General features: G+C 39.9%; 1 protein-coding gene and 1 non-coding gene across 2 annotated transcripts; both read left to right on the top strand.

Annotated features, from left to right (window-relative positions):
• Positions 1–9768: 9768 nt before the first annotated feature.
• On the top strand, positions 9769–9875 carry LOC123787339 (U6 spliceosomal RNA). The gene has a single exon (XR_006778149.1). It is a non-coding gene; the product is annotated as a U6 spliceosomal RNA (small nuclear RNA).
• A 150123-nt stretch (positions 9876–159998) lies between these two features.
• On the top strand, positions 159999–284763 carry LGR5 (leucine rich repeat containing G protein-coupled receptor 5). Its single transcript, XM_045789577.2, has 18 exons — positions 159999–160573; positions 214134–214205; positions 232225–232296; positions 240897–240968; positions 256044–256259; positions 258373–258444; positions 261258–261326; positions 262715–262786; positions 266534–266605; positions 266756–266824; positions 266966–267037; positions 270345–270410; positions 271343–271414; positions 275392–275463; positions 276306–276431; positions 277446–277591; positions 279148–279231; positions 280624–284763. Exons 1-18 carry the CDS (start codon positions 160362–160364, stop codon positions 281709–281711), a joined length of 2724 nt encoding a protein of 907 aa, XP_045645533.1. The 5' UTR covers positions 159999–160361; the 3' UTR covers positions 281712–284763.
• Positions 284764–288358: the final 3595 nt, after the last annotated feature.

Genomic DNA, 288358 nt, shown 5'->3' with positions numbered 1-288358 from the left:
TTAATAATGGCTAACATTAAGCTAAAAGGTCAACTGAACTCTAGTAAGAAAGCCAAGGTTTACTGATAATTTCAAATATATCCATTTTCATTCAGAATAAACCATAGTGAAATGTGCAGGATAATGATATATTGAGCTCACTGCCTAGCAGATTCTCTTGCTTATGTTTTTTTCCCCCACATTTGTAATCAGAATACATCGGTTATTCAACACAAATGTAATGGTTTTAATGGTTAATCAACTACGTGCAAGAAAAATACAGAAGAGGAATAATCCCAATTTGAGTTTGGCAAGAATTTCTACCATTTGCTTCACTAATATTTTGTGGTAAGAACAAAGCTCCAGAAATTCTCTGTGGAACATTCAGCTCATTAGAATACACATCCGTTACCATATTGCCCCTAACAGTGTTGGAAAGACAGATCAATTGGAAATGCCTGAAAAAATAAGGGCTAACACCTGGGGTAAAATAAACATTAGAGTCAGATGGGCCCAGGTTTGAGTTCCAGCTCAGCTGTCTAACAACAGGGTCACCTCAGGCAAGTGATGTCCACTTCCCAAGCCTCAGCGTCCTCACCTATAGAACATCGGTGGGAATTTCACCCGTAGATTTGTTGTGAGCATTCCAGACATGCTGTCTGTAAGAGGACGCAGGACAGCATCCCTCATGGAACAGGCTTCCAGTCACGGCAATCTCTCTAAGAGACAGATGATGCTGATCTCTACTTGAAAGCCTTGCAAAGTCAGAATCGAGCTCACCCTAATTGGCTTTCTGGTAAACGGAGGATCTACAACAATGCCCTTTCCTCAGTCACTGAGGGACGTGGACTCACTTTCCTGCTTCAGTAAGCACGCCTGGAGGAACATATTCAGGGATTCGTCTTGTTGACTGAGGACCCAGCAGTGATGATGTCTACGGTTGAACCCTGTCATCTACCAGCTATTTGACCTTGCAAGTTTTTTTTTTAATCCTTTCTATGCCTCATTCTATGTCTTTAAAATCAGAATAATAACAGTATCTAATTGTTCAGCTCTTAGGGTTATTGTATGGAAGTATATGTGTATAAACATACATACCCGTGTGTACACAGCTCAGTACCAGTACTAATCCTATGTGAGTTTACAAGTATTAGCCATTATGATTGACAATAAGATTCTGGACATTAGAAAAAATAGCGAAGCTTAAAGATTGAGAAGGTGTAGGGAAGGCAGCTAAATGGATAAAGAGAGCATAGAGATTTATTTACTTAAGAAATTATAACTGATTCCTATAGTGTTCCAGGCACCATTCTATTTGTGGTTACTTTCCTTCTGGGTGAGGGGAGACACATATAAGCTGTACTTTCAAAGTTATTTGCTTGTTTTTTAAAATTTAAATAAGTCTCTGTTGTAAAGTTATGCTGTGACCGTTTGCCTCTTTCTCCTAAAATCTAAAGGAAGAGAAAAACAATTTAGTCTGTTGGAATTTTTTTCTTTCTTTTTTTTTTTTTTATTTTTTCTTTTTTTAATGTACCTTTTTTTTTTAAGTTTTTAATCCCAGTTAGTTAACATACAGTGTTATATTAGTTTCAAGTGTACAATATGGGAATTTTTTTCTTAGTTGTGGTTTCATCATAGGAGTGTGCCTATGGTTAGTTCTGTAAGAGACCTCCCACCTCTCACTTCTCCCCTCAGATGCTGAGTGAAGCCGCACCATCCTTACTATGTCATATGCAATGAAGCCCAGTGACGGAATCCCTACACTTGGAAGCTGCACTCAGATGTCCTTTGCATGAAGGATCTGCTACCCTATTTAAGGCTAGGGGTAGCTATGTGCCAAGAAGAAACTTGGTTTTTAACCCAAAGCCTAACTTACTGTGACAGACTCACCATCCTGGGAGTCTAAACGCCAGCTTACACTAACAGCAGGAAAGTCTTTAAAAGAAGCTGTCACTTTGGTTATTGGTTTTGTTTGTTTGTTTGTTTAAGGATGGGGAGAGGTAGAGATGAAGGGACCTATTAATATGTTTAACTCAAATTAGTATTCAAGACTTAAAATACCTCTTTTTGGTAGAGATGATGAATAAAAAGTGAAATATGAAAATGAATGTTCAAGGGTCAAGATGGGTCCTGATTTCCTAATAATAGAACTCTCTGGACTTGGACTTCTTTAGGATGTAGGTTCTGGGGACTGTAGGAGGCACCCTCTAAGGTTCTGCTGAGAAAGGACCCCTTCGTCCTCATCTGTCCTGTGATAGCAGCCAGAGCACGGGTCCCACCCTCCTAGATGAGCTCCTGCTTGCTTTCTGGTGACCTGCGATGCCAGTAGCCAGAGCACTGCTCCTTGCTTTCCCACATAAAGCATCCAGGACCCTGCCCAACACCACGTTCTCCCCTAGGCTGGAGGAAGTTTCCAAGTCTGGGCTTAAACACATCAAGATATAAAAAAGCTCATTACACCCTTTCATCAGGAAACTGATTTTTAGTTTCTTACACTTACTTAAGGAGTTAAACCAATTAAATGTTTTCCACAGAATAAGGAAGATTTGCCTGATTTTCTTTCTGGCAAATAACAATGAAACTAGCTGAAAGGGGGAAAAATCATTTCTGGAGATCTCTGGTTAGGCATTTGCTCACAACAACTAAAAAGGGCCTCCAGGGGACCTGGAAGAATTCAATTTGGGTAAATTCTGACCACGTACCAGCTACCACGATCTCAGAATATATTTTAGCATACTTGATTTCAAAAACAGAAAAAGCCTGCTTTTTCCTTTATCATTTTTCCTTGAAAAGGTTGCATTTAATCAAAAGGGTACCTTAACACCCACGACATCCTCACATTGAAAAAATAGCTGTAGAATCTTCCTTAAAGTCCCCACAGAAACCGAATTGTGACTATCCATGTATGTGCAAGGGGCTCCACCCGGGAGGTAAGGGAGACTTAGTACAGGTATTTTAACAAGTGAGTAGATGGAGTTGGTTTTACTACAGTAACTAGTCAATCCCGGCAGAGGAAGGGCTGGAAAAACAATAGGAGGCAATAAGCGAGGTAAGCAAGTTAGAGGCTGTTTCTCTGGGACAGAAAAAATCAGAGCAAATCCAAGAAACGTTTCAGCAAAAAAACCCAATGCCATGCAGTTGTCCTTTTTTGTTTGTTTGTTTGTTTGTTTTACCATTTTATTTATTTGACAAAGAGAGAGAGCACAAGCGGGGGAGCGCAGGCAGAGGTGGAGGGAGCAGCAGGCTCTCCGCTGAGCAGGGAGCCCTACGGCATGGGCTCCATCCCACGACCCCAGGATCATGACCTGAGCTGAAGACACTTAACCACCTGAGCCACCCAGGCGCCCCTGTAGTCATCATTCTCATACAGGCCACGGTTGAGGGGAAAGGGCGGCAGGCAGAGAACATCGCATTGATCCTATGTTGTAGGGGAAGAAGGCCTTCCCCTTCTTCCCTTGGAGGCTCTTTGGCTGACCTAATCATTAAATTGACATAATACACATGAACAGGAGAAACATAAATTCAATAATGTATGCTCTGGTGACCCCAAGATAGGTGAGTCAAAAAAGCAGGTGGCCAGAGCAGGCAGCTTTTACGTCATTTAGACACAGAAACAATTATTCCTAAAGATTGGACAAAACAAAGGAGTTTAGGTGTGGGTAGCAAATTAATGAAGAAGGAACAAAGTTTGTTTATATTGCCTTCTTGGCCTTGAATTCCCTAGCTCTGGTGATAGGAAGCATACCTTCACAGGAGAGATTTATTTCCTACTCCCAGGGGGACAAAGGAGAGTCAGTGCCCTTCCTGCGCCGGCTGTTTCTTAAGTACCTTTAATTCAAAATAATCAATATACCAAAGTGGCATATTTCGAGGTGGCCTATTTTTGCTCCCCTCAATATTCTCTCCAAAATAAGACAAGAATAATAGTCGGCTCTTCACATTGCTATGTATATACAGGATGCAGTAGGGTCAGAGAGCGAAGAGCCTCTCACTTCATGGAGAGAGGCCAAGGAGGCCCTCACCAAAGGGGTGCCTACGCCCACCATCGAAGGAAGAGGAATTCATTAGGCAGGTGAGAAAGAAAGACATTTCTGACAGGAGGCCATGAGAAAGTATGTTCCATTTTCAGAACCTAAATCAGAAGATGGGATCTGGCAAACTAGACAGGCCAGAGCATAAAAGAATTTTGTGTTAGTTTTGTTTGGTTAGCAATTTTCTTCAATCAGGAGAAACAAAATTTTGCCAATTTATGCCAAATAGAACAGGGTAAAGGGGAAGACAATTAATTAAAAGAATGTGGATAACATACCGGAGCGAAGGACACACTGAATAAGCATGTCTTCGAAAGAATCCAGGAGAGCTGAAGGGATCCAGGTAAGCGTTGCAAAAGGACAATCTTCTCAGAGTGCCTTGATCTAGAATACCTGTCAGCAGCATCTTGAAACAAACCACTTCCAACTACTTTCAATCTTTCCTTTTCTTTATTGAAAATTTCCAGGAGAAAATTGGCTATCTTGGCCAGGAGAGCAGAGAGCTCCTTGAACTGCAGGCACTGAGATCTGATTAGATCCCCAAACTAATATCAATTGTATGGCGCCCAGGAGAACTGAGGGTAGATATTCCACAGGCAAAAAGAGACCCACGAGAGTCCTGCTCTGTCAAGGGGGTTGAACTTTATCCTATAGGCAGAGGGAAGCCAACGGGGGATGTAAGGATGGAGATGATCCATGCTCACGTTCTCTTTAGGAACACAAGATACTGTGGAACTGCAACAAATAAGACCATAAAATGAATGTCATATGGTTTTGTGTCTAGGTTACAAATGATATATCAAGTCCTCATGACACGTATTGGCAGACCGTATCACAGGATGGCAGAAAGAGGAGTAAATTTAGAAATCATTTAGTGAATCCAATTTCAGTTTACAGGTTCACTCTAAAAAGGCTCAGCATCTGTGTCTTTCCTTGGGTCACGAGTCTACTTATCAGCATTCAGGACTTGGGACTAATTTTCTTTAATCATCACCATCCTGTCAAGCTATAGTGAAAAAACGCTCATTTTAAAATATCTTCCTTCATGAAAGTATTGGGCTCTAACACGGATTTTGTGGTGCCTTTGATTATGTCTCTACTATATACATAATATAGGGCATTTTTCTCATCATTACTTAGAATGCTTAAGAAATAATGGTGTCTTCCACTATCTCCCATTGTTTCATTTATTCAGCAAGAAACTAGTAAGTATCAGGCACTGTACTGGCTGAGGGCACAGAGAAGCGAGACATATGAATAATAATATGAATATAATGGCCACCATTTACATAACACTTATTAGGTGCCAGATAATATTCTGAGTGCATTTCATATAATCATTCACTTAATCCTCATAAAAACTGGTAGGCTGGAATGGGGAGTGACTGTTCATGGATTCAGTGTTTCTTGCGGGGGCAAGAAAGATGTTCTAAAATTACACTGTGGGAATGGTTTCGCCAACTGTAAATATACCAGAAAACACTGACTTGTACACATTAAATAGGTGAATTTTATATGTGAATTATATTTTAATAAAGCTGTTTAAAAAAAAAAGAAGTAAAACCCAAGACAGATTATGCAGAGAAGCAATTTGAGGCACAGAGAGGTTACATCATGTGTCCAAGGTCACAAAGCTACGAAGTGACGGAGCTGGGATTCAAATAGAGGCAGCCAGATGCAGAGTCTCTATATTAAATAAGATACAGTCCCTGACCTGGAAGAACTCACGATCTGGAGCATATTTACAAACATGAGGCATAAACTTCTTGCCCTTGTATCTAAATTACTCAGCTCTATTAAACCCACACTCAGGGGGAAAAAGGGAGAAATATATAAAGGAAAGCCGATAGATGACAGAGTGCCAGATATCTGTGGATGTGTCATCATGTCTAAAGCCTGATTCTGCTCCTGATGACGTAATCAGGAAAAAGTATCCTAAAATAAGCTACATTAGAAAAGAAGTTGAAGAGGGAGGTGTCTCACTGTCCATTAACATGACAAGCTGAAGTTGCCTTGTGTGTGCGTGTGCCTGTGCATGTGTGAGCATGTGAGGATTTGGGTGTATGTGTGTCTGCTGGAAAATTCCCTTCCCAGAAGTCATGCCCGTTCTTCACTGTATGTCCAGAACCTGGAGGGGCACATGGGAGATAAATGGATGATGATGAATGAATGACTCTTAACTAGTCAAAGAATAGCTTAAGTTGATCTCCAACTTCCTGGACTTTAGAATGGCCCAAATCTAGACCATAAGGAAAAAGTACTGCTCATAACTGGAAGTATATGGGCAGTAAATGACAATTAGTCATTTGGGGAGTGCCTGGTGTTCATGAGATCACAACCCCAAGCCTGTATAGGTCTAGTTTTCACACAAAATCCTTTTCAACACCCAAACTCTAGCTGTCTTGAAAATGTATTTAACTGATTATGAAAAGGACTGGGTAAGAGAAAATGGGTGGCGGAGCTCAAAATCTGTTCCACTGTGGAACGCTCAGGTGGCTGAGTCGGATGGGCGTCTGCCTTCGGCTTGGGTCATGATCCCAGGGTCCTGGGATTGAGCCCCACATCAGGCTCCCCGCTTAGCGGGGAGCTTCCTTCTCTCTCTGTCTGCCACTCCCCCTGCTTGTGCTCGCTCTCTCACACACTCAGAAACAAATAAAATCTTTTTAAAAAAAATCTCTTCTACTGCAGAAAAAACTCACAGTACATTCCTAATGATGGTGAACTAAGGGCAACGCATTTCCTTAAACAGTATATATTCAACCTATTACTACAACCCAAATGCAGCAAGGGGAAGTAGAGGATGCCTAAACCAGAACACAGGGCCCACATTTCAGTTCCACCAGTTGGCAGAGGCTGCTCAAAAATCTTCTCAAGAGGGGCGCCTGGGTGGTGCAGTCGTTAAGCGTCTGCCTTCGGCTCAGGGTGTGATCCCGGCGTTATGGGATCGAGCCCCACATCAGGCTCCTCCGCTGGGAGTCTGCTTCTTCCTCTCCCACTCCCCCTGCTTGTGTTCCCTCTCTCACTGGCTGTCTCTATCTCTGTAGAATAAGTAAATAAAATCTTAAAAAAAAAAATCTTCTCAAGAGCATCAAGGCTCAAGCACTCTGCTAACTGCTGGATGACTAAGCTCCGTCCTCTTGTGCTGAAGGAGTTCACAGAATTGGCGCTTCTACCGCCTCAAAATGTTTAGAATTTCTGTATTGTTACTCAGCTGAATATTCTTCACATTGGGTAACAAACTATGAACGTGACATTCATCAGGCCCCAAATGGGACCACTCTCGAGAGTTTGTGGAAAACCAAAAGAGTCACACGAAAGCTACAAAGGTAGGTTTCCTTCCTTGAGTTCAAACAGAAAATTCTACTTGTCACTGAAATGACAAAGATAAATTTTAAATAAGGTAATAAGTATCAAATAATTTACATATAGCTTTTCAACATTTGAAAAAAAAAGATATACTCTCCACCCAGATCTACTTCCTCCATCTGCCACAAACTTTGGACATTCTTCTATTAGCCTACTTACGGTACGTATTACAGGCAGGAGAACCAAGTGGCTAAGAGCTAGGATGTCTATATAATGTGTTATCCAAACCAGAGCACTTCTGAGGGTGAATAAAGTCACAGTAATTACAGTGGGACAACAGAAGTAACCTGGGACCATCCCCGGCAAACTGAGACATCCTGTCACCCTACTAAAAGTTTGTGCTCTGGTGTCAGAATTTCATGGTGGGGAGGGAGAAACAATTAAAGGTTTAGAATAGTGTTGTTAAATGACCATAACTTCAGGAAGCTTAGTACAGAAGTGGGTTTTGGCCAGAATGGCCAGAAAGACATCAAGGGTAGGAAAGCCCAAGAAAACATTCTTATGGCACTAGGAAAGAAATCACAAGAGGCCAAGCTAGGATGATGGCAATAAAAAGAGAAAGCCTATGTAAGGAACCAGGCCATTAAACAAGTCAGATAGGTTGTAACAGTAGTCCAAGTAGTTAGAAAATATTAAACACATCTCAAGGGACTTGACAGGTCAATGTCAGGCATAGCAGAGCACCCGATAACAGGAAAAACAGAGGGAGCTCAGATTCTAGGGCAAAAGCCGTTTGCTCCGGATCTCTTCTCACACTTCCTGTTCCCATTGGTGCCAGGCTCACAGGGCTGTGCTTACTTCCAAGGGGAACTGGAGCCCTCCACAGACCGCTTGCTATGATGCAAGGCACAGGTAAGCCAAGAGTTTCCTTCCTCGGGAGGGTGATAAAATGCCACTACCAATTGCTCCAGACACCACTTGGTGGCACCAGTACCCTGAAATGATTGAAATGCAACCTGCTATTCTTGATCTTAAACTGAAAAGCATGGACGCATAAAAGGTCTAGCCAACCCTCAAGTTCAATTTCTTCCACGATTATCTGACTTCTTCAGAACTTTCACATCCTCCTTTATCTCAATCTATGGAAATCCTGAAAACTAGCAGATGAGAATGTTTTATTTTAATGATCTCTTGTTATTTCAGAAATTCATTTGTATGCATACACGCATATAATTGGCATAAATGTGACCCCCTCTTTCAACCACATTTTTCTTACGTTAGCCTTTTCCTTTTTTTGTGTCTTTTCCTCACCTACCACCACCACAACTCCTCCCACCCCTTCCAGACAATCCATCTTAATAACCTAGAGTGTATCCATCCTCGTTTGTTTTCATCACCATCTTACCTTATACAAATGTGTATAAGCAAAAGAAATAAAGAGAGAGATGAATGTATACCTATATAAGTTTTTTTGATCAATGATTTAGGAAATGGACTCATATAATATACTCTTCTACACATCTTGTTTTTCTCCCTCAACAGTATCTGGTGATATTCCTTCTAAGCAACTAGTGTTGCTCCAATTCACTTTCTGGGGACGTTGTTATGTAATATTCCATAGTGTAGACGTACATTAATGTATTCAACAGTCCCTTATTAAAGGGTATTCACTTGGTTTCAGGTTTTTGTTGTTGTTGCTTTGTTTTTGTCACAAGGATTGTTATTCTGCTGTAGAAATCCTGTGTTTATATCCTGTATGGTAGTGCTCTTGTTCCATGAGTTAAATTCCCAACAGGGACATGCTGGATTAAAGGGTAAGTATATAGTTTCGATTTTAAGAAATGTTGCTAGATTTATGTCCAAAAAAAGCTCTTTAAAATCCCCATTTCCACCAGCAAAATGAGAATGACAGTGCCTTTTTCCTCACATCTCCACTAGCAATGTGTATTGTTACTTTTTTCTTTTGCCAGACTGATGGATATAAAGTGACAACTTATCATTAATTAACTTTTTGTTTTCCCAATTGGCTGTGATTTTGAGCATCTTTCCAGGTTTTTTAGCCATTTTCATCTGGTTCTTCACAGCTTTTGCCCAAAGCAAGGATTTTTTTTTTAATTTCATTTATTTCTTTGAGAGAGAGAGAGTAAAAGCTGGAGAGAGGCAGAGGGAGAGGGAGAGGGAGAAGCAGACTCCCTGCTGAGCAGGGACCCCCCCCCCCCAATGTGGGCTTGATCCCAGGATGCCGGGATCATGACCTGAGCCAAAGGCAGACACTTAACCGACTGAGACACTTAAACGACTGAGCCTTGTTGGTGCCCCAACAAGGATATTTTAAAGGGATTTTCCCTTAGTAAAGAAGCTAGAAAAATATTGTTAAAATATTATAGAAAGTAGAAAAATAGGTTTTATCGTGGTCTATCTATATTTGATATCTAACACTAAAAGCACTTGGGCGCTCAATTCAGCAGCATATATACTAAAATTAGAACAATCCAGAGAAAATTAGCATGGCCTCTTCACAAGGACGACATGTAAATTTGTAAAGCGTTTCATATTTTAAAAATACACACAAACATACATGCGTGCATTCATACATACATGAAAGCACTGGAAAATGATTTTGTGAGTACTAGTCAATTCTGGAATGTCTACGCTAAGGGCAGAACATGATTATTTCTCTCTTCATAAGGAATTGTCTCACTGTTAGTGCTTTGTTTCTGACCGGACATTGTATTGGTTTATATGTTTAAGTAGGACTTGGAATTAAACAGAACCAGTCGCATTTATTTGAGTGTCATTCAAAATACTTACTGAAAAAAAAAAAAAGGACAAAAATCAGTAGGGAAAGAAATTGTATTTTTAAGCTTCTAAGAAGATTTTATAAACAATGGATCCCAGAGAACAAAAAAAGTCATAAAATGACTTGACAGTGTCCTTTTAAGTGAACATATGTGAGTTTATGCATCCATATGTGTTCACATGTGCCCTACATATGCACAGCCAGCTGCTAACCAACCAGATTGTTCAATGCGTATGTTTACTGTAAAACAAACCGAAAGTGTTTGCTCTCTTTGTTAGAGAAACAGCTCATAATTTCAAGTATACAAATGTCAGTTGTTTCTCATTTCTTTTTTTTTCCAAGCCAAATGAGCTGTTGATGCCCAATTTGGCAGGATCCTAACTGAGGCTGACTCTTGGCCAGCTGCAGAAACCCGGCCCTGAAAGTTCGGGAAAATTTTTACAAGAATAAGGAGCTTTTCCTAATGGCTCCCTAAACCAGAGGAAGGTTCCTTAGAGCCTCAGCCAGTTCTTTCCCACTCAATATCCCAAAGGATAATCACTAACATTGTTTGGATACTAATGGCTGGAGCGAAATGAGGGTCCTCCCCTACTTTGGTCAAATACTCTTCCAAAACCCACTATTAACAGAAAACATCCTGGGGAGGTAGAAATTATTTCTGTGATAACAAATTTATCTATGAGTCCTCAGTATCTCCTCTTTCATTTCAGCCTTTAGACAGAGCTCTGCAGCTTAAAACAGTGAATGAAGTTTGGACCAACTTCCAGTTGAAGATGGAGCCTTTGGACAGATTAGACCCCTACTTCTACAATCACAGCATTGAACCCAACTATCACTATCGGTATCCTCTACTACTCACATCAGTATTCTCCGGCTAGCAGGCTGTGGTGAAAAGAGCTCGTGCTCTGGAGTGGAAGAGTCTGTCCAGTGCTGGCCGTGTCGCTCCCTGGCTGTGTGGCCATGGTAGCTTCACGCTTCCAACTTCAGTTTCCTTATCAGCTATATGGAAATAATAATACGGATTTCCTAAGTTTCTGATGAAGATGAAAGGAGATAACCTATATAAAGGATGATGCACAGTACTGGGGACAAATTAAGTGCTTAATAAATGTGAATGCCCTTCCTCTCCATTTCTACTTTCCTTTCTCTAGTCCCTGCAAAGACAGAGACATGAAAAACCAGGAGTATTTCTTGGTCAAGGAGATAAGACCAAAATCCCCAGTACCAATGATGGGGGTGAGGGGTAGAGGGGAGGCTGAATTCAACAGAAAAAATCATTTAAAATGTTCTCTTTTGACAAAAAAATAAAAACAACAAAAATAAAATGTTCTCTTTCAAAATCATTGAGACTAGACTGATAAATATGAGTGTATTCATAAATGCATTTAAATAACACCAACTGTGTGCCTAGAATAGTGCTTGACAGAAGTGTCCATAAATACTTCTTAAATTAATGAATGAAGACCAAACCCTTAAAGCACCATCGTAATTCCTTCTCTGATGCTCATTTTCCTGGGATTTATTGATTAGCGATGATTCTCTGCTTTTCAAAGTGAATGTCATAGTAAGGAAGAAGTATGGGTATCTGTTGTCACTGTCTTACTCAGCCCCTGAAAAGCAACCAGAAGCATCCCATCCACCTTTCAGTCTGCCAACACAGGCTCTTCCTACATTGAACCACTTCTCATTCCTTCTTTCCCTCCCTCCATTCAACCTTCTGAAAGCTGTCCAGTATTTGGCCACAACTGAAAAATACAATTCCTCTTGCTGTAGGTGTCCATGTGTTTGGGGCAAAATGAGCCACTGTTGACAATTGTAAAGAAAGAGAGAACAGCTGTTTGCATCTGGATGTGGGGTAAGAAAGAGAGAACAGCTGGTGGCAGCTGTGGCAGACAAGAAAGTAAGCAAGTGAGCAGCTGCTGGTGATTCCGAATCTACTGGACTGCCCAGAATAATTGAAATCCAGAAGAAGTATGTGAGACTCGACTTAACTGCTTTACTGTATCCTGCTCTTCATTAGGTCCCACTTGTCCTTCATTAGAGACATTCCCATGATAGCAACATGAGGACTCCCAGTAGGAATATCAGTCCCTTCCTTCCCATCCATGACTCTTTGGAAAATCAAACCAAGAAAAGTAAAATGGCACAGACATTCCTTCCAGTAAGCCCATGCTTATTTTTACAAGAAGGAAGCAGTCTATGGTTGACAAGGGAAGGAATGTTACCAGTGATGGATCTATCATAAGAATGGGCAAAAATAATTCTTTCTATATTACAAGTGATTATGGTCATTTTGATGATGATCCCACACTTCAGAATTCAGTAGTCTAACATAAAAATGTGATAACTTAAGAGTAATCAAAGCCTAGAAAAACACATTTTAAAACCCTGTCATCCTGTGAATGTGTATACATGGAAATATTTCTCTCTATTTTCTTTTTTATTTTTAATAAAAAGAAGAGAAAGACGTCTTTATATCATGCATCTGGTGACAAAAAGTTGGGTTGGTTTTTGTGCTTCCCACTGGTTCTTCCAGTCATCTGGAATTCTCAGATAAACTGAGAGACCCAAAAGTATGCCATCTATTTCTCATCTTGTTCAACACAGAAGAAAAACATCTCCTCACTCCATTTTATAGAATTTCAGCTCTTTAGTTTCTAAGGTAAAGTTCAAGAGAAGAAAAAAAGAAGCTACCACAATGTTATATATTAACAAATTACATACAACCAAATGCCCCCAAATAAAAAAATGATTAAGCAAATTATACGGCACGCTATCTGTATTTACAGAAATGATAATTTTGTAGATAGTGATAGGGAAAATGCTTGCGATATAGCATTCATGGAGAAGTCTGCTAAGATCATTCATACATGAAAAGTTAATGCAAAATATACACCACGATTAAAACTAAGGTAAAAGGATAGGCATAGGACAACGATATAAAAGGAATTTGTTAAAATAGAAGAAGCCAAAAGAGGATAGCAGAGGAGGAATTTTAAATTTAATTTCTTTTATGCTTTCTTTTTGTTGATAAATTGTATTAATATAAAAGATCTAAATAATAATCAAACTATTATGAAAATTACTAATAAAATCACTAAACTATAAGTTCCATAAGGTTTTTGATCACCTTCTCTCCAATGCCTGTCACAGTGCCTACTTACCAATAAATATTTGTTGAATGAAGAAGTCAATGAAATGAGTGAAACATCTGCATTTTTAAATGACACTTGTAAAAGAAAGAATGAAATCACTTCCACCAATGGCACATGTGTGACTGAGAAAAGAAGGCTGGCTCTCCTCTGAAGATCAATTAGAAAGATCCCTGAAGATGTGTACTCACAGCATTTTGAAATCAGCTCTATCCAGCTCTATCCGGCCACAGTGAGATATGTGGCCCAGCCAGACCTAATGAGCCCCCACATTCTGAATTGGAAAGGAGAGAAACTAGCCAGTGCAAATATGCTTCCAACTCTAAGATATGATTCTGTGACTTGGATTAGGAGAAAAGGGAGAGGGAGTAGTTGCCAAAATACTGATGTCCCAAGCACCTGGCCCTTAATTTACGGACCAGAATGGCCCATGACAAAGTTCCCAGATGTTTTGTGCTCCAGGTGAGTAGCTTTCCTCAAAGCAAATTTGATTAATGTTTCTATCCACAGCTCCGCTCTCAAGTCCTGGCTTTGTTACCCGGTCTGGCATTGAAAGAAGTGCTTGAGTTCTAAATCAGGTAGTAGGAATGTAAGATGCCATTCACTCTTGATTTTACTGTCCCATTTTCCTGCAACAATAAGGATGACTAGTTGAAAGAATTTTCACTATGTCAAAGGCTGCCTTTGAATCAGCCTTGTTTAGTAAACTCTTCCCTGGGGAAATTGTGATATACTCATCATTCCAATATGAACATCTTTATACAAAGTCTGTTTTCCAGATATCTTGAACCTTCCCCAAGCCCTGCTTATATAAAGTGTGAATGTTCCATGTTAATGCAAAGTATTCCTACACTCTAAACATGGAGTAACTCAAGACCCTGACAAATTTGTATGTTATCCAAAATATGTTTGCAGATTTTTCCCTCTTGCCTATAAAATAGCATTAAAGGAAATGTCTCGCTCCATAAATATAACTGTCAAGTGTTTAAATGCCTTGCACTTCATCATCATCATCACCAAAATCATAAACTGCCTTTTTTTTTTTTTGTCCAGGGCTGGGATTGTAGTATACTCGGCATATTCAACAGATATTTGAATAACACACTGAGAAGATGCAGCTGCTACGTTTTTATCAACCTTCCCTAGAGGGACCATAACATCTAGTTATTTCCGGGTATAATTTCTGTATTAGAAGTGTGAAGGGTAATTTTATGTGTCAACTTGACTGGGCCATGAGATACCCAGATATTTGGTCAAATATTATTTGTTGTTTCTATGAGGGTGTTTTTGGATGAGATTAACATTTAAATTGGTAGATTGAGCAAAGCAGATTGCTCTCCATAATGAGTGGGCCTCATCCAATCAGTTGACGGTCTGAATAGAACAAAATATCTGACTCTCCACCAAGAAAGAAAGGATTCTTCCTACGTGAAGGCCTTCATACTGGTACCTTGGCTTTTTCTGGCCTTTGAACTTGAACTGAAACATTGGCTTTTCCTGAGTCTTGAGTCAACCAGCCTTCAGACTGGAACTAGACCATCCATTTGTTCTCTTGGTCTCTAGCTTCACTAGCTAACCCTACAGACCTTGAAACTTACCAGCATCCGTAATCACATGAGCTAATTCCTTATAATAAATCTCTTTATATACACATCCTACTGGTTCTACTTCTCTCAAGAACCCTGACTAAAAACATAAAAGATTAAACATACTATTCAACACAAAAGATTCTATTCACTAATAGAGGACTCTGGAAAGATGGCAGAGTAGAAAGCACAAGGGATTTTTCTCTCTACCCAGATAACAATTGCATTGGCAGAATCTCTCTGATGTAACTATTTTGGAACTCTAGAGTCTGTTGAGGGCTTGAAGTTTCTAAGGGAAGATTTGGATGGTAAATTGCGTTAGTTGTAGTCAATTTCAGTTCCTAGCAGAGTAGTAACTAACTCTCCTAGTTACTAGGGCAAGCAGCTCTGCCAGTGTTCCTGGATTCTGTCCTCTAAACATTGGAAATCTGTTCTCTGCTCATTAATTGTGGCTTCTGATCACAGAGGTACAGACAAAGAGGTGGGCAGCCATTGTTATTGCACCTCTCCCCCATTGTTGCAAGCCCCTCCCCTGCCAGCTGAAGTGAATTCTAGGGGATTTAAAGAACCAGGCCTTCAATTTTCATTTTTTCTCCTTTCAAAAGCCAGACACGAAAGACTAGGACATTCAGAAACAACTGCATATTTGGAGAAAACTAGAAAGTGACTGTGCATGCCCAGGAAAAAGCTCAGAAAAGACTTTAGAAGACCTGAGGTTTACACCTCAGGCTGATCCTCAGCATAGAAACAGCCTAAAACAATCAAAAACAAACAAAGAAAAAAACAATGACAATAATAAAAACCAGTAAACCCTGGGGAAGAGTGAGGATCTGATTTCCAGAATTACCCTGTTATGTCCAGTGTACAAAAAAAAAGCACAAAACATACAAAAAATAGGAAAGTGTGGCTCATTTAAAGGGAAAAAAATCAATTAAGCAACAGAAACTCTCCCTGGAGACTTAATAGCAGATCTCCTAGACAAAGACTTTAAAGCTCTTATCTTAAAAATGCTCAAAGAACTAAAACAAGATGTGGAGAAAGTCAAGAAAATGATATGTGAACAAAACAGAAATATCAATTGATGGAAAGTCTAAAAAGAAACAAAAAAAAAATCTAGAGCTGAAAAGTACAGTAACTAAAGTGGAAAAAAAAAAAGTCACTATAGGGACTCAAATTCAGATTTGAACAGGCAGAAGAAAGTATCAGTGAACCTGAAGATAGAACAATGGAAATTATCAAGTATGAGGAACAGAAAGAAAAAGATTGAAGGAAAGCAAACAGAGCTTAAAAGATCTGTGGAACACCATAAAACTAATCCAGTAGAACTAAGATGTGCAAAGAAAATGTAGCATCCTTATTTTCTTATCCTTATAAATTCAGTCTCTTCTAGATTGTGTCTGGTAAATGCTCAGTCTTTAAAGCTTTCTCCTTCTTTCTTGCTCCTACAGAATATGTCATCGTGGGGTACACAGGCACTGATGTGACTTCATGGCGGCAGCAGGTGGGGAATGGGGCATCTTGGATCCCATTTACCATCTGAGTTCTTCCTGGTTTCTCCTGTGAGATTGCTGTCTAGTTCCTGAACTGATATCTGCTAAGGTGAAACTGAACCTGTCTGTCTTTAGGGCATTGTACTGGCATTCACTACTGAAGTCAGTAACAGTAGCCAATTATCTCTGGTCTTGAACTCTTTCAGATCCCCCATTATGTTCTTTGTCCAATCCTCAGGCTTCCATACTATCTGGTCCCACCCCCTTATTTCTCTGACTTCTTTTCTGTCATTCTTCCCCTTGCCTACCCTTACCCAACCACACTGACCTTCTCTCTGTTCCTTGAACACACCTGGCGTGTTCCTATCTCAGGGTCTTTATACTGCTAGTCCCTCTGTCTGGGATCACGGTTTGTTCTTTCACTATATGTGAGACTTTGCTCTGATGTTACCTTCCATATAATAGATTCCTTGACCATCTTATTTAAAACTGAACACCCCTCCTGAACTCCCACACTCCCTTGTTTATTTATTTCCATGGCAATTATCATGATCCAATATATCATATGATTTACTTACTTTTGTTGTCTGTCTCCCTCCTTAAGAATATGGACTCGCTGTAGAAATTAGGGCTGGCAAATGGTGTAGAGAACTCAGAATTAATATAGTACTTGTTCCATGACCATGAGATTCAATGAAGTGCATCAATCCCTTAAGAAAAGTTGAGCAATGAATGGTGGAATAAACAATAAGATTTTGTGCAGGATTGAGTCAGTAACATGCTCTCCCATCCATTCCTGTCCTTCACTTTTCAGATTTCCATATTTTCCTCATCTCAGTCTCTACTGGCTTTCATTTTTAAACTCCAAAGGTACTAACAAACGACAAAAATGTCTTAATTTTTGCCAAAAGTTTATTGAGGGCCTACTTAAATCTTTGTATTAGCGAAGGTAAACACTGGCTACTGTAACTAAAACATTTTAACCAAATAGAACCTATTCTTCCCTGAGACTATCAATCAATGTGTTCTGTGCAGCTGGTAGGTGGTTTTTTCCCCACAGAGGAGTTTTTAAGGACCCAGGCACCTCCTAAGTTATGGCTCCACAAGCCCTATCAACTGCTTAGCAACCAGGCAGGAGAAGAAACAGGAGATGAAATAGATAACAGCTGTCTAATTACCTTGATCACACACATCACTTCTGCTCACATACCTTTGGTCAGAACTAGATCATTGTATAACCAGATGCAAGGAGCCATGGAAATTGTAGTCTCTGCTTGGGCAACTGTTTCCCTGTGGTGATTCTATGCCATGGAAGGAAAAGCACAGATCTTGTTGCCCATTTAGCTGTTTCTACCACGCATGTCATATGGTGTGTATGCATTCTCACATACATTACTTCATTAATTCTTTCAACACCTTTATCAGGTATTAATATCATTCCCATTACATAGAGGAGACACACCCAGAGAGAAGAATTGACATCCCAAGGCTTCAGGAGGTGACTTCATTCATGAAGATTTACATTTTTAATATAGGATTTCTTGAGATATAATTTACATACTACAACATTCACCAATTTAAAATATACACTTCAGTGGTTTTTAAGTACTTTCACAGTTGTGTAACCATCACCACGGTCAATTTTGGAACATTTTTATCACCCCCAAAAGAAACATGAGGAGCACCTGCGTAGAACAGTTGGTTAAGCACCCAACTCTTGGTTTTGGCTCAGGTCATGATCTTGGGGTCATGAGATCAAGCCCCAAATCAGGCTCTACGCTCAGTGCAGAGCCTGCTTAAGACTTTCTCTCCCTCTCCTTCTGCCCCTCCTTCTCTCTCTCTCTCAATAAACAAATAAATCTCGTTTTTTAAGTAAAAAATCAAAATAAATTAAAAAAGAAATGTGCGCTAATTAGTATTTCCTTCTCATTTCCTCTTCAACCCCTTTCAGCCCTAAGCAATCACTAACCTACTTCCTGTCTCTATGGATTTGCCTTTTCTGGACATGTACAATATGTTGGCTAATTGACTGGCTTCTTTCACTTAACATAATGTTTCCAACGTTCACCCATGTTGTAGCAGGCATCAGTATTTTATTTCTTTTTATTGCCGGACAATATTCCATTGTATGGATATACCACAAATGTGTTTATCCATTCATCAAGTGATAGACACTTGGACTGCTTCCATTTTTGCTTATTATGAATAATGCTGCTATAAACATTTGTGAACCAGCTTTTTTGTGAACACATGTTTTTATTTTTCTTGGGTATATACTTAGAAATGAAACTGCTGGGTCATAACCTGTGTGTTATCTTTTTTTGAAGAACTGCCAGGCTGTTTTCCAAAATGACTGTGCCATTTTACATTCTTCTTATCAGTGTAGAGTCAGTGTTCTAATTTCTCCACATCCTTCCCAACACTTATTTTTTTATCTTTTTTATTATAGTGGGGTTTGCATTTTGAAGGATGACTATTTCTGTCAACTTCAAGAATTATGAATTATGGCTCAATTCCTCCAGTAAGAGGCTAAGTAAGAATGAGAAGCATAAGATTATTTTTAAAGGATTTGTCTTCCATGCTTTTTCTCCCAGGTATATCTTGCCTTAATCTGCCATTTGGATGCCCAGAGCCCTGAACCTGTGCTGTGGGATTCCTAGAATGCTTGCCCTCCTTGAGTTTACCCCATGATTCAGACTTTTCCTGATCACTCCTTTCTTGACACTCACAATAAACAATTGGATGCAGGAAGTTTTGAGCCTTCTGTTTTAACCCATCTATTTAGACCCTGTTGACTTTCATATCTGAGAATCTTTTAACTCCTGTGTTTAGGAGTAGAAATCGTTACATCAACATTATGCTTACATGCATGAAGACTCCTTCATTAGGAAAGTATTTTTTACAGCTAATTTCTATTGAGCTACTTTAATTCCTTGATGAAATTTTTATTCCAAGGCATGAAGACATTTATAAATTTTTTCCCTTTTGATTTTTAATTTACTGAAATTCTTTTCATTGGAATCAGTTATTTTCCACATACGGTTTAAATGAAAATGTTATTCAATGTGTTTTTTTCCCCTTGCTGTTCATATCAAATTTTTCTTGATTATAGTTTCTGCAATTGCATGTGTTCTTTTATGGTCATTATTTGTACCAAGTCCAATTGTCTCAGGTCAAATTATTCACACCCAAACTTAGTAAAAAAATTGGATTCTTACATCAATTTTTAGGCAATAATAAGTTTCAACATGTGCCAATTTAGCTGTTGGCAGTTTTATTTAGTGTTGATTACTTTTGCCAAGTCTAATTTTCCCTGTTCAATATTTTCATGTTTCAATGTGAGCATCAAGACATCATTTGTCATCAGATTTTCATCTTGAACAAATTTTACCATGTGCAGTTTCAACTGTTGTCTTTTGTTTTGTGCTGATCATTCCTAACAGTAATATTTAGTATGAATAGGATAAAAGACTGATAGTTTGGATTTTTTTTTTTAGCTAATACATGAGAAAATTGTAAGAAAGTTCCCTCACCTATGTCAAAGTTATTCTGCTGTCTGGAGTTTCTCTGTATTATGACCTAATTCTTTAACGTATTTCCAATCGATTTGTGTATTCTGTACCAACCACCCATGCTGATGGCACAGCAACAGCAAATGATGGGATCAGAATATCCTTGGGGTTAAATGTTCCTGTGTCATGATATTCTAGGGGTTAAAATAATCCAGTGTCACAAAATTAATCTGTTCAATATGTTCTATATCTGATTCATCATTGGAATTGGCTGGGGAACTTCTTTACACATACAGATTCCTAACCTATCTCTTCCCATCCCTGTCTGTCCCTGAAGCAAATTATCACTTCACAGATCTGGGATAGGCTCCCAGCATCTGCAATTTTTTAAAAAGTTCCTTTCTGATTCTTATGTCTATCCACAAAGGTTTGGCTGTCTTCTGGGCTAAGCCATACCCAGAAAAGGGCTATCGATATGGGTCAAGCATATGTCACAATACTTCCATAACTTAAACCTAACCAAAAAAGAGAAATAGGACATTGGGAGGGGAAAGGAGACTGCTGGTGGCTAAAGAAGAATGGATGGGTGCACTACCCAGAAGGGCCTAGCAAAGATGTAAGAGGTGAGCAGATAGTGGTCATCAACTTGGAGGTCAAGAGAAGGAAGTGAAAACAAAGCAGCACAGTTCAGAATCTATGTGCTCAAACTGTAGGCACTATGGGGTCTTCCATTTTCACAGCCCTTGTTCTACTTCGACTGGTCGGGGGCAGACTTTGAAGGCTGGACAAGATGGTGCCTTGCTCAGTAACTAAATCAGCAGACAACCTGATACAGCAGATATAAATCTCAGTCAACAACTCAAAATTGGAAAAAAAATAGAAATTTATTTGCTGTGATTCAAGTTATTTTCTATTTTTGAGATGCCCATCCCCTATAGAAAGAAAAATAAGTTCAGTCAGTTTGAAGTTTGCCCTAAAGTGGGTCTGAAGTAGGATGGCCGGACAGTGGTTTTAGTGCCAACGTGTTTTGAAGGGAACCCCATTATGTCACCTGAAGAGGCAGATGGATCCCCCCCCCCAAAGTTTGGTTTGGATGTTGCTACTGATGCCATCACACATATATCAAACAGATAGGAAACGGCTTATTATTTACATAACTGAGATGTCTGAGAGGGAAGGGAAGGCCTCTCAAACAAGTCCGAAATGAAAAGGCAAGTAAAGGAGACTGGTGTAGGTTTGTAATTCTGTTGAGGGGTTGGGCTGAAGATGTGAGTCCCCATGTAGCAGGAGCTTGTGGTTTTGCTGTTGCCAAAATGGTGAGCACTCAGGCCTAGACAAGATCAGCTTGTCCAGATGTGGTACAGAAGGGGGAGAGAAAGAGGTGAATTTTAACAGCTGTCAGCAGTCAAATATCAGAGTCCAAGTCTTCATTACAAAGTCATTTGTCTTTGATTTCACTTGTCCACACAGAAAGCCTCTGAAGCAACCAGCATCTTGCCTGATACTTGGTCTTTAATAATAATTTATTACTATGGCTATTTTCGTTGATTAATTACCAAGTCCCAAGAACTGCCCTGTTCTACATGTATATTTCATTTAAGCCTGACTGCAGTCTTAGGACACAGGTAATATTATTATCCCACTTTACAGGTGAAGACAGTGAGGCACAGATTTAATGGCATCTGCCTCTCTCTGGAAAGAGGGAGAGTAAGGATTCCAACTCAGACTGGTTCTATACCTCTATTTCCTATCCTCCTGGTTCTTCTCATCCTACCACAGCATGATATAACCGGGCTGCTTTGGTGCATGGAAATTCTACAAGTCTGTCCCTACTTCTAGAGCTTGCTTCTTCCATGTGACTCTAATTCTGGAAGCAGGGCTCTGAGCCCCACTCTGCAGGAACAGACCAGCCAGGATCCTGGCAGAAATCAAATGTACTTCCTAAATAGGTAATTTAAGATTTCATAAAGGAACTGTTTACAAAAATGTGAGCAGAGGTTAGGAAAAGCAACAAAGGAGGGGACAGGGAGCCATCACCACCCTACACCCAGCCAGAATAAATGAGGGGAGGAAGTGGCTACAGTAATGAAAAAAGTGAGCAGTGTGGAGAGGGCCATCTGACAGAAGCTGTGGCCTTTAGTTAAAGAGCACAGCTGGGGAGGCAAAGGAGTAAATATCCTGTTCTTATTTGCCTCCTGTTCTCCAGATCTCTTGCCAATGTCTTCTACTGGCCAAACCCAATGGAAGAATGGAGGGCAAGGACATTGTCATATAGTCCATATGGATAGTCACCCAGGGCACCAGGTAGGATGAAGGGTGGGAAGAGGATCTGTGAGGTAAAGTAGCTAATGACCATCATAGGCCTTTATCATTGCTGTTATCACTCCTCCTTATTATACTTTCATCACTCCTCTTCCCTTCTCGTCTCTCCCCAGGCTAGGTAAATAACAAACAGACAAACATACATATATGTGTGTGTATATATATATATAGAGAGAGAGAAAGCTATCAGGGGCAGGAAAGAAGCACTCACTCTCTCTCTCTTCCCCCTCACTCTGCCTCCCCATTTCTTAGGAACCTAGTCAACTGCAAACACTACAGTGTCTGCCATATATGGTCTTAAATACACAAAGGTTTATTTGGCTCACATAACTAGTTTTATGACCCAGTGGGCCATCAAGAGCCCAGAGTCTATCCATCTTTCAGCACTACCATTCTTGACATTTTGGCTTTTATCCTCACTCTGGTTGTCTTATGGTTCTAAGATGGTTGCTCCTCCTCCAAGCATTACATCTATGCATCTGTGTAATAGGCAGAAAGAAGGATAAAGGAAAACACCCACAGAAATACATCCTTTACATCTCATTGGCAAGATTGTGTCACATGACCACCTTGGACTACAAGAGACTATGCCCAGCAAGTGGCGTTAGTTGAGAGAATTGGAGTACCCTGGAAAAGGGTGGAGGGGCAGCTTGGTGGGCCAGTTGGTGGAGTGTCTGACTCTTGGTTTTAGATCAGGTCATGATCTCAGGGTTGTGGGGATCAAGCTCCAAGTCAGGCTCTGTGCTCAGCTCAGAGACTGCTTGAGATTCTCTCCCTCTCCCTCTGCCCCTCCCCCCACTGTGCTCTCTCTTTCTCTCCCTCTTTCTCTCTCTCTCCCTTTCTCTTTCTCCTTCAAATAAGTAAATAAATCTTAACGAAAAGAAAAGAATGGAAAGGAAATAGACACTGTGTAGGCACATATCAGTGCCTGACATTTCATTTTTATCTATATCACAAATCAGCTCTGCTCTCATAACTCCTTAGGCCTTCAGAAATCAAATCCAGAAAGAGACTTACAGACTTAAAGAGAGAGAGAATATACAGTGAAGCACATGACTGCTCAGTTAGTACAGGTTTCTCAGACCTTCTTGCTGCAAGGCATGAACATGTAACCATCTTCTCAACAACTGAATGTGAGCAGAAGTGGTGTGTGCCCCTTGAAGTTAGGCCTTAAGACACAAGACTTTTGTTACTGTCCATCTTCTTCCCCTCTCTACATTCTAAAAGCTAGTGTCTGTGACCAGCTTCTGCTATGCTGTAAAGGATAACGGACCAACAAAATGTCATACCTCTAAATGTCCACATGGATCAGGAACATGTCCAAATCTGGACTGTTAAATCCAGCACTCTTATGGAAAGAGAAAAGAACTTTGTTCTATAAGCTACTGCCTTTTGGGGTCTCTATGTCACAGCTTCTATCCTACCTAATATAGTTTCTATCCCAAATCTGATTCTCCAGGATGGTTACAACCTCATGCAGAGCTGTGCCTGGGTTTATTTGTGATATTTTTCTAGGTTTCCCCAAATTAGTGGTTGAATTCTTGCCCTCCTCATTTGCTTGTCACTACTCATTTCCCCAGGACTCTTTCCCTTTTCCAAACACTATTCCATCCTTCTCACTTCCCCATAAGAGTTCAAATGAGAACAGAGGAAATTATTTTTGTGGATTAGCACCCATTGTTTGGGCAGTGTGGATTTTGTCAAGGATGAAGACAAACAGGAACTAAAGTCATGGGCAAGAGGGGTATGGAGCAACATTGAAGGACACAGGACATGAGAAGGCCACAATGGGAAATTCTCACAGTCCCTCTTCTAGGTCAATGGGCAGACTGAGTCTCACCATGTAACCTAGTCTAGGCTTGTTCAGTGCTCTATCAGTATCAGTGCTTGTATCAGTGCTCTATACCACTTGAGACAATTATAGTCTCAGAGTCTTTGGTATGACTGCCACCAGGGCTCTTCTTAAAATTATACCTCTTTTCTCTGTCCTCTTAGGGACTTCCGCCTTTGTAATTCAATTTAATCATTTATCAAGTGAGTGCCTGAGGCATTTAAAATTCTAAAGAGAATATAGCAAATGACTGTGGAGACAAGCATGGATGTAAGAATTATGAGAAGGCCTTGGACAATGCCTCTTAGCCAAGATCCTACCCATCTGGAATTATCCCAGAAAAAAATCCTATCTCTACCCTGAGTCAATAAAGAAGACTCCTATTGATGTCCTACTGACATCAACAGGATTGTGTAACACTTTTGATTCTCATTTACCCAGAAAAAAAAAATGATACTTCAATTTTTTAAAAAAGACTACAGAAAGAAACTTTAAGAATCTGAAGGACGGTTATGAAAAATAGGAGAAAGAGATGAAGAGATATATTGTCAATTACTCTTAGGGTGCAGGGGTCTTGAGCTGAAGATCTTGGATAGAAGAATCAATATCCAGCAGTCTGCTGTTTGGTCCAAATATCAGAAAAGCTATCACCTTTGTGATGTCACCCTCTGGAAGATTCCAAGGGATTCTCAGTTTTAGATCTCCTGTTGACACAGAAGTCCAAGAGGTAGATGTATAAACATTTTTTAACTGGGAGACAGGGATCCAAGGATTGATTCCCTGAATTTTTACTGCAGTGTATGTAGTTAACAACACTTTGTATGGTCCTTTCCAATGAAGTTTGAGAATAGTCTTATGTTCTTGTCATTTCCTTTAATCCAAGACCCAAGTCTGAAGGTCATGCAAGAGTTCCTGTGGATTATCATTCAGAAAAGCTGGCTGACCTTAATTATAAATTTGAGTATGCTGTGTTAATCCCCTACAGTATTTTGCCATGTTAGAGCATGAAAGAACAGTTAGCATAGGGGGTCAGATCTCTAGATGCACTGGGCATCCAGTGACCATTTCATATGGGGATTAGGGCCATGAGGATTAAGTATAAAGCCTTAGGCCTCAGCAAATAAAGTTCCTCAGATAGTTTTACAAGTCTCAGTTGGTACCTCTATCACCAAACAAATAGGTGGGTATTGCCAAGTGGAAAAAACAAAGTCTTGAAGTTTCTTTGCTATTATCAAAGCAGTTGCTTTACGGCAATGAAAGTCTTCTAGAAGACCAAGAAATAGAAACACAATTGTAAGTACATACTCATAACCAAATGAGGTGAGTTACTGAATGAAATTCCTCTGTAAACAGATGTTCAAAAGATCTGAAAGGTTTTGGGTTGTGTTTATGCCCCAGCTTTACAATTTTCTCAAGACAGTAGATTTGACAAATGGGAAATGCACCAGAGATATTCTCTAAAATCTTATTGCAGTGTCCCCAGCAATGCTTATTTATGATGGTTTTTGAAATTTCCTTTCCATAATGGGTCACAACATGTAACACTTTTTGAGAAAATCCATTTCAGTATCTTGGGGCAGACCAAGAGACTATCTTGGTGCCACCATAGCTGCCTGGGAGGAGAAAAAAATTTAATCTTTTCCAATACAGTTCTTCATAATCAAATGCTTGATACTAAAATTAACTCAAGACCTAATGCCAAAAGTTAGGAGTTAGTTTTGGCTTTGACTCTTAGACTCGTTGGAGAGCCTGAAGGTGTTAAAGCAACTCATTCAGTATAGTAATCTGCTAAAGCATTACCCTTTGCTTCTTGAGTCTGCTTTTTACTATGGGGCCCAACCTTAAAATAGCCAATTCCTTTCGAAAAACAAAGCATCTAATAGGAATTTTACGTGACTACCATGTTTAATTGAAATACCAGATGCAGTTAAGCCACATTGCTTCCTAAGCATACCAAAATCATGAACCAGCCCAAAAGCATATTTACTATCTGTACAGATATTTCCTCTCTTATCTCTACCTAATTGGCAGGCTGTAGTAAGTGCTACAATTTCAGCAACTTGTACAGATTTGGCCCCTGGGAAAGGATAATATTTGAGTGAGTTGCAATCACATACTAAGCTTGACAGCCTCCTTGTTCCGTTCCCTAATAGGCTCCATCCATAAGCATTTCTAAATCCAGGTTGTCAAAGAGTTTCAAAGAGATCAGAGTGAGGTAAGGAAAATTCCTGAATAAGTGCATGACTTTGTCATTAGGTTTCTTCCTCCCCTGGGAGAGAAAGAAAGCTGGGGGGAGGAGAATCTAGGGGCTACAGCAATGTATAGAAATATGTGTGAGTGAGAAGAGAAGGATTTCATAGAAGGTCAATCTAGAAGCAGAAAAGCATTGAGTGTTTTCAGTTAAGAGTAAGGTCTGAATGACATGAGGACATAATGTTAAGAGGAGATCCTAAAACTAAGTCAATAGAAGCCTCAATTAACTATGCAGCTGTTGCCACTGAAGACAAACAAAGAGTGTAGACTTTTATTATAGGATAAAGTGAGAGGCTATTATGAGTGGTGGGTGTCTGAAGCCCTTTGTGCTATTGAGTCAGAACCCTCAAAGCTTGTCTTTGGATGCTTCATATACAAATAGAAGGAAAGGTCTATGATAATTGAAAAGTACAAACATAGGAGCTTTTGAAGAAAACTTTTTAAGTTACAGAAGGCTCTAGGTAAGTCTGTCCCAGGCAAAGGCTCTGGTACTGGGAAGTTAATCTGTACCAAAATAAAAAAATCTTCTCTTCCATGGAGTTTCAGAAAGAGGTTGCCCAGCCCACATTTGAGTGGTACCCCATTTGCAAAGTAGATTTCAGTCCAACAGATCCACCAGAGTGGAATCATTGTGCAGAAAGCATATCGATTAGTGATAGGAATATCTGAGATTCCTACCACTGAAATGTTTTGGCTACTCCAAGGAAGGAGTGATGGAAAGGTAGGTTTATGGTAGAATGTATTAGGTCTTGTATAAACAAAAAAGGAACATCCTTGATTGTTTTTTGTTTTGCTTTGTTTTGTTTTGTTTACAATTGCATGCAAATCTCTTCCTTTTGTCTTAAGGGCAATTTTGGACAAACTGAAGGATCTACTTACTCAAAAGGAAGTCATTCTGTCCCAAAAAGCTGGTCCTTTATCATTTTAGATTCTGTCTTCTAATTTAAGGCAGAGCAAGCATTTTTCCAGTGTCCCTTTTCCTTATAATTTCCACACATATCTTTGTTTACACTGGCTACAGAGATGTTTTTGTTCCTGGGTTTATCTAATTGCTTCATTGTGAAGAGTTATTAATTTAATCTATAATTTTTTTCTGAGCCAAAGTATCTTCAAAGTGCTCATCAAGCTCTTGCAGTCCAGAGAGAAGGCCGTCTACCATTCGATTGTCTGTCTCTGTCACTTCAGTTTTAAGACGATCAACAAGGAGGAGGTTAGGGCAATTGTGATATCTTTGCTCCCACTGAGAACAGAGTGTTCTGGAAGGTAGTAGTTAAGCTGTCTCTGAAATTAGGGATGGATCTGAGTTTCCCCCTCCTTACATAACTGTATTTTTGACCAACTGATTTTGACAGGAAAGGCCTCAGGAATAGCAGCTAAGAGAGCTTGTCTGATCTGTATACTTTTTATACCTACCTGCAGTTAAATTTCATCCCACTTTTTTTCTGTCATTTTAGTAATCAATCCATCATGCTTTTCAAATCAAGTTCTAGCATCTCTGGTTAGCACAAAGAGATGAACTAATTGAAATAGATCAGGGACTCCCTGACTATAAAGTCCTAAGACAATGCTTAAATTCTTAAACTAACTTTTGTCTTTCCTAGAGGGAATTAGAAAGTTCTTAGCTACATTATGGAAATCTGATCTTGACCAAGGTTTAAAGCTGTGGGACCATTTGCATCTGCATTAAAAGATATCATGAAGGAATATTCTATAGTGAGAGGACTGTATTTAGGAAGGGACAGTGGAGAATAGGAAAGGGGGTGGAGAGAATGCGCAGGAGGATGAGGAGGAAGAAAACATGGGAAAGAGGAAGTTGAGAGACAGGGGGCCACGAGGAAAGTCAATCCAAAGATGGGGCAGAAGAGAAAAAAAGAGAATTTAAGTTGGGATTTTTATTTTTTTTAAACATTTTATTTATTTATTTGACACAGAGAGAGACAGCCAGCGAGAGAGGGAACACAAGCAGTGGGAGTGGGAGAGGAAGAAGCAGGCTCCAGCGGAGGAGCCTGATGTCGGGCTTGATCCCAGAACGCCGGGATCACACCCTGAGCCAGAGGCAGATGCCTAACGACTGAGCCACCCAGGCGCCCCTAAGTTTGGATTTTTAGATCATTCACATTTTTATTAGTTTTTCCTAAGGAGTCCTTAAGTAATTTTATAATTTTGCTGTCTTTTAGAGGATTTTTGTCTTTAAGAGGCCTCTTCATATCAGTTAAAACTCGTCGACCGTTAAATATTTGGAAACTTCGAACCCTTTGATGGTAAAGTGACATATGGATGGATTGTCTTAATCATATTCCAAGTTTCCCCGGGTGGCCACTAAAGTTCTAGAATACTCACAGAGCTTCCAAAGTTTAGTGCTATTGGCTCTATAATGTTAAACCTATATTCAAGTGGCCTGAACAAATTAACAAAATCTCCTTGGCATTATGGCCCCACCGTGACTATGAACACCTCTATTAGTAGAAAAAAATCAAACCAAGAGGTGTATACAAGATGTATATACGAAAATAAAGATGAAGAATAAAGGCTTAGACAGTGCCTCAAGACCAAGAGAGCCAGGCACTGGTCTAGTCCATAGAAGGAATTGGTCCTCTAACAAAGTGGCATGGGCTGAACAGCAAAGGGGCCAATCATGCCTGAATCTCAGCAGCAAAACTATGGAATAAAATCAACTGGACAGTCATTATCATAAGGCTCTGAAGGAAGGCTCCAAAGGAGCATTTTAACTTGGAGAAGGACAGCGGAAAATTTTGCATGGCTTTAGCAGGAGGGGGTTGGCCGAAACTCAGCTAGACTTTGCAGGACAGGGTTTGGCTGCAGTCCAGCTAGTTTCAGAAATGGGAATACAGGGATTGTTCTTGTGGAATAAGAGTCATTGTTTGGGCAGTCTGGATTTTATTGAGAGAGGTGAGGAGGAAGAATTAGGGGTTAAAGTCATATGCAAGAGGGGATGGGAAGGAAAAGCGATGGGGATTCAAGAGATTTGAGAGTTGGGGTACAAGGATTTGTGAAAGCCACAGTGGAAAATTCTCCAGTCTTAAGTCACTTGGGGTCTCTTACACACAAAAGCTATAAAACTTGTTTTCACAGGGGCCTTCAACGCCTTCATTCAAAGTGATTTCTAACAGTGACCATGTCAGTGGGAGCAATGTCTTATAGCAGAACTCCCTTAAGCCTCGTTAAACTGCTGGACTAGGCTGTGGATTGGGGGAATTCTGGGAGAAGAGGAGGAACTTTTCTCTTGATTGCCTCTTCTTTATACGGATGATAATTCAAATTTGTCAGGAAGCCTGCAGGGTAAGATTCAAATGGAAAAAGGTAAATCCAATGGATAAATTCCTCCATATTACTGCATATCCAGATAAATGTGAAAACCTTTTAGAATTCAGCAGTGGTCTTTTATTCTGTCAAGATCCCAGGATAATGAAGCATAATTTTGAGGAAGAGAATTCAAAGTACTTGGATGTTTGCTTATTTTGGTTCAGGGGAATGCTGGCACCCTTAGAAGACCAGCCCTTAAGTATGCGACATTGGAATGGAAGTCAAGTAGGAAAAAGCATTGGTTCTTCTTACATAAACTTCAGTTGAATATAACTTTCTCACGACATTTCAGCTCCCCCACCTCAATCTTGGATAGAAATAAATGAAAAGATAGGACTAAAAGAAGAGACAACGTTTAAAGATTTTCCAGATGCTTTAAAACCCTGGAAAGCATTCAGTTCTGGTTTGATCTGGGGTATAAGTTAGTCCACTCATTTTTTTTTCCTCTGGATCATACAGCTGGTTCCTGAACTGAATGTTCATCCGTGCCCTTGTGAACAAGTTCCACAGCAGTTAGAGGTGAAATTATTGGAGAGGCTTCCACAAATCTGAGTCACTGAAGGGAAATTGTGTTACTTTTGTCCTTTTCTCCTCTTTGTGATTAAAAAAAATTTAATAAAAGCATTGTTTTTGCCATAATTTCAAAGAAGGTCATAACATTTATGGATCTTGGCAAAAGCATCATTTAAGTAACAACTTATTTCAACTTTGAAACAAATGCAGGGTAACATGCTCTAGGTGTTACTTGTCTGTACTTAAGAGTCTCATGAAATACAAAACTCATTCATTATTAAATCTTCGTCTTGTTTGAGGTTTATTTGAACTTGTTTTTTCAATGTGCATGGAACGTATAAAAATTGGCTTTGTCCAGAACATTCATTTAATTGCTTTTGAATGCTTGGTGAGTGCACCATGTAGACCAGGCATGACAGTGTTTTGTGTTAAGAGAGTGTAGTTCTGAAATAGTAGGAAAACAGGGATAATATTGTTAGAGTTTAATACAAAACTCATTAGGTCTGGGATACTGATCTTCATTATTTCATTTGTGTATCTCTGAAAAGGCTTAATGATTAATTATGCACTTCTCTGCACCAGCTGATTCTTTCAGAATATATATTTCTTCTCTTCCATTTGCCATTCAGCTACCAGATCCCACCAAGCCAGTATTCAGAACATTTTTCAACTGTTTCAAGAACATAAACTGTGGAAGTTCTGTAATTTTTAGCACTGTGATCTAAAAATTGTGCAGAGACAGATACTTTTTTTCTGTATCTGAAAGGGTCGACTTAGAGAAACTCCATTCGTGAGCTTATATCAAGTTCAGTGACTAGCATTGTGATACGTACTATAGATATACTTTTTTTTTCAAAGATAAGATTAGCGTATTTACTTATACATACAGGGGTATTTAGGAGAAAGATATAAGACAGATTAGGAAACAAAATGAGACTTTACAAACGTGTCAAATTAGAGGTTCAGTTTGCCTTTAGTTCAGTAAACCTTCAGTTAAAATTGTTACCTAGGTAAGCAAAATAGATAAATTTTATCTTCCTTTGCTCTCTTCATCCTTCTTAATGACATTTTCTCTTAGCTGTAGACACGCTTATTCCATTAGTTGTATAAACTAATTCACACTAAGGTCTTCTTCATGGAAATCACTAAATATTTGTTGAACATCTCCCCAGGGACCAAACTTTGTATTTGGGACTATAAACTTTCTTTCTTTAACCTTCAAACCATCCCCCAAAGCCCTGGCATTAACTCCAAGCTTATTAAAAATGCAGTCTCTCAGACCAACTAAATTGGAATCTGCATTTTAACATAATCCTCAAATGATTCATAAACACATTAAAATTTGAGATACAATCATCTAGAGCAGTGGTTCAACTTAATCAGAATCTCTGAGGTAGTTTGTTCCCGGGTCTATGTTTGCGGAACCTCAAGTCCAGAGGATATAAAAGAAGCCAAGACTGACCTTTACCTTTAAGCGTTTTATAACATAGCTGGGGGTCAAATCGATCACACATTGAGTAGAGAACAGTTAAGTGTCAATCTGGGTGATTTTGACTTTAATGCAGTTGTTTTGAGAAGGGAAAGATTAGTGTGGAGTTGACCTGTCAGGAAAAGTTCTGTTGCCCGGGAAAATGGTAGTACCACTGATTAAATTAAGAAAGATGGAAAGTATGGCCAATTTGTAAGAAAAGATGATATGTTTCATCACAAATATATTGACTTAGAGAGGCTGATAGATCATCAAAGAAAGTTCATACCACTGACACTGGACATGCATGATGCTAGTGCAGCTAATGCAAAAAATTAAAAGACTATTTGCACCTTGAGGACAGGATCTCTACCTTCCTCACTCTTCTATCATCAGTGCTAGGGGTGTACCTGGTGCACAAGAGATGTTCCATAGATTTTTGCTGGCTTAATGAATAAATGAATGTAGATTTGCTCCTTAAAACCATGACCCTTTACCAATTTTCCCCCACTTAAATGCATTTAGTCTTTAAAGGAAAGAAGACAATAGGAATAACCAAAAAGCTCAACCCAAACTATGAATCTTCAATAGTGGATTTTCAGGGCCTGAGGAAACCAGAAGAAACATATTTTTGATAGGAAACATTTAATTTACTACATCATCTATGGATAAGTTTAGTATATAGGGAACTCTACACACATCCATTCTATTTTTTTAAATGTTTGTCATGTGTTTTGTTAGAAGAAAAGTTGTTAGCAATCTTAAACATTCCCAGAAAGCTTATAAAATGAAGTTGAAAGGAGCGCCTGGGTGGTGCAGTCAGTTAAGCATCTGACTTGATTTCCGCTCAGGTCACGATCTCAGGGTCCTGGGATCAAGCCCTGCAGTGGGCTCTGCGCTCAGTGTGGGGTCTCTCCCTCTGCTCTTCCCTCCTACGCGAGTTTTCTCTCTCTCTCTTTATAAAGAAATAAATCTTTTTAAAAAATGAAGTCTAAATTTATGATTTTCCCATTATCATTATTGAAAAGCACTGGGTGCTACTACATGCAAAGGCTCCTTCTCTAAGCCAAGAAAAACCTACAATATTGTGGGAAGAGAGAAACGTGGTTGCTAGCCAATTCTTCTACAACCATCCATCACATGTCTTGATTTCCAGTCTTTCTCCTTAGAGCCCAGTTTATCTACACAATGTTGAGTTTGCTTTACTGCTACCATGCACAAAGAAAATTCTTCCACAATAAACTAAAGTCAGTGTCAGGGTCTGTATATTCCATTGCTGAACTCATTCTTTGATCTTAAGGTAATATTTAGTGACTCGGGAGATCCCGTGATATGATGTGACATTACATCTGGGTCATTCAAAATAACTAAAAAATTATTAAATATATGATCCAGCTTTCAACAGAGTAGAAAGGGGGTAAAGAAAAGAAGGAATCATAGCTCCTTCTCTTCCCCACTGAAACAGGATGGATGAATCACACAGAATCACACAATTTCAAAGAGCCAGCTTTTATGTTTGAGCTCCAATCAAATGTATCATGCTTTGTTAATTTACAAGTAGCCTGTTGTATATAAACAATCTGTGTAAAAAATCAATTAAGCTTAAACCTCTTTGTAGAGGTCTCTAATTTGGTAAGTAGCTTTCTTCTTTACTCTGTTATAATCAGATAGTTTTCATACTTAAAAACATACCATATACTCTACCCATACATAGAAATGACTATCCCACTGAAATTCTACCTTCTGAACCAGAGTCACCCACTCCTATTGCTTTCAGAGCCGTTATAAGAGAAACACCTGTGGCTCTTGACTACCTTATAGGAACAAGGTGGAGAAAAAATACCTGGAAAATAAAACGAGTTTAGGGGAGCTGACCCTAACCTGTCTCCTCATTGGAATGACATTAATCCTAGATTCACTTAGGTTAGAAAAGCATGTTCTCTTGAAAGTGTAAATACCATTTTGTAAGTTATGTGACTATTTTCCAATTACAGTTTAGTCTGATTTGCTTGACCCCCATTTGCTTTCCTTGTCATGATGGGTTGAGGTGACTGGTTTGGGAGTTTTGACTGGATTACGGGAGGCAGGTAACCATGGCATATGGAGCCATGGGGGGGGGTGTCATATATTAAGAGCTTGCCATGGAGCTTAATGGAGTACAGAAGTTCTAAGAATTGAGGCTAAATGGCAGGAGAGAAGTATGGAAATTAAGGTGAAGCAATGCCAAAATTAAATTTCATGTGTTTCAAAATTTTGTTCTGCTAATCCAAAAATAGAAAAAGAAACTCTTTCTGTTCTTCTTCACACCCCTTCACATATTCTTTCTCTTGGATTCCAGAATTCTCATTAGTATTCACTTAAAGGAGAGAGAGAGAGAGAGATTTTGTTTTGTCTTGTCTTGATTCCGTTGGTAAGCTCTTAAGTGCACAATTTCTCAACAATATGCCCATTCCCTATCTAAACTACCTGACATGCGAAAAGCTCCTTTTCCACAGGATTTACAATTTACAGTATTATGAAATAATGTACATGGAGGCTGGGAAGATAATTGTTTGGATGCATATACTTAAATTTACAAATTTCAAAATATTAATGATACTATCAGGATTCCAGCTGCAAAGTTGGTGAGATTCACTTTTCAGAAGGTCACCGAAATAGTGTGCTTTTTCAGTTTAAGCCCTGAAGGAATATAAAGTTGCAAAATTCCAAAAAGATTAAAATCGGTTGCATTGCTAAATTGAAAACTAATTCAACAGGAGCCAATTGCACATGAGACAAAGTTCTTCCCCACCACACCCTAATTCGCTGAAACATATTGAACAAATCATTTGGCTAAAGAAGTGGGAATAATATTCACAATTACCTTATCATCAAGGAGCAACTAGGGACAAACTTTGTTCTGAAAATTGGAAACCAATTTTGAACCATGTTGGAAGATTTCACTATACCCTGCAGAATGTCTTGCCTATGGCTTATTGCCTATTGAATCGAGTGAAGTTGAAAAAAAAAAAAAGGGAAAATCCATTGTTGCTGTGTTTCAGCAGTAAAAAGAAAGCAAAGAAAAGCTTTAGTTCAAAGAGCCTTCATATGTATATTTCATTATTTCATATTTTTATATATACTTCATATGAAATCAGATTAATAAATACAACTTGAAATTCCCTATCTTAGAGACTTGATTGCTGGTTTGATTAAGTAGTCTTCAAACTGAATGTGCAAGTCACATAATTACTTTAGCCAGCCAGCCATTTGGGCTGTCCATGTGATGGAAAACAAATGTGTTGTATGTGAGTCTCCTCTAGTTTTGACAGCATAGACCAAAAAATATTTTTGAGAAATGTTTTACTGTGGGCTCTGGTTAGGTAATAAGGACCCTGCCATTCATCCACATTCACTGGCATGCTCTAAGTCTTTTTTGAAGCCATTTGTTTGCTTTTATGAAAGCACAGACTGAATATTAAATCCAAGTAATGTTAGGTTATTAATCGGTATGGAAGTTTGCAGGACACAAAATTAAACTGTAGCAGTATTCTTCAAGACTACATGATTACAGAGAGAGAAAAAGGAGTGTGTGCTCCTTTTTTACCACTGTTGGGATTTAAAGTTATCATAGCCAGTTTCAGAAGCATACATTATGCTCAAGAGTCTAGTATACCTGAGAACATGATACTCTCAATAGGAATTTATTTAGCTTCCAAATGATCCATTAAGAAAGTTATAAAGTACAAGAAATGTTCTTAACTACTGTTTAGCAAACAAATTTTTTAGTGCTTGTAGGTGAGCCCAAAAGCCACTAGTGTATGACTATCATAAAAGTTTTGTGTCCCAGGACCTTTTGCCAAGATCATTTGTATCTTATTTTGTTAGCCATACTTTTGAGGATTGCCCAAGCTCTTTGCTGTTTGCACTTACTTTCCCTCCTCCAGGAAATGGAGGAAAGCATCCCCTCTGGGAAAGAAGTTTTCTCCCCTCCGAGAAAGAAGCTAACATCTCCTACATTCATATATCCCATCTCACCTAATTCTAAAGATGTGTAAGAATAGGCCATAAATCCATTTACCTGCCAGGAGTCACTTTGTGTGAAAGAGAGTGAAGATGTTTCAAACTGGTGAAATTTTAAATTGTCTCCGGATCTTTATTTATGTGTAGTCTTTGGAGATAAAAAGTAATTGCTTGTTCCTTTAAAACATCTTTGTCTTACATTAATTCAAAAAGATATATGTACCCCATGTTTATTGCAGCATTACTTACAATAGTCAAATTATGGGAGCAGCCCAAGTGTCCACTGATAGATGAATACACACACACACACACAGACACACACACACACACGCACACACACAGAGGAATATTACTCAGCTGTAAAAAAAGAATGAAATCTTGCCATTTGCAACAACATGGATGGATCCAGACAGTATAATGCTAAGCGAAATAAGTCAGAGAAAGACAAATACTATATAATTTCACTCATATGTGGAATTTAAGAAACAAAACAAATGAACAAAGAAAAAAAGAAACAAGCCAAAACCAGCCTCTTAACTATAGAGAACAAACTGATGGTTACCAGAGGGGAGGTGGGTGGGTGGGGAATGGGTGAAATAGGTGAGGGGGATTTAAGAGTACGCATGATGAGCACTGAGTAATGTGTAGAACTGTTGAATCACCATACTGTACACCTGAAATAATATAACACTGTATGTTAACTACATTGGAATTAAATTTTTTTTAAATGGAAAAAAAAATCTTTGTGTTTATTATCAACTAAAACTTGAACCTCACTTCTGGGTCACTAGAATTGTGTAACTAGACCCAGTCGTTTCTCATCAGTCTGGGGAATCCCAATGAATAATGAGATTATTATTTATTACAATAATATCATTTAGATTGACTGGAAATTCTCTCCTAAAGCAAATTACAAATCTCTATTTAACTAAGGCCACAAGAAATTCAATGTCATTTACTTAAAATAAAATGACAAGGAATTAATTAATCTTTGTATAATAACAAATTGCCAAGAATGTTACACGCAACCATGGCTCTAAAAATCTATAGCTGACACCTTTCTGAACAACTAGTTCCTGCAGAAAATGACACCCCCACTCCAGTTACTCAAGTCTTCTAGAAACCTGCGAATTTGCCATCTCCCTTTGCTGCCTACATTCCATCCCCAGGTTGTTTGGACTTCATCCCGTAAATATTTCTGGAATGTATCCATAGACACAGTGCCCATCCAGGACATCATTGACTGGCACCTGGGTTACTCTGCCAGATCTGTCTCCAGGTTTGCTCTCCTTTTTGCTATTCTCCCAATAGCAGCCAAAATAATCTTTCTAAAATAAATATCATCATTTTTTTTCTCCTGCTAAACAACCATTAAATTACCTCCCTTAATCCTTATGATAAAAGCCAGACTCCTCGGGGTGCCTGGGTGGCTCGGTCGGTTAAGCGTCTGACTCTTGATTTTGGCTCGGGTCATCATCTCAGGATCATGAGATCGAGAATGGAAACCGCTTGAGATTTTCTCTCTGTTCCTCTTCCCCCCCCCCCCCCCGCCCAAAGCCAAACTCCTTAACGGGGCCTAAGTCCCTCCTACTTTGCCTCCTGTCCCCTCCAGTCTCATCTGCTGATCAGCACCTATTCTCATTCCTTCCCCCAACTGCATTTCCTTGGTCCCTCAAAACTGAGTTAGATGGCCTCACAAAGAACGCCAATAGCTTCCTATACCTAGTTCCCTAACCTAGCACATATCGTACGTTTTTGGTAAGTGCTTGTTTAATTTTATGTTTTTCCTAATATACTCTGGAGGCGATGAGAGAGTAGGGATTGGTCTATCTTTGTTCAAAACTGTATCCTCAACTCCCAGCACTGAGCCTGACAAAACTGAAATGCTCAACAGATGCTAGCTGAACAGATGGACAAGGCAAATCACAAAGAAATAAAAAGAAAGATACAGCCATTGGAGGGGAAATACTTGATGCCAATGCAATAGTAAGAGTAATTTCTTTTTTAGCTAATGACTGATACAAAAAAAGGAAAACAATATATAAATGTATATAGGACAAGAAAAAATAGTTCACAAAAGCATAAAAATAGGACTCTATAGTAAACATAAAGGCAAATTTAGACACACTTCAGCGAAATATCCTCTTTCCATGTAAAATGACTGGGAGATGTTGTTTTCTAATGGAAGGCAATGCTGGCAGTTTAACAAGGGTACGATGAAGGGAATAATGCCATATAATTTAAGTTTAAATTGGTCCACATCTTTTTCAAAGCAAGTAATGCATAATCTTAATGGGCATAACCTTTAGGAACTCATCCTATACAAGCAATTCTAAATGTGACAGTTTTATAAAACTACACAAAGCAGTCTTATTTTCAGCAGTACAAAATCAGAAACAACTTAAAAATTCAATAGAATAGACTATGTAAGACATGATGTATCCTCTTTTTGGATTATTATGTGATTTTTATGAGAATGATTAAGAACCAATAGAAAAATATGCTTACAATATACCTAAAAATAATATAAAATTTTAAGTACAGTATGATTAAGTATATTAAAAACCAGGAATTTAAAAAAGGGTGAAAGTAGTTTTGTTTAGCAGTCACAATTTTTCTGTTAATTCATTGAAAACAGAACTTGTCACTGAATTATTCTTAAATTTCCACTTTACTTTGTTCATGAGAGCTGGTCTAATAATTATATCTTTGTTATGAAGAAATAAAAATACTTTCCATTGGCTCTGATTCTGCTATTTTGATAGGTGTTTTGGGAAAAATGAGAGAAAGAATCACAATGACTCAAAACCATGTCATGTATGCATGTTTCCTCTGTTCGCATGTTACCATTATTCTTAAGAGGACAGTTACTCAAGTTCTTTTGAAATGTATCATAAAAAGCACCCAATGTGTTTCTTACAATCCATTCCTATATTCATAAAGAAAAAATTTAATGGTTGGAGATGTCTGTGTTGTAACATGGTATAAAATAGGTTATTGCTTATTCTCGTGTAAATGGATCCTACATATTGACGGGAAACTTAGCTACCAAATTACAAAATCACAGAAAAATGTCACCATTCAATCTCCAAGGGATCCTTCTTCAAACAGGGATTGTGTAAAATCAGACACCCAGATAGGATTAGCCATGAGAGATTTACTGGAGGAAAAACCTTTGAGGAAAGATAAGGAAAGGAGCCAGAGGAGGCTGATTGACCTGTCACACCATGATGCAAGTCTGACCACCATGAAGGGAAGAGGGAAGAATGGAAGATTGGATAGGAAGCATCTTAGACTGCAGTGCAATTCTAAGAAAGTGCAGTGAGGTTGCTGGGAAGTCCTTGAGAAAAGTCTCCCATCAGAGGAATCCTTTCTCTCCCAAGAATGGCCCTGCCTTAGTATTTCTACCATTGTTCAATCACAGACTTGAAGCAGCCCAAGGTAAGTATGGCTTCCATGTGAATGCAGTGGTGGATTTAGAGCACAGCAGCCGGGAACCATCAGTTAATTATGCCCTCTGCAACAGGAGCTCCGAGAGGCTCTTTCCCATGGCTGCCGCGGCATCGATATTTAATTACATTCAGAATGGAGCACCTTATTTTATAAAAGAGCATCTATTCCAATGTTTGCTCAAAGGAGTCACCCAGTTATTTGATGGCATTTTTTGGTGTAAGATGACCATGTGTTTCTCCTGACACAGCCCCAGGCAATAATTAGGAAAGCATATATCTCCATTGTTTGTGTGGGAAAACTGAGGTAGGGAGAAACTAAGGGACCTACCGAAGTTAAAAACAAGTACCAAACTAGACCCCAAATCACTGTTGTTTTCATGTAAGAAGCTTCCTTCCCTTTTACATTCATATATGTAGAAATATAATAGAAATTTCAGGATGATAGCACAGATAACATGTAAACATCCAAGGCCAAATGGCTCTTGAGATCACTGTTGCATATTATAAGAAAGGAGAATTCACCGTTGAATACATTTATTTCAGAATAAAACCATGGGATCCATCTATTTATTCATAAACTTTCCTGAAAGACATTGATTTTTCATCAATTTTTTCGTTTTCTGACTAAGGTTTTCTTCAACAAATTTTGCGAGTACACACTGAATTTTGGAGTACAACAACAACAAAAAAAGAATCTAATGTCTTTCTGGCCGCTGGGCACAAAGAAATTATATTTTTTTTGAAGATTTTAAAATGTTCTTTTTTTTTTAAGATTTTATTTATTTATTTGAGACAGAGGGGGAGAGCGAGCAAGCAAGAGAGTTCAAGCAGGGAGAGGGGCAAAGGGAGAAGGAGAGGCAGACTCCCGGCTGAGCAGGGAGCCTGCCATGGGACTCAATTCCAGGACCCTGGGATCATGACCTGAGTTGAAGGCAGACGCTTAACCAACTGAGCCACCCAGGCACTCCAAAGAAGTTACTTAATGCTTCTAAAAGAACTCTTAGTTCCAAATATTCTGATCTGATCCACATAGAAAATCTGTTCCTCCTTTAATTCTATACATGTAATGATGTGTTTTTAGATAATTCCCACCTTAAAAATGACTATGTTGCTCTGTCCAACTATTATGAAATTGATCTCCTCTACTTTAAGCCAGATTTTAAAGTGAGCAAATTAGGGACATTTGAAAGCTTAATTAAGCCCTTAAGGCAAAATAGCTATAACTTTCTTTATGATGACCTATTGGCCTAAAAAAAAATGTTTATACTCAGGGAGTAGTTTATTGTCGTGAGACACTAATATCACTTCAGTTCCTGTAAACATCATGAAGGATTTTATTTTCCAAAGATCAAGCACGTGTCTGTCCCAACAGCAAAACCACCTATAACCTTATCATCTCTATTGGGTGGGTGTTCTGAGCTCCAAATTTCAGGATTTAAAAATTTGCCAGGAACTTATGAATATTATATAACCGGTTTTTGGGCAGGGAGGGGGATGGATGCTAAACTTACTAAAAACATCATTTCCAAGGCACCCTTTGAATGACATCCAAGTTTGGTTTTTCTTGGATTTCGTTTCTGATCTTGAAAAAATGCGTGCATTTTCCTAGGCAGGACATGTATTCAAAATGATGAGCTACATTAGTCATCTCCATTAAGGTACATTATTCTTAAAACAAAATAAAATAAAAATCATTACCATAGAAAATTTGTTTCCTCAGACTTCAAAGAACGAAATTCTCTGTTTCTTTATAACAACAGTTCTAGCGGTACAAGTTTTAGGGACCATCATCGCCAGATTTTAAATTGAGCCTGAAACAGTTTACCTCAAAGACCTCTCTTGGGCAGTTTAGTAACTTTATCTTTTTCTACTCAAGTCATCTACATAGCTAAACAGAACAAACTCACATCATTTATTTTACACATTTGACTCCACTCCTTTGGGATAAAATCATTTTCTGGATGAAACGGAACTGCAAAGGGTGTCCATAACACTTGATCATTTAGAAGGAAATAGAACATACACTCCCTATTCAACATACATTAGGTCAGTGGCATTTTTGCATAATGATTTCACAAAAATAGAACCATGTGCATGACTGAAAATAAATTTATTTAAGTTCCACTCAGTTAAAAAAAAAAAAGCAGCTGAGGAAGTAATTCAAAAAGTTTAAAAACAACGATTTCTTTTTTCAGTTAAAATTACTCAAACATATTTAAATTCAAAATCCACCAGGGGCAAAACAATCAGAGAATCTTGGAGCTTGAAAGAATCTCAGAGGTTGTTTTAATTGAGATACAGTTTTAGAACTACATCGTAGAGACCCAAATTAACATTGGCTTACCCAAGATGAAAGTTAATTTTTCTCTCATGTAACACTGCAGACTTCAACAAGCATTACTAGTAGGATTGCTCTGGTCTATGAAGTCATCTAGGGACCCAAGATCTGTCTAGTATGTTGCCCTGCCATCACTAGTGTGATATTTTGTCCACGTGGTCAAGATCGATTATCACCAAATTCTTACTTCAAGTACAATCTGAATATTGCACACATAACTTCTGGTCCTGTACCACTGGCCAGAAGTCAGTCACATGGCCATACCCAGACACAAAGGAGGCTGGAAATCAGCCACACCTAAATGCAAAGGAGGCTGGGAGTAGAGTAGAGTAGAGTAAAGCTGTGGGCCCTACGTTACCAGACAGTCTACGTTCTTAAGAGAAGCCAGAAATCTATATTTTAATGAAATCTCCTGTTTTTTTATATTGGTTACTAGTTAACATATTTTACGATATTGTGAAGGCCAAAAACACATCTGCAAGCCAGATTTACTTAAGGGTCACTCAATACAATCTCTACTCATCTAGACCAATCATTTAATTTTCTAGACAAGGAAACAGAGCCTAGAGTGACTAAGTAATCAGCCTATGGTCACCCAGCTAGCCACACCCAGTTAGATTTTTTTTTTTTTTTTGTCTTTCAATTTAGTACTCCTTACTACACTATACCATCATAAAATGCCACTGTGAATGTCAGAATAAGCAAGGAAGAAAAACACGGAAAATAATTCCTTAAAAGTAATCTAATTCTATGCTACAATTTAGTGTTCAGCTTTGAAATGAAATATTTAATAGCAGATCAAGTATGTGTCCTATGCCCCATTCTCTCTGAACCCCATCATTGAAAGCAAGAGTGGTTCTGTTTTCTGCCTGCCTGGCCTGGGTTTGCCAGAGCCCTGGCTGCCTGATCAGGAACACATGAGGCCGGGAAGCGTCAAAGGATATCACTGGCACCCACCCAGTAGCCAATCTTGCCTCTCTCCAGCATGGCCCATTTAACTGCACACTCATATCATATCAGTGGCAGATTTATTGCAAAACACATTTTTCACTTTTATGTGTATTTTTTTCTGTGTGCTGTAAAGTTATATGGCTAAAATATTTTTGGCTGAAAATTTTAAATATATGGAAATGGATAACATTTATCTTCTAAATGCCTGAGTGGAACTAAATTGTTCATGGATTAGTTATATGGTACTTGCATAAGCTGCTTTATGAATATTTCTATTCTTTAGAAGCTCCTTGTAGGAGAATCTTGTACTAAAAGCGTGTGTCAAGAAAGTACCTCACACATTATTTCTACCTTATGATGGGGTATTTTCCATCCAAAACTCAGATGAAGGGATGTGCTTATTTTTTGCTTTTTACCCTAGAACTTTTGCTTTGATCAATCTTCCTAATACTTAAATTAAAAAAATTTTGGAGGGCGCCTGGGGGGCGCAGTCGTTAAGCGTCTGCCTTCGGCTCAAGGCATGATCCCAGCGTTCTGGGATCGAGCCCCACATCAGGCTCCTCTGCTGGGAGCCTGCTTCTTCCTCTCCCACTCCCCCTGCTTGTGTTCCCGCTCTCACTGGCTGTCTCTCTCTCTGTCAAATAAATAAATTAATTAAAAAAAAATTTTTTTTTGGTCCTGTGAATGTTATCCTAGATGTACAGAAAGAAAAAGCTGGAAATGTAAGTAGGCTATACCCACATAATAATTCAAAAAGATATTTAGTTTTCAAACTTGAATTTTTTTCTAATTTAAAATCATTAGAGCTCTTTTTTTTTTTTTTATCTGAGGTTTTGGTGGTTTCTGTGATACTAGCAGTTGGCAAAAGTAACGTCTATGGGGGGCCAACCTCAGAAAATAAGAGTCAAGGGGTGGATTTGGTTTGGCTGGGAAAATATAATATTTTTCCATTCCCTATTTCTTATGTCTTAAATCATCAGATTTTATTAATAGAATAAATTGAACCACATGGAACACTTCCAACATCACTGTTAGAAAAACACAGACACAAATGTACAAACAAAGCTGCTCTATTTCCTGGTCACCTTCTATAGTCTCACCTCTTTTTATCTTCTGTTTCTCTTTACTATTCATTCTTTTTCTCTCTCCTATTTATTTCCAACACAGTTCACTTGTTTCTTCTTTTAACTTTCCTCAACATTCTATCCAGTCCTGCTTCATTTTTTTACTGCATGTCTAAAAAGATGGGTGTAAATTATTTCTAAATCTTACTATCTATTACATATACTTCCTATCATCTTATAGATTTGCCTGATACTTTCAGAAATGTGTCCCCAGACCCCCCCCCCAAATGACATATGTATTCTTACGGGCTCAACTGGGTCCCCCCTCCACCACCACCACCAAATTAGTATGTAGAAGTCCTAACCCCCAGTACTCAGAGGTGACTATTTTGACATAAGGTCTTTAAAGAGGTAATCAAGGTTCAATGAGATCATTAGGGTGGATCCTAATCCAGTATGACCTATCTTTGAAAGAGGTGAGGAAACAGATACAGAAGGAAGACCACGTGAGGACATAGTAAGAAGACGGCCTTCTACAAGCCAAGGAGGGAGGCCTCAGAAGAAACCAACCCTGCCAGCACCTTCATCTTGGATTTCTAGCCTCCAGGACTTTGAGAAAATAAATTACTATAGTTTGAATCACCTAGTCTCTACTTTCTTATGACACCCCTAACAAATTCCAGTAACATTCAAAAATCTTGTTTAAGATCACAAACCTTTGCAAGTTACCTATTTTTAACTGAAAGTTACCTTTTAATACACCATTCATAATTCCACTATATGAAATGTAGTTTGATAATATAAAATTTCACACTTTCTAATACATCTGAAAGAGTAATTTTCTCAGATCCATAGTAATGCACCTATCTTTTCTTTCCTTCAGCAGTTTTTATCTATTGAGCAAAGAGATGGGAGTAACAAAATTTTGCTAAGTTTCTCTGGCTCTAAAAATCCGATTCTGTATGTTTGTCTCCCTGATCACAGCATTAAGCATTGTTTTTGAGTACCTACCCCACCACCATTCACACACAAAGATGCATTAAATATAGTGAATGTTTTCAATTGCTGATCTTTTTCCAGGCACCTTTTAACTTCAACCTACATTTTCACTACATCTATGGTAAACATCTGTTGTGTTAAAAGAAAAAAAATGGATTCTTTTCCTTCCTCTGCTAAAGAAAACAGCTTGGCTAGTATATCGGTGGCAGCTTTCATTACATTAAACAGAGAGCTAAGGTAAGAACATGATAGAAAGATAAAATCTTAAACAATGAGAGAGAAGAAAATTTAACCAGCAATGCTGAGAAGGCAAGAAGGAAGATTTTTCAAGAAGCACAGTGAAGAGCAAAAGTGGTTTCAGCCTGATTCAGTGTGAATTACTTCATATACAGGACATCAAATCAGTTATAAGTTAATGGGTTTAAATGAATAATTAGTGATTGTGCATTCACCAAATGAAATGCGTTTTTCCTTCCCCTTCCATCAATTTCACTTATCACCCTTCTCAAAGACAAGTAGGACTCTGAATCTCACGAGTAGAGGAGATAAAAAGAAGTTGTCAACAAGTCCACAACTCAGTGGAGACTTTACTCGTTTGATATTAACGACAGCACACTTCCCCTTTAAAGAGTACAGATAAATTGAGGTAATTGCATTTACCACGTGAAAGGACAGAAGGAAGCAAAGGGAAAAATATGGAGAATAGTTGCAGGGGCAGACAACTGGGCAAAGAAAACAAAAGATAGATCAAAGATGGGATCTCTCCCCCTCTTTCTCGTCCACCTTTCCACTCTTTTTCCCTATTTCTCTCCCTTCCTTTCTCTCATTTTCCAAATTCTTGATCTCCATGTCTCCTTTGAAACTTCCAAGCTGTGTCTCCCACCTAAAAGCCTAGCTCCTTAGGGTGCCATTCTTGTTCTTCTGTTCTTTTCACTCTTTACTTCTGACCCTTAGTGCTTTAAAGGGAAGGAAGGAAGGTGGTGGTGGGTCATTTTTCAAGAGAATATCTTCTCATCTAAATTCCCATTATTCCTAACCTAGTCATGCCCAGGTGTCACAGTTTTCGTTCAAAAGTGGAAAAATTCTCGCTATTGTCCTTCTTTATATTAGCAACCTCCACTGATTTGCAGATGATTTAGCAGAAATGCCTTCTACTTGACCAGCCATAGAGTTCCTTCAAAGATTACATTTCCTTGAAAGTCAGGCTAAGGAAATCAAGTTCTGTAGTTAAAAGGCATCATCTTTGGTGCGCCTGGGTGGCTCAGTGGGTTCATCAGGTCATGATCCCAGGGTCCCGGGATCGAGTTCCACATCAGGCTCCTTGCTCAGCGGGGAATCTGCTTCTCCCTCTCCCTCTGCCTCTCCCCACCTTTCGTGTGCTCTCTCTGCTCTCTCTTTCTCCCTCAAATAAATAAATAAAATCTTAAAAAAAAAAGCATTATCCTTGCCATATCTGTCAGGCTGTCCTCCTTAGACTACAAGGATACTGAGAATTGTACCCTTCAATCATTTGCAAGGAAGAAAGGTTTCTACCCCAGAATTTCTAATGGAATTAACGCCAACTGAATTTACATGATAATAAAAGCTGTGTACACAGTGAGCATGAAATGCTTCCCAAGGATAACATGATCTGGGAGTACAGCATTTTTTAACTTCACAAGGAAGTTTAGAGCTGTGGTATCTAGAGCGGTGAGCAGCCATTGGTTTTTATTCCACAGTTTCCTACAGATTAAGACAGAGCTGTAGCGGTCTACTTGGGGCTTAACTACAAAATTCTAGCATTAATAAAAACTGTCCTTGGGTTTGCTCATCTTTGCCTATTTATGGCTACCCATACAAAACATATTCTGAAAAACGCAGTGGGATCTAGGGTAGGGTGTGGGGGCAGTGAGGAAGTTGAATAATAATGAACAAGCCCAAGCACAACTAGCAATAATAGGTAGCACACATTTAGCACTTACTGCATGTATTGGTAAACCATTTAATCCCACCTCCACTCTGAAACCGAAGCAGAGTCTATGTAAAACGGTTGCTTTACGTAACAGCCAGGTTTGATAGACAAATGGCATACAAAGCAGCACATAATGAAAGGTTTTTATTCTGCTTTGAAGAAAACAACATGTCAGTCACTGCTGTGTGATTACAAAAGTCTGTGAAACCAAATCCTGTGTAATAATTTTTCGCTATCCTGAATGCAAGACCAGGGGAGTAAAGTAGTTAAGAGATGACTTAAAAGACTTAGCAGTAGCCCCAATCAATAATCACAGGGTTAAATTTTGAAACAGAACCAACAATTAAAGGAAGGAATTTGCGTTTATATCCCAGTGCATCTGTCTCTAAAGTACACTTTGGGGGATGTAAGTCTTCGATCGGTCCTACTTAAGGTGTCAGTGTCCAAACTACTCGTTACTGGTCCATTATGATCAATACCGGTCCTTTATGAGATAAAGAGGGGCACCTGGGTGGCTCAGTGGCTAAATGTCTGCCTTCAGCTCAGGTCATAATCCCAGGGTCCTGGGATCAAGTCCCTCGTGGGGCTCCCTGCTCAGCGGGGAGTCTGCTTGTCCCTCTCCCTCTCCCCAGCTCATGCTTTCTCTCACTCTCTCTCTCTCAAATAAATAAAATTAAAAAAAAAGAACTTTATGAGCTAAAGAACTTATACCACAATGTAATCAATATACTGCTCTCTTTGCTGAGAGCATCTCACAACCTTCCAAAAGGAAGAAAAGTGTCCAGTTGAATTAGAGTGTGCATGGTAAAGAAATCGGTCTAGATTCTGGTGCTAGCTTCTGATTTTATGGCAACTGATAGCAAAGTTCATGGACTGACAGTGGCTTACACAATACAGTTTGAATAGCAATGTTGTACAACATCCAGTCATTGTCAGCTAGAAATTATATTCAGCTGCTATTAGCAGAGACCCAACTACAAGTGAATTAGGGGATTCTTCTCTTGTGGAAAAGAAGTGAGAGAGTATATGGGACTTGTATGTTCATCGCAAGCTGAGTTCTATCAGATCCACCAAACCTTAAGGCTGGGTGGGCCCCCAGCACTCCACCAGATGGAAATGGTACATCTGGAATTAGCTGCTGGTGGGGCTGCAAGCAAGCTGCACAGCAGATGCCCTCGGGTTACCTGCCACTGTCCCACCAGCATGTACCCCCCAGCTACTGCCCATGGCTTCCTGGAAAGTCCATTATGATCAAATAGTGGAGGAGGAAAATGGCCAAGCTTGTTTCCACAAACTGATCAGTTCAATAAGTGAACGTAAGCCCAAAATGGGTGGTTGTCACTCCATAGCCCCACGCAGGGTGGCCCTGAATGTAAGCGGGGAAGAAAATCTTCCCAATAAATAGGGCTTCAGATTGTCCACCTGCTCAACCACTTTGTGTGGAAAGAGAAGACTTAAGGTAAGAATATGGCATAAAGAATAAATAATAAGATTAAAGACAAAGAGGTCTGGGAAGGGGAGTGGGGAAAGTACTGCATGTTATCCAACAGAGAGCTTCTACCACCGAGAAAATAATAAACAAAGAAGCAGACGATGAACGTCAGCAACCTGTATCCTGGACCACCCTATTCTTGGTACAGTGGGCCCATGAACAGGATAGTCATGGTGGCAGGATTGGAAGCATGAGCCTGACTGTATGGGTTCCCACTCACCAAATCTGATTAAATATTGCTTCTGCTGAAAGTCCAAACCTGCCAGCAATCAAGACCGAGGCTGAGCCCTGAGCATGGCACCAAATCTCCAGACCAACTTGGTGCCAAGTTGATTACATCAGACTCCTTTCATCCTGAAAAAATGCAGCCATTTATCTTGACTAAAATCAACACACATGCCCAATATGGGTTTGCCTTCTTTGCCTGCAGGACTTCAGCCAGCACCATTTTCCAAGTGCTTACAGAATGTGTGACCTACTGACTTGACGTCCCACATGACATTGCAGGGTACAAAAGGACCCACGTAAAAGCAAAGGAAGTTAGCTAACTGTGGGCACCTGATCATGGGATCTTCCGTCTAAATATAAAGATGCTTTAACTTTCTACTGCTCACTGGACTACAACACGTGGGGATATCATATAAGACTTGACCCGTCATTCTATCAGAATCCCCTACTTTTCTAAAACCTTTCTCTGACAACTTGGACCTCAGCCAGACTGCTTTCCCTAATGCTTCATTTTAACTTTTATTGTCCCCTTCAGAAGAGAGTTAAGGTGTCCATTATCACTATTTCTCTCTTCTTTTCATATGTCATCTTATTCTTATGGAGTCTTGCCCTTACTACATATAATACAGCTCTTGGAATCTATGTCCTGACATCATGTTGCCATCCAAACTGAGTTATAGCACTGTCCTTTTGGTTCTTGTAAAATAAAAAATAAAAACCGTATTAAAACAGATAGTACCTTCTAGCAGGCTAGTGGTTACAAAATAAGAATCAGGTTGCTGTATCAAACTGGGGAATTATGTCCTCTGATCCCTCTGAATAAGTGTTCTCTCTTTAAACTGGTAACAAAATGTTTTTATTTTTCCCTTTAAGAGACCCTTCATCGGCTTCTACAATATACAGGCAGGATCAAATTTTGTTACCTCTGATTTTTCCATTTTCTCTTTATCTTATGTTTTCTATTCAAATCCGTGAAAGGCCTATAGGATAAATATGTTCCTCCTCAAGATGAAGATTTTTAAGCCTGCATTAGATGCAATGTTCCCGACATGCCAACCGCGTGAGCACAAGCCGACCAATTCCTCAATATTCACGAAGTCGTTTATAAAGCAGGTTCACAGTAGTTTCCTTCATCAACATTAACTTCTATCTGCTCCCAGAAAAAAAAATTCTGCATCTGTTTTTTTCTAGTCCCCATTTCTGTGCCTTTTATTCATATTGCCATTGCCATGTTCTATTGTATTCAGCTAGCTTAAAATATCACAGTGCTTCTTTATCCACATAACATTGTCTTCTCATTTCCGTAATATGCACTTTCTTTTCTTGCAATAAAATCTTGGCCTGCTTAGCTGTATTCCTGGAACATCAAGCCAGAAGTTCTTATTTTTTTCCAGTTATTTCTTCCAAAATTTATCACACGTTACTTTACTCTTGAAGCTTACATCATCCTCTTTCATCCCTTGCAAGGAATGACTACAAATATGCCTCTTGGAGTAACTCTTAGTTATTTGATTGTCCAAACTCCCATAACATAATCCCCAGGCATCCCAGCCTGATTTATCTTTTGAATCCTTCTGACAATAAAATGTTACTGAAACAATTCTGTGATGTCTGTGTTTCATGGCTTTGAACAGATTTTCCCTCTCCCATTTTGGTCTTCCCTTTGTTTATTTAGATCTCGGGAAGAACAGGAGAGATCTGAAAGAAAATACACCCTCATGTCTCAATAACACATAAATAGTCCTCTTTGTACATCACTGAATTTACTCTTTCCTTTGTTCTCTTTTTTTTTCCAAGCATTAATTCCCCCTCTCCTGGATTGTTCCAGTGGATTCAAAACCCTTCCTGACTAATGGCACCGTGAGCCATCCCTCTGTTTTGAAGTCCCCTAGCATTTACATCGAAAGAATGGAATCAACCACTGTATATTCGTCATAAACATATTGCTAGATGTGTGTGTGCGCATGGGTGCAGATAATTGCCTTGATTCATCAAAGTTCTCTTTCTTCTTTCGCATCATGATTTCTGTCTATACAAGTGCTGGAAATGTAACTGTGAATAGATGCTTGAGGTACTGTATTAACTTGACCATTATTCCATTTACCCAGCAGCTATTGAGCAACTATTCAATGTCACTCACCATGCTAGCTGCTCAATCAAGTGGTCCCAGCTTCCAACAGCTCATAGTCTGGAGGAAGAAAGGAAAACAAGGAAATAGGCAGTTGCAACAGAGTGTAACATCTACAGAATATGAAATTCACAAAACCCCTAAATCAGTGTAAGAAGAGGCTGGAGGAAGGAGAGAGTGGAAAGAGGAAGACCAGTAGAAGTTCCCTGGGCAGAGGAAAAGGCAGGGCAGAGTGCCCCAGGCAGAAGGCCAAGCAGAGAAGAGCGGGGTACTGGGGTTTTTAGGGAACGGTTGGGGTGATGCCACACAGCTACAGAGGCAAGCTCGGGACGATGGTGGAAGATGAAGCTAACAAAGCAGTAAAAGCCAGTTTCAAAGGGACTTTGTAGGACATGTTGAAGAGTCTGCCCTTTGTCCCACCCCATTACTTATGTGTAGCTCTAGTCACCAGACGGCTGACCAGCGCCAGGAAAGAGGTTCCGGGTTCCATCTGCTGTCTGATTTCTGCTGCTCAGAACTTGAAACTCCTTTAATTCCAGGCTATACTCTCAATTTTCCCAAAATTATCCTCTCCAAATTATCCCAAATGCCTCTACCAGATTAACTGTATTGCTGTATTTTATCTCTTACATCTGAAAACCCTCAGTGTTTCATTGCATACCAAACGCAGCAGAAATCCCTGCATAGCATGACCCCCCCATGAGTCTCTACTACCATTTCCCATTTCCCCCGTAAACACACCTTTTACACGTGGGTGCTATGGTTTCCCAACTCTATGCCCTTCCTCGAAATGTTCTTTCTGGTTTTCATCTACTCAAGACCTTCCAGTCTTTCAGACACGTGTCTAGTGGAATGCGTCTCCTTGGAATCAACAATGAACTTCATTTCTATTATCTTTGAGCCCTTATTATACAGTGCCCTATAGGTTTACGTATTTATTTTATTCATCTGACTGAAACAATTGCTTCTTGATGGTCAGAACTGTGTCTTGGTCACCTTTTTTTAAATTTTTAATAGTACATAACACTATTTCTTGAGCAGAGATGCTAGGTAAGTACTAAATTGGAACATATTAAACTGATGACTATTAGTGAAGCTCAATCCATTGACTCTTCTCCTTCTCAACGATGACAGTAGTTACTTTATCACCTCAACTCCCTTTATTATGTTATTTACAAGGAAGGTAGAGGCTGATGTTTTATCTCTATTTTATAGAAAAAAAATATTTGGATGTTAAGGATTTAAGAAGTTTAAGTGTTTGGGGACTGGAATCTAAGCTCCTGATACCTACTCAGCGTTGTTTAGATTATGCTAGATACGGATTCTTTTCCAGGAAGGGATTAAAAGGGAAGCTTTAAAAAATATATTGAGGGTTATTTTTACTACTGTTTATCATCAGCGCTGGGAGAAAAACATTATGGGAAAGTTGTTAGATCACTAAAAAAAAAATAAGTTAGGGGCTTCTAATTTTATAATTTAGGGACATGAGGACTTCACTTACAGAGACAGAAAGTTAAGGGGTAGTTTGGAGTGCTCTGGATTCGTTTGAACTGTTTTGGGTTAATTCGTTGAAAGTCAGTTGATTCAAAGCCATTTCAGCACATGGCAAACCCACCAAAACACCATCTGGAGGAAACTGTCAGCTTCATATCCTGAGGTTTCAGGAAATTTGGTTGCAACCATTTGAGAGCAGTTTCAGGGGTGGGACGCCAGCCCACCAAAATAGAAAAGGCTATAAACTGGGTTTAAGAAAAAGACCGCCCATTCACAGATAAAGCATTAAGCACTGAGCAATAGCAGGCATCCGAATTATCAAATATGCTTGAAATCAGCGTCCAGCAAAGTTGAGCAGTTAAATCCTTACGAAAATAGCTGAGGTGTACAGGTTATGGCAAAACTAAAACTTCGAAAAAATCTTCCACAATTCATCAATGTCGACAAACCGACTTCTTGGAAATTGATTTTCAGTGAATTGTCCTGATTCTAGTTTGGATAAATATCTAGCCTCAATCGCTTACACATTCTTCTATCAAAGCTCCAGGTTTGTGTCCGGGCATGATAGCTGGTCTCTGATCCGAGACCTTCGCCTGTACCTTAACCCTATTCTACCTAGTATTGCTTTTCCTTAATGTCCTTCCTTCGAGATTTTAAGTTCTATGAAAGTTGGGACCAAACACCACAGCTTATGACTCTTCATGTTCCTAGTACCTTGCACACTTGTATTTGGTAGACAGCATGTTAGTCATCAGATGACAGAGCAGCCACCCGACTGCCTCACCTTTGAGGTGGTGCTTAGGGGAACCCTCAAAAGATGATTCCCTCCTTATTGTGGTTCAGTAGTTTCACCTTCAATATGAAAGACAGAGTTACTATTACAACTAAATCAAGAGTATTCTGGAGCTGCATGAAGTTTTCCTGCCCTACTCTGACCCCATCCAACTTGACCAAAGTCTTTTTCTTTTCTTAAGTGGAAACTGGAAAGGAATCATATTATCATCCCTCTAAATCCTACCAATTACTGAGTGATTTTCACATAATAAACTTTGAATTGCAAGAGGTTTCTGTTATTGATAATGCTTACTTTTACCAAGAATTTGAATTATTTTCACAACTTTTTCTTTCTGTTTTGCAATGACACAAAGCTTACCCAGAAAACAGAGCTTCTCAACCTACGAAACTGAGCTTCTGGCTATTTTTGTTACTTCAGATAAATAATAATGGCCATGATTTATGGCTCCACCCTCCCCCTTGATATTATGACCCTTGGATGACCCGTCTTTATCTCTGACCCTGAGGGAGGAAGGTCCTCCCATGTCTGGTGTCTGAGAATGTTCTCCTATGTTTCAAATGTCCTAAACTATCCTATAATTACCCCTGGATGTCTCTTTGCTTCCCAGCCCTGGAAGACTATAGTCTGGTCCAGTCTTGTGCTGTTTGAAACTCATTTATTAGCTTGTTATTAAAGCCCAAGTTTATCCTCTTGAGAAATCTGATTAATACCCACTGTTCTAAACTATACTTTGTTTATATGCTATCACAGCATTTGTCATATTATATTTTAGCTATATCCACATCTGACTTCCCCACTAGATTGTGAACATATTTTTGCTCTTTGTCCTCAATTGGACAGTTGTCTCTCATGGTATATGCTTTCACACTAGTGATATCCATCTTTTCTGGATGTGAAATGACTAGATTCCCAAATACTCCAGAGTGTAGTCTAATCAAATCCTAAAACTACTAGAACATGAGCTCCATGACACATCCCAGCTTATAGAACGGTGCCTGGCAAGAGTCAGTACTAGTCTCCATCATGTTTGTAATACAAAAGAATACTTTGTTAATATGCAACAATATGAAGGGAACAGTTTACATTAGTCTTTTTAGATATTTGTAAACTGTAAAGATTCAATATTTCTTTCATACCTTAGAGACAAAACACAGTCTGAGATTTTTGTATAACAGTGATTTCTAAATTTTTCATCACTGATATTTTTCATTCATGTGGTTTCACAAGAACATCCTTATTTGAATACTCAAATAATTGTCATTTTTAAGCTTTACAGGTTCTGGGCTTTTCTGCTTCCTAAGTGACTGCCATAGCCACGTGGGAACTCAAGGAACTGCAGTTAACTTAGGTAAAAAGAGTAGTCTATTGGGATAACTTGAAAAGTCAAGCCATCACACCCGAGGGATCTCCCATGCGCTCTGTGCAGTCTAGACTGTTTCCTCACATGGCTTGTCCAGGGGCCCTAACCCAGATAGGGTCCAGGAGCTCTGTAAGAAAGAACTTAAACCTGGCCAGCAACTGTGGCTAGGATATGCTCTCATTACATGGGACAGACGTTCCCTAAAACAGCTGACTGGAGGAAAGGAAGGTGGAGCATTGAAAGGAAAACTGCCCAAGTGGAGACAAAGCCTGGCCAAGTGGGCAGAGTGAGCTTCAAGAGAGCCAAGAATCCAGGAACTGGGTCCGATTGCTGGCTCTGTGCCTGGTGTGAGCACGGGTTGAGGGGAGCAGGGGACACGTGGGCCACCAGCAAATGGACAATAAAAGTGGCAACAGTGCTCACTGGAGCAAAGGGATTGCGGAAAGTAGATAGAAGAGCAGAAAGTGTCAGATGGAGCGGAAGCAGCTCGAATTATGTGTGAGACCTTCCTGGACTGGGTGAAAACTCAATGAGGTGAGAAGGGCTGGCTTTCCTACCAAACAATGCTCAGAACTTGGGTTCCCACCCACCACCTCCAGCTAGAGAAAATACAAGTTGCATCAGGGAGAAGCATTAAGCCGAAAGGAAAGAAACAAATCTTTAAAAATTCAAGTCATGTCACCAGTTCGGCTGCTAGCGACTTTTTCAACTAAAACGTATACTCCTGTCAAAAGAAAACAACATGTTGGAAAATCTCCGTGTCATGACATTAGGAGCGAAGAGGGAGGGATACAGATGGTCTCCGCTAGATGGGAAATAGATGTGCGGTGCCACTCGGGCTGTGCCAGGAAGGCACGCTCACCCTCAGGACATAATAGTTCAGGCTCATTCAGCAGGAACAGGTTAAGGGGAAGTATCATGGAAAGGAATGACTCATCAACTCATTAGTACCTTGGCAAGGGTTGGTACATCCAAGTTCCAAGACTGCAGAGAATGCAGGATCCAAAGAGCATGAGGCCTGGAGCAAGGGCCCAAGGAACCTGAAATAACACACACAGCAACTTACAACTGGCTGGGTAACAGGCGTTCCCTGCATATTTTCATTTACTCATTTAATCCTCAAAAAACAGCCTTATGAGGTAGGGACTGTTGTTATGCCCTCATTTTAGAGATGAGGGACCTGAGGCCCAGAAAGGGTGAGAAACTTGCCCAAAGTCACACAGGTACTAAGTAGCACAGCTGAGCTTCAAACCCAGACAGTCTGGCTCCTTACCCTAATGCACCCACGTCCTTCAGACGAAGCTTCTCTAGTACAACCCTGTGCCACATTCCCTTCCAAGTATTCTGCATAGGTTAGGACATTAAAGGTTGAAAAGTGCAGGTAGGGATAGAGGAAAATAAAATTTACTTAGAGCTTCCTCTGTCGTGGGGTAATTTTTTAAAAGAAGAAAATAATTAGGATTCATTAATCGCCACTACTGCAGCATGCAATCTGATCAGGACTAGTATGAAGAAAACCACAGCTACAGTGAAGATCCTGACTTTTAAAATCATAGGATTCTAATGAAAAAACAGTAAGTGGACTTGCATCACTAAGTCATAGAAGAGTATAGGACAATGAAAGTGAATCATAAAGAAATACTGTTAAATATACCAACCCGAGTAAATGTCCCAAGATAAAAATGTTGAGTGAAAAATATCAAGTTGCAGAATGATACATGAAGTGTGAAATCATTTATGCAAGCTTTTTTAACAGCTTTAATGAGGTAAAATTTAATGTATACATTTTAAAGAGTTTGGACATATATGCTTATACCTATGAAACCATCACCACAATCCAAAAGCTGGTGAGCTAAGTCTGTGTGCTTAATGATGTAGTTGACTTACTTTTTGATATAGGTGTCTTATCCTTTAGTAGACCTGTCACACTTTTTAGACCAGGAATGAACCATTTATTTCATAAAACACAACATAAATGAAAAATGTGGAACAAATGTCTGCCTTAGAAGTTCATCAATAACTTCCTAGGTACACACGGATTTTACAAAGTAGTTGATAATCCTTTTACACAATAATTTTGATGAGCTCCTGTAATAAGACAGGTGACCACAAAAGGTGGAAATCAGTATTGTTCTCCATGGTCTCTTTCTCCCTCAACTTTATTGGCCTTCAGGTAAGGAGAAAAAGAAGTCCATATTTGAGCAATATCAAAGATTTCACCAATTGCTGGAGGTTCAATCCAAGAACATGCTGAGAAAGTGGGACACTGGCATTCATACAGAGACAGCACAAGAAGACTGTAACTTTTTTTTAAAGATTTTATTTATTTATTTGAGAGAGAGAGAAAGAATGGGGGGGGGGCAGAGGGAGAAGCAGACTCCCTCCTGAGCAGGGAGCCCGACATGGGACTCGATCCTGGGACTCCAGGATCATGACCTGAGCCAAAGGCAGTTGTTTAACCAAAGGAGCCACGCAGGCGCCCTGAAGACTGTGATTCTTTTCACTTTAGGTTTATGGTCACTTGCTTTGGCTTGTCAGTTACACCATAAATATCGCCATCACCATAAACATGTGACACCATCCTGTCTGGATACCACCATCTTAAGATAATGAGCTCTAGTTTATGGACAAGAGAGAAATTTCCATAAACTACGTCAGTTGATGTCCAACCAGGATAACAGAAACCACTCTGGTCATATCAAACAGAGAGAACTTAATACAAGAAACTCATTACAAAGATATTGAAGAACTACATGAGCCAATGGAGATAAATTCACCCAAAGATCAGTAACTGCAGAGAATCACTATTGTGCTTAGAACCAGAGAAGTGAAAAGGGAAATGGTATTACCCAGAACCCAGCATGTGAGTGCCCGAGGCTGCTGAGAACTCCCTATTGCCACTGTGGCTGTTCGGGCCCCTGGCGCCAGTGCCTGCTCAAACACCCCCCCACCGCTGCCATTGGAGCCGCACCCAGTGAGAACCCAGAGCTCACACTGGCCAGTGTCCTCTACTACCAAAACTACCTGCCAGAAGCCAAGATGGAAAAAAAAAAAAAAATTTCTTCCCTCTTCCCAGTTCCCAATTACCTGCCAATGTCTCCCACTGATAGAACTTAGCAGGAAGGCAACTGGTCAGGGAACCTGGGGGAAATAGCTTGCAGGCTTTCAGCCCCAAATGTGGAGAGGAGTAGAGAGAAGAGGAGGGGTAGAACTGAGAGATCAGATACTCTCAGCAATTCACTAAAACGTCTTTTATACTTTCAAGAGGACTCCATTTGCCCTCTTAGAAACAAAGAAAAAGAACAATTACTTCAAAACTCTAGTCAATTTTTTAAGGCTTTTTCTCCTAGAAATATTTATATATCTATATTTCTATCTCTATATAGATATCTATACATCTATACAGAAATATATATCTATAGATAGATATTTATAGATATATAATTTCCACACAGAAATAGATATATATCTCTAGCTTTATAGGATATAATTAGTGCATAACATTATGTAAGTTTAAGGTGTACAATGTGTTGATTGGATACATTTATAAATTTCAACGGGATTAGCACCATAGTATTAGCTAGCACTTCCATCCTCTCACACAGTTACCATTTCGTGAGAACATTTAAGTATACAGTTTTATTAGCTCTAATCACCATGCTGTACATTAGATCCCCAAACTTGTTAATCTTATAGCTGGAAGTTTGTACCCTTTGACCAGTATCTCCCTATTTCTCCCACCCACAACCCCTTGTAATTACCACTCTTCTGTTTCTATGAGTTTGCTTTTTTTTTTTTTAGATTCCACCTATAACTGATATTATACAGCATCTGTCTTTCTCTGACTTACTTCACTTAGCGTAACAACCACAAAGTCCATTCATGTTGTTGCAAATGGCAAGATTTCCTTATTTCTCATGGCTGAATAGTATTCCATTGCTTATATATACCATACCTTCTTTATCCACTCATCTGTTGATGGACACTTAAGTTGTTTCTGTATGTTGGCTATTGTGAGAAATGCTGCAAGGAGCATGGGAGTGCGGATGTCTCCATGGGATCCTGATTTATATATATATCCCAAAAGTGGGATTGCTGGATCATACGGCAGTTCTATTTTTAATTTTTTGAGGAACCTCCATACTGTTTTCCAAGGTGGCTGCACCAATTTACATTCCCACCAAAAGTGTATGAAGGTTTCCTTTTCTCCACATCCTCACCAATACTTGTTATTGCTTTTGTCTTTTTGATGATAGCCCTTCTACCTGGTGTAAGATTATACCTCATTGTGGTTTTGATTTGCATTTCTGTGATGATTTGTGATGCTGAGCAATTTTTAATTACTAGTTAACATACGGTTCGTTGATACTATATTTTACACTTTTCTCTACCTTCCACTAATAATGGAAAATTTTAAAATATCAATATATGCTACATTTATTCATATAGTCTCCTTTATCTGTTCAAATTAAATCAGAGCCAGAAGTCGTGTAATTTATTTTCCTACTTATTACCTGAATTCTCAAGGCCAGGCAAAAAAGTTGATGTATATTGTCAAAAATTTTACTCTTACAAATAAATATTGCTTAAGTAATTGTATGAATAATAAAGTATAAATATTTAAGAATGCCATAAAAATTTCCTCCCGCTAAATAAATCTCAAAAGTAATATATTTCCAAATTTTAAAATCCTTAGCTTTAATAGCGACAATAGAGACTCTTTAAATTTTTAACATTATTATCAAAGGATAGAACATTTTCAAAAACTTTTGCTGACACTTTAATCTTCTATTCAAGGGCTTTTTTGTCAAGTCTGAACTGATGTATTACATACCATTTCTTTTCCTAAGTAATTTAGTAAATGACACATTTCCTTTTCTCTCTTCTGCTTTTATTTAAAAGTGTAAAATACACATAATGGGGGGTAATTTAGGTGTGGCTCTTCAAAGCTTGTAGTCCCTTGCATTGACTGCAGGAGGCATGAGGTTGCAAAAAAAAAAATGTGGATGAGGGCCGGGAATTGTTAGATTTGGAGACAAGAAGGCATTGGTGACCGTCCCAGTTTGGGTGGAACAGCTGGTTGACAGGAAGAAGGCAGGGTCTGAGGTCAGGCCAGCAAGATTTGAATCCTAGCTCTACTACTTACAATATCTTTGACACTAGGCAAGTGATTTATTTCTCTGAGTCTCATTTTCCTTAAGTGTACAATAGAGATAATTTTGCCTATCTCATACTGCAGAGTAAGTACAATTATGCCTTTAAAGCTCTTGGAATAATAAATGGCAAATAGTAAGCAATCATTAAATGTTTATTGTCATCAGTATTAATACAATGGATTAAAAAATAGTCACGCACTGCAATTGGAAGCCCCAAAACGGTAGCGCTCAGTGGAGTTCACCTTGGCATTCTCTTGTTAACTCAGTAATCCTGTGTTTGGGAATCTGTCCCACAGATAAACCTATGCATGCAAACATGGTGTGCTTAATATTGGTAATGGCAGAATTGTTTGAAATCTATAAAAAGTAGAAATAACAGGGGACCGATTACATACTCCAGTCTATATCACCAAAGGAATACTATGCCACTTATTAAAAAACTGAGGAGGGGGCGCCTGGGTGGCACAGTGGTTAAGCGTCTGTCTTCGGCTCAGGGCGTGATCCCGGAGTTCTGGGATCGAGCCCCACATCAGGCTCCTCCGCTATGAGCCTGCTTCTTCCTCTCCCACTCCCCCTGCTTGTGTTCCCTCTCTCACTGGCTGTCTCTATCTCTGTCAAATAAATAAATAAAATCTTAAAAAAAAAAAAACTGAGGAGGGCTTCAGTGTTCGCACATAGAAGACCTCCAAGACGTATCACGATGTGTAATAAGAAATGGGCAGATAACTGTATATTATGTGCTGCATTTTTGTTTAATGGAAGAGAAAGGAATTTTTAAAAAAGATTTTATTGATTTATTTGAGAGAGAAAGGGCGTGTGCGCACAAGCATGAGCGGGGGCAGGGAGGGGCAGAGGGAGAGGGAGAAGAAGACTCCCGACTGAGCAGGGAGCCCAACCCAGGGCTCAACCCCAGGACCCTGGGATCATGACCTGAGCCGAAGGTAGAATTTGACTGAGCCACCCACGCGCCCCGAGAAAGGAAATTTTTAAATGGTTTCTCAAATGGTTTGTTATCCCATCATGTCTACCGTTCAATGATCAAATAAATGCTACTACACCTGTACTTTGAAGAATTAAACTATGGCATTGGAATCTGCCTGAGACAATAGTTCGTTATTTCCACTAGGGAGACCGCTTTCTTCTATCGATCTCCTTTTATTCCAAATCTTACATCCTCCCTGGTCTGTCTTCCTCTTTCCATTCTCCCCTCTTCTGCTCTGTTCTCTCAATCCTTTTGCTACTCTCTTGCTTTTTCCTTTGTTCCCACTTGCTCCTTGGACCCACAAGCATTCCCAAGCCATGTCCTAGGTGGCACTGAGGACCGGATCACTGTACTAGAGCGTAGCATCCTTATAGGATGCTTATAGTATCACAACAACAACAATAAAACCCTGGTTTTAAGTTTCTACTTTATTACTTTCACATCAAGTCTCTAAACAACTATTCGGTCATGAAGCATTTTTATCTTAAAAGCCAAAACCTGGAGGATGTGTTGGCCAACAGTAAAACCATCTCATCTACCATCTGAAGTTCAATAATTGTGTTCTTATTCCAGCTTCATTACTTCTCACTTCTCATTAGCTGAAAACACACTCCCAAGACAAGGGGCCACAGGAAAGGGTCTTATCTGCATGTTACGCTCATTCTGAACAGAATTTTCTGTCTCTGAAGTTGGTAGAACAACTAGTTTGAAAGAGCAAGTTTTACAGATGAAATGGACCAGAAGTTAAAAGCCGTAACAGCCCTGCATTTGTTAAAACCTATTAGTACACCCACAGAGTAAAATGAGGCACAGAAAATACCAATACTCAGCCAGATTTTTCTTGACCCAGTGGACAGTTACCAGGAATAGGGTTTGCTCATCTTCATCCTATTCAATACAATTTTTCATACTCTCATTCTAGAGGATTATAAGAAGAGTTGTCTTCAAACAGTAGGAAACAAATATCAAATGTGGTGGCTGAAAATACAGGTTTTAGAATCAGACTTAGTAGCTGCAAGACTGTACAAAAGCTACTTAACTTCCTTGAGATTAAGTTCATCTTAAAATGGTGAGGAAAATGATTTATATCTCAGTAGTGTGCGAAGATTATATGAAGAAAAGGTCAAGTACTTGGCATAGAACCTAGCACACAGTAGACACTTAAAATGAGCTAGCATATAATCACTACCTTTTATAGCCCCAATTGATGATTATATTCTTATTTCTGGTGATCTGCAAAATCTAAACTACATGGTCCCACACATCTCATCTCTAGGGTAGAACTGGATGTCCCTGGCCACATGTAAATACCCATTTCACCACGGCTTCCGTCAAGTCTCGTGTCTTATTCTGTGCTCATTGATGGCAGGCTACCACTAGAGCCCTGTAAGAAACAAAGCAGCTCTCCTCTCAAAAGAAGTTAAAAAAAAATCAAATTGGTAATATACAATTCATTAAAAGAAATAACGATCATCTCTAATGTCATCATTAAATCTTGTTCCTTACTGTCCAGAGGCTGTCAGACTAGTTCTTTGGTAAATGTTTAAATGATAAAGTTGTAACAATCAAAAAAAAAGGGGGGGGAGGATGCAAAACAAAGTTTTAGGAGAGAAAGAAACAGAGAAACAGTGCCAGAGAGGAGTAAAAGCAGGAGAATGAGAGCACGAGAGTAAATCAATTCAAAATGTCAAAACCGGAAAATAAGAGGAAAAGCAGCTCTGCTGAATAGAATCCAGACCTATATGTGCGTTATAGGAAGGAGGAAAAGATAAACCCCTCAATCAAGCTCCAATCATGCTCTAGCCCTGGCCAGATCCTCTGGCCGGCTGATGTGTTTATAAGAAATGTACAAGTCTGCGTTAGTTCCTAATTAAGTTAGGATGGCTGCCAAAGAAAGTAGTAGTATTTTTAAATGAAAGGTTATGGTTACAAATGGATATCAAAAGCCTTGACACTTAAGTGGCCATGACAATAGCTGCCAAATGAAACTGCATAATTGGTCCCCCAAGGTTGAACCCGCAACTCATGTTTCATTCCCATGAGGGCTGTCCCTGAAAGAATCTAGGAAATCGTACGATGTCAACTCATTCAGTTCATTGACACTATTCACTTGGGTTGGGATGAAGGAAAAAAAAATTTGTTTTTAAATAATTGTGGATTTTATTATGCTGTTTTCCTCTAGCACTCACCTGGTAAGATGGTCCTTGGATACTAGTTTCTTTACAAATCCCTAAAGTGTATTCAGGAAGAAAAAAATTAACTGCCTTTATCCAAAATGTGGACAGCTCTTTTTTCCACACAAGCCATTCTAAGAAATAAAATAATTGAAGTCTCCTAATCAAATTGTCCTTTCAGTTTAATTTGCTAATATTAAGCAGGTAAATAAATAATAAGAACAGACCATTTGGAATCATCATCAGTGGCACGGTCTCCAGTGAATGGTGCAGATGGAATTCTTGCAGATCACAAATCTAAACGCAATATGTCTTATATTCCAACAAAATGTCATCAAGAGGCTCAAAGAATCCATTTCCATTTTTACACTGCACTGCCAAGGAGAGAGTAGGCAAAGCTCAAAGCGTCCGGAGAGCGAAGAAGTCCTTTTGAAACACTCTTGCCAATTAGCACATTTATTTTATATGAATAACATTTTTCTGCCATTTATTTTCCCCAGCTCAATTTTTTTGTCTTTAATGAGCCCTAAGAATATCTATTGAAAAAGGCATTTATTGTTAATGAGAATTCCTTCTTTGCTCCTTCAGAATTCAGTGCTGGATCGAAAGTAGCAAGTGAAATAGCTTGCAAATACAATGCACCATTATTCTCCACTCCAGAATTATACCAGAGAGCCCACTGGAATGTTGCACTGTCAGGAATAAGAAAGCATTCTTCTCATTTCTAAAGAACACACCTACTTGAATGTTATAGGGATCCACTCCATCAAAGCCAAGGGGATTCCTTTAAACTCAGTTTCATAGCTTTCAGGAAAGATAAGGGGAACTGAGTGACCCTAGGGCTGAAGAAAGTGACTTATGATTCTCCTTGGCCTACAAAGCGTGATTTGTCTCCCAGGGGACATTTGGCAATGTCTGAAACAGTGCTGGTTGTAACAACAGGAGGAGAGGGAATGCAATGGGCATCTAGTGAGTAGAGACCAGGAATGTTGCCAACCATTCTACAATGCACAGCATGGCACCACCGCACACCAAACAGGGAAAAACAAAGCAAAACGAAAATTACCTGGTCCAGTATATCCATAGTTCAGAGCACAACGTCCTTGAGACACTGTTAGAAATATTCTAGAGCTATTGTGCTGCAATTATGGGACTCCAGTGGTTTCACTTTGATTTTTGTCAGCTTCACCATCCAAATCCTCAAAGCATTATCTTAACATCAACAACAAAGTAGCTCACATTTATTGAGCATTTCCCCTCTACAGTGTGTTATCCTAAGCATTTTCATATACTGTTTAATCCTCCTAGCAGCCCAATGAGGAGTAAACTATTGATTGTCACCATTCTACAGTAAAGAAATTTGAGGCATAGGGAGGTCATGACCCACCCAGGTCACACAGCTACAGAGGAATGGGATACAAACCCAGGTTGCTTCTGACTCCGGAAGTAAACCCTTAACCCCTGGCGTCCTCCACAATACCAAGAAATTAGAAACCAGAGGAGAAAAGGTAAAGGCAATTCCCCAAAAAGGAAAGAATAAGATTTAATAAGTTGCTGTATGGCACTCAATTGTACTTAACCAGCTCTCATCCCCCAGTACCAATGCTCAATCCTGCGGAGCCCAGCCTCTTTTTTTAACACATGAGAATGACTAAAAATGGCCCAAGTTGTACATACGGAATTAGCCCAATTTTCATCTGGTGGCTCTCCAAATTTCCCTACCCTCATTTTATGGTTAAAAAAAAAAAGAAAAATTTGTTTCTAAACCAACTCAGAACTGACTTGTATATATAAAAATAACTAATATTTTCTGTGGAAACTTGAAGCCATGTTCTTGGCCTGAACGATGTTAAGTGGGTGAGGAGCAGCAGGCTAACTGTTCCTCCAACTATTTTGCCTTGTGTGGGAGACCTGATGAGAACTCCTCTAAACTCGCTTTGACATTGTACCCAACTTAAGCTAAACAAGACTGTTGGGTGGGACCCTGGAGCCACTTGCATTTAAAGAATACACATACAAACACACCGTAATTTGAAATGGAAACACAGCTAATTGTTGCCATCTGTGACTAAGTGAAGTCTTCTTAATCACTGGATATGGGGTAGAATTGGCGAGGTGAGGGGAGCATAGATAAGTTACATAAAGGGAAAAGGATTAAAAAAGTATTCTTTATAGGAAGGCAGTAAGTGGTTGTTCTCTTCTAGCCAGTAAGAGCATCCAGACAAGATAAAGAATACAGTAAGCCTTCGACTTAATGGTTAACAAAAACGCAGTGGTGGTAGCTTTTTTGTTTTTTAATTTGAGTATAGTCGACACACAATGTTACATTAGTTTCAGGTGTACAACATAGTGATTCAAGAACTCTATAGGTTATGCTACGATCATCACAAATGTTGCTACCATCTGTCACCGTACAACACTATTTTGATACCATTGACAATATTCTCTATGCTGTACCTCTTATTCCCATGACTTATTCATTCCCTAACTGAAAGCCTGTATCTCCCACTCCCCTGCACCCATTTTCCCCTCCCCTTCTCTACCCTCTCAACCATCCTCAGTTTGGTCTCTGTATTTATAAGTCTGATTCTGCTTTTTGTTTGTTTATTCATTTATTTTGCTTTTTAGATTCCACATATAAGTGAAATCATATGGTATTTGTCTTTCTCTGTCTGATTTATTTCACTTAGCATAATACCCTTTAGGTCCATCCATGTTGTTGCAAATGGCAAGATCACATCCTTTTCTATGGCTACATAATATTCCATTGTCTATATATACCACATCTTCTTCATCCATTCATTTATCAATGGACATTTGGGTTCCTTCCATATCTTGGCTATCGTAAATAACGCTGCAATAAACATAGAGGTGCATATATCTTTTCCAATTTAATGTTTTTGTATTCTTTGGGTAAATACCCAACAGTAGAACATACTGAATGAGAGAAGATACTTGTAAATGATGTATCCAATAAAGGGTTAATATTCAAAATATAGAAAGAACTTATACAACTCAACAACAACAAAAAATCCAAATAATCCAATTTAAAAAAGGCCAGAGGACCAAAATAGAGATTTTTCCAAAGAAAACATACAGATGACCAATAGACATATGAAAAGATGCTTTAATATCAACTCAGCATCAGGGAAAAGCAAATCAAAACCACGATGAGATATTACCTTACACCTGTCAGAATGGCTAGAATCAAAAAGACAATAAATAACAAGTGTTGGCAAAGATATGGAGAAAAAGGAATTCTCATGCACTGTTGGTGGGAATGCAAACTGCAGCCACTGTGGAAGACAGTATGGAGGTTTCTCAAAAAATTTAAAAAAAGAACTATACCATATGATCCAATAATTCTACTACTGGGTATTTACTTAAATAAAAAGTAGTGGTAATTTTTAAAGTGTTGCTTAAGAGTGATAGAAAGGGTTCATAAGATTGGAACTACACGAAAAAAGTGTTTCTAAATTATGGAGGTCTATTCTATCCCAAATGGATTTCCATCATTCTACGATTATCCTTCCAAAGTCCTGATTTTACCGTTATCTCTTATGTATCCCTCTGTTACATCCCTCATCACATAGCTTTGCATTTGCCTACTAACTTGTTAATCTTCTTCATTAGATTGTTAGAATCTCTCGAGACCAAGGTCTAGGCCATGTTCATATATTTATCCCCAGGTTATAACATGGCATTTGGTGTATAATAGGTGCCTAAGAGAATATTGACAAATGAAAAAATGTCATCCTGAATGGAGATCCTAGGAAAACACAACAAGGCTTTACTGTGAAATACTTTTTATTAGTGACTTAGATGAGGGTATAGAAGGCTTGGTAGTATTTTAAAGGGCACAAAATTGGAAGCGTTAACTAAATATATTGAATGGTAGAAACACAGTTTTAAAATATCTCCATGGGCATGACAATCAGGCCAAAACCAACAAGATGCAATTTAACAGAGATAGATGTAAAATCCTGAACTTAGGTTCAAACACTCCACTGCACAAACACAAACCAAATTTGTCTTAGTTTAGTAGTGTTTTATGTGACAAAGAACTTCAGGGATTTCACTGACAGAAGTTTTAATATGAGCCAAGTGCGTGATTTGGCTGCTAGAAAAGCTAGTGTGATCTTAGGCTGCCTTAGCAGAAGTGAGTTATTTATGATACACATATAGCCCATTTAATTAGGAAACAGTTTGGTGTGGCCATTAGTGGCGATAGAACACATTGATCAAGAGCGCTGGAGGACCTGCAGCACTCAGGACGGTCACGCCACATCAGAACCCTGCATTCCGTTTGAGTACCACATTTTAAGAGGGATATTGACAAACCCAAGTGTCTGAAGATGCCTGCCAATTGGAAAAAGCTCCAGAAACCAGATCCTATGCGCCTACGCTGGACAGCGGAAAAAAACTCAGAAACTTTTAAGCTGGAGAAGGAAAGGTTTTCCTTGAATATTTTTATGATTGAATGTGGAAAATGTGTTCTGATCCCTGCCTTGCAATCTCCATGACTAGGGCCACCTGGCCGCCATTTTTATTCAGTCAGTAAATATCTCTAATGTGCACAAGGTGGAAACATGAATCCTGTCCCTCCTAAGGGAAAACTTAAAGAACCCTGATTTAGTAATTCAGTTGTCTGTGTCAAGTGAAGTTGTTGGTGACCCTACGATAATCTTATGGACTCCTACTCCCTGTAGCCAAACTATAGCCCCATTCCCCACGTCAGCATTTGAGTCCTTGTTTGTTCTTCATGCTTTGATCATCTTCCTGATGATGTTATCACCTGTCTGCCTCCCTACCTGGATTTCTGTATTTGATCCATTCACAGGCTCCCTGTCACTGTACTGGGACAGTCATCACCTTGAGGATCTTAGGTAACTGTTGAAAACTGTTCCACCTGCTAGGCTCATTAACACATCTCCAGTCCCATACATTCCCACAATGGCTTTCCCGTTGCCTCCTTACAATGATAATCTGTGTGACTCAGAAGGCTGAACAAGTCAAGCGGGGAGAAAATAAGGTGGAGGCCATTTTTTTCATTCAAATACAAGGAAGAGGTTTCTAATAATACAAGTTTTAAAAAACAAAAATAAAAGAAAACAAGATGAGCTGCCTTGCAAGACAGCAAGCTCACCATCACCAGGAACTCCCAAGAAGCCTGGGAGTAATTGGAGCAATGCCAGGAAAGGATTTCTGCATTGTTAGTGAGCTGGGCTGGACTGATTCTAAGGTAGTCTCCCAAGCTTTGGTGCATCAAAAGTCAGCCAGGAAGTACGTTTTAAAAGTGTAGAATTCCCAGAATCCACTAGGTCCAGACTGGAGTCCAAGAACCAGCATTTCTGACAAATACCTCCCTCACAACACGTGATTCCAGTGCAAGTGAATGTGAGTCACACTTTTTAAAACATTCTTTGAAAGAAAGTAACCAATATTTACTGAAAATCCATCCTCCATTGAGGGCTTTATATATTTTTTCCCCATTTTTTTCTTAATTAAACCTCAACACAGTTCTGTGGGAGCTGTGACATAATCCTTAAGAACTTGGACTCAAAAATCAGGTTGCTAAGTTTCAAATCCTGGTTTCTTCACCTTCTTAGACTTTTCCATGTCTCAATTTCCTTTTCTGCAAAATAGGGTTCATATTAGCAACCTCACAGGGTTGTTATGAGGATTAAATCATTCAATTCATATAAAGTGGTTAGAACAGCGCCTACCACACAATAAGCATTCAAGATTATAATTAGTATGAGGCTGTACTATCATTCCCTCATTTCCACATAAGGAAATTGAGACTTAAGGAAAAGAAGTCAGTTTGCCTCAGATCCTTCAACTAGTAATAACTCCAGTCTATCTGTCATCAAAGATTATACATTGTAGGGGCACCTAGATGGCTCAGTCAGTTAAGGGTTCAACTCTTGATTTCAGCTCAGGTCATGATCTCAGGGTTGTGAAATCCAGCCCCACATCGGGCTCCATGCTCAGCACCAAGTCAGGTTGAGATTCTCCTTCTCCCTCTGTCCCTCCTCTCTCTCCCTTTCTTTCTCTTCCAAATAAATGAAGAAATCTTGAGAAAAAAAAAAAAGATTATACATTGTACTACTCCTCCCAACTCTTAAGATTCTATGATCCTGCCAGCCAGAGATTGCTATTGACAGGACTGAGTAGGAAACTAATTCTAAAGATGGTCATATGCATATAGGGAATAGACACCTATCTCCAATTCCACCACGAATAATTTCACAAAGGAAGAAACAGATTCAGAAAATGAAGTAATATTGACCAGGGTTCACATAAAGAAAATAGTATAAATTTGAACCCATGTTTCTTCTGCCACCTACCCTGTGGCTGTAACCTAGAGTGAATCACAACTGCCTGGAAAATTCTTCTCATTCAAGTAAACACAAATGTTTTAGAAACAAAGGCAGTAAACAAAAGTGGAATTCAGGGTGAACTCGTTCTTATATAAGGACACTGCCACCCACAAACATGGAAACAGCATATTTACTGAAAAATATTTATTTTCTATCACATAGCCACAGTCTGAAAGATTTAGCTAACAACTGACGTCTCAAGAGTAACCAAAAGACAACACAGCGTGGAGAGAATTTGAATCTTTTTTTTTTTAAGATTTTATTTATTTATTTGACAGAAAGAGAGAGCGTGCACGCAAGCAGGGGGAGCAGGAAAGGCAGAAACAGGCTCCCCTCCAAGCAGGACCCTGGGATCATGACCCAAGCCGAAGGCAGACACTTAACTGACTGAGCCACCTAGGCGCCCCGAGAATTCGTGTCTTAAGAACAGGCCAACTTAGTAAATTGTCATTAAAAGGATTAGCTTTGAAAACAAGCAACCTTATGTTTGAAGCATTGTCTCTGCCACTTACTTAACTCGACTTTTCTGAAATTCTGTTTTCTCCTTTACAAAAATGAGGATGATCGCGTCTACTTTGCAAAGTGTGAGGTTTTAGTGACATTATTTCAAGTCAGGCTCCTAGCACAACACTTGTCACATGGAAAATGTTCGATGATAGTGGCTGCTAATCTGGACCTCTAAAACTGTTCAGAGGTGCAGTGCTCATCTCCAGAGAGCAGGGAACTCATGGAACCCCGAGGTCAGGGAAAGGGAAGTTCAGAATGCTGGTGTAGAGCATACAAAGAAAAGTTCATAATCTGCATGTATTGCATCAAATCTTGGGATGGAGCTCTTCTTAGGAAAGAATTTGGAAGACCCAAAATTACTATGGTCCTCTGCCCAATAAGGTATTTATTTGCAGAAATTCTTAGTACAACTGTCTTATTAACATGCAATCGTTTCATACCATCTCCAGGACAAAGAGATTGTCCTACATTTCCCTCTACTCCTAATACTGGTTCAGTGTCAATACTCAAGAAAGCTTTTACTGAGTGAAAAAATAAAAGGTTGAATAAATTAATTCCTTAATATCATTCAGCCCACCACAAAAGAAACATTACATATAAACTCCTTACAGCAAATACACTCAGGGATTTTCTAATCTAAGGGTCAGCAAACTTTTTCTGTAAAGGGCCATACAGGAAATACTTTAAACTTGGAGGGACATATAGTCTCTATGATTATGCCCAGCTTTGCCATTACATGTAGCAAGAACATAGCCATAGACAATGCAAAAATGAATGAATGTCTGTATGATTAATGGACACTGAAATGTGAAATTCTTATCATTCTCATGTGTCATAAAATATTCTGTTTTTTTCAACCATTTAAAAATGTGAAGATTGCTCCTAGCTCATGGGCCATAGAAAAACAAGTGAGCTGTCCTAAACTCTAGACCAGGCAACAAGCATCTGTGAATGTTTCTGTGCAAAGCTGTTTCCAATTATTTCCAGTAGGAATGAACCTAAAGTGATTTCTTCAAAGCTCCTAAATATTTTTTTTTTACATAGGACCAAACTCAAAATACATACAAATGGTAAATTTATTCTAGTTTTCAACCTTCAGTGGAGGACCTAATACACCTCCATTATGACATAGACACAGGAGGGTCTTGACTGTGAACGTAAGTAGAAAAATATATTATGTTAAGAGATATATTCCCTCAGATTAGTGGAACAATCAATGGTTATTCTGTGAGTATAAGAGTAATCAGGTACCCGTCAGGATCTTCCTGAGGGAGCCCAAACTTCGCGATATATTTTTGTGTGTGTGCATTTTAAACTCAAGTACAGAATCTAAATGAATTAACTGTATATGTTTACAGAGTTCAGATAAGCATCCACACTGTTATTTATACTGCATTTCTGTTATCTCTGGGTCTGTCTCCTGTAAAATGTCAACGCAGGAAAAAACAGGAACAGGATATCTGTGAGATTTAAATCTCTGCTAATCTAGTCGGTTTATACATTGGCTTTAGAAAGCAAACTGAAAACCAAAACTATGAATAATGAGATAGTCTTTAGATATTTAAAAAATCAAACAAGTACAGTCTTATCACATGTGTTCATTTTTATTTTAAACAGCATTATTTGTGGTTTGCTGGGGGGAAAAGCTATTATCTTACAAGACCTAATCTTAGTGCCTAAAATTTAGGAGAGGGAGGATTCTATTTAAAATGATTGTCCAGGGCCCATCTCAACTTCACCACTGACTCACCTGAATTTTGGCAAGTCGAAACCCTCTGAGTCACAAATTTCCTACTGTTAACTTCTCGTAATAATTATTTTGGTCAAGTTCTGGTGATTCAGAGAATACTTTCATGCCACATCTGTATACAGACAGCAAAGCTGGATGACAACCAAGAGAACCAGAGGTTGTGTTTTTGACATAAGAGTCAGTGCTGATAATTCCAGATCCCCACCATTAGATAAATCTCAAAGAGTCAGTCTTCAAGGTTCTTGTTTGCCTGTTGCTTGCTTCTTTTTTTTTATATTAATTCAAGTTGGGCATGAATATATAGATGTAAGATATAATAACTAACATCTGATAGCACTAGTCACCGTGTTGCAATAATTTTATGGTTTACAGGAACTCCAAAAGTTCATAGGATTTTTATTATCTCTCTTTCTTCTCTTCGTTCCCTTGGTTTAGTGTCCCTGTTTGGTTCATAGCACTTATTCTCTTACCTAGACTTCCTAACTTTCTAAGAGGCCTAACATCTTAAAATGCTTTACATGATCTATTTGTCTATGAATAAATATCTATTTTGTTTTTTACTATCATAATTGTTTGAAGTAGTATGTGCTCATTGTAAAACCTAAACAACAGGTAGAAAAATAAAAGAATAATCTCCTCTAACCCCCAACCAATACCATCTCAAGAAATTACCAATGTAACCTGTGTGGTATCTAATCTCCCACACCTGTTTCTATACTCATCAAGGCACATACCAACATATATATCTATATATTGATTTTTGCTCACTTCATATTTTAAAAAATTCAGATTATTCATTGTACATTACTCACAACTTGTTTTATTTCACTTAAAAATGTATCTTGGAGAGGCGCCTGGGTGGCGCAGTCGTTAAGCGTCTGCCTTCGCCTCAGGGCGTGATCCCGGCCTTCTGGGATCGAGCCCCACATCAGGCTTCTGCGCTAGGAGTCTGCTTCTTCCTCTGCCACTCCCCCTGCTTGTGTTCCCTCTCTCACTGGCTGTCTCTGTCAAATAAATAAATTTTTTTAAAAATCTTGGAAATTTTGTAGGTGAATATATACATATATACATATATATGTATATGTATATATATGTTTTGATACCTGCATAATATTGCATAGGTTTATTAAGTAAATATTTTCAATACTTCTCTGAATTGATAAGCATTCAGATTTTTCTTCCAGCTGTTTCCACTACAACACCCATATACATATTTTCTTATGCACTTGTGCAAGTATTTTTCTAGGACATAGTTCCAAAAGAGGTATTGGCTGGCAAATAACGTTCCTGAAGAGTTAAATGAGCTCACTCAGGTGTCTGTGAGCGTTGATGTTGTGAAGCTCTTCAGTGTTTTCCAATACGATGGGTGAAAAATTTTATTCTATTAGTGCTTTATTACATATTTTCTTGAGTATAGTGAAGTTGATCATACTTTCAAATATTTATTGGACATTTAACTTTACTATTCTTTTTCTGTTAGGTTTTGTCTTGTTAATCACTGTCTAGCAATACTTTAAATGCTTGCAATAATAACGCTTTGTCATTAGCATTGAAAAAATTTTCTCTGAATTTGTCATTTGACTTTTTTGCAATACAGCTCAACACACAGAGAAATGTAATTGTTTCCTGTAATCATCCATCTATTTATTTCTTTAAGGTCTCTGGTGTTCCTCCCTTCTTAATTTTCCTTTTCCTTTTTTTTTTTCTTGGTTCACTTCTTTATAGCTTAAACCTTTAATATATGTAAAATGTTTTTGTATATGACATCACATAACAATCTAGGTTTCTGTTTCCCAACAAAATTTTTCAATTCTGCCAGCAGCATTTATTAAATACACCATGCCTTTCCCACTGAATTGAAATGTCATCTTTACGCTATGTTAGGCTCTATTATATACATGGACTGTCTATTTGGTTCTCTTCTCATCTATTTCTGTGCCAAACAGTATAGATTTGATTACAGCAACTTTATGATAAGCATTGATATCCAGTAATGCAAGAATCCCATCATTATCATTGTTCCTAGAATTATTGGTAATTCTACAACATATAGTCTTCCAGATAAGCTTCAAAACTGCTTTGTCTAATTTTAAAAAAACACATGTGGAAATTCTGATTGAATATATATAAATTGGTTTTATATATTCATTTTTGAATGACTGATTTTTTTCCATAACACTAAGTCTTTCAAATCAAGAACAGAGCATGTCTCTTCATTTTAGGAATGTCAATAACATTTTGTCCACACACAATCTGAAACTTTCTGTTAAATGCATCCCTTTCATTCTGATTGCTAATATAAAGAAGAGCAACTGATCTGTTTTTATGCTAATCTTATATCCAGCTACTCTACCAAATTCAAATATCTTTAGTAGAATTACTTGGATTACATGCAAATAAACATCTTTGCCTCTTTTTATATTTATGCCATTTTTTTTTTGTTGTTTTCTTGTCTCATGGCTTTATCTAGAACCTCCAAAATAGCATTTAATAAGGAAGAAAGCTGTGAGTATCCTAGTGTTAGTCTTACTTTTAATGGGAATAACTCTAATATTTTACTAAAGCATGCTATTGAATTTTTGATAAGGGGTCTTTATTGTGTTGTGATAGTTTTCTCTGTCACTATTTTTCTTAGCATTTTTATTAGGAATGGAGTTAATGTTAAGTTTGATTTAATTTTCTCTTTTTAGACAGAATTTATAGAATGATAATGCTTTTTTATTCTTTCATTTGATAATGAAATGAATTATGCTGCTGGCCTTTTTTAGTTGAGCTATCCTTGGAGCTATTCCTGGAACAAAACTTAGTTTCATATATTATTCTTTGAATACACTGATAAATTTGATTTGCTTGTATAGATCTAGGCCTATACTTTTTATACTTTCAGTATTGAGTTTTTCTATTCAGTTTATGTTAGCTTTGTAAATGGTGTGTGTAGTTTTCCCATAATCTTGAATCATTGTATTATGTGTGGATTACCTCTTTTTTTTTTTTTAAGATTTTATTTATTTATTTCACAGAGACAGCCAGCGAGAGAGGGAACACAAGCAGGGGAGTGGGAGAGGAAGAAGCAGGCTCATAGCGGAGGAGCCTGATGTGGGGCTCGATCCCATAACGCCAGGATCACGCCCTGAGCCGAAGGCAGACGCTTAACTGCTGTGCCACCCAGGCGCCCCGGATTACCTCTTTTTGAACATTACCGCAAAAGACCTTGAATGTTACCTAGAACACAGATGTAAAACCATCTGGGTCTCATGTGTTTTAAAATACTGAGTGTTCTGCAACAACCTTTTATAACAACATTTCTAATTTCTTCTATAGCAATTGGTCTTTTTAGGTTTTCTATCTTTTCTGGGGTAAAATCTGGTATTTATATTTTGCTTGATAAATTATCTAATAAATTATATAATAAAATGTCTAATTTAAGCATAACATAATGTCTAGAGTTGCTGAATCATTATGTTTTATACTTGAAACTAACGTAACATTGTGCATCAACTACTCAAATTTTAAAAATTCTAATTTATAACCAGCCTGTTGTACATAACATTCTTAAAATTTCATTAATCTCAATATCATCTATAGTTATTTTCTTTTAACATACCTAATATTATATAATTTTTGTTTTTGTTTTAAATCAGACTAGTATATCTATTTAGTCTCTATTGCATTTTTAATAAACATATAGCAAATAATAACAGAAAATAAATAATAACTCTCCTGATAATGACTCCATCAATAGCAATTAGGCAACTTGGTGTAGTCACCAAAAATATTTGCTTCCTCACTTCCATAGTAACAAATAAGCCCAGGCAAGGAGGGACAATAAACCGATGTGATTCCTAAACTCAATACAACAGCCCTGGGTTTTATTTATTAATGCTCAAGTGTGTGTTTAGTGATTTATTTACTTATTTATTTTGGTCAGCTGGGGGGATTTTACACCCTTGTTTCTACTTCCTATTATACCCGGATTAATGCTACAGATGAGATGCAACAAACTATATCTAAGCTAAAAGAAAAGCTAAAATCTGAAATCCTAATTTTCTAAATTAGACTCAGGAAGTTAGTCTTCCTGACCAGCTCAAAGAAATCTTATGTCCTGGTTCCATGGTGTCTTCTAGGCCTTTTTTATAACACTTCCAGTTATACTAGTTGGTGTCACAGTTATTCAATATTTGTTGTCCATTGTCTTGAATGATTCTGTACAGACACTATCCAAAGAGATGATTTAACAAATGATTCAAAAATGAAAACAGGATAAAAACATGCTGATCAAAGATGAAATCTCATCTTCACGAGAATAAACAACAGTAGTGAGTATCTTGGCAATCTTCCTGCAGCTTTATCGGGATAAGGACCAAAATGTGGGAGTGCAAATAAAAATGTTCACACGATCTTAAAGAAAAGAACGATTGCTTTTTAGCCATAGTAGCAAGTAGCCATCAGAACCACTTTTAAATCTACTCAATTGATCACTGACAATTTTGCCTCAATTAGCATGCTTTCACAAGCTAACCAATCAATAATGGTTCCTCACTTCTGAAAGTCAGCCAAGGAGAAACAGATTTGCTGCAAGAGACATGCCTCTGAATGCCACTCAATCAACCATCTCATCTGAATAATCATGCTAAAACAGATATGTCAACCCACTTATGCCTCTCAAAGTCTCAAAGTAATGCCAATCCCTGAACCCCACGGTGTTCAAAAACACCAAAAGATCAATAGTCTACTCTTTTCAGAGAGACTATGTGCAACTGGTATAGACCTCCCTTATTATAAGAAATAAATTCAGTATTATGTTTTTATTTCAGATATTAAGTAGTGATCTCATCACCCTTTGACATTCAATAAAGATTTATTTCATTTTAACTCTTGGTATTTTTTATTTTTATTTTTTTTAATAATATTTTTTTATTATATTATGTTAGTCACCATACAGTACATCCCTAGTTTTTGATGTAAAGTTCGATGATTCATTACTTGTGTATAAGACCCAGTGCACCATGCAATACGCGCCCTCCTTAATACCCATCACCAGCCTATCCCATTCCCCCACTCCCCTCCCCTCTGAAGCCCTCAGCTTGTTTCCCAGAGTCCATAGTCTCTCATGCTTTATTCCCCCTTCTGTTTACCACCCCCCTTTCTTCTTCCCTTTCTTCTCCTACCGATCTTCCTACTTCTTATGTTCCATAAATGAGTGAAACCATATGATAATTGTCTTTCTCTGCTTGACTTATTTCACTTAGCATTATCTCCTCCAGTGCCATCCATGTCGCAGCAAATGTTGAGAAATCGCTCTTTTTGATGGCCGAGTAATAGTCCATTGTATATATGGACCACATCTTCTTAATCCAGTCATCTGTTGAAGGGCATCGCAGCTCCTTCCACAATTTAGTTATTGTGGACAATGCTGCTATGAACATTGGGGTGCATATGGCCTTTCTCTTCACTATGTCTGTATCTTTGGGGTAAACACCCAGTAGTGCAATGGCTGGATCATAGGGTAGCTCAATTTTTAACTTTTTAAGGGACCTCCACACTGTTTTCCAGAGTGGCTGTACCAACTTGCATTCCCACCAACAGTGTAAGAGGAATCCCCTTTCCCCACATCCTCTCCAACATTTGTTGTTTCCTGCCTTGTTAATTTTTGCCATTCTAACTGGTGTAAGGTGGTATCTCAATGTGGTTTTGATTTGAATTTCCCTGATGGCTAATGATGTTGAACATTTTTCATGTGTCTGTTAGCCATTTATATGTCTTCATTGGAAAAGTGTCTGTTCATATCTTCTGCCCATTTTTTGATTTGTTTATTTGTTTCTTGTGTATTGAGTTTGAGAAGTTCTTTGTAGATCTTGGATACCGGTCTTTTATCTGTAGTGTCATTTGCAAATATCTTCTCCCATTCCGTGGGCTGCCTCTTAGTTTTTTTGACTGTTTCCTTGGCTGTGCAGAAGCTTTTTATCTTGATGAAGTCCCACAAGTTCATTTTTTCTTTTGTTTCTCTTGTCTTTGGAGATGTGTCATGAAAAACGTTGCTGTGGCCGATGTCAAAGAGGTTGCTGCCTATGTTTTCCTCTACGATTTTGATGGATTCCTGTATCATATTGAGGTCTTTCATCCATTTGGAGTTTATCTTTGTGTATGGTGTGAGAGAGTGGTCAAGTTTCATTCTTTTGCATGTAGCTGTCCAATTTTCCCAGCACCATTTATTGAAGAGACTGTCTTTTTTCCACCAGATGTATTTTCCTGCTTTGTAAAAGATTAGTTGCCCAAAGAGCCAAGGGTCCATTTCTGGGTTCTCTATTCTGTTCCATTGGTCTATGTGTCTGTTTTTGTGCCAGTACCATGCTGTCTTTGTGATCACAGCTTTGTAGTATAGCTTGAAATCTGGCAACGTGATGCCGCCAGCTTTGTTTTTCCTTTTCAACAATTCCTTGGCAATTCAGGGCCTTTTCTGGTTCCACACAAATTTAAGGGCTGTTTGTTCCAGTTCTTTGAAAAATGTCATTTGTATTTTGATCAGGATGGCACTGAAAGTGTAGATTGCTCTGGGTAGCAGAGACATTTTAACTATGTTAATTCTTCCAATCCATGAGCATGGAATATTTTTCCATCTTTTTGTGTCTTCTTCAATGTCTTTCAAGAGTTACAGTAAGGCAAGTTTGCTGCTCATTTGTGAATTCCACAGAGTAAAATGCACACTATTTTCAAATGTGTTTAATGTCCTTAAATATCCTGAAGAGCAGTGCAGATAAGCATAATAAAGATATAGAAATAAGTAGAAGAAAAATTTCTGACTTGATGGATTGCCCAATGAAATAATTCTAATTTATAATCTGCAGAAATTACTTATTCTTCATGATACCTATGATTCTAATAATGTTTTTAGTACACCTTTAAATCCATTTTGGGAGTAGACAGATGAGGAAGAAAAGGAAAGAAGGAGGATCTGAAAGAAAAAAATCAGTAAAAGAGGAAGAATAAAAGGAAGAGAAGGTAAGTTCTGGCAAATTATTTATGGGAAAGACAAAGCCTCAATGAATCTATAAACTGAGCAAAGTTTTTTGTGTGCTTTTTCCATTTTTCTTTTCCTCACTTCTGGCCTCTGAAGTACTCTCCATTTGCTCCCCTTGTCTTAACTAAGGACCTAATTTAACCTCACTTGGCTATCAACTAATCCGCATAAGAAGGTAACAAAGTTTCCATTTAAAAACATTTATTGGACACTCACTATGTGTCATACTGGGTCTTGTCACTCCCAGAGAGATTCTCAATGACCCAGAGACATCTTAAAGCCCAAAGTGATAAATCCATTGTGAAATTTTAAGCACTCAGGTATCTGGCAGAACATGTATTTGGGGGCAGGGAACCACACAAATAGTCATAATAGTATTTTGAACTTTGGAAAAATCCCATAAGCCTTATTAAATTTTAACTTCCTTCTACTTTTTCCCAGAACAAGTTCTCAGGATAAGGCAAATGATCCCTTTTACATAAATTATCTATCCATATCTGTATATGGAAGGAGGAGTTAAGGAAGTGGTGGGGAGGGAAGCTTTCATTGAGTAGTTTACCATAGCCATTGCATAAAACAATGGACTTTGCGAATATATCCCTTGGTCACTATCAGAAATAAAAACAGGCTGAATGGATCTCTATGGTCTCATATTATTTTGTGTTTTATGACTGTCATTATTCTCTGTGCATAAAAAGAGTTAAACCAGTTATATCATATCCCTTTTCACTTCAACTTTCTTTGCATAAAGATAAAAAACTTCATGATTATGTTAATACAGACATGGCTTTCTAATTCTATTTGTGAAATTATTGCTGAATTTAATACCCACTTTATGGTAAAGTTTTCTTCACCATGAAAATGTCAGTCGCCATTATATTTAGTACTACACCAGCCCTAAAGTTTGTTTATATTTTAAACTGTAAAGGGAAGTAATTCAAAATTGTATGGACTAGAATTAAATTTGTTTCAATGCATTTACTGTCTCCTGAGCAGTTAAAATTGATCTCCTTATTAAAAACATTTGCTTTCTTGGGGCGCCGGGGTGGCTCAGTCGTTAAGCATCTGCCTTTGGCTCAGGGTGTGATCCTGGAGTCCTGGGATCGAGCCCCACATCAGGCTCCTCTGCTGGGAGCCTGCTTCTTCCTCTCCCACTCCCCCTGCTTTTGTTCCCTCTCTTGCTGGCTGTCTCTATCTCTATCAAATAAATAAATAAAATCTTTAAAAAATAAAATAAAAAATTGGGGCGCCTGGGTAGCGCAGTGGTTAAGCGTCTGCCTTCAGCTCAGGGCGTGATCCCGGCGTTATGGGATCGAGCCCCACATCAGGCTCCTCACTAAGAGCCTGCTTCTTCCTCTCCCACTCCCTCTGCTTGTGTTCCCTCTCTCGCTGGCTGTCTCTCTCTGTCAAATAAATAAATAAAATATTTTAAAAAATAAAAAAATAAATAAATAAATAAATAAAATAAAAATAAAAACATCTGCTTTCTTAAACTATATTTATTAAGTAAATGAATTCTTAAAGTTTCCCCCATAATTTTTCAACAAAATAGAATGTGCAGTTTCTAAAATAAAGTCACTGTTTGAATCCTAAATCTTCTAGCAGTTCTGATCCTACTCCTGAAGTTATCATAAGCCAGAAGGTAAGGTCCAAAAAGAATCTCAGGCATTGCCTGGCATCCTTTTTTCCTTTAATTTTCTTTCTTCCTTCATCCCTGAAGCATTGGCAAAACTGATCTAATTCAAAACTGAACCACAGAAAACACTGTGTATGTGTGTGTTGTTGTTGTTGCTTACCTACATATTTTTATTATTTTTTAATGGAGATAGTTTCATTAGCATGGTAATCCAAACTAGAAATTGCCATCCCACAAAGTAAATAAGTTATTTACATAACTATGTTGTTTCAGGAGGAACCAAATCAGTATTGTTTGACAATCCATTGTTCTGTGCTCTCACTGGCTATCTGGCTCTAGGTAATCACTGACTTTTCACTGTCTCAGTTTCTCCATCTGTAAAAAGTATAATTCCTCTATGCAAAGTGTAATTATTAGGACTAAATGGGGTCAAACACAGCAATGTATACAAAAGAACATGGTAAAACTTTAAAAAAAATTAATACCAATACTCTTTTCCAGCATACATATGGCAAGCATTGTTACCGGGAGTGTAGAGAAGGGGGATTAAATTTTAAATTGAAATTGAAATAAGACTAATTAAATGCACAATAGCTTTTCTCCTAGGCAGCCTAGAGAATTAGTTTTCCAGTTACTACTTTAACACTATTAGTAAGGAAAAATTCAGACAGGTGGTCCAAAAATTCAAAGACAGTTTGCATTAGGTCAATTAGTTACTCCAGACAGATACGCATTGAGCATTTCCGGAAATATACACCATATATTCTTGAGTTTCTGATTAAGAGACATTTTAATTCATTTTATACATCCTTCCCACCAACAATAATTATTTTCCTATTTTTACTACATCTTGCTACTGCTTCGAATTTATTATTATACCAAATACACCATTATCAAATTTTTCCTGTGAAAGTTCTATGATATATATTTCAGCTTCCACTGCATGTTTTTATAGTTAAAACTCTTTCTACGTCAGCACTTTTATTATACATTTGTTTTTCAGGAGTTTAAAACTCATCCATAAAAATTAACTGAGGCTGAAACTTGGCAGACAGCTTAGAAGCACATTTTGTTTTTACCAACCTTCAAGAAAATCCATATGGCTGTTTCTAAATTCCTGTATATCAGGCTTAAATAAAATAAATCCTGGCCAACATGAGACACTTATTTAGGCTAATTCACTTCAAAAACAGGTTTTTTTTTTTTTAAATACAATTATTCCATGACTGGCTCTCATTTTTCCTCCAAGTGGTTCACGCCCCCTCCCACCCCCGGGTGGATGCCTGGTCACCCTGGTAGCCGGCCTGGCTAACACCTGCAGCCCAACACTTCTAACCATGAGATGCGTAACTAATGTTTCATGTTGTCATAGGACTGTGAAAGTTTCTAGGAGCTGCCAACTGAATTATCACATCAGAGATTTCCTTGGCTCAGTCTTGCTCCTCCTCTATCCCACCCAAAGACATGCCCTTTTTAGTATTGTGGTCACATCCCTAAGCCCCAGAAGGCAGCATGTGAAAAAAATTACTTCTCGCTCATGTAGACAGAGCTGTCTCTACTCTGACAAATCAAGCCGTTGCTTTGAACTGGTGGAAAAGAATTTTCCACGGATCTCTCCTGTTTCTGCATGTCTTGCAAATGAGGTACTGTTGCTCTTTGTTCCAGACCACCTTCTCAAGGATGTTTGTATAATGAACAGTCTTGAAAGACAGAGATAGGGTCTCCCTCTGCAGGAAAGGACAGGTATGTTTACTGTCCAGCTAATAAAAATAATGTCTCTCTGCAAAACAAAGCGCAGGCAGGCTTGCTGCCCATTAGCACAGATTCAGGCTCCTAAACTCCTAACAGGAGCATTCCTCTTCTTCATAGGCAGGTATCATCTGACTCTTCACATTCACCCCATGGGAATTGGGGCTTGGAGAACTTGCGCATAAACGCCGACTCTCTGGCAACTGCTATTACCGCCGTTACTATGAGTAATAAACTGTCCTTCATCTCAGACCCGAGCATCTCATCTCTTCTAACAGCATTTGCGAAACTGTGGCATGTAGGGTGAAACTCAGAACACACAGACTGTCTCTTCCACTAGGACACAAGCTGACACCATAGCTGCTTCATTTATCACTGTATCTGCAACAGTGAGACCAGGAGCAGGTCAATAGATGGTGCTCAATAAATATTTTTTGAATAACTGTGAGGTAGAGTTCTAAATTCATAAAGGGAAGGGCGGCAATCCCTGGGGGCTCCCTGGTGGCAAAAGTTTCAAGGAAAGAAGTGAGATTTAAGGTGAGCTCTAATGGCTCCCCATCTCCAGTCTCCCCTCTACTCGCCTAGGAGAATTTGAAAATAGCATTTAGAGACCAAGCCTCCCCAAAAGCACTTTCTTCTTTTAGATTTCTAGTAGAACACACTTTATATCTTTACTTCTTTGCTTCTAGAAGATCATAGAATGTAGCCTCAGAGATTCTGTATCCTTTAAGTTAGAATGTGTGTGGGTTTTTTCCTCCTTAATCTTGGCTTCTTAAATATTTTCACTCTCCCTTCCAAATGGCAGAATCGGAGCAGCAGAGTGAATGACGTTCATTTACACCTCACCTTAAAAACCTGTCAGTCAAGGGATAATTAGGTACTATTACTTTAAAATGCTGAAATTAATTTTTTCCAAAATTTAACAAGGTTTCCTTCTTACTGGCTCTTTGGTCTGAATTCATGACAATGTATAATTTACTACACCATTTTCAGAAAAAGATTTTAAATTCCTCTAAAGCATTTAGAGGTTTGAGGCTAATTTGAAGACCCCTTTAAAACTGAAAGGGCCAGTGTGCTTAAGCCTGAGAGCAGCAGCCAAGTTGGGCAGAAGCAAGAGAAGATGGTATGTCTGATGGTGGCCATGAGAGGACAGAAAGTGAGAAATTATTTGGACTTGAAAGGGGCTCTGCCATGGAGCAGCAGAAAAGCCCATTCAGGAACTTTCTGCTCAAATCTTAAACTTTGCTAGATTCATACTGTTATTAGATCGGGAAGTTCCTTGGGATTCATGGCGTAGAATGGACAGAACTTGTCACTATCTCTTCATCTTACAGAACTGATAACCCCTGTTTTCCCTTAAAGCTACTGCAAAACACTTGTACTTTCCCCAATATTTTTAAAGTCTCAGATGGGAAACCTTAAACACCCACACCTTACATCCAGTCCACCAAAAAAGAATTACAGTAACACATGAGGGAGTCCATGAATACCCTGGTGAGATGAAAACAAAACGTTTTCAAAAATAGAACCCTGTCCCAGTCAATATTTTTATCAGTGGGTTCTTACCAATCCATCTCGTGTTTTAAACCTTTACTGATTCCAACTTCAGAAGAGCAAACACCTAACGCATTAGTTTTAAGATAAAACAGAAGTTTGACATGGGTGTAATGTTCATGACAGAGAAGAATTAATAGCATTTGGCCTGAAGAAGGCTCAAGCCCAGGCAGGTGGCAGGCAGAATTCCACTCAGAAGAGCCAGCACACCTCGCCAGGCCCTGTTTACCCAACCCCTGGCCTCCTCTTCAACAGACACTGCCAGTTGGAACAAACCAAGCCACATGGTGTGGTGGTTTTCTAATGAGGCTAAGCAGGGAGAGAATGAACCAAGTAAATGTTTTCTTGTGGCCAAAGCAAGGCTAAGTTATGGACTCAGACCTCCAGAAGCGAGAGGCTTATGTACTCACCAGCTGCTGCTCCACTGCCCTTCACACGAAGCCTAGTGGTATGGCCAGGCACAAAGTGCTCTTAAAAATGATGCCAAGAGTTCCCTGGAAAATGGCTTTTCATTCTGGGCAGTGGAGCAATCTCTGGGTGTGAAGTCATGTCTGAGGTTTACAAGCTATTGCTGACATCAATAAAAATGCAGCATTTGTTATTCTCCCCTCGGGGTCCTGTAGGCATTCTGGCACTCACTAAATGCTTCCTAAAAATATCATTTGGCAAATACTCATATTTTGTTCCTAAAGGCTTATGTACATCATTGAGAGGGTCATTTTAAAAGGTTTTTATAAAAATGTAACACATGCATTCGTTGAGTCAAGTTGTTCCTTCCCTGTGCCTCTAGGTGACTCCACAACTCTCTCCAACTGAGCCAAGGTTGAAAGTCTATGTGTCAGGTTTCCTCCGATAACGTTTGAAAGACAAAGCAGGCCATTAAGAATTCTTCAGCAGGATGTTTCGCCAATTAATTTATCAGTTAGATGTGCTTGCCTACACTCCCATCTGGGTGTCATGAGACCCCAAAGCTATCTTCTCCAGGTATACCTAGAGAATGAGAATTGACCAGACCTGTCATTTTAACGAGGCTAAAAGGTAACCTAATGCCCACCTCATTTACCTGGGGCCAGAACTGTACTAATGAACACTGGTCATACAACCCTGGAGATCCACAAGAGAAGACATCATTGCTGAGCTCTCCCAGCCCTATTCCAATTAAGTCAGCAGATAAAGAGAGAGCAGAAGTAAGAATAAACAGAACGAGTAAGAAGAAAGAAAGAGAGAAGACAGGGTAATGGGTTGAAGATCTGTTTGCTGAACACCTGCATTGGCTCACTTCCCCATGCCTTCATGGTAAGGAGGGTCATATGCATCCAAACTAAAGCAGGAACTCATGCTGTGAAGAAAGTGAACTCTCTGCCTTGAAGGAATTAGGGCTTCCAAGTAAGGGACTGGAGCCACAGAGTAGGACCTTCATTATTTTGGCAAGTCTTGTGTGAGTTTGGAGGGGGAAGAATTCTGCCTTCCTGTCCAAGCCTATACAACCTAGAGTGAGATAGAGCAGCCAATAAGCTGTCCACGTTACACAGAACACAGTCAACTCTCATTCAGGACGTGGGCGGGTGAAGTCAGGTGAACAACAAAGCACACATCTATATGAATCAACCTCATTCTTCATTCACCAATATGTATAGTAAACCAAGGTCATCAGACATTTGTGAAAGACTAGCAACATCAAAGAGAAGGATCAAGCTGAACAAACAGAACTGACCCCAGGAGATACAAAAAAAATTCTGATCCAATCAAGAGAAATTTTAATTAACATCATCAAAGATATTAAGGAAGATTTCCATAATACATTAAAAAAATCTTTAAAAATAATAAGGAGAAGGAAAGAGCTCTTGGAAAATAATAACTGAAAAGCCAAAATAGATTTTCAATAGAAATTTGGAAGAAAAAGTTAATGTAATGTACAAGTAAAGAAAAAATGTATAATTTTAAAAATATGAAAGAAAAATGACAAAAAATAAAGAATCAATCAAGGATAACCAATTTCCTCTTAAAAGTTCCAGAAACAGAGAAAAAGTAAAATTGAGAAAAGGAAAATAAGAATAAGAATAAGAATAAGAATAATAGAATAATATTTTTTAAAAGATTTTATTTATTTATTTGAGAGAGGGAATGAAAGAGAGCAAGAGCGAGAGAGCAAGCATGAACGGTGGTGGGGAGGAGGAGCAGAGCGAGAGGGAGAAGCAGGCTCCCCACTGAGCAGGGAGCCCAACATGGGGCTTGATCCTGGGACTCCAGGTTCATGACCTGAGCTGAAGGCAGACGCTTAACTGACTAAGCCACCCAGGCGTCCCCAAAACAGAATAATATTTACCAGAACTGAAAACAGAAGTCTTCAAATTAAAACATCAAAGCAGAATAAATAAATCACACCCACACCTGAGCACATACTCAAAAAACTTCAGAATGGAAGACAAAGAACGTTACCAGAAAGTATTCAGAGGAACAAAGAAGTTATCCACAAATAAGAAAAGTCCAATTAGAAGCACATTTCTCATCAGCCACACTGAATGTTGGAAACTAGTGAAACAATGCCTTCATAGATAACACAGGAAATTATTTCAACTCAGAATTCTGCACCTAGCCAAAATTTCAATCAAAATATGAAGAAATTATAAAGATATTTTTTGTGCATACAGATAATTAGTGTGTTTATCTCCCTTTCTGTAAAAAAAAAATTACTTGAAGATGCACTACAGTTAAATTAAAAAGGAAACAACAAAAAGAAAGACAGAAGACTCAAGAGAATCCAGAATTATGCCTCTGCAGCAGGCCTAGGACACATACTGGTGCATGTGGCAAGGAGTATAATTAAGAAACTGAATTATCTGAAGAACATAATTTTTTGTTGTTTGTTTTTTTTATTTAAGGCACTCAAGTTCTTTCTGGAGAAAAAAAACCCTCAAAAGGTAATTAGAAACTCTAAGAAGAATACAAAAACTGTACAAGAAATATATGGTCCAAATAAGAAGCAGATTGCAATGTCATTGTTTTGGGCAATGGGCATCTGAGAAAAGAACTTATTTGACTTTTACACTGGAACATCTTCTTCTAAACATTACGGATTTAGAGAGGTGAGATTCTATTTCTTTTTCTACGGATTTTTACACACAGAAATATTTACACAATTATCACATTTTATTTTCCATTTTAAATCCAATGTACAGAAATGGAAAGCCTTCATTTACAGCATGGAAGCTCTATTTATAGCAATGGCAAAGAATCCAAATGCTGGAAAACTTAATCGTGTAAAGCGCCGGTAGAGTTGGCAGGTTTTGAAAAGAGAAAGGGAGAAGAAGAGATGGAGGTGAGGGACACAGAAGCTCACCGAAGTGTTCTCTCAGGTAGCTGGAAGGAAAGAGCAGTGGCCAACATTTATTAGGAGACAGCTTATAGAGTAAGGAGCAATTCGGTAGAAATTTAAGCAGAAAGTAAGCAAGAGGTATAAGCATAATATTTAACGTTACGGTGGTAATACTCAGAAAAGGCAAACCCAGAAATGGTCCAAAATTATTTTGTCTGAGGCAGAGATGTTCCAAATATGTCCCAGGACATAGGTGAGTTCACACTTTGAGGGGAGCCACAAGGTCAAAACTCTTTTCATAATAATACCAAAATGTTATTGGCCCTTTTCAGTCTCACTTTGTCAGCACTGTGCAGTGAAGTTTTCTAGAGGCTACATGATGTGGAAGAGTGCAACAGTTCGAACACAGAATGATAGGTGAGAATCCTCTTGTTGTGTTAATCCAAGCATTAAAGAGATTTACAAAAAACATAGAACAAAGCCACTCTTCTCACTACCATGGAAAATCTCTTTCAACTTTTTTCACTAAATGGCATTTTTATTTAGTTTTTAATATTTTAGATATTTATTCATCGGTTTCATTCCACTAGGATAGGAGCAGTGGAATAGTAGCGTCGGTTTTGTCCATTTGTGTACCTCCACAGTTTAGCACCATGCCTCATGTATGAAGCACATGATGCATATTTATGAATGAAAGACTATTAGCTTTTCACACTTAGCGTTCATATTTTTGGTTTGAACGCTGCTATTGGCTTAATTGGGTGAGAGTAACATGAGGGTCTGGATAGAGACCTGAGTTACAGCTATGAGTTGAAGGAAAAATCAAGATGTGGGAAGACATATTCCGGCCTGACAGTCATTTGAAACATTCTCTTCTTGGGCAGATCTGTGTTTGATCATCTTCTTAGGCTTTGGAATAAAAGCTTTTAGGTCATACATTTATTGTCAAAAATTATTGAATAATTACTATGCTGTAGGCACAGTACTAGGCTCCGTGGACACACCTGCTGGCAAATGGCATTTTTTAATGTGAATAGGCGATGGGTTTATTATTGTTGTTTTTAAATGAACTGACAAATATTTTATAATTTTCTTAGTTTAAGTTTCTAATATGATGAATATTGATAGATTAGCAAATCTTTGGGTTCTTCAAAAACATAAGAATCTGAAAGGGTCCTAAGACCAAAAAGTTTTCTCGGAGGGGTCCATTGAGGACGAGGAAAGGAAACACTTCCCTTTCCCGGGCGTGCATCTCCATACTGTTTTAAATATTCACATTTGCATACGTTACTTTCTATTGAGATATGATTGACATATTCTATTAGTTTTGGGTATACCACATAATGATTCCATATTTGTGTATATTGTGAAATGGTCATCACAATAAGTCTAATTACTTGTTAATAGCAATTGTTAAATGCATCCACAAATAAGACCGTGGTATTTTGATGAGAGAGGTACAAAAATAGTCCCTATGCAATGATGATGACTAAAAGAGAACTAGAATTTCCACGAAATGGAAGCAATTTTCCCCGCAAAGACTACTACACATTGAAATCAACCAACGGGTTTTACCTATGGAAAGCCTTTAAATAAACCAAGATAAGCAATCTCCTCATAGACCTTAGGTGTACTTCTGGGCTGAGGGGAGGACTTGGCTAGACAACTCTGTGCGTTCCTTAGAACCTCCAGGATACGGTGATCTCAGTGTGTTCACCTGATACCCCATCTGTTCAATAACATCCATTTAATATCTCTTTCTAATGTTTTTACAGCATATTGATAGATGCCACATAAACACATATGCAGATAATAACTCTATGCTTATAATGCCAGTTTTCTTTCATGAAGCTTAAATTGCCTCACAAACATCACCTCAGTCCAAATTCTTATCCAAAAGTTATACTTGTCCTAAGCCAAAATATATACTTCTCTCATTATTCCCTCTCCCTCCCCCTCACCCTTTCCTAGGTTTAAACTTTGTCTTTAAGAGACTGCTAAAAAACAAATCATGATTCTTTTGAAAATGTCAAAATCTCCTAAGTAAAATCTATCATACTATTTATTGCCAAAGTCAGGGAAGCCAGTTAAACTGTGATTTTCTTTTGGCTTTAAGATGCCAGAAACTGTAGCCAAGATTATATTTCAGCCATCTAAATTAATTTAGCTTTAAATGGTTGTTCGAAACGAAAGTAAAGAGGACAACACCGGTGACTTTAGTGGGTTATCTTTGTAATCCACATGAGGTTACAATTGTTTTGTTTTCATATCATTAACAAGCATTGTTTGTGCCACGATTAATGTTTATACTTATTGTCTTGCTTTCTCAAAAGACTGAAGACAAAAGGCAAGAGTGACAATAGGCATATTGAGGAATTATATAACCAAAGACTGCATCATGACACGTGTCTAATCTGTTTTCAAACGCATAAAGGAGTTACGTGGAAAGCTTGCTCTCCAGCTAATATTTAATATGAAGATATCTTAGGACTGGACATAACTACTTAGAGGCTTGGAATAACAACAACAATAAATAGCTTTTACTTAAAACCTACTATGTGCGAGACATCGTGCTAAGCACTTTGCATTTGTATTTCATCAATCTTCACAACCACCTATATTAGATAAGGAATATTATGCCCAATTTATATATAAATAAGTTGAGGCTTAGATAAGGTTAGTAACTTGTCTATCCTTCATAACTAGTACCCTAACCTGTATCTGCTGAATTCCATAGCCCAGATCTTAACCACTTTGCTAAATATAAAGAGCTTATAAATGGCATCCTACAAACACAAGAAGGGTGAATCTCCCATTGTTTATCAACTATCACTTAGAATGGGCACTTTACTCTCAACCTACGACATACAACGTATGTCATTTAAGAAATATTTATTGAGTGTCTTGTATAGCCAAGACATTAGACTAGAAGATGCTAAGGAGGGCTATAGAGACAAGTAAAGCAACTGATCTCAATGGGTTTACAGTCTAGAGAGGGAGAAAGAATGACATAAACGGAGAAAGAGGCATGGGTTCTCAAAGGGCAGAGAGAAGCTTCATAGTAGATTTGTAAGTGGGATCTCAAACAGTGAATGGGATTTCTTAATGTGAAGAATCGAGGAAAGGCACACAGACCGAGAGCAAGGCACGATTAAAGGCACAGAGGAAATAGGCACGGGGACTGTTCAAGGGACCCAAACCATCTAAAGGGGCTGGCTGTATGGAGATCGTAGAGGCAAATGAGGCTAGAAAGGTATTTGGGGGCCAGATTTTTGGAGCATTTTTATGCCTTTATAAAGAAATTGGACTCTACTTCCAGGGCGAATAAACGGGAGTTTTACAGAAGGAAATGAATTGATGGCATCAGAGACATGAGGAGGGAAGCCATGCTAGTTACTGCACTACCCAGTGTGGGAAATGATGAAAGTCTGAATCAAGCAGTGACTGAGAAAAAAGGTAGGAGGAGAATAACAAGAAGACAGCTAGGGAGATGTGGAATAAGAAGACAGCTCCTTAGAGGACTAGAAACTAAAATGAGAAAAACAGGAGGAAAAAATGATATAACGGATTTGGTTTGAAACATACTAATTTTGAGGTGCCTAAAGGAAAATCCACACAAAGATTTGCTGTCACCGTGGGAAATTTGGGCCTGGGAATTGAAAGAAAGGTCAGCGTTATAAGCATTATGTTAAGGAATCAGCAGCAGCATCATGAGTAGCCTCCCCCAGTAGACGTTGAATGAGAAGAGGACAATGGGTAGAGTTCTAGTGAATGTCAATTTTTACAGGGAAGATGGAGGAAGAAGAGCTAGTTTTAAAAAGAGGTCGGTAGACAAATGACAGGAAACTTCAGTATTTAAATAGAAGTTAAGAGGGTATTTTCAAGAGGTAATGAGTGATCAGTGCCGTACACTTCGGGGTGTTAAAATGAGACTGAGAAGAGACTTAGAGCCGAGATGTCCCCATAATCTTCATGCAGTTTCTCATGCTCATTTTCATTTGCAGCCTCCACCTGTTTCTTTCTTGCTGCCTGTAGGTATCCTCAGAAGAGAGAAACACTTCCACTGTTCAATTAGCATGTGTTCATATGGTGATGATGAATTTGACTGCCTGCCTAGGAAGACTCAGGTCCAGGGTATGCTTCTGATTTAGATTTTAGGAGTTTAGGAAAAGATTCAGTTTTTTTCCCCCAGTTGGGTCTTTTTTCCAATACAGCTCCCCATGAGGTGTCTATTATAAGCAATTTGCATTTCTCACCTAATCTTAGCATATGTTAAAGCCAGAAGTAGATTCTTTGTGCTTCTAACTTGAAAAACAAATATCTCCTTCTTATGGTAAAAGAGATACATAACATATTTGACTTTACTCTAAATTCAATCATTCATTCACCAATATCAAGCACCTGATGTGGACAAGGCTGGATGTGTGGCCGTAAGCTGGACAAAGCCCCTACCTATATGGAACTCACATTCTAGTGGCAGAGGCAAATAATGAATCAATGAACTAATACAGATTTGCAACCTCAGACTCTAGTCTCTGGAGTTTCTAATTCTCTAGTGAAAACATTAAAGCAGGGGCGCCTGGGTGGCTCGGTCAGTTAGGCATCTGCCTTCAGCTCAGGTCATGATCTTGGACTCCCAGAATCAAGCTCTACCCCATCGAGCCCCCACATCGGCTCACTGCTCTGCAGGGAATCTGCTTCTCCCTCTCCCTCTACTCCTCCCCTACTCGTGTTTGCTCTCTCTCACTCACTCTCTCTCTCAAAAAAATGAATAAAATCTTTAAAAAAAATTAAAAAGAAAACATTAAAGCAGACAATGTGACCTGTTAGGCAAGGCCTCTCTGAGAAGACATTTGAGCTGAGACTGGAATGAAGAGAGTGACAGACCCAGTCTGGGATTTGGAGAAAGAGCATTCCTGGCAGAAAAAAACAGCAAAAGCAAAGTCCCGGAAGCTTACACAGGATCTTGGCATGATCAAAGAATAGCAAGTTCATTCCTTTGGATAGATACCCAGAAATGGAATTGCTGGATCAAATGGCATTTCTATTTTTAATATTTTGAGGAGCTGCCATATTGTTTTCCATAGTGGCTGCACCAATTTACATTTCCACCAATAGCGTACAAGGGTTTCCATTTCTCCACATCCTCATCAACATTTGTTATTTCTTCCCTTTTTGATAATAGCTATCTTAACAGGTGTGAGGTGACATCCCATTTTGGATTTAATTTGCATTTCCCTGATGATTAGTGATGTTGAGCACCTTTTCATGTACCTGTAGGCCATTTGTATACCTTCTTTGGAACAATATCTATTCATGTCCTTTGAACATTTTTTAATTGGGTTATTTGGAAGTTTTGTTGCTAATGAGTTGTATGAGTTCCTTATATATTTTGTCAGATACATGTTTTGCAAATATTCTCTCTCGTTCCAAAAGTGACTATGGTATACTTGAAATTTGTTAAGAGAGTAGATCTTAAGTATCTTTGCCACACACACATACACACAGAAAGAAAGAAAGAAAGAAAGAAAGAAAGAAAGAAAGAAAGAAAGAAAGAAAGAGAGGAAGGAAGGGAGGGAGGGAGGGAGGAAGAAAAGAAGGAAGGAAGGAAGGAAGGAAGGAAGGAAGGAAGGAAGGAAGGAAGGAAAGAAGGGAGGGAGGAAGAGTAACTACGTGAGGTTGGATGCGTTCATTAACTTGATTGTGGCAACCATTTCACAACGTATATATAAACTAAATCTTCACATTTTACACTTTCTAAAAAAACATGTTGTCCAACCTAAATATATACAGTTTTTATTTGTCATTCATAGCCCAATAAAACTGGGGTGGGGGGAGAATTGAAGTACAGCAAATTCTTCCACAACCTCAAAGAGAAGCTGAGAAGACGTGAAGGACGGAGAATGCATTGGATCACAAAACACACTATCTGTACCACTTCCTGCAGCTTTGCTTTCATGCCCTTTGCTACATCTCCTTTCACAATGTCAAATTCCTCAGATTTTCTTCCCCAATAGAAATTATGAACAACTGGAATTCTTAGAGGACTCTCCTGTCTGATTCATTTATCTGAATAAAATTAGGGGGAAAGATTCAGAATCCTTTTCTTTGGGCTGTTCAAATAAAAGGTGGTTCACTTACTTTGATATTAAAGTCTGTAATCCTAATGCTAACCTTAACCCTTTCCTATGAAATGGTATGCCTGAAAAAAAGATGCCCTAGCAAGGACAGGCAATGTTTATTTATTGCCTTTTTGGACCCCCAGCCTATGTTTGCACAGCCCTGACACCTAATTTCTTCTGGCACTATGTACTTAGGTCCACATACTGTATATTCATGACTGTCCAGAGAACAGCTAACCATTGACCACTTGAGGGTTCCTCCATAGTTCCACTGGCAAACCTGCTGACAGGTAGAAATGAATAATTTGGCATGTATGGTTAAGGCATAATTCACTTAGAGAGAAAAACCCAGAAGATGTTCTAATTCTGAATAAACATAATGTGTGATTTACATTTCTCAGGGTGTAGATGACTTGCTATACATTGTTTAGGATGGTAGGGAAGACCATCGACCATTAAAAAAAGAAAATGGCCTAGAAGTGAAATCTTAAGGATGGTCATTAGGGATGAAAATTCACATTCCTTGATTTTCCGGTTACCATTCAAAGAGAAAAACAAATTCAGTCTTCAAAAGTTGAAAACAAATAACATTTCTTGTGTAGCTGTCAGGTATGGGTTTTAGATAGACAACTGAATTACTTTGCGTGTAGAAAGACAGTATGCAATACTGCTAAGAGTTAGTACCCAGCTTTACTCCCTCATAGAAGTTATCTATGGAAAAAAAGTTTATCTATGTATCTATCTATAGATAGATAGATAGATAGATAGATAGATAGATATTTCATACTCAAGGAATAGCTGTATAGCCAAAAAATCTGTAAATATAAAGTAATGCCATGAAAAACTATCTGTGATATAATTAAAATGTGTCTTTTCCCAATGGAAAAATGTATAAATATAATATGACTATTAAGAGACTAAATATAGTAAGTACTGAAAATACTAAAATATTTAAATATAATCAAATAATAATTAAATAATATATAAATATAGTTAAATATACATAGATAGATACTATGAAAGACCTACAAAGAAATGGTAGGATTCACCTTACACTAGACATGACATGCAGTTTAACTCTTGGCCCTTTTTTATATAAGGGTCTGTTCACTGTTAAAGAATGACGACTAGAAGACCACGGACAGCATCTAAGGCCCTGATAATGTGCAATATGGCAAAACAGTCCATAAAGTACACCAAGAAAGGAAAAATGGGTACAACAAATTCTATCACTTAATATGGCCACCTATTGGCATCTCCTGCCATGTAATTAGAATATCCACTTCCAAAAGTTCCCAGACAGTGGAATCAAACTGACCTTGTATTTCCTCTCACTTCCTTCAAAAATGAAATGGGCATTCAACACATTTGTCATTCTATGTTCCATCAGCAGGAGTAAATGGACCAGGTAGGTATGTCTACAATGTAACTATTAGCTACCACAGAGTGAATTAATATGCTTTTGTTACCTTGTTCAATATTGTGACCCGCTTTACTCTTCTAAAATAAAGTTGACTCTTTGCAACTCCGAAAGAATGCCCTTCTTATTAAAGTTTAAGAAAGGATAGTTTTTCAGGGCACCTGGGTGGCTCAGTCAGTTAAAGCATCCAACTCTTGGTTTCAGTTCAGGTCATGATCTCAGGGTTGTGGGATCAAGTCCCGCATCTGGCCCTGCGCTCAGCGTGGAGTCTGCTTGCCCTTCTCCCTCTGCTCCTTACCTCCCACCTCCCCCCCCCACTCTCTCTCACTCTCTCTCTCTCTCTCTCAAATAAATAAATAAATAAATAAATAAATAAATAAATAAATAAATACAATCTTTAAAAAAAGAAAAGAAGAAAGAAAGGAGAGTCTTTTTCTAAGACTGTTCCTTCAAGCTCAAATTCTTCAGAAATCTAGTAGGTATCCTTTATCCTTTATGCTGTGTCTCACTAGTACAAATCTTAAGATACCTAATATGTGGGATAACTCAAGCTCTTTGGAGCTTTGGATTACAACATTTGATGAAAAGGAGCAAAGTCATCTTATAAGAGAAAGCCAACACACATCAGGCTTGTTTTACAAACCAAAGCTCTGGGAAAATAAAAAGAAGTAAGGAGTGTTGACAAGTTATTTATTTTGCAGACATGTAAAACTTGACTGTCTGATTTTCAGCAAAAACAGTACGAGGGGAACTTTGTAATTATTCCACTCAAATTCACAGAGAAGTAGAAATACGTTTAATAAAATAAGCAACTGGAAAATAAACCATTATAAAATATTTCTTAAATGAAGTTCTTTGCCTGTAATTTCTTATGTCTTATTAAATAAAAACTAAGAAAAAGTATAGGAAAGTTACAACAAATTATATATTTTGAACATAATAAAGTCGATCTAAATACAAAAATAAATAAATTACATTATCTAAAAGTCAGAAGCATCCAATGATCTCTTTGTTAAAATGATCAGTAATTAAGTAATTAAGCAAGCAATATTTCAAAGAATGAGTTCAATGAAGACCTGTTGGGGATCTATATTTCATAATTCATAATTAATGTTGGACTGTTGGGTTAGGTATTTTTCATATAATGTTCAATGTATATATTATTGACACACTGGGATGACTAACTGTCCCCGTCTGTGGAGAACTGTGCCGTGCCCCAGGAAACCCCTCAGTCCTGGGCAAACAGGGATGGTTGTTTACCTACAACTAAAATCCGTATCATAGACTCTCTATGTGATCTCAACAACAACTTTTATAAGGCCCCAGCAGAAAACTAGGTTACCAAATATTTAGGGCCTACGTCTCCCTCATGGTAAATATACAGACTATATCTGGATTGGAAAACAGAACTAATTAAGGTTGACAGAAGTTTAAGGTAAACTTGAGGAGTAAGAAGATAGATAATGCAGACTAAGAGAAACAAATGAATTTCCACAGAAACATTCTTTCCATCAGTATTCATAAGCTATACTTTAAACTGAGAAAATGTTAGTCCCAAGATTCTTTAGCATAGGAATCACTATAATAATAATAAGGGGAGGGGAAGCAATGAAAGCATGGAAATTTCCATAGGAATATCAAATTTTCTTCAATCATATTGATTTATTGAAACACTTCACAATGGACTTCTAAAATATATTCTTACCACAGGCGATTCCCTAAAGGGAATTACTCAGAGATCAAGGTTATCCATTTTAAGTGAATTTGACAATAATAAACTGTTTAGTAGTGTTATGGTTAACATAGACAATAATTTCCAGAGAATTTTTGGACCCCCAGCTAACAAGCATAGCCAGTTTTTTGAGAAGTCTAAATAATGTGCAATTCCTTCAGTACCTGATGCCAGTGAATCTATTATTCCTCAGTTAAAGCCTTTGTTGTATCTGCTTTTCATTTAAGCTCAGGAGAAAACATTTTGTTTCTGGAATTGTTTCTTGGAAAAGGGAGTAAGCCATTCAGTACATTACCAAAACCTAAGGGCTTTATTTCCTTCCCTTGTTGCCTTACCATATATTGCTGCCTGAAAATACTCCACACATGTGGCCCTGTCATTTGGCAATAAAAACATCTGATCCAACAGTGACGAAAGATCAATGTTTGAAAGAAAGCAGTCTAAGATAATTTCACTGCTAACACTTAGAGAGGATCCAAATACACTCAACAACACATCCAATACACGGAGTACATTAACAGGGACAATACTCAGTGCCACGGGACACATTTCATCCAAGTACTTTTCAAAATGAGAAGCCTATGCCAGTGAACGTAATGAACCCTTTCTTATATAGAAGCAAAGGGAAATCAGGGGTTGATGTGAAGGACACTTGCTCAAACACTACCCTGTTTTTGATTATTAATTTGTTGCTCATTCTAAGACAAATAGACATGGCAAAATTCAAAGGAAGAAAAAAGATTTCCAAACTTGAATTATTTTTCCCAGATAAATAATCTAAAAGATTATTATGTGGTTTTTCAACTACCTTTTTTTTTTTCGTTCTTCTGGAGTTCTTTGTAGCCTTCTTTCAAATCCTTGCTGAATGCATTTCCATGTGACTACCTGGTGTGCCCAAAAGACAGGATGGCTCTAGCTGATGAGCAAGGATGCACACGTAAGTTTTACTGATTACCAACTTCCCTCATGTTCCATAAGGAAGAGACATATGACTCCATTTTATCAACTCCATGTAATATAAAGTCTGTACCAAAGCCTAATAATTGTGGGAAAATATATGCTTTAAATACAGTCTACCAAACACTAAGTATTTAATTCTAATAGTAGTACTAATATGTTGCATTACAGTTTTACAAAGTGCTCATACTTAGATTATTCCATTTGATCATCACAGAATCCTTTTAAGCAAATAGAGTAATAATCATTATTCATATTTTGTAAATGAGGACATTGAGGCTCACAGATCCTATATTAACGATACTTTTCAACACCTAATTCAACATTCATTGCAGTACACCATGCTCCCTCTTTAACTACATTAGCATATATTTTCTGAGTGCCTACTGTGCACTAGGGCCTGTGCCAAGGAGCTGTGAATACAGCGGTGAACAAGAAAACCTCAGACCCAGTCCTCAAAACGGTTTTAATAAAAATTATCATTTAATAACATACAAAATAAGTTTACAGTAATTAAGTACTTGGATGGATACAAAATTTACTGACTAGACTGGAGAATACAACACCAGAAAATCATTAAAAATAGTTTCTTTATAATTTGAAATATATTTACCAGACTCCTGTAAGAATATGGCCCTATACAAAGTAACACATTTTTACAAAGACATGGTTCAACGTCTTAAAAGTCTGACGTACAGTCAGTGTCAGTGTCCTAGAGAGCTATCAAAACTGCAAATGACGCTTTTTAGAGATTCGCAATGCATACCTGCATGGCTCCAAGAAGTCTTAACATCACAAAATTTACTCAAATTAAGTGTTTCCCAAACTTCTTTCACCATGAAAATCTTTATTCAATATGATACCAGTTAACTAGAAGAAATGCTAGTTAAGAAGACAGGTTTTGGAATTAGAATGACAAGGTTTGAATCCCAGCTCTACTGATGCATTAGTTAAGGTAAGAGAATCTATTTGCAACATAGGCATCCCAAAGTTTTAATGGCTTAACACAATGTAAGTTTCTCTCTCACTCACGGGAAGTCAACCAGTAGATTAGAGAAAGTGGGGAAGGGAAGCAGCTCTGCCCCACATAGTCCTTCATGAATCAAATCAGTAGAAGTTCAGCCACCTTCAACAGGTGGCTCCCAGAGTTACTCTGGACATGAACATCTAGCTAGCCACCAGGAAAAGGAAAAGTGGAGAAAAACATGTGGTTTCTATGGTTCCAGCTATGCGTTTATCACCGTGTCTCATGCCAAACGTAACGGCAAGGGAGGTTGGAAAATGTACCCCAACTGTGCACAGGATGAAAGAAACGGATTCTCTCAACAATTTAGCCATCCCCTGTCACTACCAATCCCTAGTTGGGTAACCCAGAAGAAATCATTTAATCTCCATAGTTGCCTCCATAAACCAGAGATACCGTATGTCATTACATCCAAAACACCATCATGTTTTAAAGCTGCACTCTTATTTTATGTGCCACTAAGAAAAAAAATAGTACTGCCAATTAAACAAGATACACACACACCATTAATTGTAAGAGACATCCTGACTTAGCAATGTTAAAATAGAGGCAGGAGGGGGGCCAGAATGTGTGACTTCGATTTCCTGACATAGAATAATAATAGCTGCCTCCTTAGATTACTGGAAAATTAAATAAAGCAAAGCCGTAAATAATAGGTCATGTTGCAGGGTCACCACATGGCTCGAAGTCACCAGTCAACTAAAAATATAGTCACAAACCAACCAAAGCCATACAAAACCTACACACAGGCATGCCTGGGTGGCTCAGACGGTGAAGCATCTGCCTTCGGCTCAGGTCACGATCTCAGGGTCCTGGGATTGAGCCCCGAGTCAGGCTCCGCGCTCAGCAGGGAGTCTGCTTCTCCCTCTCCCTCTGCCTCTGCCTCTCCCGCTTGTGCTTTGTCTCTCTCTCTCTCTCAAATAAATAAAATCTTTAAAAAAAAAAAAAAAACCTATACAAAAACAAACTTTGGTTTGGAAATAGAGAGCGGGTATTGAAATATTCTTGCAACTGTCAAGCAGTATCACAACAGGTCAAACCCTGAGTACCACCCACCCCCTTTCCAATCTTTCCTACAACCATCACTCCTTTGTGAACAACCAAGGTGCAGGGAGAGGAAAGGAATAGCAGACTACAGCAGATAGCAGTTTTCATTCTTGTAATGTTTGCTGCAGGAATGTTCCCTGACATCAATATGGATCTTTCAAGGTCCTAATTAAAATGGTGCGAACACCTCTGCTTCATTATGCAATGAGGATAGAGTTTAGACTTTGAGAGAGAACAATGTAATGGCCCAGAAAAGGTTGCCTCTCTAGTCAAAATACCCAGATTTGAATCACTGATCCTTCAAACTACCTAACTTCCCTAACCCTTTGCTAGCCTCATGCATGGAATGGGGATAGTGATGTTAAATGGGATAATCTGTATGACGTCTTTAGCACTTATAAATCCGTGGTTTATAGTAAGCACCTAGTAAGCATGGCAGTTATTTGGACCTTTGCTTCCTGCTCTACCCTCCTGTGCCTTTAGGCTTCTCAGTTGTGAGTCATTACCCATCAGGAATCACACAGCCTTGCATGGAGCCATAGAAAACAACCCTCACCATATTCTTTCCGACACTTTCTCTTTGAACCTAGAAGCTAGAACAACAGTACTGCTTTCTCTGCAGTACTGGGTCCACCATTACTTTACTCTGCAGCCTTTTCCCAGAACTGCAAGGAAAGAGATCCTATGTTCCTGTGTTTTGTCTTATCAGACAAAAAACATGACAATATGGTCTCAATACTTAGACCAAAATAAAGTCCTTGAAAATAACCATCCAGTAAAAAAAAAAGAGAAAGAAAGAAATCCCAGAAATTGCTGGCCAATAACTAGAATTTTTGGTTTTTGTTTGTTTTCCATTTTAAAACCATTACTGGCACCATTTATGAACCAAGAAGATAGATTTAGACATAGACGCTATGGACATAGACATAAACATATAGATAGAATGTCATGTAAGGTCACCATGAAGTTCTAAGTAGTCACTTAACCTAAAAAGATAAAGCCATCCACCAACTAAAACCATGTATATAATCACTTCTTGGCCTTTTGGCCAATATCAAGTGTAAAACCACGCATATCCATGTACATTCTATATGTAGAGAGTAACAATATGTAATCGAGTGATCAGTAGGTGGACTGTAGAAGGAAGGAACACATGGGAAGGTAGTTCTGCTGACCAGTATCATTTAGGTGGACCTAATAGGCTCATAATTTCACAGAATATAGTTTAGCAAGATTAGGTCAGGGTTTCCTGGGTAAATAAATTACATCCAGTAACTGCTGATGACATGCATTATAAGAAGTTTACTAACTTGGTGCTTTCATTAGTAACTAACCTCACAATGAACTAGTCTACCTCTTAATTCATCAAAGGTGTGAATTCTGCAAGTAAAGGGAAATACCACCTAAAAGGCAGGTGATCGCCACTAATTCATATCCATTTTGGTGGATCAGTATTTGATCTTATCTGGCACAACCAGCAATGCTACAAATAGGCAATCGTATCCCCTCATGAACTATCTGGATATTTTTTCTCCATAAGGCAAATTCACAAAATAGTTGCTGCCAGTACTTCATTACTAGTCAACCTACCACAGAAGAAGGATTTCTTCAAAACACAGTACTGTTCTATTACAAACATTCTATCTCAATTTTTCTGATGATTAAAGGGGATTTTAATTATACAATCAATGAGAAAATAGATAGAAACCATCTGGACATTCCTGTGTTTTCTGCCAAAGAATTTTCTTTTGTTTTACATGTCAATGACTTAAGCTAACAAAGGAATTTCAGTGCCAGTCATTTGTCCTTGGCAGGGCTGGATCTTTTTTATGTTATGAAAGATCTTTTAAATTTACTGATTGAGAGTCAAATTATCCCACATGGTCAACGAATTAACCTCAAAATTTTCCTACACATAAAACCAAGAACAAAGGATATTTTTTAATTACTTGATCTTTAAAGCATACAAACTTTAAATCATTTTGTACTTCAACGTTTTTACTAATCAGGGTGGTCAAAACTCAAAAACTCTCCTTTTTTGAGGAACCGATGGAAAATGCTTAACCAGTAAGGTACTGAAAAAATACTATTGGTTTTAAATTACATAAAAGAACAGAGAAAGAGATGGCATCAAAGAAACAAAAAAAGCCTTGCAGAAGTTATATTGCTATAATGCTGGGCGGCCAGTCTGTACGAACTAAACTTTTAAGGGATTGTAGCAGAGAAGAATCTTTGGGAAGGACTGACCGGGAGACTAGCTCCAAGTGTGAGGAATAAGAGTGAACTATCTGACAGAGAAAATCACATACTGGGTCAGAAATCAGTCCTCACTGTTGCCATTGTCTTAGATGTTAGGAAAGATGGCATATGGCTGTGGTCTTTGCCTAAGGATTTTGTCCCATTTCTCTGTTGAGCACCATGACCCTGACTTTGAAAAGGTGGGTTTTGTTTCTTAAATCTATTCTTTGTAAGGAAATGTACAAAACAAGAAAATAGCTCCTTCCATGAAGTCAAAGAAACAGTAAGATCTTTTCAACATTCTATGGAGGCATCTTTGTAATACGCAGGATTTGTTGATGTGGTAGATGGGTGTAGAAAACCAGTAGCCTCTGGGACTTGGAAATTTAGTGGCCAAAGAATACTAGAGAACTACATTACCTTTCACGGTAGGGAAAAAAAAAAGCCACTGGTATGAAAATTGGATTCACAGCAATATATTTTAGAGATAATTTACAAGACTAACACACAAGAGCTTTTCAAAGATACCTTAAATATTTCAGTGAAAGTAAGAAAAGAACCAGAAATTGGTTTAAAATTCATTGAACTGTCAATAGTTCCGGGGGGCATAAATTGGACCAAGAAACATGTTTCCCTTTTGGCATTTCTTTTTAAAAGGAGAAAAAAAAAAAAAGAAAACCAACTATGATCTGTTTTAGGCTAGAAACTACTGTAAGAATTCACAGGGAGGGGCGCCTGGGTGGCTCAGTCATTAAGCGTCTGCCTTCGGCTCAGGACGTGATCCCGGTGTTCTGGGATTGAGCCCCGCATCAGGCTCCTCTGCTGGGAGCCTGCTTCTTCCTCTCCCACTCCCCCTGCTTGTGTTCCCTCTCTCACTGGCTGTCTCTCTCTCTGTCAAATAAATAAATAAAATCTAAAAAAAAAATTCACAGGGAAAAGATATCAAGAAGAGAAAATTACCTTTTATCTGCCACTAAGCTGACATCACTTTGCTATCTTCATTTAAAAAAAAATAATTAACTTTAGGGGCGCCTGGGTAGCACAGCGGTTAAGCGTCTGCCTTTGGCTCAGGGCGTGATCCTGGCATTATGGGATCGAGCCCCACATCAGGCTCCTCCGCTGGGAGCCTGCTTCTTCCTCTCCCACTCCCCCCCCCCCCGCTTGTGTTCCCTCTATCGCTGGCTGTCTCTATCTCTGTCGAATAAATAAATAAAATCTTTAAAAAATAATAATAATTAACTTTAAAAAATTAAAAATAAAAGAATAATTAACTCTCCAATTGGCTATAGTCCGATAAATTTCTTTGGTTACATTACTGCTTTCCCAAGTCCTTACTGAAAATGAAGGAGGCCAGAATTTAGTGACTCATGTCAGGTCTAAGAAACTAATCCCAATCTAAAGATATATTTTTATCATACTTCAAGGATTTTTGATGAAAAGATTCAAAATTAAATTAGCGAGCTCCTGATGAACATAATGAAATTATTTTGTCTTCACCTTGATATTTATAGATCGTTGATGATTACCAGCTTTTAAACTAAGTCCCTGCAAATTAAATACAGTGTATTAAAAAGGATGATGCAAGTATTTTTAAAGAAAATATACACATTTCCAAAAAGCTATGTGGTAAGGCATATTTTTGAGATACCTGCTGAAGGACTACTAGGAATGGTAATATTGGAAACCGTAGATAAATTGGGGGTGACGGGCAAAGAAGAAGTAACAATGTTACAGGAGGAGCATAGCCTTTGGCTATGAATTGCTTTGCATTGAAAACCTGGCTCTGGTTCTTGCCACTTTGGCCAAGTTACTCTATAAGTTTTAGTTCGCTCCTACTTCTGAGGACTGTTTGGGGGGTTAGATAGGATGATATATGTGACATGCCTACCACCGTGCTAGGCACACAAAAGATACTCAGTAATTGTGAATGCTCCGTCCCTACACTGAAGGGCTGAGATAGGAGAAGGAAGCAACGAAGGGGAGGGGAGAACTTGCCCTAGCTGCCAAGGATGTTGCCAGCTGACAGCATACAGCTGAGTCCCTCTCAAGGAATGGCCCCTGGCTAAAGAGCGGTGTCTGCCCAAAGTCATGCCTTGTCCCTGGAGGCAGGTGCACTCAATGACTGGAGGACAAGGGTACAAAGGCTCGATTCAGGGCACTTCTAAAGTGTCATCTCAGCTTTTGAGTAAGGAAAGGGATCACTGCAGACATGTCACAAATGTATCATAGATCAACTTGTCCCACTGCCCCATCTGGCTTCCCTCTTTCCTTTACAGGTGATGTTCCTGAGGTCACTTCTAAATAAATCTCCTACGTGCAAATTTCCACTTTGGAGTCTATTTCCCTAGGACTTAAGATAATTCAGGGATGGGGAGGGATTAGTTTCACTGTGAAAAAGCAGGGGTTTTTGGAGATTACAAAAACCTGAGGTCACTTCTAAATAAATCTCCTACATGCAAATTTCCACTTTGGAGTCTATTTCCCTAGGACATAAGATAATTCAGGGATGGGGAGGGATTAGTTTCACTGTGAAAAAGCAGGGGTTTTTGGAGATTACCTGATACTAGGTTGTTTGCAGTTTTCCTTTTCAATTACATGTGAGATTATCCCCATTCAATAATTAAGAGAGGTTAAGTGATTTGCCTAACGTCACAGAACCAGCAAATGCATAGCCGAGATTCCAGGCCGAGCTTATCCAGCACTGAAGCCAGGGCTTTTTCCGTGATCTCATGTTGCTCCCAACCACGTCCCTGTAAGTGAGAGGCATGTCCGATACAGTAGGAAGAAGGGTGAAAAGCGCAATCACAAATCCCAGTTTTGGTTAATATGGCTCAGTCTCCACTTTCAGTGTCTTGTGCCCCGAGCTTTAGGGTTTTTCTTTGAGGCTCTTTCTCAATTCCATAATCTCAGGTATTTAGCCAATGGATTTTCTCTCTTCTTTTTTGTCTGCACATCCTATTTTAAAGGAAGGCAATGTTTTATAATTAAAAAATAAAATACAAGGACATGAACTGTAGAGTCTGAGAACTGAATTTTCATCCCAGCCCTGCCATTTACTTGCTATGAGGTCTCAAGAGAACTGCTTAACCTCTCATGGCCTCTATTTAATCATCTGTGAACTGAAGGAATAATAACCACCTGGTACAGCTGTTGCGATGCTGAGATAACCTACCAAAGGCACACAGCACAGCGGGCCTTCCAGATATCCTCAACCATACATCCTCATTCTTTTCTAAAGAGCTCCCTTTGGTACCACCCTTCCAACCACTTCATTGTCAACAAATCAAATTACAATAAGTGGATAGCTGCCTTCCCAGACTGTATCATATCCCCTTTACAGTATACCCGTTCTGATTCACTATATACATGCTCATTGCAATAGCCATCCCTAGCCTCTCCGGGTCTTTATCATCATGTCTGTGACCTGGGTCCTAGACATAATACAAAAACTATCTTGAATGGTTAGAACCTCTAACCACATCTTTCCTGAGAAGATGAAGCCTCTCTACCGCCCCTCTTCTCAGCCCTGACAAGACAAATCCTATCCCACCACACTCAAGGGATCTGGGACTTCAGAAGAAATTATTCCCGCTCAGAAAAATAGGCTGACTCTGGAAAACAGTATGAAGGGTCCTCCAAAAGTTAAAAATAGAGCTACCCTACGACCCAGCAATTGCACTACTAGGTATTTACCCCAAGGATACAAGCATAGTGATCCCAAAGGGCACCAGCACCCCCAATGTTTGTAGCAGCAATGTCCACAATAGCCAAACTATGGAAAGAGCCCAGATGTCCATCAATAGATGAACAGATAAAGAAGATATGGTATATATACGCAATGGAATATTATTCAGCCATCAAAAAAAAATGAAATCTTACCATTTGCAATGAGGTGGATGGAACTAGAGGGTATTATGCTAAGTGAAATAAGCCAATCAGAGAAAGCCAATTATCATATGATTTCACTCTTGTGTGGAATTTAAGAAACAAAACAGAGGATCATAGGGGAAGGGAGGGAAAAATAAAATAAGATATCAGAGAGAGAGACAAACCATAAGAGACTCAACTATAAGAAACAAAGTGTTGCTGGAGGGGAGGAGAGTGGGAAGATGGGGTAAACAGGTGATGGACATTGAGGAGGGCACTTAATGTAATGAGCACTGGGTGTTATATGCCAATTGATGAATCACTGGCCTCTACCTCTGAAACTAATAATGCACCATATGTTAATTAATTGAATTTAAAATAAAATAAAATAAAATAAAATTTATACCAGAGGGAAAAAAAAGAAAGAAAAATGGGCTGGATTCCCCTGAATTAAACCTTTAGAATCCCATATTAAGATTTAAACCCACAAGCTCTGATTTCTGGCAAAGGACACATGCCCTCCAATTCATAATCACTGCTTGGGTAGGGAAATGTTTGCCATGTTTTATTTTGGAGTTTGAATTATAATAATTAATATTTATTTAACACTATATGCTAGGCACTTTGGTAAGTGTTTTATACGCACTGTGTTGTTAATCCTTATGAGAAACCTAGTCAGATATTATAATAATCCAAACTATAAAAGAAGGAAAACAGTGTCAGAAAAAATGTCCTTCCCCTGATCCCAGGAGGGATGGAATGCTGGGGCAACTCTAGCTGTCAACCTAATCATATTGGACAGAGAGTTGAAGGACATAAGAACTAGAAAGAATCACCAATAAAAATAATCTTATAAGAAGAAGAGGGGGGAAAACCCTTTTTGTATTTATATACATCAGCATATATTTGCACTTCTCAACTACCTATTACTTTTACCATTAATTTACCATTTTATTATGGAGATTTTTTCTAAGAAAAAAATTGAATTTCCTAAAAATCACAGTTTTTAAGCAGAAGAAGAAAATGAGGAGAGCTATATATTTAGTCAATTGGGATGTTTGATTTTGTTAAAAAAATTTTTTTCAAGACAAAGCAAAGGCAGGAAGTGAAATACAGTGAATATAGCAATGAGCTCACAATACCCAGATTGAAGGCCAAAGTCCTGAAACCAGATAGTTTGCCTAATTGACAAAGCTTCATCATCTTAAGTGAATTTACTCTACTAAGATGCTATTTCTCTTCTCTAGACCTTTTACTGAGACTTGACTTGATTTTTCCTGGATCAAGTGAAGTCATTTGCTTGAATTGGTCACCCCTATTTATTGAAAACCAGACAATTTATATGTTTCAACAAGTTTGACATCATAAATCAAATTATGAACAAGTAAAGCTAATTTAATTTTAAAAAATGAGATCCTGCATTCTTTGATGATTCAATGAAATTAAGAGTTGTTCATTTTCTCACTGAGGGGCAATACTGGAGATACTTAAACTAGCAGTTTAGCGACACAGCAGTGGCACTATGTCCCTGTTCCTTAATTTTCTCTGACAAGGTGAGACCCTTGACTTTTTTCAACTAAAACATCTTCCAATTGGATAGACATCGGCCACTCCCACTGAGCAGAAAGACAGAGGGGCTGCCACTTCGGTTGCTGTCTCTTTCCTCTCTGCCATTACTCCTCCCCAACACTTCTTTCTCAGCTTAACCCACAAAAGCACTATGAGCCCAGCATCAAAAAGGGCTATGTTTTAAGTTATTTTGCCATGTTAAAAAAAATTGCATTGATTAAATCACATGTTTTCAACCTGTCACCCTTCTAACCAACACCATGATTTTGCACCAGAGTCCACTGGCATTGATATTTTAAGCCTGTGTTCACAGACTAGACTGTAATAACTAGAGAGAGGATACTCTCTCATGTGAGGATCGAGTACATGGTCTTGGGTTTGTTAATGTGGTGTTATAACCATTTGAGCTAGCCAACAAAAGATATTTCCTATCCAGTTAAAAGATTTTTCAGTATCTACTATATGTAAGGCATTGTGGGGTTTTTTTAATATACGGGATTGATGTTTTTGTGTCTTTACCTTCTCTACCCTAGATTTACTGCTTCAGAAAGAACCCAGGCCAGGTTAAACAATCCTTTTCTGTGAAGCGTCAGAAAGTATTTAGGCAAAAGCCATACAGTCTGTCACTACTGCTCACTCTGTCGTTGTAACTGTGAAAGCAGCCCTGATCAAGATGTAAACAAATGAGTTGTGGTTGTCTCCCAATAAAACTTTATTCACAAAACAAGAGATGGGCCAGATTTAGCCATTAGTTTATCTAAACCAAAAGACTGCTGAGGGCAAGAAACTCTCTCTTCCTGTATCCCTACCACCTAGCACACACTGGATATTCAAATATGTCAACTAAATGAATAAAAATAAATTTCAAAGGACCAAGAAACTATTCTGCATCAGTCATAATAGCAAATACATAAAGTTTCACACCTGTTGGTGGGGAAGAAAGTAACTTGCCAGTAGAGAAGCATTTGCTGAATAACTAAAACTCAACTTTATTTCATACCCAACATCAATCTCTAGCTTTTATTTTTGACTTACCCACTGGATTGTCTTTTAGGAATTTATTCTTGGTTCAAAACATCATTAAAAGATGTGTTAAACCTAGGCTGTGGCCCTGAATATATTCGCTCCTTTAAAAAGTGCTCCAAGTAGAAACAGGAATATTGAAGAACCGTTGCTTTCTTTGTGTGCTCCCTCACGTGTGTTTTAATATTTCAGCTTTATCAGGACAGGTAGGCTGCCATCTAGTTGATTCTTGACAGTTCTCAGTGGTTTTAGCTAAAACTTTGGCAGTTGATTTTTTCTTTTTCTTCCTTTTTTTTTAATGAAGGCAGCCAATGTTTTGACAAAATTCAACCCATTGTCAACCCATCGTCCCCTGGGAAATTCTTGAGTTTTTAGAACTTGTTTTCAGACCAACCTTTCCCAGAAAGGGTTCATATCTTCCTTTCTTTTTCAGGAATTCTCTTTTTTGCAGTCAACTGTCACAGCTGATAACTTACTGGCTTAAAGGGAGCTTTAACTTCCAGTACAAAATAAACAACACGGCATTGCAAATAAGCCTTATGAAACAATAAGCATAATGTTTTTTTAAAGTCATTTCCACAATACCCCCTATCATGAGATGCCCAGATGGCAAAATAAAGGATTTTCGCCTCTAGTTAAATAGAGAAATTCGGTTTTAAAGGTTTATAAACAAAACTTGTCATAATCAGACTTGACCTACATAATTTTTTTTAGCTTAGCTTTTTAAAATGTTTTTTCCACCTTTACTGAGATATGATTGACAAATAAAAACTATATATATTTAAGGTGTACAACATAATAATTTGATAGAGGTAGACATTGTCAAGCTAATTAACATATGCATCACCTCACATACTTATTCTTTTTGTGTGTGTGGTAAGGACATAATCAGACTTGACCTACATAATTTTTTTTAGCTTAGCTTTTTAAAATGTTTTTTCCACCTTTACTGAGATACGATTGACAAATAAAAACTGTATATATTTAAGGTGTACAACATAATAATTTGATAGAGGTAGACATTGTCAAGCTAATTAACATATGCATCACCTCACATACTTATTCTTTTTGTGTGTGTGGTAAGGACATTTAGAATCTACTCTCATAGCAAAATTCAAGTATACATTATTAACTATAGCCACCATGCTATATATTAGATCTCTAGAACTTTCTCATCTTATAACTGGCAATTTGTATTCTTGACTATCTTCTATTTCCCTCACTCCCAGCCCTTTGTAACCACCATGCCACTTTTTGTTTCTATGACTTTGACATTCTTAGATTCCACAACAGAGGTCTATATAACTTAACAACTCCCCTCTCTAAAAAAGTCAGTTTCATGGGAGAAAAAAATTCCTTTTTCTTACATTATCTTTTGAAAAAAGTAGTACTATACTGTATTTCTTTTCTTCAAAAAAAAATTTTATCTGGAGACTTCAGAAAATTAGCACTGGGAAAACTACCACTGCCCTTCAAAAAATAGGATATAGCTTCCTATCCTACACTCAAGTCCAAATATGCCTGACTATTGAAATCACCTGCTCAGCTTTTGGAGCATACAGGTGACTGGGCCACACTACAGGGTCAAGCTGAGATATCTGGTGCTTTTATTGAGACACTCTCCAGGTGGCCCTAATGGCATTTCAGATTTGGGAACCCCTGCACTAGAGGAGTCTTTCCCAGCAAATCTCCCGCATCTGGTCAACGCTTTAATGATGATTCAAAAGACCCCAGATTCCTTTTCTCAGCAGTGAGTAGATTTTCTTTCCATCCTTTTGATCTTCACCAAAAATCAGGTGCCAGCCACAAAATCCTATTTACTTTTACTGTAAGCCCAGCATCTGTCTTAACAACCACAGGCCCTGTTTTCATTTTGTAGCTGTTCCAGTCTTTGAAAACAGAGGCTGATGTTCACACACAGAAGTGTACTTTTCAAAAAGCCACAAAATAAAGTGACTGTTTCTAGTTCTGATTGAAGAAAAACCATGTGTCAGTTTAAATATCTCCTGCCTTGATTACACACATTAGTATGTGAAAATATTTACGGAACCTAAGTATGGCATTCAATGCAACAATGTGAAATCCACCATCCTTGTGAAATTTAAACAGATAAGCACTAATAATTAAAATGATGCAAAACAACAACAACAAATATTTGCTGAGTGTGTCTGTATGTGCCAGGCAATGGAAAGATCAACAAAAACTTTTATTTTTTTAAAAAAAGCATTTTAGTCAGTAATTTCAGTGCCATGTTTAATGAATTTGTTCATTAAATTTCCCAGCAAGTATTTAAGTTCTCCTGAAGAAATAATATTTTAGCAAAGCAAATTATTTTAGATACAGTCACCATTGGTTTTCCTTTTATGTAGTGGGGAGATTTTAAAGATTTTTTAAATTATTATTATAACAGATTCAACAAAACTGTTGACCTGGATTCTACTGTATATAGTTGATTTTGTGTACTTTTGAGAATTCAATCAGGTTTCCAACAATGATACATTTCTCTATGGAAAGTTTAGCATGTGCCTTGTTTTTCCCAGGCTCCCAGGCTTAGCTCAAGGGAGAGTTCATATGCAAAGAGTGATCATCTGTTCTGAAGCAAGACGCTAAGGCTAAAACTAAGACAGCAGCAACGAAAAGGGGAAAAGGAGGCAATGGAGAAGAAAAAGTATTAGGTATGTCTCCGAAATTGTTCCTGCTTGGAAGAAACCTGAGAGAGTTTTGATACTATATTTACCAAGATAAGAAATACATAAGGAGCATCTCTGGTATGACAGAGAGGGGAGAAATGATGACTTCAATCATAAAAATCATGCAAAATGCCTCCAGGGGCAAATGCCTTTGGGTGAGATGCTCGAGTGGTAGGAGAAAATGATCCCCATCCTTGAAATTTCAAGAGTAAGGGCAAATGCAAGATATGTGAAAACACTCTAGAGGATTATGTACCAGCTATCTATTTGCACAGTGATGCTGCGTAACAAATATCTACATCACTCAATGGCTTTAAATGGGTAAGCAATTATTTAGTTCAGAATTCTGCTGGAGATTGGGTAGTTCTTTTGGTCACAGCTAGACTCACTCCTGCTTTTGTAGTCAGGTCCTAGGTTGTGACAACTGGGCTGACTCATGATCTCTACATCCTTCAACAGGCTCATTCTCAAGGCAGTGGTAAGGTTTAGCGAGGGAGAGTGAAAGCTCCCAAGGCCTAGTGAAGCCTGGCTCAGAACTATGTCCAGCTTCACTTCTGCAAAGTCTACCAGCCAGAACAAGTTATAAGACCAACACAGGTTTAAAGAGTAGGGAACTAGATTCTACCTTTTGGTAAGGAGAAATTCAAGGTCACATTGTAATGGGTATGGATGCTGGAGAATTAGGGTCATTTCTGCAATCAGTGTATCATATCATGAATCATAATCTGTTCTTCTCTAATACAGCCTGTTTCTGTTTCCTTATCTTAGAAAAAGAGAATCAGAGACCCATAAAATTATAGAGCTGAAAGTGAATTGAGTGGTTATGCTTTCAAATCCTTTCACCTACCAATATGGAATCTGAAGCTCAAGGGTATTTACTGACTCACCATGAAACAGCTAAGCAGTCACAAAACCAAGATAAAAAGATTTTCCAAGTTCTGGAACCATACCCTTCCAGCACACCATGCCCTGGCTCTGCACAGTGCTCAACCTCTTTAAATAATGTGTAGTAATAACTTTTCACTCAGGATGAATTTTTTTCAATATTTGTTCTGAAATGTATAGTTTTTTCACCCAAATAATGAAATCTTCATTTGCAGGAAATATTGTGAATGAGAAGCAATTTTTACAAATGGTTCTTCCTATCCATCATTATCCATCATTAGTGAGAAATAAAAAGATAATAGTGACTAAATACAATGATATGCCTTTGAAAGAAAAGTTTATAAATGCATTTGTTACTTTATTTAACTCAGTGCCTCTTCAATTAATAATTTCTTTTTTTAAAGATTCTATTTATTTATTTGAGAGAGAGAGAGAGAGAGCACGCGCATGAGCAGGGGGAGGGACAAAGGGAGAGGGAGAAGCAGACTCCCTACTGAGCAGAGAGGTCATGGACATGGGGCTCGATCCCAGGACCCCAAAATCGCAACCTGTGCTGAAAGGCAGACACTTAACCCACCAAGCCACCCAGGTGCCCCTCAATTAATAATTTCTTAAAGGAATAAAACATAAACTTATTTGAGTAGGTTTCTAGAAATACTTTCAGACTCATAAAAGGTGCTCTCATGCTATTTGACTTTTCCAGTTTATTTTGCTTTACTAGTAATTAAGGCACTTTTAATTAAGAGTAAAAGGTAAGTTATAGATGATGATAAATGTCAACCCGACTTCTCATATATAGAAAACTAACTTAAAAATATGGAATTTTAGTCTTCTCTACTTAAAGTGAACCTTACAATATTTTATGATCAGCTTTTATAAATAGAGCCTGAGGAGAATGATATCTATTTAGAATAGTTTTTTTTCTAACTGAAAATGTGAAAATAACTAAATAAACTAATCTTAGGGAAAGAGTTAAATAAACTCTGGATCTTCCATACAAAGGAATATCAAATCAATGACAAGGAAAAATGCTCTAAAGATAATGTTAAAATCAAAAAGAAAGAAGGAAGGAAGAAAAAGAGAGAATATATTTATATGCAGTCCAATTGAATATATATGATTAAAATACTGAAAGAATCTATAACAAAATATGTACAGCGGATTCTTTCTTTTGGTGAAGAACTATAGTAATGTAAGCTTTCTTCTTTATACTTTTACATATATTTAAATCAAATCAAAATAAGTAGTTTTAAGTCAAAATAAGTAAAATAAATTACATTATTTAAAAGGTAATTGAAAAACAAGACAAGAAAGTAAGCCCCAAGATTAATGTGATTGCAAATACTTAAAATAGCACAAATCTTTTTAAAAATAATATATTTGAGTAAAGTAATTACTAGACAAAACATTTTAAATGAACATGAAATTCTTTAATCATCCTGCATTCAAAATGAGTCATTAAACCATGAAATTAGAATGTATGATCCAACAATCCCATTTCACAGATAAGAAAGTTTCATGCTCAGAAAAGTTAAATGACCAGTAACTTACCCAATAATATAAAGGTAGTCCATTTTAGAATAAGACTCACAATCTAGCTATGCTCTAATTTATCATTTTACCTCTCTAAAAATACTAAAAGAGAAAACAAATTACTGGGTGTTAACATACGGTGTGATACCAGGTTTTTCAAATATGTGAGTGTCCTGCTCACCTTCTCTCACTTACGAATTCATCTTTAGAAACAGTAGTAGTCATTCGGTTTTAAAACATGATTTTTTTTTTGCCCAGATTTACATATGGGCAAGATTTTGATACATTTTAACTTTTTTATCATTTTATTGTCCTGATCTCATTTCAGACATTTTTCCTCTTGATAATAAATCACAGTCTGTTTCAGCAGTCTTAGCTTAGGGAGAGACAGTAACACACACAGCTAAGAACTGAAACATCTATTCCTCACTTACTAGTAGGTGAAAGATAGCACCTTGAGAGCAGAAGTCAAGTATTATAAACGCTGAATTTCTAGGCTGTTGAGATAAAAAGATGCATTTGATATGGAGCCTATTTCAAAGAGTTTATGGTAGAGTGGAGAGAAACAGATATAAAGCAACTTAGAGCAATACCGCATTGTAGTTACCACAGAAAATGTTTTTATAAGCTTAAAAGAAGAGCTAGTCATTTCTGCTTTAGGGAATATGAGGTAAGACTGTCAGGAAACTTGTAAAGTCAAAGCTTGGGCTGAAAATTCTTCAATAAAGTTTGTTATTAAAAAAAAAAACTGGCACTCAAGTCAGATGATTTACCATCCAAACTACTGTTCTATGTATTAAGAAGACAGCAAGAGATATTTCATAGAAGATGGTTCGATCATCTGATATGCATGTTTTTATAAATACAGGTGGTTATGAATTGAAAGGAATGTGTTCAGCCCCATATTAAGTATAATGGTGGGTACAAAAATTTACGAGACACAATGCCAGCCTGTAGGACATGCAGTGTGACTACAGAGATAATACATGCACACATAAGACTAGGACAGTGTATTAGAGGAATACTAGCAGCTATAACAAATACACCCCACAATGCTGGTGGTCTAACATAATAAAAGTCTATTTCATGTCGACGAGTCCACTGCACATATTCCTGATGTGAAGGTGGCTTTCCTCCATTTGATGATTATTGAAAGTTTGGCTAAACTACTCCCTAACATAGCTGCCTCAGCATCTAGTTTGTGTGGCTAAGTGGCCTGCAGAGAACTTGAACTGATGTTAGCCTCTCCCTCGAGTGCATGCCCCAAATACCACCCTACAGAGTCACAGGTGAATGTAAGTTCCTAGTATGATTCCCCCAACCACCTTAGGATAAGCACTCTCCCCCATTCTTTTTGTTTGAAATGACCAATCCAGCCTTAGCCTGGGAACTCCAAAGCATTCCGCCCACACACCAAAGTGCTGCTGCTCCATCTGCCAGCACCCTGCCTTTACCTCCCTTCAAGGCCCTTGAGGCATGCTGTGTCCCTACTCAGGACCTATGAGTAATAAACTTCTCTATTTCAATTCCTTTGCGGTCTTCTGTTGAATCTGGGCTATGAAACACTCAAGCCTCTACTGAACAAATGTTAATTTAACAAAGGCTCTTTCCACCTTGTTTCTCTGTCACTTGCTAGAAGTCTTGTAGTCCTCTGATGTCAGCTGGTAGATGGAGAAAGGCAGAATAGAGAAGGCATACCACTTTTTAATCTTGTTAGTCCAGAGTAACTCACATCCCCTATTATCCATTGGTGGGAATTAATGACATCACACCACCAACACCTGGAAGGACTGTCTGCACAGCTAGCTCCTAGAAACAGCTCAACACTATGGAGGGTAGAGCAAAGATCTCTGGTGGACAGCGGCCATTCCTGCCTTAGTTTTGGGGAGGGTGGGTATTGGAGAGGAATTGCCTCTTACTCCTATCACATTTAAAAAAAAAACACCTAATTACAGATCTAATTGATTACTCTCTCTGGGTGTTAGAAAAACTTAGCCTTCACTAATACTTCTCTTCAAATCTTAGATTTCTTAAGATATGCATGCTTTTGAAACTAGAATCCCTCCTAGCCATTAATTCAATTAAATTATGTTTACATTTTGTTTTTCAGAACTACTTCATAATTGAAACCACCTTGTATAAAAATAGATTTTCAAAAAAAAAAGAAAGAAAGAAAAGAAAAGAAACCATCTTGTGTGAAGCCATTTTGGCACATGAGTGAATTAGCATGTTTTGGGGGGGCTCATTCATTCAATCAACAAACATTCATGGAGCATCTCCCATGTTCCAAGACACACACTACTCAGGAAACAAAGAGAAGATCTCCTGGATTGCTAGAAAGAAATGTTGAATTCTGTAATTAACCTAAACTGAGATTTTAGCAGTAACTAAAATAATACATTAAAACAATCTTATTGCAGAATTTTAGATTTGAGACCCAAAACCATGGCCAACATAAGCTGTAGGGCAAAGAGTGGCAGAGGGTGAGGCTGGCTCTGGGAATGAAAGAGACTTCACAGTTTTTCCAGATGTCAATTTAACAAGAGTCTATGATCAAAACAATGACTCAAAAGTATCCCAGATGGAAAACTGGGTGAGTAACGGTGCTCTTGGTGGAACTAGAGGAGCCACAAATGAGTTTTGAGAGAGAATGGTTAATTATTGTATTGAGTTGAGGTAACTATAGATATCTATATGAAAATTAACCTATATGAAAATTAACCTAGCCATCTAGGTGGCTCAGTCGGTTAAGCATCCAACTCTTGATTTTGGCTCAGGTCATGATCTCAGGGTCGTGAGATTGAGCCCTGCACCAGGCTCTGCGCTGAGCATGGAGCCTGTTTGGATATTCTCTTTCTCGCTCCTCCTCTGCCCCTCCCCCTGCTTGTGCACTCTCTCTTTCTCTCTCTCTTCTCTCTCTCTCTCAAAAAAAAAAAAGAAAGAAAGAAAAGAAAAAGAAAAAGAAAAAGAAAAAGAAAAAGAAAAAGAAAAAGAAAAAGAAAGTTCATCTAAGTGTGAGGGAAGTTACCTACCCACACACAATTAAAGACAGTCTAAATTCAGGTCTTACTCCACTTTTCAAGCTTTTTTTTTTTTTTTTAATAGTGTGCAGTGGTAAAAAAAAAACCACAGAAAATGAAAAAAGAAAAGACGAACGAAGACACATCATATCATTGTGTCTTTAGGATATTAGATTTGGTGCTCTTTTTCAGAGGTTCTAACTGCCTTTTACAAATCAAGCCTGCTTTTTATAACAAAATCACCTGGTCTGGTCTTAGTTCAAATGTTGAATCTTCATCAGACATTTTGAAACACTTAGCAAAGGGCATACTGGCTTTTAGGGACCACCTACTCTTTAAAACCAAACCAAATAAGACAGGTACCAGTATAAAGCAAACCTGGATTCATTTTAGGTTTGGTGTGAAAACCATAAATATGGTGGTTCTGCTCTATTTCATCTCCTGGAATTTACACTCTGGTTTCAACTGTGCATTGTTTTCAGTTTTTCACACCCACACACCAGGATCAAAATTTAAGGTGCAGGGGGAAACAACCTATATTAATAATATTTTTTAACGAACCTAATTTACACTTTCTTAACTTAGGCAGCCACACTGGCGTTGTTTTATTTTGTAATCATTAATACCAGCAGTAAACACCTTGCAGCGCTTACAACATCTTAGGCTCCGTTCTAATGCTTTACACATATTAACTCATGGAAACTTCGCAACAGCCCATGAGGTAAGGACTCTAATAATCATCATGTTGAAGATGAAGAAACTGAGGCACAGAAAGGTTAAGTAAGGTGCAAAGGGTTCCAGAGCTGGCAAGTGGAACCTATTCTCACAACCTGTATCCTGTGTTGCCTGTCCACTTTACAAACAGTGTTTCTCTTTTGCTGTCCTTAGTATTTGAAGAAATTGCCCTGAGACCCCTAGGGCGTAATGTACAAAACCCTTGATTCCCAGGGTATGTTATTCCAAACTGCTCTTGCCAACAGATCCAGATGCTGGCCAGCAGTCCCTGTGCTCCCCTTCCTCTTCCAATCACCTAATTAAACAATAGGGACTGCCGAGCATTAATAGAACCCACCTGCTGGAGAGGAAGTGGGGAAGATAATGGAGAATAGGGAAGACTGCACCTCATCACTGCTTCCTTCTTTCTTTCTTATAGCGCTAAGGAGTTAAGGCCAGCCTTTCAGAGAAATACGAAGAGGTTGAAGGACGGCCATGTGGTCACCATGCTACTAGTTTCATTCTAAGGATATATAATTATCCCCTTTCAAATAGAGAAATCTGGCTCAGAGAGGATGAATAACTCGCCCAAACTAATGGAGTCAGAATTTAACCCAGCCCTGTATAACTCTGAAGCCCACGCATGCTCTTTCCACACTGCAGAACCAAGCACAGAAGGGAGGGGAAGTTTCTCCTGATGCTATCTGATGCTATCATCCCATTGAGTCTTACCTTTTCCTCTGTAAAAATGACACCACGAGTACTTTTCAGTATTGTTTCCTAGTTGTTGTTACAGCTAAATACTGTTCATTATTGTAATTCATAGCATGCCATATACTGAGAAGTGGCTTTATAAAGTCATCTCTAAGGAACACCAACAAAAACTAGGTAGTGATATAGCAGTAATAGCTATATATTTTATTGACTGCCTGGAATCCTTTTTGTTTTTTTTAATTGTCTCTCAATGTGAACATGTGTACTTGACTAACAGATATTTTCATTTTATGTAGTTACTTGAAATTTTAAATACCTGTGCTTATTTTTTCCAAATTAATATATAGTGGGAAAGAGTTTGAAACATTTTCTAAGAAAAAACAAGCAAATAAAAGGCATCAATTTTTAAATTTAACAAAAGGTCTGCATAGGGTTGTTGTGAAAATAAATGGGATCATGTGTTTAAAGAATATTTAGCACGATGCCCAGCAGGTTATAAATGACCAGTAAGTGGCAGAGATTTTTATTAGGAAAACCATAAAATTCAAATACTAAAAAATTCAAAGCACAGCTGACCACCAACTTTATTGCTTCTTAAAATATTGTCATAATACTTAAGCCCGTTTAAATTTTAAGTTTTAACTATTTCATGTAAATGGCAACCTAACAATACTTTCTCATTTATTTTTATACAAAAATGAATTATTTTTCAATTATTTTCATTGCCTAGATCTCTAAAATAAGTGTTTTATTTGTCATTGGTACATTGATTTACCCCGATTCCAAAAGTGATAGCAAATAATTCCAGTGGGTCTTCTCAGAATAATATGACCTCACTTTCTGCATTTAAAAAAAATAGTTTGCAGAAGTTCCAAAAAAAAAGAATCTTTCTATTGTTTTCTCCTGTTCTCCAAAGCTATGAATACTCAGAAAATGTTGGTATAAAAAACAAAGTTCTGGATGTATTTGTAAGCAAACTTATTCTTGCAATGCAATCATTAGAATCATAAGAATTACGGTGACCACACACATGCATCAAAACCATAGCGGTTTGTGGGCTGTCAAAACACTCTTGGAGAGAAGAGAAGGGAACAAGATTCTGTTGCATTTGTGACCTCTAGAGGCCAACATGAATGTGATATATTTTATTCATTCAACAGTGCCTCCAAATACAATCTTCAAGAGTTTGAGATGTATAGGCTTTAGAAAATAGAGCAAATTCAACAGAAGAGAGGTTCCATTTTAGGTGACTATGTTGCCTTGAACTAACAACCACAAACCACAAGTTGAAGTTTTAAATAATAATTTGAAAAAGACTCAGACCCCTGGAGAACCTTTATGGAAAATGAAAACCTTGCCTATTTCACAGTGGAGCTGTTCAGACTAATTACTTATTGTGAGTAATCATCAAAACGAGGATGAACACGGTGAAATGCACCCTTTGGGGCCCTGGAGTCAAAACTTGATTCTAATGTTTGCTGGTTACCTGTCCTGGAAAAATCATCAACCTCTCTGAGCCTCAACGTCCTCATTTGTAAGTTATCACAATAAAAATCACCTTACAGTGTTGTTTATAGATTAAATGAGATAACATATATATTCAGAATGTATCTTGAAAACTGCCAAGTTCTAAAACCAGTAACAAATTTCATTACGATCACGTCACTATTTGTTGAGATGCTGCCTTTTCTCTCTGAATGATAAACTTTTTCACCACAGTGATAGACCTAAGACAAAATATTGGTCTAACAAAGCCTCCTTTAAGTTAAAAGGCAGGGCTCGCTGCACTCTCTCCCTGTGTTGTGCTATCGTACAACAGGCCTCATCACTCTGAGTAGAATCAGTAGAACTTGGAGCAGCAGTGAGTCAGCTGCCCAGATAGATTTATTTCCCTTTGTCTTCAAGGTGTCACAAAGTATGCCCTGTGAAATGTTACGACATTTCTTCACTTCTCAACCATGTTCAGAAATGGCAACTACCCACCTCCCCACATACTGCGCCATTATGTTCAGGAGTTTTTCTCAGGGACCAAACCTTCCCAACTGGGTCCTTTTACAGTCGGAGTGAAGTCTGTATTGTTCATTTTGGCACGTTCATGCAGTCCATCTACAATGTGGGAAGTGTCAAATAGAAGATGGTTAAAGTGTCCCGCAAAGCCCCCTTGTCCCTTCTTTATTCCCATAAAGCAAAAGTCTAATCATGGATACCTGTTAATGAACCTTCTTTCATCCCACTGAACATTACAAGAGGAATTCACTTGATCCTTATAATTACATAGTGTCTAACCTCAATGTCTCCTTACTTGTCAGCTCTTTCTCATGCCTCACAATAACTTCTTTTAAATCATCACCATTAAACCTACTCTACTAAAATCTCTTCTGTTATTCTCAACAAACTAATTCTATTTTTATTTTACAGAGAAAACCAATGCCTTCAGACACCAACTCTTTAAACTTCCCACCATCGACTCACCAGTGCATCTATATTCACAACCGTTATAGCATCCTCCCCTCCTGCCTCAATGAGTTAGGTTACCCTCTGCTTAAACAGAACCTAATCTACACATCACACCTAGATCTATCTGTGTTCAGTCATAATTAAGTTCAGCAGAAAGTGAAGGAAAACACAAAATGATAGTGGCTTAAGCAGAAAAGAAATTTATTTCTCTTTTGCAAAAATTAAGACCCTACAGAAACAAATCGGGGCTATTATAACACTTCCACAATCATCAAAGATGTGGCTCCTTTTTTAACACGCATCTTCATTATTCTCAACATATGGCTTCCACCTCATGGCCCAAGATAACTACTGAAGCTCCAGCCCACGTGTATATACTCTAGTCAACACACAAGACATCAACCTTCCTCCCATTGGCCAGAATCTAATCACGAGGCCTACCCAGATGCAATGGAAGTTAGGAAATGTATTCTTAATATGGACAATTATGAATCCAGCTAAAATTGAAGGGAAGCAGAGAGAGGAAGAATGGATACTAAGGCAGAAGTAAAGTCTCTACCTCTCCTTCTCACCCTCCTCATTATGTTTATGTTTTATCTTCCCCTATATCTTCTAGCTTCCCTTCTCTAGTGAATCTTTCCCTTGGGCATTCAAATGTCTTCCTAAACCTTGTGTCTAACTACTGCTCTGCTTCTCTTCTCTTCACCACCAAGTGTTTTGAAGATTTTACTTCTTTGCAACATTCACTTCTCAACACACCACAATCTGACTTCTGCTTCTGTTGTCGGTTAATAGTGTTCCCCAAATATATTGAAATCCTAACCCCCAGTATCTGCGAATGTGACTTCGTTGGAAAATCAGGTCTTTGAGGATGAAATCAAGAGAATACAAAGGTCACACTGGATTTGAGTGGGCCCTAAGCGCAATGACTGACGCCCTTATAAGAAGTCACGTGAAGACACAATGAAACTGAGACACGTCTGAAGGACACCACCTCTGAGGATGGAAGCAGACACTGGAGTCATGCAACAAGAAGCCAAGGAACCCCAAGGATTGCTGGCAAGCACCAAGTCTAAAAAGAGGTAAGGAAGGACCTAGAGTCTACAAGACCCTGCCGACACCTCGATTTCAGACTTCTAGCGTCTGGCCTCTGATTTTTTTCTTTTCAGTGAGAGGATAAATTTCTGTCATTGGGAGCCACCAAGTTTGTGGTACTGTTACAGCAACCCTAGCAAACTAATACAGTCCCAACCGCTCCACGGAAACAGCCCTTGCCAAAGTCAAAAGGTCTCTGTTGCTAAACCCAGAGGACAGTTTTCAAGTCTTATTTATTTGATATATCTCTACTGCACTTGATGGAATTGTGTACTCCCTGCCCTTGATATCTTCCTGCTCTTGACCTTTGGGCACTACTTTCTACTGGTTTCCTCCTATCTTTCAGGCTACTCTAGCCCAACCTTCCTTTCTAAATCTGCATTTCAGACCCCATTTAGAATATTTATTCTTGTCACCTACTTCCAATTTAATATGTTAATTGAGCCAAAATACACTGAATTCTCCCCATCCTGCTCTCAAATTCCCAGTGAAATAAGTAGAATAATATGACATTTCAATATCTGTCTAATTCTTTTATATATTCAGCAAACATGATGTGTCTATTACATTCCAAACAGTACCAGGTTACTGGAGGTACAGAGATGAACAAGGCAGACTAAGGACCTCATGGAGCTTTCATCCTTGTGGGGATGTGATAATAAGTAGCCAAAGAAATACATAAGACAATTATACGTATGATACATGGCACAAAGGAAACAAATAGAATGATGAGATAGAGCAGGAGTCTGCAAATTCTTTCTGTTAAGGGCCACACAGTGAACGGCTTTGCAGGCCATATGGCCTCTGTTGCAAGTCCTCCTCCACTCTGACACTGCCGCACAAAAACAGATATAGGCAATACATAAGTGAGTGGGTGTGGCTGTGTTTCCATAAAATTTCACTTATGAAAGCAGGCCAGAGTTAGCCTGTGGGCCATAGTTTGGGTGCCAACCCTTGAAAGAAGAAAATCAGGGTAGGTCGCTTTAGATTTACGGGTCAATCCAAAAAAAGCCTCTCTGAAGAGACAGCACTTAAACTGAGACCTAAAAGAGAGAAGAAGCCACACTTACCTTCTTTGGCCCACGACAACAAATGCTTTATTGTTATGTTTTTAGGATCTGAAAGATTTGCATGACAATCTACAGAATCTATGAAACGCGCAACTCCAAATGCTGGGGAAGCATCAACTCATGCATCCCCAGTGTGGGAATTTGCAAAAAGAGAAAGATCACTCAACTTACGGCATCTTTTAGTTTTTTTTTTAAAGATTTTATTTATTTATTTGACAGAGATAGAGACAGCCAGCGAGAGAGGGAACACAAGCAGGGGGAGTGGGAGAGGAAGAAGCAGGCTCATAGCGGAGGAGCCTGATGTGGGGCTCAATCCCATAATGCCGGGATCACGCCCTGAGCCGAAGGCAGACGCCTAACTGCTGTGCCACTCAGGCGCCCCTTTTAGTAGTTTTAAAGAGGGTTAGGAATCTGACTGAATAGAGAACCCAGCTCTTTGGGCAACTAATCTTTGACAAAGCAGGAAAAAGCATCCAGTGGAAAAAAGACAGTCTCTTCAATAAATGGTGCTGGGAAAATCAGACAGCTATATGCAAAAGAATGAAACTTGACCATACACAAAGATAAACTCCAAATGGATAAAAGACCTCAGTGAGAGACAGGAATCCATCAAAATCATAGAGGAGAACATAAGCTGTAACCTCTTTGATATCGGCCACAGCAACTTTTTTCATGACACATCTCCAAAGGCAAGAGAAAGAAAAGAAAAAATGAACTTGCAAGACTTCATCAAGATAAAAAGCTTCTGCACAGCCAAGGAAACAGTCAAAAAAATTAAGAGACAGACCACGGAATGGGAGAAGATATTTGCAAATGACACTACAGATAAAAGACTGGTATCCAAGATCTACAAAGAACTTCTCAAACTCAATACATGAGAAACAAATAATCAAATCAAAAAAATGGGCAGAAGATATGAACAGACACTTTTCCAATGAAGACATACAAATGGCTAACAGACACATGAAAAAATGTTCAACATCATTAGCCATCAGGGAAATTCAAATCAAAACCACATTGAGATACCACCTTACACCAGTTAGAATGGCAAAAATTAACAAGGCAGGAAACAACAAATGTTGGAGAGGATGTGGGGAAAGGGGATTCCTCTTACACTGTTGGTGGGAATGCAAGTTGGTACAGCCACATTGGGAAACAGTGTGGAGGTCCCTTAAAAAGTTAAAAATAGAGCTACCCTATGATCCAGCCATTGCACTACTGGGTATTTACCCCAAAGATATAGATGTAGTGAAGAGAAGGGCCATATGCACCCCAATGTTCATAGCAGCATTGTCCACAATAGCTAAATCGTGGAAGGAGCTGCGATGCCCTTCAACAGATGACTGGATTAAGAGGATGTGGTCCATATATACAATGGAATATTACTCAGCCATCAAAAAGAATGATTTCACAACATTTGCAGCAACATGGACGGGACTGGAGGAGATAATGCTAAGTGAAATAAGTCAAGCAGAGAAAGACAATTATCATATGGTTTCACTCATTTATGGAACATAAGAAATAGGAAGATCAGTAGGAGAAGGAAGGGAAGAATGAAGGGGGGTAAACAGAAGGGGGAATGAACCCTGGGAGACTACGAACTCTGGGAAACAAACTGAGGGCTTCAGAGGGGAGGGTGGTGGGGGATTGGGATAGGCCGGTGATGGGTATTAAGGAGGGCACGTATTGCATGGAGCACTGGGTGTTATACGCAAGTAATGAACCATGGAACATTACATCAAAAACTAGGGATGTACTGTATGGTGACTAATATAACATAATGAAAAATATTATTAAAAAAAAAGGAATCTGAAGCACTAGATAAAAATTTCCCTGTAAGCAGACTTACTGAAAGAAGTGGAAGAAAGCATTACAAAATCTTTTATCTGTATTCTAAGCAAGAATTGAAAATCTACTATGTCTATGAAAGAGGAATAATCTAAAGGATGCAAATATTGATTTATTCAAAATCATTACTATCATAAAAGCACCACATTTTAGAAGAGATTACTATAGAAAAATCAAATCACTGAACTTGTTTCAAAAATGTAAAACATAAGAGGTATGGAGAGCAAATCCAAGAAATACAATTTACTTATAATAGGAACTCTACAGAGAAATATAACATATAACATTAATAATTTTAGAATAAGTTTTCCTTTAGCTGAGAAGGCTTGTTTCTCTAGCCCAAACAGATTAATGAGTGCCAGGTCAAATTTACGTGGAAAGAAACAAACCTGGACATCCACTGATGAAATTATTTGAAGGCTTTATAAAAGGAAAACTATATGTATCCAAACCAGAACCGGAGAAGGGAGGAAGAAAACAAGAGAAAATGCACCAAGAGAAAAAACATTTAGAAACAGACATCTCTACAAGACTAAATGCTCCAGATGCTTTTAAAGACAAAGATTGTGATCCAGGATTTCTGTATGCATTCAAATGATCGCTTACATCTAAGGGCAAAAAGATCTGATACAGATTCAGGCAGTATACCTTTCCTGTGAAATAATTTCTCTAAGAAGTACTCCAGCCAAGTGAGACTTGAATGAAAGTGTATTTTAAATGGAAAAAGCATAAAAAAGAAAAAGAATGAGCAATAGGTTTTCAAATATACAACATTATCTCCCTTCTCCCAAACTCTTCAGTAATGCAGACTCCCTGCTCTGCAATGAAGAAGTAGAATCTGTTTCTCCACCCACTTGCATCTGAGTCAGATCTGTGAGGGCTGGGACCCGAAGAATACTGCAAACACAGCACTCTGCTTGTTAGGACGTAGCCCTTCTCTGACCCTGCAGCTTCTGCTCCCTTCTCTCCAAGGTCCTAGCGGCATGTTGGAAAGACCAGCAGTTCTGCTGGAGAGAAGCCACATTGGAGAGCACGAAGCACCTCAGACTCTTTGGCAGTACTGTGTATTATCTAACTTTCTAACTGTTGCCATTCTCATGGGTAAAGTTTCCATTTTCAATTTTCCAAGATGAGCTTCTTTTCACATGCGTTTTAGTTGTTTTAGTTTGCCCTGCTGTGATTTGTCTCTGTAGAGTCTTTGCTTATTCTTCCACTGGATGACATGGCTTTTTATTGTTGGTTTGTAGGATTTTCTTACAGTTTAATCCTTTATCGGTGGTTCACATCCCAAAATAACTTCTCCCATTCTGTCTATTGTATCCTCCACAGGGAGAAATTTTTCATTTTGATGTCATCAATGATTGTCATCATTGCCAATGATGGCAATTTTTTTTCTTTATGGTCTGTGCTTTTGTTCACCTAATTTAAGATATACCTTCCCATTCCATTGTTACAAAGATATTCTCCAACATTTTTAATAAAAGCTTTATAGTTTTGTCTTTTTACTTTCATATCTCTATTCCAATGGGAGATTATTTTTGCATTATTTTGTGGTATAAGTTTTGGGACTGTTTTTTCTTCAAATACTTTGCCAATTTTCACAATACTGTTTATCAAGTAATCTTTTATTTGTTTATCAAATAAACCGTTTCCTCAATTATTTACCAACAATTCACCAAGTTCCCATATACATATAGATTTATTTTAGAGTCTATTCTATTCTATATCTACTTGGAATCTTTAATATCAATATCATAGTATTACTATAGCTTGTTAATGTATCTTAGTATTTGGTAAGATATTTCCCCACATCACTTTTCTTTTTAAGAATTCTTTTAGCTATGTGTGGATTTGTATTGTGCCCATTTCACTTCTGTTGGGTTCCTTATTTTAGCTTCATTAAATTTATGTTTTTATTGGGGAAGAATTTACATATTTACAATGTCAAATCTTCCTCCACAAGTATGATATTTCTTCCTAGTCAGGTCTACTTTTGTGTCTTTCAATAATGTTTTAAAATGTTCTCCATAATAACTTTTGCATTTTTAAGTCAATTGCTAGATACTTACAGATTTCCTTCTGGCTATTGTAAATATCGTATTATGTTCTGTTACATTGTCTAATGTGTATAGGTGTAAAAGAATTCCATTGATTGTTACTTACTGATTTGTGCTCAAGCAACACTGAACTTTTTTCTTTTCCACCTTAAAAGCTTGTCTGTTGATTCTCTTAGGTCTACTGTGTAAATAATTAAATCATCTACGCATACTGACAGTTTTGTCTCTTCACTTATGGTCTTACCCCTTATTTCTTTTATTTCTCATATTTCATTGGCCAGGACATCCAGTTCTTTGTTGAACAGAAAGGGTCATAGGAGACATCGCTGTTTGTTATTGACCTTAAAGGGAGGGCTTCTAAGGTTTCTCCATTAAGTATGATGTTTGAACCTTTTTACCATATCCGCATTTAGGCAACACAATGTCTCATGGTGTGTTTATTAATAAAGAAATTGAAAACCTCATTTTGAGAAACAGAATTTCTTGCCAATATGACACTGAGCTCCAAACTAAACTCAAGGTTTGAACACATTTTTCCCAACTTCACATAGTTTTAATTGTGCTTTTACCTCCCACGTTTTCTCATTTCCCTTCACCAAAGTTTGACCAGGGTAATAGAGTGTAAGTATTAGTCAGGCATCTGAAAAGGACTAAAATAACTTACGGCTGGAATCCAGATAGACAAGTTTTGTACCACTGTATATGAAGTGTGTGATCAATGAAACTGACGTTTACTATCCTATATTAAGTTTACTTCCATATCTTTAATGAGGATTTGTGTTTGAATCCTATCTCTACCCAGGAACTAACAAACTATGTGATTTCAGGCACATTACCCAATCTCTGAATTCACTTTCTCCTTCTATAAAATGTGGATTATAAACATGTTGGCTCATAGAGTTGTTCTAATGGGAATAATAATGCTTACCTTGTAAGATTCTTGTGAGAACTGTATGCTCTCAAGACTACAGCACTTTCAATGGCGCTTGACATAAAGCTATTGTTACTATTTTACAAACACTTTAATTGAATCTCACAAAAACTCTATGAGCAGGCGCTCTATGAGTATGTATTTTTTACTTATTTTACAGATGAAGAAAGTGAAATTAAATTTATAGACAGAGCTAGTATTCAGTGACCACACAATGGTACATTCTTGTCAGGTATTAAAATGTTGAAATACTTCCATAGATTCACTACAGAAGTACCCCATGTTCCACTAACCACCCTCCTCTGTTCTCCATCTTCTCCCCTCAGACCCATGGACTTCTCCATGATCCAGCAACTGTAATGCCAGCCGAAGGACTTGAAGACAGACTGCTTGGTAACCAGGAGTTCCAGATCATTAAATATTTTCAATACCTTCTTTGTTTATTGTAAACGTCAAACCTAAGATTCAGACCCAGGTCTTTGTGACACCAAGTTCTAATAAACATAAGGGACTAAATAAGGAGGTAAACAATGGACCACGTTTTCAGTGCATAAGCTTCTTATAAGTAAAAAAAATCCTGGAGAGGAAAAGAATGTCAGTAGTGCCTTCCTAATGATAGAATTAAATCAACCAAATAATGTTTTAAAGTACAATATAGCAAAGGCTGAACATTAATAGAAGTACACATATGCCAAATTTATTATAAGATTCTTTCTGTTTTTAAATAGAATTAAATGTTTTACAATGAAATATGAGGCTATTATTGCTTTTTTAGTTGCTATTATATCAAAGCCTTGGCAACATCCTATAAAGGCAGTGAAGATCATGGTAACAACCACCAGTTTAGTTGTACATCTTAATTTTGAAAAGTGTTGCATTCTCAGCATGAAATTTAAGAGAAATTCTGGAATTGGAAAAAAAATATTGCTATGTTTAAAACTTCCAATATTAAAAAGTTTTAAAATATAAATTACCTGTAAGAGAAAGTAGGTAAAGCTCATTCAGAGACCCTCGGTTACTACAAGACAATGGGCAGCATAGGCCAACCTTTGTGAGTTTCATGTCAATTTTATTAGGCATTACAACCTTTGTATTATGGAAGTGAAATTTAAAACTAAATTATACTTATTTATAGCAAAGAAACTGATCAATGATGAGATTTCTAAGCCAGCCCAACTTCATTCCCCAATTAAATTCAAAAAATATTTATTGATCATTTACTTTGAGTCAGGCACTTTAACACCATAAAAGTACAAGAACCAAGAACTACAATACCAACTATAATGCCAATATAATACCAGATCATCTAATCAGCATTTACTGTGAGTTGGTTTTTTAATGCATTTTGAGTTCCCGCATCTTTGAAGTGGGAAAACATATCCTTTTTGTTCCTTATTTAATATTTTCATAAAAGAAAGCAACTTTCTACATTTCCAGAGCCACTCTTTAGGAACCACACATACATACCACACTCACACACATACACACTGGAAACTAAGGGAAAAAAGGTACAAAATAAAAGGCACCTATTGGTTAATCATACCTAAATTTGATGCTGATTAGTTAACTGCTCAGATCTTTGTAAATTTGGCCACACTTCACTTTCCTCAATAAATAAAAAATAGTTTCCAATCATATTTAAAAACAGAAGGGAAAGCTATTTCAGAGAATTTAATGCCCTCTTTTACCTACCTCCCAAAACCATTTTAAAATAGCAAGCATTAAAAAAAATGATAATAGGAGACCCTGGGAGGCTCAGTTGGTGAAGCACCCAACTCTTGATTTCAGCTCAGTTCATGATCTCAGGGTTGTGAGATCGAGTCCTGCTATGGTTCTGTGCTCAGCACAGAGTCTGCTTAAGATGCTCTCCCTCTGCTCCACCCCCCGCTCGTGCACATGCTCTCGCTCTCTCTCTAAAAAAATAAAATAAAATATTTAAAAATAATAATAAAATAAAATAAAATAAAATAAAATAGCAAGCATCTGCCAACCAAGCAACCAAGAATCTGTAACTAAGACCACAACAGCTCATGATCATCCATCTGAAATGCTGCTGACAAATCTTCCATTAGAACAGGTTACATTGCCATTGTTAATAAGTCATCAGTCAATCTGCTGAGAGTAATTTTCTATATAATTTCCTCCCTGAAGGCACAAGGGTCACATAGCACCATGGCGTTAAGCAGCTCTGGGAAATCTGAAAAATGTTTAAGATGGAGACTATGACATGGTGTGTAATTTCCCACTTGCAGTTTTCTACTATCAGACTAGCACAGATGGTATTCTCATCATTAGCATCAGAAGTTCCATAAATGCTATCATAAGTAATCTAAGGGTCTATGATTGCAATTTGCTTACAGTCCCATCAAAAAGAATTTCTTGGTAGCTGCCTAGTTCCAGGAGTCATTCATTCTCATTAGAAAACCAAAGTCAGCAATGACATGAGCAAACTTGACAATCACTGCTTGGAAGAAACTCTGAATGACTGGGGTATCACTTGACTGTTAGTGGATATCCAGGTGGAAATTAGCCTAGACCTGGCTTATCCAAATTTATCTTTTGAGTTTATTCCAGCTAAAGCTCAATTTTTAGGGTGCTATTTAAAGAGAAACTCCCTACTCTCTCTAAAAGTTGGAATTTGTGTGGGCTTACAAGGCTTTTTAACAACCTCTATTTGATGTTGTATGGATCTGAGATATTTTTCTTGGTCTCTTTTTCTATAATCTGTTTCCTATGAAGTTTATCAAGGCCAATTTTCTTTTTCTTTTTTTTTAAGAATGTATTTATTTATTTTTTTATTTTTTTTATTATAATAATATTTTTTTATTATACTATGTTAGTCACCATACAGTACATCCCTGGTTTTTGATGTAATGTTCCATGGTTCATTACTTGCATATAACACCCAGTGCACCATGCAATACGTGCCCTCCTTAATACGCATCACCAGCCTATCCCATTGCCCCACCCCCCTCCCCTCTGAAGCCCTCAGTTTGTTTCTCAGAGTCCATAGTCTCTCATACTTCATTCCCCCTTCTGATTACCCCCCCTTCCTTTATCCCTTTCTTCCCCTACCGATCTTCCTAGTTCTTATGTTCCATAGATGAGAGAAACCATATGATAACTGTCTTTCTCTGCTTGACTTATTTCACTTAGCATTATCTCCTCCAGTGCCGTCCATGTTATAGCAAATGTTGAGAAATCGTTCTTTTTGATAGTTGAGTAATATTCCATTGTATATATGGACCACATCTTCTTAATCCAGTCATCTGTTGAAGGGCATCTCAGCTCCTTCCACAATTTAGCTATTGTGGACAATGCTGCTATGAACATTGGGGTGCATATGGCCCTTCTCTTCACTACGTCTGTATCTTTGGGGTAAATACCCAGTAGTGCAATGGCTGGATCATAGGGTAGCTCTATTTTTAACTTTTTAAAGGACCTCCACACTGTTTCCCAAAGTGGCTGTACCAACTTGCATTCCCACCAACAATATAGGAGGGATCCCCTTTCTCCACATCCTTTCCAACAATTGTTGTTTCTTGCCTTGTCAATTTTTGCCATTCTAACTGGCGTAAGGTGGTATCTCAATGTGGTTTTGATTTGAATTTCCCTGATGGCTAATAATTCTGAACATTTTTTTCATGTGTCTGTTAGCCATTTGTATGTCTTCATTGGAAAAGTGTCTGTTAATATCTTCTGCCCATTTTATGATTTGTTTATTTGTTTCTGATGTATTGAGTTTGAGAAGTTCTTTGTAGATCTTGAATACCAGTCTTTTATCTGTAGTGTCATTTGCAAATATCTTCTCCCATTCCGTGGGCTGCCTCTTAGTTTTTTTGACTGTTTCCTTGGCTGTGCAGAAGCTTTTTATCTTGATGAAGTCCCACAAGTTCATTTTATCTTTTCTTTCTCTTGCCTTTGGAGATGTGTCGTGAAAAAGGTTGCTGTGGCCGATGTCATAGAGGTTGCTGTCTATGCTCTCCTCTAGTATTTTGATGGATTCCTGTCTCACATTGAGGTCTTTCATCCATTTGGAGTTTATCTTTGTGAATGGTGTGAGAGAGTGGTCAAGTTTCATTCTTTTGCATGTAGCTGTCCAATTTTCCTAGCACCATTTATTTACTTATTTAGAGAAAGAAGCATGTAAGTAGGGGGAGGGGCAAAGGGAGAGGGAGAGAGGGAATGTCCTGACTGAGGACTCAGTCTCACAACCCTGAAATCATGTCCTGAGCTGAAATCAAGAATCAGACGCTTCACTGACTGATGCTGCCCAAAGCAATCATCATAAAAGAATATCGATTAATCGATATTCTTAGTCATTTCAAAAGTATTACTGATACAATTTGTTGTCTACTTTTGTAATAGCCACCAGTTCATTACTTGTATTTCTGGAAAATATTACCAATGCAGTTGTTCGTATGTTTTTAAAGAACCATACAATGATTTTTATATTAAATATCAAATATTATATTATTAATATTAATATTTTATATTAAGTATTTAGCATTGACATAATGCTACAAAGGACTTGGAGACAGCTTTCAGGTTAGCAATGCTACTGGTTTTCCCCTTCTCAGATTGCTCCTATTCAGTCTGCTCTGTTGGTTCCTCTCAATTTCAGGATCTCCTAACACTCGGAGTATTGCAGTACTCCATCTTCAGATTTTTCTATATACATTAATCACTTCTGTAAAGTTCTCTCAGAACCAAATCCCACCTGGCACATAGCAAGCACTCAATACATGATTCTGACATAAATGAATCATTATCTTTAGTAACTATGGCAGAACTTCGAGAGAAATTTTCTAAGCTCCTTGTGAGCAAGGTCTTACATTGCTTATGGAAATGTCTCTTCCCCCAGCTCAGGACTAAACATGGAGCAGACACTAAATACTTAGAGCATTTTTTTTTTGTGATAAAATACACATAACATAAAATTTACCACCTTAACCATTATTAAGTGTATTGTTCTATGGAATTAGAACATTCACATTATTGTACAACTAACACCACTATCCATATCCAGAATTTTTTCATCTTCCTGAACTGAAACTATGTACCCATTAAATAGTAACTCCCATACTTCTCTTCCCCCAGTTCCTGGTGACCATCATTTTACTTTTTGTCTCTATGAATTTGACTGTTCTAGATACCTCATATAAGTGGAATCAAACAATGTCCTTTGTGACTAGCTTATTTCACTAAGTATAACGTCTTCAAGGTCCATTCATGCTGAAGCATGTATTGGAATTTCCTTCCCTTTTTAAGGCTAAATAATATTCCATCATATGTATATACCACATCTTGTTTCTTCATTCATCTTTGATGAATGCTTGGTTTGCTTCTACCTTTTGGCTATTGTGAATAATGTTGCTATTAACATGGGCGCACAAATATGTGTACCAGTCCCTGTTTTCATTTCTTTTGGGTATATAGACAGAAGTGGAATTGCTGGATCACATGATAATTCTATATTCAATTATTTGAGGAAGTACCATATTGTTTTCCACAGTGACTGTACCATTTTACATTCCCACCCACACTGCACAAGGGTTCCAATTTCTCTACATCCATATCAATACATCCTACATCGAATACATCCAATTTCTCTACATCCTTCTCTATATCCTACATCAATACTTATTATTTCTGTTTCTTTGGATTTTTTAGTAGTAGCCATCCTAATGTGTGTGAAGGTCTATCTCATTGTGGTTTTGATTTGCATTTCCCAATTGATTAGTGATGTTGAACATCTTTTCATGTGCATATTGGTCATTCATATAGCTTCTTTGAGAAATGTTTATTCAAGTCTTTGGACCACTTTTTAATTAGGCTGTTTTGTTGTTGTTGAGTTGTAGGAGTTCTTCATATAGTCTGTATATCAATCCCTTGTCAGATATGTGATTTGCAAAATTTTCTTCCCATTCCATGGATTGCCTTTTCACTCTCTTGATAATATCCTTTGATGTGCAAAGGTTTTTAATTTTGATGAAATCCAATTTTTTTTTTGTCTTCTGGGGCTTTGGTGTCATATTCAAGAAATCTCTGCCAAATCCAATGTCATGAGGTCTTTGCCCTACATTTTCTTCTATGAGTTTTATAGTTTTAGCTCTATGCTTGGGTCTTCAATCCATTTCAAGTTAATTTTTATACGTGGTGTAATGGAAGGGCCCAAAGTTCATTCTTTTGCAGGTAGATATCTAGTTTTCCCAGCACCATTTGTTGAAAAAACTGGCCCTTACCCATTGAATGGTCATGGCACTCTACTAGGGCATTTTCATTAAGTCATTTTATGAGTTCTGCTATAAGTATTGTCTAATGAAATTACAGTTTATTACACAAATAATAAATTCATTTCTTCTTTTGAATGAATACAAGCAGTACACCTCTGTGAACAAAGCAGAAAATCACTACACTTGCTGCCTCATATACCTACTTTTAAAATTATTTGACTCTTGGGGCTCCTGGGTGGCTCAGTCATATAACATGTGACTCTTGATCTTGGAATTGTGAGTTCAAGCCCCACATTGGGTGTAGAGATTACTTAAAAATAAAATCTTTAAAAAATAAATAAATAAAATTATTTTACTCTAAAAGGTGCAATACATTTCATTATATATCACCTATACCTAATAGATATGGAAAACCTTTGAAGAATATAATAAAGTAGAATACAGAAGAAATAAAATCTACCTAGAATGGGGAAAATGAAGAGTATTAAGTCAATGGTTCTGAATTCCTATATTAGTTAGACTCTTAGTTCTTCAAGGTCAACCCAAGAGTTATATTGATTTTGTGTTCTCCTCACATTTCCTTTGCTCCACCATTCACCCCCATATTTTACTCTTATTATTCCCAGAGATCTCATCAACCTATCAATCATAATTTAATACATTTTAGTCACTAGGTTATCTAAAAGGAGGTAGAGGGCCTTATAGTACTCATAAAAGTTAAAGCTATGGTAATGAAACTAGATCTGTATTATTTGTAATTTTTAGTTTCTACTTCACATTTGTATGTGATTAACCAAAAACACAGACAAAAGTAATAGCGCTAATAGAAATAGTAGTAGTAGAGAAAGCTAATATTCATTGAATGCTTACAATGTGCTAAGGACTTAATATTAAATTTCATTTAATCCTCAAAAATCACCGTATGACATAGGTCCTATTATTATCACATGTAGAGTTGAGGAGACTGAAGCTTAGAAAGGATTTTACGCTCACCCACATGATGGACTAAATGGAAGAGACAGTCTTTAAGTCCAAAGTCTGTGCCCTTACCAGTAACACCAATACTTCACAAGCTTTAATCAGTCAAGTATAATTTTCACTTGTTTGAAATATTTGTTTACAAAATGTATTTCTGTTATTACTTACTTAAATTTTTCTTTAAAATCAACTTCTTTAAAAAAAAAAACTTTCTTTCTAAAGGTACAAAAAAGAACAAGAAAAAAAGTCTGTAATGATACATAAATACCTACCAAGACTCTGAGTATGAATCCCACTCCTCTTCTTTAAATGGAAGATTCAAAGTATTCAAAAGATATTATAAGTGTAATTAACACTTAACTAAGATTATTTTTTAAATTAATCAGAAGAATTGAAAGAAATTTCAAAAGCAGTGATTTCACCCACTATCTAATTGAATGTTCTTTAAAGCCTACCATGTTAAACAGACTGAGGAATCATTTACTATTTCTTCATGGTATCTGCCCCTCACCTTGGGAAAACAAGACATTGCTCTCTGGTGTGCCTGGATGCGCTATTTACACCAATAGCAAATTAACTCTCCTACCAAACAACTACATAAGTGAGAAGTCTACAACAAGAAGATTCTCAAGATCCTCTCATATACTATAACCAACAATGGTGGACGGAAGAGACAAGTTGATTTGCAAAGTCACTGATAAGAGGTGGTAAATAGGTGTAAAAGAAGGTTCAGGCCTCTTTAAAAAACAAATGGAATTAAGAATTAAGGAATAATAACATCCTACTTAAGACCTAAATTTAAAAGAAAAGATATATATGATATGCTGTAATAAGATCTCATAAATTATATTTTTAAAATCTATACTTTTATCTTCACCAAATGTCCGTCCCAGTTATTAATTTCATAGACACCATATCTTCAATCAAACTAAGTACAAAACTATGCTAAAATTTTTAACGAAAGGAAGGTGACTTATTTTCTAAATTTAGGTTAGTATTGACATAAATACCTGTGAATTTCTTTCCTGGAGGCTGACCCAGGTGTCAGGCTGAGAAATGCATGACTGCTCTGCTCTGCACCCTGCCTTCAGGGCATCTCACATCTCCATCCGCTGAAGTGAACCACCAAGAGTTCTATGGTCACTCTGCCTTTCTCTATCCTACAATGAAGGCAAGTATATTGGTGAACTTACAAATGGAATTAAGTCTGTTATCCAGAAAAATCTTGTATTTCTTATTTATAATTTGTCTTATTGAATTTCAATTATGAATGTTAATCAGTTTCATCATTAAGTGGCATTTTAAGCACTTGTATGTGTTGGAGATTGTAAAAAAAATACAGAAAAATGAAACACTAGCTAATCTCAAACTTTTTTCTAAGAGTTATGAGATTATGATTACTCAAGAGCAGGATTTGAGGAATGAATGCAAATAATTCAATTATCTAGATTTGGAACATAGGCAGTTACCTGACACTGATGGGCCAATGGAGAGTTGGGGTACATTGAGCCTAACTAGAAAGTATAATATCTGGAGCATTCCCTACAAGACGTGTATCTTGGGAGAAAGAGGGAAGGTCCTAAAGGACTGAGGAAGCCCATACTGAGTTTTGGAAGACAACACCAGCATTGAGTCACCCTAAGTCAAAGGTAGAACCCCAACATAGACAATAGAAGTCTATGATGTGACACAGAGCTTTAGCAACAGCTAGACAAACTCTCTTTTCTGAGACCATAAAACAGTACTGCTGGAAGGTGTAAGCACAGGGAAGGCTGTTGCTTTGTCCTGAAGATGTATTCTGCAAAGTGTCCTCTAGTGTCCAAAAGCTTTCATTGCATGTCAAAAATAGAAACCATTCTCAGTTCCTAAGATCAAGGATCAGCTCTCTGACCACAGCCTGATACTTGGTAATCAACCTGGTGATTCTTATTTTTCAAGTTTCCACATGCTTTCCACTTGATCTTGATATCAGAGACAAAGCAAACAATGTAATCAAAAGCATACTGATTTAATGGCCAAAAGGAGGCAATAAAGAAGTGGTTCTATGGCAGGTCCAAGCAGTGAAGCCGTCCAAGAAAGTGACATGAGTATCCCACTGTAATTTAAGGTTAAATTAAGGCCTGAGGGCATCACGACACGATGCAATTCAGCCATCACTGGCATATCTTCAGATGGGAATATCCTTACAGGTGCACAGAAAACAACTCACATCCCACTCTGTCAGGTTCCACCACATAGAATCTCCCATGTCCCACTCCAGGCTCCACTTCTATCTCCTTCCAGGAGTCACTGCCTCAATAGAACATTTCCTGGATGCGAGCACATCCACCACAAGATCTCAAATGATCAGTTTAGTATAAAACATATGACACGAGAATTTTTTCAACACTAAATTTTGAAGTCTAGAGTCATGAAAAATGTGTGATTGATTTCCACCTCTCCTTTTTTGGAACTGTTTATTTAAACTTGTTATTGGAGGGATGCCTGGGTGGCTCATCGGTTAAGCGTCTGCCTTCAGCTCAGGTCATGACCCCAGGACCCTGTGATCGAGTCCTGAATCGGGCTCCTTGCTCAGCAGGGAACCTGGTTCTCTCTCTGCCTGCCACTCCCCCTACTTGTGCACGCTCTCTCTCTTGCTCTCTCTGACAAATAAATAAATCTTTAAACAATTAAAATAAAAATAATAAAGTTGTTATTGGACGTGGAAAAGGTAACTGGCAATTTCTGAGCCCTGCAAGATACTTTATATAGGTTCCTTCATTTGATGTCATTCTTACCACAACAACAATCCAGTAAGATTGGTATTATCACTGACATTTTATAACTGGGAAGAGGGGCTTAGGGATACCAAGAGCCATGCTTTCCAAACCTCCATAGTTTCCAGTCTCCCCCATCTCAGTAAATGTCACCACCACCCTTCCAGTTGCCCAAAGGAAAAAAACCTATGTAACATCCTTGAAGTTGAAGCATGTCTTCATGTTCACTACTCCCATCAGTCAAAATAACCACCATTTATTACTTGAACTACTACAAAAGCCTCTTAACTCATGTCCCTATTTCCACACTTGTCCACTCCATACTCCAACCCACCAGCCAGAGTGATCTTTGTAAAACATAACCCATAAAACAAACTGGTTTAGCCACTTCAGTGTTGCCCCACCATACTTAAAATAGAAGCCAAGTTATTTCATCCCGTACACAAAACCCTGGATAACCTGCCAAGGACTCTAACTTCCTGCCTTCTCCCCAGCCATAAAGACCCATTTCTACTCCTTGCTCTGCAACTATCTTCACGCAGCTCTTCACAGGAAGGGTTCATTGTCATATTCAGATTGCAGCTGGAGTATCACCTCTTCAGATGGGTCGTCTTCTCCTGACAACTTAAAGCAGCCGGTTCTCATCTTCTTACCATGCTACCCAGTTTTATTTTGTCATAGTACTAATTAGTCCTTGTTGTTTTCTTTTTTTAATTATTTTTTGCACTGATTTCTTCCCATCTCCTCCCACTAAAATGCATACTATTAGATGCCCTGCCTGTCACACTTAGCATTGTAACTCCAGCCCCTAAAACAGTGCCCAAGATATTATGAGGACTCAATAAATGTTAGTTGAGCAGTGCCTGAGCTTACAGTGTTAGTTCCAAAGCCAAGAATTAAAATTCAGGTGTCCATCCACAAATTCTTCTACTTCATTCTGACTCTTACATGTGTTTATCTTGGTATATGATAAATTTTAAATTTTACTACTTATTTTACATACATGACCTTTACCACCTCCTTAAAATTAAAATTATGCTTATCCTTCCAGGCCTGTTTCATTTTCACCATGGTACTTTTTTCGTCCCCCAATCAAGTTTTATATTTCCTTCTCAGTATCAGTAAAACATCTTTATTATATTCCATTTTTGAAACAGCTTACCTTGTTTTTTATCTGTCTCTCCACCTAAACTATGTAAGTTGTTTGAGAATAGGAATCATGTCTGATTGTTTTTCATTTCTCCCAATGCCTATAAGACTGCCTGAAACATAGAAATGATTCAATAAACTCTTGCTGAATTATTTTCTCTTCCTACAAAGATCCTATTATTTCCAGAAATAGAGGGTAATCATCATACAATAAAAATCACTCAACGAGGTAGAACAACCTGTTTATTGACAATAATGATACTTCCAGGGAAAATGTTGGAATGACTAAGGTTCAAGGCCATATTCCACACATTCTCAAATGAATTCCATGGAGGAATAAATTGCATCTCACTGACTCAGAACCTATAAATATTTTCAAGTAATATCTACACAGAATGTTGAATTCCAAACAACTTTTGAAAACCACTAATCATGTACATTCTTCCCCAAATGTCACACAGTGTAAAACTGATGGATCTTTTGAGACCTGATGACATCTGTCTCCATTCCTTAAGGCATCATAATGGAAATGTGGTCTTCTATCATCCTGCTACAGTTGGTAAAAATCCACTAGATACTTTTTAAAAATATTTTGGGAACACACAGTCATGCAAACCAATGTCTGCCTGTCCCAGCAGGGGATAGTAAAAGACTTTACAAACACCAGATGGGATTTAACAACAATGTTAGTAAAACATAAAATGCTCCAAGAGTGCTAAGTCATTTCACGAACAACTCAAAGCAAATATATTTGATTTCCATTATACATATTTTTCTTTCTTAAGAAATTCTAAAATTTTCCAATAAAAGTTGTATCATAGTCCTCTTGATTTAATTTCTCTTGAAATTAAATTATAATTATTTACCCTTTGGGTACTAGGCATAGGTTATTATTTGTGGGTATATCTAATTTAACCACAAGTCTAGAACACATGGAGTTCTAAATAAGCATTTACTTGTTTTCAATATGTTAAATGCTTGCTTCCCCAGAAATTCAAATAATCCAATGTGACTTTTTAATTTTTTGTCCTACTTAACTTTAACCTTATAACTATGCAGGTATTGATATTTTAATACATATTTTATAAAATAGTAATTGCTAATCATTTAATAAAATATGCCCTAGAAAGCAACTGTTATTTAATTTTGTTTTAAAGATGATTTTCTTAGACTTTCTGGGGAATGTATGATCATGATAATAAAATAGAATCGATTTTCTATTCAGAGTGAGCAGAGGCACAGATAACACTTCCATCCCCCCTCCAAAAAATCATGTATGCAATTGGATTTCATTGTGTGTTTCACTCAAATAACAAGCCCCAGGTTGGGAGTAAGGAGAGACAAAGTGTCTACAAATGTTCCTTACTATTGTTTTAATTAGATTAACGTCAGAAAGTGGTTTGCTTTGTCTAACCAACTCTGAGTAAATGGCTGCAATCGAGAAGAAAGCAGTTGAAACTCAACCTGAACACTAAATTTTAGCTATATTTAAAACATTTAAGTATAGGCAATAAGGCAACTCAAGAAAAAATATGTTCGTGTGGCCCACACCATGGGCCACAGTCTTATCTGTGAGCAGAAATGCCCCTTTCCCCTTCTCTGAACCACCTCACTTCGAGAAGGAAATTATTCAGAGCGATAAGAGGTATAACAAAAATCAGAGCAGCCGGAGTTAAATACCTGCTTGATGATACTTGCTGTCACTTGAGGACAGTCCTAAAACCAAAGAGGTCAAGGTCATAGATTTGCTCTACTGCGGGGTCAAGAAAGGGTCTCTGTTCACACCGAATCTTTAATCTCAAGGAGAGTGAATATCACTGAAAGCAAATCTGATTATGTCACTCTCCCACTTAACACTCTTCACTGGCTCCCCTCTGACCTCAGGAGAAAGTTCAAACTCCCTAGGATGCCCTCCAAACTCCTTAGGAAAAGGGCTTGCTTACTTTTCTTGCTTGTTTCCCAACCTGCCCACTCCCCGCCCTTGCAGCTGGGCAGCCACAGGCAACTCCCCAAGAACACGCGAATCCTCCAACTTAGCATGCCCATTCCTGAGTTTCCCCTGACTTGTTCCCATCCATAACCCACGCGTCCACTTAGAGGGCAGCTCCTGGAGGGAGTCCTGCATCCCCAAAGACCTGGGAGAGCAGAAAATCCTCCTGCAAGCTGTTCCCAGGGCTCTCCACCTACGTTCCACGGATCTCACTGTATTCGAACTGCAGGGCTGTCTGTCTCTCTCTGCTGCTGGCCTGTAGTATTTAATCCTCACCAAAACCAGTGAGGTAAGCCTCATTGTGCTATTTCACAGATTAAGAAACTAAGACTCAGAGAGTAACTTACTTAAGGTAAGTGGTAGAAGAACAACAAAAACCCTATACTTTCCCTTAACCATCATACTATGCAGCCATCCACGGTGGAGGTGTCAATCCAAATATTATGAACTGTTATTATATTAAATAAGATCATATATATGTGTATGTGTATATATACACATATATACTGTTTAGCAAAGGACTTGTGACATATACTATGTGCTCAATAAATATTAGCCATCATCATCATTATTAGCATTAGCATTACTGCTCTTTGGTCAGAGTTCATCAAGGCAAAATTCCAAGAATCCTGCCAAACCCAGGATCTTTCCAAAGAGTGGGAATGGTCATGGGTGATAGTTTCCTCAAACTGTTTCCCCTCCTTTCTCTCCTCAGAAATCATTAAGACCAACCTGTGTTATGCTTCTAAAACAGACAAAACGGATTACCCTCAATTGAAAATTCTGTTCACGTCCATCCACCAGCAAACCACTCCTCGGTTACTAAGGGCTACATTAAAAAGTCTAAAAAAGTATGTGTTTCACATCTTTGGTGTTGTTATTCTATCACTGTTTTAGCATGATATCCATCTTGATCCTTCTGGCATGACTTAGGCTCATTACATGTGAGGCCAAGGTACAGTGGATTTTTACAAAACGCTTTATTTCTTTAGGGATGTGAAACTGAACCCTGTCCCAATGGCAGCAGCATCTATTTAAAGACAATCTGATTTTGTAGGAACTTAGATGGAAAACAATGAAAACAGGAACTGTCTGCTATTAAATATGTTTCCTGTAACCCAAGCTCAGTAAATTGAGTCTCTTGGTTTTGCTTGTCCCACCTCTGGGAGTCCTGTTTAAATCAACAGGGTTTTGTGAGTACAGATCAATGGCAGGATTTTTGGTTTCACAGAGAAACAAAGCTTTCCAGGAGAAAGAATCAGCCAGTGTACAGCAAGCACAGTGTCTTAATTGCAAATACACGTTAGAGCGCGGAAGAATTTTGTTAATTCATTGAATCTGGAATGTGTTCTTCCACATTAAAAACTAAGTGCACAATTTAACATACTTGGCATTTTCTTTTTAAGGGCAATCCAAAATTTGAAATGCCTCTTGCATTACAGGTCCAAAGAGCCCTCATGGAAAAAAAATATATAATAAAATCTTTGATTATCATCTTATTCACAGTAGCAGATTGGAGTTGCAGTTTATAACTTTCAAGCTCCTAAGAGTAAATGTAACATATTTGAAACCATAAAAATAGTCCAATTTATAAATGCCCGTACAATGTTTTCAATTGGCTCCCATACTGGAGATTCAGCTTCTTAATTTAGAATTCAGAGTTTCATTTTAAATGTATGCTCTTACGTGAAGAGCTAAAATTTGACCTAATCTCCGTAGTACGACACTAGATAATGAATCCAACGAGAGCTTGTGGGTGTAGTAAGAGTGTATCTCACCTCACACCCATGGGGCTGGGTATTTGGGGAGGCGGGAAGCAAGCAGAGAAGAACTGAGCAGGTAAGAGAATGTAGCCGAAGAAGAGGGCATAACTGAGGGGAAATCTTGAGGCATCATCCTCAACTATGAGCCTCCACGTAAAGATGAAAGAAGTGCCCTCATTTCACATCTGATCCCGACTCTATCTTGCAAGTTCTAGGGAGCAGGTGGGAACTCCTCAGCCAGTAAGGCATGAACCTTAAAGCACGAGCCACTTTCTACCTCCTCTGTCTTCATAGTCTCGGAGAAGCTGACAGAACTCCAAGATCTAGGAGAAGATTTTGGACTATTCACAGATCTCGAGGTTCCTAGAAATATCAGAAGGGACCACGGTCCTCCCTTAGTGTTGCATCCCCTGTCTTTCCCAGCCTGGAGAAAAGGCCATCAGGTTCTCTATTCTCCCCTCCTAACTTTGCGTACAAAACGTTCAAAGTTTTCATAAACACGGGCCTTGTCTCCTCACAGTGAAGCTCAAGAATCTTTACATACTTGGGAGCTATGACATTGTTCTCCGAGCATCTTTTTTTTTTTTTGGTCTCTGTTGGGCCAAGAGCTTAAGCTCATATTATCGTTCCCTAAATTCCATGAGTATAATCTTTTTTTAAAACTATAGGGGAAAAAAATGAATTGAACATTTTAAAGGTTCAAGCACAATGATTTTACATGCATTTTCTAAGTTTTCTGAGGAAAATGAAAGTGGAATTTTTTAAGGTAAATATATAAAGAATTTCATAATGCTTAAAGGGGAGCTACATAATCTTTCATGCTTAATGCAGCACTTATTAATTTGGACTTCTGTGGTCTTTTTGCCTCAGTCCATGACTACCCTGCAAGTTATGCAAATTTGGGGTATACACACACATGAGCATTTTTTGTAGACAGGGCTCATTGCTTTTATAAGATTTTAAATAGGGTAAATGGCCCCAAAAAAGTTTTAGAGGAGCTAAATTAATAAGAAGTTTGAAATCTCTATCTCATCCTATTTTTCAGCCCTTTGGTGACACAAAATTTTCACCAAGGTTGAGCAATTGGCTTCTGAAGATGCAGATATAGACTGAAGATCCCACATTTGTACACGTTTATACAACAGCACCCATCCTGATTGTTTATTCTTTTCCTCTTCCTGCTTTCTAAAAGAAGCCTTATTTAACGAAGTACCCGTACTTTTCCAGGAGCAATCTCTACATCTACCGACCTATTCATAGTTCCACTTCCAGGTCCAAAGAGCTCAGAGGGAATAAGGGAGACTCATAATAATAGCCAGTATTTATTGGAAGGTCCCTGCATATAGACCTGGTACTGTGCTAAGCGCTCTGTCTCATTTAGTCCCCATATCAATCCCACTATATTACCACTATTATTATTTTCGTTTTACATATAAGACTTAGAAAATTAAGTCTTTGGGGCCCCTGGGTGGTTCAGTGAGTTAAGCAACAGACTTCGATTTGGGTCATGATCTCGGGGTCCTAGGATCAAGTCCCATGTTGGGCTCCCTGCTCAGCAGGGAGTCTGCTTCTCCCTCTGCCCCTCCCCCTGCTCATGCATGCACTCTCTCTCTCTCAAATAAATAAGGTCTTTTTTTAAAAGAAGAAGAAGAAGAACAAAAAGAAAATTAGGTCTTTGCCCAATGAGAAAGTGGTGGACCAAGGATCTAAACTCAGATAGCCTGACTCTAGAGTCAACACTTGAAGTCACTTCTCCAGAAGAAGTTTTACAGCAATGTCATTGAGGAAGCTAGCAATCAAGACAATATTTTCGTTTTTCAATCTCACCTAATATTTTTGAGCTGAGTGAAAGCTTAGGCATCATTTCATCACCCATCTTTACAGGAGAGAAAACTAAAGAGATTTCACAGTAGTAATGGAGAAAAAGAGATAAAGTGAGCAACAATAAAAAGCAAATGACGGCAAAGTAAAACTACTTAAGTAAAACAGAAGAATAAGTGATATGTCGTATTTATTAAAGTTCTCTTTCTCTAAAGTACTAGTCTTCAAATCTATCCAAAAGAGCATGTGTGTGAGAATGTAAAACAGAGCACCCACTTTGGAAAATAATTTGGCAGTTCCTCAAATGTTAAATATAGATACGATCCAGCAATTCGACTCTTAAGTATACACACTATAGAATTGAAAACATGTGCCCACATAAAAACTACTTGTACACTAATGTTCATAGTAGCATCGTTTATAATAGCAAAAAAAGTGGAGACAGCAACCCAAATGTCCACCAATTAAAGAAAAGATCAATGAAATGTGGTATGTCTATAAAATGGAATATTGTTTAGCAATAAAAATCAATGAAGTATTGATACATGCATCCTACAATATGGTGAACCGCAAAAACAGCATGCTAACTGAACTAAGGCAACTGCAAAAGACCACATAACAATATGATCCCATCTATACAAAATATCCAAAATAGGTAAATTTATAGAGACAGAAAGGTTAGTGGTTGCCAGGACGCTAGGGGCAGGAGGGAGTGGAGTGAGAAACGAGGAATGATGGATAATGGATGGGAGGTTTATTTTGGGGGTGGTGAAAATGTTTTAAAATTAGATTATGATGATGGTTGTGCAATGTACAAATACGTTAAAAAATTATTGAATGACACACTTTACACGGGTGAGCCTTGTGACATGCAAACTATATCTCAACATGGCTGTTAAACATTGTTTTAAAAAGAGCAGGTGTGCTTCCTTCCTTTACCACAGGGAGCGCAGCAGCAACGGTAAAGGAGTTCATCCCTGTCTTTTAGCAATACTTGCACTCTCTACATGCCTTCCGCTAAAAGCATCACTCCACCAGCAGAGGGAGCTAAAACAATAGCTTTACCCAGTTTCTGCTCCCAGTCCTGTTTCCTGGGAGGACAGAAAAAGGATATTTCCGAATTAAGAGAAAAAAGAGGATAGTTGATTTTTATCTTTACTTAGCCCCATCAAAATGATATAAAAGTTGATATCAATATTCATCTCTTTAAAAGAAACCCACACTGATACACACTTACATATTCCAGCTTCTCAATTGCGTGATTTTTTCCGTAACATAAGAATGTCTAGATATAACAGAATAGAATATGATGTCTTGGGGGCCTGGGTGGCTCAGTCGGTGAAGCGTCTACCTCCGGCTCAGGTCATGATCCCGGAGTCCTGGGATCAAACCCCGCGTCTGGCTCCCCACTCGGTGGAGAACCTGCTTCTCCTTCAGCCCCTCACCCCTCATCCAGCTCGCTCTCCCTCTCTCAATAAATAAAATCTTAAAAAAAAAAAAAAAGAATATGACATCTAACCCAATCCTTCTGCGCTCTTTCCCTATCACTTGCTTTTAAGGCAGTATATGACATCCAACTGAAAAATCGAGTTAGCATAACTATCCATAAAACGTCTTTATCGTTACCGACTACATACATGTACCCCCTGTCTTTGTTCGAGTTGTAATATCATCGTGGTGCTTAGGCTATTAGTGCAAAATACATTTTACCATTTTTGTTGTACTCCAGGCTGAGAAGTTTGTGAAAGGGCATTCATTTATTCAAGAAATTATATTGCATAGCTACAATAAGCCAGGGAGTAGTGAAAGAAAGCCAGTATAGAAAACTTGCTCGTGCGGCTCACATTCACGTGGGGGAAACGTGATATTAAACAAACATGCAAATAAAATGTAATCCTAAACTGTTGTAAGTATTTCAAAGGAAAAGCATAAGGTAATTAAAGAAATGATAACAGGGGGTCTAATTTAGATTGGGTGGTCAAGGAGGATCTCTAAAGAGGAAGCACGTACGCTGACAATAAAGGAGAGAATGTTCTAGGCAGATGAAATAGTATTATGCGAGTCTTGAGTTTAGAAAAAACTTGAAGGAGCTTCAAGAAGGCCTGGGGGCTGGAGGACAATGGGCTGAGGGGGAATGGTGCTGTCTGAGGCTGGAGAGTAGGACAAGCGCCAGGTCATGTCAGGCCCTGTAGGCTATAGAAAGGGTCTGTACTTTATATTAAATATAATGGACAGTCATTGAAGAATTGTAAGCATACAAGTGGGTTATCAGAGTTGCATTTTTAATAGGACTTTCTGGTCAGAAAGTGGAAGCGTGACTAAAGAGGCTCAAAAGTAGAAGTGAGAAGAGTGTGCTCGTTAAAGAAATCAACACTTTTATTTTGAGAGCAATGTGAGGTTGAGGCGGCAGGGGCAACAGGAAGTTGTAAGATTCATTCTAGAAAAACAATACATACTCTCTGGCCCATTTCATGACAGGCTCCAGAACCGGTGGCAAAATTCTATGTTCAAGGTAGTTCTCTACCAACCCCAATCCCAGCTACATCCTCAAAAAAGATCAGCAACTATGAAAAGGATAGCCAAGTACACAGTAATACTGTTTGTTTCCTCTATAGGGTTGGGTAGAATGAATCCTAAGAGAGACAAAAAAAAAAAAAAATCAAACCACTGACATATTTCCTAGAGAAAATTTGTCTAATTAAAAAATGCATACGTGCTTCCTAAAGTTTCGGCCCTGGTTGCGCCAGCTGTTAGAGTTACGATGGTGCATCAAATGAGGGTAATCAATTTTACACAGATGAGGAAAGATAATATTTCAAGCCGTTCTTTGGAATTAACTAAATTTGTATGCATGTTGTAGTGGAAAGATCATGGAATGTAATTTCAGAGGACGAGGGGTCAGTTCTTACTCTACCACTTACCAGTCCTGTGACTGGGCAATTTACTCAACTTCTCCAGACCACTGGTTCCCCATCTGTAAAATGTATATGATGACAACATCCACCCCACAGAGTGCTTGTGAACATGAAATAGGCATTGTAAAAGCTCGATGGCTTTCCGTATCATTATCTTAAGAATGTACTTCCAAAAATTTAATCAATTCCTCCAAATAAACTTCTATACAACAAATTTCTATAGAAATCATTCTAGAAAATTGCATTCTCTTTAATAACATTTTAACATAATTAGCCATGTAAATCTAATTCAATAAGTTGGAACATTTTGGGGTAATTTTCTGCATCAAAAAAAAGCGCAAAGAACTATTAAAGCAGCTGGCTATAAATTTTCAGTATTGTAGAAGTACAGCGTATTTGGAGAATACAGACACATGAAACACATGGAATGAACAAAATGAAGGAATGACACTTGGTTTCTAAAGAATGAGGCCATTAATTTCTAAAACAAGTTTTATCTTGGAAACAAATAATTGTTCGCCTTGAAAGAAATGTCAAAACACTTTCAATACCCCAGCTCCATGACTTACTCATTATATGACTTTAGAAAAAGCCCCTTAACCTTTGCAAACTTCAATTTCCTCACATAAAAGGGAGATGATAGCACCAAATTCATAGATTTATTGTGAAAGTGAGATAAATTCAAGCCTGTCAAGCACTTCTGCACAGTGCTTGGCATAAATAGTGTTATAAATAAAAGTCACTTGTTTTTTGTCTTAGTATCTAAAAGTATGTTTTTGGTTTGTTGCAAAGAGAATATTTTTTGGGTGTGCTATTTATCTCAGATATTTTCAAGCAGATTAAATTACTTCTATTGTTATTTCAAAAAGGTCAAATGAATCATTCCAAGTAGACTCTGTTCCCATCACTCCGTCAAAATTGCTCTTGTTAAAATTATTAATGACCTGCACCATGCTGGTCAATAGACAGTTCTCCCTCTTCTTCTTAAGTCTATTAGGAGCATATTTTACTGTTAATCATGCATTCCCATCTGATATGTTTTCTTCTCTTGACTCCCAGTACACATCTTTCTCCTGATTTTCCTCCTCCCTCTCTGACCCCTTTTTCCTAGACTTCCCTGGTAATGCTTCTGTGTCCCAGCCTCTACAGTTGACCTGTTATGGGGTCGACTTCTGAGTATTTCAGGCTCAGGCCGTGGATCTCTTCTCTTTTCTCTCTGCACCCACCCCCTTAATGATCTCAAAAAGTCTTGTGGCTTTTAATAACTCTTATATTCTGACTACTATCAATTTTAAGTTTCCAGCCTAGAGTCTCCGAATGCCAGACATATATATTCAACTACACATTCAGTATTTCCATTTAGACATACAATATGCTCTCAAAATTAACATGTTCAATTCCAGCCTTCTCTATCCCTCAAATCTTTTCTTCCCACAGCCTCCCCATCTCAATCAATGGCAAATTCAATCCGTCCAGTTGCTCAGGTCAAAAACCTTAAATTCTTCCTTGATTCCTCTCTCTTTCTCACAAACCCCACATCCAGCCCATCAGTAAATTCTGTCAGCTCTAGTCTCAGAACATATTCAAAATCCAAACCCTAATCCAGTCACTTGTCGTCACCTCCCTGCTACCACACTGGCCCAAGCCATCACTTGGATTACAACAGCCTTGCCTTTCCACTTAGCCCTCTTCATAAATCATCTATTCCCCACCTAGCCAACATAATGATTCTTCAAAATGTAAGTGACACCAAGGTGTTCCTCTGCTCAAATCTTCCAGTGGCTTCCACCTCACCCCAAAGAAAATCCAGAGTCCTTGCAACGACCCTTCCCTTCTCAGTGCACGTCGCTGCCCTGCCCTCCTTGCTGCCCCTCAAACATGGCAGGCCTGCTCCCGCCTGCTCGGGGGCCTTGGCCTTTGTTATTTCTTCTGCCTGGAAAGGTCCTCCGTGCAGATGTCTGCGAGTCCCACTCTTCTACTTCCTTCAGCTCGTTGCTCAGATGTAACCTCTCCGTGAGCCCTGCCCTGGTCATTCTACCTTAAAATTGCATTCACCCTCCCTGCTCGCACACTTCCTAGCTCCCCATCCCTGCTTCATTTTAGCTAATCACCTCCTGCTAGCCTATATATTTTAGTTATCTTATGTGTTAATTGTCTGTCTCTCTAGAATGTAAAGGGAGAGAATTTTCGTCTGTTTTGTTTGCTTACGGTGTCTCCAGAATCAAGAACGACATCTTGCCTTAGCAGGCACTCAATAACTATTGGTTGAATAAGTGAAAATGACGAAGGGGTAGTTTTCCTAGGCCAAGAAAAGATGGTAATTAACCTTCTAAATATAATTAAAGCCTTAAGGCTTTTGGCACTTACGTAGATCAATTTTAAATTTTAAAAACTTGCTTATGAAATAAAATCTCTTATAGCACACATAATAGTTGGTCCCTTAGCATCCAATAGCCTGTGTGTGGGGTGTGTGTGTGTGTGTGTGTGTGTGTGTGTCTGCGTCTGTATTTGTGCCTGTGTATACATATACATACATAAATATATATAACCCACCAGGCAAGCACATTCCTTTTATAGTACCTCACTAAGTTTAATTTATACATCAAACTAGAATTTAAGCCTTCGCAATATGCTGCTGCTCTTTTTCTTCCAAGCATTACCATTCTTGCTTCTTTTGGGGGGTTAACAGTGATTCTTTGTAAAGCAGCCCCTCTCTGGAATGATAATTAATATGTACAAGAATTTAAGTTAAAAGTCAGGGAGCAGCTTCCCTTCTTTCAGTAAAGTTTTTAACAGAATGAAAACAATCTATTTCTTCTTCCTAGAATCTAGGCAAAATAGCCAAGACGGAAAGAAGTCACAGGATATGTGAAATTCCCTCACAAGTCCTTTATTAACCGCATTTTTTTTTTTTTTGGATTTTCATGTTTGGTTTTTGTTTTTATTATCCTCTAGTACTTCAAAAAATTCTGATCCTTGTAAAAAGCTATCCTACAGCTCAATAAATTGGCATAAGATTCTATGTTCTACTCATCAGATATATTAACTAAATATTATTATTAGAAAGTTTTCTTTCACTACTCTAAATTTATCAGTTATGGACATGATCTTTTTAATACCCTTCTGCTACACACCTTTTAAATTATTTCTGTTGTCTTACCCACATTCTGTAAAATAAACAAAAATTTTACAATTTTAAATGGCTTTTAGCGAAAAATTTTACATATTTCAACAATTTCTAAAGAAAAACTAATTTTTAAAATTCTATTAATTATATTTTCCATTTACACTTCACAATAAACTAAATGGTTTATTTTTTTTTTTCTTTTTAAAGTGGCCTCTTCTTTTGGATTTATCTCCATTTCCAAGGTCTGTAATACTCACTTCTTTTTTCTTTGTAACTAATACACCTATTCCTCTGAAAGAAGATTTGCCAGATTTTTGCCACATGTTCTGTTTTGGGCTATGAGCACAGGCTCTCAGTGTGAAGGTTGAAAAGCATTTGGAAATGGAATAAAAGCATGTTGTCAAATGTTTTGAATTTCATGGAAAAAGACAACATTTTCTGACATTTTATATATAGATAAATCCACAGTACAAAACAACATTAGAAGTCAACATTTGTGTCAACTAACAATTGACCTTCCGCGGTGAAGGGGCACTAGAGTGATCACTCAAGATTTCTTAACACTCTGTACAAAACACTGTTCTTATTCTTGGAAGATATCAACTTAATAAATTTCTAAAGAAGTTCAGCTACTCAATAGCGTTACCTGTCTCCATGCTGAAGACAACACACACCCCTCTTACAAAACTCAAAGCTGCCTTAAAATTAAGGTGTAAAAACTCCTTTTATCAATATGATTCCTTGTTCCATTTTCTTTGTCCACTTGCTGCTAGCAGGAACTTGCAACCAACAAGCCACCACCACAATTACACAGCTTTATGAGCAATGGAAAATTAGAAAGAAAGAGAAAAAAATGCCTAAATAAAAAAAGGAGACGAAAAGTAAAACTGCACTCCCACTAAATAAGAAGGATAATAATTATATTAAGGTTCGGTGTTCACTTCATCTGTCCACGAGAAGGATTGCTCAGCAAATTAACGATATAAAAACCATTCTAAGGAATGTAGCTCATTTTTGCATGTGATTTTATTTTATTGTTTCACCCATAAATCTTGTTTCCCAAAAAGATCATCCATGGCACTCAGGTCAGTTTGTAAACAAATATTTGTGCGTGTCTGTTTTTAATCATTGTCTGTGACTCCCACTAGACCACTAGCTTCAGGAGGCCAGATTTCTGTTCTACTCTGCCTTGTATGTTCAGTGCCAAACACAGTGCCAAGTCCAGAGTAAGTTCTCAATAAATATTTATTCAACAAATAAATAATTGTCCCTTTTACAGCACTCCATGCCTAGCATACTTGAGTCCATAATAGTGGTTAATAAATTCTTACTGAATTGCATTAAGAGGATAGTCTTGAGGGAGGTGGTTTTAGAATTACAAATTTATTCCTTAAAATACTGAAATAATAATTGGAAGTCATTTGTAACTTTCCTTCAGGCATGTGCGTAATTTGACATAATTTTGCTAAACCCAATTCCTGCTGTAGTTTTCTTTTCTGTTTCTGCCCTAAATTATTAAAGGCATTTCTTTTCAGCAAAACATATGACTCAACTTTTCTCTCCCTCAAATAAATTATTCCTCCAGGTATTCAAAATTAGTAGAGGGTGTACTTACATCAACTTTCCATTGATTAGTAATTAGTCTTGGTGTTGAAAAACTAGGAGTGTTTAAATGTAGCTACACACTAGCATCAACCAACCAGATACTAGTTGCTTAATAGTCATACTTCTTCTGAATATTCTTCCTAGTTAAGTAACTGAAGAAAACCTTGTTTCAGACCACGTACATGAAGCCTTAGTGTTCCACTGACACCTGCTTCATGCCAATTAGGATGTAGCTTTCAATCAGACACAAAATGCCTATGGTATCTGACACTGTGCCTCTCCACCACCCTGGCCACAGGCTCTGTGGGCTTCCTTCCCATGCCCTCTTTTAACCGCTCCTTTTTGGTTTCGGCTAACTCCTCTTCCTGAATTCTCCTTTAAGTGTCAGTAGTCCTCAAATTTGTTTTCTCTTTCCCTTCTGTCTGGGAAGCAGCATAAAGTAGGGCCTGACAACAGCCTGCTTAAGGTCAAATCCCAGATCTAACACTTTCTAGCTGTGTGATCTTGAGCCTCAGTTTCTTCACCTATGAAATGGGGGTTTCTATAAAGTGGGTGTGTTAACAGTACCGCTCTCATTGGGTTGTTGTGAGGATTAAAGGAGAAAATACCTAAAAATGCTTACAACAGTTCGTGATGAGTAGTTAGTACTCAAAAAGCGTTAGATATTTACCTACAGTCTCTTCCTCCATCATTTCATCAGTCCCCACACTTATATTCATCATCTTTCAATATCAGTATCAACCATGACCACCTTATGAACCGAATTCCCAAACATAAGACATCTCCCCTGCCCTCTCTCCGAAGCACCAGTTTGATTACCCAACTGAGTCTTGCACCACTCAAACTCAACACATCCAAATCTGGACTCTTCTTCCCCAAATCTGCTCATTTTCAAATAGCACCACCTTTCTACCAAACGGTCAGCTTGGAAACTTCTCTATTTGTTGCATTCCAGCTGGTATACCGGCACAAAGAGTGCTCAGTGAGAATACCCTGAGCCAGTGGTCTTTCGCCACCTTCTCCCTTCAATGAGCCCCCCTGGCCGGCTGCCCGAGTAAGCCTCCTAAGGAATAGTTCCTTCACTACACATCTTGTATTCCTCTTGTAACTGACTCATCAAACAAACATTTATAGAATGCCTTCAGAAACTATATTATGACCCAATCATATAAAAAGGATTAAGAAGAAAGACATTTTATAAGAAGAAATAATAAAATAGATTATTAAGGTAATATATGAAGTTTGGTACCATCAAAAAAAAGTTGGGGGGGTACATTTGTGCCTTCAAAATGCACCAAATTTCAGTCACAGTGTGACTGGAAAAGCTTAAGTACAATAAAGAACTTCAGAAAAAATTTACCAAAATATTTGTCACAATAATTGGTTAGGACACCGATGCAGCTCCTGAGTTTTTGGTTTTTAGAGCCCCGCATCCGGTCTACCATCGGGAGAAAGCAGTACAGAGAGGCCATTGCATCAAGCCTGTGATCAGGAATTTATGTCTGGCTCAAATCAAAGAGTCCACATCAAGAAAGATTGGAAGCTGCAAAGGTGCATGTTATAGTCTGCACCTTTCATGACCTGGGGAACTTTTCTTAACTGCAAACTCAACATATCCAAAGTTAAATTTACCATCTTCTTTTCAAAGCCCACTCCCTTTCCAGGGCTTAGATGCATGGCTTTAGAGTCTAATAGACCACAGATTCAATGTCAACTCTGCCACCTATTGGCAGAGTGACTTTGGAAAGTTTTTTAGTTTCTCTGAGCATCATTTTCCTTATTTGTTTAAGAGGGTGATAATATTTACCCTACAGGATGAGAGGAATAAATGAGAAAAAGAATGTGTTTAAGTCACTTAGCACAGCACCCAGCATAAATAAGGATTCAATAATAACAATATTTTGCAGTAAATAATCACCATCTACCCAATCTCCCAGGCTAGTGACAACAGAGATGTTACCGCTGTTCTGTTCCCTGGAGTTACCACAATCATCAAGTTCTGCCAATTCTGCCCCAGAAATATCCCAGAAATCTAACACCTGCCTCCTCCCCACGTCTACTACTATATGCTGACTGCTGTCTCTTGCTCAAATCTGCATACTCCAATCAGTGATAACTCCTGACTCCTGCTCCTACCACTCATCTCTAACTTCTCCAACAGTGCCCTGTGTGGACACTAACGTTCTCCTTTCCCAAAGATGAAATATGATGTCATTCCCCTGCAGGAAGGTGCCTGGGACCCGAGGCGCACCAGGATCAAGCCCGAGCTTACCAAGACGGCATTTAGCAACCCCCTTCTCACAATCCCCCTGCCTTGGTGGATTTCTCCAGCTTTACTTTATGCTAGTCTCCCAAGCCTCACATGTGTTCACCCTAAGCTAGAGCCACCTTAATCATCATCTAAAGATTACATTTTGTCCCCATCCAACTCCCAAGGATATCCTACTACTCCTCTTCACTTAACAAATTCCTGGTGCCCTTGTGTATGAAGCCGTTCTCCAAGGCAGACTTGGTTGCCCCTACTTTTTACCCTAACTGCATTTTTTTCATCCCTGGGTTTTACATCCTGAATTTTAATGATCTGTTTTCCGTGTCTGTCTTCTCAACTTAATGGTAAATTACTTGAAAGCAGGCACCATATGTAGTTATCCCCCACTCCCAGTGCTGGGCATCTATCCCATATGCAAGAGTTGCTTTTGATTAAATACACTCTAATTAAAACTACGAACTGAGGCTCTACTGACACTGAAAACTGAGGTATGCTAAATGTAACTCAGATTGTTTCACTAGCAAATATTCCCAACCAAGGTGAACTCAAAATTTCGTGATACATTCCACTCTCGTGTGAAACCACAGTAAATGTTCAAAGTACTCATGTCATTAGTAAAAGAAAAAAAAATTGAAAGACCTATTTGCCACCTTCTATCCTACCATCTCTATAGAGTTGAATAGACTTTCTTAAGCAGAAAACTCTTAAGAGTTCAGAAACTCTTACTTTCTAACCACGGAAAGTCTCTTATCGTCACCATATATTAAGTGCTTACTGCACACAAAGCCCTGTAATGCATTAGCCCTCCTTCTACTAACAGTTCTACAAACTTGGTAGAAACTATTTATTTGTCCTCACCTTGCAGACGAAGAAACTGGGCCTCAGAGATGAAGTTGCTCCAAGTCCCACAGGTTGTAAATGACAGAGCAGAGATTTGAACCCCGGTCTCTGAGAATCCAAACCCCACACTGTGCTACTGTCCCATGCAGCCCTTCTCATAGATGACCCAACCAATGACCCTCATGCTCTTCCGCCCACTCCCAGTAATCCTGGTGGGCAGTTAGGAAGAAAATGGGAGTGGGAAAAAACAGAGAGACTGTAAACAAAGGAGAGTGATGGTTAATAAGGAAATGAAGGGGATCATCCCTTAGAAAATACATATTTCTTGAAAGTGCAGTGAGATTTCTTTCTGCCAAGTACCAATCTAAAATCTATGCAAAAGAAGAAAAATCTATGAAACTTAAAATCAAAATGTTAGTCCCAGTTAAAGAAAAATTAAAACAAACAGGCTCATTTTATTAACCCACAAACCTAACAACACTCAACAAAAGGTTTCTGTAAATTTTAATTGCAGCAATCTGGACAATGTTTTATTATGACTCATTTAGTTGAACCACAATGTTTGTGCAATAGATTTTGCCCTGCTTTATGAGACTGTAATTGCAGAGAAATGCTACTATGCATACTCAATTAAAATACACCAGACTTATCAAAATAAAGCATTTTGGGAAACAGCATGCTCTGTATTTATTTTACTTTACAAATCCTGCAAATCCATAAATTTGTTCTTCTAGGTAAGCTCTACAATTTCTTCTCCATTGACTATTTCTAACATCTCTGGTTTTGCTTTTCTGAAATAGGCTTACCAACTGTTATTTATTCTCCAGTGTTTGAAAGAGCTAACTCCTAATATATAGGATGTTTTCTACTAGCCAGTTCCCAAATACGCGCCCAGAGCAGAGACAGGAGTTCTGCCCGGTACTCTGCAAAGGGCAACGTGTTCAGTGAGGGCCACTCACTCATCTGAGCTACTTCCTCTCTCCTCTGAGTCTTGTGCTTGATGGTACGGGTTCTTACACTCCTTTTTTCTTTCTTTTTCCTCTGAAAATTGCTTAGGAAGTAAATATTCCAAATGTAAATATATAGGTCCATAATCCCTTTGCCAAAAACATCAGGGTCACAGAGGCTGCCAAATGCAGAATTTGGGGAGATTTTAAACTAAACCATATCGAGAATGAAACCCCAAGTATTACATAAAACTCCCAGTGGAAGCCGGGCAAGCACCCTGCAATCAAGGACATCTATATTTCTGTGGCAAACTGAATGAACGAACAGGAAAGGTAAGAAAGACGGACTCGCATCCAATCGGTTCAGACTGTGCCACCAAATTTGTTTCAGAAAACCTTTCCCTTTGCAGAACTCTTAGGATTTCGGAACTGCAGATGAGGGGTTGTAGATCTGTATGTACTCTAGCAACAGGCCTTGGGGGAAGCAGTTCTGGGGATAGGAACCTGTTAGCACCTCATCATTTCGGAGTAAGGTCTATGCTCCGTCTGTGCCCTGCCATTTAAGTATGAGCATGTGGACACGGTAGATGGTTAAAAATCCAAAAAGTATACTTCTAAAAAGACCAGGAAAGGATCCATCATACTGGGCATATGGAAGAGTTTGTCTGGATACTAAGGGAGTATTTGACAGAATTAAATAAAGTGTGTGAATAGGCAGTAAGATCATTTAATTTGAAGTATTTTATTATCTTTTTCTCATTTATTTTACTCTTAGTTTGAAAAGAAAAATCTCCCCCGGTTCACATGTGAGTTTGATTGAACATACATTCTCAGGAAGCCCACCACATATCAATCAAACCATGTTCATTATCACACATGAAAGAAGAGAAGAGGAGCAAAATGAGCTAAAGAATTGATAATATTATATACCACTGTCCTTTCTTTTAGCATGTTGTGAACATGTGGATATATTTAAAGGTTTCCTTTACATTGGATAATATCAAAGACAGATCCAATTGATTTTATATAACAGGCTATTTCAAAGTAATGAACTAGCTGAACTAACACTTTCTTGCAAAATAAATAACTCTTAAAGAAAATGATCTTTATTCTTAAATCCTCCTCCCTTCTCAATTAGTTAGATTTTGTTGGTGAAAGGAAGTTAAGAAATTCAGCATAAGCCTGATTATATCATGAATGTAAAATGAGCAGGGCAAATAATGGGCTCTATACTCTTTCAAACAAGTTAAATAAGTCCATAATAGCCCACCAGTTGTGTAAACACTATTTCACTATACTTGTAAAAGAAATATTGACTTACCTGTTAACTAAAATTATCCTGGCATGCTTCAACTAAGCTTATTAGTAATTCTTGTGGTATACGTGAATGTTTTTAGTTGTGGACTTTTATCAAAGATTAAAGAATTAGGAAATCATCCATTTAGCAAGCCCAGAAAGTAGGCACGTACCAGATCGTGCTTTACCAGAATCGATTTTAGGAACTTGCAATCAAAGAGTCTGAGAAGTTATAAGTGATTTAAATTCTGGCATAAGATTCTCCATTACATACCAGCTCGTGAACACTGAGGCACCTTCTAAAATCATAAATAAGAACATTTCACCCAGACAAAATACTAAATGAACCTACTTTAGCCTACAAGCTTTCCTACCACAAGTAAAGGTATTGTTGCTTTGCTCTGACATCTCACCAGGATGGATTCCTGTGAGTTCCCAAGAGAAAACAGAAATGTATGTATTTAAGGGGAAAAAACTTGAACAGATACTTGCCCCTACTCTTCACATAAAAGCCACCATTCTCTGCTCCAACTGGTTCCATTGCAATCCAAAAGACTATACTTTTCTTTCAAAAAAATATGTGATAGGGTCCATGGCCGGCTCAGTCGGTAGAGCAGGCAACTCTTGATCTCGGGGTTGTAAGTTCAAGCCCCACAATGAGTGTAGAGATTATTTAAAAATAAAATCTTTAAAAAATAAAAATTTAAAAAAATGTGAATTTCTTTCTCAATGAAATGGCGGTAAACCCAAGATCTTATCCAGTTTAAGTCCATATGTATATGTGTGTATATATATATATATATATACACATATATATACACACATATACATATGTTTGGGGGGTGGAGGGTGGTGGTGGTGGCGGTGGCAGCACTTAGAATCCTCAAGGCATTTGAAAAAGTCATAAGATTCAAGTTAGAATTTTAGTTCTATCACTGACTTGCTGGTCTCCATTAGGAAAACCACTTGCATTTCCTATCCTTAAAATTGGGGTAAGAATAGTGTCTATCTCATAAGGTTGTTATGAGGATCCAGTGAGGATATGAACGCATAAAGGGCTGAGTCAATGCTGATGGTCATTATCATGCAATTTGAGAACCTGATCTTATAAATTAAATTATTTGCCACAAAACAGACAGACTACTGCTCAGGGTCCTTACGAGTTTTGTTTTTTTGTTTTTTTAGTGTGCAAGGAATCTGATTTGCCGTATTCATCTTTTTTAGTTCAGATAAAGTGACTAACATACATGCATTCAAGTGACAAAATTACCATTATCATTCTTATTTCAACCTGTATGATTTTCTATCTTTTAAGGTCTACAAGACCTTGGGGGTTCATCAGATCGCTCTTAAATGTCCGCGCTTCCTATGCTTTCAGGTTTTTACTGAGCACCTTGCCTTGTAAGTGATCACACCTAAATTCTCACTACCTCAAACAAAACGAAACCAGATTGATTGGTTCACTAATTTGGAGATGATAGGTAGAAATAGTCTTAGATTCAGGTGTTTAAAAGATGACCGTAGGATTCTGCCTCTCTCTTTCCTAATGCTAATAATGTCCAGTGAGTTTTCTCTACAGCAGAATGACAGCGCCCCTGACTCTAATTTTCCTTGTCCTTACAACTCAAGAAGCCAGAGAAGATCTTCTCACCCCAGGGTCTATGACAAGCCCCCAAACAGATTCAGATTGCTTTGCTTGGGTCATATACCTGCGCAGGGGCAGGGAGGCAGAGCCACCCGATAGCTTCACCAGAACCACTTAAAGGTTCCCAAGAAGTGTGGAGTGTTCCTACCAAAAGGAGAGAGGAGAAACGTTGGCATGCAGCTAGATATATAGGTAGGTAGATAGACAGACAGACAGACAGGTAGATAACAGATGCTCAATATACCTGGTTTCCTTCAACACAGCTGTCTAGCCCCATTTATTTGAATCAGAAATCCCTCTACTCTGCATGAATTTATTAACAAGTTTTAATTCCCGAAAAGAAGAGGAAAGGCACTAACACAGGTTGAAAATCTACTCTGCTCTAGGCCAAGTTCCAGACATTTTCACATTTAGGACAACGTAGGTGAATAATTATCCGCCTTTTACAGAGAAGGTAACTGAGACAGGTGGGCTCATTCTGTGCCTCTGATCAAATAGCTTGAAACAGGCAGAACCTACATTCAAATCTGGTTCTGCCTGATTCATTCTACAACTAAAGTGCTATGCTCTTTTCAGCAACCCTGAAGTCAAGAAAGTATTGCCAAAAGTTTTTAGTCAGACAGTGGACACAACCATATTTGGATGCCTGTGTTGATAAATCGATCAGTCAGTAAATATTTGTTAGGTTTGGGGTCACCACTGTGAGCTTCAGTCCTACAGGTAAAGATAAGACAAATGGCCTAGTTCCTGCCTCCAAAGTTGTCACAATAAAATTGGCAAAACAAAACAAATATGCTTTCAAGAAAACTTCAGAACGAAATTTTGTGGTATTTACGACATACTGTTCAGTGAGATTCATCTTCTGGGGGATTCCCCTTTTAGACTGCAAGCTCCATGCGGAGAGCTAACTCGCCCCTCAGCTCGCTGCTGCATCGTGATCACCGCGGTTCTACAAATATTGGCTGCTTGATGATTAATGCAGACTGTGGTCATGGGAGTTTTCATAAAAAGAATAAATCTTGAGTTGCACTTACAAAACAAGTAATCTGGGGAAAGAAACAAGTGGGAAGGAAAATAGGCAATTAGTAGGCATTCTATACATGTGGAAGAACGGCTTGGAGAAATAATAACGTGGGAATAAGCTGAGTGATGGTAGAGGATATGGTGTGCATCGGGATAAGTGAAGCAACAGTCCAGAACCGGGCCCTGCCCTGATGTCCAGAAACCAGGCTAACTCACAGTTTTCAGCAGCCACTGTCAAATTTTCCAGTATCTGGGCCACAGCTCCTTTATTTGCAAAGCGAGGAGGATGGAGTTTCTAATTCCTAGCTACTCTGCCCCTCCATCTAATTCAGAGAATCACAAACTTGCAAATGACGGGATTCACCCAGGAAAAGGACATGTTCATGATTGAGGTCCAGGTACCTATATTAATCATAAAAGCTCCACAGGGAATCAGCCAGGTGTGGGGATCACTCCTTCAATGAAGGTGGGGAAACACACCTAACAAAAAAGAAAAAGAACTTCCCAATTGCAAAATTCTGAAGTTTATATGGGAAATTCGGTGGGAAAGGCTAAGTGGAAGAAGACGAAGAGAGGCCTTGAGAGCCAAAAGGGTTCTCCACCTTCATGAAACAAGGAGGCATTGTGCCCTAAAGAGAAAACTGTGCATTTTTGTGAGTTGATATGACAGGCTTGGGCTGTCACCTCTTTCAGCCACTCTCTCGGATCTGGAGACGTGTGACTTGTTCTCTCGCTGAGGCCTTCTCTCCAAGAAAGCCCTACGTCCTCCTTTCTCCCGTAGTTTCAGCGTAGGGCACTTGCTGAAGCGGGTGAGAACACACATTCTGCACTGGTACTCGGCAAAGGTTCTCCCTGAGCCCGGTGCCTCTCGCCTGGGCGGGGGGGGGGGGGGGGGGGGCGGGGGGCGGGGACGGGGCTGCACTTAGAGAAGGCTGGGGGCACTGGGCAAGAAAAAGCCCCTCCCCGAACAAAAGCAAACAGCCCCCGGTCTGTCCGGCATTTCTACTAAAGGTGACTTTCCAGGGGATCCTGAAACACTTCAAAAAATAACCACTTCGACTTCTCGCCCCAAGAGTCAGGAAGGCCGAATTGCAGTCCTTGCTCACGAGCCGTATTTATTTAGCCATTAACCCGGCACTTTGATTTTAGGGAAAAGCGAGCTAGACAGTGTGTTGTGAGGTAAGGATCAAAAAGGCCACCCATCGTTCGCCAGGGAATGCGTGCCTCCTTACCCTGATAACGGTTAACTATTTTTCTGGATTGAATTTTAGTCTGTTTTTTTTTAATCACTCCATGAATTCCTTCCATTATTTGAAGTGGGCTTGGAGGAAGCGTGCTGCATCCTTCGGTCTCCGCGCAGCTGTGTCCCTCAGGCAGGTCCCTTTGGGCTCTCGGATCTGGGTCGCCACGACGCAGAGGGGAATGAGGGTGGGGGGTCCCCCGGCCCTCACACGGTGCTGAGCACCGGAATCCGCCCGGCGGCGGCCAAGCCCGCGCGCCGAGAACTCGCCTGCACCTCTCGCCGCCAGCCGCCTCCCAGCCTGCGCTCGGGAAAGGAGGGAGGGGGCCGGAGGAGGGAGAGTGCAGCCGGACGGGGGGTGCCTGGGAAGCCGGGCGGCGCTGACGTCACTGGGCGCGCAATTCGGGCTGGAGCGCTTTAAAAAACAAGCGTGCGAGCGGAGATGCTGCTCCACACCGAGCAGGCGGCCTGCAGCAGCAACGCTCTCTGCCCCTGCGGCGGCTGCAGCCAGGGCCGCTGCCGAGGCCCGCGTGGCGGCAGCGGGCACGGCCCGGCCCCGCGGCGCTTCTCCTCTGCGCCCCCGCGGTGGGGCAGGAGCGCGGCGCCCAGCGCCGCAGGCGCGCTCTAAGCGGCAGAGGCCCGCGGCGACCCGGACGCTGCCCTCCGACCGCGGGTCGCTCCCGGCCCCCTGCCGGGGCACCATGGACACCTCCCCGGTTGGCGTGCTCCTGTCCTTGCCGGTCCTGCTGCAGCTGGCGGCCGTGGGCGGCTCGCCGAAGCCCGGCGCGCTGCTGAGGGGGTGCCCCGCGCACTGTCAGTGCGAGCCCGACGGCAGGATGCTGCTCAGGGTGGACTGCTCGGACTTGGGACTCTCGGAGCTGCCCTCCAACCTCAGCGTCTTCACCTCCTACCTGTAAGTGCGCCCCGCTCCGCTCCGGGAAGGGGGCAGATCGGGGGGGACCAGCCTGGGCGTCTGGAAGGGACCGGGCGACTTTGCAGAGGGCATCTTGGACAGACGTGTTTGGGCCCCAGGGAAATGCACGTGTCTCAGGGGGAGCAAGAGCTCACTTTTTGGGCCCACAGAGAAAGGGCTTCAAGTGCAAGCCCCGGAAAGCGCTAGTGCGTCGCGGCTTCCCGATGCAGCTCTAGGCAGGTCGCAGGGCTCCCGGTGTAGGCATTTGCTTGCAGTGTGGACATTTGCGCCCCTAAGCCTGCCCAACTGATCCCTGACCCAACCTCCCCTCCGTGTCCAGCCGCGTTCCACGAAGACACGGACTGTAAAAAGTTTCCCCAAAGGAGAACTCCAACTTGCCCAGCCCCAAAGGAACTTACTGTGCATCCCTTGCACGAACGTGTGATGTAACCTTTTTCTTTGCTTTGCTCTTTCCTTTTTCTCTTCTTTCTGCCTTTTTCTATTTTTTTTTAATGAAGTGATTAAAATGTGGCAACCACAAACCCTGATTAGAGCTGCCAGAACGTTATCTTTACCTTTGGCTGCCCAAGCCGCCCTTTGAAGTGCCCGCGGCCACGGTGTAATCTTTAACCATCTCCTCCTCCCGGGGAGGAAAAGGGAAGTGGGCTGAAGGCGGCGGGGCGGGTAAACAGCGCGCCGACAACCCGAAGGAGACCCAAAGCTCTCTGTCATCCCTCGGGGATCCTCCCCCCCCCTCCACCCCCACCACAGCCTCCAGAGCCCCAACCGCGAAGAGCAGGCAACGGCTCATTTCATAATGTTGTCTCTGAAAAACCGAGGCCCGAAGGATAACAGGTGGTTGGGTAGATGAGGTGACCTAGGAGGAACCCGATTCTTGGGGGCAGGGTGACTACTTCCCCCAAACCCATGGAGTGTCTGCGGCTCGGTTCCTTCGGGCACAGAGAGACGAGGGTCAGAGGTACTCTGAACAAGGGGTCACGAGGTGGTCACAAAGTGACACGTTTAGGTTTTAATTCGAGTTACTACGGTGAGCCCACCCCAAGCCCACGCAATCCCAGTTTCGGCTTCTCTGATGTACCTTGGCAGGAGCGAGTTGGGATGTTTGTGTGAACTCGTTCTTTCCTCTGTTTAGTTGTTTTCTGGAGAAAAGAAACATGAAGAGGCTTGCACAACTCCTTCCGCTAGATAGTGATTCTTTTTCTAGAGACAGAATGAGAAAAAAAATTTTTTTTATTTGCTTTAATATTGCGTTGAAAAGAGGGGACCATCCTGCTAGATTATAGTGTTAGCAGATGGCAGTCCCCTTCTCATCTACCCTAGAACTATCTTGGGTGCTTTTCTTTAGTTGAAAAGATAAAATTATTTCTTTCCCCACCAGGTTTTCCTCCACTTGCACTCATTGCATGTGGTAGTGATATGTTTACAGTGATGGAAATGACCATTCTCTAAGAATTCACATTTTCTTCCTTCTCAACAGCTGTCTCTACTACTAAGTGAAATGTTCATCCCCAGCCTCTGGTTAAAATGCGAAACTCATTGTTTCAAGAATCATGTGGTCTTCTGTAGAGTGAATTTTTGAGAGCAGTTTGGCAACTGCACTTTAGAGCCTGGAACTATTCTTCCTCATCACCCTGAAGAAATTGATTAGATACAAGGGAGGTGTGCAATCCCTCCAAACACTGATCGATTTAAATCATGCGCTTGTCATAAGACATGTTTAAGGATACAGAAAATAAATTTATGAGTAATGTCAGGGTGCTTTTTTGTCCCACTTGAAAGACTGAACATTTGTTAGGCTTCTGTTACTAAAAGTTGGCATCAAATGCTGTTTCAGATTATTTCCCGCATACCTCAAATGCATTTAACTGTGTCCTCCATGTGAGAGGAGATCTTACTGCCACCGTTCCTTATCTATCATTATAGATAACCCCTCGGAGTTAAGATAGCATTAGGAAGTTAATTGTCATCTTTTTCTCGTGCTGTTTGATCATCACCTGTACTCTGGCCTAAGGGGAAATTTTCTCAGTGCCCTATAAAATATTAATTTCGAAGCGTCTGAAAAGTGTCACAGTGAATGTTAAATACTTGCTTCTCGTGGCTAACACGTCAGGCACCATGAGTGTTAAATGTAGAAATCAGTCCTGAAGCAAATAACCAAACCGATGTTCTTCATAAGGTGCGGTTTCAGAATTTGGTCTCCTTATCGAGTACAAAATGTCAGGAGCCACGGGATGCCCTTTCTTGGGGGTAGGGGGCGGAGGAGTTGAGGGGCTTTTTGGAGTTTTTTGGGTTTTGTTTTTCCAACCACAGGAACGCTGTGCGGACATTAAGGGTAGATGGTGCCCTCTTTTGGTTACACCTAGAATTATCTGACCATTTCTGTTTCCCTTGTGCACTCCTAACCTAAAAGAGAAATTTTTATTTACTCATATTCAAATACATATGCATGTGTTGTACCAGTTTCCTTATTTTAAGAAATAAGTTCCCTTTGGTCTTGAAAGAGATCACGAAGTTCCAGCTCCATACCGCTGGGGCCCCGTCGTAATGAAGCTTTGGCGAGAACATCAAACTGTGCCAAGGACTGATGTGGGTAAAAAGCCAGACTACTATCTTTTATTGTTTTAGTAGGTTATCACCATTTATTTGAGTCAAAATATTATCTCTTAATCTTCCTCCCCTCCCCACAAAAGAACAAGCATTTAATTTTCTCCAAACAGATTGATGACGGCAAGTTGCAGCTGGACGTATTTGGCAAATGGATTTGCCATCATCTGATAGCTGGCTAGTCAGACTCGTAGGTAAAGAAAGTTTCCTGAACCTCTTCCTATAAGGCAAGAGCTATTTATGTGCAGTTTTATCATCTTTGTTCCCCCAGAAAAGCTCGATCTTAAGCCAGTCTAAACATTAATATTAATTCTCTTTTCTTACTGAACTGCATTCCCCAGTAGATCTGTACTTGGACCACTGAACATGGTGGAAACACTGGAAAATCTCAATCTTAATCTTCTCTTTCTCTCTCTCTCTCTTCCAGTCGTTTTGGGCTCTGATTTCACAAAATAATAAATAGGCTAATAAAGCTCCCTCTGCATTAAAATAAGGAAAACACTAATGTTTAGACATAAAAGCAGGCAATAATTGTTTACAGTGTTTACTCCATCTCAATCTACCAGTAACGATCTGTCAGAGATTAAGTAGCTCTAGCAGATAATCGTATTATACGTAAATTATTTTAATGCATGAAATGTGAACATTTTTTTGGTAATTGGGTCTTAAAAATAATTTCCCCTATGCTACTTAGATATGTCTTTCATCCAGTTAGTGTGGCATCCAGATGGAAAACTAAATCCTTATGAACATCCTAATATTGTTTTAGTATAGAAAATATACTTTTCTTTATTGATCCAGAACAGCCATTTTATTTTTAAATGAAAACTGAGTTTTTTCCTGCTGTTGCTTAAAGACATGAACATTTCATCCACAAGCAAATTCATGTCACATGAACCAAAGGAGCCAGGAGAATGACTATTTTTTTTTAATTTTTGTGTAGCTTGCTTACTTTTCCATATGTAACTTTATAACAAAATTTAATTTTACACATAGTTAGCAAAACTGGTATTAATAAAAACTGATCAAAACCCTCAATTATAACTAATTAAGTATGGCCCTAGTGTCATACATATGTTTTAAGCATTTAAGATGCAGTTTCAAAATTAAAGAATATTTTTAGAATCTTCTTTGAAATGGTTTAATGTATTTCTGCTTCCCTGCAAGCAAAGAAAAGTATTTTAAATCAAGGAAAATGTTTGTAGTTTAGAAATGGTTACAAAAGCCTTTAGCTGTTATAACAGTCTTAAAATTTAGATCAATTGCAAAATTTATGCAGTTTGCTCTGCAGACTGCTTTCAAAATTCGTTGAAAATAGAATGATGTCAATGACTTTTCTTCATTTTAAAGAAGCTCTTTCTTTTTCTCCAGGATTCCCAGGGTTGTTTTAGTAGTGTTTTTGTTATGGGGGCAATTACTGAAACTCATTGACTAAATTATTCCGAGTGATTTTTTTTTTCTTTCTAAGCAGTGGTTCTGATTCAAACAATTTTGTGGCGTAGATTTAAAATAAGTATTTTATTGAATATGATCAACATGTGCATGACAGAGTTTGTGTGACAAGAATGAACTTTTACATATAAGAAATATGATCTTCAATCAGATCTTTAGTCTTTTTTTGTCCTTATGCGTTTTCTTCAAAGTAAAGGAGCTCTGATAGCAATCACAAACGAATTAGAAGATTAGAATTAAAAAGAAGAATCTTTGTAGTTAAATAAAATGTGTTTTGATAATGGAACCATTCCCATTTGGATGCGTTTGAAGAAGTTCAAAAACACTAAACTGGTCTATGATTTCTCATAGTTAAGTTTTTTAACTGAACTATTTGATTTTTTCTTTTAATTTCCAAGGCATCTGTCAAGGCATAGAAATAGAATCCTTGTAAGCAATTAACCCTGAAAAGCTGTCATATAATTAAAGACATTGCAGAATATTTGTAGTTTTATAACTGATACTTAATAACTACTGACCTTAATAAAGCATTTTTTATATTTTTTCTATTAAACTCATACATTTAAGTCATTTTAGCTATAAAATGAAGTATGTTTCCAATTAATCCAAATCATATGCCATAAGATAGAAATGAAAAACAGTAGTGAGCTCTGCATTGAGCAATTCTGTGGAGTATTTTTTGTTTTTGTTCAGTTATTTGTATAAATTTAGGACGATGCTAAATGGTACATTTCTTCATAAACACCCCACAAGTGGATATTTCTGGTAAATTTAGTTCTTCATGAGAAGGCAAATTCCTTCCTATGAGATTCAACCTCTTCACTCCTGTTGCAATGTTTTCTTTTAGAGTCTCATTTAATAGCACAAGGACGAATCAGACAGGCATCAGAGCCACAACTGATATATTACATACCAAAGAAAACAAGCCGATTATCTAGTCCTGTCGCTATTTTTGATGTCTCTTAGCAGAATTTCATTTGTTAGATGTATCCATGAGTTCTAACCTCCTGCAACTCTTTTATTCCCGTCTCTGTCAGCTTCAATCCACATTTGTATTCACTCATTATAGACAGCCAGCTACAACAGTCAGTTTCACCCAGGGAACTCCTTTTCTACGGGAAAGGGGAATATTTCATAAGCTATAGGGTGGAATTTTTTCATAAAATTTTTCATAATTCAAAATTAATTTTGTTCTCCAGAGGTAGGAGGCAGGCCCATTCTTGAAATCCCTGGCATTTTCTTCTGCCTCTCCCAGTGACTTTTTTTTAATTACATTGGTAGAGCCCAATGGAAATGCCTTATTTGAAACTGGTAGGTAGAAGAACATTAGTCATTTGATTTCAAGCGATGGAATTACATTATCTAGTGGTAATACTGAAAGAATGTGAACAGGGTGTCCGCAGTAGGAGAAGAGCTGTATAAAAGATGCTTCACAAGCTGGACTCCTTCTCGTACCTTCATATATTTATTACCCCTGTTCTCAATGTTTAAGTCTGGGATTGGAGAAGCAGAAATTGGCTTTGAGAGGACACAGAGGAATGGACCGTGTCCGTGGAACGGTCTTCCTTTTAAGGTCAAGTGGAATAACACTTCAGGATGTGATGATGAGCTCTCTTTCCTTCAGGGTTTATCCTCCTTATTAGACTGTGGGTTCCTCCAGGGTAGGAAATTTTCCACTTTATAACCTAAGCATCCACACCAGTGCCTGACACTTACGGGATGTTCGGTAGACATTGACAGTGTGGGAGTGAATGGAGTTGGCTGAGCCAGCTGCTGAAGTCCCAGTGGCGAAAAGAGGCCCGTTTGCTGTTTGCTCCTGACAGAACCACACGAGGCTCTCCAAGGTTGTGGCCCAGCCCCACTTGAAATACAATTAAAATGTATTCAGCTTAGAGGATGCAATGAGTTGTTTATTTTAACAAACACACCATAATTTACATATCTCAATCACTTTATTGTAATAACAGCTGACATTTATATTGTTCCTCCTGAGTACTAGGCCTTATGCTAAGTACTTTACTCATTCAGACGCCCACAAACACCCTGTGACGGAGATACTATTATCATCCCTACCTTGCAGGCCTGTCGGCTTATTCAGGGATATTTGCAATTGCTCCACGTGTTTGGGGACTTCTCTGAAATTATCTTCAGAGCCAGTTTACCAGAAACACAATGAAAACCAGCCTTCTAATTTATAGTTATGCCTCACAGTAATTGTAATTGGTGCTGAAATATTTCGGCACTTTTTTTTTTTTCAGGAACACAATTTATGAAACTCTAATACCAGAAATATTTTTTCAACTAACTGGGAAGTGCAATTTTTAATATTCAGTAAAGTGAGAATAACATTATATAGCTGAGGACCAATAGTTTAAGTTGAGTAGATATCTTTTCATATATCCATTTTCTTACTACCACAGAAACAATTTTTCTTGTCCCCAAGTCAAAGATAAATTGTAATAGCTGCTTAAGTAACCTAAAGAGTGATCAGCTGACTAATACCTTCCAAGTCAAGAGTAAGACTTCTTTTTTTTTTTTGGTCTATGACCAGATCTATGTGTCAAATAAAGTAGCGAATTCTTTGGAACTATTTCGCAAGTCAGAGAGAGATGAACTTTCTTAACAGGCAAATTTTATTTGAGTTTGAATTCACCTTTAAAACTGATAGATGAATTGATGTCATAAACGTTTCCGTATTATCTTTTCATTCAGAATGGAAATTATTTCAAAGTTTTGTTTACTTATCTATCTGTAAACTGTGCATGGTTTAACAATAAGGCCAGTGATAGAGACTTCAGTGTAAATTGGAAATCTGGATAAATCAAAGAAAAATTCCCCCCTTCGAACAAAGAAAAACTCTTCCTAAACATACATCCTATTTCATCAGTCTTTTATTTGCTGCTGGAAATCTAATGCGTGTTAATCGTTTATTGTTTCGCAAAGTCACCAATATGAAAAACCAATAGCTGGCCAATTAATTATAAATTATATTCAGTATAAAGAGCACCTCACCAAGTAAGAATTGATGTTTAGAAAATGTAGGATAGGGGCGTCTGGGTGGCGCAGTCGTTAAGCGTCTGCCTTCGGCTCAGGGCATGATCCCAGCGTTCTGGGATCGAGCCCCACATCAGGCTCTTCTGCTGGGAGCCTGCTTCTTCCTCTCCCACTCCCCCTGCTTGTGTTCCCTCTCTCGCTGGCTGTCTCTCTCTGTCAAATAAATAAATAAAATCTTTGTAAAAAAAAAAAAGAAAAGAAAATGTAGGATACATACAGATATAATCTCTGAAATCTCCTAAAACCCCACTCTCAACTCTAGTTTTGTTTTACCATGAATAATTTAAAATTATGCTAACAGTCACTTGCAAGTGTCTCGTTTGTGAGGTATACACAGTTTTTCTGTATTCATTTTATCTCCTTGCCTTCAGAGGGAATTTGGTTTCATCTTCTAACAAGAACTGTGGTTGTCAAGGGGGCAGAAAGCAATCTCTCTCCTGCACACACACTAACACTCATGGCACCAACGTACCAGTAAGACACGGTTTCCTTTCTGCCACTTGCTCCGTGGAAATGATACATAACATTGACATGGCATGGCAGCCGAGAGCCAACTCTTTCAAGGCAGGAGACTGAGGAGCTGGCTTGTGAAGGCACCCTCCGTTTAGTTCAGAAGCTGAAATGCAGAAAACAATTGTCCTGGCAAAGGGAGCCCAACTCCAGCTGAGAACGCGTGCACTGAGCTGACCTTCCTCGTCAGCCTGCCAGCTGAGATTAAGCTTTCTTCAAGTGGTCCCTTGTTAGCCCAGCCTTTTCCCCAGTGTTGCTCATCTTTCACAACTGGAAGCCAAGTGTTTCAAACTGTTACTCAATTTTGCAGCCAAATTCCTTTATTTCCTCCTTCCTGCTCCTTCTCTCTCTCTCTCTCTCTCTCTCTCTCTCACACACACACACACACACACACACACAGTGATGGCTAACCTTACATTCATGCCTTCCTTTCCAAAGTCGACACTCAGAAAAGAACCTAAGAATTTTTATGTTTCACTAAAAAACTGGTAAATATTTTTGTGCTTCTTTTTTCTTGAAACCTTGATTAAGTAGAACAGGGACCTCTACAAAAGATGTCTATTTGCAAAAATAACCTGCCTTTGATCAAAAAAGCCACAAAAGTGTACTTCTCAGGAAAGGAGAAAACCACACATGATCTCAAGTGGAAAAAATATAAAGAATTTGCTGAATTTTTAACCTTAGTACATAACAAAGATATTATTTTAAAGTTGGTTGGTTAATGTGGGCTGTGTTAGAAATTTCATTGTGTTGTGTTTGGGTTTACCCAATGTTATTTTAATGAATTTATTGGTTCAACACACAAAACACCACATGGCACTTGAAGTTTTCAGGTTATAAATTTTCTTGTGAGGCACTTACTTGAAGGAACTGTGTTACATAATCAATTGGTCTTTCAATCTATCAGCATGAAATAACCTTTCACTTTTTATATACATATACAGTGAAGATTATTTGGTTTTAAAAACCAAATAAAATTTTCCATGGAAGGAGTCACATTCCTAAATCATCTATTTTTTTGTATATATATATTGAGACTTTGGCCTTAAGCATCTATTTCACAGTGTTTGTTGAATGAATCTACAGAATGAGTTTGGCGTCTTCTAGTGAAGACCGAAATAAGACATCTTCTTCCTTATTTCCTCTTCAAACTTCCTGTCCTGAAGGGACCCTTAGCAGACATGCCTGCACTTGGCCATAGACCTAGTCTATGACCATTGGAGTGTCCACTGCCCAATAAAGTTAAGCCTAGTAAAAAAATGCCAAGAGAGGTGGAAAGACAAAGTGAGGAAATCTGCTACCCAAGAAACAGTACAGGGAGGACTGAGAGAAGGTGACACCTCTACTAGGCCCCCTGATACAGATGGTACACTTCTCCTGTCTCTCTCTATCCTTCTCCATCCCTCGCTTCCAGATACTATCAGGGGACTGGAAACATGCATTTTCCTTATCTCAGACACTTTCCCCCAGGGCTTCAAACTACAAGATGAAGGGAAGTTGGGAGACAAGAGTCTTTGGGATTAAAGTATCGACTCTTAAGTGCACCGAAATTGGGGTCTTTGATTTTTAACTTGGGGAAGCCACATCACTCTCCCTGCGGTGGGAGGTCCACACTCACAGCAGCCCCTTCCCTCAGCAGCTGTTCTCTGGGGCTCAGGGCAACGGAGGAAGTTCAAGATCTTTTTTCATTGAGTCTTCAAGCTCGGGTAGCAAAAGGAAATCCTAGTTAAACCAGATTCTCCCAGGGTGTAAGCATATCTCATTTGAAGATCTCAGAAGTTTCAGCAACGTGATTCACTGACAGCAAGTATGCACCTTCCCGCCTCACAGCTGCTGGCCATCCAGCAGAGTCTGCTTCCCCACGGTCTTATAATCCTGAGAAGTGTTAGGTGGAGACGGTCCAGTCCCGAATGACCAGTAGGTAGTAATTTGAGGCCCCCTTTGCCTTCCATGTAGAAACGCCTCAATACATAGTTAACTGTATATTGGGAAACAAAAGGCTAATTTTGATAGATTGATGTTAATGATAATACTAGTTCTGAGCTTGTGCAAATAGCTAACTCCACGCAGAGTACATTCTGTAAAGAACTAAGGATAATCTTTTGCCCACAAATTAGCAGCAGGACTAAGCTGTATACCTAAGGTCACATTACACGGTGCAAAACTGAAATTGAATCATGATTGCTAGAGCATTACCCTAATTGCCCAAATAAACAGAATGAAAATCACTTAGATGGGTTGCAGAGGTTTCTGATGAGTCAAACACTGTGTCCACCCACAGGATTTAGAGTGTGAAGGACCTTGGAGGTCATCTAATCCAACACCTTCATTTCACAGATGATGAAATTCGTGCTCCTAAGAGGTAAATGACATTCCCAAAAGCACATGGCTGGCAAAGATGGAATTGGAACCCAGCTCTCCTAAGAACCCCAGTTGAGTGTTCCTTCTTGTCACTTTTTTGTTCCAATGCCAGATACTCAAGTGATCTAAAATTCCCAGTTACTTTTCTAGGTGTTGCCAAATAATCCTGTGGCTTATGTATGTTACATACATAAGTATATGTGTCTGAATTTTAACCGTATCGTCTTTTTTTTTGGCCCACTGCAGATACAGATAAAGTGTCTCTGTATCACCTAAAAATCTGCAAAACAGAAGGAAACAATCAGATTTAGTTTGAGGAATAAATAAATAATTTCCCAAATGTCTGTTCATAGTAGTTAAATATGTGTTTATTATAATGTGAATTTCATTTGTGACCTTGACTTGACCAAGTTTAGATTGTCTTCGTGTCTCTTGAATGTGCTCCCTTTCTCATCTAGCACTGAAATTGCATTAGCTCAGGCTCTCCTCCCTTTTTGCCGTAGCAGCCTCCAGTCTTGGTTTACGTAGACGCTCAGGGGACACACATGCCCTACCACCACGCTAGTTTGTCTAAGATGCACGGCTGTGTCTCTCTTATATTCAGTCCTTCAGTGGTTTCCTGTGGCCTTCATGATAAAGTTTAAATTCTCAGTTTGACCCACAAAGTAAGCTTCTTTTGCTTCATTCCTCACCTGCAAACCCTGCTGCCCCTCATGCTGTCTTCACTGCAACCATATCAAACTCCTCGTACAATTTCCATGTTTCATTCCTCCAGGTGTTCACGTGTGTTGGTGTCTGCTTGGAATGCCTTTCTTCTCTTTCATTTTGCTGACATCTATGTGTCTTTCCATATTCAGTTCAAACATCCAGCTTTTCTGGAAAGCCTTCTGTGACCCAGCACTCTAGAAACCGGTCTCTGCTGCTTCCACATCATGCTGAGCCCACCTCTGTCATAGAACTCACCATACTTGACCACCATATTTGTCTGCTTGTCTGATCTGCTTGTCTGTTTTCATTACTAGCCTATGTATACCCCTTGAATTATAGATTTTCTTGGACCAAAGAAGACTCTGCCTGGGACTGAGATCAGAACACACAATCCCTGTGTGGGTTTTGTTTGTTTATTTGTTTTGGGGTTTTGTTTTGTGTTTGTTTTTTTTTTCCAGAATCCCTGTGTTTTAAACGGGTTTTTCATTTTCTGCATTTTGTGATGCTTTGCTCTCTTCTGGACTTGCTGACTCAGGAGAGACTGCCTCTCTCAGGACTATCTAAAATTCCTAGAGATAGAGAGGACTCCTCTGCAAGTGTGCCTTTCATGTGGAAACCAGCCAATCCAAAGCCCACACCCCACCACCTTCATTATTGGGCTCTTACACTCTAGGTCAATATTGTCTATCCTAATGACCCCAGGGCCAGGTACCTGACCACTCTGGACAGCTCCTGTACCCCCGACCCTGCTGAAATTATTCCATCTAGCCACTTCTAGACTGCTTGCCCTGTCTATTCCTTCACGTGGAAACCACAATGAAAGCTCATGCCCATGCTTTCCTCCCTCTCCTCCTTCTTCCTAACTGACCCTGGTGCTCGCCCATGTCATCCTGCATGGCCTGATGTGCCCCCGACTCTTGGGAACTGTGAGTAACAAACTATCTTTTCACTAACAGGTGTCTCCTGATGTATGGGCCATACCTTAACTAAACAGCATTAAAACCTACCTTTTAAAACACCCTCTGTCCGTGCATGCCTGTCCCAGGGCATGCTCTGGGGAGAGTTAGTACCATTTTCTCTCTCTCTAAGGGGCACTCTCCTGTTCCCCTAAACTCTATGGGAAACGCACTTTTCTGCATCTAAGATACAGGGCCCCATTTTTCTGGCCATCAAATGTGTAACAGAAAGTGAGACAAGCTGATATAATCTCTGGTAGAATCTTACATTGTGATAGCAGAGAGGTCCTTCCCTCTACACTTGGCAGACTGCGTTGTTTGTAAACTCCCAAGAAAGAGAAAAAACAATTCAGAAAGTGCTTTTTGCCCCCAATTTCTCATTTGCCCCTCATAACAGACAGTAAAAGTTATAATTATCCCTACTTTGGAAATGAGAACAGCTTGACAAAGATCACAGACCTATCTTGAGTATCCTTGGCAAGTTACTCTGTGTCTCAGTTTCCTCGTGTGTAAAATGGCAGTAATTGTGATGCCTCCCTCACGGGATTGTTGTGAAGACTGGTAAGATCATTCACGTAAAGCACTATGCATAGTGCCTCGTGTGCGGAGTGCACATGAAGTGTTAGGTGCTATTGTCTTTGTTGCTGAGGAAGTTACAGTTGTTAAAACACTAAACCCATGCTTTTTTTTTTTTTAAGATTTTATTTATTTAGAGAGAGAGCATGAGCAGGGGGAGGGGCAGAGGGAGAGGAAGTGAGAGATTCTTAAGCAGACTCCGCACTGAATGCAGAGCCTGACGTGGGGCTTGATCTCAGGACCCTGAGACCATGACTTGAGCCAAAATCAAGAGTCAGATGCTTAACTGACTGAGCCACTCAGGTGGCCCTGAACTCATGCTTTTCAAATACAGTGTTGCCTCTTATTGCTGTTCCCCCAAAATAGTTAAATCCATTGCCCTAGAACTTTATAATTTTCATTAAACAAAAATTTATACCTACTAGGTAAAAGAATAGGGGGAACAAAAAGGGGCAGGTTCAAATGAATAGTGTATCACCCAGCACCTGTTCAAGTTTAAAAGATCTTTCATCTTTGATCGTTGGTATCAAATAGATAAAAGATTCTGTGTGTTGAATGAAGTCTCCTATTTTCACCTGGGTGCATAAGGTTGCGTAGACACTGCACAGGCCTCCAGGATGGCCAGTGACTGAGCAGACGCTTTGTCCCCGATTGTGGGCCAGTGGCCTACTGGTAAAAGTCCACTCTGCAGATAGGATTCAATGAATGGCCCACGGTTTGTGGTCCTGGGCTGAAATTGCTTTTCTCCTCTCATTTTCATCTCACCTATCTCCAGGACTTTTCCTGAGTATGTAGGGAAAAAAGCGGTTTGGTAACTTCTTGGGCTCTCAGAAGCCCATTCTCAACAGTTGACTTGCTGTCGCATCAGGTGAGAGATGATGGATTTAGTGAGAGGCGGAGAGGACATAGGGAATCCAGACTTTCCTCAGAGCCAGAGATGCACCCAGGAAAACTACATTTTCAACACAACAGAAATGTGTTTGATTTTTTAAATGTATTAATAGCTAAAAAATAACTCTAAGGGAAAAAATATAAGGAATATGTTTATGTCTATCTGAAAATACCTTCAAAAGAGTTGAATTTTCATGAGGAATTACGGTAGCTGTCTGAAGAAAAAGCAGTTCAGTGCAGTTGCAGGAAGGATCTTTGCAGTCAGTGATGACAACGAGGCCGAAATTATTCCCTGGAGAATAATAGATACCAATGACTTGACTCTGAGGGGGAAGGGATTCAAAGTTAAATAGGGGGTCAGAGCACCACTCAGGCTTGTCTTTGAGCAGGGGCCTTGGAATTAGGCCCAGTGATCCCCAGCAGAGAGGAGAGATGGGTGGGCGGTTATTGGACCAGACAGCCTTTTAATTCTGCTGGATGAGCCCTGTGTCACCATCTCTACAGATTCTCGACGCCCCCCTGCAGAAGAGGCAAGCTGCTTCACCCATGACCAATGAAATCAAGAGAGCAGGTCTGAAAAGGACAAGGGAAATCTCCCCTCTAGGAACCCTTGCATATCTTACTACGTGTGAAAGGATGATTCTGGAATTCTCGAGTGCCCGCTGAATTACTAAAGTAGGAAGCTGATTAATTTTACAGCCCTAAAGCCCAAACTGAAGGAACTTTCAGGCAGACGTCTATTATGTGTTACCCAGCAGCTTAGATTGGACAAGTGGGATCTATCAGCCTAGCGTTATTAAGCAGTTTAAACAGTCACCAAACCAGGCTGAATCTGAAGGCAGCAAAAGTCAAACAGTTTCAAATGAAGAGCCAGAAGGATCTCACTCAGGCAAAGCACAATTCTCCAGGTGGCGAGGGGGGAAGAAAAGAGCAACAGCCCAAAGGAGACTATGGCAAATAAGAAAAGAATAAAAAAGCATCAAGAATGACTCAAACGTGAGCTCAACTGCAGGACAGAGAGAAGAGTGAGGCACGAACTCAAGCTGCCGAGATGGCACAGACTCTGGTGACCGTCTCCACTGTGGGGTGGGCTCACCCAAGGGGTAGATGTCCGCCCTCGAGGGGTCTACGTGCACACTCACACATACCACACACCACGGCGGGGGCACATCTCTGCATTTACACATGGAAGAAACGGACATTCATTTTGCAAACAATGTGAAAATCTCTAAACACATGTATCTACTCTCCATAAGATGCTAAGGCACCTGGCATACTCCTGGGGCCGGGAGATAGAGCTAACCCTGTGGTGCAGCGGGAGAAAACAAACCGGACGTGCCTAGGAGCAGCGTGCTGGATTAGAGGTCTCGTCCACGGTTCTCAAATTGTCTGCACATGAGCTCCATCTGGAACCTAATCTTAACCATCTTGAGGCCGAGATCCCACACCAAACCAACTCCATCAGAATCTCTGGGGGAAGAAGCGTGGCATCAGAATGATTTTTTTTTTACTCCCCAAGGCAAAATCAATGTGCGGTCAAGTTTTGAGAACCACTGGACTAGATCTAGCTCCCCCACCAATCAGCCGTAGAATCTCTGGCAGGATGGCATACCCTCCCGGCCTCAGTTTTCACGTCTGTTAAGTAAGGGAGGCGAACATATGCTCTGAGGTCTCTCCAGTTCTCTATGAATCTGTCAGCTTGACATTCGCGTGTATTGTACTAGGACGGGTGTAGCGAGACTGTAGAAAATGGGAGGTTTCTACGCATCCACACCCACATCCATTTTGTGCAGCAAACCTGGGAGCATTGTTTACTCTCCTGCAGTGAGCATTACTTAAAATGACTTTATTTGTTTTGCAGTTTAGAGGGCCTCTGTAGGTAGCCTCAGGAGCCCATTCATTTCATTAACATTAAATCAACAAGCAGACCTTCTTTCTGCCTCTCTCAAGCAGGATTAATGGATTTTGGCATGATTTGTGCATCTAGCAGCAAAACCTCTTGCTGAGAAAGCTAGCAGGCTTGACTAATTCCCAGCAGTGCTAACTTCATAAACTTACTATAAGCTTTTAACTTTGACTGAAGATTAAAGGTAATGACTTCACGCTGTTACATCTGATGCGTGATACTCAAGATGCATAAAAACTATATAAAAATGACACACTGTTTGATCAATTAACATTATATATAGGTCTGCATGTGCGTGTGTGTATATGGATTTTACACTTACGAGAATACTCAGTTCTGTGTATGTAAAACAGGATCCTCTTAGAACACTGAAAAAGATTTATGCGATAAATAATCAACCCCAAGTAGAGTATTGACAGGTGTATACACGTAAATTGTAAGCATGAGACCCTGTGGTTAGAATACGGTAAAGATGCTAACAGAAGGCCCAGTTCTGTGTGAAACGGTAACACGACGCACTGTTGAATATGAACAATTTGCTAAGAAACAAAATGACTCTGCTCTATGAGACCAGCTTTCACCTGTAAGTAATAATCCCACATGGCACTGTGCTTATATGTTTTTCGTCCAGACAGTCTTTAAATTCAAAATTCAGAGAAGTCTGCACGAAGAAGGGAGAGAAAGGGGGAAAATACAATATTTCCAGCCCATCTGACAAGACTGCATAAAAAGCTTCTGATCAAAGGGTCTTAAGTACACTTTACTGGTGTGACAAACAACATTTTTATCCCTTTATTAGATTTATTTTCTTCTGAAAACTGCAGTGACCAGGGTATGGGTTGTGAAAGAAAACTGGCAGGGTTGTGTTCTTTGATTCCTAATTAACACCTTCAGTCTCAAAAGAGAACCAACAGAAATACCATAAAATGTTGCAGCTGCATTGTGATTCCGCTTGGTTGGTTTGTTAAAAGTCGGCTGGGCATTGGCAGCTGCAATAAAGGGAAAGCTCAATGGATGTTTTGTATTGTGCCCACTGAAGTGAAAGAAGGCAACCATTTTATTTTTCAAATGGGCAGCTGCAGAGGGAGATTTAAATGGAGCTAAATGCAAGATTTACTGTTAATTTATAGTAAATAAATAAGGAAGAGTAAACCTAACTTTCAAGGTTTTACAGTCACATAGAAATTTTAGCGAGAAATTATTAAGGACAACGGCTTTGGAGGTTTTTAGCAACTGATCTGGGGAATCTGGCCACCAGGAATAGCATTCATTATTAAAATCAAAATAGCCTTTTCGAATGAGCTGAGTAAGCCAAAGCTTTGGAAATTGACATTTCCTCTTTGAAAGGTAAAGGTATATCTTTCCTTTGTTTGGTAGTGTAACTCCCTTGTCCCACTTTATTGAAACCTTCAAATTTATTCAGATCGGAATTAGGTAAGATTCTATACATCCCCCCAACCTCACTTTTTTTTTTTTTTTTAAGAGCATGGAGTTGAATTTTGCCTTGGGTAGGGGAATAAAAGAGGCATTTAACTCTGGTCAGATAAATCTCACTCACATTCAAAAATGCAATTAAGGAAATATGTAAATCTAGATGTTTCATCAAATGCTAGCTAAGGGGTTACTAGTTCTTTTCGAACACAATGACTGAACTAAAGAACTTTAGTGTCTGTGTAAGAACCATTGTCCAAGCTGCAGTCCCTGTTGGAAACAGAGTCCGGCCTGGCCGTGGGAAATACCTACATATTTGACACAGGCCCTATTTCTGAGAGAAAGGGGATGGAAGGGAAAGTATGGCGATTTTACTGTTGCATTCTAATCAGCCATGATCTGCCTAATTTGCTTTGATCGGGAAGATAAACTAATTTTTCTATGGGCTGGATAAAAGTAATTAGCAAGCCAAAGCTTTCATGTTATTTCAAAAGAGCTAAAGTAAAGAGGATCAGAAATTGTAATGGTGGGAGCTAAATACATCTTTTCGGCTCATCTGAGAGCATTGTTAGTTCAAAATAGGATACTGACACAGAAGAGGAACTCTGGCTAAAGATAGTTTCATGGGCTGCACAACCATTATAAATCTCAGGATCTACAATGCTATGTAACTAAACAGAATCACCAAGGGGTGATTTATAATTGGTGTCTGTGTCACAGAGCCCCGTTTTTTTGTGAGGACACCTTTACCTTGATGTGAAAGGGCCCGATCATTGGCCCTGAAACGTGGTTGGTTTTTCCAGCAGCTCTGCGTTGGAGTTGTTACATTTAAGCTGGGGTAGTTCGATGTGTTTGTTGGAACCCTAAGCCGCAGCTCGTCTGAAGCACACAGACACAGCCTGCGTGGGATTCTACAATCCTGCATCTACTACAGTGGGATCTGAGATCAGAATGAAAAAGCTAATCAGGAACCCGACGCTCCAGATGCTTGAATTTCACAGCCTGGTTCGCTGGGGTTTGGGCCAGTTACCAGCCTCAGGAATGCCGCGTCCTCTTCTCTTGTTTTTTCCAAACACCCAAACACATGTAGTTATTAGATGAGAAGGAAAGATTTGGGAATATGGGATTTTGTTTCTTAAAAAAAAAAGAAAAATCTGCTATTTAATGTTACTTTTTTTCTTGTTGATATGACCTTTGCTTTACTTCCTTTTCCAAGCTGTTGTACTAGATATGGTATCTGTAACACTACTGTAAACTTAATTGCTTTTTTGGCTACTAATCTCCTTTGCTAGGGTTCTTAGATACGAAAGTGTACATTTCGTGTCAGACTCAATGTGTCTTATAAAATAAGTGGACCTTTCCAAAGGATCTCTCTGTGAGGTTGGAGCTCACCAAGCTTCAGGGTTATATAGGAACTGTTGTTACAGAATAATTCCAAAGGAAACTAGAAAATAAGACCACTTTTCTACCCTGTCTTTAAAATTATTCAAAATCGTTTGACTTATTTTTTCTCATGTTTTTCTCCTCTTTTCGGAAAGCTGCAGTCAATGAACATTTTAACTCTTTCATCATTGTTTTAAAATCTTGGCCATAAGTGTTTAAAAATACAAATAAGTCTATTTTCACTTTGTTGCTAACTGTTCATAAAGTCTAGAAAAGAGGGCGCTTAGGAATAAGAATTCAGTCTATGGATGGGGAGCAAGTCCTCAGTAGTGTTAACATCATGTTCCTGTATATGCATTAATTCATTCACAAAATTAATGCTTATCTATTGCCGACTCTGTTCTGGATGCTAAGAGTATAGCAGTATAGCCTTTGCAGGGGAGACAGACGTTAAGTAACTGCTTAGTTAAATTTATGTTATTAGAATTATGCAAAAACTCTGATGGAGAATGGAAGCGCACTACAAGAGAACCTGCCTAGTCTTGGTGGTCAGGGAAGACTTCCATTGACATTTAATCTGGAATCTTGGAGGATGAGTGGGCGTTGGCCAGAAGGAGAGGGAAAGAACATTCTAGACAAACTTTCCCATTTCAGTCTAAGCACTGGCTGGATTCTCTTCTATACATTCTGCAGCTGTAACAGCCAGCATGATGCCAGGGACTTCTAGTACCTCCTATTGCAGGAGGTCTGAACACGGTTACCCCTAGGGGGCAGGATTCTCCTCTGAGATCTGACCTACCATTACTAGGAAACTTCTCGTTGGAATATAGTACAAAGACCTGTGTGGCAAAGAGCCCTGCAGCTGTGTTCTGGTCTTCCAAGTGTATCTTCTGCTTTACTGCCTTATAGTTTTACTGGGCATACTGAATTCATTTTCTCTGAAACATAGTTACGAACTTATTTATTTGCACTCCCAATCATAACCTGGAAAGAAGAAGTGGTAGTTGTGTTGTATGGACCTGTGCATTTTCCCTGCATTAGATGGGGAGCCAAGAAGCAGAAGGCAAGCTTCTCCCTCTGTCCTCCTCTCATTCGCAGTAAACTCTTCCAATTGCTGTTCACAAGGGGGAGCTGGTTAGACCTAAGTGAGCACATGTATTAATTCTTTAAATTATTCACCTAACACTTACTTGGCATTTACTATCTAGACTAAGCCCAAGAAACAAAGATGAATCAAGCAACAGCCTCTGCTCTCTGGAGGTCACAATTTAGTTGAGGAAGACAGACAAGTAAACCAAAGCAGTATAGTAGTGAAGAGGCTCATTCTGGAGTCAGTCACTCATTGTTGGAATCCTGCCACTGCACTTAGTACCTTGGGCAGATTATTTTACTCTCTCTGGCTTCAGTTTCCCCATCTGTAATACAGAATGTTTCTCACAGGGTTGTTCATGAGGGTTATTATTTGCAAAGCATTTACCACAGTGCCTGACAGGTAGTAAATAGAAGGCAAGGTTAGCTGTGATTATTCCTAGAGGTCAGTATGAAGTCCTTTGGGGGCATAGAGAAGGAAACCATTCACTCCACCTGGAGTTGAAAATACTTGCCAGAGAGAGTTGGGTTTGCCCTGCTTTTAAAGGATGGGAGGGGGACGGATTTCACCGCATGGATGGGGCATGTCCTACAGAAGCCCATCAGCAGAGCAGGAAAGCACGTGGAAGGAAATTCTCACATTTGCTGAACAGGAGGCAACAATGACTGGAAATGAGAGAGCTTGGAAGAGAGAGAACCCAGAAAGCATCTGAATGGCTGCAAGGACTCAGGTCTCAAAGGGCACATGTCCCGCCTCTTTGCCAAAGCTGCCCCTCATTTTATATCTTCCTTTTCTCTCCTGGGATGCATGGTTTATTCCTTCAGTGAACTTGTATTGAGAGTGTGCTATGCAAGGTTCTGTGGGAGGACGTATCCATTCATTGTCCCCTAGAAGTTTGAAATCTGAAAGATTGGTACCATTTCATATATTAAATTTGGTCACCTGGCATGTTACCTGATAAAGGGATTTCCATTGAGAGATACTTGTTACCAGGACATCCTCTATTTCTCCCTCCTTCATCTCTTCATCATCGTGTTCCCCACTCCCTAGCATAGTATCTGACATACATGCATGGTATACAGATGTTTCCTGGGGGTGGAATGAGGGATCCCTCCCTCTGTTCCACTGTTTCCCCAAACTGTCCCCAAACTCTTTCTCCTTCCTCTCAACTGCCGGAATTCTTGAAAGAGGAGGCTGCATTCCCTGCTGTCATTCCTGTTACCACCCACTCTCTCTTTCATTCCTCTCTGATCAGCCTGCCACTCCCATCATTCAACGGAAATCACTCTCTCTTCAACACACCACTGCTGACCAAATCCAAAGGATCTTTTCTCAGCCCTCAGTCCTCCCAGACCACTCTGCAGCATTAGCCTCTGCCCACGAGCCCCTCCCTCAACCCTAAGCCGAGTGCGTGAGCCACACTTGCAGCCTTAAAAGGCACACGTTTTGGAATCGGCCCGGCCGAAGTTTGGCCACAGTCCAAAGCTCAGTTTCCTTATCTGTGAAATGGGGCTAATAAAGCCTATTATCTGTGGCTGGCACACACAGACTCGGTCTCCTACTAATCACTCTCCTTCCCTCGCTGTCATCTCACACGTGCACTGCTGCCTAATATACCCTCCTAAACTTCATAATGACCATGTCACTTCCCTGTTCAGAAAGCATCAGCAACACCCAGGCACTGGAAAGCTCCAAATCCACTGCCCCGCACACAGGGTCCCCACAGCCAGCTCCAACAATAGGAATCCTGGAGACAGTTCCATTTGGCTTCTACTGACCATTTAATATCTCTTTATTGCTGGTGTTTCCATTAGCAAATTGAAATATTAGATTCACTTAGAGCTAACACTCCATTTGGCTTTAAAATTCTGTGATTTTACCTTTTGGCCTCATGTTTTCATACTTGCCCTTCAAGTTTTCTGTTCTTTGGGTAAATAGGATGGGACCCATTTCCCTGACATGCTCCTGCTTTCCTGCCTCTATACTTCTGCTCTTACCCAGCTCTCTGGCTGGACTGGCTGCTTTCCTGTCTCCATGTGTAAAAATTCTTCCTTTAGGCTGTTCTCAAGTGTCATCTCCTCTTCCATGGCCAAGAATCATTGTCTCACCGAAGGGATGTCAATCATCCTCCTTTGTGCTGAATTCACATTAGGGAAGTACCATTCGGACCACAGCAGTTTTCTCCTCACTCTTCCCCCTGCCCCACTGGCTTTACCTTTGCACGTTGGTCAATTCTGTTTTCCTCTGGCCAGCTTTGATTGTGCCACCCCTTACGTAGAGATCCACCATGTGTTAACATGGCCCAGTGCCTCGAATCCAACACCTTTTACCCAAGGTTTCAGAAAATTTCATTGAAATATCCCAAATAACCTTTGTTCTCTCATCTGTCAACCACTCTTCAGAGCAAACTTAACCCAATGTAACTGAAGTCATACAAGGAGACCAATGAGCTGTAAGGAGCCTGAACTTTTAATATTTAATTGTATCATGACTAGGATAATGCATTTACAAGTTAGTCTAAAATCAGCAAATAAGAAAAAAATGTGCTTAAAAAGACTTCAACTGTGATTATATTTTATTAAAAATTTGGTTAAGTATTATGGTTGTAGCACATTTAGGCACTTAACAATAGATTTTAGGTAAAATCCATAAACATTTGAATATGTTTATATTCTAGTTCAAGAGCTCATAACAGGGGCAAAAGTCGGAATCACTTACGGAGAATTTTTAAAAGTCCACATTCCTGATACTGATTTGGTAGATCTGGACATGAACCTGGGCATCTGTTTTTGAACAGTGCCACTGTGACCAAGCTGGCCGGATCACACGACTCTAGGAATTGTGCAGTGCACAGCTCTGGGCAGCAAGCTGCCACAAAGTCTGACGGCACCGTCTCTTAACCTCAATTAAAAGCTTTACCTGGACTTCAGCACCAGAAACGTCTGCATTAGAATCTTAGTTTCGTCCCTTGTTATTTGCGTGAGTTGGAGGAAATTCCTTTATCTCTCTAAACCTTGGTTTCCCCATTTGTAAGATGGGACAATGATAGTACTTACTATACAGGAAGATAAAATCAGATAGAAGCGACACAACATTTAAGACAGCACCTAACACGTGGCAAGTAATCAATACATGTTAACTATAATGATGATGGTGATGATTATTGAAGTCCCTCTCTTCAAATCTCTGATTGGCCAGGTAGCTTCAAGACCAATTTACATAGTACGGAAGGAAATAGTAACATAAGTTAATTGGCCACTCTACTAGTAAAGATTATATCTCTATTACAGTTCTTACTTATGTCTCCAAAGGTTATTAGAATAAGTTTTAGCAGATATCAATTAAATTTTGTAGATGGAATATATGTCCGTGTGTGTGTGTGTGTGTCTGTGTGTCTGTGTGTCTGTGTGTCTGTGTATGTAATCTCTAATATTTCAAGTGGTCATGTGAAAGTCCTTGACCTTGTCTGGCTTTTAAGCCAAAAGTGTTTGGAGGCCTTTTTTGGCAAAGGTAAAAACAAAGCACGGCCTCAGGCATTACGTGATAGCCCTTTGATGTGTCCGCCTTTGGTCAAAGTGATGTAGAAGCCTATGCCAGAATATATTATTCTGTAGTGGACTTACATGTTAGTTTAATAAAGATTGTTTAAATCATTTTTGTATCAAAATATCTTATTTTTCTTCACAACACTTTACAATTATAATTAAATATAAATTAAATAATAATTATATATAATTATTTGCCTTACAATTAGTTTAATGTCTGTTTCCATGACAAGTACCTCAGTGTGAGACTCTAGAAAGACAGGAACTATGTGTGTGTTGTTTACTACAGAATCCCCTGAACCTAGCACAGTGTCAGCCACGTAGTAAGTACCAAGAAAATGCTGGTTGAGTGAGAACAAGAAAGGAAGATGAGAAAAAGGAAATGGGAGGACAGTACTCCCACATATTTATCCCAGAACCAGGTGCAGTGCACAGTGTAAACTTGGAATTACATGTGAGATATAAAGAAGACTATGACAGCCTCAACTCACCAAAGTTTACAGTCTAGCTCGTGGTACCTGATATATTCAGAGATATGTACCATCCAGTACACTTAATAAATGCCTTTAGGAAGATGATGACTGTCCATAGGCGTTAACATAAATAGAGGAGAGGTAGGACTCCAGACTGATCCTGAAGAAGGGGTGACAGAGACAGAAAAATGAACAACCAGTTAAGAAAGATCAGAATTATATCACAGAAGCTACAATTAATAGCTTTCAAATAGATACAAGGGAAATAGTCCTAAGTCCATATTAAAGTGAGTTTCAACAAGCTAGGCTATGTGAGGATATTATGTTGTTCGAATAAGGTATATTCAGTATCATCATTGCTTTGGTTTATTCTAATAGTGATACTTCATTTGAAATTCTTTGAACATTAAAAATTGACATGAGATTTCTAAGTTCAAAAAACAGGCTTGGAGGTTAGAAAAGAAAAGTATTCCTGGGAAGCAGGCTCAGAGTTGGAGAGTTGAGTACAGAAAGTTTCCTGGGGCATGCCCTCAAGATGACACCTGTGGGGGAGAGGAAAGTGTAGGGGGCAGGATTGCCCAGAGGGAGAAGTAGAGCTGAGATGAGGTTGCAACAAAGTCCTCAGGCAATCTTACAGGGAGCTCTCATATTGGAGCTCCAGAAGCTCCAGAAGCTCCAGAAGCATCCCTTCATACCTCAAACCGACCAGTTATTGGATATAGGTCTTCCCCTCCCAGCCTCCTTCCTGAGTGTGACCTTGAGCAAGGAGGCTCCCTTTAATTGCTCAGCAGAGTGACTCAGCTGGAGCCCTCGCTGTGGGGATGAGTGATTCAGTCCTGAAGGTGGGGCCTCTGGACAGCATACCATAACGTTCCCTACAACTGGCCAAGAAAGATTTAGTCCGGAAGAGGGAGGGAACAGGCAAGGCTGCCATGTGTCTTAGGAGAGTAACTGGACTTGACTTACCACATTGAAGCAGTGCTACTCTGAGAATGGCCAACCCTAAAAATTTATTTCAGACTTTAATTCTCCTTCTCCTCCGTTTTCTTTCTCTTCTGTTCCATAGGCTCTAGCCTTCTGTTCCATAGGTTCTGGCCTGTTTCTTTCCCGTCTTAATCATATGTATATATGTTTGTGCGTTTCTACTTTCCCAAAGAATGTTTATGCTCTTTGGCTTTCCTCCACTGTCTTTTAAACAAAACTCTGTCTCCTAGGATTCCTCAGGGAGTTCTAGAAGAGCCTAAGAATGCCACCATACGAGCGCCACTCCATCTCTCAAACAGCTGTGTAAACTGCCTCCCTTCCTATATGTATATTCTCCTGGTCCATCGGGTAAGCCTCCTGCCGTTTAACACCTGGCAAAAGTATGTTTCTCAATTCCTTTAGTAGAAACTCAACTCAAAACTCCCTTTTTAGGTAACATAAACTGATTAACTTGAAACGAGAAAACAAGCAGTCCCTGGTAATTCACACAGCACAGAGGTTATCAAATGCCACTTCCTAACCACTCAGAAAAATCTAAGTAAAAATAATTCAGTGAAACAGCAGCAGCAAAGACGTTTTGTTGGTCTTCAACCATGAACTCCTGAAAGGCAGTAATTGTTGCACCTGTTCTGTGCGTCTTTCCATTGCACAATGTCTAGCACACTGTTAGAACTCAATAGAATGAGATAATTTTTTATCCAACACTGCACCTGGGAAGACTGGCAGGCTGCCACCAACTAGATGGTTGGTGTACTTGAGTGATTCCTGTGCCTTTATGTAGAAGTAGAAAGTCATGAATTAAAGACAGACTGCTATGAGGATTATCCACTGAATAGAACAGTTTTTTGTTTGTATTTTTTTAATGAGGACAAAATATAGTGGTATAATCTTTCTTTATGAATCAAGGGGAGAATTAAAGGAGCAAGGGGGATTATGAAATTATGTTACTTCTGTAATATCAATCCTGAAAAGGCTTAACATTCCTTCATTTCATTTTAGCAAAGATTCCCTTTTATTAAATAGAGTTCAAAAAATTTGAGGTGTTCTTACTAAGCTTGCAGTAATTCAGGACTTCTTGCTTGATAAAATATTAGATGATGTGGAACTGAGGGCATTATACAGAGAAAAACCATCTTGCATCGATACCTTTAAACTGGGAAGATGATAAAGAAATGCAATGTAAATGTAGTAGATTAAATAAAAGTCATCCATTTGGGGGAGGGATAAAAAGAAAGTAACACAGTAATGATGATACTATTTTGCATTTAAGTTACCTGCCCAAAAAAACAAAATAGAATCTATATGTGATTAATGATTGCCTTTGGCTGTCCTGGCCTTTCATGAGTAGTGTCTAAGGAAATCTGGCAAATTATAAGGAATTAAAAAATTAAAAGGCTTTTCTGGGTATCTAAGGTCTGGTTGTCATTTTCAGATTTTCCAAATTTAAGGCAACTGAGGAAATAGGAACATAACTATGGTTCTTTCGGGAGCTATTACTAAATGAAATTGGCAACATGTCCTCATTGGAAATAAGGAGAATGCAACTGATTTTAACATTGCAGTGGATCGTGAGTGATAATGAGAGTTACCGAAATAGTTATGTGAGGCAGGGTCTGAATACTTGGAGAATGAGGAAGGCAAAAAAGAAAATAATGTAGACCAGATTTTTTTTTTAACTAAAATAGCCACCGTTTATGATGTGCCAGACTTCCCATATGTTATCTTATTCACCGCTGATGCCAAGCCAGTGAGATTTGTTATTTCTATTCTATAAATAAAGAAATCAGAGTAGTTGAAGAATTTTCCAAGGTCACAAACAGTGGAGAGAGAGGATTTGAAAAGAGGTCTGCCTGATTCCTACGCTTTCCCCAGGACTACTCAAAGAATTTCCAAATATGAACTTTGCCTTACTGTCAACTGTGATGACTATTTTAACTTGCTTTTAGAAAGTTGAAGTTTTCATTAATAAAAAGTTACTTTAAAAGGTGGTAAAGGTAATCGTACAATTGCGAGAGAATTGTTCAAGATTTCTCTGGTGTGGAAGTACCTTCGGGGTGAATTTGGCCTGAAGAAATGGGGGCACGAGAAATGCCAGGAGACTCAGGACTGGAGATACTATGGAGTCTCCATTGTCGTCATTGTTAACATCTGCATCAGGACTGGTTGGCTGTCCTTCCAACTGTGTCTCTGATTATCTTGGGCTTTCTTGGGGTAATCAAAGTGGGTTGGTTGGTTGGTTTGTTGGCCAGTTAATAGTGCTATTTCCTAAGGACGGTGTTATCTGCAGGTAACTTCAGTGATCATGAGTACCTTCAAAAACTATCTTGGAATGATGGTAGAGATCAAAGTTAATATTTTCTGTTGGACCTGAAAGACTGGAAAAATTGAGGCCAAATTGGCAGGTGGCATAAAAACGACACGGACAGTAATTTTAGTTGCCAAAATTCTGAGTATCGTACCTAAATACTACTTGTTCTGCTCCTGTCATTTCCATGAAAATGCCGAAAGTTCTAGGGATGAACTTCAGGTGAAATCACTAGATAGGTATGCTTTAATCTCATGAAAATCCTAAATATTGTATTACTGAAATATAGCATCACTGCATCCAAAAATGTCCCTGGGTCTTATCCAAATTCTTATTAATTCTCACAATATTTCTGTAAAGTTGACAACAAATGCTTTTAAAAATATTTTTATTTTTCAAAAGAGCAGGGAACATTATGTAATATCATTGTGTGATAAGCTGGTTAATTTTCACCAGACATTGTGAAAGTTAAAAATTATAACTGAGTATTGTACATGCGTTAGACTTCATCTGCTTTGTTTCTATGTTCGGTCGCCTGAAGTCTCTCTGTAAATAATGACTGGTAGGCAAGACAGCACCTGGGACAGGTACGCGTGGTTTGAGCAGGACTACTGGTGCACTTGGAGAAATCAAATAAAATGTCTCTTTTAAATAGTAACAATTGTAAAGTTGTCAAACTAAGGGTCTTATTTGAACTGATTACACTTGATTTAAAAAAAATAACAAGCTGTGACAACTAGAAAGGGCAAGATTTCAGTAATTCACTAAAGAATGTCTCTACTCAATGCTTTGTGGGGAAAAATGTCTTTTTGGGGCACAATTGCAGAGTTGAAATAACAGTGCATGAATACCCTGGAGAAATGACTATGTACCCAAGGTGAATACTAAAGCCTTCCCTCTTGAATGAGCCTTTTAATCAAGGCATTCTCTAGACTCTGAAAAAGTCTTCAGTGGTCCTACCTAAAGATTAATGGGAAAAGCCGAAACTGAGTTGGCCTATTTGCAGAAACAATTTTAAAGATTTACTGATGGTTGACAAATGCCATTTAAGCTTTCAAAGCCAGCCATATGCTTTTGAAAAGGATTTAAAGGAAATCCTCCCACTATAGAAGACGACTTTGAAGAATCTCTGTGGTAGCCTCTGGTTTTTAGGTGTGTGGATGTGTTGTTGAGTTTTCTCTTTCCTGCCTCCCCCCCCCCACATCTTTGCTGTATTCCTAAAATATGTGGCTCAGAAAAAGAAGATGGTGAGCCTTCCTCTAATATATTTCCATGTTCAGAAGGCACCCACATGCTTTTATCAGGGAGAATTAGATAAACCCTTGCCAGACAATGGTGCATATGAGAGTGTCTTTCTCAAATACCTTTCTACCAATATAGAAGCTGTAAAAAGCCCCCCCACCCAGTATTGAAAGTTTAGAATAACATTGTTCAAGTATACAATTAAAGCTTTTTGAAGGTGTTTGGATTTTCTTTTAGTTTTGTTGTCAATATGTAGACTTTAGACTTCTAGAATGTCACGGCCACCTATACATTATAAATCAGATTTTAAGGAATATTGGCATGAATTTCCTTGCCAGTCAGTCTTACGTGCATCTTGCCATTGGTTTTTGGCACAAGGAAAATTTATTCAGCCTGAAGAAGAACATTTCCAAAGAGATTATACTCAAAATGTTTCTTCATAGGATAAAAATCTGAATGCAATTTTCGAGCATTATGCAATTATAAAATACCCAGTCACAATGTGGATTAGAATTGGCCCCACTTTATACTTTGTCATCACCTTCTTCTACTCACTTCAGTGAAATCTCAAGGGGATTTCATAAACAAGATGACACCTCCTATCTTCTTGACTGATCCTCCAAGAGCTGGATGAATCACTTTGTGCTGGGTGCGGCCCGTCAGACTCCCGCTGCCCTCTTGCTGCCCCAGGCGCCCTCGGATTCATGAGCCCACCCCCCCTCCCCCATTCTGGCCTCATTTGCCCATTTCCCTGGGTCGCTGACAGTGATCTGATGGAAAGCGACATTGACATAAAGAAGCCGAAAGGGGCAGGAGATGGGGACGAGGTCAAAGCAGAGAAACTGAGAAAATCCAGTGAACTGGAAGCAGAAAGGATAAACACATGAAGGCTTAGGGCAGGTTTCTGGGCTCACTTCAGTTCGCCACACCCCCCTCCAAACTGAGGAAGAAACGCTCCCACTTAACTGCCTTGGTAACAATTAAAGACCCAGTGCCACGAAGGAAGGATTTGCGCACATAAGCCTCCAATCCCTCCCCACAACAGCTAGAAAGCCTACTAGTCAGTTTCCTGCTCTTTTAAAAGCTAGCACCCAAAAAAGTCTCACCCATAACCAGAGTAGCTTCACACACACACATGCAGTAAAGACAACCCACTTCTTTCTGTTTCTCTCTTCTCACCTGGATTGTTGGAATGACCCCCTCTAGGCTGATTGGCTCCAATTCATTCTTCAGGCCACACCAGGACGCTCTTTCTAGGAATGTCATCCTAATATCATACGTGTTTCTCCCAAAAAACCTTCCATGACTCCTTGGGTACCCATACCCAGCAGTATCTGAGTATTGGTACTTGGTCACGGAATCTGAAACAATGCATCACATAGTGGTCAAGTTACTCCCTTTTCCCTGGCTTCATCAGTGAGAAAGTCTCGTCCAGGGCTGGTTTGTCTTCAATGTCTCTTTTAAACCCACGCCATTCCATTCTTTTTGAAAGGAAGACAGGTTTCAGGCTCAGTTTGACTTGGCAAATATAGCTAGGAATCTAACTAGAATTTAATAACATCATTTGGTTTTCATTATATATACTTTAACAGTTTCCTTCTATTTATGAAAGGTGATACTGGTTTTCTACTTACAGGTAGTGAAAGAAATTTTCCATTCTTATTAAACTTACCTAGGCAATTTGCGTCAATTAATATATATCTACATATATACATATGCATATACACACATGTAAATATACATATACACACATGTATATACACATATATAAATTATATATGTATGTGTGTGTATATGTAGATGTATATGTAAGGAGATATATAAAATAATATTTCAACTACTGTCCTTCATACGGCAGAATAATGACTGAGTAGTTGGGGAAACAGAGCTATGAAATAAAGCCCAGACTCCTTACATGGCCTATAAATTGCACTATAATCTTTCATTCACTCCTGTCTCCAGGCAGGCTCAACTCCCTCCACTGCCTCATGTACATCTTGTAACAAATCATAACAAATCCTGCATGGCCTAACTATGCACGTACCATGCACCATGCATAGTACGCACTGGGCTCCCTTGTAGAGCATGGCTGTCCCTGTTTCTAAACTGTCTTCCTCATTCTTCTCCACTGAGATAATCCCTACTCATCCCTCCAGTTTGGGCACTAGGGCACCCCTCAAGAAGGCCTTTCTGCCCCATTATTTTACCCACCCTTTCCATGCTCCCCCGGCTGAATTAGGGTTCCCTCCACTGAGCTCCCACAACATCTTGCTTACATCTGTATTAGAGCATTTATCACTTTTGTAACTCTTAAATTGTTTCTCTCTCCTCCTATCCAGTAAACCCCTTGAGGACAGGAATTGCCTTTAGGTCTCAGACACACCCGTCTGGAGTATAATGTTTGGTCAATCAATGTTTGATCAATTAACATATTATTTTTATCTGGAAGGCATTTGAGCAGGATATCCAATAAATAAACCTTAATAATAGTACAGTAAATGATTTATAAATAATGCAGCCTATCTTAATTGTTTAGAATGAGGGCTCTACCAAAATATGGAAACAACCCAAAGGTCCATCAACTAATTGATGGAGAAATGCAATGTGGTATATCCACACAGTGGGATATTACTTGGCAATAAAAAGAAACAGAGTGCTGATACATGGTACAGCACAAATAGCCTTGTGTAGGAAGTGTCCAGAATAGCAAATAGAGAGAGAGTAGATTGGTGGTTGCCCAGGGTTAAGAGGAGAGGAGGGTATTGGATAGTGACTGCTGATGGGCACAGGATTTTTGGGGGGGCTGACAAAAATGTTCTAAGGTTAGATTTTGGTGATGGTTGCACAACTCTGTGAATATACTTAAAAAATCATTGAATTGTACACTGTTAATGGGTAAATTGTATGATGTGTGAATTATATCTCAAAAAAGCTGTTTTATAAAAACCGAGTGAAGGCTCTAAGTCAGATTGTCACATCCCCCACAGTTTACCCGGTAGTGATCATGGGCAAGGTAGTTAGCTTCTCTGTGACTCCGTTTCTCTTCCATAAAACAGAAGTAATAATAGTACCCATCGCAGAGGAGCATTATGAACACTGAATATGCCAAGCAGAGCACCTGCAAAATACTAGCACTCAAGAAATGTCATGTATCATGATTGCTCAAAGATTATGCCGTGTACTCTGAATCATGAGGGGAAATGTGACATATTTTCACAGTCGTGTAATAGGAACTTAGTTCTTTCACGAATGGTGACATGCCTATAACATATAATATTTGGTTAATAAGCCATCCTGTATACACCACAGGCAACTCACAATAAAATGCACGCTTATACATGCATTATGTTGCGATTTAATCTGCAAAAAAACTAGTGAGATGACTATTATTATCCCCAGTGTACAGACAAGTGAAGTTGTGCACGGAGAGGGTAACTTGCTCAATTCCCTGTGCCGTGTCAGTGGAGAATGGAAGGCCTCCAACCCCTCGGTCGGTACCTTTTCGGGTACCCGAGGCTGTCCCACGTGCAAATGCACTCACATACACATACCCAACAAATGAGACAACTGCCCATTGAGAGAACTGTCTCCATGGATGTGATGGGCCCCACTGTGCTTTCCTTATTTAAACACATCTCCCATGTGGGGCGCCTCGGTGGCTCAGTCGTTAAGCGTCTGCCTTCGGCTCAGGGCTGATCCTGGCGTTCTGGGATCGAGCCCCATGTCAGGCTCTTCCGCTGGGAGCCTGCTTCTTCCTCTCCCACTCCCCCTGCTTGTGTTCCCTCTCTTGCTGGCTGTCTCTCTCTCTGTCGAATGAATGAATAAAATCTTTAAAAAAAATAAAATAAATTAAATTAAAAAAAAAAAACACATCTCCCACGTGAAACTGCCGCCACAGGGCCTCCTGTCTTGCCTGAGATTTTACAATAAGAAATATTCTTTTGAAATGGAAAATAGGCAGAGGCTTTGTCTCGAGAATGCTGTTACACAAATATAACCTCGGAAAGGCTAGGCCTGGGGGGTCTGTAGCAGAAGACTGTGATCCTTTTCTCTCAACACCAACATTATGACACCATGAAGAATAGTGCTTATAACATCTGACTTCAATCACTGTAGTCAGTAGCAAAGAATGTGTTCCACATGGCATGTGCGTACGGCAGCACAAGCGGGTTGTATGAAGCGCTTCCTGTGATCAAAAAGGACAATGCAAAACTAATCCTAAGTGGATAGCAGAATTCACTTGGAACATCTGGGAACAAAGTTTATGGGGCGTCAGATTAAATTCTCTCTCTCCAAGAATATTCAATGAATCCATAGGTCAGAGCTTCCGCCCACATATACTAGATGGTAAATAATTCATATATGAGCGGAGCCATATTTTAGTATTTAATTCTCACTAAATCTCTGCTGTCAAAGAGATTACAATCTAGTCTGACAGATTTTTAATGGTGTCCACGTCCTGTTGGATTTTGCATTCCCAGTGTTTTCCATGGATCTGGCACACAGGAGGCTCTCAATAAATGTTGGTGGAGTCAATAAATGAGTGAATGAGTGAGTGAATTACAACTTGGGGGGAAATTGCATCGTGTATTTATAAATTAACTACTCAACGCTTTTGAAAATGTTCATTAGTTTGTTGAATGATGAATGAATGGACTTTAAGTGCATTTCGTAATGTATGTAATTGTCGAATCACTATATTATACACCTGAAACTACTATAATACTGTGTGTGTCAACTATACTTCAGCTTTTAAATTAAATAAATAATTTGTCAAATGAAGAATGAGTGGACTTTAAATGAATTAATATGACAAGGTGAGTTTTTCGGAAGGAGACTGAAGGATGAATAAGGTTTTCATTAATATCCACTGTCCTGTCTGTTTAATTCATTTAAAAATGTTTTTAAGATTTGCTTTAAAAAGAGAGGTAAATTTGGGGTGCTAACCTAAGTCATCCTTAATTTTGAGAATATGATTTTTCAATGAAATTGAAATATTTCAGAATATGGCATTCAGTAAAATTATGAAAGTGTTATCTATATATATACACACATATTTATATTTCTCCTCATTTACTGGATCTTAGAATAGATATTCCATACATGTGGGTTCCCTATATATATAAAACTTCGATACACTTTGTGTTCATCAGGAACCATTAGAGTCGGGGTCATACAGGACAGATGAGTAACACCTTGCTTTCCCAGAGGTCAGTTTTCCAGAAACTTTCGCCTCTTTACACAGAGCCAGGAAATGTAATAGGATTCTGAGCATCAAATATTACTATACAAATCTCATACACTTAAGCCTCTTTGTAAAGGAGGCTTTGACCCTCTTTCACACTCTATTTGGGTTTTTTTACGTATAATCTTGAAAAGATTGATTATTTCGCCTCTAAATGCATGTTGAGTATAAGTAGCAATTACACAAAAGCTGAACACTAAGACGTCTTTCACTTTTCATTGATAACTGTGAGATTTATCAGCTGATGACCCAAGCAATAGCAAAGGAGGAAGAATTCCTGAACTAGGCCCCCCAAGTAAAACAACCCTGTTTGCCATTATTTGGGGTACAGTCAAGGAATCCTACGGCCCTCACTGAATAGTTTCAAAAGAAGTCTCGGCACAGGTACTGGTGTTTTTACGATGGGAACCATGAATAATTAAGAAAATTTTTATTTGTTTAAGATGGCATTAAAGTATAGAATCAAAAATTTTAAAGTTTTCTATATGTAATTTCAACATTGAAAAAAATTAGACATTTTAAAGGATAAGGTTCAGTTTAAGTGGGGAACCCATATGTACGGAATATCTATTCTAAGATCCAGTAAATGAGGAAGAATTGTTTTCACATTTAGAGTTTTGTACAGGAGTGTTCTTTACTTCCAAAATCTTTGAAAATACTAGATTAGTAAAAAATATTTTAAAGCAACATGTGTTAATACACTCTAGATTATGTCCTTGGCTGTGGTCAGTTTCACTTGACAGTATGTGGAAAATCAATTTACTTAACTTTAAGCTTGTAAGGTTTCTTCTAGATGATGTTAAAACCTATAAACAGTGTGGCAACTGACCATTTACAAGAAAGAGGCTGATAAAAAAGGGAATTATATAATGCTTCAACTTGGGAAAGGAGGAAAAATACATCATAGCATAGAGTTACTTTAAAGCTGTAATGTTGGCCAAGGGAGATTAAATTGCCTTTGGGGTGTATAGATGCAGAAGATTCCACTGGTGTGCTTTTCAAAGCAAAGACAGATGATATTAGGAAATAAAGCATGAGGACTTCTGCTTTAATCTGTCCACATTAATGTTTTGATCTATGACTAATTGGAATTGCAAGTAGGGTTTGGAAGATTCTTACAGCCAGTCTGAGACTAGCAGACATGTAAAGTTTCCTAAAAATGTATCTAGTAGGATGACCTGACCACAAAAGAAAGAACGTGTGAAGAACTGTTCTAATTTAAGCCTCTTAGCGTGTCTAATTCAAAATTAATATGTAATATGCACAAAAGCGACAAAACATTCAATGCCTGATCTCAGGAGAGAACAGAAAGCAAAATACAGTACCCAATCCCCCCAAAATAAAACATTGCTCCTTTTTTACGTCTTTAAATAAAAGAAAAAGAACCACCACCCAAGAGATTTACTAAATCCAAAGATGATTTCTCTGCTTAACCTCAATCTTGCAGTGGCTCTCAGAGTCTCCGGGATGGTCTGCGCGTCTGTGCATGGCATATGAGGCAAGCTTGGTTTGGTTCTGGCCCTTGACGCTATTCGGACCTGGTGTTGGGTCATATTGCAACATAAGCACTTCCATTCAACCCTGACGACCCATTTGTAGCTCCTGGAGAACAGCCTACCATCTTATGCCCTGATGTTTCTGCGCACGCTCTTCTCCTAGCAGAAACACTCTTCCCTCCTTCACCCCTCCCTTTGTCTGAGCCAGTACATCTCTCAAAGCCTCAATTTAAGTATCCGTGCCTCTTACAACTGTGATTAACTGTTTAACATACATAAAAAGAAAGTTCTTTGAGAGTTTGGTGGCAGAAGAGATTAATTTCTAACCAGCTAAGATCTGGGAAGGGATTTTATGGGGCGATTGGTCTTGTATTAGATTTTATAGGACTAAGAAACTTCTACCGTTTTTTATCTTACTTAGAAAACGAAGACTTTTATTCTGTTCATTTCATTTCCTCTTTGGTCATTTTACTCCCACTTTGGGATCTTGAGAGTTAGCTTGGAGATGCTAATAGGATAGAAGTATCACTAATATGTCAATGATTGAAACCTGGGTTTCCTTTGTTTAGAAGGGTTATTCTCTTTGAGCAGGTCAGGTGGGATCCACATATTAATGAGGGAAGATGAGGATACTGTCTGCCAGCTAGATCAGTAGGTGGACGGCAAAGTCACCCAAACCTGCTGCTAGCTGGGACTCCAGCCACTCCTTTCGTTGTTTTGAAAGATTTGTCTGTTTGTTTGTTTATTTATCTATTTGAGGGAGAGAGCGTATGGGCAGAGGGAGAGGGAGAGAGAGAATCTCAAGCAGACTCTGCTCTGAGCACGGAGCCTCATGTGGGGCTCCATCCCACGACCCCGAGATCATGACCTGAGCTGAAATCAAGAGTCAAACACTCAACTGACTGAGCCACCCAGGCACCCCAGCAGCTACTCCCTTTAAACACCCACTTTACCTTACTATTCTTCTTTCGACATGAAAAACACGGCTGAAATCTCAGCTCCTTCCAGAAGCCCTCCTTAACTATGGAAAATGTATTGACAGCTTCCTGGAACTGGGGAAACCAAGGCCATGTGCTTGGAGGCATATAGACTTCTAAGTGGAATCAGTCTGGGTAAATAACTTGCACCCAAGCTGTCTCTACTTTGGGATTCAAGCAGGACTGAGGAAGGATTTATTTACACGGAGAAACCTTCCAGGAAGTATCAAAAAAGAATTGTGCCTATCTGCAGAAGTCTGGGTCAGGAGCAGGACACTGGCAATGGTGATACCAACAGAGCCCTGGATACTTCTTAGTCTCAGGTGGAAGATGCCTGGGATGAGTGTCTAGGGCACAGTTAACTGGTCATTGATAGCATTTTAGCATTTTAACGCATCATGGTGGCAACTCAGGGCAGAAGAAGGGGTCAACAGCAGATCCCATACTGTGGTCACAAACACTAGTTCTTACATTGCAGATGAGTCATCCCAGCTAAGGCTGGAACTTCCAGAATGATTGGGGAAGGAAATCTGTTGGAGACTAAAGTTCCTAAGTGTGACTGGGAGCAACACCCCGTAAATGATATATTGTGGCTATTTTGAATCAGGCTGGCATGGGTTGGGGTAAAGAAACATTATACCTAAAACAAGTAGATATTTGAATAATTGGCATGTGGTTTCAGCTTAAGAAAAATATCAGAAACACATAGTGGATTAAGCGTATGTTTATCTCGAGTGGCAGCAAAGTAATTTAGAAAGCATAAACCCACAAAGACAAAGCAAACAGGAGAGAAAATTACAATAGAGGAGAAGTGTTAAAGATTTGTGACATGACTTAGCAGAGAAATGGCATAGGGTTAGTCAAAAAGCAACCCAATTCCTAAAAAAGAGTACTTTGGAAGGTCCAACTATTGTTAAAAAGAGGGAGATTCATTGAAATTCTTAATAATAAGCAGCTAAACATGTCCCTTAGCTCACCCAGCCAGACAACTATTTTCTCACCACCAAACTTCCAGCACAAACAATAAGCCTGGTAGAAGACTGGAAAGTTCCCGTCTGAAGAAAGTGAGCCCTGAGAGACTCTGGACGAAGACAAATAAGTGGTTGCCTCTGGAAGGTGGGAGTCGGGGTGCAAGGGGCCTGGCGACTTTGTTTTTTATTTGTTTTTTCACTCTCAGGCTTGTAGTTGTTAAAACTATATATAGAACATGGATAATATAATGTAGTGACTGTGTACCTAGGTGCAAATATATAATCACTTCGACCTAAAATAAAATTTGAATTTAATTTTCATTTAAAGAAGTAAAATAAAAAATAAAAAGTTTCATATTCATGAAAACACAATGAAAACTACACAGTATTGTATCAATGAAGAAAATTCTTATCTTTTCCCCAATACTTTATTCCACTAGCTGTCCTGGGAATTTTTCTCTTTAATGATGACCTCCTCTCTTAACCCTGAACTGCCAGGGCCGTAGTAGGTAAGACTGTCCCATAAGGCCCCACAGCTGTGCATGCCCCAGCTCCAGGGCAGCCAGACTGCGCAATGTGATGAGTAATGGCAAGTATCCGTGAGTGTCAGAGCTCGCGCTCTTACTGTTGAATCTGTAGTAAGATTTGTGAACTCACTTCCTTACGGTCGGTACAAGTCCTTGCCTTTTTGCCTGTTCAGCTTAATCATCAATAGGCACTTGTTGAATTCCCACATCAGATTCAGTGCCTTTAACAAGATTCATTGTAAAAATACAAGCCTGGGCTTTCTCTTTTTGAAGTTTCCCCATTTTTTCCTCTTCCATCTTTTCTCAGTTAATAATTATACCTTTGATGTAGCTTATACTGACATTTTGAATCTCTAATGATATATGTAGTCACACTTGGTCTAACATATTATACTTATTTTTACTTTTTTTTAAGCTTTGTAACTCATTAACCAGTAACAACGAATAATTATGCCTTTGGTTGTTTTTAAAAGTTCATCAGTGACTTATTGGCTCTCGAGGCACCTCGAGCATGTAAATGAATGTTCCGCAGCAAGTGCTTAAGAAGGGCAGACAGTTGCCTTTATTGGAGACACTGGGGAAGGTAAACAGCTAAACCACGGGACCGGTAGCAAAATTGAAGTCTCCCAGTTTTCTCCCATTAGTTCAGCATTCGATCTGTTCAATGCTGAGTGTCTGAGGTTTTAAAATCTCTCTTCTCTAATCATTGACTCTGCTTCCACTCCTGGAATCGTGGTTAAGTTGAGTGGGAAAACAGTTTATCAAATGGAAGAGTGTCTCCTTAGAGCTGGCCCAGCCGTCCCAGAGAGAAATGAAGGCAAACATTAAGCTAGCAGATTATTCCCCTCGCAGAATTGAAAAGTGCCACCACCATGTGAGGATACGTTTTGTCTTTCATCTTTTGAATGCAAGCAGCAGTCTGATGTGGTGTTCAGAAGGTTATTTTAGCTTAAAGAAAAGGAATGCTTAACTCAAACTCGGGTAGTTGAATTCAATTGAGAGTCTATCTTGTAGCATTTGTTCTTTTGGAGAACTACGGTTCTGTTTTTACTACTTTGTTTGGAGTTTAAAATGCTTAGAAGCATTGCAAAAATAACAGGAGCTCATTAAGTATTAAGTAGGCACTTCAAAGGATCTCAGAATATGCTTTATAAATATTTCATTCACATTCCCCACATCACTGAAGTAAGAACGATAAAGATTTTTCCATTTGGTGGGAGGAAAAATTCAATTTAGGGAGAAGTTGGTCTCTGCAGGTTCAGATGCTGTTCAATAGCAAAATAAAAATATAGTCTGTGCCCCATTTAAAATGCAGTCATGTTTCTACATCTTCCACACTCAGCTAGACTCTAACTCAAAAATTAGTCAGCAAGACTTATTGAGTCCCTTATCTTTTCCTGTCCACTGTTCATTAATGTCTTTCTGATAAATAGATTAGCATTTATAGTAATGTTATTTTTTAAAGTTTTTTTTTTAAATGCTGTGGCCAACTGTTTATAGGAAACGCAAAGCAGACCCAGTATTCTTTAATCTGCTTGCTGTACTCTCCTCGGAGACCCACAAAAACATACTAAGTAAAAATAATCCTCCCAGAAATAAGAAAGGAGAGGAAGAATGCCAGAGAATGCAGCGTTCATTCAACTGGTCAGTCACTCAACAAGACTATTTATTGATTGTCAACCGTGTGCCAGACGCTGTGCTAAAAGCTGGTGATTAACACACCCTGCCTTCATGGCATTCAAGAAAGGAAGACAGGAGAGTAAATAAAGATGTGACCACAAACTATTCTAAGTGGAAAGAATGGTGGTGGGAGGTAGGGAGAGGGGGAAGGAGGCAGGGGTGGGCAGGAAGAAGAGCAGGGAAAGGTGGGAAAGGACCTATTCTGGATTGGAAGACCAAGAGGAACATCTGAAAAAGTGATAATTTAAGAAGGAAGAGGAGCCAGCCTTTGGAAGGGATGGTGACATGCAGATGAGCCTCGTGGGTGCAGGTGCACGGACAGGACAGGCCCGAGGGAGAAAGCCCTTGGGATATGGGAGAGACGCACAGTGACAGCTGCTCCCTGAGCACGGTGAGCCGGAGGACAGAGAGTCAGGACAAGCATGGAGGGTGAGGCGCTCGGGGCCTGTCAGCCATGCTAAGGCATTTGGGTTTAATCTAAGAGCGAGCAGGAATCCATTGGAAGATTTCAGGTTGTGCCAGGGAATTATCTAATTCTGTTTTGAAAAGCTAAGTTTGGCCTCCATGTGGAGCATCTGTGGAGGGGGCCAGGAATAGAAGCAAGAAGGGGAAGAGCGCTTAGCGATGAGGACTGAGTGGGACCTAGACAGGCTGCTGTGACTGGGAGGTGATGGCTGCTTCCCCTGGACCAGCCTTGCGCCAGGCCCTTGACATGGAGCCTCTCTAGTCTGCACAACTCTAGCAAAGCCCGGGCGCCTGAAACTACAGGACAAGATTCCTCCAAAGCACTTCCCCAAACAGCAAGTTCACTGGAAATATACTGCCTCTGTCGATCTAAAAAGCAAAACCTCAGGACGCAACGGGAGAATAAAAAATAGTCTGGTGTGACTGGAACAGAGTCGACAGTTGGTCCCCAATTTACAATGGTTGGACTTAGCGATTTTGCGACTTTACGATGGTGCAAAAGCAACACACATTTAGTAGAAACCACACTTGGAGTTTTGAATTTTGCTCCTTCCCATGCTGGCAACGTGCGGTATGGTCTTCTCTTGTGATGCTGGGCAGTGGCAGCCACCCAGTCAGCCCCGCGATCACGAGGGTTGGCGACCCACACACTTGACCATTCTGTTTCTCACTGTCAGTACAGTAGCCAATAATCGCATGAGATGGTCAACACTTGGTTGTAAAGTAGGGTCCGTGTGAGATGATTTTGCTCAGCCATAGGCTGCTGTAAGTGTTCTGAGCACATTTAAGGTAGGGTAGGCTAAGCTGTGATGTTCAGTAGGTTAAGTGCGTTAAATGCATTTTGACTTACAGTATTTTCAACTTAGGGTAGGTTTATTAGGATGTAACTCCATCATAAGTGAAGGAAGACCTGTATTTGGAAAGGTTTAGAGAGGTAAACGTAATCCAGCAGATTAGGACTGGAACATGGGAACTTCAACCGACAACCAGGGAAGCCCTCTCCAGTGCCCAACACTGAGCCAAGGGCACACACCTACCTCACCTCATTGAATCCTCACCACGGCAGCATGAAAGAGGTGTTACGATAAAACATTAAGAAATTAAGGCCACAAAAGCAAAAAAGTGACAGAATCGTAACAGCAAGGGGGCAGAATCATCACTTGAGACCCCGACATCTTTTCAAATCTGTAACCCATTTTCCTTTCCACATACCACAGCTAGATAACAGTATTTAGGCTCCATTTTGCAAATGATGGACAACCAGAGAAGGCTTTTTGAACCCATGGGGTAGGTAGCATGATGGGTCAGATCTGCCTTTTTAAATAACAACCCAGATTCTTTGCATGTGCTCCAGGATATTAGATGGAATATGGGTGGAAAAGAGATTTCATCCTGCTGGCAAGGAAGGATCCCTTAGTCACACCATGTTAATTGCAAGATATTTCAGCATCTTGCTTACCGCACAGAGCAAAAAAAACCAAAATAGAACAAAACAACAACAATGGGAATTTCTGCCTGGGTGGAATAAAATAGGTCTAGTTCCTTTAATCAAAGCTTTTGAAAGATTTTCTTTGAAACATTGCCTTAAGAGTCTTTTCAATGTAATGATCATGGACCCATTAGGCACAGCCACAGGCCCAAAATTACACACACACACACACACACACACACACACACACACACACTGTGTCTCATAGCTTTTTACTTTACTTTTTCTTGTATATTTTTGTTGTCCAGTAATTAAGTAATGAAATTATCTGCTAAAAGGCATTTATGGTGTGAAAGAGGAGTAGGGAGGGAAGGTTTTTTCAAATTTCCTCTTCTGAAGAAAAAAGTCATTAGAAACTTACTTTTTCTGGGCTGCCCGGGTGCTTAGATGGCTAAGTGTCTGCCTTCGGCTCAGGTCACGATCCCATAGTCCTGGGATCGTATCCCACATCGGGCTCCTGGCTCAGTGGGGAGTCTGCTTCTCCCTCTCCCTCATGCTCTCTCTCTGTATCTGTCTCAAATAAATAAATAAAATCCTTAAAAAAAAAAAAAGGAAAGAAAGAAACTTACTTTTTCTGTCATTGCCAAAGGCAAAACGAATAGTCCCCTGTGTGTAATTCATGTGTGCTAGTTCAGTGATTCTCAGGGGCGATTTGACCCTAGGGAACTTACATTTGGCAATGTCTGTACATTCGCTTTTCAAGGCCGCCATAACAAAGCACCACTGACCGGGTGGCTTAAACAACAGAAATTTATGTTCTCACGCTTCTGGAGGCTGGGAAATCCGAGATCAAGGTGTTAGCAGCGTTATTTTCTTCTGAGGCCTTTCTCCTTGGCTTGTGGTTGGCTGTCTTTTCCCTGTGTCTTCACATGGTCTTCCCTTTGTCCCTATGTCCAAATGACCTCTTCTCCGCAGGACACCAGTCGTAGCAGAACAGGATCCACCCTAAAGACCTCATTTTAACTTAATTGCCTCTTTAAAGTCTCTCTCTCCAAATCCGTCACATTCTGAGTTATGGAGCATTAGAACTTCCATACAAATGGGGGGGGGTGGTGGAATATAATTCACCCCATAACAGTCAATACAAGTTCTTGGTTATGCCAGCTGGAGGAGTGGAGGTGCTCCTGACATCTAGTCGGGAGACCAGGAATGCTGCTCAACGCCTTACAATGCACAGGAAAGCCCCCCACAGCAAAAAGAATCATCAAGCCCCAGATGTCAATAGTGTCAAGATGGAAAAACCCTGTTCTAATTCCAAAGTCGGTTGTTTGATTTTTTACTAAGTGTAAGGAAAAACAGAATATATTAGTCACATGAACATTACAATTGTAAATGATAGCTCAGTCTTAATTAGGACTCCACGAATCTCCATATTCAACTATCTCACACAGAGAGCAATTTGTGGCATGAACGAGCTTCGTAAACTGTTTAGACAAATAAGTGGAGTTATTGTTAAAAGAAAAAAAGGAAGCACAGTATAAAATATTAGCTCCTTTATCCTTCAGGGGAAAAAAAATCAAGATAACTCTGGATGGACTGGGAAGGGGGAAAGAATGAAGGCAGAGAGGACCATTAAGATCTCATTGCAATTGCTTGACCTCTCTTCCCGGATAAGTGAAAGGCCCAGGGTTCTGACTGGAATTCTAAGATCTGGGGCAGGGAGCGAAATGGACCAGGGACTGCTCACCATGGAGCCAAAAAGAATCCAAGAGTTAATATCCAAAAGCTAAATGGAAGCAGAGTCGATGGGCCGGAGAGGTCTTCTCAAATAGAGTCACTCCCAGGGGCTGGCCAAGAGGTAAAAGCAGCCAGAGATGCCACACAAAGTTGTGAACCGTAGAGGATACTTTCCCCGAGACCCCTTCTTACATACGTGGTACTTAAGAGTCAAAATGTCAAGCAAATGTTAAGACCTGAACTTAAGCTATGGCAGGAAATTAGATCATGGATTCCAGTATACAGTGTAGCTGCAAAGGGCTGATCCCACAAGCTTTAGAGTCAGATGGACCGAGTTCAGACCTTGCTTGGCTCTGCCACTTTACTGCTGGTGTCATCCCAGGAAAGCTCAAGTTATGTGTGTCTCTGTTTCTTCATCTATAAAATGGGTTGTTATCTGAAGATTCATTACACTGTATGTGTGTGTGCATGTGTGTATGTGAAAGAGAATGAGAGAGAGAGAAATCCTAGTTACTATGATTGGGCACAGACAGGTGTTAGGGAGAGAACACCAGTGGTGGGAAGAAGCAAAGGGAGAGGGAGAAGCAGACTCCCCACTGAGCCGGGCGCTCCTCCTGAGGCTCGACATGGGGCTTGATCCCAGGACCCAGAGATCATGACCTGAGCCAAAGACAGATGCTTATTAACCATCTGAGCCACCCAGGCGCCCCAACATTTGACTTCTTAAATCTGCTTTCCCACCTCATTGCCAACCTTGTCACGTTTGCTTCCTACAGGTAATTTGCTGCAATGGATTTCAAAACAAAATAAAACCCCACCAAGAATGCCCAAGTAAAGAATACTTCCCTTCTGATCGAGACCTTTTCCTCTGAGAAAAGTGCATAAACATTCATGACTGACTTTGTGGGCTTCTAATTCTGACAGTTGTAAAAGGGTTTGGTTTGTTGTAATTTCTCTTTCTTAGTCCATTTGTTTTTGTTTTGTTTTGTCTGCTTGCTTATTTCTCTATTTGGGGTGTGTTCTGAATTTTTAGGTAAGTGGTCCACTCACAGATAACTACATCTATTGGGATGTCTAAATGAGGTGTCTGTCCGATTGGATAGGGGTCCCAAATGTGGTGCCACTAACTATTGGGTGGAAGCCAAGGGGCCGGAAAGGATTCACCTGAGGCAGAATAAAGGAGATGGAATGTATTGAATACACTGCAAGGGAGCGGAGGGCAGGACAGGGAGGGAGAGGCTGTCGCCAGGAGGCAGTGGGAGGGGGCTGTTTTTAAGGGGAGAAGGTGAGGTGGTATGAAATTCTCCCTTTTTTGATAACTGTGCCTGGTTTTAAGTAGCCCATTGGTCAGTTAGGGCCTCTGGATATTTTGAGGTGGGTCCCTTGATGGGCCTGTCAGTACTCAGCCAGGGGGCGCTATGGGTTCCTTTCTACATCCCATCGCTCAAGGCTGTTTGCCTACAAGTGGCCTCTACATCTATCTCTTCTCTTGTTATTCACAAAATATAAAAAAGGTACAAGACTACCCAGTCACATTAACTATGTCTGTCTATTAGACCAGGGTGACAATGTAAAATTTTTCAAATGAGCTTTGCTTCGAGGTTCTGTCTTTCCAAGTTTTCTATTAAAAATTTAATTAAGCAAAGGACCCATACATAAGTAGATAAGCACGCTATTTCTGAACATTTTTTAAATTTTACTATAATGTTAAAAAGATTTTTCAAGATAAGCTAATACCAATAAGCTAACATTTCTCCACTCCTGTTACATCTGTACAGGTACGAGTTTTCATGTGTAAAAACATGAAGAGATTCTATGTTATAATAATAATCATAGCAAACTATGCAGTGCTTATAATATGCCCAGTACTACTTAAGTGCTTTCCATAAATTCGCTCCATTATTTCTCACAACAATTCTATAAAGCAGATGCTATTATTATCGCTGTTTCACAGATTAGGTAACTGAGGCACAGAGATGTTAAATAGCTTGCTCAAGGTTATTCAGCTCAGAAATAGCAAATATCTTGCCAACTCAAACTAAGGCAGGATTGCTCCAGAATACAGTCTCCTAATTATTACACTGCCAAATATTTCAAAGAATACCGTTGAAACCTCAGGAAAAATAATAATATTAGAAAAGAAATGAAGAGATTATTAGTCTTTCTTTACATATAAATGAATTGTTTCACTTACAACCTGTAAGTTTTATTTTTAACTTAAAGGTCATCAAATAAAATATTCTTCTGGTGTTTTGCACAAAAGGGTATCCTGATGGCCGAAAGTCATATGAAAAGGTATTCAACTCTCCTGGACATGAGGGAAATGCAAATTAAAACCACAGTGAAATACCATTGTACATTTAGTGAAAATGACTAAGATTTAATAGAGAAATAACGCCGATTTTGATGATAATAAGTGGAGAAAAACAGGTGTGAAACTATTGGAATTCTCATACGCTACTGGTGAAAGTATGACTCAACACAACCACTTTAGAAAACTGCTTGGCAGGATCTATTAAAGGTGAATATATGCATGCCCCAAGATCCCGCAGTTCTACTCCTAGATATATACCCAACAGAAATGCACACATTTCTCACATATACCCGGCAAGATATATATACACCCAACAGAAATACACACATTGTGTATATGCTCAACAAAAGACATATTTAAGAGTGTTTATGGCAGCACTACTCATCATAGACACAAACCGACCCAAAGGTCCGTTAACAGTTGAGTTGTGGTATAATAATAAAACGAGATACTATCTTGAATCGAGAAGGAATAAACTATCACTACATGCAACACATGGATAAATCTCATAAACGTAAGAGTGGAAGAAGCTAGGAAAACACAAACAACTCTGCTGTGTATTACTAAGTGAACGAAGCCAGTCTGAAAAGGCTACATACCGTACGATTTCAACTATGTAATATTCTGGAAAACGAAAAACAATGGAGACAATGGAAGGTTCAGGATTGCCAGCGTTGGGAGGGGGAATGGGAGGATGCACAGATGGAGTACAGAGGATTTTTAAGTGGTGGAAATGCTCTGTATGGTGTTATAATGGTGGGTACATTTGTCCAAACCCATAGCTTGTACAACAGCAAGCGTGAACCCTCATGTAAACTACAAAGTTTGGATGATCATGACATGTCAATAGGTTCATCAGTTGTAACAAATATACCACTCTGGTGGGGAATGTGGATAGCGGGGGAGGCTGTGCACGTGGGGGCGCAAGACGTATATGGGAAATCTCTATAGCTTCCTCTTAATTTTGCTGTGAACCCAAAACCGCTCTAAAAAATAAAATGTGTTAAAAAAAAAAAAAGAACTATGCACTGTATGATTCCATTTATAGAAAGATCGAAACCAAGCAAAACTTATGAAGTGTCGGAAGTCAGCAGACTGGTTCCCTTTGAGGGAGAAGTGGGTGGAAGCGAACATAAGGGAGCTTCTGAGGCAATGATTATGTTCTATTTCTGGATTTATGCTCATTTGTGAAGGTATGTTCACACTGAAAATTCACTGGGCTGGACACTTACGATTTGTTCATTTTCCCATATATGTTACACTTCAGTAAAAAATGTTTTTCAAAGATATATTGTTTTGGAGTTAATAACATGAGAAAAGTATGTGGAAATAACATTATTCATACTATCATAAAATGCTACTCAAACCTGCACCTTTTCTTTTGAAGTTCTCAGGACGGCTTATCTCTAGAAGCATATTTGAAAAGTGATGAATTAAAAAGTGCTGGAATGGCTCCAGCCTGGATCCATTGTTAACAAAGGTATCTGGCAGAAAGCTAAATGCTACTGGATCTCCCAAGACAAATTTAAAATGATTGTACTTAGAAGAAATGGGAATTGCACTGTGCTGCTAAAGAAGAAAATATTTGTCTTCAACTGTGGCTGAGATTAAAGAACCATTTTGGTGGTTGTTTTCTTAATTTAATAGTCACACTATAAGGAATGGCCTCTTTGTTCACTGATTCCTGTACCGAGTCTCAAATACAAACAGTACAGCTGGATTTTAAGGTGGTGGACTAAGGACCTAATGCCATCATTCCTCCCACAACAAATCCATAGAAATGACAGGAAAGATATTTTAGCAGGAGAAAGAGGAGAAAAGGAAAAGTAGAAAGAAAGAAGAGGTAAAGAAAAGGAAGAAGAAAAAGGAGTAGGAGGGGAAGAGGGGGAAAGGAGAAGCAATAGCAGCTGCGTAGAGATACTTGAATATGGGGGTAGAAGGGGAACTTTCAATGGACGAGAATCTTTCAGGAATCTCTAGGACAGAAAGCAAATAAGGCTGACTGAAGAGAGAAACCATAATACCAATTCTGAGCGAAAATCACTGCGGAAGGTGGGTATACACAAAGTGGGTTTTGTTCCCAGTAGTGTTTCATACTAGAAGTGTTATATACCTCACACTTAGAAACAATGTAGCCATTTGATGAGAAACGTGATTTTTTTTTTAAATGGATTGGTTAAGATCCGTCTGCTCACTTATAGGAAGGCTGCAGTAAAAGAGAGTTCAATTCAGCATTCACTGAGTATCTTCTATATGGCAAGACTCAGCTAGACACTAGAAGTATACTATAATGGGGAAAAAAAAAACCAATGACCATGAGGAGTCACAGCCTACTGTAGGATATAGACACATAAACATATCACTTCAATATGATGCCATTAAATGTATGTCGTGATATGGGAGGACAGAGGGCAAATCACTTACCCTAACCTTACAGGTGGGAGAAGGCTTCCTGGAGGAGATGACACCCCACCTGAGTCTTGAATAATGAATGAAAATCAATATGCCAGAGTCGTGAAGCATTGGTGTGCTGCACAATGGAGCTTGTGTGCAATACTAACAAATGTGGATTTCATCTGGAAAATGATAGTAACTGAAAGGTTTTAGGTAGGGTGGAGATTTGCCTAATTCTGCATTTTTGGATGGATCTCTCTAGCCATTAGAGGGTGGGCCTAAGGGGATAAGACTAATAGCAGGCAACCACGGCGTGGGGAGGCAATTTCAGATGACTGGGGCAGAGATGGTGAGTACCTGCAGCAGGGAAGAGGAGAGAGAGAGGAAAAAAGACAGGTAAGAGAAGACAGGAAAAAAAGAAGACTTGAATAATATCTAAGATTTGGGCTTTTCTGGCAGGAAGATGGTAATGGCACTAATTAGAAACTGGCACTACAGAAAAAGAAACAAATTTGGAATAGGAAATAATTATTTCCATTTTGAACATGGTGCATGTTCATGCATGGTGCGTTCCTGCAAGATTGCTGACTGGACATATGCAGAAGGAAATTAGATATATGGGTCTGAAATTTAGGAGAGAGGGATTAAAACTATGGTTCTGAAATTTAGGAGAGAGGGATTAAGATTTAGGAGAGAGGGATTAAGACTAGGATGTGGGGAGTTATGGGCATCTAAGAGATACTTAAACCCATGAAAGTAAGTAACAGTCTCCAAGAAGAAAGGGCAGAGATTGAAGAGCATTAGGCCAAGGGCAAAACTCCAGAGAACACTGACATTTAAGGGATAAATAGAATAAAATCCCACAAAGGAGCCTATAAAGTAGAAAGGTTGGAAAGTATGGAAAGAATCCTGAGAGAATGATGACTTGGAAACCAATGAAGTATAGAGTTTCCAGAAAGAGCAAATCTAATGCAGGAGAGAGGCCCAGTAAGTCCTGTGTTCGTTAAATTTGACAGTATGGAGGTCACCATTTCTTTGGCAAGAGCAATTTCATTGGAGTGTAGGGATGGAAGTCTGTGTGTTGTGGGTTGGAAAGGGAATGGTAAGTGGAGACTACAATTGTAGACTATAAACAACCCCGAAGGGAATGAGAAAGACTGAGCAGCAGGTAAAGGAAGACATGGGTTGAAAGATACTGCTTCCCGTCTGTTTTAGTAGTGGGAAAGACTTGACTCTGTTTATACATTGAAAGGGAAGAAGAATAGGTAAAAAAGAGAGGAAGTAGAAGGAATTATTCATGAGTAATGAGCTCTAGCATCCTAGAGGGGTTGGGACCTATAAGCAGGATAAGCAAGCAGGAAAGTATGGGTATAGTAAGCAGGGGACAAAAAAGAACAAAAAATGGGTTGTATTTCATGTTTGGTGGTCTAAAGAATCTCCGTTGTTTTCATGAAGTAAGAAGGAAGGTGTCCCATGATGGGATTCATTGTTGACTAAGAGGTTTGAGGCAAGTGGTAAAGATTGGCCACAGTTCCTGTGGGAGTAAATTGAGCAATCACAAATAACAGGATTGTGCAGCAGTGTTGAGAACCCACAAAGACCGTGAATTTATAGTCACTAGTCTGCACATTTGTGAGTTTCTCTTTTCTAGTAGCACTCAGTACCCTGGGATAGGAACAGAGAAAATGAATTCTGGTGTTTTTCCAGAGCTGGGATTTTGCCAGGAGAATAAACAAAAGCCAAGGGACCAGGGGGTGGAGGGTGTTGGTGAGGTAGTGATCCAGGTGACCAATGTGTGATCTAAGCTAGGTTCTTAGGCTAAGACAAAGCTTTAATACTGGAAGTGTCAGAGGACTAGAGATTGAAATAGAAGACTAAGCTGGAAAGACAAAAGACTGTCAGAAACACAAGGATCTGTAAAGCTAGATCTTGAATGGGGGCGAGGGGAGGGTGGGGGAGCACAGGAGCAGGAATTTGGAAATAGAGAGGCTAATGTATTCTAGGGAAAGAGAATTACATGTGTAAAGACAGATGCAAAGGGGAACAGCAAGAATTTCGGTTGTATAAGTGGACCACACATTACTTAGAGCAAAGTGACATAAATCAAGGTGGAAACATACATTAGACCAGATCGTGAAGAGCCTAAATAGTTTAGGCATTCGTTCCTCTAAGGAGCCTGGAGCCAGCAGAAGTTCTCAGATGGAGGAGGTCCATATGGCTACAGCTGTGAGGTTTGCCCTGCACAGGGACTCCTCTGTGGGGGCTGAACTCCAGGCCAAGCTCTGCTTGCAAACCATTCACCTTGTTCTGCTGCTTGAGTGTAAAGAAGATCTTTTCTGTAATTCACCATGCCCACCTCCAGAAGAGGCCCCTTTTCCTGGGGATGTACCTGAGGGGTTGTCTTTCTTATTGGCTAACAGTGGCTCTGAGTGGAGTGACAATCAGATAAATGGGCTTTTCAAGGTGACCTCTCTGGCCATGGTATAGAAGATGACCTAGACACAGTATGAAGAGACACAGTAAGCACGGAGAGCAGGACGGTTATCCGCATAACAAGGATCTGACCAAAGGTAGCAGCCAAGAAGAAGGAAGGGAGGCCAGATCCAGAAGAAAGCTATAGAATTAATACTGGGCGTCTTAAGGACATAGGAAGAGCAGGAAAGGGAAAAGTTGAAGATGACTTGGATTGAATCTCCACTGTGTTCCTAGACCTGCCCACAGTTAACGCTCAACTCACATTTGTCAAATGAAAAAAAACAATAGAGCTGCAAGCAACAAAGACATTTGCAAGAGAGAGAGATACTGTCTGCTTGGACAGAACTCTGTTTCTAGGAAACAATTAGGCCTCCTAAACTCTGAGTGAGTCGTAGAGCTCAGAGCCCTCACCCGGGAATTTAGGGTTGCTCCTGTGCTGTGGTTCTAAGCGTTGCCTGAACATTCAAATCACTGGAGAAGGTTTTAAACATCCCAGTGTCCATACTGGACCAATCAACTCAGGCACTCTGGGGATGTGACCCAGACATCAATATTCCATACAGCTCCTGAGGTGATTCCAGTATAGAGTCAGCTGTTCCCATAGAGCTCTGCAACCCCCGTTCGAGATTTCCAGACACGGTCATTAACACAGCATCGGCAAGAGCAGGGTCAGAGACAGGGCAGAATGGTTGAACATATTTGACCATCTTGTCACAATGAATCCTCCAATGTCTTATGAAATCTTTGTACATAGTGACCACTTCTTCAAAATTAATTCCAACATCTTGGCAAAAGATGAAAAAATTAAAGAGATCCATTACATTGTTTCACAAATGTTAGGAAACTGAATCATGGGCAAAAATGTGGTGCAACATGGGGCCACCTTTTAAAATCATAGTTTAAAAAATCAATAATGTACAGGTTTGGAAATTATTTTACAACCTCCTGATTTGCTGCTAAGGTTGTATGTGTTCCACATGTCAGAAAGACCAAATACTAAAAAGAAAAGTTTACAAATAATTTAAATAAGAAAGAGAGTATTTTTGTACAGAGTTTTAATGTTCTCATTCTATCATTTTTAACTCAAAATTGACATAAAGGCAAAAAGAGCATTGCTAATCAAAAAGGGGTCCGGGGACATGTACTGCCCAGGACATGGCTGTTTTTTACTGATCCACAACACATAAGAATTTGAGAGTAAATGTTTAGAAACTTTTATAGTAATTGAATAATCTATGTTGAACCACATAAAAAATATTGAGCTCCTATTTTATGCATTTTAGTGTTTTTATTTCCCTTTTCTAGTAATTAATTTTATTTTTTTAAATTATAAACCCACAGCAAATTCAAAATTTTTATAAATTGGTCTTTCACTGTGGATAGTTTAGTTTGGGAAGCCAGAGGACCACTATTCCATTTGAACATCAATGCAAAGGTGAGCACAGAATGAAAAAAGCAAATGCAGACAAATTCCTTTTTACCTTATCTGCTTTGAATTTATATTTTTAGAGGCCTATTTCATTTTACCTTAGATTGTTGATATGAAAAGTTATTTTCTGCTATAAGCTTATATGCATTGCTTAGAAGCTCTTTAAAAGAAAACAGACTTGGGGCACCTGGGTAGCTCAGTTGGTTAAGCATCCAACTCTTGGTTTCAGCTCAGGTCATGATCTTGTGGTTGTGAGATCAAGTCCCACATCGGGCTCTGCACTCAGTGGGGAGTAGCATGGAGTCTGCTTCAGATTCTCTCTTCCTCTCCCTCCCACTCCCTCTTTCTCTCTCTCTTAAATAAATAAATAAATAAATAAATAAATAAATAAATAAATAAATAAATAAAATCTTTAAACGAGAAAGCAGACTTATTAGAAAACAGGTGGTAAAGGAATGATTTAGCAATATTTGCTCATTTTCTAAGAGGAACCCCAACATCAGGTAACACAGAGAAGTTATTCATTCCTTTTGGGAAAGGGAGATGCTCCCCTTTTTAAGAAATAAGTCACTCTCTTTTGATTGGAAACAGCTAGCCAGAGTTCAATAGCGTAAACTATTAATGTAGAGACACCCCAGTTAAAATACAAGGAAGCCTGCCACACGGAGATTAATTCTCCCAAGACCATGCGGCTAGTGAATGGGGAGGTCAGGATTCAAACCCAAGACGCTATACCCTGACAGTGCCTTGCTCTTTCTGCCGTTTCGCCATAGAAAGTGTTCCAATGGGGACCCTGAGAGTGAAGGCTTATATAAGCGTCACTTCCAGGAACATGAAGTAGGAGAATAAGTATTAAAATCATACGGAATGTTTATGAATCTCCTTGATATGTAAATTTCCTCCTTCGATTTAGAGCTTTCTGCGTAGAGATAAGAGCGATGTTTGTCCCAAACTGATCTGCACATCACACAGAAAAATGTAAGAGGAGAGTGAACTTAGTGCTATCCGTATCTGGGTTGCTAACATGCTCCAAAAGCAAGCCACCTTGATTGTTTTAGGAAATCAGTGTGTTATCAATGAGAAATAAGTGAATACCTGAGAAATACCAAGTCTTTGCAGGGATTATATGGTCCCTGTGAAGAATCCAGAAACTTCATTGAATAATTTAATACATGTCTGTTTGGTGAACTAAACAACTTTGCTACTTCAGAGAAATATCTGCACAACAAATTTAAATTGCTAATCAGTTATTTGGCACCCTTACCTAAACAATGCCAGAAAACAATCCAGATTTTTAATATATGGAAATATAAATTTTTTTAGTGTATATTTTTGACATCATTTAGTTTTAGCTTGAGAATATAGCATGTTACTCAGCTATATAATTGTTCAATAACAGATATTAAAATTTATAAAAATTTTTTGCCATACTCTGAAACATTTAACTGAATATTTTATTTTCCTGTACATGCTAGTGACTTTTTAAAGAGTAAATGATCAGTCCCTCAATTCTTACCATCAGTGATTAAAAGTTAATATTTGATAAAGGAACTGAGCAATCCATACTGACATCAGCTGGTTGGACGCCATGGGTGTGGCCACTTAAATAACAGGAATAATCCGGATTTTTTTAAAAGTTCATGGGTGAAATAGGTGAAGGTGGTCAAAAGATACAAATTTCCAATTATACCCTAAATAAGTCCTGGGGATGTAATGTACAGCAGGGCAAATATAGTTAACAATTCTGTATTATTTGGAAGTTGCTAAAAGAGTAAATCTTAAGAGTTCTCATCACAAGAAAAAAATGTAACTACATGTGGTGATGAATGTTAGCTAAACTTATCGCGGTAATCATTTCGCAATATATACATATGTCACATCATTATGTTGTACACCTAAAATCAATACAATGTCATATGCCAATTAAGTCCATTTTAAAAATAATAAATAAAAAGAAGCTCATTGTCTTATCTTGAGATAAGTTTTAAGTATGCACACCCGATCTGAGACTGTAATGAATTCTGAATATAATCTGAACCTTCAGGTTTGAGCACTGAGTCATGTTTTAAGTCAGCCTTCAACCGACTCTCACATTAAGCCTTAGCTGGTCTTGATGACAGTCTGTCCTGCCGCCGGTCTTTTGTCCTCTGAGATACAGATGGCATGTATCAATGATGCTGTAGGGTTATGTGGGAGACAGTCAAGAAATAGAAAAGTAAAAACAGAATAAAATCTAATTACACGGAGTTTCCCTTAAAACAAAAATTGATTGAGTTCTGCCCAAAGTGGCTTGTTGTTTCCTGTGCCAGGAACTACTGTGCAGGCCCAGCAGGAAGTGTGCTACAGAGCGGGATCACATTACACCCTTGTTTTATGGTTCATTTCACTTATTTAATGCAATCCGAGAACCTGCAAAGAGAACATGTTAGAAGGAGGGAATAGGCTTTTTGTCTTGTTTTGTTTTGTTTTTTTAAGTTTCTTTGAATCAAAACATTTGTTTTTACAGGGTGCTTATAGCCCCACAGAAGCAGGACTTGCAGAGTTGCATGGGGAAGACATTTCTCTTTGTCACAAAATTCAGAGCAAGCCATGAAGTTGGGTTACGTCTAGGGTTGAGTTATGTCTGTTTCCTTCGCCGTCCTACTCTCATAATTTTAGACATGAAGTATTGCAACCATGCCCATGAATGGTCTAAATCATTTTGAATTCATATAAGCTCCTCCTAGCGTCTCTAATTTGATAGAGAGCCCAAGATGGGTGGGGGCAGGGGGGGTAAGGAATACAATTAAGATGCAAAAGAGCGATTCATTTGTCAAGCAAAAGAATGAGTTCGTTCGGCTGTATTGCTTGAAAATGTGTGAAGTGAACAGCTGGATTCGCTTGTGGTGGCATACACCGCTCCTCACATGCTGTCTGTTTTCCTCTCCAGAGACCTCAGTATGAACAACATCAGTCAGCTGCCCCCGAATCCCCTGTACAGTCTCCGCTTCCTGGAGGAGTTGTAAGTATCGCCATAGTAGTGATGCGTCCAGTCGACACTGAGCACATGCCTCTGTTTGCCCCTCATACTTACTGTGGGAACCAGATAAAACAAGGCAAAAGAGCTGTCAGCACCAATAATTTTGGCACATGAGGAAACACTTAGTTGGGAGGGGAGAAAAAAAGAATTGCCTATGATTCTGGAAATCAACTTACAAAAGAGTTGACCATGAGGCTACAACTTTCTAAGGTGAGACTGAGCCAAACAAATTAAAATTTTAAAACAAAGGCTGTTTAAGAGCGTTGGATGTCTCTTTGGAAATAGTTAAGCAGCAGGATATTAAAAGTTTGAATACCGGTTCATGTTTATTAAAATAGCAAGTAAAGCTATAATCAAAACCAAAAACTGCTGCTTGGTTCGGGTTGTGACAGGGAGAACGGAGTCCACATTCCGTGGCACCAAAACTTCTTGTCCTAATCACTTTTAATTACTATTTTCCTACTTCTTAATTTAGCTTCCCTCAAGGCTTGAACAGAAAAACATGAAATCCACAGAGGACTTAAAACCGGGCTCTCCCAAGCTCACTGTAAAAAAAATAAAAAATAAAGAAGGAGGAAGCTAAAATTAGCTAATGATACACAGAGGAATCTTGATTAAGTCTCGTAATCACTTTCCAGAAGATGAAAAAGAACTATATAATCCAAAAATCTGCATTTCAAAATTCATTTGCTCCTCTTACCCTTTGGAGTGATGGAGGCTAAGGGAGCTGTGTGCCATCGCAGTCTTCATGAGGAAAGTTTGGCACTGTCACTTGAGCACATCCTCTGACTGTTGATTAAAGGAATTGTGTAGGCAATGACCTCTTTTGAAAATGCTTCCTTTATAAATCCAAAGTCAGGGTCCAATCTGGAGAGTAATTTAAATGGTTGAGGCACTGAGTGATCCACCTCAGGAAGTGGGAAGAATGTTCCATCATAAACAAATTACACTGCATCGATCTTTTCCCTTTTCAAGAGGATAATATTCTCAGGTTTCTCCCCTTAGGGTTTTATCTGTTTTTTTGATGGCCTTATATTTTTAGCAAATGCTGTTGTCTTACTACTGAAATCAGTTGAACATACGCCCAGGATGTTATCCAGGGATACGGTGGGAAAGGTCAGATAATGAGGCCGTACAGGAAGTTTTTATCATTCATGGGTTTTCACTCTGGGTTGTCCACACTCCTCTTTTCCCCTCTTCTCTTTTCTCTCTCACCATTTCCATGGCTAAAAAGTAACCTTGGTCAGGGCTGAGTCCCTGTCTATCTTAGTCATGGCTTGTGTGTGATAAATGATCAATACATTTTGATGAACAAATGAATACTTAGAAAGCAAAACATGTACAAGGAGCTTCTCATACAAGTTGGCTACCTTAGAAAAAAGCAACAGACATGGTAGACATTAGCCAGTATTTCTAAAGATTACCTTTAGCAAATTTCAATTAGGGTTCTTTCCTGATTTCCATCCTTCTCATCCTCCCTTGCTCACCAACATTAATACACGACGTGTAGTCCTATGCACACCCCCCACCCCGTATGTTGAAGGTGTGTCTTTGCTCTGCTTTCCTCTGTCATGTCCTTACACTGTGAGACGGCACAAGGCTTCCGTCTGTGTCAACGTGCAGCTGCACTCTAGACTACGAACTGAATCAATAAAGAATTCACTTCCCCAAGGACTTTGTTTAATAGAATTCTTCCCTCGGTGACCCAACTCATTCAAAATAACTCCTCTTTCTTCATGAGGTAAATGTTAATTCTGCTCCAAGGCCAGTTTTTCAAAGGATCATTGAGAAAAGTCAAAGAAAAAAAAAAAAGAGGGAGGGAAATACCATTTGAAAAAGATATTTTTCTGTATTGTCTTATTTTTCTATCTGGAAACTCCATTAAGTGTCTTGACTGTGGAATCACGGAATTTCAGAAAGAGAGGGGACCCTTAAAGGGCTATTCATTCTAGTTTTTCATTCAGTTCTGGATTCCCTCTGCTGAGCTGGCCGACTTTCGGAATTCAAGAGTTAGACCGCTTTCTCATATATAATCCTGTGTTGCATCTGACTGCTGTTTCGAAGACATCATTATTCATTTCGTGGCAAAAGGGGATAGTATTTATAGAACCTGGAAAAATGATCAACTCTGCTTGGTTTATTTTTTTGTTCCCAAGGCTAATTTTAGGGTGTTGTATTTAAAACAAAACAAAGCATAACAAAAAAAACACCTGTCTTGCAGAGCGTTGCGATTATGCCTCAGTCATGTTGCTGATAATTTCTATTAGACTTAGCTATGCTTAAGTCTATATTCTCTTCTGGAATGTAAGATCTTCAAAATACTAACATATCGTAATTATAATGACAACAATAGTAGTTTACTCTGTAGGAGGCACTGTTCAAAATGCTTTATACACGTTTTCCCGAGAATCCTCCTAACAACCCCATAAAGGTAGATATTCTTATTATTCCCATGTCATAGATTTAAAAAAAAAAGATGAAGTACAGAGAAAATAAGGAACTGGTTCAAGATCATGCAGTAGGCAAGCGTCAGGGCTAAGATTCAAACCCACGTTCAAAACCACACTTAGAAAGTAGAGGGAATGTTAGAAATTGTGTGTAGTTCGTCTGGGATTTCTTGTCCCTAATAATATCTGGAACAGTGGTTTGCACAGTTGAATCCTTTCAAGTGTTGTTTAAACCGAGTTTTGTAATGATAGTTCTGTCATATATCCGTGTCTGTCTGTGCGTATGTGGAGGAATGAAAAACAGTAAGAGAGAGAGCTGTCTACCCAGCAGGGTGACATTGGATATTCAGGTTATTAATTTATTACCGTCACCTATTATTGGCTATCGAGAAGTATCATCAGAATTTTCAGATGTAGGGGCACCTGGGTGGTTCAGTTGGTTAAGCATCTGCTTTCAGCTCAGGTCATGATTGCAGGGTCCCTGGATCGAGCCCCGTGTCGGGCTCCCGGCTTCTCCCTGTCCCTCTGTCTGCTGCTCCCCCTGCTTGTGCTCTCTCTCTCTCTGTGTCAAATAAATACAGAAAATCTTTAAAAAAAAAATAATTTTCAGGGGCGCCTGGGTGGCACAGCGGTTAAGCGTCTGCCTTCGGCTCAGGGCGTGATCCCGGCGTTCTGGGATCGAGCCCCACATCAGGCTCCTCCTTTATGCGCCTGCTTCTTCCTCTCCCACTCCCCCTGCTTGTGTCCCCTCTCTCGCTGGCTGTCTCTATCTCTGTCGAATAAATAAATAAAAATCTTTAAAAAAAAATTTAAAAAATAAAAAAAATAATTTTCGGATGTAGAGTATCACCAATTTGGCATTGCCCAACAGGTACAAAGCCTTAGTGAATGTTTTTACAAGCACAAGCATGTACTTCAGCAGCGTGTTTGATAGAGTATACTACCTGAACTAGCAAATGCCGAGCACGCAGCTAAGACAGACATTCTTTTCCCCAAATTTTTATTTATATTCTTGTTAGTTAATATATAGTGTAAAATTGGTTTCAGGAGTAGAACTGAGTGATTCGTCACTTACACACAACACCAGTGCTCATCACAAGTGCCCTCTTTAATACCCATCACCCATTTAACCAGTCTCCCCGCCTCCCCTCCAGCAACCCTCTGTTTGTTCTCTATAGTTAAGAGTCTGTTTCCTGCTTTTTTCCCTCTCTCTCTCTCTTTTTTCCCCCTTCCCGTATGTTCAAGATACAGACATTTAGATGTCTGTCATTGGGTGTGTGTCCTTTGTTATGACAACAGAGCACCGTTCTAAAAGTATTCTTTCATTCAATTTATTCAGCTCGTCTCTGTGCTTTCTCTCTTTAGCCATTAAATGGAAAAGTGTTACTGATACTATTAATGATATTAATAAAACTCCCACCACAAAACTCAATTTTTAAAAATCACTATTAATAAAGGCAAGTTACCACTCTTTCCATTCATACTAATTACCCCACTTAATCATCTCCCTAGTTTAGTTCACTTAACTATGTTACAAACTGTGTAGACAGCCATGATTCAGCCCTCATTCATCCCTGGAACGAGACAAAGGTGCCGAGGTTTAAAATCCTCTAAGAATCCATAAAGCCCTAAAGGTACTCACCGAGCGTGTGTTTAGAAATATATGTATATTATAACCCTGGAGAAAGTGACTTCCTGAGGCAAATATTTAAGAAGAATAAAAGCCATCAGTGTTAATGGTCTCTCTCCCTCCTGACGTTCTGGAGTGCTTACTGCCTGTGCCCCATGTGTTGGCACATTCAAGTCTTATTTATCCTCTGTTACTTATATTTTTAAATCTACATGGTGAGTGGACTTGCACCAGCCAAATGTCCTATCGTTGCAATGGGAGAGCCTTTTCCTTTTGGCAAAAAAACAAAAACCATATCTAAGTGTGGAGAGCTGCGCTGTGTAGAGAGAAAAGCGCAGTATCTAGAGGCAAAGCCCAGGACTCTTGTCCTGTCTGTGCCATTTACTAGCTGATAATCCACTTGACCTCCCTGGGCCTCAGGGGTAATGGTGAGAGCTGCTCTGCCTGCCTTTCGAGATGTTTCTGAGACTCGAATGAAAGGACGATGAGAGAACTTTGCTAAATTCTAATTCGCGTACTGAGTTGTATTAGTAAAATGAGAGCAATGTAAGATGAGAGCACCTTCAAGAAGATTCTAACTTACACTTTCTTTCCTATTTCCTGAGCCTGATTTTGCAGTAACCTGGGGATCCAGGACTTGGGAAGGAAAAGCTGTTTCAAACTGTGAGCTTTAATGGGTATACACGATCGGTGCAGAATAACTCTTTACAGAATTTGAACACCGTGAGCGCTAATTGCGTTGCTCTCCAACAGTGTCTCTCCCCATTCTGTTGATTCAGTTCTACCAGGGACTTATGTTAATGTTTGCCATTTGGACAAATAGAAGATCCTACGTTTGGTCCCTCAGAGGGTGTTCAGATGTGAGGAGCTAATGGCAGAGCGTGCCTACTGCTGACATTCCAGGTCCCATTAAACTTAGGTTCGCAGTCAGATTAAACCAGACGGGGAAATGAACTGTTACCATTTTAAACAGTGTGAGTTGAAGGCCTTTGTTTCCGAGTAGCATTTTAAAATCTCTCCAGATTCTAATGCTATTGGAATCAAATACTCGATTTAGCCGTCAAGGAAACATGAGAAGCTCTAGGGAGGTCTGTTTTTAAGTTACTATTGTTCCCTGGAACTGTTTGCTCATATTATGGTTGGCCTTGAGGAATCTCTATATAAATAGTAGATACCGATTATTGCAGATGAAATTTGTCATGAGAAATACCACCAAACTTCCTGAAAGCAGAATCTATGCTTGTTACTTCTACTTCCTTATCATGTTGCTGAAAATGGTGAGAGCTGTCCTCCCCGTCTTTTGAGATTTTTTTTCTGAGGATCAAATGAAATGATGATGAAAGAACTTTGGTAAACAGTAATTCACATAGTGGATGTGTTAGTAAAGTGAAAACACCTTCATGCCCACGAATGATCTTCCTGCCCCTTGGCTTTGTCGGAGTGTCCAGCCTCCTGTCTTCATAGATCTGGCAAATGATGAAAAATGCTGCCTCTTGGGAACTCTTTTTCCCTAATGTTATTCCATGGCAGTTACTTTGGTTTCTTCCGAATGTCTGTCCATATAGCTGCAGATAGACATTTAGATGTCTGTCCTTGTGTGTGTGCACACACGTGTATGTATCTCTTGTTATGATATTTTGGGCAGTGTTTTGAAAGTGCCTTATCTCTCCGGCTCCTCTTCTTTTTCCCTTTAGCGTCTTTTCTCATCCACTCCCAACTCCTATAAAATATAGACTTTCCCCCAGATTACTGCACTTGGTTTTATTGTCTCTTTTCTCAGGTACTTTTCAGTTCATTCATTGAGTACATATTTACTGAGCCACTGGGAACGTAAGAGACAATGGGACTTGCTCTGATTCATTCACTCATTCAACAGGTCCCCGCCTGAGGGGAGCTCACAATCTAGTCGGAGAGACATAAAAAGTGAGGAATCTGGCACCCATGATATTTGATGATTGTAACAAGAGTAAAGAAGAATGCAAACACAGGTGGAGAATAAATAACAAGAGAGGACAAAGAGGGAAAGTCTGTCTAAGAAGGTGACATCTAAACTTAGATCAGGAGAATGAAGGGAAGTTGGTGGTTCTAAGAGCTGGGGTAGAATGTTTCTGGCCAAAGAATAGTGTGAGTGGAGGTCTTGAGGTAGGAAAGAACATGACATGTTTGCGAACATGTTGCTGAAACTGAGTGAGGGAGAGGGACGGACATGAGGTGAGATTGGAGAGGAAGGCAAAGACCAGATCATGCAGGACCAATCAGGCTATGTATAGAATTCAATTAAGAGCAGTGGAAAGCCATCGGAGGGGCTGTGGTCAGCTAGTGAAATAATAGGGTTTAAGATTTTAAAAGATTTCTCTGATTTCTGTATGCAAAAGAGATTGAGGTCTTACAGAAGTGGAGGGACCTGATAGGAAGCTACAGACTCATTAGGAAATGACTACAGTTGTCTGGGAAAGAAACCCAAGAGCTGAACTATGTTTGTTAAGATAGATGACCACCAAACCAATATTTCTAGTCCAGATTTCTTTTGCCTTTGACTGCTAGACCAGTGGTTCTCACAGTGTAGTCCCCGGACCTGAGTATTGACACCACCTGTGAACTTGTTAGAAATGCAAGTTCTGTGCCCCATTCCAACCTAGTGAATCAGAAATTCTGGGGATTGGGCCCAGGCTCTTCAGGCGATTTTGATGAATGATAAATTTGAGGACCACTACTCTAGGCCAGTGGTTCTCGAATTCTAGTGAGATCAGAATCATCTGAAGTGCTTACTAAATCATACATTGCTGAGCCCCACCACAGCATTTCTTCAGCAGGTTGGAAGCGGGGTGGGGGGGGGAGTGGGGAGGAGATGTCTAGAATTTGCATTTATATCAAATCCTCAGGGATGCTGATGCTGCTAGTCTGGGGACCATACTTTGAGAATCATCCACCAAGTGACACTTCCACCTACCCACAAATACTTTAAAACTTAACAGCCATAAAACCAGATTGACTCGTCCAGCCCCCCAGCAAGCTTTTTCTCTTGCTTTTCCTGCTTGCCATCAGCATTCTTATTCTCCAAACTTGTGATCACTGTGTCTGTCACTCACTTCTTTTGTTCCGTAATTCTTTCTCTCTCACCCTCTGGTATCAGCCAGTTTCCAAGATCCAGCACTCATAATTCCACATTGTCTTTCCCATTCATTTACCCTATTTCATCATCACATAGGTCAGGTTCTTATTGTCTTTTCTGGATAACTATTAAAACCCATTAACTAATCACCTCTCCTAATTCTCCCAACAAGTAATGAATGAATCATGGTTCTGGGGATGGATAAAGGCCTCTGGTTGACTTATCAATACTGTACTGAGAGAACTATTTCAGAGTTTCCCACCCTTGCATATGCATTAGTATCACCTGGAGCATTTTTAAAACTATTCATTACTGGGGCTTATTCCCAGAGATTCTGATTTAATGGGTCTCAGTGGGAACCCAGACAGTATTTTTTAAAGCCCTATAGGTGGGGTGAGACCCACTGGGATATATGGAAGCATCACAGTGCAGGAAGACAGTCAGGGACTCATCAGTTGATTGAATTTGGGGACCAAAAGGGAAGTCTGAAGGTGAGAGATGACCGTGAGTAAGGTTATGAGATTAGGTGCCAGGAGACCCGTGAGGCACAGTCAGTGAAACACGGAATTCAAGGGGAACGACTGATATTTTGGAGGCAGAAGATGGCTGGTTCTGGATATACTAGGTGTAAGGTGCCAGTAGGACATCCAAATGGAGATGTCATTAACACAGCTGGAATGGGAGTCTGGGGTATGATGAGTCTGTCCTAGAAATAATGTTCTAGAAATAATTTTCTTGGGGGCGCCTGGGTGGCTCAGTAGGTTAAGCATCTGACTCTTGATTTCAGCTCAGGTCATGATCTCAGGGTTGGGAGATCAAGCCCTGTGCTGCGCATGGAGCCTGCTTGGGATTCTCTCTCTCCCTCGGCCGCTGCCCACTCCTCTCTCTCCCTCTGAAAAACAAAACAAAACAAAAAAAACCAAAGAGGTGATTCTTGAAGGCTCTGGGGCAGATGAGGACCTTGAGAGAAGGTATAGGCTCTGTGTTCCCCAGTGTGGCTGTTGACCCATATTAAAATCGCCTGGGCTGCATAGTTTAACATGCAGATTCCTGAATCCTTCCCCCTAGAAACTCTGATTCACCAAATCTGGGTTGGGGCCTGGGAATCTGAATTTTTGTGGCTTCTCAGGAGATGAGAAATGCACCCTACAGTTTGAGCCCCACCGGAGAAAAAACAAAAGGTGTGAGGAAAGAAACTTGAGTCACATCTATGTTTAGAGAATGAGAAGTACAAGAGGGGCTAGCAGGAAGGAAGAGAGACCACCAGTCACAGTGGTGAGAGCAGTAAGGTTGCACAGGAGCTGCAGGGCAATGGGGGAGTGTGAGGAAGAAGCAGTAAGTACAGTTTTCTTGTGGCCTTAACCCCAGTGATGCAGCCATCTGTGTCCTTGTGTTTTTTCTGTTTTTGATGGATTTTTCCTGACCAGCCTAACCTCCAGGTCAACCTGCTTTTACCCACAGTAATGGTTAATACCTCCAGTTTTTGAGCCAAAATGCTATGATGAACCAAATTCTCTTGTGTAAGCTTTTCTGTGTAAGCGTGAGCAAATAACCTCTCTTAGGCTCATTTTCCCCTCTGTAAAAGGGCAATAATCATGTTGTTTAATACGATTTTATAATAATTAAATAGCACAGTGGATGTAAAGTACTTACCATTGTGCCTGGCACTTACGAATTATTTAATAAAAGGTGGATACTACTTGCATGCTGCAAAGCACTGTATGTGGCATATTGAAAGCATTCAAAGAAGGGGCACCCGGGTGGCTCAGTTGGTTAAGCGTCTGCCTTTGGCTCAGGTCATGATCCCAGAGTCCTGGGATTGAGCCCCATGTTGGGCTCTGTGGGGAGTCTGGTTCAGTGGGGTGTCTGCTTCTCCCTCTGCCTCTCCCCCTGTTCATGCTCTCTCTTTCATGCCAGACCTGAAGCGACCGTAGCACTATGGCCAACTGTTCTTAGAAACAAGATCAAATGATCAATCAATACTTATTGATTCAGCTGCCTGCTCTGTGCAGGCAATAAGATTCTTGACCTTAGGAATCTATAATCAAATCAGGTAGACCACAAATAAAAAGATAGAAAATGAACAGCATTGTATAAAATATGTCCTACAGGAAAGTGGACTCTGGACTGAAGTCATTAAGGGAAGCTTCACGAAGGAATTAATATTGTGGCTAAAGAAGCCATAGGACTTTATGCCCACTAAAGTATTACTCTCTGTTACCCTGAAGAATGCATTTAATCGCTCCAGTGGTCTTAGCCTTTGAACCTTGAAATCTGAATATTTTTATCCTAATAATGAAAACAAAATGGACAACTCATAAATACACACAAAAAGAAAGATTTTTCACTGGATTTGACCAATTGGATATGCTTAACTCACAGAGGGGTGGAAACCACACTTTTTTTGAAAATCACAATTTCTTGAGGCATATTAGGAATGACACTTATTTCCTCCGATGGGAAGAAAAACAGTTGATAGAGTTTCATAATCCTCACATCCAAGACTGCTAAATAGGCTTCAGCAAACCTTACCAAAGATGAATACCAGCGGGTTAAACTCTAAGCATCTGGGTCCTTCTGACTAGCATGGGCATCTTACAAATAAAATCTTCCAATAAACAAATCTTCCAATAAACAAGAAGAAACTCACCAGGGTAAGCTTAGTCAATGACAAAGACGATGCATTACCCCCAACAGAGATAAGATTAGTAGATCACATCTGACTGTGAGTTTCATCCTGTTTATGTCTAAGTCTTCATCTTCAGACACTTGGCCTCTTTAAAGATAACCCAAAGCCACACTCATCAATGGGGTGGCCCCAAAAGCAGCAGAGGACTTATCAATAGAGTTGAATCATGAATAGCCAATCTGAATTGAATATGATGTTGTTTTCATCACTTTGTCTTTTGAAAGTCATTCATTACAGTATTATGGTTCTTGCTCATTGCATTTTAGATGAATTTTTTCATATGAGAATATTTTGACACATCATACAGAAATAGGAGACTTCAAAGATGTTATGTTTAAGTGATAGTTTACAACTATTCAGGTGAATCACAACTCAGAAAAGTGAAAAGAAGTTTAGAAATAGTAACAGAGTCACTGAAAATTCATATCAGAAAATCACGGAGAAGGAAATCAGTACGAGAAAACTGGAATTCAGCAAGTGTCATCCAGAGCTTCAGAATGGGAAGACGGGGGAAACTACTACCATCAAGCTTGATGTCAGCCCTCACCAAATTTCTAGAAAAAATTAATTTTGCAAATATAGAGTGTGTGCTGTCTGGGTCTCATGTACTTTGTAAAAAAGTTGGAAAATAAAGCAGTAATTCTAGGAGCCAGCATGAATTTGCTAAGTAGTCAGAAGTGCCTTTCTTTCTTTCTTTCTTTCTCTCTTTCTTTCTTTCTCTCTTTCTTTCTTTCTTTCTTTCTTTCTTTCTTTCTTTCTTTCTTCTTTCTTTCTTTCTTTCTTTCTTTCTTTCTTTCTTTCTTTCTTTCTTTCTTTTAGAGAGAAAGAGAGAGAGTGGGGGTTAGCAGAGGGAGAGGGAGAGAGAAAATTTCAAGCAGACTCCTCACACAAAGCCTAACTCAGAGCTCCATCTCACAACCCTGAGATCATGACCTGAGCTAAAAATCCAGAGTCTGATGCTTAACGGACTGAGCCACCCAAGTGCTCCAGAAATGTCTTCTTTTAAATCATAAGGGTTATCATATTCAAGTTCATTCTGCTCTGATTATTTAAGCAGACCTGCTGTTGAATAACTTCTATGCTCCCTTAGAGAATACTAGATTACAATTAAATAAAACTGGGAAAGGGACAACATTTTTCATTTTACATAAAACCTTTCTGAGCTTTGGTATCTTTACCTACAAAATATCTTACTTTGTATAAGATAATAATCTTATATAATTATTATATTGTATATAATCTCTGATCTACCTCCTGATATGAAGTATGGGAATATGCTTTTAAAATCTTACATGGGGAAGTGGGGGTGGCGCACCTGGGTGGCTCAGTTGGTTAAGTGTCAGACTCTTGGTTTCAGCCCAGATCATGATCTCAGGGTCATGGGATTGAGCCCCACATTGGGCTTCGGCTCCTCACTCTGAGGGAATCTGCCTGAAGATTCTCCCTCTTCCCCTCCCGCAATGCACTCTCGCTCCTCCCTCCCTCCCTCCCTCCCTCTCTCTCTAAAATAAATAAATTAAATAAGTCTTTTTAAAAAATGTTACATGGAGGCACCTGGGTGGCTCAGTCAGTTAAGCATCTGACTCTTGATTCTGGCTCAGTTCATGATCTCGGAGTGGTGAGATCGAGCTCTGTGTCAGGCTCCATGCTCACCAGGGAGTCTGCTTGAGATTCTGTCTCTCCTCCTGCCCCTCCACCCGCAAAATAAAAATAAATAAATCTTTTTTTTAAATGTTATGTAAAAAATAATAATGAAATAAAATATTAGTGATGCGTAATCAAGAAATCTTCCAGTAAACAAGAAGAAAACAGTAGGGTAGAGAGAGGATGCGGGGGGAAAGAATGAGGGTAAGTAGGAAATGCACATGTAACAGAAAAACAATTTGAGGGCAGAAAAAACTTCTGAGAAAGAACCCTATCATTTTAAAAGAATAAGTGAAATGAGGCCCGGGGAAGACAAGGGACTTTAATTAAGCTTTACTGCACACTAATGGTGAGAAGGGAGAAAACCAAAAAGGGAAAGGGGGGAAAACCCTAAGAATTATAAGGCAAAAGTTTCTCACAAGAACTGACCCAGGCGGCCTGGTAGAACTTGCCATGCCCTCTCACGTAGCTCTGGAAATGCCCGTCTGCCTCTAGAACTCAGCCAGGACCATGGTTCCCTGCACAGTAATTTTCCTGAGGCTCTCAACCAAAGAGCAGGGTCGAGCACCCCTTCCACTCACTGTGCACACCCCGTTTTATCCACATGCTTCTCCCTCTCCAGGCCGACATCCAGAAAGGAGAAATCAGAAATTAGAGGTTGCATCTGATTGCTTTGCTCCATTTTTTATAAAATGAAGGTACCAAAAAAAAAAAAAAAAAAAAGAACCACTTAGAGATTTAAACTACTATAGAGATTAAAAGAAACATTATCAAAGATATTTTAAATGGTTGTTAAACACCAAAACATCTACTTATTTGATTTAATGAAAGAGCCATGTGTCTACTAGAACTTGATTTTTTTTCTTTTTATGGCAGTTGAGTTGGTAACACTAACAATAGTGGGACAATAGGAGTCTTATATATGGAGCAGTATCTTTAAGAATAAAAACGTTTTTTTACATCATATAAAAAATAGAAGAGTTTTCCTTAGGGGCGCTTGGGTGGCTCAGTCGGTTAAAGTGCCTGTCTTCGGCTCGCACTGACCTCGGGATCTGAGGATCGAGCCCCGCGTCCGGCTACGGCTGTGTGGGGAGTCTGCTTCTCCCTCTGCCTCTGCCGCTCCCCTTGCTTCTGCTCTTTCTCTCTCTCTCTCTCTCTGTCAAATAAACAAATAAAATCTTAAAAAAAAAAAAGTTTTCCTTATTAAGTTACATCTTATTATAGAAATGAAGATTTTGGAAGAGATATTCCCATGAAATAATTTTAGAAACAGGAAAAAAAAATCCAGCTCTCAGACAAATGGTATGTGGGTCTCCAGGGCTGGAACATAGTTGCCAGAGATTTGTTAGTTCAACTCATCACAGGAAAGATTTGTGTGCAGTTCTAATTATTCATGTATTCATTTGAAAGCCTTTTCCTCCCATAGTTTCTCTGTATTTAATTTTAGCATTACTAAAACTGTCCCGCATGGTAAAGAAATAAGAGAAGGATCCAATGATTTCCTTGAACTGCTGTTTTTCTCAATGAGATACATCTTCCGCCAGTCCAGCAAATAGCTAACAGCACATCATAAAATCCTTGAAGACAAACTCCCCTAATAACACAGGGTCGTGGTTGCACAGGTTAGTTCTGAATACAGACTCAAGGGCTCTGAAAGTCCTTGCCCAGAAAAGAAAAACAGTGTGTGAGACGTAAGCTATGCTTCAGCAAGTGTAACAGAAGAGTATCTGCCCTGACAATAATTTCAACTAATTAAATAAATAAATAAAAACTTTTTACTCCCTCCTTTTCATTTCCAAAGTCAACGTCTCAGGAACCATCGCAGCTACGTGATGGCGACTGGACACATTAGCGGCAGGAAGAGTTAACATTCATCTTGAAAGCTCTGCCCTAGAACTCAGAAATGTGCTGGCGAGGTTAGGACCGCGAACTGGGATAGTTAGGGACTTTTTGGCAAAAATAACCGTTCTTAGTCAGCCGGGTCTGATTAGGTAAGTCCTACGTGATCATCAACCAAGCCTGAGTCTGTCTTAATTCAGTAAGCTGCTCTTTGTCACATACAGTTCGTTGCTTCAGGGCTACACGTAGTACTTTTGGGTAACGAGTCAAAAGACGGCGAGTTTTATGTAATATAACTATAAATGTAAAATGTTGCTCTTTTTTGGCCGCCTACGTGTCTCCCTGCCCCTACTAGGTTGCCAGGTTGGATTTTTCTTTCTTCTGCGCCAGATCCCACCACGCCCGGCCGCCTCTGCCAGGAGGGCACCGCCCCAGCATCCCCCCCCACCAGCTGCTCCGTTACCGCCTGTGCTTCCACTCCACTCTGCCCTGTAAAAGCGTCCATCAGAAGGACCACTTTATTTTTTTTTTTAAGATTTTATTTATTTATGTGTCAGAGAGGGCGCACAAGCAGGGGGAGTGGCAGGTAGAGGGAGAAGCAAGCTTCCTGCTGAGCGGAGACCCCGATGCGGAACTCGATCCCAGGACTCTGGGATCATGACCCGAGCTGAAGGCAGACGCTTAACCGACTGAGCCACCCAGGCGTCCCCAGGAGGACCACTTTAAAACATAGGTCTGATCGCATCCCCTCTCCTGGCCAGAGTCCTTCCTGTGGCCTCCAGAGCCCTGCGTGAGGCAGCCCTGGACACCTCTCCACACTCCTCCCCTCCCAGCCTCTCCCTCCGTCATTCCACTCCAGCCCTGCTGGCCTCCTTGCAGCTTCCGGACCCCACCAGGCCCACTCCCACCGCAGGGCTCTTGCACGACTGTTCCCTTCACAGACATACCTGCATGTCTCAGGCCTCTGCTGAAACGCCCTCTCAGCAGACAGGCTTCCCTGCCCATCTGGTCTGAAAGACTAGCTACTGCCCTCCACATTGCTCTCGTGCCCTCGCCTTGATTGTTTTTTTCAGAGTCTGTTTTGTGTGGTGGTCTTCCTTTGTGTTTTCGTTAATGACCGGCTCTCCACATTAGAAAGTCACTCTGTGCAGTCAGGGCCTTTACCCATCTGGGGTTCCCTGCTGCGTCTCTGCACCGACGGCAGCACCCACACAGAGCAGGCCCTCTGTAAATACTTGTTGGATCTGCAAAGATTGCTTGAAGAAATGATAAAGTAAATGTCTTCCCACTTCAGCGTGACTGTTGGAAACAGCAGCATGCAATGGCTGTGAGCGTTCGGGGTGCCAGCAGCTAGCTCACGATTCAAGGACAAAAGGGAGAGAGAGAAGAGTGGATGCTGCTGCAGTTTGAAACAGTTTTGCAAACATGGCTCTTTGAGACCGGCATCTGGAAAGGTCTCTAGCAGTGGAGGGGTTTACTAGCCTCGTCAGCTTAATGATCCTTCAATCAGGGTCTTGTTTGCAGAGGGCAGCGAGGGATCCTACTGATGCTGTTATTCACCCAGAGCGGACATCGGGGTGAGGGAACAGCTCTGCTCCCTGAAGTCATCCAGGGGCTCGGGTTCCTTCTGGCTCTTCCGTTCTTCTTATTTTGCCTTCTTTGGAGTGTTCTCCACACCAGAATCATTAGTGCTGTCTCGCCAGTACCACTTCTGCAGGAATTTCCTGTAATAGACAAAATTGGGGATAAGCAGATTCCTTCTAAGGAGGTGACAGGAGTTTTCACACATCGCTTGTGATCACAGCCAGACTTGGTTATATTACCATGCTTAGATGCAAGGAAGGCCGGGAAGTGCCGTCTCTAGCTGGGTGACCATATACACTGCCAAAACTCTGGATGGGGGAACTATTCTAGAAGGAGGGGGCAATGGATGCTGGGGACAGTTAGTCGTCTCTACTCAAATGATTAGTTGGACACTTCTGGGGCAGCCTATTCTGTTTCAGACACTATGCAAGGCCCTATAACAGATACAGAGAGAATTCCCACTTTCAGGGGAATGTGTGTGACAAGACAGGTACATACTGTCACACAAAGTAGCCAGCAAACCCGTAGAGAGACCCAAAGTGCTACCTAAGTGGTTCAAAGTAGAGAGATTGCCCAGCAGTTAGGAAAGCTAAGAAATGAAATTGCTTCGAGAGACAAGAAGGGAGAGGAGGGAGAACATTTTAGATAGAGCAAAGGGCCGGGAGGGAGATGGTGGACGGCATGTCTAAGAAAAGCAAGCCTCCTAGTTTCGTCAAGCTACAGCATAGAACACAGATCTGGAAATTATGGAGAGGAAGCTGAGGACTTTGCATTTTTCATTTGGCATGCGACCTGGTGAAGGGTTTTGAATAGGGGAGTGATATAATCAGAGTTGGCTTTACAAAGACGATCAGCGGACACAGAATGTGAGTGGGCATAGGGAGGGATTCGATGTGGGAGACTAGATAAGAGGCCAGTTGTGATAGTCTACAGGGGGTTTTCTATTAAGACAACTTTATAGGAAATAAACAAAACACCTCCGAAACCACCCTGGTTAAATATTAGCTGAATTACATGTTATTGACATACATTTATTGAATGCCTTATATGCTCTCGGCTAGTGGCCTTCAAACTCGTCTGACCATATACAGGAAGAAATCCATTTCTTCCCCTCAATCCAGTTTCACAAACATATTTCGAAACAAAGCTTTCATAAAATGAAATTTTCTACTGGAGTAGAAAATGCAGTCTGTTGTTTTTCTACTCTCTTTTTCTTTTTTTTTTTTTTTTAAGATTTTATTTATTTATTTGACAGAGATAGAGACAGCCAGCGAGAGAGGGAACACAAGCAGGGGGAGTGGGAGAGGAAGAAGCAGGCTCCCAGGGGAAGAGCCTGATGTGGGGCTCGATCCCATAACGCCGGGATCACGCCCTGAGCCGAAGGCAGGCGCTTAACCGCTGTGCCACCCAGGTGCCCCTCTACTCTCTTTTTCTTAATTCTATTCCAAGCCACTAAATTTATTTACAGTTTGGGCACCACGAGGAAGGCAGGAGTACAACGTAAGAGCTTTATCTGAATCTTAATAAAATTACATTTGTTAAGAGAAGGAAAATAGGCACAATCACAAATACACCCAAGACGAAACAGAGAGCTCACAGAGTTTAGGAGCTAGAAGGGACCTGAGTACCTACCTTACCTTACCATTGCGTGTAATTCGTGAGAAAATGAAGCTCAGAGGTCTATACGGATTTAACAGCTCACAGCAAGTTGGTGCTGCAAATCCAAAATAGACAAACTTCTTGGCGGGTTCAAGTCTCTTGTTATATATTTTTAAATAAAATTAAATAAATAAGAGCAAAATTACAAAAATTGTGACATATTCTCATTCTAAGTCAACTTAATTTGGATTGAGCAAATCATGCTTTCTAGTACACACACCAAAAATGCTATTCAGAGGTGCTGCTTACAGGTAATATTTATTTCAATACTCCCCGCTTACTGTTGGTGGCATGGACTAGCCCTGGAACACACATGTGACGTTGTATGCCGAATGGCGTATTTCAGTCCCGTCAGTGGGGCTCAGTGGAACTGAGTTGTCTTTTATTTGGAGACAATATCAAAATACCAATTTGAAGCTGCTCAGCCCTTCGGAAATAAACACTAGTCAGGTGGGCCCCTCCACCCTTTCCCGCCAACCTCCATCCCCATCAAGAAAACATGGAGGTGTCTTGATTCCCAGTTGTACCAACCCTTCTACAGTGTGAGCAGCTCCTTAAAAAGTTCTGTGGTCTTCTGAGTCACTGTGTTCTTGGATTGTCCATGTTGTGGAACCATCTAACACCTGAGGTTATGACTTTGGTGTGACTGCCGGAAAAGTACTGAACCCAGTGCTTTTGGTACCACACCTTGTCCATCTTTTTGCGGATGTTCTCACCTTGACTGTTTCCCTGTTAGAAAAATACTATACGCTCTTTAGATTTTACCAATAAATGATGTCAAAACTTTCCACTAAATAAACCATATTAATGTCTTTCATGCTATACACTCTTTATTGTTTTCAATTTTTTAAGGCATTGCTCAATTAAACCATTGATTAAAGTACTCTACCCTTTTCCGATAGAGTTCGGAAAGAACTGACTGTGAGAGTCAGCGTTCTTATTTGCCAGATTTAGCAAGAAAGTTGGGTGTTTTGTGGGATAATTGCAACAGAAATATTCTTATGTTTGGGTATCTGATTTATTTATGCTTCTAAAGAATAACTGTAAAAATCATGCAACAATCACAGTTTGACATTACAATTTTTGAAGATTATTGTATGGCGCTAACTTTTGTATAAAATTTTTTAGAAAGGAGAGCTACATATATAGTCTAAACTATTAAATGATTTATTGTAAAATAGGTAATTTATTGTATTTCTTTGTAGGTACTTCTTTTGCCAGCTTTTTGATTAGAAATTTACAGAAGCTTTTCACAAAACAAGGCAAGACAAGGTTGTTTACAGTTGTTTTTGGCATTTGTGGTTTGAACAAAATTCTGTTGCATTTCTTAACAACTAAATGAATTCCACATGAAGAGAACTATTCTCACTGTCTTTCCTCTCCCTTGAAACCCACAGACGTCTTGCCGGAAACGCTTTGACATACATTCCCAAGGGAGCATTCGCTGGCCTTTACAGTCTTAAAGTTCTGTAAGTAAACGGGGTCTTATTTGTTGTATTTCTTTTTTCTTTGTTATATTTCTGATTTTAGTGTCAAGTGGATGTTAATTAACTTGTAAAGACTGAATCCCTCTAATAAGCTATTTGGAACCATAGGCTGATTTATTTAAATCCAAGTCTACCTTCCTTGGTACTGTAGGACCGCGTTATACCTGGCTGGATTCATGTGTGAAAAAAAGTCCATCTCTCCTATTCTAATTTAATGTCTAAAATTTCCTCTAGTGAAGCAACTTATCAACTCAGACTCTTAAGAGAGCATTTCCCCTCCCCCTTCTGTGTAATGACGTTGGGGACAGTTCCCTGAATCATTCTGATCACCAAGTGAGTAAATCATTAAGGTGCTGAGAGGATGAGAGCAGGGCCTCAAACCATTTGTCAAGCTTGTTTCTTTATAATGCTGAGTAAGGATTAACTTAATAAAAAAAAAAAAACTACCAAGTTTATGTTCCACTTGTGAATAGAGAAAAGCCAAGTGCATAACAGATACACTGAGTCGTTATTTAATTGAGAACTGTTCATTCATTGAGACTTGTAAAAGTGCTTTCCTTATTAGTTAATATCCACCTGCCCAGGTTGTTCATCAGAAAACTCATTATTACTGAATACCTCCTTCTTCCAGTCCTATTGCTTAATTTTCTTTCACTTTATTCTGTATAGGAAAAAAAAATCACCTAGGTAGAGAAAATAGGTAACATAAGTCGAAAGTCATACCAGGAAAATTTTATCTCAGAGAATATCCTGATTTTACTTCGTTTCTTTGAGATAAAAGTTAGGAACTCTAAGAAGGCATTTGATATATTTCTCCTTAATGGAAAGTGGATTTCATTGACCTGAGGGATACATAGGCTATTAGAAAAGCAGTTTTATTTAAATTTAACATTTTGTTAAAAATCAAATTTAACAGCAGAACGAACCATTTGGTCTGCTTGCTTGGTTGAGTTTGGTCCCCCCACCCTTAACTTGTTTTGCTATTAGCCAGAAATATTTTTAAGTTGTCATATTACCAAATCCTAATGTTAATTCATTATGTGGTGAAATTCTGAGCTGTGGCATCAACTCTTTGATGTGCCTGTGTCTGCATGAACTCAGCAAAATACTTGGGACCATTCAAAACGCGTCATAAATAAATGGAGTTTAGATAAGACAAATAAAAGGATGTTTTTTCCATGTAGAGATCTGTAGCACAAAGTCTTTTGGGTACTTGTTAAATAAATTACACTAGAATCAGTTATTTTAATTCACTTAACAAAATGTATTTTGGGTGTACTGAGCTAGAGAGAGAGAGAGAGAGTGTGTGTGTGTGTGTGTGCCTGTGTGTGTGTGGCATTGAACAGATGATTGCTAAAAATACAAAGATCAGGGGCGCCTGGGTGGCTCAGTCATTAAGCGTCTGCCTTTGGCTCAGGGTGTGATCCCAGCGTTCTGGGATCGAGCCCCACATCAGGCTCGTAAGCTGGGAGCCTGCTTCTTCCTCTCCCACTCCCCCTGCCTGTGTTCCCTCTCTGGCTGGCTGTCTCTCTCTCTGTCAAATAAATAAAATCTTAAAAAAAAAAAATACAAAGATCAGTAAGTATGGTCCATACCCTTGAAGAGTTTATAATGTAGTGATAGGTTGTGGGATCAGGATAGTAGGACAAAGACAAACAGCTCTCTGATTCATCTGAAAAGTGTGTCTAAAGATACATGCAGGACACTGTGGAACTCCAGAGGCTGGGAAATAGTCTGGTCTGATGGTTCAGATTTGGCTTCCTGTAAGAGATAGAAAGAGTCCTGGTCCCAGAGGTCCTGTGTGTCGTGTCAAAAATGCATGGGCATGATCATGTTCTAGGCATGATGAGGAACCCAGGAAAAGTTGAAAGCACGGGAACGACAGTCTTGGACTCTGCAGTTCAGCTAGATCGCTGGCCACGTGAAGGGGGATTTAGAGGAGCAAGGCCCCTGCCAGGAGTTGAATTCACTCTTCCTTTTACTCTGCTGACTTAAACACTAATATTCAATGAGCAAATTCAATTGTCAAATTTTTTTTAAGATTGTATTATTTATTTGAGAAAGAGAGAGGAGAGAGAGAGAGAGAGCGAGCAGGCACAGATGGGCGGGAGGAGCAGAAGGAGAGGGAGAAGCAGGCTTCCCGCTGAGGAGGGAGCAGGATGCGGGACTCGATCCCAGGCCCCGGGGATCATGCTGTGAGCCGAAGACAGGTGCTTAACAGACTGCGCCACCCAGGCTGCCCCCAATTGTCCAATATTTTTAAAGTATTTTGGTAAGAGAGCAATGATTCTCAACCACAGTCGTTCTGCCTGCCGCAGAGTGTTTTGGAAATCGGTGGGGACGTCTTTGGTTTTCCAGATGATTGGCATGAAGTCAACTGTCCTGCGATGTGCTACTCAGCCTGGCATAAAGGATTCTCCCGCATCCAACCTGACTTCTGCTGTCCCTCCAGGCCAAATGTAAATCAATAATATTTTCATGCATAAGAATACTGAAAGGTTTCGCAAGAGGTTCTGCATAAGTCTAATGATTTGGACAGGAAAAGTTAAATGGAATAAATATATTCTCTTAAAATCATTGAATAATTCAGTTTGTGCATCCTGTCTGTTTCAGGTATTGTATGCTTTCTAACCACATATTCAGTTGAAAATCATGGTAGGGCGGTAGAATGACTTCAAAAACCACCCAGAAAAATTAAAGATACGTAACGGTAGAGGTGTAAAACTTCTTTAATTGCCGTTAAATTAGCAAAGATGAAACGTAAGGATCAGGCTGTCATCGAACTTCATTAGCAGAGATTGTTTAATAAATACTTTATATTTTGGCCTTTAAAAAATTTTGGAGAACAGTCATAAAAATCTATGTTGTGACGATTATGTAATGATTTATTTGTTTGGGGGTGAACTGTTGCTTTTTTAATCTTGCTCTTCCACCATCCAGCCGTGTCTACCACCCAACGTCTATGAAGGCAATATTGTGACATTTCTTTTTCCAATTGGACTTCAATTCCCCGTTGCCTATAAGCTCTCCAGGACCTCTTGAAGTGTCGGAGAATAAATGCTTGCCTCAGTGTGTGACGGAGCTGTAAGATAGGATAAATGTTCACTGTGATATTTCAACCCTATCTTGTCCTAGCCGAGAATTATTTTGACACTACTCTATCTGTAAGGAAGTCGTTTGTGAAAACATCCATGCTCATTTGCGAGAGTATAACACTTCCTGATTTGCTCCCCTACAACATCTAAAATTTGTCTTAGCGTGTTATCTTTATTTAGTTTAATAAAGGTTGTTTCCTTCTTTTCCATATAAGTATAGTCTGTTATCTGTCTTAACTCTGTTTCTTCTTCTAGTATCCATCTAGACCTCTAATCTCATTTCCCTGTTCTTGTCCAGAATAGCTTCTGATCATGGGGTTTCTCTCGTGCCCAACCTTATTCATTAAAAGGAGAGGCAAACATCTGACTCATTCATAAAGACGTCTGCCATCTGAACATCATGTGTGTAACGATACATGTATCACTTTTTTATAAATTTATTTTATTTGTCCTTCATCATATAGTTAAGGCAGTACATTATATTGACTTTTTTCTTCAAAATGAGCTGTGTAAATAGGCTATACTTTTATGAATTTTATCTAAATATACTAGATAGGGCATTATAAAATATTTGGTATTGAAGGGAGAATTGGGTCCAGTAGGGTTGAGACCACAATGCTAGAGGTAAAATGTGGAACAAGACAGCCTGTTTCTATGCTCACGGCAACTCTTTCCAATGTTTCATAAAGTCCGAAAGTCATTGGAAGAAAGAAATAACCGATTACAGTATAGCATGGTAAGAAAGGTAATATAAAAATTATATTCATCTGGGTCCCTGACCAGCACAGAGAGGGTAAGGAGGGCATTTGATTAAAAAAAAAGAGAGAGAGAGAATAGTAATCCGGTCCATTAAGAAAAGGAAGATAGCAATAGCCCTCCTTGCTAGGACTCTGTTATATCTGAAATCTTGCTACTATGAACTCTGAGAGATCACTAATATTTAAGATTACCCCTGTATAGTGGTCTCATAAAAAAAATAAGTTATTGGTTCTGTATTGCAAAATACCCAGTCCAGTGGAATTCCAAAGCAGGCTCTCTTCAACCAAGGTTCATTTTCTCTTGTAAGCCATTGAGTCAAGGAATGGCTTCTCATCCTGCCCCCGGCACCAGAGCCAAAGCCACGTGGAGGTGATGAGTAAAACTAACCAGGGAAAAGTACAAGTAGCCAAAATTCTCTCATTCCCACGTAGACTTACAACAGAGTCCCAGCAGTCACTTGATATCTAAACACAGAACAATTAGGCAGAAGGAGTACCAAAGGGTCAAGCCATCGACTGTGATGAAGTCCCCTTGTAACATATGATTTCATCTCCCTCCGCTGTGCTTTACCTGTTCTCAATTAGCCCTGTTGGCAAAAAGGATAACCAAACATTGTGTTTTTAAGAAGCATGGGATGCTATAGGAAATAATGAATATTTTTAAATTTTAAATAACTTAAATATATTTAGATTTTTAATACATTTAAAAATAAATTTTAAAGCATTTTTTAAATTTTAAAATCAGGGAAAGAAATTAAGAAAATATACAACCGTCCTTTGTCTCTAGAGAAAGTGTTTTATTTTCTTTTCTCACCCATATGCAAATAATAAAAACTAATCTAAAAGTGCCTAAACCCAAATTCAGATTCCGGTGCTTTCTGCGTATATTCCATGCACTGAATAAAGGAGTATTTGCAAAAGAAATCAGCAGCCATGTTGTGAATGCTTTCTGTTTCAATTGCACTCCGTAGTGCTATAAAGCCTTTAATTGTTTTGTCTCCCGCTAGGATATCTTAAACAAAAACAGAATTTTCTAATTGACTCACTGGAGACCTATAAGGATATAATGGAGATAACTTGCTCTTGTTTTGTCATTTAAAAGTAATTAAACAGAAGTTATTTTAGGAAGAGATCAGAACTTAAGTGATTTTTTTTATTATATTTTTGGTATTTTACTGGTAGAAGTTGTTCAAAAATTAAATTGCTGAGAGGTAGTTCAGGAGTAGTTTAAAAATTATCATTAGCAAAGCTCACTTAAGTTCTGTTTTCCAAAACCAGATATATAAAACTTTGGGGAGAGTTTGCAACTATTTAATGAAGGAAAACCATCTGAATATCTCTTATCCTCTACTCCAAGTTTCCAATTTTTTAGGAAGTCCACATTTTAATAGTTTCACTGTTTGGTTACCATAGCATAGAAGGACTATTCAATAAATACTTTATAGAATAATATATTACCTACAAAGTTTAGACATCAATTAAGTCCATTATCTGTGGCTTACCATCATTTAAATTTATCACTCAATTAGTGAGTGACTTAGGAAACATCTCTGTGGAGTTAAAATTATATAATATATTAAGACTACTTAGAAAAGTGTAAAATAAACTAGAAATGTAAAATCTTAATATTCAAGTAAATTATGCAAAATATGGAATTCGACCTACAATTTTCCCAATTCCTTAACAGGTATGTGAAGTGTGAGATCTTCCTAAAACTTGACTTTGCTCCAAAGGAACCAATACATTTGACACTCTCTGACTTATGAAATGTTAATTGAATTCAAGTTTAATAATGAAATTATTTCAGTAAACTATTTGGAATACAAGTGACATAATTCTATTCTTTATTAAACAGAATCTCAGACATAATAAGAAAAGTATAAATGTTATGACCTCTAAGTATTTTTCATGTCTTATTTGTATATGAACTCATATTTGTATATATGAAAGTGTTATAAACACCTTCATATTTTAATCCTCAAACATCTTATCAACCAGATGATCTTATTCTATTCCCATTATACAGATAAATGACCAAGGGTCAGGGAGATTAAATGGTTTGCTCCGTAAGACTCAAAACTTAGGCCTTATCTCCAAGTTCAATGTAGCCGCAAGTTTCGGTGAAAATATGCTACCAGAAACCACTTGGTGTAGCACAGGGCGATTCTCAGCGTGTGGCACCTTGCCCTTCAGCACCAGTATCATCTGGAAGTCGGTTAGAAATGCACGTTCTCTGGCTCCTACCCAGACGTACTAAACCAGAAACTTTGCGGGTGGGGCCCAGCAAGCTGGGTTTTAACAAGACTTTCAGTGGAGTCTGATGAACCCTGAAGTCTGAGAACCACTAGAACAGATTTTTTTTTTTGCCCATTTTATTTTCTAGTTAATGAAAATGTCATATCCTGTACCATCTCATGATAATGTTAGTTTCGACAAGGAGTCTATCAATTCATACAAAAAGGGCCGACATTTATGGAATGCTTGCCACGCATCAGGGATTGTTCTGTGTACGTTCACTCATGGGATCATCACAGTAAGCCCTCGGGTGGGTATTGTTATTGGTCACTGAGATGTGGAGAAATCGGATGATTTCCCCGAGGCCACACTGCTAGTGGCAGGGAAGAGGTAGACAGATTCGAGAACCCATACTCTTACCCATACCTTAATCATACCACACACCATACAACCTGAGAATCTGGACATTCAGCAAATATGCCTCAAGAGAATGCTGCAAGGTGCAGTGGAACGTTCATCGAGTTTGGAGTTAGACATACCTGGGGCTGGATCCCAACTAGTCATCTCATGAAAAGAAACTTCCATGTGGAGAGGAGACCCAATGTTGTTTCAGAGACCCAAATGTAAGCTTGTAACCTCATAAGCAGAAATATTTCTGTAAAATGTCTGCTTTCCTAAAATAGTCTTCTGCCTCTGGCTTACATAGACCATGAAATACAGGGGAAATGGCTGCAAAATTATGGTGTTATAAACATTTATGAATAAGATAGCAAAATACAAGGAATCTAATGGGAATTTTTTTTCCTTGCTATTTCCCTACTAGCAATGATACGTTTTTATTTCATTGTTACCAGGTGTTTCTATTCTGTAGTCCTCATGTTCTGAAAAGAACAGTGGAATCCGGGTCAGCAAAAGTGCAATACTTCACAAAAGAATCTAATTTCTATTAAAATATGACCACACACACAAGAAGAGAGAAGATTTTTAATAGCCTCCTGCTGTAACCATATTTCCATTTTGTCTAATTTATATAGTCAGCAGAGTGATCCTTTAAAAACATAAATAAAACAAGTGTTGGTGAGGATGTGGAGAAAGGGGAACACTTGTACACTGTTGGTGGGGTAGTCAATCGGAACAGCCTCTGGGGAAAACAGTATGGAGGTTCCTCAGAAATTAAAAACAGAAATACCACATGTTCCAATAATTCCACTATTGGGTATTCACCCAAAGAAAACAAAAACACTAATTTGAAAAGATATATGGACCCCTGTCTCTATTGCAGCATTATTTACAATAGCCAAAATATGAAAGCAACCCAAGTGTCCATCAATAGATGAATGGATAAGGAGTGTGTGTGTGTGTGTGTGTGTGTGTGTGTGTGAGAGAGAGAGAGAGAGAGAGAGAGAGAGGGAGGGAGGGAGGGAGGAAGGGAGAGAATATTATGCAGCCGTGAAAAAGATGAGATCGTGCCATTTGAGACCCCATAGATAGACTTAGAGAGTATTATGCTAAGTGAAATAAATCAGACTGACAAAGACAAATACCACATGATTCCACTCATAAGTGGAATCTGAAAAAAATGAATAAACAAACAAAAAGCAGAATCAGACCTGTGAATACAGAGGACAAACTGATGACTGCCAGAGGCGGGTGGTGGGTGGAGATGGTAAGCAAAGCCAGTGAAGGGGAGTAGGAGGTACTGGCTTCCAGTAGTGGGATGAATAAGTTGCAGGAATGAAAGCAGAGTGTAAGGAATACAGTCAGTGATATTGTAACAGTGACGTACGGGGACAGAGGGTCGCTACACTTGTGATGAACATAGCATAATGTAGAAACTTGTACACCTGAAACTAATGTTACATTGTATGTCAACTATACTCAAATTTTAAAAAAGGAAAAAAACATAGATAAGATCATATTATTCCCTACATAAACCCTTCAACAAGAGTTTCTCATCACACTTAAAGCCTCACTGTGGCCTGTGGCAAGTGAGATGGCCTCAGTTTCTCCCAGCCTCTTGCTCTCGCTCACTCCTCCTCACAAGTGATCCTTTGCTGCTCCTTGAATGGGGCAAACAAGCTCCGGCCTCTGGGCCTTTGCATATACTCCTCCCTCTTCTCAGAAATTCTTTGCAGACGTTCACAGGATTTGCTCCATGACTCCATTCTGCTTTCCACTCAAGTATCACCTCCTAAGAAAGATCTTCCCTGACCACCTTTAAAATAAAAATCTCACCTCTTGTGGCCATCCAACCCAAATCCATGTTTCGTTTTTTATTCATAGTACCCATCACTTGTCCGATGTTATGGAAGCATCCATTAATTTTTCATTGTCTTTCAGTCCACACAGGAACTTAAGCTCCCCAAGGGCCAAGACTTGGTCTGACGCTCTGTTTCCCTGACGCCTAGAACGGTGCCTGACACTGCTATGGCCAGTTATTATTAATTATTGTGGACCTTCTTTAACGTTTTTCTTCGTTTGTTTTCATGCGCAGTATGCTGCAGAATAACCACCTAAGACAGGTACCGACGGAAGCTCTGCAGAATTTGCGAAGCCTTCAGTCCCTGTAAGTATCAGTCGCGAATGTTCTCAGGATCAGTGTGGGAAGGAGCACTGAAATGTCCAAATGACCATTTTAATAAACTCCTTCGTTGGGGGACCATACCTAAATAAGTTGCGAATGAGACTTTTCGTTAGAGCAACAATCCTTCCAATCCTCATTAAACAATATGTGTGGGAGGGCCCAGTGTTGGAGTTTGGAGTTTCGGGTCAGGCACTCAGTCACAGCACCTGCAGTGAAAAGCCTCTTCGATATGCTGGTATCACAGGACAGAACATCCAGGATCTTGCCCTGCCTTCCCCTATAATATTTTAGTTCCGGGGCTCAAATCAGAAATAATGCTTTCTCCTTTTATCTAGAAAAAGGAGTGTCACAATCTAGACATCTTGGCATTTTCAATTTATTCTGTTTTTAGATGATCTGAACTGCCTTGTAGTAAAATATTTGCTGGGTCCAATAAAGATTTTCATTTTAAAGTTCTGTGTGTTTATCAGGGGTCCTCCTATCCGTCAACTAAGATCTAACGGTATGTCTTAAAGCCTTACGGCACAACTCCCCATCGCCACACACAGACATACAAACATACTCACAGACAATCCCACAGACACACTCACACATACCTCAGATTCACACACAGACATACCCACAGACATAACGTAGGGGTGGTGTTATTATTCCTTATTCTGAACACACAAGTTTCCTGTCAGGAGTTTCCACTCTTTGTTAATTTAGAATCTCTGAGTAAATAAAAATTAGTTATTTCTCACAAAAAGCTGGGTGTTTTAGAGCTTGGAGTGTAAGGTGTAGGCAATTGTTTACAGTGACTATTTGGCAAGACTATGCCACGAGCCGTTGGTTAGTAAATCTTCATCTCATCGGAATGTATAAGGGTTTACAATATATTGCGTGATTTCCAGTACATGCGTGTGTAATATCTCCTTTTATCTTGCTTACACCAGAAGTCCTCATCTGTCAAACAAAATACTGGTTTCTGGTCTAGAATGATGAGGGAGATAGATGCATAAAAAGGCCAAATAAATATTGCAGACTCTCGCTGAAAAGTATTATAAAGAATCCATCGGTTAATAATTGGGGCGCCTGGGTGGCTCAGTTGGTCGAGCATCCAACTCTTGATTTTGGCTCAGGTCACGATCTCAGGGTTGTGACATCGAGCCCTATGTCGGGCTCCACCCTCAGAGGGGAGTCTGGTTAAGATTCTCTCTCTCTCTCCTTCTCCCTCTGCCCCTCCCCTTCTCCCTCTCAAAAAAAGGAAAGAAAGAAAAAAGGAATCCATCAGTTAATAATTACATATAGTTTGCTTAATGCCTTTTACTGAGGTGATACAAGAGAAGGAGGAATGTGAGATTGAAGATGATACTTTCCTCCTTTGATCTTTTTTTTTCCCAATGAAAGCAAATCTGTGCTTGAGACCATTTTAAGCTTTTTAGTCCAGTCAAACAAAGTGACTTCCTAGGTTTTCACGGGCCTATAGATAAACAAGCCCACAAGGGCCCCTTTGTGGCCTGGGACAGGTCTGTTGCATTTTGAGGGGCTCCCTAAAGCCATCACAGTATCACTCCCCCTTTGTTGCACCAGCGTTTTCCTGAAGGAAAGAGGCAGTCAGAGAGGCCAGGCGCTCTCAAGTGGGGCTGTCTGTGTAAGGGCACAGGGTCTGGGGGCTGCATTGAAAAACGAGATAATGGCAGTGGCCAATGGGAACTTTAAACAGCTGTGAGGCAGAAGATACAAGGATAAGAGTTTGTAACCAAAAGCCACTATCAGCTGAAAGAAGATCACAAACAGAACACACAGAAGTGAACTCTAGAGAAAGAGAAAACCATGAATCTTTTGTTCACGCAAACTGGGTGGTGCCTGTCTGATAAAGGTGTTCAGATTTGGTTTCTTACCTTCTCGATATTTACTGTTCACCAGGTGTCTCTTGCATTATGGTTTCTGATTCACAAAAAACAATTGTCTTTGAAACCTTATAAGTATGCGTCCCCTGTGAAAAAGCCAAGGGTTAACTTTCTGTTACGATGGTTATGTCATCGAGATAGACACTCGGCCCCCAGTGCTCGCTGAATTTTATCGGCCGGCTGTGTAATGTTTGTCCAGCGGTCCCTTTGCCCGGAGCACAGACGGACCCGTGCGAGGTGCTGATTGTTGGCAGTGCGTGCTATCACGCCACATCTTCTCACATCCTCTGTGCTGCTTCGATACCAGAATGAAGATTTGGCAGAAAGTATCATGAACATAGACTGCGCCACCAACCACACAGACACTGTATTGTACCAGCTGAAGGGGCCCCCCGACCGGGTTTGCAGGTTGGGGCCACAGCGAGCCCTTCTAAAGTTTTACTGTTGTCCCAGATTCAAGGTGCTTAATAGTACCTCTCCTGTTTCCATTAAGCGGATCCAAAAACGAAAGCATTAGTTTTGAGAGGAGTGGTCATTACACACATACATTTCCTATCCACTCTCCATTCATTTCCCTTCGAGCTGCTTCCGTGTAGATGTGAATAACAAAGAGATTGACACCTGTCTTCTCCACGCTGCCCGCACCCGGCAGGCCTCCACTCAGTCCCGAGGCTCTTCTTGCACTGCAGTCAAGCCCTTAGCCTGTCCTTCAGCCCTTCTGCTCACGGTTCCTCTTTTTTCTCTCTCCGGAAGTCACTCGATTTCTCTTCACTTGGTTCTTTTCTTTGTGTTATACACTTGTGCTCTAAGCGGCGCTCGGCATTCCACGGGAGCCGTGAGCGCATCAGCCCTGTGCCTGCCCGGCCTTGTCATTTCCAAGGGGGGCTTCTCAACCCTGAATGCAAAGAAGAATCATCCGGAGAGACCCGAAGCCTGAGGCTTCACTCTCCGAGTGTTTTCTAACTGGTTCGATTATAACATGAAGTGCTTTTTAAATGAGAATTGGGAAGACCAGTGTCCTGCAGCATTCCTGCAGGTGTTGGGCAGATACTCTCCTGAACCATTTTCAAACCTGAAATCATAAGATCCAAACTTTGCATTCCAGGATGAACTCATAATGTCCTTAGAATATGAAATAAGAGTCAGTGGTTGCATTGTTTGTGTTTAATTGAAATAGCTCACTTCTGCCTATTAATTCTATGGACAGTCTGGGGCCAATAAAGTTAGGAGACCACACGCTGTGTGTTACCCTGCGAACCAAATGTGTTCATCCCAGCACCGGCACCCCTGAGACCTCCGGAGCGCTGGGCCTCATCTCTGTCTCACTTAATCAAAACCTTCATTTTAACAAAACCCTCAGGGGATTGGTGTGGCCACTGCATTTGAGAAATGAACATTTTTATTGTTCTATGACAGTAGCAAGTGGTCTACAAACCAAAAGTGGCTGATAACTACTGAAATCGATCTTAGGTATACTTTGCACCACCGTATTGATTTGGCTGCATTGACTATAGTTTAAGAAACTTGATAGGCTAAAATTGGTAACATTGCTGTGAGCAAGGAACGAATTGGACTCTTGTTTCAAGAGATGTAATTTTCATTTATTTTATATAAACAAAAGTTATTTGGCTTTGTTCGTAATGAAAACACATTAAATAGGCACATTTGTGTTCTTGTAACCCTCTCCTGATGCTTACAAGTCGCTTACATAAAGAGCAAGAGGTCAAGCCCGTGTGCCAGAGCCCGGTAGCCCAGAGCCTGCCCCTGTACAATGTGTCCATTTGCTCCTGACACGGTAATGACTGCCCAGACACCAGTTGGCTTTTTTGTAATGTAATCAAATATAACTTAATTTCCTTTCTGTTTTTTTGGAAGGGAATAGGAAATGTAATCAGAATTCACAATGAGTTGTATTTCACCAAGAAACTTTTGGCATAATAGTCATTTGAGGACCGGGTTCAGATTACAGTGATTTGATGGAGACTGGAAACTTAACCCTCCCATGCCCTCACACCTTTGTGTTTGTAGTTAAGAAATCGGTCTCTGGGAAAAAAAATCACTGCTTCATTTGTGGACAGTCGTTAATGACGTTCAGTCATCTCACTGTTATCAATGAAGTCCAAGGTGATCAAAGAGAATGATGTATTCATGTTTGTCCAGTATTATTGAATCCATGTCAGTTTTCATTCCAAGTTTGCACTAGAGAAACCAATTGGGTTGGTACATAGAAAATAAGAGAATTAGACGTATCTTTAGTGCTGTCTCTATTCTCCAATCAGCTGATGTTCATCTTCAGAGTAAAAGACATTGTTTTAAAACCGAAGAAGAACATAAAACTCCTGCCTGGAACAGGATCTGCCCGCGCATCTTGTGATCTCAGCGTCAGGGCTGCGGACTCCACCCCTGAACCCTGGGAAATGTTAGTAGCTTCATTCATTGTGGGGTTTTGCTGATAACAGTCCTAAAAGAGAGTAAGCGAGAGGAAGATGAGGAGGAAGAGGCAGGACTCACTGTGCTGAGCGGAAAGTCAGGCAAGCCTAGAACCAGCCAGTTTTCTCCCTCTAATATCCAGGAGCCTATTTGGTTTCAGACCCTAGACAAAGAATGGGAAGGAAGTAACAAAAGACAAGGTGGTGTAAGCAGACAAAAAGAAAGCAGAGTGAGGTAACCAAGAGGATAAGTTTAAAAGATCAAAGGGGTTAAAAAAAAAAACACAATGGTTTTAGTATTAGTGACGTTATTCCTTTCACTAAAAGAGTCTCCGGAAAGAGAAATTACAAGCTTACACAATAAAAATGCATGTTCGATAAATAAAAATTTGGTTTAACATGTTTTTTCACCAAGTGCCAGCATATCAAGTATGTCTTGGAATGGGAGTGGACTTAGACGGTCTAGAGGCCAAGTGTTTTGTCTGTTGCCCTGGTAGGAGTTCACTTCATAGAACCATGTGCAAAGCGGTACCCAATGAATTGTTATGAGGACAAGTTTTCCCTGTCTCCCTCCCCCCATTTAAACAGGAGACGAAAACTATTTTCAAAGGTAAAGCCCTTCCCATGCAATGTTTATAGCAAGTCAGAGCATAGTCCTCAGAATCGTATATGAAAGAGAACGTGAATACTTAATGCCAGACCCCTGCACGAGGGTTTCTTACAGCAGGTTATTCGCCAGCGCCCTGATCAAACCCCATATAGGGACAGTCCTATCAGGTAGATAAATAAGCAAGAACATAGATGTTGTCCCTGAGAAGTCAAATACCACTTTTCTCAGTCTTGTGATGAGAAATGAAGGTTCCCTTTGGAAAGTAGGTTAAACTCTTTGGAGAAGCTAAAGGGATGACACCGATGGGAAGGTTCATTGTGAAGGGAGCAAAACATTTCCCCCTCTTCGGGGCAGGTGATGTCTGGAAGGAGTTGTAAAAAGGCACATGAAGAAGCAGTAAAGCATGGGAACACTGCCAGGACGAAATCAGAAACACCCACGGTGTTTAAACGCCTGTGGTTATAAAAGCAGCAGCCCCTGCTATTTATGAAGTGCTTTTACCTAGAAAGTTCCCCGCATCTTCAAAGCAGCCTCCCGAGGCTGAGATGATCCTTTCTTCAGTGAGGAGGAGGCAAAAAGCTCAAAGAGGTTCGATGACCTCCTCAAGGTCATATGGCTAGTAATGGAGTCAGTCAGGCTAGGGGTGAGTCTGGGAGAAGAGCTCTGGTCTTTTTAGCTCCAAAATCTGCCCATTTTACCACCACGCTATCTTGCCCCCCTCCAAAATCCACAGCTGAGAATGGGCACACAGCAGGTGCAGTAATGTGAGGGAAAGGAGCCTGACAGAACCCCACCTTCCCTCTAGACCTATGTTGTGAGGGTTTACAAAGAGAAAGAAACTAGTAACGCTGCAGGACAGAAGTAAATAAGTTGAAGAAGGGATGAGAACAGTATTATTAAAGAGTGGGCCAGTCAACCTTTTTGTAGTGTTTCCCTATGCATTCGGTTGTCTGTTCCCTCATTACCTGTGAGCTAGAATTTGTCTCCACTTTCTTGATAAGGAAACTATGTAAGAAAAGGGTGTCTTGTCCCTATTGCAAAGGTGAAAGTTGATTAGACAAAGACAAGAGGGAAGAACATTCCAGACGAGGAAAGTATGTTGCACCACCTTGTAGTGGATAGGGGAGAGAGGCAGGGGATTAGTAAATCAGGGAACAGAAGCAAGGTCCGTGAGGCTGAAGCAGGAAGAGAGAGTGAGGTGGAAGAAGTACAAGAGGAGTTTAGCAAGGCAGGTGGGGTCAGGCACCTTGAAAGCCATTTGAGACATGCCAAGGATTTTAGTCTTCATTGTAAAAGCAGTGGGAATCCACTGGAGGCGTTTAGGCAGGAAAGGGCATGATCTGATCTGTGTTACTGGAACAGTCTAGGAGGGAAAGGAGAGCTTTGTCAGGATTGGGTCAATGGAGATGGTGAAAGGGAAATGGATTTGAGAAATCTTTAGATGAAGTCACCAGTATTTGGTAATGAATTGGTGATGACGAAAGGAGGAGGAGGAGGTGTCAAGGATGATTCCTTCATTTCTGGTTTCTATAACCGTGTGCTTAATGAAACCCATCACTGAGACAAGATAGAGGGCTACAATTGGGGAAAATGGGGGGGACATAATGAGTTTGGTCTTGAACGTGTGTGTTTGTGGAGGAACAACTAAGAAATGTCACATAGACAGCTTGAAATCTAGAGTTGGATCTCAAAGAAAAGTAGAATTTAGGTTAGGTCCTCCCACCATACATTTTCCTTCGCCTGACACCTCACTGTAACAATTTGATTGTCTGACTACACTTTAGAAAACATGCTCCGTAAATGCTGGCTCAACATGTTCAGGAAACAGTCTCCATGTCTACCTGGTTTGCTGCTAGCTTTGTTAGCTCTCCAGCACCAGGAGCAAGACCTGCAGAAAACACACTCAAGAAATAGTTATTCAATTTACTGACATCTGCTCGGGATCAGCTAATCTCCCCAGTTTGACTGTAGCCCATATTCACTGATCTCCCTGGCTCCACACTCTTTTCTCTGTGCCTGGCTTTTTCCACCAGCCCTTTCTGAGCTGAGAGTTGGACCCCAATGGTTTCTTCAGGGATTTTGGAGTCAATCTGTCTGCAAGAGTTAGTTTTCCATTGTCTTAGCTGAGGACTCTCGCTCTAAGAATTCAAGAGTTCAGGGCACACTGGTGGTTGCCAGATGGTCGAGGGGGTTGGTGGGGGTGGGGATGGGCAAAATAAGTGAAAGGGATTAAGAGGGACAAATTTCCAGTTATAAAATAAATAAGTCACGGAGGTGAAAAGTACAGTGTAGGAAATGTAATCAGTAATATTGTAATAACGTGGTATGGTGACAGATGGTGACTACAACTTACGGTGGTGAGCATTGAGTCATGTGTAGAACTGTTGAATCACTATGTCGTACACCCGAAACTAATATAGCATTTTATGTCAACTATTACCGCAATAATATATATTTTTCTTAAAAGGAGTAGGGTTCGGGGAAGAACCATAATGCTGTCCTGTAGGGTTGATGAGATTCAGGCAGGAAGTAGGAGATGCTCGTGAAGGCAAGGCCCAGAAGTCCTGTGGGAAGGAGCTAAGAAGAGACAGCTTGACTGGGACCGAGAAATAAGAGAAAAGTGTGGCTAGATAAGGTGGATGGTGAACTTTGAGTATCAGATGGGAAGTTTGGGTTTGAAGGGACGGTAATGTAGCAGAACCATGGATTCCTACCAGGGGAATGCCATAGAGCGCAGTTGGAGGGAGATTAATCTGGCAGCAGTCTACAGGATTAATTGAAGAGATAAGAGATCAAAGGCAAAAGGACCAGCTCACAGACTGTTGCAGTAATGCAGGTGTTAAGAGATAAGAGGCTTAACTAGACAGTGGAAGTGGAGAGTTTTGGAGATAAAGATAAGTAGAGCGGACTTGGTGAATGATTGGCTGGAAGGCTATGGAAGATTCAAAAAATGAGCCCCAGATTTCAAACCCTGATGGTACTTGGGGCACAAATGGTGCTTTTGGCCACAAAAAAAAAAAAAAAAAAAAGCCCTTTTTTTTCTATGGAGAAAAATGAAACTGAAGAATCAATGCTTATGTTACTCATCTCCCTGTTACAAAATTCACAGCAGCAATGACCTCTGAGAAACTGAGTGATGTCATGTAAATTGATTTCAAAATACATTTCTCACTGAAGTCTTGCACTCTCCAATGATGCTGGAGGGACAGAGGTTTCGTTCATGTAGCTGTTAGTCAAGCCCACTGACTAGGCTCTGAATTACTGTTCTTCGGCGAGCCTGTAGACTTCATCTCTCCCCACTCTGCAGAGATGAAAAAACTGTGTTACCTTTTCAGAGGTAAGTTTAAGGCAATAATTCTTCCTCCTGGTTTACATGAAGTTTACCAATGTATAAGATGGAGAACAGAAAGGTAGAAGCAGAAATTCTCATGTAAACAATCACGCTGCTTAGATGAATTCATACGCTTCATGTCTTCCTAGCATATGGATGGGACGTTTCGTTAAAAGGTAGAATCCCACACTGTGGCCACTCCATAAACATTAAATAACAATAATAACCATAAAAATGACTCATATGATTATGAAGAATTCCTGTAAATCAGCCTGAATCCAATCTATAAGAATGCATATAGGGGCGCCTGGGTGGCTCAGTTGTGAAGCGTCTGCCTTCGGCTCAGGGAGTGATCCCGGCGTTCTGGGATCGAGCCCCACATCAGGCTCCCTGCTCCATTGGGAGCCTGCTTCTTCCTCTCCCACTCCCTGCTTGTGTTCCCTCTCTCGCTGGCTGTCTCTATCTCTGTCGAATGAATAAATAAAATCTTAAAAAAAAAAAAAAGAATGCATATAGATTAAATTCTGTCCCAGTAGTATTATTATAATCTGAGAAATTCCATTTCCAGTGATCCCCTGCTTCCAGTGCAATGCAATTGCCAAGCAGTCAAATGTCACCTTAACAAGTGCTTCGGATACCTTGTCAAACTGTATTACATACAAGCTTGGAAGGACGTGGTTTTCATTTCACAGCCAAAGCAAGATAATAATTGAATATGCTTTCATTTTTCAAAGTTTTATAAATGAACTAAAGGATGGTGCTCTTTCGACTCTTCATGAGTTGTTCAAAATGGTCTTACAAGATGTATAGGTGTATGTACAAGCGAGTTGGTCATTTCTTTAAAACTTATAAAGAAAAAATGCTCATCCAAATATAAAACAGAAATGTCAGCGATGAAAATGCTATGCTTCGTAATGCTGTTTACTGAAAGAATCCCCATAAATTATATTATACCTGCAGCTGCAACATTCTTCACACCTTTGACTTTTTTTTTCTCAAGTCATCTATGTTAATAATTGACATCATTACGGTCATCTCAGATAGGGAATTAGCCAAGATCTATGGCTTATCTTTTGACTAACGCTTTCTTCCTTGTAGTGAATGGCTTATCAAAGACATTCTCAAACAAAGATACAAGTCTGTGTGATACATTGGCAAGGTATCATATATGAGATATATGTAAAGGGCCTTTTTCTGGAAAAACAATAGCAAGAATGATCTCATAGCTTCTCTAATCCCTGCAATAATGCCATTATAAATCAAAAATTCCTTTCAGGAGTATGGAACAGATTGGCAAAATGTTTCTGCTAAAAGAGAAAACATGTAAAATTAAGCTTTTACACATGAAAGTATTACGGAAAAAATCTTTAGACAGGAGGTAAGAAAATGAGCTTTCTAAGTTTTGGGGGGGTTGTTTGTCTTATTTGGTTTTTTGCCATTGCCTGACATAAAAGATTGATTGTTTTTGCCTGTTACCATCTACGTCCTCATCACAAAGGACACACTGATATTGCAGAACTGCAGTCACAGCGAACAGGCAGTTTTACTTTGTTTTTAGTTTGCATAATACTGGGTAACATTCATCTCCGCTCTTGCATGGTCCCCATCTGCCCAGTCGCCCAGGATGGAACCTGGAGCCACCGTCGCTTCCTTGCCTCCCCGCTGTGGCCAGAGCTGACAAGTTACCACCTTCTGTCGGGCCCACTTATTTAGCAATCCTCATATGGGGCCTTCCTGTCCATTTCCACACTTGTTTCAGGGTCTCGTCTTTTCTCACCCTCCTGACTGCAGCTGCCCTGGTCACTTACTTTCCCACCAGTCCCTCTGCACGTTGCTATCAGAGAGAGCTTTCTACAGCACAGCTATTATCAGGGTACCCAGCCCAGAGAAACAATTTGATGCAGATTTTGAAGGTGATTTGGAGGAGAATGGGACATGGCTGGTAGGTGGATAACCCAGAAATCTTCTGAGCGTAGCTATCCAGACTCTAGGTGCGTACCTTGGATACTCAAAAGTATCGAAGCCTGTCAGGGTGACCTGGATGGCCCTGACAAGTTTCCAGTGGTGAGGAGAGACATCCCCAGGTCCATGAGGGATAGTCCCATTGGCCAAGCACTTTGTGCAGCAGAATCCCTTCCGTAATTATGCAGTCCTCCAACCTCAAGCTCTCCCTCCTGAGAGGGACTTATTTCAGCATATGCCCCAAAGTCATGACAGAACCATTTCTCATCGGTGGTAGTCCTCGAGGTAACATGGCCCAGACTCCTACTTGATGAAAATTCGCTTCTTGCACCAGGTGATGTCATAGTTTTCCTCAGCCATGTTAGCCTTTGGGGCCTTTTTGGACCTTTGCTGGCCTAAACACTCCCGGTAGCTACTGTACTTACATATGAAGGATTACGGTGAGGAGAAAGTCAGCAGTCCTGCCAGCCCATATGACCCCCTCAAAAAATGTCAATCTCTGTTAGAGAGATTTGAAATTACAAAGGGCTAAGGACCCTCAGGAAAAATTAAAGAAACTTTCATCAGGGGCAGGGAGAGGAATGATATCACTTCCTAAATGTGAGGATTTTTCTCAAGTAATAACACCTATCATTTGTAGAGTGCTTTACTGTTCACAAGACACTTGCAGATGGGTTTTCTCATTTAATTCCCATAGCAATTCTGTGATACGATTCTGTTTTACAGATATGAGAATGGACCCTCATAGAAATTAATTCATGTGCCTCCAAATCTCAGAATTAATAACTGACAGACTCTTGACTCAGTGTGTCTTACTTTTTCTAATTAAGTGCACTTTTCAGTTATCCTCTGCCCATGATGTAAGTGGTGTATGACCTAGAAAGTAGGGTAAAATCTCTGTCAGTTTGCTCTAAGTTACAAGTCACGGAAGGAGCATAAGATGGGCGCCATTTTCTATATGGTGATTACTTTGCAGAATGCCTTTGAAGATCATAATTAAGAGGTTTAGTATCTAAAAGGCGAGGGCGCCACTCCCATTGTTAGTGGTTTATTTTGCTCCCCCTGACAGTGTGCAGGTTTTGTGCTACTTCTGCCACATTAGGGTTAGACGCTTACATGCCAAGGTCACCGGTAGGAATTGTCTCTGCGAATGTGCTGTCTGTCCCATGTCACTGCTTCTCCTTTGCCTTCGGAATAAAGACAAGACATTCTATTCAGTAATGTATCGGGAACAAACTTTTCGGGATCCTAGACGCGCACATGCAGGCACATTCATGTAATTGTGATGCTGAAGGCTGAAAAGGAAGGGTAACTTCTGGTCAGTCTAACTGCAGGCACCTCTTAGTTATTTCTGTCGTGAGGGATGGAAGAAGTAGCATTTTTCAGAACCACAATTCACCGACAACGTAGTACTCCTTTTAGCCAACTTTTGACTCAGGCGAAGTTTGAGTTTACTTCTTTTTTTCTGAAAGTCAAAAAAAAACAAAAATACAAACTGTTAACCAGCCTCAAGTAATAATAATTTTAAATCATGAAGGTGATTTATAGTTTGTTATATTCATTCCTTTAATCGTATCGTAAAACAATCTTATAAAATAGAGAAGTGTTACCCCCATTTTACAGGTGTGAAGGCTGAGGTCTGTTGACTTGGCCATGGTCACACAGCTACTATATACTGACTTGGACCTGACATTTCTCGTCCCAAATCTCTGCACTAATTCAGATTCTAAGCTGCCTACACACACGCGCACACGCACACGTGCGCACAAGCATGGGCACGCGCCCTTTGTGACTTGGTATGCAATAGAAATGATAACAAACAGTTAAAAAAGTGGAACCACATAACGTGGTTATTTTTGTTGTCCCTGATAATATTCTAGAACCGCATTTTCTTTTTTTTTTTTTTTAAGATTTTATTTATTAATTTGACAGAGAGAAACAGCCACCGAGAGAGGGAACACAGGCAGGGCGAGTGGGAGAGGAAGAAGCAGGCTCCCAGCGGAGGAGCCTGATGTGGGGCTCGATCCCATAACGCCGGGATCACGCCCTGAGCCGAAGGCAGATGCTTAACGACTGCGCCACCCAGGCGCCCCTAGAACCGCATTTTCATGTGTGTACGCTGTAGTGATGTTTTTCTTACACACCACTACTTAAATATTGCCTTTTCCAAGCCTGTGAGTAGAAAATGCCCAGCTGCCCCAAAAGACTGGATTGACACAATATGAGCTCTTTGTTTACTCACTGAATAGGCACAACTTGTCCCCTGCCAGCTGCTTTGTCCACAGTCTTAACCTTGTTCTGTGGGAGCCACCTGTCCGAGTGGCTGGATAATTACTTCCATCCTCCGGTTTAGCCTTCCGATATTCTGTTAAGTCAGATAAAGCCTCTGACTGTGAACAATATTCCACTCTCTGAGTTAGGTTTGGACCACTGAGGCAGGTGGATGTGGACTAAAGAATACTGCGTTTAGAGCGAGTCCGGTTTATCAGGAGCTTCTTAGATGAGGGAACCATCGAGGCAGAGACGCGTTTTAGTGCCATGCTCAGGATACCCAAGCGTGGGGTCTGGGGTATTAGGGTAGGAAGAGATAGGACTATGCAGAAGTGCCCTGTCTTACTCATTTCACTTCAGACAGCAAATTGTGTGGAGGGCAGGTTACCTTCTTTTTTCCAGGACAAAAAAAAAGTGATTCCGGAATCATAAATCATAAATTACTTTTTTTCATAAATTCATTTATCCAGAGAAATGGATTTATTAACATTGAAAACAGACCAAGGTCACTTCAAGACCCAGCAGTGACATTAGCGGGAACTTAGGTATCAAAGAAGACGAGCGTCGGCCTCAGTGCTGAGAGAGCCTCTTCTGTACACGGGCTCCAGCGTGTGTACCGTTGAGGATGAGTCATCTTCAGGACCCTTAGAACCCCCGTGTTGTTTTATTACATAAGCAACTGGCACTAATCACACAATGTGTCACCTCAAACGGGAAGTTCATATTACTTAAATAAAGTCTTCATTCTTTAACCCGTGCCGTCGTTAAGGAGAGTTGACGCACGGGCTTCACTTCTGGTCACGGGAAAACCATGAGCTCCTCGCCCCTGATGAAGTTACACCGCATTGGAACCTGGGCCGAACGTGGGATCACTGGCACAGCAGGAAAGAGGCAGCGCCGAGCTTTCCTAAGCATTGCCGGTTCCGTTGATTGACAGAACCTTGAGATAGTCCCAATCTGTGTTTCTGCTGCCTACAAAAATTGTCGCCCTGCTGGACATTTAATTGTGAGTGGCTCAGACACCAAACTCCTAAAATTCGTTCCAAGTGACCTTATCTCAGTTATTATCAAAACCTGGTCCTGGGCCTTGAAGGCATCACTTGTCCCCATTCAGTCAATAGAAGTAGGAGCCAGAGGACAGGTGAAGTGACATACTGTGACCAAAAGCCAGAAAGCTGCTTTCCAAAGAGATTAATTAGCGCCCGAACCGCAGAGAATTCTATTTCTAAATTGTTTACATTTGGTTGGAAAGGGTTGATTCCATGCCCCTGGTGCACTTCCTGCATCTGTTTAGTCTTCCATGCTTCCTAAAACATTTTCCAAAATCCACTCGTGATTTTCTAATCCTTCCTCAGACAGGGACCTCTTAAAGTGCAACCCTTCTTTTTTTAAATCCTGGCTTTGAAAATGCAAACAAATGAGCCTTAAGAACAGACTGGAAAAGGAGCGAGGGCCATCGGAAGTATAGCCGGGTGCTGGGGGTTCTGTCGTTCGTGCACCTTACGGAAAACTGCAATTTCCACTAAGGACAGTTCAGGCCTCGTCACTGCAGCCACTGTTTCTGTGGGACGGGGCGAAATAAGTGCATTGCACTCCCTCTGCTGGCTCCGAAGTGGCAACGTCTCATAACCCGGACCTATATTTAGATGTATTTCCCCACTTAACAAAAAAAAAAAAAAAGGGTGTGTGGAGGAAAGAAGCAAAAGCTGGGAAAGATGCTAATTTTATTATTTGTTTAAAATGTCAGGAAAAACAAATATCTGCCCAGTGCAAATGGTTAGATGAGCAAGAAAGCCTGCAGTTTTTAGGCTTTTTATCAGCACTGTACTGAGACAAAGGGAGGGGCCGCCTCTCCTCTCCCTGAGGCGTATCTCTAACAGCCTTTAAAATGACTCAGTTCCTTTCAAATACCGAGATCTTTTCCCAGAGCTCAGTGAGCAAATTGGTGGAAGAGTAGGTTTTGTAGGTTCAGAACAGTCCAGAGAAAGCAAAGGTGTGGGGGCACCTGGGTGGCTCAGGCGGTTAAGCATCTGACTTCAGCTCAGGTCATGATCCCAGGGTCCTGGGATCGAGCCCCGCTACTGACTCCACACTCAGCAGACAGTGGGGGAGGGGGTTGAGGGGGGGCTGCTTGTCCCTCTCCCTCTCCCCCTCCCCCTGCTCATGCTCTCTCTCTGTCTCTCTCTCAAATAAAAAAAAGGAGGAAAGAGGCATGTATTTGGCTTGGGGTGAGGGGGAAGAGAAAGGGTGCCAGAGGGGAAAACCGAAAGATCATCACGCTGAAGCTTCGTACTTCGGGGGAGGCCACTTCTGTGCATGGAGGTGTGTTACCCACAAGCCTGGAAGGGAATCATAGCTCTGTGGAATTTCAATGGCCAGCTGGACCTAAGAAGCCATGGTTCTACTCACGAGCGAGGAAGATGTTCCGGATGCCTGGGCACTCTGAGGGCCCTGAGCCCGGCTTCATGCCTGTTTGTCAGCATATCGAGAGTTTTCCTGCAAGGCCTGATCTCCTGCCTGGGCTTTGCCCTCTTTACCATCCTTGTTTGCTTTCTTCCCCAGGCGGCTGGATGCCAACCACATCAGCTACGTGCCGCCCAGCTGTTTCAGTGGCCTGCATTCCCTGAGGCACTTGTGGCTAGATGACAACGCCTTGACAGAAATCCCTGTCCAGGCTTTCAGAAGTTTATCAGCGCTGCAGGCCATGACCTTGGCCCTGAACAAAATACACCACATACCAGACTATGCATTTGGAAACCTCTCCAGCTTGGTAGTTCTGTAAGTTTGATTTTCTCTCTCTCTTTACACTTTCTAAATTTTCACTGCAGGACGTTGCTGGCCTTCAAGTGCTGGCCCTTCAAACCTTGAATAGGGACATTTTCAGGGAGGAAAACCCCCGAGCTCCTCCCCAAAGTGACTCTCGAATGTTCTACTTGTGTTAAAGAATTCAGCCACATTCAAGGGCGCCCCGGGGTGGCTCAGCCTTTGAGCATCTGCCTTCGGCTCAGGTCATGATCCCAGGGTCCTGGGATCAAGTCCCTGATCAGGCTCCTTGCTCAGCAAGAAGCCTGCTTCTCCCTCTCCCACTCCCCTTGCTTGTGTTCCCTCTCTTGCTGTCTCTCTCTGTCAAATAAAGTGCCAAGCACCGCGAGGCATTCGAAGATAGACTATGACCTCTGTCATAGGGAAGCCCGTGTATATTCAGGCAACCGTCAGACTGTACAGGTAGTCCAGTGACTGAAGCGAATACAAATTCCTCATTTCTGATAATAATTTATAATTCAGGTCAAAGTGGAATATGCCCTTATTATTTAATAAATATTTTTGAACCCCTACCAAGGCAAGAGAAGTAAGGACAAACCATTGAGAGAGAGCGTGCATTTGTGTGGCTTTTTTCCCGATGGCTCTAGATTTCATTATTTTAAGTAAATCAAAATGCTTCTCAAGTAATCGTTTGAAAACTAATCCGTCTCCTTTAAGAGTGTAGCTATATGCCCCTTGTGTATAATATAATGGTCAGTCAAGGCTGATAAAGGAAAAAGCAGCTGCTTGAAAGGCTGGGAGAAGCGTTTGCAGAGGAACCTTGAGGAAGGCTTCTCCTGCCCTGTTTCTCCCTTTGCTCCGTGCCCGCCCACAGGCCCACCACAGCCTTCAATTATTCCAATTTTCTTGATGACCCATCTCTCTCGTATTATAGTATATCTTCCTTGGAGGGCTGGCCAGCATCCTATCCATCTTTTTAGGTTCCCCTCAATCCCCTTCCCCCATGTGTTGCATGTACAAGATCTTCAATAAATGTCACAAAAATCTCACATGAAACCGACATAGATTTATTAGAATAAACACCATAGTTGGGGCGCCTGTGTGGCTCAGTCTGTTGAGTGCCCAACTCTTGATTTCGGCTCAGGTCAAGATCTTGGGGTCGTGGGATCGAGCCCCAGGTCTGGTTCTGCACTCAGCTCCACACACAGTCTGCTCGAGACTCTTTTCCCCTCCCTCTCCTTCTCCTCCCCTGCTCACCTGCTCTCACTCTCTCACTCTCTCTCAAATTAAATAAATAAATAAATAAATAAATAAATAAATAAATAAATAAAATCTTTGCAAAAACAAATAAACAAAACCTCAGTCGGGTGATATTGACAGATTTCTCTACTGACTCACGCATATAAAGATGATACCACTGACCCACCAGAAGATGGGTGTGTGCTTTAATTTTTTCCTCTGCCTAAGGGAATGGATTTCCAGAGACCCAGCTATTCTTTTTCACCCTCTTCTCCTGAAGCCATTTTCCAAAAATCCCTTGGGACTTGGTCCAGTTTTCAGTTCTATACACAGCTGTTCTCATTGGCCCTGACTTAACTGAATTACCATTGAGCCAAAGATGATAATTATACATGTTAATACTACGTCAAGATAACTAACCTCCTTGGGCAGCCAAAAAAATATGATCACCATTCTCTGTGGCTAAAATTGTTGTTGCCTCTTAACCTGTGTTCCCACCCTGGGAACGTAGCCATTATAAGCCAGCAGCTTTAATAGAAAATGTGCGTAGTACACTAGGACCCTCCCTCCATCCTTCCTTTGTCAATGATGGCCAGAATCTGCTTAGCATCCTACCTTCGAAAGCTAGCTTAACAACCTAAATTTACTTTTATCACTCATGTTGCCTCTATGATTACACACTCCCTGATATCTCAAACCCATTGGTATAGAATCATCTAGGGTGAGAGTGGATGGGTCATATAGCCTTGAAAAAAAAAAAGTTAAACAAGGCATTTCTTATATATAATTAGCACATTCTTTCAGTGTCTTGGGTTTATGCAATCAGATGCTGTGCCGAAGTTTCCCTGAGCAGTGTGCCTTCATGACTGTCTGTAATGTTCTCCTGCAGGCATCTCCATAACAATAGAATTCACTCCCTGGGAAAGAAATGCTTTGATGGGCTCCACAGCCTAGAGACTTTGTGAGTTGACCTTTTATTTGTTTCCCTTTCTTCAGTGTTTTCATGAGTATTCTGAAGGAATCAAAATAGCCTTAAAGTCAAACTTGCTGTTTGGTTTGGTTAATTGCCTGAGCTTTAAACAGATATTTACGATGGCTTTATTTTACACACACACACACACACACACACACACACACACACACACACAGAGCTAATAACACTGAGATTTTATTTTCATCTAACAAGAGTGGTAGATTAGTTAGAATCATTATAAGCTAAATGAGATGTTCTCTACTGAGCAGCGACTGTTTGCTTAGGAATGTGTACTCTGTGTCAGGGATCCATTCTATACTGTCACTCAGGCTCACTATTCATGAGTCTGGTCTGCCGTACCTCCTGCCCCTTCCCCCCATCCAATGGGAGGATACCGACCAGGCAAATGCTGGACTCTCTAATCTGAGATGAACAGGTGTCCCATTAGCAAACAACAAAGGTTCACACTAAAGCGATTCGAAAAACTAAAAAGTAATACTAGCTACCATTTATTGGGTAGGTTTCTACCCAAATACTGCACTACTCGGCATACATGGTTTCTTAATCCTACACCCATCCTATGAGAGCCCCTGTCACCATCCCACCGTAAGCTCTAGTCAGGTTTAAGTTACGTTACCAACATGACATATCCAGGCAGTAGCATCTGGGATTTGCTTCTTCTCTAGTTTGACTGTGAAATCCAGGTTTACCAGCGTACAGTGCTTCCAAAGAATAGGTCAAGAGCTCAGATCTGAATTGGTACCTATAATAAAAATAGAGTCCAGCCAGCTGACCGCCCAGAGTCTTTCCCAGAGCCATGACGAGAAGAGCTCTCCTGCTCTCATGGGCCTCCCCAGGCCCCAGCCGTTTCAAGGGAGGAGCTGCTCTTCACTGCCCTAGATGAGCGAGAGAGGTATAATGAGGGTGTGGGGGTCCTGAGTGTTGTGGGGTTCCAGCTGTGGCTCCCTCACCCCCATATTTTTAATACTCAAGAAAAATAAGCCATACAGGGCCACTGAATCTACAGTGGTGGCTCTGAGCGAAGACCACCTCTCCCGTGGCCTTGGAGCTATTATTCATTTGCACCCAGAGCTTAGCATTTTTACATGGTCAGTTTAGCTTCTAATCAGGTCTGAGTCTGACGATTTCCTGACGGACCATCTGTTGTTGGTGGCTCAGGTCAGCGAGCACTCCCAGCTCTGCTTCCCGGGTTACTCCGTCACTCTGTGTTTCCTCTTAAAAGGGAGGAATCATCCCCCTAAGGAGACGCCAAAGCGGAACTTATCCAGGCAGAACTTTGAAGTCAACTTGATGGTATAAGCAAGCTATTCTTAGGAGCTGCTCGGGAAAATTAGAACTTCTCCCTTATCTACACAGGGCTGGGCTTGGGATCTTAGGAACGGAAAGCACCTTCCAGTCCTTTCCAACACAAGAGGAACAAAAAACAACATTGGCTTTGAAGGGTATTTCCGTAAATAGTTTTTCATTCTTTTTTTTTTTTCTTTCCCATGTTTGAGATGAAGACCCAGGATTTCATGTAAATACCATAGAGTCAGACATTTCAGGGCAAATTCATAAGAGTCTCATTGTGCCTCACCCTCCCCTGGCCTTGCCCAGGGCTACAGAGGATCAGTAAATTGGTTACTCTCAACTCTTCCTTTCCCTCACTAGAAACCCAAGTAATTTATAAGGACCCAATCCTCCGTTTAATCAAAACACAGCATCTGGAGAGATTTACAAACAGGAAGAAAATTTATGTCCACACAAGACACGAGTTTCCTGCCTGCAGTATAGCTTAAGGATGGTTTGTGCCAGACAAGTAGGAATCCTGATTCATGTTTAACTCGGTCAAATTATCTCTCTTAAAATTAAAAAGCAATTCTTCTCCATAGAGGAAGATCTAACCACATCTGACTGCCTGACCAAAAGGTTTTTCTGCGTCATCTGGGAAATCTGCCATTCCCCGAGACTAGGAGGCAATTACTTTTTCATACGAAGTCGTAGATATAAGGTGGACTTAGTCTGAGTAATGGAATTGAAAAGCCATTTGTGTCATAACAGATAGAGAAATGAATGAGTTGAAATGGTTTGGCCCTGCCATCTCTGTGCGTGAAGGGTAACGTGGAGCTTTGCCTCACAGACCGAGGAAAACATACTTCTGGTCTGAATCATTATTTGTGACCCTGAAGAAACTCTAGACCTGAGGCGCTCCCTGAGAGTGCCCCGTACCGCCTGCAGCCCTCCAGAAGCAGGCCGTCTGTCATCCCGGACCGAGGCGGGGAGAATCCCACGCACCCTACAGGAGTCGGGGGCGCAGCCGCTCTCCAAGATGCCCCTCAGGCGAGACTCTGAGAAGCAGGGGGAAGCGTCAGAGTGTGAAGGTGGGAACAAGAGGGGAGATGTGATTCAGGAGCCAGGAGGAGCCCACACACCAGCTGACAGCTAGGTGAGCCAGCTTCAGGTGAAGAGCTACTTGGCCAAGCCACCAACAAACCAGCCCAGTGTCCCTCCCACTTGCACATTAACACAGCTCTCTGTCCCCTCCCTGGTTTTCAATACCTCAGTGCCGTTGAGACTTGACTCTGACATTCCTCACGAGCAGTCTAATGACCACGTTAACGCAGATATTGGTGGAATGATGGTGGTCAGCAAGCCACGAAAATCTCTCTCCGTGAAGAGAAGGAAGGAGAATTTTGGTCGGTGACCCTGGCCCGTTGGAATAGCATATTCATTTTCTCTGTAAATGTAGTATATAGGAAATTTTACATGAAAAACTGAAAATACTATTTACCTCTTTTCAGGGATTTAAATTATAATAATCTCGATGAGTTCCCCACTGCCATCAGGACACTCTCCAACCTTAAAGAACTGTAAGTATTTAGGACAAATTTAATGGGAGAACTCTCTTCTTCGTGAATTCACTTTAAAATACGTTTGATTATTATACATAGTGTGACTGACTAGAAATTTTTGAAAGTTTGCACAAATAATGGCTAAGTACACTTGAAATATATTTTAATTTATTCTGTCACCACAAACATTAGATAATCTTTTTAAAATTTAGAATGGATTTCTCTAAGATATGTATATGAGAAAAAATATACATAGTTCTCTAAATCATACTCTTTTCCTAAGCTATATTCCCCCAACATCTATACACTTCATACATTTATAGAAATTGTCACGGAATTCCGTTATTTGCTGAGCATTTTGAAGAACAAACTTTTCTAGGTCATGTAAGTCTAGGACTAGAGAAATAAAATGCATGTGCCTCAGACTGTGCGTGATGTTTTTGCATACATCATTTCACATTCTTTAAGTAGTTCGTGAATCATATTTAATTTTTAAAAACCCACGATTTTACTAAAGTAAAGCTGACTTTCAGCTCTGAGGTTGCATACATTGTCTTTTATATACTGTAATTCAATTAGCTTTCCTTTGTACCTAAAAATATGAATAACGTACGTAAGGAATGTTCCAAGACTCAGAAAGGAAAATAAACACAGAGCCTATTCTCTTAGCCAAGAGAAATGAGACACTCAGCTAAAGGAGGTAGGCAACGGGGCTTGTTTGGAAGCACAAGACTTTAGGAGGGTTCTCCCTCAGGAGCCCCCACGTGTGGCTTAACTGGGAGATCCTCATGGTCTCTGGTCAGGCAACCCGAAGACTGCTGCTCACCTCATCCAGCCGCCGGCCCACATGGACCCACACGGGACCCAGAGAGCATTGACTCTGCCCCTCCACCATTCAGACAACAGCACGAGCGGAGGAGAATCCATTTGTTATTACAGACTCACTGACTACCTTCCTTCAGCTCAGGAAATCTTGTCCTCCTAAGGAGATTACTTAAATCTCTACTTCACAGCGGCTTAAGTCAATTTTCTCTTCTTCTCGCTTCAAATGGGGTCAGGAGGAGTGATTATAATCCTCTCTCCAAAGATGGTTCCCTCTGTGTCAGGTCGTTATACGGTGGTGTTCTGTTGGATATTAACAGATGGATTTTCTTTTTATAACATTAGATTGTAAGCTTCCTTCCGTTAAGCATGACTGTTATTTTCAGATTCTCTATTCCTCTTTCAGGATGACACTTTGTGATTTCTTTTTCTCCTAGAGAGCGCGTAAGCTTCAAAATGCATAGAAGAATTTAACCTTATCCCCTGGTTAGCAAAGATGTTGATCATTGCCAAGGAAGGGGTACTATTACATAATGTTACCTTACAGGTTATTTTCTTAAAAAAATGTTTCCCTCTCTTTCTAGAGGATTTCACAGCAACAATATCAAGTCAATACCCGAGAAAGCATTTGTAGGCAATCCTTCTCTTATTACAATGTAAGTCGCCATGGTTGTTTTTCTATTATTCCATCCTGAGATGTAATACGTATTACACTTTCAAATATAAGAAAATGAATGTCCTATATATTCCCAAGTTTTGTCTTTGTCAATATAAGATTCTTTACAGAGAAGCATAGGTAGAGATGTTTGGCCAGGTTTTAGCTGAATGCTGAAATAACATAAAAGATTCTTTTTTTCTAGAACCTACAAGTGTGCATGGCATTATGCCATCATATCTTCAGAGGCCTTGTCTCACTTCACAATAATCTTGTGACATACTTTTGCTTATCTCTATTTTCTAAGGAATAAAACTGATTTTTAGAGAATCATTGTCAAGGTCACCTGGTCATTCAGAACTTGAACCCAAGTATACTAGAAATATTAATTATTTTTTTGAAGATTTATTTATTTCAGTGAGAGAGAAATTGCGTGCAGGGGTGGGAGGAGCAGAGCAAGAGGGAGAGAGGAACTCAAGCAGACTCCACACTGAGTGCAGAGCCTGATGCAGGGTTTGTTCTCAAGACCCTGAGATCAGACCTGAGCTGAATCTGAGAGTCGGACCCTGAACTGACCACGCCACCCAGGTGCCCCTATAAATTATTATAATCAAGTAGGAGTCCTTTACAGCAATAGACTCCATTGATGGTGGGCGTTTGGGGGGATACTGTGTTATGCTGGCTTTCTGTACCTATTTATTATCAAGCCCAAGCACTGAGTCACATTTATACAATTATAAGTTCGATTGTAATCTAGAAAGTTGCATATATTCTAAAAGGTGTATAAGAGGGTTTATATACCATAAAAGCACAAAATAGCATTACTGCTCGGCATATGATTAGTTACATGTTCCACATTTAGCACAGACAGAAGATTGATCACGTGTAGACGCACAGGAAGATGGAAACAAGTGTTAGGATGGTTCTTCGTTAAAAGACCTGGCGGGCTGGGGGCATAGTACTGGCCTGAGGTCCTGCAGGAGGGGACTCGAATCTGCAGGAGGAGAGTGAGGACAACTGTAGAACATGACTGTAGGGGCATTTCTTGGCAGATATTCATCCTGTGCCAATTTATTAAGAGGCTTTCTGGACCCGTGTAGTATCTGTCACAAATGAACTGGAATCCCAATTAGCCCTGACAACTGGAAAAAAAAAAAAATACCATTCATCGTTTCTGAAATAGTCTGACAGTATGTTGGCAAACTAAGTGTTTTAAAGTTTATTGCCAATAAACATTAGGCCTCATTAGAGAGTATTTACATATTAAAAGTTGGCAAATTGCTTGGCCTTTGCTTCTTTTTCTTTACAGCCGCAAGACTGGGTTTGGGTTTTTTTTTTAATCGCTCTTTTGATATGCTAATACCACTTGAGAAAGGACTAACAGCCCCCCCGAATTTATTAGTGCTTCTATCCAGTAGCTTAGGCGTTCACTATTTTCTCCCTGAAACTCTCCTTTCCTTGTTTCTCTGCCTGTTTCTCTCTCGTCGGTCACTGCCACTGCCTGGCACACCCCCAGTTCCCGGTTTCTGTGAATGCTTCCCCTGTCCCATCGGCTACCCAGTCTCCATTTCTCCCTCGGTGGTCCCCGTCCTCTATATAACTGCTTCGCAAGCCCACTGCCACCAGCCTCTGCTAGCCACTACCTCAACCGTCTTGCCGATCACAACGTCCTTCTTGTCACCCTCCTGCTGGGGAACATACCGAGATTCAGGATCGTCTCTTGTCTCGTCTCCTGACCAGTTCTCCACAGCTCTCCTCAATTACCCGATGCCATAACCCAGATCGACTAAGTGTATCATAGAACAAAACTCTTTCTTTCCTTTGCTCTGATGAGTCCATCCCCTCACGATGCTTATTGAAAGTCTAAATGACATTACATGAAGTTTTTCTTGATCTCACAAGAAAACTCTTTCCTGAGAACCCTATAACTCTTTATTTGTGAAACTTACATACACAAGCATGGATATTCATATCTGCCCGGTGTGCCTATGTACATATATGTGTGTGAACACAATGATATACATACAAGCATATGATATAGATAAGGGACAGTGTGATATTATGAGAAAAACTCTATTTTTAATCATAAGACCTATATTCTAGCTCTAGCTCTTTCTCTTTTTTTAAGATTTTATTTATTTATTCATTCAACAGAGATAGAGACAGCCAGCGAGAGAGGGAACACAAGCAGGGGGAGTGGGAGAGGAGGAAGCAGGCTCATGTCGGAGGAGCCTGATGTGGGGCTCGATCCCAGAACGCCGGGATCACGCCCTGAGCCGAAGGCGGACGCTTAACCGCTGTGCCACCCAGGCGCCCCTAGCTCTTTCTCTTATCGACGATCTAATCCAAGGGAAGAGGGCAGAGGGCAGGAGGACACAAGGGGACTTGGGCTTGTTGGGTGACAAGTCGAACCCAGGTCCAAGCCAGATGTTACACAAGCATGAGCTCTTTTAATTTGTACACAAACCCTACAACTCAGATTTATTAGCCCAGTTTAACAAATTAGAAAAGTAAAGCTCTGGGAGGTACTGAACTTGCCAAAGTATCTGAGCCTTAGTTTCCTCCTCCAAAAATAAGATTAAAAGTATCTAAGTGTCTGTGCTGTGGATCTTACAAGGTTGTTGAGGGGATCAACTGAGCTTTGTACATGAAAGCGCTTTATCCACCAGGAAGTGTGATGCCGTTTCTTACTTGTTCTATCCCTACTGATTCCAAGCCTCTTTAGGGCAGGGACTTTTTATCTTCTTCAAACTCCCAGAATCTAGAATAATGTCAGGCACGTGGTAGATACTTAACGACGGCTTCCTTAATGACTCCGTCTGTAAATTCCCACAGTACCTACCCTCGTACTTTGAACACAGTGGACACCAATAAATATTTGTTGAATTTCGTTGAACTAGGATGTCTTCTCCGCTAAGAACTATTTGTAGGGCGTCATTGACCAGACAGTTCAAATACCATCACATTGAAAACATCTGTGAAACAAAATATTTAAGTTCTAATAATGCCTTGCCTTTTAAAGCAGTAATTAATGTCTTAGAAATCTACTGTTACCAGAAAAGCAGAATAGCAAATTTCCTCTCAAATAATTTGAAGAGTCCTTCGTGTATGTTATGATAAGATCTGACCCGAGGATCCAACCTTCATGTGAATCTATAGAACTTCATCTTTCTTTATTGAATGATACGGTTGCAAGCACCTTGAGTTACCTTTTTGCCACTTTGATGGGTATGCCGCAGATGTTGGAGGCAGAGAAAGATTTTTAGGTATAGCTACAGTCTGTTCACTTGCTTTTCTCCTTCGTAACTGTCACTTATATCTGCCTTGCTGTCAGAAATTTTCATTTTTATATAGTATGGATTTCTTACCAAAAGTCTCCTCATGGGGCACCTGGGTGGCTTGGCCGGTTAAGCATCTGCCTTCGGCTCAGGTCATGATCCCGGGGTCGTGGGATCGAGCCCCACGTCGGGCTCCTTGCTCAGCAGGGAGTCTGCTTCTCCCTCTGCCTTCCTCTCCCCCTGCTCCCTCACTCTCTCTCTCTCTCTGACAAATAAATAAATAAAATCTTTTTTAGAAAAAGTCTTGTCATGAGTTAAAACACTTTTGTGTTTTACCAAGTAATCAGGAATGTTATACAATATAGTACAACCAAGATTAATTCATTTAATGTGTCTGTTGACATTTTGAACAGGTATTCGTTTGTCGTTCACCTTTTATACTAAGACATTGGTGTTTGGATTTCTTTCAGACATTTCTATGACAACCCCATCCAGCTTGTTGGAAGATCTGCTTTTCAACATTTACCCGAACTAAGAACGCTGTAGGTTTTTCTCTTACGGATGGCTTCCCCCTTGCAGGGGTACTGTAAAAACCAAATGAATATTTTAAGTTAAAGTGCTTTGAAAATGGCGCTAAAATTACCCCTTTCTGGAATCTTCTTCCAGTAGTACTCATGTACCCCTCCTTCTAGGACTCTGAATGGCGCCTCACAAATTACTGAGTTTCCTGATTTAACTGGAACTGCGAGCCTCGAGAGTCTGTAAGTACTTGATTAAGCTCTTGACTTGGCCCAGAACGTTCACTGCCCTTGAAGCCTGACCAGTCTTAAAGTCAGTGAATAAAAATATGTCACTGTGTGATTCCGGAATAAAAGAATTATGCCTGGCTTGTGTTTCAACAGGACTTTAACTGGAGCCCAGATCTCATCTCTTCCTCAAACCGCCTGTGACCAGCTACCTGATCTGCAAGTGCTGTGCGTATCAGGAAGGCAGCGACGTTGTGTAGATAGGCAACCTCCATTTAGGAGCGAAATGGCAGGCGTTCTTTCAATAATCCTTGAAAAGGGAAGAAGGTTCTTTCCTTGCTGGGCTCCAACAGGGCGGGGAAGTGGTTCTCTGATGTGACCCCAGTAATGGTGGCAGCGCACCCTTTGTTCCCAAGTTCCAGTCAGTCCCCGTTAGAGTCTCAACTGGCACACATTTCTTGTGAGAAAAGGGCTATGAACAAGCCTAGATAACTTCATTTCCCCCTTCGAGGCTTTGCAGAGCAGAAAAAAGTTGCATAATGGATCAAAAACCCAATGTGGATGCCAAAATAAAAAATTAAGTTATCGGACCCATACAAACCTTGATAAAGGCGACCAAACATTCTACCGGTATAGTTGTGGGTGCCGCGTTCTCATGTTTCCAACTAGCGGTTAAACCGTTTGCATATGTGATTTCTGGTGACTTGGAGCTTTTTCTTTCCCTCTGCTTTTCCCTTCTGAATAGTAGTTTACAGGAGTTTGAAGAGCCTTGTTTTGACCTTCCATTTTTAGCCTTCTCCCTCAACTCCCAACCCTACTGTCATCCTCTCCTGCACTGTGGAGACTTAACGAATGGACCCTTAGTCTCCTGTCATGGCTCTGTTCTCACACGGGAGACATCTGTGTCAGTCAAATGCCTGTAATTCCACCACAGGCTTCACCTCATAGCAGAACTACAAGCAACACTACAAATGTTAAGTGGAAGAATGGGAATGTCTGCCAAATGAGTCTGCCTTCCCCCACCCCAGCCCCCTAGCCACTTCAGACTTCAGTAGTTCAGTGATATGGGGTTGCACGAACACAAGACAGCATTGGAGTCAGCCATCCATGTAGAAGGGCAGGGAATATGGAGTAAGTCTCCTTCACTCCACATCGCCCTCTGAGTTGTAGATACAGATGAGGAAACTGAGAATTAGGGAAGCGAAGCACATTTGTCGAAGTCACACTGCAAGAAAGGAGCAGAGTCCAAATTCAAATACAGGAAGTTTGACTGGATAACCGGGAGAAAGTACATGTATATCAGGTGGTGGCCATCTTAGGGGCCATCTTAGAATTCCACCTACCACACCCAGGTGTAATTATCTTCATTTCTCGAGGAAACTGGCTCGATGACAGGACTAGAATTTCACATGCTGTAACTAGCACGTAAGCAGCCAGTATTTAAACTGCATCTGTCTCCACTAAGTCACATCGCAAACAGTAAACCACCCAGGGCTAGAACTGCATCAATGGCGGCTGACTGGCAAATTGGTTCAGAGCAAAGGCTCTGGGGTCTGTGGTTCTGGTTCAAATCCAGTCTCTCTCTATACCAGCAAGATATCTTGAGGAAGTGATTTATTCCTTCTGGGGCTCCATCTCCCAATCTATAAAATAGAGATACAGCCACTTCCTCCAGAGGACCATCATGAAGATTAAGTGAGTTACTACATGTCAAATGCTTATACCCACACCTGGAACCCTGTAAACTCTTAGGCAGTGTTAGCTCTTAATCAACATCTTTCTCCCTCCCCTCAGACCGTTATTCTTTCTTCAAGCTCTTCTTTCCTCCATTTGAAACTTGAAAGGTGTGAAAGAACAGAAATACACTAACCACAGGAGCTTGTCAGTTTCAAAGCACTTCAACCTCTAATTTTGATGTGTTCTTCACAACTCCCTGCAAGATCGGCTGAACGGGTACCTTCTCCTTTAAGGAGAGGACTGAAAAAGGCATAATGCTTTGGCCGTGTATCGACCAAGTTTAAGAATCGGTTGAAGTTGAGAGTAGAACTCAGGGTCTCAACTCTACTACAGTCTTCTCTATGTTCTGGAAGCCTAGGTCTGCGAGCTCCCCTCCTTTGACTGATCATCCGCAGAGTGCCTGTTACATGAGGAAACTTCACTGTTGAAATTGCCCCCCAAGTTTCTTCAGCTCCAGGGGAATTACTTGACCGTGTGTGGCTTTCCCCACTAAGAAGCTGGTGATCTTTCACCAGCAAATTATTTCACACTGTCTGGTGATAATTAGTAACTTCCTCATAAGGTGACCACAAGGATTAAATGAAATAATTTAGGTAAAGCTGTAAACATGGTGTCTGTAGTTAAGAAGTGCTTGGTAAGTGTTAGCCATGAAAATCATTAGGTAGAAAGTAGGCAGAAGGTAGTCGAAGGAGGTTTTCTGTATCTCCACTATGAGGTATACAGATTTCTCCCCTTGTTGTCTGTGGAAACGAGTGAACCAAATTATTATCAGCTGTGATGATATGTGTGTCCATTTTATCACATTCACTATTTTTTTTAAATACACACCATTTTGTTAACCGGATGCATTTGTGCATAGGTGTGGGGTGTGGTTTGGAGTTTTTTCATTTTTGGTTTGGTCTTTCAAACCTCTAGTATAAACTACAAATTTGTGTTGGCAAACAGCTTCATCTGCATTATTATGTGTAGTAAATGAGCTGTCTTTCTAGATAAATTCCATTCGTTCAATAAATGTCTAACGGAGTGCTCAATTACAAGCACAAAATAATTTAAAAGCCTCTTAGAAAACTATGGATTTTTCAGTTGCGTAGTGGTGATCTGGTTTTAAGAATTAGAATCAGGCATGAAAGTGTGTTCGTTGATTAGCTGATAACTTTTTAAACATGAGACAAGATTTTTTTTAAGTATCTATGTTCCTTTACCTACCAGCTTTCTTTTTTTAAGCTTTCTGCAAATTACCGTGGCTTGTTTTAGATTAGTTATATTATACTATAAATATGTCCAGATGTTTTTGTTATTCTCTAATTTGTTGAGTTTTGGCTGAAGACTTTCTTAGATTTTTCCCCCTTGCAGTGATTGATTTCAAAGTTAGTGCTGTGTTTTGAATTGTTGTTGGTTTTTTTTTTTTTTAGTTGATTAGAAAAGAACCAACAATGATTCTCTTAGCTGCAGAGATACAGCAGCTCTTAGAGAGGCACAATTATTTAATTTAATTTGTACTCATTTCAGTAAGATAATAGCTAGAACATGGTAGATCATCACTAAGAAAATATAAATAAATTCGTTAAGTAAATTATTTAAATCAATTAAAGAAGTACAACAGCTACATTTCAGTAAACGTTTGGATCTGTGCTTAATCCAATAATGCCTATGACTACCTGCTCCGTGTCAGGACTGGGGAAACATTCAGAGTCTGCCTTTGGGAGACATATCATCTTGGAGGGGAAAGGAGAGCAAAGCATGTTTCCTTAGGATTAATATGTAACAGATTTTCCCTTTTGTACCTTCTGTTTTCCAGAGATCTATCTTACAACCTGCTAGAAGATTTACCCAGTTTTTCGGTCTGCCAAAAGCTTCAGAAAATGTATGTCTATAAGTCTCAAAGTCACTTAACAAAAAACAAGAGCCAAAACTCACATTTGCAGGGATCATTGGTTTGTTGCCCCCGTGATTCACTGGGGAGACATTTGGTGCTTTCCCTTCTCATACGCACAAGGTGTGACTGTGTAGGATGGCTATTAACTTGGGGAACATAGATAATATTATTTTACCATGCATTGTACTGTGAGTAAAGCATTTATTGTGCTCTTTCCACCCCAGATTCGGTGTTATAACGGAACTTTGGTGCTGAGGAGTTTGGGGATTTTTCTGAACTTACATATCCAACTAGCGGTATTATTTGTAAATATGGGAGGGACTTGGGTTTGTTGCGTGTTTGTTTCACAATAGGCATCTTTAGAGGGGGTGCCGTATTTGTCATATTCGAGATGCCATTGATGCTACGTATGCAGGAAACATTTTAACGTTCCTTTCTTAAAATTGTCTCCGCAAAACAACAGCCTTATTGCTTTAAAGTCATACTTCGGTTTTGATCAAAACGATATTAACCATCTATTTTTCCCCACTTCGTTTTTCTCTGAAAGCCTTTGGGTGATTAAGAGAGAAAAAAAGGCAAATCTGTCTTTAAAAGGTAAGGATTTGACTCTCTTAAAGACCCTCAGAGAACACTAGAAAGGCTCAAAAGGCAGACCAGGCACCAAGGGATTGAATGAGGCTGGCGTTTGGAACTCAGTTTTACGCCCACCCAGAGGAACTCGTTGCTTCGAAAGAGAGGCAACACTTAAGTGTATAAATTGAAATGTTCTTCTTTAAGCAAAACAAAAACTTTTAAATCAGTCACTTGATAGTCACACCTCGTTCCTTTGAGGGCAGGTAATCTGTCTGTAGAAGTTCTCTGAAGACTAATCTTTGAAACCAGTGACTTTGAAATCAATCTGTGGAACTCTGTCGTTTCAGAGACCTGCGGCATAATGAGATCTATGAAATTAAAGGTGACACTTTCCAGCAGCTGCTTAGCCTCCGAGCTCTGTGAGTACTGCCTCCCAGCTCCTTCCCCAACACAGAGCGCTTTCTGCCCCAGTATTTTCTTTCCGCTGTATACGGGTGTTGTTGGACCTTTGTGCCTATTTATGCTATGAAAAGGCAAATCTCTTGCTCGTGATAATTTTCGGGAATATATTCAAAAGTCTTAAATTTGCAATCTGCTCTCTGACCTGGAACTTGGATAAAGAAGAAGGAGGCCAAGCTGTTGACTTGCCTACGAAACGTGTTTCTGTCAGCAGCCTGGAATTGGTAGGGATCGTTTTCCACACAGAAATGGGATGCCCATACAATTCTTCTTGCCTGTTCATTTTTCCTGGGTAAACAGTTCTCGGTGTGTGTCTCAAAGTGCTTAAGGGCGGGGGGGGGGGGGGAGACACTGTAAAGAATTCAGGCTCCAGGCCCTCACCTGCCTCCTGAGTTAGACTCTCTCAGGTGGGTCCAATCTGCATATTAACAAGTGCACTAAGGTTTGAGCACAGATGCCCTGGAAAACGCTTCTGTTGATCAGATGACTGAGAATTGTAAATACAGTATCTAATTCATTTTATGAGCGAAAATACCATATATTAACCATAAATTTAAAAAAAAAACAACTTGGTAACGGATTGTTTTCTGTGACAGATCTTTTTCATCTTGAAACTGAATTTCAATGTAATTTTGATGCATAATGACAGTATGTAATGTTTAAACTCTGGTATATTTTGTTAAAAACCCCTTTTTTCCCCTAAAGTGTTGGGTTTTTTTGTTTTAGATTTATTTATTTATTTTAGAGAGAGAGAGTGACTGGGGAGGGGGAGGGGCAGAGGGAGAGAGAGAATCCCAAGCAAACTCCCCACTGAACACAGAGCCCGACAAGGAGCTCAGTCTCACGACCCTGAAATCATGACCTGAGCCAAAATTAAGCATTGGCGCTTAACCAACTGAGCCACCCAGGCGACCCCCTAAGGTTTTTCTTACCACTTAAGAGACTATATCCTTGTAAAATAATATCATTCCTCAAAACATCTTCTCCTAAAAATTTATCTTGAAAACTATCTTGTTCTGAATTTAAATATGTTGCCCGTTCCTTAATTTTGGTATCAGCTTGTGAAGTTCTACTTTTATTTTAATAAATGTCAAACAAAAATACATTACCTAATTTCATTACCTTTTTCACCCAGTTGGAGTTCTGGCTCTTTCCAAAAGTCAGTTCCATTTTAAAAGGCTGATATAGTTGATAACACTGTATTATGTCATTGGAATTTGCTAATATAATAGAACTTAAATGTTCTCACCAAAAATACATATATGTTTTTTCCGTATACACACAAAACAAAAGGCTGACCTCTAACGACACCAGAAGAACGGGACACAGACCTTGAAGACTCCGTGTCCGAGTCTCCCTGAATTCCTCCTGCCCCTTAGACCTCATATCTGTCACTCACCAAACTCTGCCACCTCCAGTTCATCCACTCTTCTGCCACAGGCCCACGGAATGACTTCGCTGGGTCACCACCATCATCCGCCTAACCACCCTTTCCGCCATCGTCTCCACTCATTCATCCCATTCTCTGAAGAGAATCTTTCTCAAATAGAAATCTCATCATGGTGCTTCCCTGCTTCAAGAATCTCGTTAGCCCCCTTCAAGATCAAGCCTAGACTTCCCAGCACCGCCCTTCAAAATCTGACTCCAACCTCCTAGTACAATCTGCCGACTCCCACCCACACGTTCCCAGGCCTCTGACACATGGTGGCTAGTTCCCCTGTTCCTGCTGCCCGTCGGATTCCTCCCCACTCTTGACTTGCCCCCTGCTCGTGCCCTTGTAAGAACAAGATCTCCTGCCGTGAGCCCACACTGCTCTGCTGATGCCCTTTGCACGGTCTCTGCTACAGGACCCAACACTCAGCACTGCCAAGCGTAGACTGTGCCCTACCTAAAAATGACCAGAACTTTTTCATCGTCTGACCCCAGGGTCTAGTGCAGTGGCTCTCTCATTATTTACTTAAGAATTTCAAACATGTTCTGAGCAAAAAGATTGGGGACTCTGATGTCAGTCAGCTTGAGTTTGAATCCCAGCTCCTGAGATGATTCAGTGACCTTGAGCAGGTCACTGAATGCTGTGTACTTCACTCCTCACCAGGAAAATGGGGCTGCTGGTAACACTTACCTCTTAGAGTTGTGGTGACGGCCATGAGACAATCCATGTAAAACAAAAACAAAAACCCACAACTCATAACCAAACCTGACACATAGTAAATATGCAATAGTATCATTATTATTCTCGTTGTTATCACTATTACAACAAGTGTATGTCCTTTTAAGGTAGCTCAGTAAGGGTCTTGGCAGGAAGTAGATTTCACCCCAGACGTTGCTAATGAAGAGTCACTTGCGCGGGGCTTGGCCGGGAGCACGCAAGCGATGGGTGTGCAGAAACCAACAACATGGCCAAGGCCGAGGCTGCAGGGATAGGGGCACAGAGAAGGGAGGCCGTGGTTGAGAAAGCATGCAACTGCCACCAGAGACAAGCTTCCAAAGCAGAGAAGGAGCACCAGTGCCCAAGTTCTCTGTCCTGGGCTTCCACTGGGAATCCAACTGCGAGCAGTAGGGTGCTGCCTCCAGGGTCAGCCCCAGGCACGGAACAGGGCGGGAGAGCGGAAATGGCTCCTTGGGGGCTGCTGGGGGGATTCCAGCACTCGGGTGTACAAATAGGAGAGGAATTACAGTCCTTTGAGCATACAAATTCTCCCATATTTACTCGAAATCCAGTCAAAATGCTATAAAGCCCCATGGCAGGACTTGGCCTCCAATCCTGATATTGCCCTCTGTGAGGCTCACCGGGGGCACCCATGTTCCCCTTAAAGCCACCAGAGACTTTGACAGAGGGTAGGACCTGCTCCCCTCACTGGACAGAGACTTTAGGAGCAGCTCAGGAGAAGACAGTCTCCTCACTCAATCACCCAAGCCCGTTTGGAGCTTCCCCACTCCTTCCCTGCCGTGGCCTCCCCTTGCTAGCCAAACTGCTTTCTGTTCTGGAATCCCGGTGGATCAAAATAGAAAGCCTTCCCGTTTCATCCAGTTTAGGGAGCCTTTCAGATGAGAATATGAGTGTTCTGTGAAGACCATTTCTCCAAGGTAACTCGGGAGGCCCAGTATCATAAATAAACCCCTCATCTACGCCAGAGAAAAGTTGACTGTGATCACTTTCAATTTCCTCAGATGTCTCCACTTTCGCTACACTCATTAGGCATTTTAAAAAGACAAATTTTAAGTTCACTGTTCCTTTTTTGAAATGTGGAAGTTCTTATTCCTGCTGAATTATCTACATTTCAGTGTGTGTGTGTGTGTGTGTGTGTGTGTGTGTGTAGTGAATTTTATTTCTCCATAAATTGTAGGTTTGCCTCATTATTAAAGGATTTTATTTCCAACATATTAGCCCCTTTCGGTTTATTTTGCAGTTAAGAATTTAAACGTGCATCTCCTTTACTGGAAATTCTTTTTTTTTTTTTTTTTTAATACTTCTCAGTGTTTCTCTTGCAGCCTGACATACCTGACAATGTACAGAAAGCGTTGCTGAGTTTTGTTAAACATTCAGGTCATTTCATCCACTTGGAATTTGTCAGAGGAAGACCCTCAGAAGGTCCTGTCTCTTACACCTCCTCCACCCCCACTCATCTCAGAAACGCCCTCATAAAATTTCACAAGCCTGTTTCAGTCTACTTTCTAGCAAACAGAGAGTAAAATCTAAAATATCCACCTGCATGATTTTTCCTTGATTGATTTAAAACAAGGTTGATTTAAAGTTCCCTCTTCAGTCATTTTATAGTAATATCTTTACCTAAGGGCTGAGTTGATAAGCTCATTGTTTTGTCCTGAATGGAAGTTAAAATCTGGCAGAAAAATGTAATATATATGGTAAAACGTCACACAACTTTTTAAAAAATATATAATCCTCTCATTTGCCTTTTTTTTTTTTTTTAAATAGGAATTTAGCCTGGAACAAAATTGCCATCATTCATCCCAATGCATTTTCCACTTTGCCATCTCTAAGAAAGCTGTGAGTATTTCGTGACTTGCTTATGGCATGTTTTAAATAATTGAGGGGGGTCACCTAAATTCATCAAAAATGTCGGTTTTGCCGAAGAGGCCCCTGAGCACAGACTGCCCAGGCCTTAGTGCTCCCCGCACTGGAGCTGAGTCAGACCGGAGAGGAGCCCCTCACTCCCCCTACCCCCCCACCCCGCGCCGCCAAGGCCACGGTGGCCCTGACGTGTGTAATTGAAGATCAGGGTGACAGCTGGTTCTGGTTATTGAGGTGAAATTTTCCATTTTCGCTGAGCAATCAGGTGGGGTGGAATAAGATGTCATTTCAGTTCCAAAGCGTTTTCAGTTCACATTTGCCATCCTGACTGAGAGAAAACTTTCCTGTCCCATTTCCCACCCCTATCCGCAACCCCTCCCCCCTTCTTATGCCTTCCTCTCCCTTCTCCCTTGTCGAACAGAGAGAGAAGTTGCTGGTCAGAGTGCACGGGAGGAAAGGGAATAAAACGTGCCCGCGTCTTCCCCTCCCCCCCAACTTAATCCACTCACCATCACTTTTCAAATTAGATGTAGCACCTTCCACTGATTTTTGATGTCCCCACCTGGCAAAATGAAGCTGAACGTAGAAATTACAGTTTGGATGTGACTAAAACACGTTCCCCGGGCAATTCTGATTGTAAATCGAAAAGTTTTCAGGAGCTATACAAAATGGGTATTTTTACCATGAAGGATATGGACCCTGCTTAGAAGTTCTTATGGAGCAGTTTAATAATCTTTAGGTTTGTTTTTTTTTTTTTTTTAACATCGATGCTTTCTGCTGAACAGACCAAAAGCCAATTGTTGTTTGATGTTTTGCAGGGACCTATCCTCCAACCGCCTGTCGTCTTTTCCTGTAACGGGGTTACATGGTTTAACTCACTTAAAATTAACAGGAAACCATGCCTTACAGAGCTTGATATCATCTGAAAACTTTCCAGAACTCAAGTGAGTTTCTCATTAAAACTAATAAGATACATTTGTGGTCATGCGAAATAATAGACGTGTTATAGTAGTTTTCGAAATTTATGAGGTCATGGGACTCTTTTGAATTGCGTTTCATGCCCTCAAGTCCCCCACCCCTGGGGCATTGTTAGGACAAGCCCTGAAGGGGGGACCGCATCTTCCTGATCACATTTCCTTTCTTTCTCAAAGGTGCTTCCCAGAATCCTAGCGTTCATGGGAAGAGTTTGAAAAACATCGATCCATGGGACATAAACTAGGAAACGTAATGAAATAACATGATAACGTTATGTAGTCCTGCTTACGTTTTTCAATTTATCTAGCTTGTTATATGTTCTAATAAAATGTACTAAATTTATATTTCTTTGAGGAAGTAATGCTCCTTAAAACCTGTTATGCTTATTACATATATATATATATGTGTGTGTGTGTATATATACATATATATACATAGTTTTTAAACCACAGTACATTTTACATACTTTTAAAACCATAACCCCAAAAGAGAGTTTGGAAAGTAGAAGAGAGTAAAAATCTAAAAATACCCTCTAAACAACTTTTTATTTTTTTTCCTCGCAGATTTTGTTTCCAATGTATTTCTAATCGTTAGAACCACAGTACATATACAGACCTACGTCATGTTTTCATTACATTATGTCAGACTATAAGCACTTTTTAATGGTGCTGAAATTTCCCTAGCAGTCATTTTTTAACTTCTTTATTATGGAAATTTTCAAGCACCAAAGTGGAGAAAATAATATAATACATGCATCACTCAGCCTCAGCAATTATCAACATTTCATGGCAATGATTTTTAATAAGTCCATTGTTATTATAAACAGCACAGTAATGAACATCTTTATACCCAGTTAATATTTTAGTTTCTTAATTAAGGCTAAGATCCAAAGACAGAATTACTGAGTGAAAGAAGACGAACACTATATTTAACAACCTGCGTCTTTAAGGATGTGTTTTTTGCTTGGTGTTGTTCATTTAAAGGGTTATAGAAATGCCTTATGCCTACCAGTGTTGTGCATTTGGAGTGTGTGAGAATGTCTATAAAATTTCTAATCAATGGAATAAAGAGGACAACAGCAGTACAGATGAGCTTCATAAGAAAGATGCTGGAATGTTTCAAGTTCAAGGTAAGACCTGCTATGTCGCAGTGATGAAATTATATCTAGAAGGGTCTTGAAAAGTCATCAAACAGGTCATTTAACTCCAGACAAGTCCCTGTGTAACCAGCCCCAGCAAGCTGGCAGTCCATCCCAGAGAAGACTTCAAGACTCCCAGAGAAAGAGAGATATCCCTTAGGATTCATTCTAAAAGTTCATCTTTTCTGTAAGCGATTTCTTCATACTTTTGTTTATAATTTGACCCCCCTTAGCATAGACTACCCTCAGGGGGAATTCTTAATATTGATGTTAATATTTCCATACGCTTTTAAAAGGGCCTCATCCTTATGGAAACCTTTTTTTTAAAACATGTTTCTGAGTGGTTTTCTCCAGAAGATAAAATCCATTTTTTTTCTCATGGCCTGAGAGGAACAGACAGTATAGGCATTTAGATGCCTCCATATGTCAGCAGAAGGGCTTAAGAATCCCACTTCTCATCCAACTAATTCTAAAACATTCTCCCCTCCCACCCCCCATAGAGGCATCTGTCAGGAAGGTGAAATGAGATAATGTCTGTAAAGCCCTGGCTTTCCTTGAAGTAAGACCTTACTTCAGCAGACAGCAATGCACCTGAAACCACACCTGTGGTAATGAGGAGGCGCCCTGGCGGCCCCCACTTTCCTTTCCCTGCCAACCTTGCAAGTTCGCACAGAGTCTAAACAGACTGGCTTCTCCTCCTTTGGGCCCTAATGATTTGTTGATTCCCGAGCAAGTGTGATTCGTCTGTCCGCGTGTTACCTTACCATCTCCTCATGCACACACGTTGGTTTAAGGAGCTGATCTTTGAGCCCTTGGCTTTTTTTTTGAGGCCACAGCATGTATCTGGCTCATGTTTTCCCCTTAGTTTCCTGCTTCATCCATGCTAATTTCTACTATATGTATTCACTCAGGAAAAAAAAAATAAGAGTGCTACTGTGTGCCAGGAGGAACGCAATGGACAAGAAAGACAAAGCTCTTCACGGAGTTTATGTTGCAGGGCAGTGATTCTATACGTTAGATCACACAACTCCGATTTCATAAATAGCTGCCAAACTGAGCACCGAGCAGTAACTTGATTTGTCCTTTGTGAAGCAGAATTTCCCCGGGGAAGACACTACATCTGATTCTCCTTCTCGAGCTCGGAGAACACAGCCCAGAACCTTTGCACTCTAGCTATCTAAGCGTTGGAAAATTGGATAAAGAGAGGCCCCCAGCCTCTCTCTAATTTAGGTCGTGCAGTTTGGGGCCCTCCTGAGCTGCAGGGAACAAGGACAGAATGAGAGAGCTAAGGTGTTATGGCCCGGAGCCTGGGGTTACCCTCCCCCACCCCCAGTTCATCTGCAATACTACGTCACATAGTAGCTCGAGTAGGACACCCCAAGGCAGCTTTGTGATAGATTTCCAGAAAGCCGGAGCCCCAGGAAAAGTGGGCCATCTGGCCTTCAGTTCCCTCTGTGACCTTTCATATCTCGAGGATGTGGTCCTGGGCTGTGGTCCCCAGGAAAGAGAGACAGAACCCATCATTCCAGGGCCTCTCCTTCCTGCAGATGAGCGTGATCTTGAAGATTTCCTGCTGGACTTTGAGGAAGACCTGAAAGCCCTTCATTCGGCGCAGTGCTCACCTGCCCCAGGTGAGAAGGGTCCCAGCAGCGCAGCGCCCACCGCTGACTCTGAGGCCATCACTGACATATTGGCGACGCTTCAAAGCAGAGTCTGTGCTGCCTTTGAGGCCCTTATATCCCTCCCCGTGGGGAGCTTTGAAATAGAAATGTCCATTCCCTAGAGTTGGTCCCCATTCATAGATAGGGTTTGACTTGGAAAATTAGAGAATCAATCATGTAGTTAGAAGCATATGCAATTTTTTTAAAGATTTTACTTATTTATTTATTATTTACTTGAGGGGGGAGCGTGCACAGGCTGCGTGCGGGGGGGGGGGGTCCTCGAGGAACAGATGGGGAGGGAAAGAGCTCAAGCAGACTCCCTGCTAAGTGACATTGATGACTCTCGGCCCCATCTCACAACCCTGAGATCATGACCTGAGCCAAAATCAAGAGTCTGACACTTAACCAACTGAGCCACCCAGACACCTGGCATAGGCAACTTTTTTTTTTTAAGATTTTATTTATTTATTTGACAGAGAGACAGCCAGCGAGAGAGGGAACACAAACAGGGGGAGTGGGAGAGGAAGAAGCAGGCTCCCAGCGGAGGAGCCCGATGCGGGGCTCGATCCCAGAACACCGGGATCACGCCCCGAGCCAAAGGCAGACGCTTAACGACTGAGCCACCCTGGCACCCCTGGCATAGGCAATTTTTTAAGTGATATCAGCAATCTAGCCTGAGCTGGTATACAGCAGTCTTGCTTCATGGGATCATTTATTTTTTAAAATTTCGTCTTTCCTAAATAGCTGTTTGATTAAAGCAAATAATAGTTTATACAGGCAAGTAAAAAACTGTATATTGACTTCATGTAAGTGCCCATTCCCAGGAACAGGATGGGCCAGTTGCAAAAAACAAAAAACAGCTGGGAAGGGTTGATACTTTATTTTCCACAACTGGATTCTCTTGTTCTCAAACGTCAAATGTCATTATAAACCTAGGATGAGATTTTCACGAAATGCTCTCTTCTACTACCCATACTTCCCTTTCTAATATTATGGAGTATTTCCCTGGGATTCTCTTTCTCTGCTTCCAGAACATTTTTGAAGCATTCTGAAAAAAATACAATGAAAAGCCCAGGAGATCTGGCTTTTCACCTGGCCCCAACTCCGCTGTCTTTGGGGGACCTTAATCAGTGATTGACATTCCCCATCTCCGTTTCTCTGTGTTTAGCTTCAGAACGAGCACCTGGTGTTCATGTTTTCACGGTAGTTCAAGAAAGTAGAGCATGCCACAGGGAGCCGTGTGTCACTCCGGCTGTTACTGGCCTCTCTGTTTGTGTGCTAATGAGAGAAACAAAAAGGTAATGTGGCAGGAGTCGTAAACGCTAGTTTGATACCCAGTCTTTTTCTTCCTCGGACTTCTAGGCCCCTTCAAGCTCTGCGAGTACCTGTTTGGTAGCTGGCTGATCAGAATTGGAGTGTGGACCATAGCCGTTTTGGCGCTGACTTGCAATGCCTTGGTGACCTTGACCGTGTTCAGAGCCCCTCTGTACATTTCCTCCATAAAACTGCTAATCGGGTTAATAGCGGCAGTGAACACGCTCATGGGGGTCTCCAGCGCTGTGCTGGCTGGTGTGGACGCCTTCACTTTCGGCAGCTTCGCACAGCATGGGGCGTGGTGGGAGCAGGGGGTCGGTTGTCAAGTCGTCGGGTTTTTGTCCATTTTTGCTTCGGAATCGTCTGTTTTCCTGCTTACGCTGGCAGCCCTGGAGCGTGGGTTCTCTGCGAAATGCTCTGCAAGATTCGAAAGGAGAACTCCTCTCTCCAGTCTGAAAGCGATCATTCTGCTCTGCGCGGTGCTGGCCTTGACCATCGCCACGGTTCCGCTGCTGGGGGGCCGTGAGTTCAGCGCCTCCCCGCTCTGCCTGCCCCTGCCGTTCGGCGAGCCCAGCACCACAGGCTACATGGTCGCGCTCGTCTTGCTCAACTCCCTGTGCTTCCTGGTGATGACCATTGCCTACACCAAGCTCTGCTGCAGTTTGGAAAAGGGAGACCTGGAGAATATGTGGGACTGTTCTATGGTGAAACACATTGCTCTGTTGCTCTTCACCAACTGTACCCTGTACTGCCCCGTGGCCTTCTTGTCCTTCTCCTCCTTACTAAACCTCACCTTCATCAGTCCTGAAGTAATTACGTTTATCCTTCTGGTGATTGTCCCGCTTCCCGCGTGCCTCAATCCCCTTCTCTACATCCTCTTCAATCCCCATTTTAAGGAAGATCTGGGGAGCCTGGGAAAGCAAACCCACTTCTGGACAAGATCGAGAAACCCGAGCCTGATGTCTATTAACTCAGACGATGTCGAGAAGCAGTCCTGTGACTCAACCCAAGCCTTGGTAACCTTCACCAGTGCCAGCATCGCCTACGACCTGCCTTCCAGTGCCGTGCCACCACCGGCTTACCCGGTGACCGAAAGCTGTCACCTTTCATCTGTGGCGTTTGTCCCATGTCTCTAATTAACCTGTGGGAGAAAAAGTTTTCAAACAGTGAGAACCCAAAAATATGAGATTGGGTACATCAGAGCAGTAACTAAAAAGAGCTGAGTGGAAGCTTTGTTTTTGGTATCTCTCAGTGCGGAAAAAGCTGAAAACCTGTTGATACTGGAGAGTGAAAAATAAGTCTAAATGCTGCTGGTATAATTCATTCAGATATAAGAGATAGATCAGTCACACCATTTAGGTATCCCCAGATTTTAAAAAGCAGATTTGAAATGTTCAAAAAAGATTCTCCATGATTTCAACTGAATTCTTTTTAAACCCACCCATCTAATTATTTGGGGAGAGGGGCAGAACTACTTGCTTACAAAAGAGGTTTTAAACCTGAAAACCCCTTAAAAGATGGTTAGAGGTGTTTGGAAAATAGGGTTTTAAATGGCCGACATTACTAAGCAGAGGCTGTGACCAGTAGGATTTCATTTTAATGACCATGTGGATGTTTTAGTCTTTGTTTGCCGTTCCTCCCAAAGGATCCTTCCAGGTCACCAATCCCCTCCTGAATGGATACCGTAGGGCATTCTTGGTCATATTTACATCGTTTTTAGACATGCCACATTGTGTGTATCAGCACGAGGTGGTTCCACCTCGGTGAAGTAAAACTGCCTACAAATATTTTGAAAGGAAAGGAAACTTAAATTCTTAAATTGCCATGCAGGCAATCATGTGGAAGTGAGGTCGGCTTTGTCTAATTCCTTGTTAACGCCTTGTTGTCCAGCACTCAGAATAAAAGGCCATGGCCGGCGATGGAAAGACCTAGAAAAGATGGTGAGCAACCTGGGAGGATTTGGGTGTGTTTGTTTGTTTGTTTTTTCAGGTGAGTGCACACTTTTTGCAGGTGGTTTTATCAGTTGAGTCAAACTACTGTGCATCTTAAGGAAATGATCAAATGCACACCGACATAAATGAAATCCCCTGGCGTAATAACTGCTCACACGTTCTCTCTAGTAGCTCTAGCAACGACGTCTGAAACCACTTTGGACTCAGCAGGGCCTTGGTAACATATCCTGTTTATTTAGCTCGGTTTTAGCTGTGTTGTCTCTGGACCAGCCCACTTGATGTCAGGAACATGACTTCTCTGCTTATTCCGTATGTAATACATGTGTTAAGTATTTTAAGAGACAAAATTATTACGTACTAAAGGTCAAAGGGTTAATTTGTAACTTCTATTATACCGCATTAGCTTCAAGACAACCAAACCAAAAGGCGCTTAGGTAGATTTATTTTTATATAAGCATGTTTATTTTGATCAGATGTTTTAACTTGGAATTGAAAAAAAATACATTTATGAGATGTTTTATAAGATGTGTAAATATAGAACTGTATTTATTACTACGGTAAAAATTCAGTAACACTAAGGACCATGATAATAAACCATGTACAGTGGCATATTCTTCCATATATATTGTGTTTCTCTGCCCATTGTCTTTAAATTCATTAACTGTGTATAATATGTGTAAATGTATAGTACTTGTAAATAGATCCCAAACTTGCTTTTCTATTGGGTACAAAATAAAAGAAATTTGTCATAAAATATGTGACTATAAAACAAAATATCTTCAGCTCTTTTACTGAGTCCACAGGCCAATACGTGGTCTCCTACATGTTTTTTATTTCTGATGTGTAAGTACATTTGCTATGGAAGTATTTGCACCTTAATATTTTAGGTGTTTTTGACTTATCTCAAGAAGTAAACCCTTCACAAGGGCATCAAAATATATTTACCAACTCCTGGGTTGTGTTAACTAGGACTAATAAGCCATTTTGTCATGGCAAGTGACTTGGTGAAGTTTATTGTCCCCAGTGAGAGTTTGGATTTCATAGCCAGAACCTATTTCTTTTACAATGTAAAAAGAAAAAAACTCCACAACTAGAAAGAAATATATAAATAACAAATCAATCTTAAAATTATTCAACAGGAACATGAGTTTTCTATAAATTCTTCCTTTTAAAAAATCGTATTTCATGACCACGTCAAGGCCAAAACGTTTTCTAAGGACGTGCGATTCTCAGGGCACAAAGACATGCACTGTTCCCCTTCAGTTCCCATCCCCCAAAACACAAGAAAGGAAATGATTTTCCTAACATCTTGCGCCAAACCCTCTCAGCTACAGCCGTGGTTCCTGCTGTCCCCATACAGATCGCAAAACGAAAGTGTCAATTCTGGTTGGAGGCCCGGCGTTATTGCTAAGATGACCCCTATTTAATGAGCACCCTCAGGGTAGCTGGCACTGAGTTCGCCACCCAGCCATCGGCTAGAACCATATGCTTCAACCTAACCGCGTTAACAGGCATCCAATGGTGTCTACTGGGCAGCCCGCACTTGGTTTGTCTTCAGCTGAAACAAGGGCTCTACCCATGATCTCACTCCTCCGACCCCAGATGGTGGACACAACAGTTGCTTCTAGAACAATGGATCTCAGTCCTCCTTCTCAACATACTTGCTTCTGGGTACCTAAAGTTCGGAACAAGTCCTGGCAGCCCACCTCTTTCTGCCCCACTCAAGAAAACACAAGTCAGTGATGTCATTTTTTCCAAAAGGGGAAAAAAATCCACTCTAACGTATTTCTTTAAAACCCCACAAACTCTATTACTTTATTAGCCAAACCTCGTTATAACACACCTCACAGCAAACCCTGTTCTGTCGAGTGTCTGATAAATGCTCTCCACTATATTACAGTAAGTCAGAGTGCCTGCAATTATGTCCACAAATCAGTCAACCTACAGTGAAAAGAAAAACAGAATAGCTCGACAGACGGAACAACAGCAAAAACAAAAATGGAAGATCGTAAATGGGCGGGTTAGCCTAGAAGTGGTTAACTTTACGTTTTCAAAATGGATTCATGGGGCACCTGGGTGGCTCAGTCGTGAAGCGTCTGCCTTTGGCTCAGGGCGTGATCCCAGGGTGCTGGGATCGAGCCCCGCATCGGGCTCCCTGCTCTGCTGGGAAGCCTGCTTCTCCCTCTCCTGCTCCCCCTGCTCGTGTTCCCTCTCTCGCTGGCTGTCTCTATCTCTGTCGAATAAATAAAATCTTTAAAAAAAAATTAAATCAAAATGGATTCATTCATTCAACAAATACTGGGTGCCTAGTATAGGCAGTGTTCTATACTTGGGGGTTTCTATGCAAAACACGGCCTACAGTTTGCACTCCAGTGGAGGAGAGACAGACAACAAGCAAATATAAACAAGGAAACGCATGATAGAAACACGAATGAAGGACATGAAGCTTGAACCTTGTGGCAGGAGTGCCTCGCATGTTACTTTAGACGCGGAGCTTAAGAAAGCTCTCTCTGGAAAGGCCACTTTGAAACGGCGATATTCAAAAAGGAGCCACCTTTGTTTTAGCATTCTATCAGTTACGTCAGTAAAACTCATCGTTTTTAGTCTCCCTATTCATATGTCACCCACAACAAATCATTTGAGATGACATTTTAATATACAAATATATTAGGTGGCTGTTACCGCACGTAATTTTTTCTTACAAATGTTACTAGAGAAAATCATTCCTGTACAAAATAGAAAACCTCTTTTCATTTCGTTTTGGCCAAAAGTGGAAAAACAAGGTGGTAAAAAGTAATATTTTTAGAACCTAAAAAGCTTCAACATCTGAAAAAATAACAGTGTTTTGCTTGTTTTCTTATTCTTATCACTACATTTAGCTCAGGGGCCCACTAGCCAACATGAGAATAAGTCCTGAATAAGCAGATGGGCTCACTGCGATCACACTAGCTCCATTCATGCTCTTCAGCATTTGGAAATTTTATTTTACAGTCAACTATGTAGATAAAAGAGACTATCCCCCTCCAAGCCACTAAACACAGACAATCTTCTTTCTTAGGCCTCAGAGGTCCTAAAATACAGTTAGGTTTTGGTGCCTTTTCCTTGCAAGTGAAGTGGTCCCAGGCTCTGTAACCGTACCCCCCCTTCTGTGACCTCCTTATCAACATTTCTAAAGATGCTGGACTCAGATTCAACACTGACTCATTCATCTCAAACCCAAGCTCCAGCATGTCTGACCCTTGAGGGCTACTGGGTAGGATGATAACAAAGCTTTAGCTTGTCTGGACGAAGAAACTAGAAGAAAATGAATGTGATACGCTGGAGAAGCATTGTGCAACCTGGGTTTGCCAACTCAGGCCAAATTAAAACATGACTTCCCATTCTGGTTACTACAGTTTAAATGGAACGTTAAAAACATGCAGTCAGTACTACCCCTGTTCTCCAAAAAACCCAAAAACAACCCCCCCCCCAAAAAAACATACTAACCCATGAGGACGGGGAATCTAATGATACGGGATAGAGAAACGATAGCTCATCAAATTAAAAACAGGGGTGCCTGGCCGGTTCAGTACGGTAGAGCATGAAACTCCTGATCTTGGGGTTATAAGTTCGAGTCCCACATTGTGTGTAGAGATTACTTAAAAATAAAATCTTTAAAAACAAAAGACTGAGAATGTATCCCCCAGAGAAAAGAAAGCTCCAGAAGAGCACTTGAAAAATTTGGATAATTGAAATTTACTTATGAAGTGCTTCCTTAAGTACCAGCTCACAGCAGGCCAACGAGTACAATGGATGAGCCCAGGGATTTGCCACCAGTCAAACCTGCATTCAAATCCTAGTTCTGTTACTACCTGTGTAGTAATTGGGCAAAATATTTAATTTTTCTTAGCCTCAGCTTTGTCCTCGCTCAAATGGGTAAATACCACCAGCCTTATAGGACTAGGAGTATTAATAGCTCAGGGTGTATAAAGCCCTGGAACTGAGCAGATGTTTAATAGATGATTGCTCTCTTTTTCCCCTTTCCAAACAGCCCTATGACATAAGCAAAGCAGGACTTGCCATTCTGTAGATAAAGAAACTGAAAATCAGAGTGAGAAGTGAATCCCTAAGATCAAAAATGAGGAGGTATTATTAAAACTTGGGTTTTATTTAATAGCACTTGAAAGGCAGTCCCAGGATAAGCCAAATTACTCTTTTAGAAAACAAAACCCAATCGGTGGATAATCCAGGGAGACAGAGTTGGGCTTAACCTAAGCAAGATGCCCTTCATCAGATGTCTTTTTTTTTTTTTAAGATTTTATTTATTTATTTGACAGAGATAGGGAGAGCGCATAAGCAGGGGGAGTGGTAAGCAGAAGGAGAGGGAGAAGCAGGCTCCCCACTGAGCAGGGAGCCTGACGCGGGGCTCGATCCCAGGACCCTAGGACCATGACCTGAGCCGAAGGCAGGTGCTTAACCCACTGAGCCCCCCAGGCGCCCCACCTTCATCAGATGTCTTAGATAACAAAGAAAGTCTATTATATTGAATGAGAAGCTAGATTAAATAATGGTTAACTTCTCAATTCTCAATGTTTTAGATGAATTCTTGGAAAGTGTGATATTGTGATTTATAATAAGAAATATGTATTTGGTCTTGTTCTCCAATCCTGGGACAGAGTTCCTAAAACCCTTGGAATTTCCTAAGTGATGAAAACCACGAAGGTGTGTTTTGTTATGTTAATGGATGGTGTTGGGGAGCTCCCTAGGTCACCTAAGGATGGAAGCTGGTTGCTTCCAGGGAGCCGACCCTGTGATTAGAGGGTTGGAATTTTCTGTGCCCCACCCCCTCCAAGCCCTGCCCCTGCCCTTGATCTCCTGGGAGGGGAGAGGAGGGGAAGGGACTGGAGATTGAGTTCAATCACCAATGGCCAATGATTTTTTTTTTAAAGATCTTATTTATTTATTTGACGGAGAGAAAGACAACACAAGCAGGGGGAATGGGAGAGGAACAAGCAGGCTCCCAGGGGAGGAGCCTGATGCGGGGATTGATCCCAGAACGTCGGGATCACACCCTGAGCCGAAGGCAGACGCTTAACAACTGAGCCACCCAAGCGCCCCACCAATGGCCAATGATTTAATCACTCACTCCTATGTAATGAAGCCTCCATAAAAATCCAAAAGGATGGGGTTCAGAGAGCTTCCAGGTTGGTGAACACGTGGAGATTTGGGGAGAGTGGCTCCCGTGGAGAAGGCATGGAAGAAATGCCTTTCCCCATACTTTGCTGTAGGCATCTCTTCCAACTGGCTGTTACCGAATTATACACTTTTATAATAAACTGGTAATCTAGGAGGTAAAATGTTTCTCTATGTTCCATGAGCTGCTCCAGCAAATTAATTGAACGCTAGGAGGGTGTCTTTGGAACATCCCATCTGTAGGCAGTTTGTCAGAAGCACAGGTAACCACTTGGGACTTGCAACTGGCATCCGAACCAAGGGGGCACTGGGTGGGGGAGGGTTGAACTGTGGTTGTGGGAGGGAAACCCACACATGGGACTTCGTGTCAGGACTGGAAAGGAAATTTTAGAGATTTCAAAATTTGTTGGGGAAAGCCGTGAGATCTTCAGTCAACATCCTGAAGCTAGATTACACAGCTGTACGTCATGAGTGATGGACATTCAGTCATTCATTTAGTGATGATGAAGAGTAAAGACATGGGGTTTGAACCCCCTTCTTAGAAACCTGCTGTGGAATCCTGGGCAAGTCTCTTAATTCTCCAGCTCTTCACTGTCTCTCATTCTTCCTCAAACTACTGATGAAACAATATCAACTTTCTAAGGTTATAGTAGGTTTGA

The sequence above is a fragment of the Ursus americanus genome, chromosome 17 (assembly GCF_024610735.1).
Source record: "Ursus americanus isolate L20-20 chromosome 17, mUrsAme1.1.p, whole genome shotgun sequence".
Taxonomy (NCBI): Eukaryota; Metazoa; Chordata; class Mammalia; order Carnivora; family Ursidae; genus Ursus; species Ursus americanus.
The sequence above is the reverse complement of the archived record's forward strand: the minus strand, read 5'-3'. Positions and strand labels throughout refer to the sequence as shown.

Excerpts from the sequence above, each read along its gene's own strand:
- LGR5 (XM_045789577.2), top strand. The coding sequence starts at position 160,362 with ATGGACACCTCCCCGGTTGGCGTGCTCCTGTCCTTGCCGGTCCTGCTG. Across the intron at positions 256,260-258,372 it reads CTCTCCAGCTTGGTAGTTCT|GCATCTCCATAACAATAGAA; the intron begins GTAAGTTTGATT and ends GTTCTCCTGCAG. Across the intron at positions 266,825-266,965 it reads ACTGCGAGCCTCGAGAGTCT|GACTTTAACTGGAGCCCAGA; the intron begins GTAAGTACTTGA and ends GTGTTTCAACAG.